This window comes from Carassius carassius, chromosome 1 (assembly GCF_963082965.1).
Source record: "Carassius carassius chromosome 1, fCarCar2.1, whole genome shotgun sequence".
Taxonomy (NCBI): Eukaryota; Metazoa; Chordata; class Actinopteri; order Cypriniformes; family Cyprinidae; genus Carassius; species Carassius carassius.
This window is the reverse complement of record NC_081755.1, coordinates 50,889,121-51,177,478: the sequence shown is the minus strand read 5'-3', so window position 1 is coordinate 51,177,478 and position 288,358 is coordinate 50,889,121. Positions and strand designations below refer to the sequence as shown.

Here is a 288,358-nt window from a genome sequence, read left to right as displayed (position 1 = left end):
CGGCCCTAGTACTGAGCCTTGAGGTACTCCATACTGCACTTGTGATCGATAGGATACATCTTCATTCACTGCTACGAACTGATGGCGGTCATATAAGTAGGATTTAAACCATGCTAATGCACTTCCACTGATGCCAACAAAGTGTTCAAGTCTATGCAAAAGAATGTTGTGGTCAATTGTGTCAAACGCAGCACTAAGATCCAATAAAACTAATAGAGAGATACACCCACGATCAGATGATAAGAGCAGATCATTTGTAACTCTAAGGAGAGCAGTCTCAGTACTATGATACGGTCTAAATCCTGACTGGAAATCCTCACATATACCATTTTTCTCTAAGAAGGAATATAATTGTGTGGATACCACCTTTTCTAGTATCTTGGACAGAAAAGGGAGATTCGAGATTGGTCTATAATTAACTAGTTCTTTGGGGTCAAGTTGTGGTTTTTTGATGAGAGGCTTAATAACAGCCAGTTTGAAGGTTTTGGGGACATATCCTAATGACAATGAGGAATTAATAATAGTCAGAAGAGGATCTATGACTTCTGGAAGCACCTCTTTTAGGAGCTTAGATGGTATAGGGTCTAACATACATGTTGTTGGTTTAGATGATTTAACAAGTTTATACAATTCTTCCTCTCCTATGGTAGAGAATGAGTGGAACTGTTCCTCAGGGGGTCTATAGTGCACTGTCTGATGTGATACTGTAGCTGACGGCTGAATGGTTGCAATTTTATCTCTAATAGTATCGAATTTAGAAGTAAAGTAGTTCATAAAGTCATTACTGCTGTGGTGTTGGGAAATATTTTTCGTTAATTTAGCCACTGTATTGAATAAATACCTGGGGTTATGTTTGTTTTCTTCTAAAAGAGAAGAAAAGTAATCGGATCTAGCAGTTTTTAATGCTTTTCTGTAGGATATGTTACTTTCCCGCCAAGCAATACGAAATACCTCTAGTTTTGTTTTCCTCCAGCTGCGCTCCATTTTTCGGGCTGCTCTCTTTAGGGTGCGAGTATGCTCATTATACCATGGTGTCAAACTGTTTTCCTTAACCTTCCTTAAGCGTAAAGGAGCAACTTTATTTAAAGTGCTAGAAAAGAGAGAGTCCATAGTTTCTGTTACATCATCAAGTTGTTCTGAGGTTTTGGATATGCTAAGGAATTTGGATACATCAGGAAGATAACTTAAAAAGCAGTCTTTTGTGTTAGAAGTGATGGTTCTTCCATACTTGTAACAAGAAGTAGAATTTACAATTTTGGCTATATGAATTTTGCAAAGAACTAAATAATGATCTGAGATATCATCACTTGGCTGAATAATTTCAACAGCATCAACATCAATTCCATGTGACAGTATTAAATCTAGAGTATGATTTCGACAATGAGTAGGTCCTGAAACGTGTTGTCTAACACCAATAGAGTTCAGAATGTCTATAAATGCTGATCCCAATGCATCGTTTTCATTATCAACATGGATATTAAAATCACCAACTATTAAAACTTTATCTGCAGCCAGAACTAACTCGGATGTAAAATCACCAAACTCTTTAATAAAGTCTGTATGGTGCCCTGGTGGCCTGCCCTCTGAGAAATCCTGAAAACGTTGTTATAAATTGAAGCAACACCTCCACCTTTGCCTTTTAGACGTGGCTCATGTTTATAACAGTAATCTTGGGGGGTGGACTCATTTAAAATAATGTAATCATCAGGTTTTAGCCAGGTTTCTGTCAAACAGAGTACATCTATATTATGATCAGTGATCATATTATTTACAAAAAGTGTTTTCGTAGAAAGGGATCTGATATTCAATAAGCCAAGCTTTATCATTTGTTTATCCATATTGCTTCTGTTTTTTATTTGTTGAACCTCAATTAAATTGTTAATCTTAACTTGGTTTGGACGTTTTTTGTATTTTCTAGTTCGGGGAACAGACACTGTCTCTATAGTGTGATATCTAGGTGTGCTGAGAATTAACTGACCTCTGTGACGGGAGGCAGCTAGCAGACGGTCGGTTTAGCCAGTCTGTCTGCTTCCTGACCTGGGCCCCAGTTAGTCAAGTATAAACACTAAGACTATTTGCCATATTTCTAGAGAGAAGAGTGGCGCCACCCCAGGAGGGATGAAGACCATCTCTTTTAAACAGGTCAGGTCTGCCCCAAAAGCTCGTCCAATTGTCTATGAAACCTATGTTATTCTGTGGGCACCACTTAGACATCCAGCCATTGAGTGATGACAATCTGCTATGCATCTCATCACCACGGTAAGCAGGGAGGGGACTAGAGCATATTACAGTGTCTGACATCGTGCTTGCAAGTTCACACACCTCTTTAATGTTCATTTTAGTGATCTCCGACTGGCGAAGTCGAACATCATTAGCGCCGGCATGAATAACAATCTTACTGTATTTACGTTTAGCATTAGCCTGCACTTTTAAATTTGCCAAGATGTCAGGCGCTCTGGCTCCCGGTAAACATTTGACTATGGTGGCTGGTGGCTCTATATTCACGTTCCGTACAATAGAATCACCAATAACTAGAGCACTTTCATCAGGTTTCTCAGTGGTTGTTTCACTGAGTGGGGAGAACCTGTTTAATGTTTTGATCGGAACAGAAGAGCGGTGTTTTGACCCACGACTACGCTGCCTCATCGTCACCCAGTTGCCCTGCTGCAAGGGTTCTGTTTCCGGAACCGAACAATTTACAGGAATCCCTGAGCTAGACGCATCCAAAGCCGTATCTAGAGCCCTAACATTCTTACTGTCCTCAATTAAAGTTTGGATGCGTGTCTCTAATTCTGAAATCTTCTCTGTCAGCCTAACTATTTTCCTGCATTTATCACATGTGAATCCCTCATCAGCGACATTGGCAAGAGGTGCAATGACGGGAGAAGCCATTACTCACCGTGCTTGATGAAATATTCTTACTGCGGTTGTTTGATGAACTTGTGAAAAACTGGAGCGACGGAGAGGAGAAAAGAAAACAGCGATAGGTTCGAATGAAGACGCTAATGACAAGCTAACGAGTGCTAACGCTTTGCAGGTGTCCTGCACTCACGGAAATAAAATAAAAGTGAACGATCAAAGTTAATCTGATAAGATTGATCGATAATATCAGAAATATAGTGTGAATTAAGTTATATTTTACCACTTTAAAAAACAGAGAGTGATAGTAAGATAAAGATTCTAGAGAAAAAATAAAATAAGAACAGCTACACGGAGCTAAAATAATAATAATTACAGGGGATGGGGTTAGCTATTCTTGTTTTCCCTCTTTTTTTTGTCATTAGCTGATCACATCCCTGGCTCACTTAAGTGACTGCATTTTTATTTATTTATAAGTTGTTTTGTTTTTGCATAAAGTTATTTTTTATATGTTTTCAATCAATAAATCAATCAATAAAGCTGTAATCAATATTTTTTCTTGAGATTATCATACTGTCAAAGTCTCATACCAGCACATGCCTACACCTCTGTATTTAGTTCATTATCACTGTATATTTACGTTTGTCCTTGCATTCAGTACTTGGCTGTTTGTGCGTTTGTGCTTGCGTTTATTTTGTGTTAGTAAAAACACTTCTATTTGAATCTTCTTCATCGTCTTTGGACTTAAACGTGATATTTATGCTATCTGTGTTGGTGTGTTTTTACATTAAAGTGTTCATGTCTTTTTTAAAGCAGAATACATGCAGTGTTGTAAATTCTAACCAGTTGGTGAAAAAGTATTCTAAAAATATATTCTAAAAACAAAATCTAAATTATTTGTCATAAGAAATGACGGTATTATTATGGCCCACAAACTGAAAAATACAATTTGCAATTCCTTTTGAAAATATACTGGAAATGTTTTTTTTTTCATACAGTGGTTGATAATTCGAATTAAAATATTAAAGGAAATAATTTATATTTATAGATTTTTTTTTTCAATTATCCTCCAGCGCTAGCTTCCAGGTTGTATTGCTGCTAACATTATTTAAATTTATCTTCATTGCAGGTGCAGTGAGGCAGAATCCCCTTACTGAAAAAGCCTCAAATAAAGACATTGAATTCAACAAAATTTATTCTTAAATGTATTGTTAAATGTTATATTTATTCTTAAAGCTGTAATTATTTGAACACTTGTTGAAAGTAAATTGTTTTGAGTACATTTGTTGTTGAGCGTTTCATTTACCTTTGAGTTAATAAGACTTTTACATACTGTCAGCTGCATGTGGGACACGTAGGGGCCGTTAGATTTTAACGAAAATCAACCATCCTAAAACTGCATATAAGGCTCACATTTGGGCCATATTAAATTGTATTATTTGGCTCATGCTTGGTGGAGTTATGGCACTCCTTTGGTTCAGTTCTGGCAAAGGAGATGTGGGCCATATCTGGGCTGGCAAACACAAACTAATCTGGGCCACAGCTCAGCTGTTTATCTGGCCCACATCTTTGCCAAAGGAAATTTGCTGACTGGGATCATGTTCTAGTTCACCCCCATAACAAAATCAAGACTTTGTTAAAAAAACATAGACTCCTTTAAAAAGTACTGAAATCACTTCTGTGTCTTTTTAAAAGCAGGGCTGGATTTACCTCTTGTCATCACATACAGGCAAAACTCATTTTAGTTTATTTGCAGGCTCAGTTTGTAAATGTAAGCTATTAATTTAAGTTATAGACAAGTGAAAACTCTGTGCTTAATGCAAATATAATTGACTTCATTTACAAAATCAGGTGATTATTTTCGCCCATCTATGCAAATGTCTATCTATATAGAAACAAAAGAATGAGGTTAATCACTGTCTGTCACCTCAGTTTATAGTGATATATATTAGCAAAGACACTGATAAATACACCACATCTTCATCTTCAGAAAACATCTTCAGCTTTTGGTTTTAATTCTCATCAAACACAAAACAACTTAAATCAAAGGATTAGCAGCGGGAAATATACTGTGTTTATTTATATACATTTATTTGTATTAAACACCAAACTGACGGAAGGAAATTTTAAAATAAGACAATTAGACAAGTAAATATTAATTTATTTATCCATTCATTCAGCAATTGATAGTGCTGGATGCTGCTCGGACGTGCAGACAGTAATGCACTACACCCTTCAAATAACCCACTTAAAGGGCTCTTCGAAGGGAGTAGGGCACAGGGATCCTCACTTCCGTTGGTGTTCGCCCCAAATGACGACGAACTGGCGAATTCCTGTTTTTGCCGCGTCGCTTCACTCTCCAGTCCAGCGGGTGGCGCTAAACACATTCGTTTGTTTGAAAAACACCATTAAACCTCAGAAGAAGAAGTTATCCGTTTATACCGCGCTCTCTGTTGTTGTTATGCCAGTATGCTGCCTTAATACAAACAGTTAGACGTGTTTCTTTTAAGAGAAAAATACAGTTTTTGAATCAGGTCAGTAAATAGCTGTTTTATTCTCATCCTCACAGTCGTGACTAAGTTTTGAATCAAGCAGGAATATCTGGAGAAGTATCATCTGAAATGAGATCTGCTGCTGTGAAGATGGAGTTTATTAAAGAAGAGAGTGAAGAGAACATAAGTGAACCAGAAACCTGGAGAATAAAACACGAGGAACCAGAAACCTGGAGAATAAAACACGAGGAACCAGAAACCTGGAGAATAAAACACGAGGAACCAGAAACGTGGAGAATAAAACACGAGGAACCAGACACCTGGAGAATAAAACACGAAGAACAAGGAGGTTGGAATTTATTTTTCATTCATCCTTAATGTTTGTTTGTGGTAATGTTACATTAGTAGGTATGTGTCCAAAAAAAAAAAATCAATACTAGAAAATTTATATATAAACATAACCATATGATAGATAAAAATATCTTTAAAATGTTTTTTAAATGATTAAAATCGGATAATTAAGAAAGTTATGGAATTTTTAAATTTGGAAATTAGGGGTCATTTTTGTACCTAATTAAAACAATTAAACTCAAAATATCACTCTTTGATCACTCTTCATAACATTCTGGAGTATATGCAAATTGCTATTATAAAAACTTAAGCAGCAACTTTTCCAATTTCCAATATTTTTGTAATTCTAAAAACTTTTGGCCACGACTGTACATTCTCGGATATTACAATCTGAGAACAGATGAATACAATTGAGATTTTTTTTTTTTAAATAATCAGCCTTTTAAAAATATGATATCATGTTATATCAAAAGTATATTATTATATTTATTTATGTTTAAATATAATATGATATTTATATCATATTTCAAATAGTAATATACACTTGTATATAATATATACCTGTAAGCCTACAAGTACTACAGACATTTGGTTGTTTTTGCTGCTTTAATTTACTTTTGAAACAAAAAAAAAAGACATTTCAGTAATTGTGAAAATAATTCAATTTTACCAACTCTGTGCAGAATAATACAGCACACATGGGCTGAAATGTTTGTCAGATTCGGCCAATCAGCTTGCCAGAAATGGGTCACGTGACCTAGCAGGCAGCCAGAAGCACAGTTTTTCCTAAACGAATCTATAACCATCCATGGTATTTATTTATATGTTTGACAAAATTATGCCAATTATGTAATCTAGAGATTCTAAACCTTTGTTCTGTATGATTACTTTGAAAAATACTGCAGGGATTGATGAAAACTGGCAGAAGTTTTGGACGCCAATATGATTGAATGTCTGATTCTGCTTTTGACAACAACGTCACTTGCGGATCGTAAAAAAAACACATGCGAATGTTACAATCAATCCCAAACTTCACCTAATTCAAGTTAAATGTATATTCTATCAAAAGTATTGGGTTTGAAACAAAAAAATACTCACCTTCATAGCGGATTTTGATGCCAAACACAAGAGAAATGTTGCTTCGCTTATAACTTACTTCTTACGGCAGCCATCTTGGAAATTCGAACGTGAGAATCAACATGAAGTAATTTACGTCACTAGTATATGGGCTTTAGAGTTATTCACAAAGCAAAGATTAGACAGATTTCCTAAGTCACCGACGTGTCTGGCGCTGCTTACCTGCTGGGAACACAGCAGCTTGAACAAAGCGCTCGTGCGTATATAGGTCAATTTGTCACATACCTACAGTAGGGTTACAGAGTTTTACTTATCTGGTGTTTTGGAGTGTTTTGGGGCCCTGACATCTGCGGTTTATTTATAAAGACAGCACCCATTTAAAAATGGGTTTCGCTGATTTCGGAGACTGTCAGCTCCACACGATCAGCGGGAGCTCAGTGCACATTTATTCGCTGAGAGCATTCTCACCTCGGCTAGTCCTTCTGATATTTGCAGCTGACTCTGATGTCTCTTTAGTGGTTAAACATAAAATATAATTTGTTTTGGGTTAATCTAACAGGGACTCTTTGGTCTGTATTCAACTTATCTATATGTTAAAATGAAAAAAAAAAAAAAAAGAGGCAAGCGATATAATATTTCGATACATTTTAATGGGTGTATATGTAGCCCCCCCGTAGAGCTATTGCAATGCTAACTACGCCACCGCTTGGACAAGACTGGTAAGGCAAGGGGACTCTATGTTACAAAAGTAACACACGCACAGGCTTGGTTTAGCAAAGTAGAAAGATACAATCTTTATTTTATCTTTAATTAAAATGTAGTCGCTTTTGGTTGTCAATAAATAACACGTAAATACATAATTTGACATGGATAAGCCATAGGAGGGCAGGCCCCCAGGTTACAAGCTGGACCAGGTCTAGGTTTCAATACCACACGTGAACTAAAGCACACCGCTTTTATGGTAGAACCAACACTACAAACTCAGCCTACATAACCACAGCAATCATGCTCTTTGATGCATCCAGAACTTTCCAGAACTTGAAAAAGTACTACCTAACCCGCAGGGACTTTCTGAGGGGCATTTTTTACCTGGAACTTTTAGATCCTGGTTCCTCCGGTGGACCGAGTACTAGCCCGAAGTCCCTAGTTCCTGTGGTGAAAAGTGGTATTAGAGTGGCCTTTTATTGTGGCCAGCCTGAGGCACACCCGTGTAATAATCATGCTGTCTAATCAGCATCTTGATATGCCACACCTGTGAGGTGGATGGATTATCTCAGTAAAGGAGAAGTGCTAATTAACACAGATTTAGACAGTTTTTGAACAATATATTAGAAAAATAAGGCTTTTGTGTACATAGAAAAAGTCTTAGATATATATATATATATATATTACGGGTGTAACGGTACGCAAAAATCACGGTTCGGTACGTACCTCGGTTTTAAAGTCACGGTTCGGTTCATTTTCTGTACAGTAAGGGAAAGAAATGCAAACATTAAACTGCAGGTTGTTTATTACAAAAAACTTTTTTTACAATTTGTTTACACTTTTAAACACTTTTAAATAAAATATTTATAAAATAAAAAAAGAATAATAAATAAAATACTGCTGCAATGTTCTCCACTAAATAAAATACTCTCAGTCTCAAACCAAATATCACATAATAAAATATAATGAAAAATATAAATAACTACAATTACAGTGCAGCATTACCAATCCCAGCTTGTAGGCCTGCTCATATTTTAAAAATATATATAACTTTTGCAAAGTGTAAAGTGCAGCATTAACAGATTAAGTTTTTAGAACTTCTCAGATTTTTAAGAACTTTTCCACAGTCTAAAGTACAGCATGAACAGCTCCAAGCTGAAGGCCTGCTCAGATTCATTCAACTTTCATGTTTTTTGTCAAAAAAATTTACTTGTCCACATTGTCTACGGAAAGGGCAGATCTGCTGGCAGTTACAATGTCTCCAGCTGTAGAAAATACCCTCTCGCTAGGGACTGAGGTAGCAGGTACAGCAAAGTAGTGCTTTGCTAACTTGGCAATATGAGGATATGTGGGCTCATTGGTCCTCCACCATTCAAGTGGGTTTGAATCCAGTGAAATGCAGTCCACAGCCTTGTAAAAGCTAACCTCTTCCTTCACCAGCTGCAAAGTAGGCTTGTTTCCCACCTGAGTCTTGAAGAGTTCACCAAACAGTTCAGCCATGGCTGACTTCTTGACAGTTGGGCTGTCAAAATTGCTCAAAAATGACGTTCGAATATTCCCTTTAAAAAACACACGAATATTCGAACTATTCGAACATCTGGTAGCGCATGTTGTCAATGACGTGCATTACGTCAATAACAGGACAAAATAATACAAAGAGACATAACTACTTGTATAGGTAGTCTATTTAAGTTTAAAAATATATGACAACGTATTACCTACACAAAAACAAGGAAATCAACTAATGGCCAAGACTGCAGACCTCACGCTCTCTCACCCTCACGTTCTCTGCGCATAATGGTTTAAATGAACAAACAAATTTTTGTGCAAGCAATTTAAGGTCGCGACTGTTGTCCCAAATATAGAAGGCTTCATTCAGTGATTGAAACAAATATTATTAATATTAATTGAAGTTTTACCGCATATAGAACTGACATTGAATGCTCCGAGCGAGCTGTGCTGTGGTAAACATGGAACTTTTCCTTGACATGAAACGATAAATAATCAAACCTCGGATCCATTGCTTGACAGAACTTCCCGACGCCTGCCGCATCCGCGATACTGATCGGTCTCATGTCCTTACAAATGAACAAAATTATTTTATCCGTTATGGCCTCATGTCGTGTTGCAGACAAAGAGATTGTTGCGGGCGATGCGAAGTAACGTTAAGTGTTCCATGAAGACGCGTCAACTTTCAGCAGTGATGCTGTGCCAGACAGTGCGACTCCTGTGACCTGTCCCTGAACCCTCAGGCGCTCTAGCGCGCCCACTCGCAAAGCAGACAACCACGCCTCTACTACCGCGGGCGTTTTTTTCCACATTTTTTTTTTTATTCGAATATTAATTTTCACCTTCGAAATTCGTTTTTTTAAAACTATTCGAATACATAATTGAATTTAGAATATTCGTTGATAGCCCTACTTGACAGGAGGAGATGAAGCCTCTGGGTGTCCTGTCACTGGGGATGAACTATCTGCTCTGGCCTCCTCACTCTGTAAAATAAAATGACAAAACTTTAATTAACTACTACTGGCACTGTCATCATTTATATATACTTTTTTAACAATGCAGATTGTTTCAAAGCAGCAACTATTTCAATTTATACAATGAAGATAATTTACACACAAGTTAACACAATACCTGTTCTACCATGGTTGCAATCTCTGTGATGAGGTTGTTGTAGATTCTGTCACGATAGGCATCATCCACATGAGGAAGGGCCTTGAACCTCGGATCAAGAACTGTGCATTTGTGGAGGAAGTCATGACAAGCAGAGTATCTGTTCTTCAGGTTTTCTGTGATGGCAGCCTTGATTTCTCTCACAGTTGGACTGTCTTCTTCATTGGGTGCCATAGAGTTGAGGACTGTGGTTTGGAGGGGGAGGATCATTGATACTGAAGGTGTGGATTCAGTGCTCATCAGTGTTGTGATGGTTTTTAGTGGTTTAAGAACCTCAAGTACATCCTCTGCTATTTTCAGATCCTGGTCAGACAACGTGCTTATTTCTTTATTCTTCTTGAGAGCCTTTTCTGTCAGTGCAGAGTATATAGCTGCTTGCTGTTCAATGTACCTCTCAAGCATATCATAACTGGAGTTCCAGCGGGTGGTGACATCATGAATAAGGGTGTGTTTTGGTATATTAAGCATTTCCTGTTTGCTCTCTAAAATATGTGCAGCTGTTGGGCTACGGTGAAAAAAAGACACAACCCTTCTGACTCTACCTAGCACTCTGGACACCTGGTTGAGACCTGTTGCTTTCTGTGATGCTAAATTAATTGTGTGTGCAAAACACCCAATTTGAGGGCCCAGTCCAGCTTCACTGACTGCATCGACAATATTCCTAGCATTGTCTGTTGTGACAGGAATTGTAGTTCCTGGCCTCCAACTTCCACTCCAACACTGTCCCTCTGCCAGATTTGTGCTTGTGTGTTGTTCATAAATGGGGCAGGTTTGCAAAACATGGCTTAACATGTTCCACTCTGGAGTAATGTGATGGGCAGTCACTGTTAAGTAGCTCTCGGTAGCTCTAGATGTCCATCCATTGGTTGTGAGTGCTACAGCAGATGCCTTAGACAGCTCATGGACAACAGCAGTTTTAGCTTGTTCATAAAGGGCGGGTATAACTTTTTGGCTGAAATGTGGACGAGAAGGAATTTCATACCTGGGCTCAGTCACCTTCATCATGTGCTTGAAACCACTGTTCTCAACAACCGAGTATGGTAGTAGATCAGCTGCTATAAAAACACCAATTGCTTTTGTTATTGCATTGGCCCGATCGGAATTAACAGCAAAGGTCTGTTTAAATGCCAACGGGAGCTGTGTTTGAACGGTCAACGGTCGTTTTTTTTCTAGTTGCAGTGATGTTCACACTCGCGTGATGCCTTTTGGTCCGGTACGAATACACGTACCGTTACACCCCAAATATATATATATATATATATAAATATACAATTTTTCTTAGGGCTGTGATGGTGGCATTACCACTGAGTGGTAAAATTCTTCCAACATCACAGCCCTAGTAAAAAAAATTTATGTATTACCTGCCACGTAAGGAGTTTGGAAGTGTAATTCATGGTTTTATAACATGTAGCTGCCAGCAGAGACAGTTGCATAGTTTAAGTTCCATAAAAGAATAGTTTTAATTTAATAAGTAACCATGCGTAAATATATCATAATATATTTATCTGAATTTCTTTTACTTTGAAATATGTGTACAAATGACTTATGTAGGCTTATATAGCGGAACTATTGTTCTGAGGTTCGGTTGGATCAGACCTTTATTGATGTCACACCAGCATCGGAGAATGTAGCGCAAGCCGAGCTATCTGCGGCTCGTTAAGTTTTTGATAATGTTATTACATTTGTAAGTTATCGAGAGACGCATGGAAGAGAAGTTGCCTTTATTACCTGTTTTTTCACTCCCTGGAGTTAACGCGGTCAATAAGGTATGCATAGTTATTTCAATATGTAATTATCAATGTAAAGCATAACTGTGTGACGGTTTATTTAGTCTATCTAACGTTGTGTTGTTTATTTATTTAATGTGCTATTCTCTGTGAGAATATTCTTATTTCTGTAACTTATGTGATTTTTGTTTTATTTAGTTCTCACGGCATGTTTGATGACATTAAGGATTGACCTATAAATGCCCGTAAACGAGAATGCCTTGTGTCCGTGTCCGTTGACTGAAGGGGGTTATAGTGAGAACTCAATCTGCTTGACACGAGGTGGAGACATGAATGGAGATGATGATCCGCGCCTGCCGTTCGACGACGGAGCTGCATGCACGTTTACATTGAATGTGAGCGTCAAAGATAAGACTGTGGATACAATGTTAACATATTGAGAGGCAAGCAGAACCCGGGAGCATGGCATGGTTAAACCTAGAAGAAGTTGAATATTTACAACAAGTTAAATATTAAGAAGTGAAATAACCTTCAACTGCTAAAGGGGCTCTCTCTATAAGTGCTACAAGTTAAATGTTCATTGTGCTGTGCATGTTTACATGTTGAATTGATTACTCTACTCACCAAGTTATTTACTGCTAAGCTATTTGAAGGGTAAATAATTATTTAAAGGGACCATCACAATATTTTCAATTTATTTATTTTATTTTTTTCTCTTTGTAATATTTTGGTGTTAAAGAGAAGTGTTCTTCTGTTTTAAGTGAAAATAGGTTAATTTGCATTGTGGATAGTGTTTCTAGCAGAGTAAACTGTAAAAACATACTTTGTTAAATCTAAAGGTAAAGTTAAGGTACATTATTACAATGTAAACAAAGGTTTATTGGTAACATTAGGTTGTCACTTACTTTATTTAGCTCATTTTAAGTTATAGCTACTAAACAAAAGGTTAAGGTGCCAATTCAAAAAATATTAAAAATGTTTGAGCACAAGTATGAGACAAATGAAAAGGGCTTAGATGCTAACAATGGAGCAACAGGCATACAGCAGCAGTTTAAAGACCTTGATATAGATGCAAACCCTTCAAAAGAGATTGAGGTAGCTGTAGAGACCCAAGCTGCTGTAGAGGAAATTGTAAGAAGAAGCCAAAGAACCCGAGAGCGTACTGAAAAGGGTCAAGAACTGTTTGACAGCCAAACTAAAAAGCTTCAACATCGCTTTACTACATCTTATGACAAATGGAAAGTTCTTGCTAAAGAGACTAGGAAAGCAATCGATGGAACATTCTCCACTGAAATCCTGCAAACCTACATGACCAAGATCAGTAACACTTCAACGTGTTAAACAAGCTTATCACGATTTATGCCAACAAACTACTCCGGATGGCAAGACGCGCCGCCGAGTAGACACGTGTGATGCTGTCTCAGGAAAGCTATTGGAACATGCAGAGGATTCTCTTGAATTAAGAGAAAAGGTACCAGATACTCACAAAGAACGAGCATACTGGACTGAGAGTGGCTCAGTGCTTACACGCGCAACCTCCAAAAGGTCTAGTATATGTTCACGAAGTTCAAAGTTTGCAAGCATCAGTTCAAAGCAATCAAGCCTGACCTCTTCAAAGAAACTGGAAGCTGCAGCAGAGCTAGCTGCAACTCAAGCCACATTAAAGGTATTAGAGGACATGGAACTTAAGGAACAAGAGCTTGGGAACCTCGAAGTTGAGAACAGCACTGCAAGAAGAAGAAAATGCTGCAAGAAAAAAATTATTAGAAAAGAAGCGCAGGCAGTTAGAACGCTTAGAGACAGTTAAGAAAATGAATGCTGCAAAAGCACGTCTACAGATCTACGAACAGGAAGTGGGTTTGGACGAAGAGACATCGGAATTGCTCCATAGCAGTAAGCATGTGAAAACCGAAGCTAAAACTACCCAAAGAAGTCTTTCTGCGCATCATGTGGCAACACCACAAAACGCCACACATGTACAACCTGCTGCCATTGCTCATCAAGAAGATAGCACTACAGCACTTGCCAAAGCAATAACAGAGTCGATCAACGCAAGCCATCTCCCAATACCAGAACCTTCTGTTTTCAATGGAGATCCACTAAGGTATAAAGACTGGAAAACATCCTTTGAGACATTGATCGGTAGGAAGAATATTCCAGTGAATGAGAAGGTCTACTACCTCCGCAAGTATGTTGGAGGACCTGCAAAGAAAGCTATTGAAGGTTACTTCCTGTTAGGCACGGATGCAGCCTACTATTCAGCATTGGACATCATGGAAGAAAGGTATGGAAGCCCTTTTGTGATTGCCAAAGCCTTCAGGGATAAGATAACTTCATGGCCAAAAATAGGACCCAAGGACAGCATTGAACTAAGAGAATTTTCAGATTTTCTACGAAGCTGTGAAGCAGCAATGTTGCAGATCAAGAGTCTTGCAGTCCTGAATGACTGCGGTGAAAACCAAAGAATGCTCAACAAGCTTCCTGATTGGCTAATAGCAAGATGGAACAGAAAGGTCCTGGAGGTTGAAGAATCAACACATGATTTTCCAAGCTTTAGTGAATTTGTTCAGTTTGTTGTAAGAAAAGCCAAGATAGCATGCAACCCTGTGACATCTCTTCATGCTTTGAAGTCTGGTGATAGTGAAAAGGTTAAGACACCAAAGTCTCGAAATGTTGGTGCAAACGTGCTGGCAAGCAGCTCAGAAGAAAACCCAGACCCTAAAACATGTGTCTTTTGTGAGAAGTTGCACCATGGCATTCAAACATGTTGAAAGTTCAAAGAAAAGTCAATCTCAGAAAGGGTCAAGTTTGTGCAAACTAAAGGAATGTGTTTTGGATGCTTGAAGACAGGACACCGTTCTAAGAACTGTGAATGGAGGAGTGTCTGCGACACATGTAAAAAGAAGTACCCTACCTGTTTGCATGAAGACCGGGTCAGGGATGATGGAAAGAAGGATCGCGGAGATGACGAGAGAAAGGAGGGTCTGAAACAAGCCAAAGAGAAGGAGAGGTCAAAGAAGCTTCTTTTGACTGCTTAGAATCAGTCCTTTTCTAAGGAAGCCACCTACAACCGTGTGGTGCAAAACATGAATGGAACATACACGTCCACCGTTATTCCAGTGTGGTTGTCAACAACAAGTAACGCAGAGCATGAAGTTCTCGTATATGCTTTACTGGATAACCAAAGTGACACCACCTTTATCCTGAAAGAAAAGGCAGACGCTCTGGACACACAGAAGGAGCCAGTGCAACTAAAACTCTCAACATTGTCATCGAGAAGTACAGTCATTCCAAGTCAGAAGGTAACTGGGTTGCAGATCAGAGGTTTTTATTCAGCGAAGAAAATCACTCTTCCGGTAACCTATTCAAGAGACTTCATTTCTGTCAATATAAGTCACATCCCCACACCCAAGACAGCAAGACCTTGGCCTCATCTAGAGCCTCTTTCAGAAGAGATTGCTCCTTTAATTGACTGTGACGTTGGTCTGCTTATAGGTTACAATTGTTCTCAAGACCTGTTACCCAGAGAAATTGTGGCAGGCAGAGATGAGGAGCCTTTTGCTCAAAGAACAGACCTCGGCTGGAGCATTGTTGGCCCTGGAGGTTCCTGTGTCGACTACGGAGATGCAATTGGAAGCAGCCACAGAACTTTTGTCAGACAAGTAATGCCATCCCTTCAGTCGTCTGCCAACCTGACAAGTGAAGTCCGATACATATGTCGAACACAAGTCAAGGAGTTAGTCACTCCGCCAAATGTTATGAAGATATTGGAGTCAGACTTTAATGAAAGAAGCGTGGAGAATGCTCACTTCTCACAAGAAGATCTTCGCTTCATTTCAATAATGGAGGAAGGAATCAAGATCAAGCCTGACGGTCACTGTGAAATGCCTTTGCCATTTAAAGAAGACAGGCCGAGTCTGCCAGACAACAGGAAATGTGCTATTCATCGCCTTAAGTGTTTGAGGAGGAGATTTGAGAAAGACAAACAGTACCACAAGGACTACTTAATCTTCATGAACGAAACAATGACGTGTGGAGATGCTGAGAAAGTTCCTGAAGAAGAAATCAACAAGAGCCCTGTTTGGTACATCCCTCATCACGGGGTGTATCACCCACAAAAACCAGGCAAGATACGCGTTGTGTTTGACGGCTCAGCAAAGTTTCAAGGCGTGTCATTGAACAATTATCTGCTTACGGGGCCAAAGCTGACCAGTTCATTGATAGGTGTTCCCTGTCGTTTCCGCAAGGGTCCAATAGCAATAATGTGCGACATAGAGCGCATGTTTCATCAATTTCACGTCAGAGCAAAAGACCAAGACTATCTAAGTTTTCTCTGGTAAGAGAATGGGGACTACCACTCCGAACCATCCGTCTTTCGGATGAAAGTGCACTTGTTTGGTGCAGCCTCGTCTCCTGGCTGTGCAAATTATGGCCTCAAGCACATTGCTGCACAAGGTCAAGGTCGTTTCAGTGAAGCATCCATCTGCTTTATTGAACGAAACTTTTATGTGGATGATGGGCTGACCAATGTCAACAGTGTGTCAACAGAAGAAGAAGCGAAACAGCTAGTCAGTGAAGCAAGACAGCTTTGTAGCAATGGCAAGCTACGCATCCACAAATTTGTTTCTAACAGCCAGGAGGTGCTACAATCAATCCCTGAAGAAGAGTGTGCTCAAACAGCAATACATCAAGACCTAGCCTTGGGAGAGTACCAAATGGAGAGAGCCCTAGAGGTTAACTGGTGCATCACCTCAGATCAGTTCAGATTCAGAATAGTGGTGAGTGAACAACCGTTCTCTAGAAGAGGAGTGTTATCGACTGTTTCGTCTGTCTATGACCCTCTTGGTTTTGCAGCACTGTTCGTTCTAGTTGGCAAGCAGATGCTTCAGCAAATGTGCCGGGAGAAAGTCGGATGGGATGAACCACTGTCAGATGATCTTCGACCACAATGGGAATCCTGGCTCTTGGACCTACATAATCTAGGTGATCTCAAGATAGACAGATGTTACCTTCCAGCAGGTTTTCCAGAAGACCGGAAATATGAGCTCCATCACTTCTCTGATGCTAGCATCACAGGATATGGAGAGTGCAGCTATCTGAGAGTGATCGGGACATCAGGACAAACTCACTGTGCTTTGGTGATGGGCAAAGCTAGAGTGGCTCCTACGAAAGTCACAACCATTCCAAGACTTGAGCTTTCAGCAGCTGTTGTTGCTGTGCGTACAAGTGATCTGCTCAGAAAGGAGTTGGATATAGCAGAGGTCCAGGAATTCTTCTGGACTGACTCCAAGGTCGTCCTTGGATACGTCAACAATGATGCAAGAAGGTTCCATGTTTTTGTGGCAAACCGCATTCAGCACATCAAGGACAGTACCAATCCAAGTCAATGGAGATACGTGTCCTCGGAAGAAAATCCAGCTGACCATGCGTCAAGGGGCCTTAAAGCAAAAGAGCTCATTGCTTCTAACTGGGTTAACGGTCCAGATTTTCTTTGGTGTGAAGAGCTTCCCAGTGGAGATAGTAAGGTGGGAGACATTGCAGTTGAAGACCCAGAAGTTCGTAAGGTCTTTGTGCTTAAGACATTGACAACGTAAGATTCACTGCTTAAACGCTTAAAGAAGTTCTCCAGCTGGACTAGGTTGGTCAAAGCCATCGCTAGACTTAAGCGATGTGTCAAAGAGTTCAAAGGGTTTACATCAAGAACCAACGAAGCCAGCAGCCTGGAAGAGAGAAAAGATTCAGAACTTCCCATCATAAGCATCGTCCAGAGAAAGAACTTCTCTGTGGAGATTCAAAGTCTTCAGTGCAAGGATGAAATAACCAAAGGCAGCCTGCAAAGGCTAAATCCTTTTGTGGATGGACAAGGCATCCTCAGGGTGGGAGGTCGATTAGAGCATGCTGCTCTGCACCCTCACATTAGGCATCCAGCAGTCTTACCAAAGAACAGTCATATAACAAAGTTACTGGTTGCACACTACCATCAGCGTGTACAACACCAATGACGTGGCATTACAATGAATGAGCTAAGGGCTAACGGGATCTGGATACTTGGATGCAGTCATGCGGTGTCGTCCTACATCTACAAGACTTGTTTATGTAGGCTTATATAGCGGAACTATTGTTCTTAGGTTCGGTTGGATCAGACCTTTATTGATGTCACACCAGCATCGGAGAATGTAGCGCAAGCCGAGCTATCTGCGGCTCGTTAAGTTTTTGGTATAATGTTATTACATTTGTAAGTTATCGAGAGACGCATGGAAGAGAAGTTGCCTTTATTACCTGTTTTTTCACTCGCTGGAGTTAACGCGGTCAGTGAGGTATGCATAGTTATTTCAATGTGTAATTATCAATGTAAAGCATAACTGTGTGACAGTTTATTAGTAGTCTATCTAACGTTGTGTTGTTTATTTATTTAATGTGCTATTCTCTGTGAGAATATTCTTATTTCTGTAACTGTGATTTTTGTTTTATTTAGTTCTCACGGCATGTTTGATGACATTATGGATTGACCAATAAATGCCCGTAAACGAGAACGCCTTGTGTCCGTGTCCGTTGACTGAAGGGGGTTATATAACATATAGACTAGACTACTGTAACTCTTTAAATGCTGGTCTGGATAAGTCATCTCTTCAGCGCTTGCAGTTAGTCAAAAATGCAGCAGCTCGGATTTTAACTGGGTCTAAAGAGTATGAGCACATTACCCCTGTCCTATGTTCACTACACTGGCTTCCTGTCCTCTTCTGGATTGATTTCAAGATTTTATTGTTTGTTTTTAAGATTTTAAATGGGTTGGCGCCTGTGTATTTATCAGAGCTTTTACATGTCCACGCTCTTGTTAAAGCACTGAGGTCATCCAATCAGGTGCTCCTCAATGTACAGAGAACTAGGTTGAAAAATAACGGCGACCAAGCTTTTTTAGTGGTGGCACCTAATTTGTGCAATAGTTTACCTGTAAACATAAGAACTGCTTAGACTGTTGGAATTTTTAAGTCATTACTTAAGACACACCTGTATTGGCTTTTATTTCAAGCTGAGATGAGACATTGTGATGTTTTTACTGTATTTGTCTAATTTGTGTGTAACTTTTTTTTAATTTTCCGGACATTAAGCACTTTGATCAACCATGGTGGTTTTATATGTGCTATATAAATAAATTAAACTGAACTGAACTGAACAAAGACCCTGGGGTCAAATTGACTCCAAACAACAACGATGCTTCAAAATGTGTAGAGGGCATTGAAAAAATAACATCATGTTCATTTTATGTTATTTTATCGAGTTGTCCCCATTCAATCTGAAGCAAAGAAAATTAATTGTGTATTTACAGATGTTAAACATTGAATGGGGTCACTTTTATGTTCACTTTTTTTTAACAAGTTACCAAAAATAATTTTTACTTTTATTTCAGAATTAATTGAAGAAAAAGAGGAGAATGAAGAATCAAATGAAGTTGAGGAGAAAAATCATGTCAAAACTGGAGGAAAACCAATTAGTTGCACTCAAACCAAACAGAAAGATTTAAAGAAAAAAAGAGTCAAGAAATCTTTCACCTGCACTCAGTGTGGAAAGAGATTCACACACTTAACAGGTTTTGAGCGTCACATGAGAATTCATACTGGAGAGAAACCATTCTCTTGCGATCAGTGCGGGAAGAGTTTCAAACAATCCGCAAACCTGAAGATACACATGAACATCCACACTGGAGAGAAGCAGCACGCATGTGATAAATGCGGTAAAATGTTTTTATGGGCTTCACTTCTGAAGAAACACTTAAAAGTTCATGCAGAGGAGGAGCCACATCCATGTCATTTGTGTGGTAAAAGGTTTTTGCATCCACAAAGTTTGAAAGTACATAAGAAAATACATACTGCTGATACAGAGTACATGTGCTTTGAGTGTGAAAAGACTTTTAGTTCAGTGAGCAGTTTAAAACAGCACCAGAGGATCCACACTGGAGAGAAACCTTACAAGTGTGCACACTGTGACAAGAGATTCAGTCAGTCATCAAATCTGAAAACACATGAGAGGATCCACACTGGCGAGAATTCTTATAAGTGTTCACACTGTGACAAGAGATTCAGTGATTCATCAACTCTGAAAAAACATGAGAGGATCCACACTGGCGAGAAACCTTATAAGTGTTCACACTGTGACAAGAGATTCAGTCAGTCATCAAGTCTGAAAAGACATGAGAGGTTCCACACTGGCGAGAAACCTTTTAAGTGTACACACTGTGACAAAAGATTCAGTAATTCATCAAATCTGAAAACACATGAGATGATCCACACTGGAGAGAAACCTTATAAGTGTTCACACTGTGACAAGAGATTCAGTGATTCATCAAATCTGAAAAAACACGAGAGGATTCACACTGGAGAGAAACCGTATCACTGCACTGTATGTGGGAAGCATTTAATTCAGTCATTTGTTATACACAGTCATATAAAACAATCACAGTAAGGCCCCGTACAAATGGAGACACGTTTAGCTGTATATGTACATTTTTCCTGTGGTATATGTTTTGTCCAGACAAATCTGGTGTTTTGGGAGAGTGAAATCCCTATTTCATGAAACCGGGTCCCAGAGTGGATAAATCTGAAAATGACACCTTTGCATTTTCATGTGTACAGCCAATCCGTATATTTAGTGAAACAATGATGTCATCACCCCACGTCTCGACCCTAGTCAGACACCACTACATCATGTAAGACAAACAACAACAACAATGGAGGACTACATGTTTGTGTTCATGCTGCAGAAGAGCAAAGAGAATAGATGAGTGTCAGTGAAAATGTTCTTTGATAATGTAAATGTTCTCTGCTCTGTTTCTGTACAGTGAAAGTGATATGATTAGCAGGGGCGGGTTTAGTGATTTGGGGGCCCCAAGCAAAATACAGGAATTGGGCCCTATACGCTAAACAATTGTCTACACAATCCAAGGTTGATAAAATTATAAACTTTAAAATAAATGTATTTTATTTATTTTAATTACAAATTTAAACTGAACTGAAGAAAATTATACATTTAGATGCTTGAGGATTATTTCAAGCAAACATGAAGTGTGCTTGTGTGGAAAGTAACTGCATGAGTCCTTCACAGAAATGAGTGAGTACCATTTAAAACAATAAACATATATTACACACTGTTGCTTATTATTAAAATACAGTTTCAGATGCATGACATTTTCATCTGTAGGGTCCTATGAAATCCATTTGAATTGTTCCCAAGTTAAGATCCAATATCCTTTTTTTCTTGGTTCTAAATTTTCTGATTTAAATTAAATTATTAGGGCCCAAATTCTGTGCTTTCGATTTTAGTGGTTTAATCAAAAACATCTAATGAACTGAATTCATAAAAACAGCTTAATGTATTAATTTGTATACAAATCAAATGAAGGCCAAAACAATCTATCTTTAATTGCAATAAACATCAAACAAACCCTTTTTGTACAAAGTGCTACACAACCACGAGTCTGTGCCATTCATCTGACCATCTGCGTTACACAGTGAATACATTTTTTTATTAATGGATTCCAGAATATTTTCCCTGTTTTCTGTATCGCAGAAATCATATTATTGCTACAAGAAGCACATTCAACGCAGATGTAATAAACACCACAACCACTTGTGTTTCCATGCTGAACACATCTCATATATAAAAATAATTTTGGGGGTCCTTGGCTTTTTTAGGCAGTCGTTAACCTTCATTAACCTTTGCCTTATGGTTAAGTCCACCAGTTTTTATGCATCGTTATTAGATTATATTGTTCGGTAACTTAAATCATTGCCCACTATAGCCTAGATAAATTGTTTTTTAGCCATCTTTATTTAATTTATGAAACTGATAACCACTAAATCAGTGAGTGAAAGGCGTTGTCTAGAAATGTACAATGTTAAAACATAAGCGCCAAGTAAATGACAAAGTGAAAATACTTGCATTCAATAGCGGGTAAATTTGACCCACTGGCGCTTATTTGTATAAATGCCCTGTTTTTTAAATTTAGTTAGGCTTGGAAAATGACTATTTTTCGTGAGAAACTGTGAAAGCTCACATTTGTCTCACTTGTTGGTTTTGTGGATTTTTTTTTTTTCAGTTTACAATTCTAATGTTACTGTAGTATAACTGTGACATATACATGTAATGTAATTTGAATGTAGGCCTACATTAAATAAAATTAAGTTGTTTCATTGTTTTCTCTGTGTTCAACCCCAACATTTGAGCTTTTTTGTGCTTCAGCTAGGTCAGATCACAGCTCATTCGCTTTGAAATGCTGGAAAAAAATCGAAATAATACATATTTAACCTTTTCAGTGGTGAGATTAAAATATTCTAGCGGTCCCCCCCAGAGTGAGTTGTTTAAAGGTCCCGTTTTTCGTGTTTTTTTTTAAGCTTTGATTGTGTTTACAGTGTGCAATATAACGTGTTAATGTTTCGCATGTAAAAAAACAGTATTTTTCACACAATGTACTTATCTGTATACCACTGTTTACACTGTCATAAAAACGGGCTGATGACTTCCTTGTTCTATGAAGTCCTTCCTTCAGAAATACGTAACGAGGTCTGATTGTGCCAGCGGTTCCTGTTGTTTTGATTCGACAGCAGCTTAGCGCACGCTGCCCGGAAAGGTCTTACCATAACGTGGAGATGCATGCGCTCTGTGTTATTGTTAACATGTCTTTAATTTTATATGACTACTGTAGCATAACAGCTTCGCAATGAATAGGAAACAAACATGGCTTTACTACAGTAGGTAACATTACATAGGTCTAAACATAGAACAATAATTTGCGTGGCTGGAGCTAAACCAGCATGTGGTTAAACAGTAAACAATAGATATAATCAACAAATAATTTAAACTGATCATTACAAACACCAACAATCGATGGTGTCCGGTTGAATTACTACACTTTTTTACATTTTTTGTCGGATTAGTTTCAATTACCATCTAGTTAACAAAGCTAAACAGCGTTGCCCTTTGTGTAATAAAATACAGAAACTGTTAAACGCACCAAATTAAATAATAAAATACACTTAACGGTTGTGGTCCATAAACAACGCCTTCTCCAGACAAAGAGGGAACTGCTCCTTCTTTCAAGAATTATCTTTGTGCGAATCCGGCATTAAAATGATTGAGATTGAGGAAGCTGTCCTCAGCAAAATGTGTTTTACATGTGGATTATAATTTTTACCGAGTTAAACATAAATGTAACCATTGATCTCTAAGTACAGCGTCCCTGGGAAGGCCAAACAAAGGTGATTGGACTCTTGGATGAATATAACAGCATTTCGACGACATGGTGACAAACACACTCTACAAACAAAACTCTTCTCCGTGGGAGCGTAACAAGACCACGCCCCATTTTTTGTATATTCCTGTGGGCGGAGGTTAGTCAAAAAATGGTTTTAGTTACGTCATTACTGAAGGAAGTAGAGGGATGTAGTCCAAACTGGCCGTGTGATTTCTGTTAAATGAAATATCTTGATTGGCAGTGAACTTTGAGCTTTATAATTTTACAGATATTATTTATACTCTAACAACAACATTACACACTAACTAATGTTTGAAACATGGGATCACGAAGAATGGGACCTTTTAAGACGACCGCTATTTTACAACGTTCACCTTACTGTTTCCATGGCGATGTGTCAGGCTTGTCACGTGACACACCGCGTCTACAATAACAACGCATGACAGATGGATCGCTTTTATTTCGTTTTTTCCTTTTTTTATTTAAAATATTCACAAACTTGTATACCATGTCATGAACAATCGGATATTCCGATTCATAAATATTTGTAAATGAGTGTGTTTGGTAGTTTAAAATCCTTTCTAAATGATCTTGATCGTGATCTGTAATGTGAGACGGGCACCACCATGTTTTTTCGTGCTGTAGTTCAGAGAGTCCTGTCAGTCGGATTAACAGCACGTGAATTCATCAGTTTCTCCCGAAATACAAGTAATAAGTGGCGGGTGATCTGGGTAATGAACACAGTGAACTTTATAGTTACTTACACTATGTGTATTTGATATGAATAAAGCACATCTGCAAATTAAATTTGAATGGATTGTTATTGTTGCTTTAATAGACATATGCATGTATTTTTCAAACTCTAAATGTATTGTTTTACTAGTATTAACGTGTATTTAAATGTCTGAAACCTAAAATATGCATTATATGGTTAATAATACTGCATAGTTGTGATAATATGACAAGAGCAGTGCACGTCTCTCTCTGGCTCAGCACCAGCCAACTAGAATTTAGCAGTTACCGAACGTTCTACATCCCATATGTGGGACCATACTCCCAGGAGCACGGAAATAAGAATCCCATATGTGGGACCGTACCGCTCAAAAGGTTAAACACTATAATTTACCATCATTGAGAAAATTTAATACAACAAGCAAATACAAATCAAAAAGTGACACACTGCAGTGCTGTAATGTAAAATATGTGAAAAAATAATGTTTTTCAAACAACTTAGTTAGATCCCAGATAGCAATTACGTTTGGGCCACATGTGAGTATTATCTGGCACACATGGCCTAGATGTGGCATGGCTGAACAGATATGGGCCAAATTGTAGCCGTATTTGTTTTGCCATAACTTTAAAAACTGCGGGAAATGCTCTCTTGGTTCACAACTGATTTTGAGGTCTATGGCCCAGATAACAACTGTAACGACTGGGGTGAAGGAGTGGCAGGAAGCAAGTGCGAGGTAAATGTCATTTAATGAAGACAATGAAACAATACAATACTGGGACACAAATAACGCTGAGAGGAATGCACAGTCCAAGATGGTGGTGAATGATGAATCCAGAAGGCGGAGGTGAGTTGGCAGCAGGAGAGGGTGACACAGGAACTGCGGGGAAGCGAGCCAAAGGTAAGTGGTGTTGCTTGGTGGTACTGGGACACAAATAACGCTGGGAGGAATGCACAGTCCAAGATGGTGGTGAATGATGAATCCAGAAGGCGGAGGTGAGTTGGCAGCAGGAGAGGGTGACACAGGAACTGCGGGGAAGCGAGCCAAAGGTAAATGGTGTTGCTTGGTGGTGGGTTGCGTAGAGTGGACGGGGTTTCGGGGAAACACGGACATCCAACGCAGAAACACACAAGAAAGCAAAGCACAGGTCACAAACATGAAACAACGCTCTCACGAACACAAGACACTAGACAAGCCAATATATATGGATGAGTAATGAGTGACAGCTGTTGCTGGTGACAATTAACGGAGACGCCCACAAACTAATCAGTGCTGATGTGTAACACACAGACTTCACCCACAAAGTGCAAAACCCAGAGATCACGATTTACCAACCGTGACAGTACCCCCCCCCCCCCCCCCCCAAGAATGCCTCCTGGAGTTCCCAGAAGGGCCTACCTGCTGATTGTAATCATCAATAAGGGAGTGATCCAGTATGTCCCTAGCAGGTACCCAACTCCTCTTCTCCGGACCATAACCTTCCCAGTCCACCAAGTACTGGAATCCTCGTCCCCTCCGTCTCGAGTCCAGAATACGATTAACCGAATAGGTCGGTTCCCCATCTACGAGACGCGGCAGCGGGGGAACCGGGGTAGGCGGATTAATACGTGAATAAAACACGGGTTTAATTTTGGACACATGGAAGGCGGGATGTATCCTCCTTTATGCTGGAGGTAGTTTGAGGCGGACTGTCACAGGACTAATGATCTTGGTGATAGTAAACGGGCCAATGAATTTGGGAGCTAATTTGTTAGAAACGGAACGGAGAGGAATATTGTTCGTAGAAAGCCACACTTTTTGACCCACGATGTAAATGGGAGGCTTTGACCGGTGGCGATTGGCCTTGGCCTTAGTGCGCTTACTCATCCGGAGCAGAGTCTCGCAGGCTCTGGTCCAGGTGCGGTGGCACCTCTGAACAAATGCGTGAGCAGAGGGGACCGCGACTTCAGATTCCAGACTAGGAAAAGCTGGTGGCTGGTAACCTAAGCTGCACTGAAACGGAGAGAGGCCCGTGGCTGACACTGGTAACGAATTGTGAGCGTACTCCACCATAGAGAGTTATTGGCTCCAGGAAGAAGGATTCTTGGAGACCAAACATCGCAACGTTCTCTCTAAACCTTGGTTGGCTCGCTCAGACTGCCCGTTACTCTGGGGATGATAACCCGAAGACAGGCTAACCGTCGCTCCTAGCAACTTAAATTAAAAAAAATTATTTCCAAAATTTGGATATGAATTGGGATCCCCTGTCAGAAACCATGTCTACCGGGAGGCAATGTAACCGAAAGACGTGATCTAGGACAGTGACCGCTGTCTCCTTGGCTGTCTGTAATTTGGGCAAGGGAATGAAATGTGCCGTCTTCGAGAACCGGTCCACTACGGACAAAACGACCGTCATGCCATTAGAGTGCGGGAGGACGGTAACAAAATCTAGTGCGATATGTGACCAGGGTCTCGAAGGGACAGACAGAGGTACAAGGATGGGAGCCGAAAACGAAGCGGCTCTTGAGGTTGGTAAATGCAGTTTCGGCTGCATCTGACCACCTGAGGTGAGACTAGTAGGCTGAAATTATGGATGAAACGTCGATAGAAATTGGCGAACCCCAGAAACCGCTGTAGGGCCTTACGGGAATCTGGAGGTGGCCAATCTATCACAGCCTTAACCTTGTCAGGATCCATATGTATTCCCTCGGACGAGACGATATACCCTAGGAAGGGGACAGACTGTGCATGGAATACGCATTTCTCCGCCTTGACAAAAAGCCCATTCTCAAGTAATCTCTGGAGCACTCGTCTGATGTGTTGAACATGTTCCTGGAGAGATGAAGAAAAAATCAGTATGTCATCCAGGTAAACATATATAAACTGATCTACCATGTCTCTCATCACATCATTAACGAGTGCCTGGAAAACCCCTGGCGAGTTGGAGAGCCCAAACGGCATCACTAAATATTCAAAGTGCCCTCTAGGGGTGTTAAAGGCGGTTTTCCATTCATCCCCCTTCCTGATGCGGACCAAATGATAAGTGTTACGTGAATCCAATTTTGTGAATACGGATGCTCTCTGTAACCTCTCGAAAGCTGAAGACATCAATGGTAACGGATAGGTGTTCTTTATCATGATGTTATTCAGCTCTCGGTAGTCAATACAAGGTCGCAAAGAACCATCCTTCTTAACCACAAAAAAGAATCCCGCCCCCGCTGGAGAAGATGAAGGGCAGATGAACCTCGATGCCAAGGAATCAGAAATGTATTTCTCCATGGCCTCCCTCTCCGGAATAGAAAGAGAGTAAAGCTTGCCTTTAGACGGAGACTTACCCTCTCGCTTGAGGGTGTCAATGATGGCCTTCTGGTCAGCAGTCTTACCCATGATTGCGGTTTTGAGTAATGAACCAGGCTGGGAGTTTTTAAAAGCCTCAGGAATCTTTTGCAGATGTTTAGAGTTAATTAGTTGATTCAGATGATTAGGTTAATAGCTTGTTTAGAGAACCTTTTCATGATATGCTAATTTTTTGAGATAGGAATTTTGGGTTTTCATGAGCTGTATGCCAAAATCATCAGTATTAAAACAATAAAAGACCTGAAATATTTCAGTTGGTGTGCAATGAATTTAAAATATATGAAAGTTTAATTTTTATCATTACAATATGGAAAATAATGAACTTTATCACAATATGCTAATTTTTTGAGAAGGACCTGTATTTGAACATTATTATCATTTATTATGAGAGTAATTGACAACGACTAAAATTTTAATGTTTCACCAAATTCAGGTCAGATCTTCAGACTCGCCTGACTCGTTGCTGTAATTGGTCAGACTTTTTCCTTCTCAAAAAATCCTAGTGGCTTTCATTATCTGAGCAATGAAGGTCTTACACTTAATGTCCACTAGAGGGGGAGACAGGATTTATATTTACGTAAGTTTAAATGACGAATAAATACATGGATTTCATGTGTACTACCATGAATATGCCATATCTGTGTACAAGAATAAACTTCACACTTGAAGCTGTACTTTAAAACTTCCCATTCTGGCTTTTTCAACCTACCTCCAAATTTATTTTAAGATATTTTTTATTCACACTGGTTTATGCATTTAATGTTTGTCCATCTGGAACTTTTATTTTTCATGAGCTGTACATTTTAAGATGTACTCTGTGTTCACATGCAGTGAATGTAAAGAGCTAATGTTAGGACTCTCAGTCCTCCTCCTGGGTGGCCAGTGTCCTGCAAAGTTTAGCTACCCCAAATAAACACACCTAAGCTAAGCAAGGTCTTCAGGATCAGTAGCAATGTCCAAGCAAGTGTGTTGGAGCTGAACTCTGCAGAACATGGTTCTACAGGTTCAGGACTGGGTTTTAAATCTATAAATGAATTTGTACAGTTGGGTGTCTGCATGCAGAGGTGTACTTCAGTAAGTACAATGTAAACTGTAATCTATAAAGACAAAATCTTCAGATCAGCATTTAGGCCACTGCCTTGAGGTCTCCATCCATTGGTCAAAACAGACCTCGCACCCCACCACACTCCTGCTAGCTATCAACATTAACTGTGGCTGGTGCCAAACAAAAATTATTATGTATCCCTTGTGCATTGTTCAAATTCACTACCCTTTCGTTATGTTCGGGATGAAAACATCCACTCAATTAAACTGCTTTAAAAATGTATCAGATTTTTTTTTTTTCAATATTTTTTTGCATAAATCTATTAATCAAGCTCAGTCCTGATCAAAACTACCAAATGTTTAAAAAAAAATCCAAGATTTTAACTCTTTAATTGACAAGTTCATAAATAATGTCACTGATTTGGGGGGGAAAAAACTAAGAAAATGACTTATTTTCAATATAAAAGTAATTGTGGCTGGATTTTTTTTATCACAGTCTTGGGCATGTCAAAGATTAGTAACAAGATTGGCTTTGATGCATTTTTAGTTTTTGTGCAGCATTAGATTTATTATTTTTTTTCCCCCTAATTTATTGTTGGTGGCTGTTTTTGCCCCATTGACTTCCATTATAATGACATTTTTGATTGCAAAGCCATGACACATAATCATGCATTCTTGATTGTTTGTGGTTTTCCCTGTTGGGAAGAGGTAAAATTTGTTATTTTTACAGTTGATCACTAGGTGGGACCATCAACCCTTTAGATAGGCCTGTTCAAAAAAAAGCTTAGTTTCTGACTTGTATATGAACTTATATGGAGTATAACAGCATATTATATTGTGTGTGGGTGTGTGTAAGAGAGAGAGAGAGAGAGTGTGTGTGTGAGAGAGACCTTTGCGCACTTACCTTGATGTATTTGAGAAAATCTAAATGTACACCTCAGCTCTCAGAACTATATGGAGTAAACAAAAGTGTATTTATGCACCTGCTGCCTTTTAATGGTGGTGATAAGTATAGACTAAACAAAAGCAAAGTACATGGATTTAAACACTTGCATGCCATCCTGCTGGTCCTTTGATGGGGAGAAGAGCAGTAAGCAATACGAGAAAGGGCTTGACTTGAACCAAAGTTTTAGAAATGATTATGCAGCTTGACCCCTCCAGCGAGCTGCAGCTTATTTGAAGTTGGTATTGCATTTTGGTCCATAATAAATTATGTTCAAAGTAGCTTTTTTTACAGGATTTAAAGGTTTTAAACTTTCTTTACCATCAAGAAAAGACAAGCATTTCACACATAGGCCATCCTTACTTTTCACCATCAAAAGGCAGCAGGTGCATAAATACACTTCTTTTTTTTATTGTTTACTCCATGTAGATCTGAGAGCTGAGGTGCATATTTGGATTTTTTCAGATACATCAAGGTAAGTGCACAAAGGTCTCTCTCACACTCTTCCTCTGTCTCTCTCTCTCTCTCTCTCTCTCACACACACACACACACACACACTATAATTTGCTGTTATACTCCATATAACTCCATATACAAGCCAGAAACTAAGCCTTTTTTTGCACAGGCCTCTCTAAAGGGTTAATGGTCCCACCTAGTGATCAACTGTAAAACATAACAAATGTTACCTCTTCCCAACCGGGAAAACCACCAACAATTAAGAGTGCATGATTATATGGTGTCATGGCTTTGCAATCAAATAATGTCGTTATAATGGAAGTCAATGGGCCAAACACAGCCACCAACAACAAATGAGGGAGAAAAAATTTAAATCTAATGCTGCACAAAAACTAACAATACATCAAAGCCAATCTTGTTACTAATCTTTGACATGCCCAAGACTGTCATAAAAGGTGAAAAAATATCCAGTCCACAATCACTTTTTATATTGAAAATATGTCATTTTGTGTGTGTTTTTTTCCCAAATCAGTGACATCATTTATGAACTTGGTAATTAAAGAGTTAAAATCATCTTGGATATTATTTTAAACATTTGGTAGTTTTGGACTGAGGTTGATTAATAGATTTATGCAAAAAAAAAAAAAAAAAAAAAAATCTTTATCCGATACATTTTTACAACAGTTTAATTTAGTGGGTTTTTTCATCCCGAACATAACAAAAGGGTAGTGAATTTGCCCACAGTGTACTGTTGAGTTTTTGAAACATTTCAAGCATTTTCCCAAAATATATGTCAAAATAAGATTTGTCACCAAAAATCATTCCATTAGCTGAAACACAGAGAAAGTTGTGACCAAAATAAGACTCAACTTCTAGTGGACGAAAACGTCCCCAACAACGCATAAGGGGTATTATGTAACAGCAAGTCATTTGTGCAAGTACATTTGACTTGCAGTTTTCCAAAACATAATCATTTTTATTTGGCACCAGCTGCAGTAGTTAATGTTGTTTTCTATTATACAGTTATCATTGAGCTAAGTTATACCCCCCTCCCACCCCATCTATCATTGAAGAACCTGTGTTACACAGATTTGGCATATTCATGGTAGTACACATGAAATTAATGTATTTATCTGTCTTTTAAACTTACGTAAATAGGAATCCTGTCTCCCCCTCTAGTGGACATTAAGTGTAAGACCTTCATTGCTCATATAATGAAAGTCACTAGGATTTTTTGAGAAGGAAAAAGTCTGACCAATTACAGCATCGAGTCAGGCGAGTCTGAAGATCTGAGCTGAATTTGGTGAAACATTAAAGTTTTAGTCGATTTCAATTACTCTCATAATAAATAATAATAATTATGTTCAAATGTATGTTGGCTTTCTCAAGGCCAACAAAGAAGACTAAAAGATAAACATCATTCAATTTAGTATGTAATAAAACTAAAAATTCTAATTTATTTAATAAATTTAACTATATTAATTTCCACAATTAATTATTAATGTCACACACACACCTACCTAGTGCCTTTAGACTTAAAAGACGAGAGTGGTAAATGTTACAGACATATTATCATGGAACTGTTCAGTCTATTATTGATTTTTATTTCCACTTCACTTTTATCCAAGAAAACAGAACTATTTGCACTGTATCAAATGTCCCACTGTTATCAGTGGGACAACATTCATACAATACTATAACCTAGAAATAATTTAAAGGGGTGACTTGCAAGTCACAGCAGCACGAATTATGTGTCCAGCAACATCTGACTCAAATATTATGTTAATTAACAGTGAGCGGTGGTTTCAGACATTACTCGTATAAGACTCTTATTCTGCCTGAAAGAATGTAGAGACCGAGCTGAAGGCGGAGCGATTCGACCAATTAGATGAAAGGAGCGTTTCAGCTCCGCCCACAAGTGCGAATGAAATATTGAAGTCATAAACCGTTTTTTAAACCCCAAACGACAAAATGAGAAATCAAGTCAAAAACTCATTTTTCGTTTGTTAACCTAGATGGAATAACGAATAAACGAGCCATTTTTTCATTTCTCGTTATTGAATTCATGTTCTCTCACTTGAATCCTCTTGGGTCCGTGTACTTTTTGATCATTTCATTTTCTGTTTGGAATGGAATAACGAGAAATAAAAACAAGCTCGTTTATTCGTTTTTTAATTTAGTTTAAAAAACGAAAAATTCGATTTTGACTCGATTTTTCATTTTTCGTTTGTGGTATACAAATCGGTTTATGGGTTCGATATTTCGTTTGCACACGTGGGCGGTACTGAAACGCCCCTTTCATCTGATTGGTCAAACCGCTCCGCCTTCAGTACAAGCTTTTTTTTCTGTCAGGCAAAATAAGAGTCCGAGTGCGGCACTGACAAATACACTATAATAAAATAATGTCTGAAACCACCACTCACTGTTAACTAAGCACAATATTTGAAGCAGAAATATGTTGCTGGTCACGTAATTTGTGCTGATGAGACTTGCAAGCGACCCCAAAAATGTGAGCCACAGACAGTAGGCCTATAGGCTATGACAGATTATTTTAGCATGATGTATTTCTTCCCATTGATAAATACTGTGCAAATAGTTCCGTCTCTTTGGATAAAAGGGAAGAGAAAATAAAAATCAGGAATAGGCTGAACTAGGCTACAATAATATGTCCGTAACATTAGATGTCTGTATAGATTACCTACCCATACATAACTGTTACATTCGAGTTAGGGGATAGGCCTAACACAGTTTGTACAGTATAAAAATCATTATGTCTAAAGTTCCCATAAAACATGAAAACCCAACAACCCAATCCTTGTTGTATAAAACATCTGTTCATAATCTGTGATTACACAATTCTACGAATAGCACCGCGAGGCGTCTGGAATAACTGTGCAATGATCAATCCGTATTTTTACTGTAAGACAGCTAATTTATAGGCTAATATTCATAATGTCCTTCTCACATAACACCAACGACCGCACAAATGGCCGCTTCTTTTGTGAAATATAACAGACCACCTTTTTTAAAACTGTAATTTATTTAAGCTATATTTTTGCTATATGTTTGCATTCAAGATTTTCATAGATAGATAGATAGATAGATAGATAGATAGATAGATAGACAGATAGATAGATAGATTAAGCAAATAGCAGCCCCCAATCAGGCAAAATTAATCAATGAGGCCCTTTTTAAAAATATATTTTATATATAGGCCTAAGTTTTTTTTTTATTATTAATATATTATAGGCTAGGCTATAAGATTTATTTTTGTTAATAGGCTATATCTTCATTACCTGTAATTAATCAAGAAGTAGTCAAAACACTAACAGAACATAGCCTAAGTTGGTTATTTTTTACAACATTGTGTTCTTATTTTCTTTAATTAACACAATGTCAATCTTCATCTTTATAACAGAAGATACAATACAATACAAAAATCTTGTATCTAAATGCTATATAGAAATATATGGTTAGTAGCCTAGTATCTTATTTTAAAATGTATTTTATTATTTCAATAACTATATGATAACTCAACTCATTTAATGTAACGAGCTAGATTCTAATTACTAATTAAATAATGTCAAATATTAAATGTAGGCTATTGATTAGAGTTGCCATAGACTAAAGATTTTTCTAGACTACAAGTCATTCATTTAAGCAATTATGACTATCTCACGTTTATTCAATCCTGGGGGTAGGCTATAGATAGTCTATTTTCCGCGCTCAATCACATGCATAAAACTTGCCGCAAAGCACCGGCAAAATATTAATGAACTAGTCTTTTTCTATATCAGTGTAGGCTGCATGCAAACATATCTCCATACATCTCCGCTGTAATAGCCTAGATGCGCCTTTCATACGGACAGGATTACATAATCAGATGGTAGCCTACCGTACGTATTTTCTTTCGATTGGATTTTTTTCGTTGGTGGACATTTTTTATAAGCTTTAGGCCTATATAGATAGCTATATATTTCTCATGTCTGTGAGGCTTGTCTACACACTTTTTTCAGTTCATTTTTAAGACGCTCTCCAATTCACAGAGATCATGAAAGCGCGCCCTGCTCGTTTTATTTTATTTTACAAAAGCACAACGTTTTCTTGTTGTTGTGAGTTTACATAAATAAAAGTAATTGCGACTGATGTATTATTCTTTTCTGTATGACCAGAAATGACGGAGTATTTTAAGTTGTTTCTGCTGTTGATGGGAGAATGCGAGTGATGGCACTGGCGCCTCCATGGCATGCAGTGCGCGCACTCCTCACAAACACTCGGATATGCGCTTAATAATAGCGAACATTTATCTAGGTTAACGTTAGAGCGAGCAGCCATGCCAGACTGATAAGTCCTCTTCACATTTAACAAATCAAATTCTGTTGCATTTTGTTGCGCCAGTTTGAAATGGGCGGCCAACGCTATTGTTTTTCTTTAAATAAATTCGTTTTTTGTTTGTATAGGCTAATTAATGGCGCAATAATTTGTTTATTTTATTATCTACTTATATTTTTCATTTTTGTTTTGCATTGATTGAGCCATTTAAAGGATTTGCTGTGCACCGCAATGCCATCCTCCCATAGAAAGACACGCGGAGCCACCTTTATTTTCTTTATAATAAGGTTTTATGGGAGGAAAACGCTTAACGTGTAATTAATTGCGTTCATATTCTGGGCTCATCTGCTTTTCTGTAGGATAGCATATGGTTTATTAATAAGGTGTGTAACCTACAACATTTGATCTTTATCACTGAAGTAGCCTAAGCCACAAAGCTTTTTCTTTATTAGGCTATAAGGGTTTTCTATGGGAGGAAAACGCATGTGCAATTAAACGCAATGTTCGTTTTCTGGGCTCATCTGCTAATTTGTAGGCTACACATGCTTTATTAATGTACATAATTTGATATTTTAACATGAATGTCCATTGGGGGCTAGCTGCTATTGCTTCAGCTTTTTGAGCGTAGAAGTATAATGATTGGCTATAGGCTACATTTTATGTGGATAAAGGCACATTTCATCTTTTTCTTTATTATAAGGTATATAACATCTTTTTCTTTATTATAAGGGTTTTCTGTGGGAGGAAACGCGCTTAGCCTAATGTGCAATTAAACGCAAGGCTATTCTGAGCTCATCTGTTATTAATAAGGTGTACAGAATTTGATATTTTAACATGAATGTCCATTGGGGGCTGATGCTATTTCTTCAGCTTTTTGAACGTAGATGTATGATAAAGACACGATTGGCTATCAATTTTGTGTGGATAAAGGCATAGCCTATTTTGTACATGACTACATGACCTTATAAGGCCAAGAAAATAGGCCTATGTCGGTTTAACGAAATAGCATCTCGTTATTGCGAGAAAAAGTTGTCGTTTTAACGACATAAGATCTCGTTATTACGACATAATTGAGTGGAAAAAATAATATGTAGGCCTATGTGGCAGCAATGCGTCACCATATTTGTGTTGAATCATATTTTTTGTAGACTCCTAGCTCAATTTTTGGCGTTGTCGGGGGGAGGCGCACTACTTACCGTACCGTAGGCTACAGTTGGAAAAAACGTTAGAAGAATAAATATTCATTAGTCTGCTCTTCAGCAAATCAGTTAGGCCTACATCAAATCAATCGTCACTCAAGTTTGGCGGTCTTCTGCAGCCTGTCTGATATGGAGTCTACATTATTTCCCTATAAAAAAAACGATAGAAAGCATGATAATAAGTGGATGCTCGGATGAGTACATATCTAATTTTTTTAAATTTGAATGTGGATTGTTAAAGGGTGCCTCAAAGGTGAGCATACGTCGATTTTGTGCTGAACATGGCATACGGAGAGAGCGTCTGCAAGATTCCCAGCTCGAGGTGGAAGTTGCAAAAGCAGTTACCGAGGTAGGTCAGTTCACATTTACGTATAATTAAATGTAAAGGTTTATGTGTATTTGACGTGCTGTCCGGGAGGAGGAGGGCTCCGAGCTCGGAATTTGGCCCTAATCAGAACTCCCCCCGGGTTGTGATAGGAATCATAGGCGCCGATACCGTGGGTGCTCCGGGGCTCGAGCACCCACGGAAAATACCGAGTACCCACGGAAAATGAGCACCCACGTGTGCCAGTGCCAGACTGCCAGTAGGCTACATTTATTTAAAATTAAACATTGCAGTTGGCGCTATGAAGCGTCTGCCACACTGTGATTGGTTATGTTGTTGTCAGTGACAGTGACATAACCAGTCGCATGCATGTTCCATATCCTATCCACCAATCACAGCGTTTCTGAAAACGTCCCATCCCCCACTATACAGTGCCGTGCGAGTATGTAATCATTTACTGCTTTCCGTAATCACTAATCATTAATCAGACTAAGAGTTATTCGTTCGCTATGAGACCTTGAGTAACAGCTGGTAGTACAGAGGGAAGAGAACGCAGGTCAGTATATCGCGATATACACTGTACATATTGTATAGACACACTAGGTAAGAAGTGAGCGCCACACATTGTATTTCTGTTTTTGTTAGACAGTTTAGTTAAGGTGCCGGATGCACTGAAGATTTCGGTTTATTTTCTACATTTTGCTTTGGTTAGATTAGGTTTAGATTAAGGATTGTTTTCTTATATTTTGTTCTTTCCTTTGGCGCCGCTTTCGTTCTTTTCCCATTTTATTGTTTGTTTGTTTACATTTTCACCTTGTACATAGCGCACATTATTATTGTTATTTTACTGGATCTAGTGGCTTTGGCTTTTTGTGAATAAACGTCCAGTATTTTTTCTCTTTCAAAGTTTTGTCTGTCATGTTCTTCCACCTCATTTCATACCCAGCAGTACGTTAATATGTAAATGTTACGGTACATTCCCTAGACTCCTTAAAGTTCGTAACAGGGTTTAAATGGGAACATTTTTCTGCTCAAGTATAGGCCTATATACGGTTTAAAAGAGGAAAAACTAATGGACACAAAAGTAGCCTACTTTTGGACAGAATACGAGTTCTTTGTTAAATACATAAAATAAAAAAATATTTTTTTAGCCTATATGAATAATGGATTCGAAACCTCAAAGAAAAGCCATGCCACTATCAAAAGAAACCTCGAAACATAAATGAGGTAGACATTCCCAGAAACTCATTATTTTAGTCGCAACAATCGGTTAATGGAAACGCTGTCCTTTCGCAATAGTTTTTTAATCAATATTTCCGAAACATTAATTTCCCAAGAAGCTGAACGCATTAGCGGTTACGTGTCAGTTAAACTTTTCATCTCCAATCCTGTTTGTATTTTTGAGAAGTGACGCTGTTGTGTTTGTTTGTATCGGCCGCTGTCCATTAGCCTAAGGTTCTGAAATGCAATATTTTTTGAATAGCCTAGTCTATATTTTTTATTTTTTAAATGGCGTGCGCCCTTGAGCACCCACGGAGAAAAACATAAATCGGCGCCTATGATAGGAATAGTTAAAACTGGAAGTGTTGTATGTTTTTCCCCTCAACAGACTGGGCCAACATATGGCAGAAAAATGATGAAGGGATACCTGGCTTCAAAAGGTATCAAAGCATCCGAAGGCCGCGTGGGATGTATGCTGCGAACAATCAATCAGCCCTATCACATGGCTCGATATCATGTAGGTATTGGTAAATAAATGATGGATTATGTTGTTAAATTTTGGAAGTGTTTGTCTTTAATTAAACCATGTTAGTGTTATAAAGGTTAAAAAGTTGTTCACTTCAATACTATATTTACTGCAATACCAGGCTGCAGTTTCAGTGTTTAAAGGAGCTGTATGTAAGAAATTTATTTCAATTAATCATAAAATGGCCCTGATATGTCACTAGACATTAAGAAATCATGTTCATTTCAAATACTTATATCACTGACAACAGTAGTCCGGCCAGGATATTGTCATTTAAAAAGTGAAGTTGCAGCCCTCAACTGATGTTGATGTTGTTATCTTGTGTTTTGGCCTGAAGCGCCACCAATCTACCAATCACGAAGTCAGTAGTGTTTCGGCATAGGGGTTGCCAGCAGCTCTAGTTACCACAGCTATGTAGCAGCCTACGTTCCTGCTGGATCCTGCAGCCTATCTGGCAACCTCGGATACACCGCTCTACAGTAATTTGAAAGTGATTGCAGTACCAGTTTTGGCCACAATCTTACATACGGCTCCTTTAACACAGTGACCCTAGTTTTTTGTGACCAGTTATTATTGTTAGTTATTATTGTACCAGTTATTATTTAGCTGCAAAAAGAGTTAATTTTGCTTCTGACTGTTGTAAACTGGCATTTGTTTGATTTATTGACATTCTGATAAACACAATAGTTTTACAGTTTACTGCACTTTAAGTGTATCACACATCAGAGTACGCATGTGGTACGCATGTTGAACTTCGGCTAATGAATTTAAGTCTCGCACAGATACAGAAAATAGTCTCTTTTCAAGGATATTGAATTTAAAACCAGAATATAGTTGCTCATATACTGAAACAAATTAGGCTTAATATTTCAAGAGATTACCAACAGATATGTTTAGGGTTAGGGGTTTGATTAGGACAATCATTTAATTAATACAATTAAAATCATTCCTGAAAGATTATAAAATAAATACATAGTTGAATCGTAGGCATAAGTGCCATAAAATGGTAGAAACTGCTATTACATGCTTGCATGCATACAAAAATGGCTGGGTTGTTGTGGTCAGCTCTTAAATAAAATCAGGCTTTGTGAGATGGGTATAAACCTGGAAAGCACCGTTAGCCAACTGTGCTGTCAAGTTTCATCTTTATCAGCAAAGTTTAAAGAGTCTGTGTTTGCCGAAACCAACGGACATTCGCAAACAACCTACAAAGTTTTGTGGTTGGAACAACGGCTCCGACCTGTGGCTAGAAGAAGAGTTTCTTGTTTGCATGACATGGACTCAAATCCTTATCTTGAGCCAAATAAATAAGCTGACATTCAGTACAATCTATATCTTTTATTTTATCAAAAATATACAAATGTTATTTCTTTTAAGGACTGGATTCACAGACATGGCTTAGTTTAAGCCAGGATTATGCTGTAGTTCAATTAGGACATTTAAGTAGCTTTTATAAACCTGCCCCAAAAAAACATTACTGGTGTGCCTCTTGAGACAAAAATGACACAGACGTATTTGAAGATATATCAATGCAATTTCAGTTCAAACATGCATTTTAGTCTTGGACTAGCTTAAGCCTTGCTTGTCTGTGAAACCGGGGGTTAGTTTGTCAAAAAAAAAATTGAAGCAGTTTTTGAAGAGTTAGCACGTGCTCTAGTACGTAAGAACAAGTGGTTGAATCTGGAAATGAATCAAAATAACTGAGAAAATGAGAATTATTGTTATAAATTACAAACATGGCATCTGGGGACTAATTTGATCTCAAACAAATTTGTGACAATACGATTTTGGGGAAACAATCGTGACTATGTAGTAGTTGATTTCTTCAATGATGAATTGTACTATGGTAGTTAAGAAGCGAGTTGCATCATTGTATGGGAAGCGCTTCCCTGGCCGAGCCAGCTAACGTTAGTTATAGAGGATCAGCTTTAAATGTGTGGGACTACTGCTGCTTAAAGAGAAAGTACACTCCTAACCCAACTAACTTGTCTCCACCCACTGGAGTTATAAGCTCTGCACACTTGGAGGTCTCCAGGCTACAGCAACGATGCAATGTCATGTAGATTTCTGTACTATAAATTAAGTAGTAAAAATCTATTATTAAATAACTATTTAGTAGGTAGTGTTGTTTTTCCCAGTCTTTTGCTATTAGGTTAAAAAAATCTAAATAATCTAAACATTTACTACTATCCTTTTTTTATACAGGGATCTCAGAACTTGAATCCGATACCATACGCTGCTGAATACATGGGTCACAAATTACATATCGACCAAAATGAGAAGATGGTTATGTTTGGGGTGACCCATGTAGCAGCTGTGGATGGATACTCCAGAAAAATTGTCGCACATTCCACTATGCCAGTGAAAAACAACCTGACAATATATCAAAATGTTTACAGGTAACTTCAAATGTTTTATCTTGTTTTTTTGGGGTACTTTAGTTGTGTAGTTCCAAATTAATTCCATACATCTATGAGAAATGTGTGAATAATCCTAATCATAACACCAACCGCCAAAAGTATGAACAATCAGGCTCCATGTTTTTGGGTGCAAGAGTGAACTTGGCTTAAACTTGAGGAGAAAGAGTCCAAAAGATAATTGGTTGTTTCAACAAGCATTACCTATTCACCATGTGTGTTTTCTCAGAGGAGGCAAAGAAAAAAAAAATTGTATAAGAAAATAATCCATTCGATAAATTCCACCTGTAATTTTTCGAGCATCAATTCACAAATAAAATAGGACTATACATGAAATCTGAATTTTGTTACTGGAATAAATTACTGGAATTTGTTACTTTGGAATAAATAAAAAGATTTGAGATTTATACATGGTTTTGATTAATATAACAGTAATTGCATACATTTAAAAAAAAATTTTTGGTGGTGTTCTTAATAGTTTATGTAATGTTTATGTAACCTGGAAAATGTCAGCATTGTGTGTAACTGGAACATAAATTTACCTTTTTTTTAAATACTGAGGACTTTGCCTCATTTGAGAACACTGCTAATAATATATTTGTGTTAATCAAGACATTATACTGTACAGCTGAGAGACAATAACTTGACTGGCTAAACAGCATTTTTTACCTTCAGTGCTTTTAGCTATAAGCTGTACTTTTTGTTTCTTGCAGAAGTGCAGTGATCGAATATGGAATGTGGGACCAGATCAGGGTGGATCATGGGAAGGAGTTTTATTTAACACTTTTTATTCAAGAGAAACTTGCACACCTTAGAAACAACAGAGAGAAGCAGCCATATTGCCAAACACCGTCAACGAATGTAAGTCGTAATATATTCATAAACATTTTAGGGCAACAGAAACTATACTGTCCTTTTAACATAATCTATTAAGATGTTTTATTTTGTTAACTTCACTTAGTATTGTTGTGTCCAATACAGGGGCTATACCATGAAGCCGGTTTAGGTGGCTAGCCAGGGGTGCGTTTCCCGAAAGCATCGTAAGCCAATTATGGTCGCAAGTTCCGTTGTTATCAGCATAGTTCAACGATTTGGTGTTTCCCGAAACCATCGTTCCAACGAACGTTCGCAAACAGCATCGCAAACTTGTGTGGTTGGAACGACAGCTCTGGAGCTGTCGTTAGAAGCATAGTTTCTAGTTTACATGAGATGTAGACTGAATAAATCCTTATCTTTAGCAAAATAAGCAAGCTGACATTCAGTACAACCCGTGTTATTTATTTAGAATACATACAAATGTAATTTACGTCTTTTAGTTTGTCAAGAGATTTAAAGCGCCGTTTTTGAAGACTGCGCATGTGCGAACGTGCTCTACTATGTAAGAACGAGCCAAATATTGAGTCTGGTAATAAAGCAAATTAACTGAGAAAAATTAGAAATAGTCTTCAGATGCCATGTCTGTAACTTATATGACAATATCTGGCGTTAATTCGATCTTAAACAGATTAATTAAAATAAGTTATTAGTCCACCACGTGCGAGACGTCATAAACCACCGTGGTTGAACGATACTTTGCGACATATGGTTTCGGGAAACAGTCGTGACTAGCTAGTTGATTTCTCCAACGATGCATCCTACTATGGTAGTTAAGCAGCGAGCTATATAGTTGTACGGGAAACGCACCTCAGATATGTTTCACTTTAGTTTGTGCCAACCCTGGGTTTTAGGTATCATGAAAGTGGTTTGGCTTTTAGCAGTGTCCATCGCCATAGTAACTTGCGCTGATGTCACTCCTAAACTCAGGATCAAAGCCTGTGTTGACAGAGAAAGTTGATGAACATCGTAATGGCACCAACAAAGCCTGGTTGGATTGTTTGGTTTTGTCAACTCTAAACTAATCCTGTAACCCTTTGTCTAACTACCATCATGATACTATCAATTATAGTGATACTTCAGGATCACTGGAAGCTGATATGAAGATTAGAATACTTTACTGACCGTGTAGGTTAAGCAAAATTAACTAAACTTTATTCAAGTTATTTTAGCAGAATTAGAATGCTATATGTTCAGTGGCTAAGTTCTCTTAACACGCATACATTTTTAAAATTTGAAATCAGGAAATTATTATAATGCATAAATTATGAGAAACATGAATGATTGGTTCTCCTTCACAAATATAAGTTTCCAGGGAGGTTTGTTAGAGGGTGAGTGGGACATTTAGAGGAAAGCGACCTGCCAGGAACAGTATTGGACACCCCAAGAGGTTTATGAATATTTTTATGCATCTTTGAAGTCTTTGAAACTATACAATTCTGCAAACGTATGCACTAACTAACCAGCTGATCTCCATAGAAACTGACTCGCCATGCTCCATACCATACTGAACCCGCTAGAAACTTTTGATGTCTATCTCTCTTAATGACTGACTGTCTGTCTTTGCTATAAAACTTCCATAGTTTGTATCAACAAACTTAGCTGTCTTGTTTTTCTTTTCATTTATAAAACAGAATCTCATTATTGAAAGAATATGGCCAGAAGTCAACAACAGAATCAACTATCCACTTAAAGGGGCACTCATCCAGTTAGTGGACCAGGAGGAGATTGATATGCAGGATAACCTCACACAATACTGTGTGTCTTCCCTGACGTGTCAAGTGGCTCAAATTGGACTTGAACGAGTTGTGCATTCCTGGAATGCACACAGTATTCCAGGTAAATCTGAAGCAGTTGTTTTTTTGTTAAACCCAGCCTCTTGACCTTGATCATTTGTTGACAGGATTTCTGTCTGCTGTGCTACTTCATAACATGAAACGTAGGCTCCACCTGAAGCCCTAAAATCTCAATTTCCTTGTAGGGAATGGAGTTCCTGATCATCTGGCCCATGGTGGATGCCCGAATAAAGTCTCTCCTGATGTTTTGCCTGATGCAGTGGATGCAGCAAACTGTTATGACCAAGAAGTTGGTTCTTCATTGACACGGGAGTCATCCTTTGGCAGGAATCCTTTTTTACATCTCGAAGACCAGGAAGCAGCTCAGAGGGAATTTTCCCTGCATTATCCAAACATTTGTTTGTTATTTGAAAGTGCTGTTAATTTCCAGCCTGACCATTTCAAACATGCCATTAGAAAGCTAATTGACATTGTAAGAAGTCTAAGTTCCTAATTGTAACAATTACCTATTTGGCCCAACTGCTTAAGTGCATTGTTGCACCTCCAGTTATTAATTCAATATGTTAAGTTGAAACATATTTCAACAAAATTCAAATTTTGTTGATTTCTTAAATTACCTTTTTTTTGGAAATTGCCTTTTTTGGGGGACCTAAAAATTGTGAAGATGTATACATTCACATTTTATATAGAGAGAGTAATATTCCTTTTGGGTGGACAATGTATATTCGGAACAGAGGGACATTTGAAACAGTAACATGCTCTTCGATTGTAGACATTTTAAAGGATGTGGTTCTCTAATCTGAAGATATCAAATAAAGTTTTTTTTTTAGGTAATAATTTCATTTCACCACCTCCATTCATTATTGAATTGCTTGCAGACTTTTTTTGATCACAGGGACAGTTGAAACGCATCAACTGAACCCACAGTAGATTAATGTATCAGATGCTGTCAAATCACACACGTCAATGCAGTGATGGAGGCTATAACTGCAAATGACACCACAATTAATAACTGAAGTGAAGAAGAGTAAATGTGTATGTTGCACACTTACTAAGTGCATGTTATTTTATTTTATTTTTTTATAGCTGTACAGGTGAACTGGTTTTAATTGTTCAATATTTTGGCAAAAAGTGTTAACATTTAACAATCTACTCCTATTAGTTGCAACTGATACGAGGGAGTCATGTTCCTTTAAGGAACCCATCCCCCATCCACCCCCAACTTCGACTGGCGGCCAGTGTTTCACTCGTCGACAACAACATTAAACTAAATAACATCTAAGTGTTAACTCTTCTTCTAACGCTAAAATCTGTGACAATGGCATACGTTTTGCTTAAAGACAACAAGAGAGTTTCTTTGAGGCTGGAAGATATGCGCGCCGACCGGATTGGAAGGATTTTCCAGGTGTGTTTAATTAGATAATTAAGTTAGTTTAATTGAAGTGGCATTAAGTCGTTAATGCTGTCAACAGTTAACCCGTTTGCATCAATTAAAAAACTTACACATAGGTCCATAAATGTCAATGTAAAAAAAACTCATAAAAATTTGAAGCTTGGGAGCACAAACTTAAGTTTGGTCTCATTTTAAAGAAGACCCTTGGAAGGTGAAGTAAAAAAAAATGTAAAAAAGTTATATAGGTTTAAGTTTATGAAAATGATTTATGAACATTTTATATGAAATGTATATTTTATGAAACATGTTGAACTCTAAAACGGGTAGAAAATCAAACCCATACATCTAAACAAGTTGTGTTCCAAATTAGAGGTTGATATTAAAAAAAAAAAGGTTTTCCGTAAGATTTTGTTTGGGCGCAGTAGGCCTAAAACATTCCCCATTAGATGCCAGCAAAACTCCACTGGTTATTCGCAGTTGAGTTTTTCTCTCTCAAATTTACAAGCACACACACACAATTTCTTTTTTTATAACACACATAAAAACCACACTCCGACATCCATACCAACACACCCACACAATTATTGTTGCATAATTTACAGTTTTTTATTGTTGGTAGATTAGCACCTGTAGAATTTCCTTTTGTTGAAAGCCCAGATAAAAGTAAAAAGCTACTATTAAAGGAAATAGGGGTGAAATAGTAAGACACACGGGGCAAAACCAGCATGGGGCAAAAGACACACAGCAATGACACAAATAGGGTACTTCAGCTAGAATGTTTTTAATAATGTCTAAGTTACTACTTGATCAAAACAATCACTTCAGCAAAGTTTGTACTATTTTCGGTTTAGTTTGATAAATAAAAAAATATTTTTTGTTACAAAAAATAAGCTGTCATTAAAATATGATCATTTTAAAAGTAAAGATTCTGGAAGCATTAAAGAAGATCCCATAATAATTTAATATAGATTCACAGTAGTAACAAATAAATATATTTTATTATGATTAATATCCTATTTTTAAATATGATGGTTTCATTATAAATATGGTGAATTCAAAATTAAAAACCCAAATTCCAAATCGATGTATTTTAATCTAACCATGTCATGTCAACAAATGGAAAGACAGATGGCTGTTTATTATCATGTTCATTATTGTGCCTTTCGCCCTGATAGCAGGGGTGCCTTTTACCCCAAATACCATATTTTTATATATTCTTCCTTTATCAAAAAAACAAATGTTGCTTTATTACCTTGAACAAAAGTAAAAATCATTAAAGACCATGAATCATAAAGAAAATTTTAAAAACATTAAATATTAAATCAAAGGCCAAATTTACATGTGCATCATCAAAAGTGGTTGTTAAGAAAAGTGCTGAGCTGCTTTTTTGTGCATGACATGTGGGGCTCTGTATTTATTTTTGTTATTTTAATTTATTAAAGATAGTTCAATAGATACATTGTCTGTACTTTAGTGGGCAATTTTGCATATTATTGAAAATCAAAAGTTAATTAGAATTTTGAAAAACAGTCTAGGAAAGAATCACTAGACGTAAAAGGTGTATTTCAGTTATCACTTTTTTTGTGTTTCAGGTTGGAACAGACAGTCTGTATTTAACAGACTCTGCAAACGTCGCTCTTTTTCCTATGGAAAATGGAGATTTTTGCAGCTTGGACCTAACTGACCGAGGGCATTATGAGGTTCATGGCGATGAACTTCAAGGGCAAGTAACAGCTTTGAGTCAGCGTAGTTTCTCATTTTCTCAAAGGCCTTCAAGTTCACCAGTGGCAAACTTCACACAGCCACCTAGAGCTAGTACGCCAAGATCATTTCAAAGGTAAACCCTTAAAATCCTACTCCTTTATAATGTCAATATGTGAAGTCATAAAAATATAAACATTTTAAGCTTATTATTCCTACTAAAATTATTAATTCTTCTGGATTTAAGTTACATTTTTGTACAATACAGAAATGTGTTTCTTTTATAGATCCATACACATCTCTGAAATACAAGATGCGCGCTTGGTCTCTAGTCGAGTAGTGGTGGGGTGTTTTACAGAATCTGAGGCAAATGTGCCCAGCATTCTAGAGAAAGTGAAGTTGGCTCTGGGCAATGATGAATCTTATGTCCTTACCAACACCCAAGGAAATGAAATCTTGCATTCAGAGGGCACAACTGGTAAATAAAATCCTATGTTTGTTAATATTGAGTTTTGCACAAAGTATATTTTTTCTTATTTTCAAAAAACAAATAAATAAATTGAAGATAAAATCCGAAACTTGAAGAAATAATAAAGGGCTAATATTTACACAAACTGTGTCTCAAAAATGTACTAGTCAATGAGAACCCATCTTTGTTATCCTTTCTAACATGTGACAAAAACACTGAGGGAAAAATGAAAAAGCATGATTTAAAACTTTAGCAGCTCATTTGTACTTCTGAGAAACAAATGCAGACAGATATTTTCAGTAGCAAATGCCATGTTTATAAAGACCAAGTTTTTAGCCTTTGATTTTTTTCCTTTTCTTTTTTTCAGATTCAGTTTCAGACTTTTTTATTATTATTGTATTTATTATTGGCAAAGACTTGTTGTTGTACTGTTTACTGGGTATCTGCCTGTGTTGTTGTTTTAGGATCATCTTATTGGAGGCCAAACTCCAGAAAAGTCCATGCAGTGCAAAGCGCTGCGTTTAGACAGTGGCAGCACAGTAGGAGTCTGAGGTATTGCAGTGTAATATAATACATTTCCTGCAAATTACAAATTACCCTTTTCTTACCCACTATTTAAAAGTAAGGGGGGATAAGTGAAAATTATTTATGTGTTAACCTTTTTTTAATAGTCGCAGAGATGCTGAAAAATCTGTCCTTCAGAACCTTAAATCGCAAATCGAGGAGCTGTTGGAGGCCTCTCATGGTTTGGAACATGTGTCCAGACAGATTCAGGAGATTGTTTCCATTACACAGGGAGCAGCACAAAGGGCAAACCTAGCAACAATTTTAAAGGAGACATTCATGTGTTTAATCTGCAGAGGTACACACACACAAAACTGCATCTTGAAATGTCCTAACCAAAACACAGCAAACTAGAAGGAACAAATATGGAGCTAAAACAGTAGCGTGGATATTGCTCGGCTGAAATCATGTTCAATCTATTCACTGATATCAGTTGCAAGTGTGTGGCCCCTATAGGCTGGGTTTTTGCAATAACTGCCAAAGGTTGTATAATTTTTTAGCCATGATATCAGCTATAATTGATATGATTTGACTTACTGTTTTCCAAAACATAATCATGTTTATTTGGCACCAGCTGCAGTTAATGTTGACTTTTTATATTTTCTTTATTAAGCTATCATTGAAGAACCTGTGTTCACCTCGTGCTGCAGGAGTGTGGTGGGGTGCAAGGTCTGCATTGACCAGTGGATGGAGAACTCAAGGCAGTGCCCTAAATGCATATCTGAAGAAGTTGTCATCACAGAAGTTGCAGGCCTATCCAATGTGCTTGAAGTCACTAAGAGTTTTGTGTAAAACAGTATTCTTTCTATTTATCTCCACTTCCTGCATGAATGTTTGTTCAGTTAGTAAGGTTCAAGCAGGGTATGTGACAAAGACATCTTCAAAAGTTTAAAAACATTGCCGTTTTGTTTGCATGTGTTGTGAGAACAGAATAAAGTTTTTGCAGATTCCATTACAGACTGACCTACAAACCTGCATGCAGACACCCAACTTTGCACATTCATTTATAGATTTAACACCCAGTCCTGACCCTGGAGCATCATGTTCGGCAGAGTTCAGCTCCAACCAGTTCCAACACACTTTCCTGAACATTTCTAGATATTATGAAGACCTCGCTTAGCTGGTTCAGGTGTGTTTAACTAGCCTAGCAAAACTTTGCAGGACATTAGCTCATTACATTAATTTAATGTGATTTATCAACAGCTAGTACATCTTAAAATATAGAGCTCATGACAAATAATAGTTCCAGATGGACAAGCAATAAATGCAAAAACCTGTGTGAATAACAATATCTTAAAAAAAGAGCGGCAAACTTTGAAGTAGGGTTCAAGTTTTAATTAGTTGTAGCCTACAGCTTGAAGTATAAAGCTTATTCTCATACACAGATATGGCCTGTTTATGAGTGAAATTCATGCTTTTATTTGTCATTTAAACTGATGCAAACAGGGAAAGAGAGTAAAAAAGACTTACTATCCTGTCGCCCCCTCTAGTGGACAGCATCAAGTATTACGGCCTTCATTGCTCTAGTCTAGAGTCTAGACTAACACGAGTCGATGGGAATTTTTTTTTTTTTTTTTTTTTGGAAGGTAAGTCTGACCAGTCCGAAAAGATAAGCAAGTCAGACCAGTCTGAAGGTCTGAGCTGAGTTTGGTGGCAGTGGCGCCCCCAGAAAATGTTAACAGGGGTGGCCAAATGAGGCCACAGTAAATTTTGGGGGTGGCACATTAAAATAAAGAAAAAAATTAAGGGTTTGCAATATAGACAAAAAGTTATATCTCTGTGAGTTCTAGGATTTTATCGATAACGATAATTACACTATTTTGCTGAGTGTTATTGTGCTGATATCTTATTTTTAATTGTGCTGACACCTGATTTTTTTTTTTTTTTACCTTTACACCATTGTTTCTAAAAGTGTGCACCATAGTTTAGGTCAAATACTTGCATTTGGGCTGTTACCAAGCAAATGCAATCAGTATCAACAAAATTGATCTTTGCAATGCAGATAAAACAGAAGCTGCATCTGAAGTGCCATTTAGATGTTTTTACACACTGTTTAATGCAGCTCCGTGGAACATGGAATACTTTAACCTGCAGTTACAAATGAATAAATTATGTTTTGATATTTTAAAGGTAAAACATTGAAAACTGATGTTTGAAATTATTTAAAAAATGAAAACGTTCCATAAAATGTGAAATTAAAACCGCCAATAGGTGGCAGCAAATCACTGTTAGTAAGTGAGTCATTGCGATTGAACCGAATCATTTAAACGGTTGATTCATTCAGGAACGAAACACTTTAATGTTGCTCAGAGACGCAAAACTGTGGCTGCAGCAGGTGCTGCACTTTTTTTCACTTCTTAAACTATTGTGAATTTACATTCTGCATTTAAATTAATAGGACCCACTGCAAATAATCCTAGGGGTGGCCGCAGGGGTGGCCAGAGTTTATACACCCCTTGGGGGCGCCCCTGCTTGGTGGAGCATTAAAGGTCTAGGCAGCGTAAATTTCTCATAATAATAATAATAATAGCCTAATGTTTAAATATATGGCTTTCTCAAGCCAACATAACAGAAAGCTCAGAGAAACATCGAACAATTCAGAATGTAATAACATTTTATTCGTTTTAAAATAAAACTAATAACATTTTATAGGTAGGATGCTGTTTTCAACCGACATGATTTTAATAAATCTCAAACCCTGCTAATTTTATCAGTATTACGTTCACTGATTCTTGCTTCTCTCTTTTCTGTCTCTTTCTTTTCATGTGAACTGAGTTTCAAGTGAACTGAGCTACACATGCTTACGTCTATTCACAAATATAATCTTTATTTCTATTACATTTTTCCCTTTTGTTGCAAATAAAAGACGAGAGTGGTAAATGTTACGGACATATTATTGTAGCCTAGTTCAGCCTATTCCTGATTTTTATTTCCTCTTCCCTTTTATCCAAAGAGACGGAACTATTTGCACAGTATTTATCAATGGGAAGAAATACATCATGCTAAAATAATCTGTCATAGCCTATAGGCCTACTGTCTGTGGCTCACATTTTTGGGGTCGCTTGCAAGTCTCATCAGCACGAATTACATGACCAGCAACATATTTCTGCTTCAAATATTGTGCTTAGTTAACAGTGAGTGGTGGTTTCAGACATTATTTTATTATAGTGTATTTGTCAGTGCCGCACTCGGACTCTTATTTTGCCTGACAGAAAAAAAAGCTTGTACTGAAGGCGGAGCGGTTTGACCAATCAGATGAAAGGGGAGTTTCAGTATCGCCCACGTGTGCAAACGAAATATCGAACCCATAAACCGATTTGTAAACCACAAACGAAAAATGAAAAATCGAGTCAAAATCGAATTTTTCGTTTTTTAAACTAAATTAAAAAACGAATAAACGAGCTTGTTTTCATTTCTCGTTATTCCATTCCAAACAGAAAATGAAATGATCAAAAAGTACAAAGTACAAAGTTTTTCTAATTGAAACCAAAAATGGAAAAATAAAAAAACGACTTGTTTTTTAAAAATCTGTTTCCAAAACGAAAATGAAAAAACGGATAAAGATTCAATCCGTGTAGGTCCGTGTATATTTTGGTCATTTGATTTTCTATTTAAAAATAAATAAAGATAAATGAGAAACGGTTTGATTTTCGTTTTTTCGTTTTGTTTAAGAAACGCAAAACGAAAATGTAGCTGGATTTTTCGTATTTTTGTTTGTGGGTAAAAAATGAGATTATGCTTTAATATTTGTTTGAATGTGTGGGCGGCGCTGAAACGCCCCTTTCATCCCTTCTGTACTGCACCGACAAGCGGCAACCGCAAACTCAGTTCATTTTCACCAGGAGAGAAGCGGCAGACAGCAGAGCATATTAATCCGCGGATTCTTTGCTAGTGGTGCTTGCAAGATAAAATAATAATAATAATAATAATAATTATTATTATTTATTTTATTCTAGGCCATTCATGAAAAAAATAAAATGGGAAAAACCCAACCCCACATTTATAATAAAATGTATATTAAAATAAGTTAAGTTTTCCCCATAATTAGTCTACTTTAAATGTTTTAATTATAGGCTATGCTACTTAGAATTATGAACTGAATTCACGAATTCTGTAGATGACAGTATGAATATAGTGATGGTGTGACATCATTACAGATAATGAGTTCAGACGGGAAACACTGCACCTCTCCTTGGTTTCATTTGAATTACATAGGCCTAAATATAAAATTATTATTATTATTTTTCTATTTAAATGGATTATTTTAAAAGTAGACATGTCCAGCTAGACATGGTTCGTCTGATGCATGAGCCTGGTTCATTTCTGACGTTAATGTAGACCGAGATGGCAGAAAGCACATCGTGTTGAGTTTTGTAAGGTTTTCGTGTTATTTAGGGTGTTTTACGATCCAAACTGACGGAGCTGAAGCTCTTTCCTCTGTTTTCGGGATGGAAGGTGTGGATCGGGATCCGCCGATCAGAGAAGTGCAGCAGACTACACTCTACAAGATAAAGCTTCAGTTGCTATTGTTTGTAATAGCAAATTAAAACATAGGCTACTTGTGAGGTTTTTCTTAAATAGGTATAGAATAAAATTAGTAGGCTAAAAATCCGCATATTTCATGTCATTGTAGATCATATAGGCCTACAGTAAAATTCAAATGTCATTGAATAAATTAATTTCTGTTTGGTCCAAAAAAATTTATATATATATATATATATATATATATATATATATATAAAGCTTGCAAGCACCACTAGTATAGAATCCGCTGGATTAATATGCTCTGCTGTCTGCCGCTTCTCTCCTGGTGAAAATGAACTGAGTTCGCGGTTGCCGCTTGTCGGTGCAGTACAGAAGGGATGAAAGGGGCGTTTCAGCGCCGCCTACACATTCAAACAAATATTAAAGCATAATCTCATTTTTTACCCACAAACAAAAATACGAAAAATGCAGCTAAATTTTCGTTTTCCGTTTCTTAAACAAAACGAAAAAACGAAAATCAAACCGTTTCTCATTTATCTTTATTTATTTTTAAATAGAAAATCAAATGACCAAAATATACACGGACCTACACGGATTGTGTACAATCCGTGTATCATTCGTTCTTTTCATATTCAATTAAGAAATCAAAATCGGAAAATCGAAAAAGGACTTGTTTTTTCCTTATTCGTTTCATATACAATATTTAAAAAAACAAATTATGACTGTTTTTTTGTATTTTCGATTACATGCTCAAATTGAAAATGGGAAATACGAAAAACGCCTCCAACACGAATCTGATTTTGATATTTAGTTATCCAACTTGGCATGACCCGGATGTAACGTTAGCTGTGAAACAGGGTTGCCAAGTCGGCATAACAAAACCCTCCCAATTGCTGATCAAACTAGCCACAAAACGGCCATCATTATCCCAACTGAATTCCAGAGGTGTTCCCCTTCTAAAATAATAATAATAAAAAAAATTGTACTAACTTTCCGAAGGGTAAAATTAGCGTTTTTGTATGGTAAAAAGCGTTCCACTTCCAGGAGGGAAGGAGGAACATTCAAGCGGAAAACCGTATACCTGGCAACATTAATGAGAGAGCGCGCACGATCATCACTGTCTGACAAGTGACAATCGACAGAGAAAATTTATATTCAATCGATCACAATGGAGAGTTTTGTGTTCTTTAGAGAGAACAAGCGAATCACTTTGAAAGAAAACGACCTGACAACTGACAAGATTGGCAGAATCTTTCAGGTAAAGTTACTGAAGACTCAAATACAATGCCAATTCACGCTGCATTGTTAAATTACACCTTAAACTCCAGTGGTCTGGTAAATATCCTGAACTTGTTTATGTTGAAAATAAATATTTTAAAGGTCCATGCCCCCAGTGTGTACATTACTGATGACAACAATGTGGCTCTGTTTCCTGCACCTGATGGCCATTTCAGTGTTCTTGACCTCACAGTAAGAGGGCATTATGAGGTGCACGGTGAGAGCATCAGCGTGGATACACCTGTAACGCCCAACCCTACTCGCTTTTCATTCCACCGGCCAGTCAGTGCAGCAGCGGGTTCTGCAACTGGTTCTTCTGCAGTTCCAAGAGCAACTACGCCAAAAACTTTTCAAAGGTAATCAAATTAAACAATTGCTCTTTGAAAAAACTTGAAACAACTGAATATGTTACACCTAGTACATAATTTAAGCATAATATTAATGCTTTTTTTCCAGTGCATTAGTTACTTTGTCATCCAGTCACACAAGTTAATTGCCAAAAACATAAAAATGCTGAATGCATGTAAATATATACCCCTGGTTTCATAGACAAAGTTTAAGTCTAGTACCAGACTAAAATGTTTGTTTGAGATGTTTTAACTGAAAGCAACTTGCGCTAAGATATCTTAAAATGTGTCAGTGCCGTTGTTTTGTCTCAAGATGCACAGCAGTATTGTTTTTTAAAAAAACATTAAAAAAAAACTACTTAAATGCCCTAATTGAACTAAGGCCTAATCCTGGTTTAATATAAGCCCTGCCTGTGAAACCAGGACATAATGTACAGGAAGAGGATTCTAATATCAAATGTGAAAAAATGCATTTGTTTTTATAATTATTTAGGAATATTTTCATTGCTGAACTTCATGATGGCAAGTTGGAGACAAGCAAAACGTTAACGGTGCGTTTTTCTGAGTTTGAGTCTTCAGTTTCGGGTATTGTGAGTAAAGTTAAAGAGGCTCTTGGACAAGAAGACTCACTTATCCTGACTGATGGCCAAGGAAAGGAAATCATGGATTCTGAAGGAACCCGAGGTATAGTTAACATTTTGTATTTCTTATTATAGCAGGATTTTCACTGCCTCAAGAACAGAACATGTACATCATACTTTGTTTAAAATGCTTCATAATCATGTTATAAATTATTCCAAATCTTTTGTTTTATAAATTATTTACTATACAGGAACAGCATACTGGAAGCAGAATGCACGGAAAGTATTTGCTGTGCCTCAAGAAGAATTTCTGCAGCTTCGAGAAAGTAAAAGGAGGAGACTGAGGTACAGAAAATGCTGCATTTCATTATTAATTCAATTCATTACAATTTCAATCACATTTGTATGGATTTTCACCTAAATTGGCTAGATATTCAGTATTTTCTTAAAAGTATATTTGAGAGTTCCGGTCTTAGTGCAGATGCACATCATCACTTGAGCTCAGTTGGGGCCACTAAATTCAGATGGGTTGATGGACTGGGACCTTGATTACTCTATTTATTACAAAAATTACTTTTGCTTAACATGTTATTTAAAATCACAGGTTAATACATAGAATTACAGTTAGACTGCATGAAGCCCTTGAGACTTTTAATAGGTTAAAATGATTGTATCTGCTTACTTTCACTGTCTGTTGAAAATGATTGTTGTATGATTTAAATGTTTTCCAGTCGACGATAAGATACTGGCCTCCAAGAGGTTGTGGAAAATGTTGAAGAGGTTGTTGCAGCAGCCCAGGGACTGCAAGCAGTGTCCACAATGATGAAAGGGCTTGTGGAATTTGCCAATTCCAATCGGAGGACGACAGTATCCCTTACAGATGCAGAAACCACAGCTGTCAGAGATGCTTTTGCGTGTATAATCTGCAAAGGTTTGTATAATTTAATTTTATATTCTTCAAAATAATATTTTAAAATATTAAATTGTGTAAAATCATCAAGCAGTGACTAAACCTGCCTACCAATATTTGTGTGTATATACTATATATATATAATTTGTTTGTGCTAATCTAAACTTGATGAATACAACTGATTTACCACTTTTCATAAAGACAACAGTGTTCCACAAATGTATCAATTAGTTTTCAAATACTGTAACTGTATCAAATTTGCAGGTCCAATGAATGAACCCATGGTTTCATCATGCTGCCAAAGCCTTATTGGCTGCAGGATTTGCATTGAGGAATGGCAAACAAATTCTACATCCTGCCCAAAATGCCGTGCTGATGATTCTGCCAACAACATACAAAGACTCATGGGTCTCTCTGATGCATTGGCTGCACTCAGAAACATACTCTTGGATTAATACTATATATTACTAGTATTATCAAACATTGCACAATTGCGTTTTACTGTTGTTTTTGTTCTTTTGTCCATCTTCTCAAGATATCCAGTTCTAGTGCACAGTTAGATGTGCATCACTGCATTTGGTTATTTGATTTTGTTTTGCATCCAATCTGTGTATTGTAACATTCAATACAATTTTACACAACTGTTTTTTTTTTTTTTTTGCAAAATACAAACTGAAGCAAAATGTTTAATATAGTAATGTCTTTGTATTGAAGAGTTTAAACAAATAATTTTAAATACAACAAAGTTCTTGGCAAAAAATGTACTTGTCTGTTTATTCAACTGATATTTGAGCATGGTGGCAGCTAAATACATGCATACATAAATTGAATCCATTATTTGTATACCCAGGCTGATTTTATAGACTTCACGCTAGGCTTACTACATGCCTAATTAATACTGCCAAATTAAGACTTAACTGCTTAAAAAAAAGAGAGAGAGAGAATTGATGTCACTTTTCATGCATATCTTTGGGTTACATTTATGAGGTAAAGCAATGCATCCTGAAAAAGGCTATATTCACTGTTCACTGCTTGATTGTAAAGTAGAGAGATGTCTGGATACTTTTCAACAAATTCCTGCTCTGCATGACATCTGTCCTCCTCAGTGGAAAAGGGGTCCGTTCCAAAGGTAGACATCCATGTCAGTGACGATCCCAACTCCTGCTCGTACATATTTGCCACAACAGAGGCATTAGGCAGCAGCTCATCAGAAATTTTTGATGGACATCCACTTGCTGCAAGTTCATTTGGTATTCCACGACCTAAAACAATTAAGCATGGTAAACAGCTATCAAAGTGAATGGCAGTGATTTTAAAGTGCCTATTCAGAAAAATATTTTAAAGTCCTCAGAGCATACCTGGGATCCTATGAGCATTCCATGCCTGCACTACTCGATTTAGTCCAATTTGGCTTAACTGACATGCCAGGTTTGAAGTGCAGAATTTAGTTAAACTGTCCTCCATGTTGATGACTTCTTGGTCTAGCAGGTGCACCAGGGCCTGTTTCAGTGGGTAGTTCACCCGATTGTTCACTTCTGGCCAAATCCTTTCAACTCTAAGATTCTGAAAAACAATATTTCATATTATATAAAACACAATGAAGAATGTATGCTAATAAGGAAAATAAAGTGTCAGTTTGAAATGCACATATGTATTATTAATTACATATTTTTATATTGGTTGTAGTAGTCTAATAGTTGTTATCAGAATTGCAATTCACCATTGTTGAAGTTGTTTGGAGGTATGGTTGCCTGCTGAGGTTGTGTCTGTGTCTTGACAGCTTCTCTTGCATGTATAGGGACAAGTAAAATTCCCTACCATGGTCCCTACCAATAATTTCTAAAAGTAAATACAATCAAAAGAAAAAACATCTAAATTAAAGTTTGTTTCGAATGCAAAGCTGCCTGTTCCATGAAACACCAACTTAGCTGTGAATGCACTGTCTTGTCCCAAAAACACTGGTCGAACAATACGAATATAAATAATAATAATAATATACAGAAGATGAAATACGTATTTACCTCATAAATAGATCCAATCATAGCTGCTTCCAGTTCTGTGTCCGATACATGTCTTTTTCGACGAAGGTTGTGTTTAAAACAGATTCGTCTAACGCTCATTTCAGAGCATCGCCGGACACCCATTTGTTGCAGATGGGTGGAAATCTCTGCATGAGTCTTGCCACTTTCGAATAAGCTTTTAACCAAATTAATGTATTGGTCTAGAGCGGCCATAGTAATTAAGGTAGCCTGTATACGAGTGAAGAAAAACTTCCGGGTCATGCCAAGTTGGATAACTAAATATCAAAATCAGATTCGTGTTGGAGGCGTTTTTCGTATTTCCCATTTTCAATTTGAGCATGTAATCGAAAATACAAAAAAAACAGTCATTATTTGTTTTTTTAAATATTGTATATGAAACGAATAAGGAAAAAACAAGTCCTTTTTCGATTTTCCGATTTTGATTTCTTAATTGAATATGAAAAGAACGAATGATACACGGATTGGTACCTTCGCATAATTCGTTTTTTAATTTAATATTGAAATCTGAAAAATGAAAAAACTGCACGTTTTTCTTTTTTTCGTTTGTCCAAACAAAACGAAAAATTAAGACTTCGGCTTCATTTTTTCGTTTTTACGTTCAGGGACAGAAAACGAATAAACAACTTGAATATCCGATCCGGTCCGTGTATCTTTTGGTCATTTGATTTTCTATTTAAAAATAAATAAAGATAAATGAGAAACGGTTTGATTTTCGTTTTTTCGTTTTGTTTAAGAAACGCAAAACGAAAATGTAGCTGGATTTTTCGTATTTTTGTTTGTGGGTAAAAAATGAGATTATGCTTTAATATTTGTTTGAATGTGTGGGCGGCGCTGAAACGCCCCTTTCATCCCTTCTGTACTGCACCGACAAGCGGCAACCGCGAACTCAGTTCATTTTCACCAGGAGAGAAGCGGCAGACAGCAGAGCATATTAATCCAGCGGATTCTTTGCTAGTGGTGCTTGCAAGATAAAATAATAATAATTAATTAAATTAATAATAAAATAAAAAATAATATTATAATTTTCCAGCTGCTGCATGTTATTGACAAAGCAGACTTGACAACTTTATTATTTTAATTATTTTAATTTTTATTTATTTTATTCTAGGCCATTCATAAAAAAAAAATAAAATGGGAAAAACCCAACCCCACATTTATAATAAAATTTATATTAAAATAAGTTAAGTTTTCCCCATAATTAGTCTACTTTAAATGTTTTAATTATAGGCTATAGGCTACTTAGAATTATGAACTGAATTCACGAATTCTGTAGATGACAGTATGAATATAGTGATGGTGTGACATCATTACAGATAATGAGTTCAGACGGGAAACACTGCACCTCTCCTTGGTTTCATTTGAATTACATAGGCCTAAATATAAAATTATTATTATTATTTTTCTATTTAAATGGATTATTTTAAAAGTAGACATGTCCAGCTAGACATGGTTGTCTGATGCATGAGCCTTGTTCATTTCTGACGTTTCAGAAAGAAGTTAATGTAGACCGAGATGGCAGAAAGCACATCGTGTTGAGTTTTGTAAGGTTTTCGTGTTATTTAGGGTGTTTTACGATCCAAACTGACGGAGCTGAAGCTCTTTCCCCTGTTTTCGGGATGGAAGGTGTGGATCGGGATCCGCCGATCAGAGAAGTGCAGCAGACTACACTCTACAAGATAAAGCTTCAGTTGCTGTTGTTTGTAATAGCAAATGAAAACATAGGCTACTTGTGAGGTTTTTCTTAAATAGGTATAGAATAAAATTAGTAGGCTAAAAATCCGCATATTTCATGTCATTGTAGATCATATAGGCCTACAGTAAAATTCAAATGTCATTGAATAAATAAATTTCTGTTTGGTCAAAAATTTTTTATATATATATATTTGCTTTTAATTAATTTTTTATTAATTTTATTTATATATATATGTTTGCGGTTGCCGCTTGTCGGTGCAGTACAGAAGGGATGAAAGGGGCGTTTCAGCGCCGCCCACACATTCAAACAAATATTAAAGCATAATCTCATTTTTTACCCACAAACAAAAATACGAAAAATGCAGCAAAATTTTCGTTTTCCGTTTCTTAAACAAAACGAAAATCAAACCGTTTCTCATTTATCTTTATTTATTTTTAAATAGAAAATCAAATGACCAAAATATACACGGACCCGATCCCTACATGTGGGCGGTAATGAAAATCTTGGGCGGTAATCTTTAAAATCTTAAAGAGTTAAAAAAGTAGTTTTGATCAGGACTGAGGTTGATTAATAGATTTATGCAAAAAAATATTGAAAAAAAAAAAAAATCTGATACATTTTTATAGCAGTTTAATTGAGTGGATGTTTTCATCCCGAACATAACGAAAGGGTTAACGATAGGGAAATTTGAACAATGCACAAGGGATACATAATAATTTTTGTTTGGCACCAGCCACAGTTAATGTTGACAGCTAGCAGGAGTGTGGTGGGGTGCGAGGTCTGTTTTGACCAAATGGATGGAGACCTCAAGGCAGTGGCCTAAATGCTGATCTGAAGATTTTGTCTTTATAGATTACAGTCAGAGGTGGAAAGAGTACAAAAAATTCTACTCAAGTAAAAGTACCATTACATTAATGAAATTTTACTTAAGTACAAGTAAAAGTACCAGTCTAAAAATCAACTCAAGTAAAAGTAAAAAGTAGCTCATTTAAAATTTACTCAGAGTAAAAATTACTTAGTTACATTTTAACAAGTGGGAGGGAGTCAAAATGGGACAGGCCAAGGGTGTCAAACTCAGTTCCTGGAGGGCCACAGTCCTGCACAGTTTAGATATAACCCTAATTAAACACACCTGATCCAGCTAATCTAATCATTTAGGTTTATTTGAAAACTACATGATATGTGTGCTGGAGCAGGGTTAGGGCTATGGCCCTCCAGGAACTGAGTTTGACACCCCTGGGATAGGTCTATTAATCTCAAACTAGTAGTTTTTAATTAAAGGAATCAGTTATTTAGAATAATAAACATTAGGGCTGTTACCAGGCAAATCGGTATCAACAAACTCATCTTTTAATGCAGAGGAAATGCAGAAGATTCATTGGAAGTGGCGTTTAGATGTATTACACTGTTTAGTGCAGGACAAGAATGCATTTAACCTGCAGTTACAAATGCATGAATAATGTTTTGATATACAAGACATAAAATATTGAATACTCATTTGAAATAAGAAATTAATTATTTTAAAAAATCAAAAGATACTTTAAATGTGAAATTAAAATGTCCCGTATGTGTCAGCAAGTCACTGTTAATAAGTGAGTCATTGCGATTGAACCGAATCATTTAAACGGTTGATTCATTCAGGAACGAAACACTGTCACGTAGCTCAGAGACGCAAAACTGTGCTTTGGTGGCTGTGTTTGGAATTATTTTCTGTTGTAGAAATAGAGCTAAAAAAGACAATATGGTGTCTAAAATGCAAGTCTCTTAATTAACTTGTTTACTGAACTGTTATATATATATGTATGGATATATTCATGATGATTTTTGGAGGAAAAGACGGCCTTCTTTGTGTGATTTTGATTTAATATATGAAATTATATAAATATGTGAATTTTCTGCCCCTATATCTTCAATTTTGTGATCATTCTAAATGCATTTTAGGAGACTGAATCACACAGTGAAAGAACGCACTATAAATGCGCGCGCACATCATTAAAACAAAAATATATATATATATATATACGATATATATAGCACACTCCTCACCACTGTCTTTTTGGCTAATTTGTGCAAAACCTCTTGCTAAAATGTCAAAGCTTCATTTTAACCACCAATGCAACGATGCAATTATTTAGCTTACCTCTACATTCTTGCGAAGGGTTGATGTCTTGTCGAGATTTTATAAGCTGCTAGTTTGGTCTTCCTAGGCAAGTACAGCTTACACTGCATAATAGAGCATACATATGACCAGGGGTTCACTTCATTTCCTTCAAGTTCAACTTCAGAATATGACGGGGTTTCGTTTTAAGCGGTGTCTGCACCACTAATGCCTGTTTTGACCGTCTGCATCTTTCTTGTGATTTTAGCGCCAGTTTGCCCTCCTGCCCATTATTTACTGACATAGTATCAAGGGAGCGATTTTTTTTTTTTTTTACTCAGTAATTAATGTGTTTTAAAATGTAGCGAAGTACAATACTTTAAACAAAATATACCTAAGTAAAAGTAAAATTACAGATTTAAAAAATTACTTTAAAAAGTATTAGTACACAAAAAAGCTACTCAATTACAGTTACGCGAGTAAATGTAATTCGTTACTTTCCACCTCTGATTACAGTTTACATTGTACTTACTGAAGTACACCTCTGCATGCAGACACCCAACTGTACAAATTCATTTATAGATTTAAAACCCAGTCCTGAACCTGTAGAACCATGTTCTGCAGAGTTCAGCTCCAACACACTTGCTTGGACATTGCTACTGATCCTGAAGACCTTGCTTAGCTTAGGTGTGTTTATTTGGGGTAGCTAAACTTTGCAGGACACTGGCCACCCAGGAGGAGGACTGAGAGTCCTAACATTAGCTCTTTACATTCACTGCATGTGAACACAGAGTACATCTTAAAATGTACAGCTCATGAAAAATAAAAGTTCCAGATGGACAAACATTAGATGCATAAACCAGTGTGAATATAAAAATATCTTAAAATACATTTGGAGGTAGGTTGAAAAAGCCAGAATGGGAAGTTTTAAAGTACAGCTTGAAGTGTGTAGTTTATTCTTGTACACAGATATGGCATATTCATGGTAGTACACATGAAATTCATGTATTTATTTGTCATTTAAACTTACGTAAATATAAATCCTGTCTCCCCCTCTAGTGGACATTAAGTGTAAGACCTTCATTGCTCAGATAATGAAAGCCACTAGGATTTTTTGAGAAGGAAAAAGTCTGACCAATTACAGCAACGAGTCAGGCGAGTCTGAAGATCTGACCTGAATTTGGTGAAACATTAAAATTTTAGTCGTTGTCAATTACTCTCATAATAAATGATAATAATGTTCAAATACAGGTCCTTCTCAAAAAATTAGCATATTGTGATAAAGTTCATTATTTTCCATATTGTAATGATAAAAATTAAACTTTCATATATTTTAAATTCATTGCACACCAACTGAAATATTTCAGGTCTTTTATTGTTTTAATACTGATGATTTTGGCATACAGCTCATGAAAACCCAAAATTCCTATCTCAAAAAATTAGCATATCATGAAAAGGTTCTCTAAACAAGCTATTAACCTAATCATCTGAATCAACTAATTAACTCTAAACACCTGCAAAAGATTCCTGAGGCTTTTAAAAACTCCCAGCCTGGTTCATTACTCAAAACCGCAATCATGGGTAAGACTGCTGACCAGAAGGCCATCATTGACACCCTCAAGCGAGAGGGTAAGTCTCCATCTAAAGGCAAGCTTTACTCTCTTTCTATTCCTGAGAGGGAGGCCATGGAGAAATACATTTCTGATTCCTTGGCATCGAGGTTCATCTGCCCTTCATCTTCTCCAGCGGGGGCGGGATTCTTTTTTGTGGTTAAGAAGGATGGTTCTTTGCGACCTTGTATTGACTACCGAGAGCTGAATAACATCACGATAAAGAACACCTATCCGTTACCATTGATGTCTTCAGCTTTCGAGAGGTTACAGAGAGCATCCGTATTCACAAAATTGGATTCATGTAACACTTATCATTTGGTCCGCATCAGGAAGGGGGATGAATGGAAAACCGCCTTTAACACCCCTAGAGGGCACTTTGAATATTTAGTGATGCCGTTTGGACTCTCCAACTCGCCAGGGGTTTTCCAGGCACTCGTTAATGATGTGATGAGAGACATGGTAGATCAGTTTATATATGTTTACCTGGATGACATACTGATTTTTTCTTCATCTCTCCAGGAACATGTTCAACACGTCAGACGAGTGCTCCAGAGATTACTCGAGAATGGGCTTTTTGTCAAGGCGGAGAAATGCGTATTCCATGCACAGTCTGTCTCCTTCCTAGGGTATATCGTCTCGTCCGAGGGAATACATATGGATCCTGACAAGGTTAAGGCTGTGATAGATTGGCCATCTCCAGATTCCCATAAGGCCCTACAGCGGTTTCTGGGGTTCGCCAATTTCTATTGACGTTTCATCCGTAATTTCAGCCTACTAGTCTCACCTCAGGTGGTCAGATGCAGCCGAAACTGCATTTACAAACTGATCCCAAACTGATTAGCCCCTGATCCCACACGGCAGTTTGTGGTGGAGGTTGACGCATCAGAGGTGGGGGTAGGATCAGTTCTTTCCCAACGTGCTGCCTCGGACGATAAGATGCATCCCTGCGCGTTTTTCTCTCATCGATTATCTCCTGCTGAACGCAATTATGACATTGGTAACAGAGAATTGTTGGCCGTCAAATTAGCTTTAGAGGAGTGGCGTCACTGGTTGGAAGGTTCAGGGAAACCTTTCATTGTTTGGACCGATCACAAGAATTTAGAGTACATTAGAACTGCCAAAAGACTCAATTCCAGGCAGGCTCGGTGGGCACTTTTTTCGGTCATTTTGATTTTACTCTGTCGTACCGCCCGGGTTCCAAAAATGTCAAACCAGATTCTTTGTCACATCTTTTTGATCGCTCCGCCCGCCTGGTGACTCTCGAGTGTATTTTACCTGAGAAAATAGTCGTCTCAGCACTCGTATGGGAGGTCGAAATCAAAGGTCAAGACGGCCTTAGAAGGGGTAACGCCTCCGCCCGGTTGCCCACCGAATCGTTTATTTGTGCCAGAAGAGTTACGGTCCGAAGTTATTCAGTGGGGTCACTGCTCTAACGTTGCTTGTCATCCAGGGATAAGCCGAACCAAGGGGTTAGTTAAACAACGATTCTGGTGGCCACTTATGGCTCGTGACGTCCACGGTTTTGTTTTGGCTTGCTCAGTTTGCGCCAGTGGTAAGTCGTCTAACCGGCCTCCTGATGGGCATCTTCAACCTCTGTCTGTCCCTTCGAGACCCTGGTCACATATCGCACTAGATTTTGTTACCGCCCTCCCGCACTCTAATGGCATGATGGTCATTTTGACCGTAGTGGACCGGTTCTCGAAGGCGGCACATTTCATTCCCTTGCCCAAATTACAGACAGCCAAGGAGACAGCGGTCACTGTCCTAGATCACGTCTTTCGGTTACATTGCCTCCCGGTAGACATGGTTTCTGACAGGGGATCCCAATTCATATCCAAATTTTGGAAATAATTTTTTTTAATTTAAGTTGCTAGGAGCGACGGTTAGCCTGTCTTCGGGTTATCATCCCCAGAGTAACGGGCAGTCTGAGCGAGCCAACCAAGGTTTAGAGAGAACGTTGCGATGTTTGGACCCCGGTTCCCCCGCTGCAGCGTCTCGTAGATGGGGAACCGACCTATTCGGTTAATCGTATTCTGGACTCGAGACGGAGGGGGCGAGGATTCCAGTACTTGGTGGACTGGGAAGGTTATGGTCCAGAGAAGAGGAGTTGGGTACCTGCTAGGGACATACTGGATCACTCCCTTATTGATGATTACAATCAGCAGGTAGGCCCTTCTGGGAACTCCAGGAGGCATTCTTGGGGGGGGGGGGGGGTGTACTGTCACGGTTGGTAAACCGTGATCTCTGGGTTTTGCACTTTGTGGGTGAAGTCTGTGTGTTACACATCAGCATTGATTAGTTTGTGGGTGTCTCCGTTAATTGTCATCAGCAACAGCTGTCACTCATTACTCATCCATATATATTGGCTTGTCTAGTGTCTTGTGTTCGTGAGAGCGTTGTTTCATGTTTGTGACCTGTGCTTTGCTTTCTTGTGTGTTTCTGCGTTGGATGTTCGTGTTTCCCCGGAACCCCGTCCACTCTACGCAACCCACCACCAAGCAACACCACTTACCTTTGGCTCGCTTCCCCGCAGTTCCTGTTTCACCCTCTCCTGCTGCCAACTCACCTCCGCCTTCTGGATTCATCATTCACCACCATCTTGGACTGTGCATTCCTCCCAGCGTTATTTGCGTCCCAGTACCCCCAAGCAACACCACTTACCTTTGGCTCGCTTCCCCGCAGTTCCTGTGTCACCCTCTCCTGCTGCCAACTCACCTCCGCCTTCTGGATTCATCATTCACCACCATCTTGGACTGTGCATTCCTCCCAGCGTTATTTGTGTCCCAGTATTGTATTGTTTCATTGTCTTCATTAAATGACATTAACCTCGCACTTGCTTCCTGCCACTCCTTCACCCCAGTCGTTACAGTTGTTATTTGGGCCATAGACCTCAAAATCAGTTGTGAACCAAGAGAGCATTTCCCGCAGTTTTTAAAGTTATGGCAAAACAAATATGGCTACAATTTGGCCCATATCTGTTCAGCCATGCCACATCTAGGCCATGTGTGCCAGATAATACTCACATGTGGCCCAAACGTAATTGCTATCTGGGATTTAACTAAGTTGTTTGAAAAACATTATTTTTTCACATATTTTACATTACAGCACTGCAGTGTGTCACTTTTTGATTTGTATTTGCTTGTTGTATTAAATTTTCTCAATGATGGTAAATTATAGGGTTTAACCTTTTGAACGGTATGGTCCCACATATGGGATTCTTATGTCCGTGCCCCTGGGAGTATGGTCCCACATATGGGATGTACAACCCAAATTACGAAAAAAGTTGGGACGGTTTTTAAATTTTAATAAAATAAAAACTAAAAGACTTTCAAATCACATGAGCCAATATTTTATTCACAATAGAACATAGATAACATAGCAAATGTTTAAACTGAGAAAGTTTACAATTTTATGCACAAAATGAGCTCATTTCAATTTTGATTTCTGCTACAGGTCTCAAAAAAGTTGGGACGGGGCATGTTTACCATGGTGTAGCATCTCCTTTTCTTTTCAAAACAGTTTGAAGACGTCTGGGCATTGAGGCTATGAGTTGCTGGAGTTTTGCTGTTGGAATTTGGTCCCATTCTTGCCTTATATAGATTTCCAGCTGCTGAAGAGTTTGTGGTCGTCTTTGACGTATTTTTCGTTTAATGATGCGCCAAATGTTCTCTATAGGTGAAAGATCTGGACTGCAGGCAGGCCAGGTTAGCACCCGGACTCTTCTACGACGAAGCCATGCTGTTGTTATAGCTGCAGTATGTGGTTTTGCATTGTCCTGCTGAAATAAACAAGGTCTTCCCTGAAATAGACGTTGTTTGGAGGGAAGCATATGTTGCTCTAAAACCTTTATATACCTTTCAGCATTCACAGAGCCTTCCAAAACATGCAAGCTGCCCATACCGTATGCACTTATGCACCCCCATACCATCAGAGATGCTGGCTTTTGAACTGAACGCTGATAACATGCTGGAAGGTCTCCCTCCTCTTTAGCCCGGAGGACACGGCGTCCGTGATTTCCAACAAGAATGTCAAATTTGGACTCGTCTGACCATAAAACACTATTCCACTTTGAAATAGTCCATTTTAAATGAGCCTTGGCCCACAGAACACGACGGCGCTTCTGGACCATGTTCACATATGGCTTCCTTTTTGCATGATAGAGCTTTAGTTGGCATCTGCTGATGGCACAGCGGATTGTGTTTACCGCTAGTGGTTTCTGAAAGTATTCCTGGGCCCATTTAGTAATGTCATTGACACAATCATGCCGATGAGTGATGCAGTGTCGTCTGAGAGCCCGAAGACCACGGGCATCCAATAAAGGTCTCCGGCCTTGTCCCTTACGCACAGAGATTTCTCCAGTTTCTCTGAATCTTTTGATGATGTTATGCACTGTAGATGATGAGATTTGCAAAGCCTTTGCAATTTGACGTTGAGGAACATTGTTTTTAAAGTTTTCCACAATTTTTTTACGCAGTCTTTCACAGATTGGAGAGCCTCTGCCCATCTTTACTTCTGAGAGACTCTGCTTCTCTAAGACAAAGCTTTTATAGCTAATCATGTCATGTAATCATGCTAATCATCAAAACTGCTTGCTTTTTTAGCCATTTGTTGCCCCCGTGCCAACTTTTTTGAAACCTGTAGCAGGCATTAAATTTTAAATGAGCTAATTAAGTGGATAAAAGTGTAAAATTTCTCAGTTTAAACATTTGCTACGTTATCTATGTTCTATTGTGAATAAAATATTGGCTCATGTGATTTGAAATTCCTTTAGTTTTCATTTTATTAAAATTTAAAAAACGTCCCAACTTTTCCGGAATTCGGGTTGTAGAACGTTCGGTAACTGCCAAATTCTAGTTGGCTGGTGCTGAGCCAGAGAGAGACGTGCACTGCTCTTGTCATATTATCACAACTCTGCAGTATTATTAACCATATAATGCATATTTTAGGTTTCAGACATTTAAATGCACGTTAATACTAGTAAAACAATACATTTAGAGTTTGCATATACATGCATATGTCTATTAAAGCAACAATAACAATCCATTCAAATTTAATTTGCAGATGTGCTTTATTCATATCAGATACACATAGTGTAAGTAACTATAAAGTTCACTGTGTTCATTACCCAGATTACCCGCCACTTATTATTTGTATTTCGGGAGAAACTGATGAATTCACGTGCTGTTAATCCGACTGACAGGATTCTGAACTACAGCATGAAAAAACATGGTGGTGCCCGTCTCACATTACAGATCACGATCAAGATCATTTAGAAAGGTTTTTAAACTACCAAACACACTCATTTACACATATTTATGAATCGGAATATCCGATTGTTCATGAAATGGTATACAAGTTTGTGAATATTTTAAATAAACAAAGGAAAAACGAAATAAAAGCGATCCATCTGTCATGCGTTGTTATTGTAGACGCGGTGTGTCACGTGACAAGCCTGACGCATCGCCATGGAAACAGTAAGGTGAACGTTGTAAAATAGCGGTTGTCTTAAAAGGTCCCATTCTTCGTGATCCCATGTTTCAAACATTAGTTAGTAATGTTGTTAGAGTATAAATAATATCTGTAAAATTATAAAGCTCAAAGTTCAATGCCAATCAAGATATTTTATTTAACAGAAATCGCACGGCCAGTTTGGACTACATCCCTCTACTTCCTTCAGTAATGACGTAACTAAAACCATTTTTTGACTAACCTCCGCCCACAGGAATATACAAAAAATGGGGCGTGGTCTTGTTACGCTCCCACGGAGAAGAGTTTCGTTTGTAGAGTGTGTTTGTCGCCATGTCGTCGAAATGCTGTTATATTCATCCAAGAGTCCAATCACCTTTGTTTGGCCTTCCCAGGGACGCTGTACTTAGAGATCAATGGTTACATTTATGTTTAACTCGGTAAAAATTATAATCCACATGTAAAACACATTTTGCTGAGGACAGCTTCCTCAATCTCAATCAGTTTAATGCTGGATTCGCACAAAGATTATTCTTGAAAGAAGGAGCAGTTCCCTCTTTGTCTGGAGAAGGCGTTGTTTATGGACCACAACCGTTAAGTGTATTTTATTATTTAATTTGGTGCGTTTAACAGTTTCTGTAACTTATTACACAAAGGGCAACGCTGTTTAGCTTTGTTAACTAGATGGTAATTGAAACTAATCCGACAAAAAATTTAAAAAAGTGTAGTAATTCAACCGGACACCATCGATTGTTGGTGTTTGTAATGATCAGTTTAAATTATTTGTTGATTATATCTATTGTTTACTGTTTAACCACATGCTGGTTTAGCTCCAGCCACGCAAATTATTGTTCTATGTTTAGACCTATGTAATGTTACCTACTGTAGTAAAGCCATGTTTGTTTCCTATTTATTGCGAAGCTGTTATGCTACAGTAGTCATATAAAATTAAAGACGTTTACAATAACACAGAGCGCATGCATCTCCACGTTATGGTAAGACCTTTCCGGGCAGCGTGCGCTAAGCTGCTGTCGAATCAAAACACAGGAACCGCTGGCACAATCAGACCTCGTTACGTATTTCTGAAGGAAGGACTTCATAGAACAAGGAAGTCATCAGCCCGTTTTTATGACCGTGTAAACAGTGGTATACAGATAAGTACATTGTGTGAAAAATACTGTTTTTTTTACATGCGAAACATTAACACGTTATATTGCACACTGTAAACACAATCAAAGCTTAAAAAAAAACACGAAAAACGGGACCTTTAAAAAACTCACTCTGGGGGGGACCGCTAGAATATTTTAATCTCACCACTGAAAAGGTTAAATATGTATTATTTCGATTTTTTTCCAGCATTTCAAAGCGAATGAGCTGTGATCTGACCTAGCTGAAGCACAAAAAAGCTCAAATGTTGGGGTTGAACACAGAGAAAACAATGAAACAACTTAATTTTATTTAATGTAGGCCTACATTCAAATTACATTACATGTATATGTCACAGTTATACTACAGTAACATTAGAATTGTAAACTGAAAAAAAAAAAATCCACAAAACCAACAAGTGAGACAAATGTGAGCTTTCAGTTTCTCACGAAAAATAGTCATTTTCCAAGCCTAACTAAATTAAAAAAAACAGGGCATTTATACAAATAAGCGCCAGTGGGTCAAATTTACCCGCTATTGAATGCAAGTATTTTCACTTTGTCATTTACTTGGCGCTTATGTTTTAACATTGTACATTTCTAGACAACGCCTTTCACTCACTGATTTAGTGGTTATCAGTTTCATAAATTAAATAAAGATGGCTAAAAAACAATTTATCTAGGCTATAGTGGGCAATGATTTAAGTTACCTAACAATATAATCTAATAACGATGCATAAAAACTGGTGGACTTAACCATAAGGCAAAGGTTAATGAAGGTTAACGACTGCCTAAAAAAGCCAAGGACCCCCAAAATTATTTTTATATATGAGATGTGTGTTCAGCATGGAAGCACAAGTGGTTGTGGTGTTTATTACATCTGCGTTGAATGTGCTTCTTGTAGCAATAATATGATTTCTGCGATACAGAAAACAGGGAAAATATTCTGGAATCCATTAATAAAAAAATGTATTCACTGTGTAACGCAGATGGTCAGATGAATGGCACAGACTCGTGGTTGTGTAGCACTTTGTACAAAAAGGGTTTGTTTGATGTTTATTGCAATTAAAGATAGATTGTTTTGGCCTTCATTTGATTTGTATACAAATTAATACATTAAGCTGTTTTTATGAATTCAGTTCATTAGATGTTTTTGATTAAACCACTAAAATAGAAAGCACAGAATTTGGGCCCTAATAATTTAATTTAAATCAGAAAATTTAGAACCGAAAAAAAAAGGATATTCGATCTTAACTTGGGAACAATTCAAATGGATTTCATAGGACCCTACAGATGAAAATGTCATGCATCTGAAGCTGTATTTTAATAATAAGCAACAGTGTGTAATATATGTTTATTGTTTTAAATGGTACTCACTCATTTCTGTGAAGTTTATAATTTTATCAACCTTGGATTGTGTAGACAATTGTTTAGCGTATAGGGCCCAATTCCTGTATTTTGCTTGGGGCCCCCAAATCACTAAACCCGCCCCTGCTAATCATATCACTTTCACTGTACAGAAACAGAGCAGAGAACATTTACATTATCAAAGAACATTTTCACTGACACTCATCTATTCTCTTTGCTCTTCTGCAGCATGAACACAAACATGTAGTCCTCCATTGTTGTTGTTGTTTGTGTTACATGACGTAGTGGTGTCTGACTAGGGTCGAGAAGTGGGGTGATGACATCATTGTTTCACTAAATATACGGATTGGCTGTACACATGAAAATGCAAAGGTGTCATTTTCAGATTTATCCACTCTGGGACCCGGTTTCATGAAATAGGGATTTCACTCTCCCAAAACACCAGATTTGTCTGGACAAAACATATACCACAGGAAAAATGTACATATACAGCTAAACGTGTCTCCATTTGTACGGGGCCTTACTGTGATTGTTTTATATGACTGTGTATAACAAATGACTGAATTAAATGCTTCCCACGTACAGTGCAGTGATACGGTTTCTCTCCAGTGTGAATCCTCTCGTGTTTTTTCAGATTTGATGAATCACTGAATCTCTTGTCACAGTGTGTACACTTATAAGGTTTCTCTCCAGTGTGGATCATCTCATGTGTTTTCAGATTTGATGAATTACTGAATCTCTTGTCACAGTGTGTACACTTAAAAGGTTTCTCGCCAGTGTGAATACTCTCATGTCTTTTCAGACTTGATGACTGACTGAATCTCTTGTCACAGTGTGAACACTTATAAGGTTTCTCTCCAGTGTGGATCCTCTCATGTTTTTTCAGAGTTGATGAATCACTGAATCTCTTGTCACAGTGTGAACACTTATAAGAATTCTCGCCAGTGTGGATCCTCTCATGTGTTTTCAGATGTGATAATTCACTGAATCTCTTGTCACAGTGTGAACACTTATAAGGTTTCTCGCCAGTGTGGATCCTCTGGTGCTGTTTTAAACTGCTCACTGAACTAAAAGTCTTTTCACACTCAAAGCACATGTACTCTGTATCAGCACTATGTGTTTTCTTATGTACTTTCAAACTTTGTGGATGCAAAAACCTTTTACCACACAAATGACATGGATGTGGCTTCTCCTCTGCATGAACTTTTAAGTGTTTCTTCAGAAGTGAAGCCCATAAAAACATTTTACCGCATTGATCACATGCGTGCTGCTTCTCTCCAGTGTGGATGTTCATGTGTATCTTCAGGTTTGCGGATTGTTTGAAACGCTTCCTGCACTGATCACAAGAGAATGGTTTCTCTCCAGTATGACTTTTCAAGTGACGCTCAAAACCTGTTTTGTGTGTGAATATCTTTCCACACTGAGTGCAGGTGAAAGATTTCTTGACTCTTTTTTTCTTTAAATCTTTCTGTTTGGTTTGAGTGCAACTCATTGGTTTTCCTCCAGTTTTGACACGATTTTTCTCCTCAACTTCATTTGATTCTTCATTCTCCTCTTTTTCTTCAATTAATTCTGAAATAAAAGTAAAAATTATTTTTGGTAACTTATTAAAAAAAAGTGAACATAAAAGTGACCCCATTCAATGTTTAACATCTGTAAATACACAGTTAATTTTCTTTGCTTCAGATTGAATGGGGACAACTCGATAAAATAACATAAAATGAACATGATGTTATTTTTTCAATGCCCTCTACACATTTTGAAGCATCGTTGTTGTTTGGAGTCAATTTGACCCCAGGGTCTTTGTTCAGTTCAGTTCAGTTTAATTTATTTATATAGCACATATAAAACCACCATGGTTGATCAAAGTGCTTAATGTCCGGAAAATTAAAAAAAAGTTACACACAAATTAGACAAATACAGTAAAAACATCACAATGTCTCGTCTCAGCTTGAAATAAAAGCCAATACAGGTGTGTCTTAAGTAATGACTTAAAAATTCCAACAGTCTAAGCAGTTCTTATGTTTACAGGTAAACTATTGCACAAATTAGGTGCCACCACTGAAAAAGCTTGGTCGCCGTTATTTTTCAACCTAGTTCTCTGTACATTGAGAAGCACCTGATTGGATGACCTCAGTGCTTTAACACGTGCGTGGACATGTAAAAGCTCTGATAAATACACAGGCGCCAACCCATTTAAAAACAAACAATAAAATCTTGAAATCAATCCAGAAGAGGACAGGAAGCCAGTGTAGTGAACATAGGACAGGGGTAATGTGCTCATACTCTTTAGACCCAGTTAAAATCCGAGCTGCTGCATATTGGACTAACTGTAAGCGCTGAAGAGATGACTTATCCAGACCAACATTTAAAGAGTTACAGTAGTCTAGTCTAGATGTTATATAACCCCCTTCAGTCAACGGACACGGACACAAGGCGTTCTCGTTTACGGGCATTTATTGGTCAATCCTTAATGTCATCAAACATGCCGTGAGAACTAAATAAAACAAAAATCACAGTTACAGAAATAAGAATATTCTCACAGAGAATAGCACATTAAATAAATAAACAACACAACGTTAGATAGACTACTAATAAACCGTCACACAGTTATGCTTTACATTGATAATTACACATTGAAATAACTATGCATACCTCATTGACCGCGTTAACTCCAGGGAGTGAAAAAACAGGTAATAAAGGCAACTTCTCTTCCATGCGTCCCTCGATAACTTACAAATGTAATAACATTATACCAAAAACTTAACGAGCCGCAGATAGCTAGGCTTACGCTACATTCTCCAATGCTGGTGTGACATCAATAAAGTTCTGATCCAACTGAACCTCAGAACAATAGTTCCACTATATAAGCCTACATAAACAAGTCAGTTTGTACACATATTTCAAAGTAAAAGAAATTCAGATAAATATATTATGATATATTTAAGCATGGTTACTTATTAAATTAAAACTATTCTTTTATGGAACTTAAATTATGCAACTGTCTCTGCTGGCAGCCACACTCCCACCAAATCACTGGTGATTTCTTATTAACCTAATAAACATAAGATTCCAAATTAACATTATGAGACTTGAGTTTAAGTGATGTAGAAACAACCAAGACTGCATTAATCAGCTTCAAGCAGGGTTACTGTCTTGTGAATAGGCCGTTCTAGGTAAGTCTGCTTTGTGAGCCGCTTTCCTTGATCATCCAGTGCTGATTCACTGATCAGCAATCGCAGCTTTCTCACATGTCCATCTTCACCAGGATACACTTCAGTGACCTTGGCGAGTTTCCACTCATTTCGTGGTGCATTGTCATCTTGCACGATCACGATATCATTGACCTTCGTATTTCTGCGTGTTTTGTGCCATTTTTGTCTCTCTTGAAGATTTAACATGTACTCTTTTTTCCACCTAGACCAAAACTCATTGGCTAAGTGCTTAACTTTACGCCATCTTTTGCGAAGATAAAGGTCTTCTTTCACGAAGTCTCCAGGTGGTGGCAAGACTATGGAAGACTTTATTGTCAAAATGTGATTGGGCGTAAGAGGCTGTGGCCCAGCTTGATCACTCAGCAAATGTGCTGTTAAAGGTCGACTTTTTATAATTGTCATTACTTCGTAAAGGTAAGTTCTCAAAGATGAACTGTCAAGTCTTTGGGATGCCTGATCTAAAATGGATGTCAACACACTTCGTATTGTCCTGATCTGCCTTTCCCAGGCTCCACCCATGTGGCTAGCAGACGGAGGGCTCATGACAAACTCACAGCCCAATTGCTGCGAGAACACAGACAAGTGAATAGCAGGCCATAATGCTTCACTTCCTTCCTTCCATCTTTAACATAGAATGGCTCGAAACAATCCATCCCACAATATGTAAAGGGGGCGTTGTCTCCATACGTTCATGAGGTAAGTCTGCCATTCTTTGTTCCTCTGTGCACCTTCTGAACTTTCTACACTTGACACACTTGTAGATGTAGGACGACACCGCATGACTGCATCCAAGTATCCAGATCCCGTTAGCCCTTAGCTCATTCATTGTAATGCCACGTCCTTGGTGTTGTACACGCTGATGGTAGTGTGCAACCAGTAACTTTGTTATATGACTGTTCTTTGGTAAGACTGCTGGATGCCTAATGTGAGGGTGCAGAGCAGCATGCTCTAATCGACCTCCCACCCTGAGGATGCCTTGTCCATCCACAAAAGGATTTAGCCTTTGCAGGTTGCCTTTGGTTATTTCATCCTTGCACTGAAGACTTTGAATCTCCACAGAGAAGTTCTTTCTCTGGACGATGCTTATGATGGGAAGTTCTGAATCTTTTCTCTCTTCCAGGCTGCTGGCTTTGTTGGTTCTTGATGTCAACCCTTTGAACTCTTTGACACATCGCTTAAGTCTAGCGATGGCTTTGACCAACCTACTCCTAGTACTGTCCTTGATGCGCTGAATGCGGTTTGCCACAAAAACATGGAACCTTCTTGCATCATTGTTGACGTATCCAAGGACGACCTTGGAGTCAGTCCAGAAGAATTCCTGGACCTCTGCTATATCCAACTCCTTTCTGAGCAGATCACTTGTACGCACAGCAACAACAGCTGCTGAAAGCTCAAGTCTTGGAATGGCTGTGACTTTCGTAGGAGCCACTCTAGCTTTGCCCATCACCAAAGCACAGTGAGTTTGTCCTGATGTCCCGATCACTCTCAGATAGCTGCACTCTCCATATCCTGTGATGCTAGCATCAGAGAAGTGATGGAGCTCATATTTCCGGTCTTCTGGAAAACCTGCTGGAAGGTAACATCTGTCTATCTTGAGATCACCTAGATTATGTAGGTCCAAGAGCCAGGATTCCCATTGTGGTCGAAGATCATCTGACAGTGGTTCATCCCATCCGACTTTCTCCCGGCACATTTGCTGAAGCATCTGCTTGCCAACTAGAACGAACGGTGCTACAAAACCAAGAGGGTCATAGACAGACGAAACAGTCGATAACACTCCTCTTCTAGAGAACGGTTGTTCACTCACCACTATTCTGAATCTGAACTGATCTGAGGTGATGCACCAGTTAACCTCTAGGGCTCTCTCCATTTGGTACTCTCCCAAGGCTAGGTCTTGATGTATTGCTGTTTGAGCACACTCTTCTTCAGGGATTGATTGTAGCACCTCCTGGCTGTTAGAAACAAATTTGTGGATGCATAGCTTGCCATTGCTACAAAGCTGTCTTGCTTCACTGACTAGCTGTTTCGCTTCTTCTTCTGTTGACACACTGGTCAGCCCATCATCCACATAAAAGTTTCGTTCAATAAAGCGGATGGATGCTTCACTGAAACGACCTTGACCTTGTGCAGCAATGTGCTTGAGGCCATAATTTGCACAGCCAGGAGACGAGGCTGCACCAAACAAGTGCACTTTCATCCGAAAGACGGATGGTTCGGAGTGGTAGTCCCCATTCTCTTACCAGAGAAAACTTAGATAGTCTTGGTCTTTTGCTCTGACGTGAAATTGTTGAAACATGCGCTCTATGTCGCACATTATTGCTATTGGACCCTTGCGGAAACGACATAGAACACCTATCAATGAATTGGTCAGCTCTGGCCCCGTAAGCAGATAATTGTTCAATGACACGCCTTGAAACTTTGCTGAGCCGTCAAACACAACGCGTATCTTGCCTGGTTTTTGTGGGTGATACACCCCGTGATGAGGGATGTACCAAACAGGGCCCTTGTTGATTTCTTCTTCAGGAACTTTCTCAGCATCTCCACACGTCATTGTTTCGTTCATGAAGATTAAGTAGTCCTTGTGGTACTGTTTGTCTTTCTCAAATCTCCTCCTCAAACACTTAAGGCGATGAACAGCACATTTCCTGTTGTCTGGCAGACTCGGCCTGTCTTCTTTAAATGGCAAAGGCATTTCACAGTGACCGTCAGGCTTGATCTTGATTCCTTCCTCCATTATTGAAATGAAGCGGAGATCTTCTTGTGAGAAGTGAGCGTTCTCCACCCTTCTTTCATTAAAGTCTGACTCCAATATCTTCATAACATTTGGAGTGACTAACTCCTTGACTTGTGTTCGACATATGTATCGGACTTCACTTGTCAGGTTGGCAGACGACTGAAGGGATGGCATTACTTGTCTGACAAAAGATCTGTGTCTGCTTCCAATTGCATCTCCGTAGTCGACACAGGAACCTCCAGGGCCAACAATGCTCCAGCCGAGGTCTGTTCTTTGAGCAAAAGGCTCCTCATCTCTGCCTGCCACAATTTCTCTGGGTAACAGGGCTTGAGAACAATTGTAACCTATAAGCAGACCAACGTCACAGTCAATTAAAGGAGCAATCTCTTCTGAAAGATGCTCTAGATGAGGCCATGCTCTTGCTGTCTTGGGTGTGGGGATGTGACTTATATTGACAGGAATGAAAGTCTCTTGAATAGGTTACCGGAAGAGTGATTTTCTTCGCTGAATAAAAACCTCTGATCTGCAACCCAGTTACCTTCTGACCTGGAATGACTGTACTTCTCGATGACAATGTTGAGAGTTTTAGTTGCACTGGCTCCTTCTGTGTGTCCAGAACGTCTGCCTTTTCTTTCAGGATAAAGGTGGTGTCACTTTGGTTATCCAGTAAAGCATATACGAGAACTTCATGCTCTGGGTTACTTGTTGTTGACAACCACACTGGAATAACGGTGGACGTGTATGTTCCATTCATGTTTTGCACCACACGGTTAGAGGTGGCTTCCTTAGAAGCTTCTTTTGACTGCTTAGAATCAGTCCTTTCCTTTGACCTCTCCTTCTCTTTGGCTTGTTTCAGACCCTCCTTTCTCTCGTCATCTCCGCGATCCTTCTTTCCATCATCCCTGACCCGGTCTTCATGCAAACAGGTAGGGTACTTCTTTTTACATGTGTCGCAGACACTCCTCCATTCACAGTTCTTAGAACGGTGTCCTGTCTTCAAGCATCCAAAACACAGTCCTTTAGTTTGCACAAACTTGACCCTTTCTGAGATTGACTTTTCTTTGAACTTTCACAATGTTTGAATGCCATGGTGCAACTTCTCACAAAAGACACATGTTTTAGGGTCTGGGTTTTCTTCTGAGCTGCTTGCCAGCACGTTTGCACCAACATTTCGAGACTTTGGTGTCTTAACCTTTTCACTATCACCAGACTTCAAAGCATGAAGAGATGTCACAGGGTTCCATGCTATCTTGGCTTCTCTTACAACAAACTGAACAAATTCACTAAAGCTTGGAAAATCATATGTTGATTCTTCAACCTCCAGGACCTTTCTGTTCCATCTTGCTATTAGCCAATCAGGAAGCTTGTTGAGCATTCTTTGGTTTTCACCGCAGTCATTCAGGACTGCAAGACTCTTGATCTGCAACATTGCTGCTTCACAGCTTCGTAGAAAATCTGAAAATTCTCTTAGTTCAATGCTGTCCTTGGGTCCTATTTTTGGCCATGAAGTTATCTTATCCCTGAAGGCTTTGGCAATCACAAAAGGGCTTCCATACCTTTCTTCCATGATGTCCAATGCTGAATAGTAGGCTGCATCCGTGCCTAACAGGAAGTAACCTTCAATAGCTTTCTTTGCAGGTCCTCCAACATACTTGCGGAGGTAGTAGACCTTCTCATTCACTGGAATATTCTTCCTACCGATCAATGTCTCAAAGGATGTTTTCCAGTCTTTATACCTTAGTGGATCTCCATTGAAAACAGAAGGTTCTGGTATTGGGAGATGGCTTGCGTTGATCGACTCTGTTATTGCTTTGGCAAGTGCTGTAGTGCTATCTTCTTGATGAGCAATGGCAGCAGGTTGTACATGTGTGGCGTTTTGTGGTGTTGCCACATGATGCGCAGAAAGACTTCTTTGGGTAGTTTTAGCTTCGGTTTTCACATGCTTACTGCTATGGAGCAATTCCGATGTCTCTTCGTCCGAACCCACTTCCTGTTCGTAGATTTGTAGACGTGCTTTTGCAGCATTCATTTTCTTAACTGTCTCTAAGCGTTCCAACTGCCTGCGCTTCTCTTCTAATACATTTTTTCTTGCAGCATTTTCTTCTTCTTGCAGTGCAAGCCTCTTTCTGTTCTCAACTTCGAGGTTCCCAAGCTCTTGTTCCTTAAGTTCCATGTCCTCTAATACCTTTAATGTGGCTTGAGTTGCAGCTAGCTCTGCTGCAGCTTCCAGTTTCTTTGAAGAGGTCAGGCTTGATTGCTTTGAACTGATGCTTGCAAACTTTGAACTTCGTGAACATATACTAGACCTTTTGGAGGTTGCGCGTGTAAGCACTGAGCCACTCTCAGTCCAGTATGCTCGTTCTTTGTGAGTATCTGGTACCTTTTCTCTTAATTCAAGAGAATCCTCTGCATGTTCCAATAGCTTTCCTGAGACAGCATCACACGTGTCTACTCGGCGGCGCGTCTTGCCATCCGGAGTAGTGTGTTGGCGTAAATCGTGATAAGCTTGTTTAACACGTTGAAGTGTTACTGATCTTGGCCATGTAGGTTTGCAGGATTTCAGTGGAGAATGTTCCATCGATTGCTTTCCTAGTCTCTTTAGCAAGAACTTTCCATTTGTCATAAGAGGTAGTAAAGCTATGTTGAAGCTTTTTAGTTTGGCTGTCAAACAGTTCTTGACCCTTTTCAGTACGCTCTCGGGTTCTTTGGCTTCTTCTTACAATTTCCTCTACAGCAGTTTGGGTCTCTACAGCTACCTCAATCTCTTTTGAAGGGTTTGCATCTATATCAAGGTCTTTAAACTGCTGCTGTATGCCTGTTGCTCCATTGTTAGCATCTAAGCCCTTTTCATTTGTCTCATACTCGTGCTCAAACATTTTTAATATTTTTTTGAATTGGCACCTTAACCTTTTGTTTAGTAGCTATAACTTAAAATGAGCTAAATAAAGTAAGTGACAACCTAATGTTACCAATAAACCTTTGTTTACATTGTAATAATGTACCTTAACTTTACCTTTAGATTTAACCAAGTATGTTTTTACAGTTTACTCTGCTAGAAACACTATCCACAATGCAAATTAACCTATTTTCACTTAAAACAGAAGACACCAAACATTTAACACCAAAATATTACAAAGAGAAAAAAATAAAATAAATTAATTGAAAATATTGTGATGGTCCCTTTAAATAATTATTTACCCTTCAAATAGCTTAGCAGTAAATAACTTGGTGAGTAGAGTAATCACTTCAACATGTAAACATGCACAGCACAATGAACATTTAACTTGTAGCACTTATAGAGCCCCTTTAGCAGTTGAAGGTTATTTCACTTCTTAATATTTAACTTGTTGTAAATATTCAACTTCTTGTAGGTTTAACCATGCAATGCTCCCGGGTTCTGCTTGCCTCTCAATATGTTAACATTGTATGCACAGTCTTATCTTTGACGCTCACATTCAATGTAAACATGCATGCAGCTCCGTCGACGAACGGCAGGCGCGGATCATCATCTCCATTCACGTCTCCACCTCGTGTCAAGCAGATTGAGTTCTCACTATAACCCCCTTCAGGCAACGGACACGGACACAAGGTGTTCTCGTTTACGGGCATTTATAGGTCAATCCTTAATGTCATCAAACATACCGTGAGAACTAAATAAAACAAAAATCACATAAGTTACAGAAATAAGAATATTCTCACAGAGAATAGCACATTAAATAAATAAACAACACAATGTTAGATAGACTTACATTCTCAGATGCTGGTGTGACATCAATGAAGGTCTGATCCAACCGAACCTCAGAACAATAGTTCCGCTATATAAGCCTACATAAACAAGTCATTTGTACACATATTTCAAAGTAAAAGAAATTCAGATAAATATAAATATATTATGATATATTTACGCATGGTTACTTATTAAATTAAAACTATTCTTTTATGGAACTTAAATTATGCAACTGTCTCTGCTGGCAGCTACATGTTATAAAAACATGAATTACACTTCCAAACTCCTTACCTGGCAGGTAGGGCTTGACTTTAGCCAATAGTCTCAGTTGAAAGAAACTGGCATTTACAACAGAACTACTCTATTTTTCAAATTTAAAAGCACTGTCAAAAATCACACCGAGATTCTTGGTAAATAGACAAACATATACACCTAAAATACCAAGTGCATCTACACAAGCCCTTAAATACCCAGGACGACCAAACACAACAATCTCAGTCTAATTTTCATTAAGACAAAGAAAGTTCTGATCCAGCAATATTTTTTAATCTCTAAGGCAATTAAGTAATGACAGAAAATAACCTTTGTCATTTGCTTTGACAGGCAAATAAAATTGTACATCATCTGTATAACAGTGGAAGGTGATATTGTGCTTTCTAAAAAATACCCCAAGGGCAGCATATACAAACAAAAAAAACATAGGGCCCATTACTGACCCTTGGGGGATGCCACAAAAAGAGGGGCAGCAGATGACGAAAATTCACCAAGGTGAAAACTTCTGTATGTCAAATATGATTGAAACCATTTAAGGGCTTTGTCCTCAATGCCGACACACTGTTCAAGTCTAGATGAAATAATAGAGTGGTTGACAGTATCAAAGGACGCAGTCAAATCCAAAAGGACTAAAACAACAGTTACCAGAGTTACCAGAGTCCACAGTTAAAAGAAGATCATTAGAAACTCTTAAAAGAGCAGTTTCTGTACTGTGACAGGGCTTAAAACCAGACTGAAAATTTTCAGAAATTCTGAATTCATAGATAAACGATTTAAGTTGATTAAAAACAACTCTCTCCAAAACTTTCAATAAAAAGGGGAGTTTAGATATAGGTCTAAAATGAGACAAAATGAAAGGATCCACGTTATTCTTTTTTAATTGTGGTTGCACAATGGCATGTTTAAAAACAGCTGGTACACACCCTGAGCTGAGAGCTGTATTGACCAAAGATACAATGCTTGGCCCAATAGTGTCAAAGACATCTTTAGCCAAGCGTGCAGGAATACTGTCAAGGGGGCAGTTTGCAGGAGGAAGCTGTTTAACTATGTCAGAAAGACAGGAGAATGTAACCGGCTCAAACTGCTGAAAGACAGCTGGGCAAAAGGAAGAATCAGGGGAGTCACTGATAACCGCGATGGGTGGAAAACTGAGACCAGCAATTTTGTCCACAAAATATTTCTGAAAGTTTGCACATAATATTAAAGATGGCACAATATAATCTGGTACACACCTTGAGCTGAGAGATGTATTGACTAGGGCTGGGATAAACGATTATTTTTTAAACGATTAATCTAGCGATTATTTTTTCGATGCATCGATTAATCTAACGATTAATTTTTCCAGACCGATTCGATTTCGATTATCTCCCTATTAATTGACTACTAACAATTTATACATGTTGATTTACATATCTGAATGAAAAAAACATGAATTCCTTAACATTGCAATATATGTTTATTGCTCTTAAAATTACAAAATAAAAGACTGACTAAGAATGCATTACTTTGCACTTGTATAGAGATAGCATTCAATAAAACCTTGAAGCCTTGAAAACACATAGCTTACTGAAACAAGCTTACTGAACACATAGGGCCTAGCTTACTGAAAAAAGTTCTTCTTTCAGATGAAAATAACAAGAACTTGATGTCTAGCATTCAATAAATAAGTTCACCCAAAATACTTGTTCAGAGCAATTGAAAGAATACAGTAACCAATGTAAACTTTAGGGCTTTAAGCTAATACAGAGAGTGCCTTTCCAAAAAATAAAAATTAACAGTGGGAGCCAGCAGCCGGTCATGTAGAAAAAAAAATCTCTGAATGCTCCACGTGAAACTTTGGCGTTCCGCCCTTTTTCTATCGTGTCTAATGATTTTCGTTAATATGCATGAGGGAGAGAGAGAGAGAGAGAGCAAGACAGCGCTCGTGTAGTTTGAAGACTGTGAGTGCGCGAGTGTGCGTGAAACTTGGGTGTTTCGCTTTTTTTCTATCGTGTTTAATGATTTTGATTAATATGCACGAGGGACAGAGAGAGCAAGAAGCGCTCGTGTTGTTTGAAGACTGTGAGTGCACGCGCACAGCTGGGGCTCTCTCTCGTATGCGCCCTGTCAGGCGCAGCACAGTCATTCTATTCTACATCACTCACCGATCAAATAAGGCTTTGACAGCCGCCAAAAAAAAGATCAATGCAGAAAAACCCCTGGATTTGTTATATAACGTTGGACAGAATGTTGATCCGGCCATCGCGTATATTCAGCTCACATAAGGTAAACGTTTTGCAAACGTTTTTTAGAGAAATAAAAACAGGTCGACGAATCGATGCGCATATTTTGCATTCATCGATGACTTCGACGCATTGTCCCAGCCCTAGTATTGACCAAAGATACAATGCTTGGCCCAATAGTGTCAAAGACATCTTTAGCCAAGCGTGCAGGAATACTGTCAAGGGGGCAGTTTGCAGGAGGAAGCTGTTTAACTATGTCAGAAAGATAGGAGAATGTAACCGGCTCAAACTGCTGAAAGACAGCTGGGCAAAAGGAAGAATCAGGGGAGTCACTGATAACCGCGATGGGTGGAAAACTGAGACCAGCAATTTTGTCCACAAAATATTTCTGAAAGTTTGCACATAATATTAAAGATGGTACAATATAATCTGAATCACATGGGTTAACAAGAGAGTTAAATACATTTGAGCGGTATAAAACAAGTAACAGATTTTTTTTACTAGGGCTGTGACATTTAAACAGACCTTTGCTGTTAATTCCGATTGGACCAATGCAATAACAAAAGCAATTGGTGTTTTTATAGAAGCTGATCTACGACCATACTCGGTTGTTGAGAACAGTGGTTTCAAGCACATGATGAAGGTGACTGAGCCCAGGTATGAAATTCCTTCTAGTCCACATTTCAGCCAAAAAGTTATACCCGCCCTTTATGAACAAGCTAAAACTGCTGTTGTCCATGAGCTGTCTAAGGCATCTGCTGTAGCACTCACAACCGATGGATGGACATCTAGAGCTACCGAGAGCTACTTAACAGTGACTGCCCATCACATTACTCCAGAGTGGAACATGTTAAGCCATGTTTTGCAAACCTGCCCCATTTATGAATAACACACAAGCACAAATCTGGCAGAGGGACAGTGTTGGAGTGGAAGTTGGAGAGGCCAGGAACTACAATTCCTGTCACAACAGACAATGCTAGGAATATTATCGATGCAGTCAGTGAAGCTGGACTGGGCCCTCAAATTGGGTGTTTTGCACACACAATTAATTTAGCATCACAGAAAGCAACAGGTCTCAACCAGGTGTCCAGAGTGCTAGGTAGAGTCAGAAGGGTTGTGTCTTTTTTTCACCGTAGCCCAACAGCTGCACATATTTTAGAGAGCAAACAGGAAATGCTTAATATACCAAAACACACCCTTATTCATGATGTCACCACCCGCTGGAACTCCAGTTATATGCTTGAGAGGTACATTGAACAGCAAGCAGCTATATACTCTGCACTGACAGAAAAGGATCTCAAGAAGAATAAATAAATAAGCACGTTGTCTGACCAGGATCTGAAAATAGCAGAGGATGTACTTGAGGTTCTTAAACCACTAAAAACCATCACAACACTGATGAGCACTGAATCCACACCTTCAGTATCAATGATCCTCCCCCTCCAAACCACAGTCCTCAACTCTATGGCACCCAATGAAGAAGACAGTCCAACTGTGAGGGAAATCAAGGCTGCCATCACAGAAAACCTGAAGAACAGATACTCTGCTTGTCATGACTTCCTCCACAAATGCACAGTTCTTGATCCGAGGTTCAAGGCCCTTCCTCATGTGGATGATGCCTATCGTGACAGAATCTACAACAACCTCATCACAGAGATTGCAACCATGGTAGAACAGGTATTGTGTTAATTTGTGTGTAAATTATCTTCATTGTATAAATTGAAATAGTTGCTGCTTTGAAACAATCTGCATTGTTAAAAAAGCATATATAAAAGATGACAGTGCCAGTAGTAGTTAATTAAAGTTTTGTCATTTTATTTTGCAGAGTGAGGAGGCCACAGCAGATAGTTCATCCCCAGTGACAGGACACCCAGAGGCTTCATCTCCTCCTGTCAAGTAGGGCTGTCAACGAATATTCTAAATTCGAATATGTATTCGAATAGTTAAAAAAAAACGAATTTTGAAGGTTAAAAATTAATATTCGAATAAAAAAAAAAATGTGGAAAAAAACGCCCGCGGTAGTAGAGGCGTGGTTGTCTGCTTTGCGCCTGAGGGTTCAGGGACAGGTCACAGGAGTCGCACTGTCTGGCACAGCATCACTGCTGAAAGTTGACGCGTCTTCATGGAACGCTTAACGTTACTTCGCATCTCCCGCCACAATCTCTTTGTCTGCAACACGACATGAGGCCATAACGGATAAAATAATTTTGTTCATTTGTAAGGACATGAGACCGATCAGTATCGCGGATGGGGCAGGCGTCGGGGAGTTCTGTCAAGCAATGGATCCGAGGTTTGATTATCGTTTCATGTCAAGGAAAAGTTCCATGTTTACCACAGCACAGCTCGCTCGGAGCATTCAATGTCAGTTCTATATGCTGTAAAACTTCAACTAATATTAATAATATTTGTTTCAATCACTGAATGAAGCCTGCTATATTTGGGACAACAGTCGCGACCTTAAATTGCTTGCACAAAAATTTGTTTGTTCATTTAAACCATTATGCGCAGAGAACGTGAGGGTGAGAGAGCTTGAGGTCTCCTTGATTTCCTCGTTTTTGTGTAGGTAATATGTTGTCATATATGTTTAAACTTAAATAGACTACCTATACAAGTAGTTATGTCTCTTTGTATTATTTTGTCCTGTTATTGACGTAATGCGCGTCATTGACAACATGCGCTACCAGATGTTAGAATATTCGTGTGTTTTTTAAAGGGAATATTCGAACGTCATTTTTAAGCAATTTTGACAGCCCTACTGTCAAGAAGTCAGCCATGGCTGAACTGTTTGGTGAACTCTTCAAGACTCAGGTGGGAAACAAGCCTACTTTGCAGCTGGTGAAGGAAGAGGTTAGCTTTTACAAGGCTGTGGACTGCATTTCACTGGATTCAAACCCACTTGAATGGTGGAGGACCAATGAACCCACATATCCTCATATTGCCAAGTTAGCAAAGCACTACCTTGCTGTACCTGCTACCTCAGTCCCTAGCGAGAGGGTATTTTCTACAGCTGGAGACATTGTAACTGCCAGCAGATCTGCCTTTTCCGTAGACAATGTGGACAAGTAAATTTTTTTGACAAAAAACATGAAAGTTGAATGAATCTGAGCAGGCCTTCAGCTTGGAGCTGTTCATGCTGTACTTTAGACTGTGGAAAAGTTCTTAAAAATCTGAGAGGTTCTAAAAATTAATCTGTTGATGCTGCACTTTACACTTTGCAAAAGTTATATATATTTTTAAAATATGAGCAGGCCTACAAGCTGGGATTGGTAATGCTGCACTGTAATCGTAGTTATTTATATTTTTCATTATATTTTATTATGTGATATTTGGTTTGAGACAGAGTATTTTATTTAGTGGAGAACTTTGCATCAGTATTTTATTTATTATTCTTTTTTTATTTTATATATATTTTATTTAAAAGTGTTTAAAAGTGTAAACAAATTGTAAAAAAAAAGTTTTTTGTAATAAACAACCTGCAGTTTAATGTTTGCATTTCTTTCCCTTACTGTACCGAAAATGAACCGAACCGTGACTTTAAAACCGAGGTACGTACCGAACCGTGATTTTTGCGTACGGTTACACCCGTAATATATATTTATATCTAAGAATCTTTCTATGTACACAAAAGCCTTATCTAATATATTGTTCAAAAACTGTCTAAATCTGTGTTAATTAGCACTTCTCCTTTACTGAGATAATCCATCCACCTCACAGGTGTGGCATATCAAGATGCTGATTAGACAGCATGATTATTACACAGGTGTGCCTCAGGCTGGCCACAATAAAAGGCCACTCTAATACCACTTTTCACCACAGGAACTAGGGACTTCGGGCTGGTACTCGGTCCACTGGAGGAACCAGGATGTAAAAGTTCCAGGTAAAAAATGCCCCTCAGAAAGTCCCTGTGGGTTAGGTAGTACTTTTTCAAAGTTCTGGAAAGTTCTGGATGCATCAAAGAGCATGATTGCTGTGGTTATGTAGGCTGAGTTTGTAGTGTTGGTTCTACCATAAAAGCGGTGTGCTTTAGTTCACGTGTGGTATTGAAACCTAGACCTGGTCCAGCTTGTAACCTGGGGGCCTGCCCTCCTATGGCTTATCCATGTCAAATTATGTATTTACGTGTTATTTATTGACAACCAAAAGCGACTAAATTTTAATTAAAGATAAAATAAAGATTGTATCTTTCTACTTTGCTAAACCAAGCCTGTGCGTGTGTTCCTTTTGTAACATAGAGTCCCCTTGCCTTACCAGTCTTGTCCAAGCGGTGACGTAGTTAGCATTGCCATAGCTCTACGGGGGGGCTACATATACACCCATTAAAATGTATCGAAATATTATATCGCTTGCTTCTTTTTTTTTTTCATTTTAACATATAGATAAGTTGAATACAGACCAAAGAGTCCCTGTTTGATTAACCCAAAACAAATTATATTTTATGTTTAACCACTAAAGAGACATCAGAGTCAGCTGCAAATATCAGAAGAACTAGCCGAGGTGAGAATGCTCTCAGCGAATAAATGTGCACTGAGCTCCCGCTGATCGTGTGGAGCTGACAGTCTCCGAAATCAGCGAAACCCATTTTTAAATGGGTGCTGTCTTTATAAATAAACCGCAGATGTCAGGGATCCAAAACACTCCAAAACACCAGATAAGTAAAACTCTGTAACCCTACTGTAGGTATGTGACAAATTGACCTATATACGCATGAGCGCTTTGTTCCCGCTGCTGTGTTCCCAGCAGGTAAGCAGCGCCAGACGCGTCGGTGACTTAGGAAATCTGTCTTATCTTTGCTTTGTGAATACCTCTAAAGCCCATATACTAGTGACGTAAATTACTTCATCATGTTGATTCTCACGTTGGAATTTCCAAGATGGCTGCCGTAAGAAGTTATAAGCGAAGCAACATTTCTCTTGTGTTTGGCATCAAAATCCGCTATGAAGGTGATTATTTTTTTGTTTCAAACCCAATACTTTTGATAGAATATACATTTAACTTGAATTAGGTGATGTTTGGGATTGATTGTAGCATTCGCATGTGTTTTTTTTACGATCCGCAAGTGACGTTGTTGTCAAAAGCAGAATCGGCCATTCAATCATACTGGCGTCCAAAACTTCTGCCAGTTTTCATCAATCCCTGCAGTATTTTTCAAAGTAATCATACAGAACAAAGGTTTAGAATCTCTAGATTACATTATTGGCATAATTTTGGAAATGGATATATTTCAGTACATCACAGAAACAACTGAAACAAAGATCTAAAAGCAGTTTAGCAGCAAACTTTTTGAAAACTAATATTTATGTAATTCTCAAAACTTTTGGCCACGACTGTACTTTTGATATAATATGATATCATATTTTTAAAAGGCTGATTATTTAAAAAAATGTTTTCAATTGTATTCATCTGATCTCAGATTGTAATGTCCGAGAATGTACTTGTAGGCCTCATTTTTGTGTGTTGTGAGAATGAATTTCTTTGGCCTACTGATGTTTATTCTTAAACAAAATTCAACATACATGCATTTATTGATTTCTAAATGATAAATAACATAATCAATTAATATTACTTTTGAAAAATAAATAATTGTCTATTTTGTAGGTATTTTTACTAATGGGCGGCCCTTCTTGATGAAACGATGCCAGTGGTCGGAAAATAACTTGACTTCCATATCATCCAAGGTGAGTCGTTTTTCATCTTAACTGAAATAAATAGAATTATGGAGTAGTAGTCTTAATATGTATATATTTATTTTAAATTATAATGAAAAACTGGAGTAGGATTGATGCTCTCAGTTTCATTAATTAGTGGTTAATTAGAAATAATAAATTTTTCATATATACCTTTTAAAAAGAGGTTAGCTTAATCTTGTTGGGCTTTTTATTACCTACACTGTGGTGTTTTTATTATGCAAATAGACCAAGAAATGAGTAAGTTATGATATTTTGAGTTTTATCGTTTTAATTAGGTACAAAAATGACCCCTAATTTCCGAATTTAAAAATTCCATAACTTTCTTAATTATCCGATTTTAATCATTTAAAAAACATTTTAAAGGTATTTTTATCTTTCATATGGTTATGATTATATATAAATTTTCTAGTATTGATTTTTTTTTTTTGTCACATACCTACCTAATGTAACATAACCACAAACAAACATTAAGGATGAATGAAAAAATAAATTCCAACCTCCTTGTTCCTCGTGTTTTATTCTCCAGGTTTCTGGCTCCTCATGTTTTATTTTCCAGGTTTCTGGTTCCTCATGTTTTATTCTCCAGGTTTCTGGTTCCTCGTGTTTTATTCTCCAGGTTTCTGATTCCTCGTGTTTTATTCTCCAGGTTTCTGGCTCCTCATGTTTTATTCTCCAGGTTTCTGGTTCCTCGTGTTTTATTCTCCAGGTTTCTGGTTCCTCGTGTTTTATTCTCCAGGTTTCTGGTTCCTCGTGTTTTATTCTCCAGGTTTCTGGTTCCTCGTGTTTTATTCTCCAGGTTTCTGGTTCCTCCTGTTTTATTTTGCTGGTTTCTGGTTCCTCGTGTTTTATTCTCCAGGTTTCTGGCTCCTCATGTTTTATTATCCAGGTTTCTGGCTCCTCGTGTTTTATTCTCCAGGTTTCTGGTTCCTCGTGTTTTATTCTCCAGGTTTCTGGTTCACTCGTGTTCTCTTCACTCTCTTCTTTAATAAACTCCATCTTCACAGCAGCAGATCTCAGTTCAGATGATACTTCTCCAGATATTCCTGCTTGATTCATAACTTAGTCACGACTGTGAGGATGAGAATATAACAGTTATTTACTGACCTGATTCCAAAACTGTATTTTTCTCTTAAAAGAAACACGTCTAACTGTTTGTATTAAGGCAGCATACTGGCATAACAACAACAGAGAGCGCGGTATAAACGGATAACTTCTTCTTCTGAGGTTTAATGGTGTTTTTCAAACAAACGAATGTGTTTAGCGCCACCCGCTGGACTGGAGAGTGAAGCGACGCGGCAAAAACAGGACTTCGCCAGTTCGTCGTCATTTGGGGCGAACACCAACGGAAGTGAGGATCCCTGTGCCCTACTCCCTTCGAAGAGCCCTTTAAGTGAGTTATTTGAAGGGTGTAGTGCATTACTGTCTGCGCGTCCGAGCAGCATCCAGCACTACATCCATTGCTGAATGAATGGATAAATAAATTAATATTTACTTTGTCTTTTTTTTTTAATTTCCTTCCGTCAGTTTGGTGTTTAATACAAATAAATGTATATAAATAAACACAGTATATTTCCCGCTGCTAATCCTTTGATTTAAGTTGTTTTGTGTTTGATGAGAAATAAAACCAAAAGCTGAAGATGTTTTCTGAAGATGAAGATGTGGTGTATTTATCAGTGTCTTTGCTAATATATATCACTATAAACTGAGGTGACAGACAGTGATTAACCTCATTCTTTTGTTTCTATATAGATAGACATTTGCATAGATGGGCGAAAATAATCACCTAATTTTGTAAATGAAGTCAATTATATTCGCATTAAGCACAGAGTTTTCACTTGTCTATAACTTAAATTAATAGCTTACATTTACAAACTGAGCCTGCAAATAAACTAAAATGAGTTTTGCCTGTATGTGATGACAAGAGGTAAATCCAGCCCTGCTTTTAAAAAGACAGAAGTGATTTCAGTACTTTTTAAAGGAGTCTATGTTTTTTTTTACAAAGTCTTGATTTTGTTTTGGGGGTGAACTAGAACATGATCCCAGTCAGCAAATTTCCTTTGGCAAAGATGTGGGCCAGATAAACAGCTGAGCTGTGGCCCAGATTAGTTTGTGTTTGCCAGCCCAGATATGGCCCACATCTCCTTTGCCAGAACTGAACCAAAGGAGTGCCATAACTCCACCAAGCATGAGCCAAATAATACAATTTAATATGGCCCAAATGTGAGCTTTATATGCAGTTTTAGGATGTGGCCCACATGCAGCTGACAGTATGTAAAAGTCTTATTAACTCAAAGGTAAATGAAACGCTCAACAACAAATGTACTCAAAACAATTTACTTTCAACAAGTGTTCAAATAATTACAGCTTTAAGAATAAATATAACATTTAACAATACATTTAAGAATAAATATTACAGCTACTCAGTAGTACTTAATAATTTAAGTGGAATTCAGTTGAAAACATTAAGAATAAATATTAATAATATAAATAACATTCAAAGAGTCTTAGACTATTCATTTTTTTACACCAAAATTCATGTTTTAAAGCATGTATAATGTTATGTTCAACTCTGAGAGTAATAAAAATCACAGAAAAAAACAAATCGGAGTAACTTGTACAGAGAACTTTAAAGAGTTAAAGAAACTTGAAAGGTAAGTTGAGATGTGTGTTGATGTGCAGGGACGTCTCTAATGAGGGTCGGCAATGTTTTGTTTGGCCTCGCCTTTCTTCATTCACCCCCCCCCCCCCTCTCGTTCTCAAGCAAGGTGCAACCATTTAATGAAGTTGAATTCAATGTCTTTATTTGAGGCTTTTTCAGTAAGGGGATTCTGCCTCACTGCACCTGCAATGAAGATAAATTTAAATAATGTTAGCAGCAATACAACCTGGAAGCTAGCGCTGGAAGATAATTGAAAAAGAAAATCTATAAATATAAATTATTTCCTTTAATATTTTAATTCGAATTATCAACCACTGTATGAAAAAAAAACATTTCCAGTATATTTTCAAAAGGAATTGCAAATTGTATTTTTCAGTTTGTGGGCCATAATAATACCGTCATTTCTTATGACAAATAATTTAGATTTTGTTTTTAGAATATATTTTTAGAATACTTTTTCACCAACTGGTTAGAATTTACAACACTGCATGTATTCTGCTTTAAAAAAGACATGAACACTTTAATGTAAAAACACACCAACACAGATAGCATAAATATCACGTTTAAGTCCAAAGACGATGAAGAAGATTCAAATAGAAGTGTTTTTACTAACACAAAATAAACGCAAGCACAAACGCACAAACAGCCAAGTACTGAATGCAAGGACAAACGTAAATATACAGTGATAATGAACTAAATACAGAGGTGTAGGCATGTGCTGGTATGAGACTTTGACAGTATGATAATCTCAAGCAAAAATATTGATTACAGCTTTATTGATTGATTTATTGATTGAAAATAGATAAAAAATAACTTTATGCAAAAAAAACAACAACTTATAAATAAATAAAAATGCAGTCACTTAAGTGAGCCAGGGATGTGATCAGCTAATGACAAAAAAAAGAGGGAAAACAAGAATAGCTAACCCCATCCCCTGTAATTATTATTATTTTAATTAAATTGATAAAGAGATATCTTACTTTTCAGTCCCTCCAGGATTCCACGATTTTTTGGGGTGATTTTTGCGATCAAAATGACTAATTTGTGGTGGTAATTTCCAGAAATTTGTGAAAAAATTTGTGATTTTTATATTTTATCATTAGGACATCACATTTACCATTATAGTATTATGTCTGATGCACAATAGTCATACATGATACAAATCACAAACAAAATGCATAAATCTTATTTATTAACAACACTGACAACAGCAGGTAAATTAGGTTACTGTCACTTTAAGACCTACTACAGTAATCACAAACGTCCCAATGAGATATTACTGATTGTTTTACGTAAATACTCGCCAAGATGAATATTTTGAAGTAATTGTAGCAATGTGTATTTGTTCAAGTGAATCCCTGTATCATTCGTTCTTTCGTTTTTCTAATTGAAACAAAAAATGGAAAAATAAAAAACGACTTGTTTTTTTTAAATCTGTTTCCAAAACGAAAATGAAAAAACGGATAAAGATTCGTTTTCCGAATTTCAAATTTGTGCTAATATCAAAAATAAAAAAAACGGATAACAAGCGTGTGTGTTTAAAATGTCTGTTTAAAATGATTTCATTGATATATGCCTAAGGTGTTAAATTAAAAATCAAAATTAAAATTTGTCTAATCCAGTAATTCATTTTTTCTATTTTTGATCCGAGCACACAATCAGAAAACCCCTCGTTATTCGTTTTTTCATTTTAGTTCAGGAAATAAATAATGGAAAAACAGGTCGTTTTTCATTTTTATTTTTGGTTTTAATTTGAAAAAACGATTAAGACTCATTAAAAGTAAAAGTATTTAATTTCTATCCATAGGCTTACTCCGTGTAGCTGGCCTGCCATCAACTGGTTACTTGCCGAACCCTGCTCTACAACCATTCATTGTAGATATTAATCAAGAGTATTAAACCTGTGTTATTTTTAAAGTTGCACAATTGTTTAACATACTTTGTAGTGGTTGGTTTCTCCTTATGCCAGATTCTGAGCCTGCTGGCTGCAAGTAATCTAAACTTGGCTGGCTATTTAGCTGCAAGAGAGATGGTTGGTGATTTAGCAGTGGCTGACTAGCTAGCTGTTGGAGAGGTGGTTGGCTCCATGCTGGTGGCTGACTAGCTTGTTGGTAGAAAAGAAATTGGTCACTTGCTGGTGGCTGACTAGCTGACAGGTAGAGAGGTGGTTGGTGATTTTGACTAGCTGGCTTGTAGAACAGGGATTGGTCACTTGCTGGTGGCTGACTAGCTGGCTTGTAGAACGGGGATTGGTCACTTGCTGGTGGCTGACTAGCTGGTTGGTAGAAAAGAAATTGGTCACTTGCTGGTGGCTGACTAGCTGGCTGGTAGAATGGGAATTGGTCACTTGCTGATGGCTGACTAGCTGGCTGGTAGAATGGGAATTGGTCACTTGCTGATGGCTGACTTGCTGGCTGGTAAAGAGGTGGTTGGTGATTTTGACTAGCTGGCTTGTAGAACAGGGATTGGTCCCTTGCTGGTGGCTGACTAGCTGGCTTGTAGAACGGGGATTGGTCACTTGCTGATGGCTGACTAGCTGGTTGGTAGAAAAGAAATTGGTCACTTGCTGGTGGCTGCTGTCTTGCTGAAGAGGGGCTTTGAGTTGACTGACTAAATGTTTGAAATGCTGGTGGCTTAATACGCGGCGGTGGTTCCAGGCCTTTAAAATTTTGCCCGTCATTATCATCATCATCACTGTCACTCAAAAGTTTTGAAGTCTAAAGCTCTTCCTTTCATAGAAAAATAGACATTGACACAAGGTTACTACTGCCACACACGGAAAGAGATATTTTCTATTTAAAAAGTTTGAAAAACAATAATAAAAACAATAAAATTAAACTCATAACAGAATAAAAAACTCATGTTGGAAAAGAGATGTTTGCTTACATAATTCGTCTAGGTTTTTAGCCCCACTCTCTGATCAGATTGAATGTCAGAGAAGAGTTCTGCTTCAGGGAGCTTTTTCCTGGCATCATCATAGTTGTCTAAAACACATGTAAGACTAAATGACAACCACATAGCCTAAATAGTCCCTTTCACACATGCATTCTTTACTGGTAAAATACTGGTAAATTAACGTTAACATTAAAATAATGTTGTCAACTTGGATGGATGATACTAAAGCACTTCTCATCCAGGTGGATGAAAAAAAGCGGTTCAGTGTTTAAAGGGATAGTCCACCCACAAATTAAAATTCTGCCATTAATTTGTGACTGTTATGTCGTTCCAAACCTGTAATGGTGTGTTCACACCGAACGCGAATAGAGCGTCAAATAGGCTCAAACACACAATTTCTTTCTGGCATACATTTCGACAACAGTGATACACCGGATGTATAAATTAGCTCTTCGTTGATTGGCTGGCGCAACAAAGCGTCAAAGCGAATCTTACACTCGAGATCAAATTTTTCAACTTGTGCGGAAGACATTCGCGGCAAACACGTCACCCAATTCGCGTAATTTTTTGAATGATGCGTCTATTCGTGTCTTTGCATTGACTTTGTATGTAATAAAAATAATAAAATTTGCTTTCGTTGTGAACACACCACTAGACCTTTGTTCATCTTTCATCACAAATTAAGATATTTATGATAAAAATCCGAGAGGTTTCTGACCACCTGTAGACTGCTGTCAATAATCCCAAAATTGCACACAAAAAGTATTCTCCTCGCTTCATAACATTAAAGGTGAACCACTGTAGTCACATGGACTATTTTAACAAATTCTTTACTACCTTTCTGGGTACTGAAAGTTGCAATGACATCACTGCATATGGATGGTTCAGAAACCTCTCAGATTTCATCTAAAATATCCTCATTTGTGTTCCAAAAATTCTTACGGGTTCAGAACGACATTATGGAGTCAATGAAATAATTTAAATTTTTTTGGTGAACTAACATCAGAGGCTACTAGTATTCTGGTACTGATGTGTGAATGGTATCATACTGGTAAAAAGACAGAACGTCATTGCGTGTTTGAACAGCACTTTTCTGTGTTTAGTTAAAAAGTTGTACTGGTAATTTTACAGTAATTTACCGGGCTTACTGTGTGAAAGGGACATAAACAGAATTAACATGAGCATAATTTATAAAACATTTATACATTTTATAACATTGAATAAAAATAGAAAAGTTGATAGAATCCACAGATATTCTAAACACTATCAATTATTTTTCTTCTGCAATAAAAATCTGTTTTTCTTAATTTGGTTGATAAAGCGCAAAACTTATAGTGAGACATTAAATATTATGTATCGCATATATTTATTGGGGTTAAACACGAAAGAAATACCTGTTGTGTAGAGAAGCTTTACTTTAAAGATTTTCCACTCTTTCTTGGGTTTCATTGCAAGTTTCACAGCCTTTGTGAGGCTCTCCCCTCTTAGGCGTGGCCAGACACATTGGTCACCATCTACCCAACCGCTGGGCACCACTTCCACCTCATTTGTTTCCAAAAAAGAAACGATATGGAACATGCCTATTTTTGAACAAAAAAAAAAGAAAGAACATGAGTCTCAAAACTGAAAATATTGCACGGGCAGTTTGGAAAACTCCACCTACTTTGCTCTTGGCATAGCGCAGCGTAAATCGCATTATATCTGAAGGGCACCGCTGAGCCCAGGGTCCAGCGCCGCGCATACTGCGTCTTGTGTGAAAAAAAAAAGTGAGTGAAGTGACATTCAGCCAAGTATGGTGACCCATACTCAGAATTTGTGCTCTGCATTTAACCCATCCGAAATGCACACACACTGTGAGCACACACCTGGAGCAGTGGGCAGCCATTTATGCTGCGGCGCCCGGGGAGCAGTTGGGGGTTCGATGCCTTGCTCAAGGGCACCTAAGTCGTGGTATTGAGGGTGGAGAGAGAACTGTACATGCACTCCCCCCACCCACAATTCCTGCCGGCCCGGGACTCGAATTCACAACCTTTCGATTGGGAGTCCGACTCTCTAACCATTAGGCCACGACTTCCCTAAAAGACCCTTAAGTAATAACAGAATTTTTTTTTTAAGGGAAATATTCTTTAAAGAACACGTTCTTATTTTCAACAACCGCCTGTCAGAACAGTTAAAAACTCCTGAAAGATATACAAAGCATAAAAACATATAGCTTGCTTGACTGATAATGCCTAAATAACAAAAACAACAATTAGATAAATACTTACCAACTGAGACTTTTGTACTGGTTTATCGCCACACATCCCATATTTAATTTTCTGTTTCATGAATTTGTGCAGAATGTAGTAATGGAAAAACAACAAAATTTTCTCTAAGAGGTAACCTAACATACTTCTCAATACTGCCATCAAACTCTGAGATGTGCACGTCTTCAGAGAGTTCCCTCACAACAAAAATTCCCAAATCACTTGAATTAATTGGATAGTCGAATGAAGAGCTTCTATGTTTATACTCTTTGTACACAAAAAATACTTTTCCTCAAAATTATGTTAACAACAGTGGCAATACTATTCTGTATTTTCACACAATTGTCTCCTTCAGTTATTTTAATGACTAAACCACCAAGGAAAGCCTCTTGAAACTGGTTAACTGCTTTTGAAAATATCAAATGTACAGGTCCATTGTTGTGTTCAAGTCTAAGGGTCCTATTGATAGTCTCATCACGTGCATTGCTATGAGCATTTATTTTGGATAGCCTGCGAATGACTTGGGCTAAAGGATTGCTAGGTCTTCTGACAAGCTTTTTAAGAGTGCCCAAGAAATGTTCAAAAGGAAAAGCAGAAAATTCATCTAAATTACCATGCTGCTTCACATCCTCACAGAGGTGCACTAATCCATGCACATTGTAACAAAGAAATTCCTGACCATATAACACGCCGAAATGTTCAACAAAAGACACTAGACATGTACGAGCAAAGTCATTTAACAGAAAGCAAAATTTCTGACTGAGAAGAATTTAAACAGAAACTGACAAAAGCATAAAATGGCTGTACACTGGTGGGGCCAGGACATTACAAAGGACCACTGGACCAGTGTATAACAAGAACTGCCTAAGTTCGGTAGCTTTCCACCTCAGTCTATGTGTTAGTGGTCTTGGTTTACGTGCAAAATCAGAAGGTATGCAAAATCTCAACCCTACAAGAGAATCTGAATTTACTTGACTCAGCTGGGAAGATAATCGAACACGGAGTGGACCTGAACTCAGCCAAAGATCTAAAAGCCTCCGCATCATCCCAAGACAAACCAGATGCATGTAGTCATGAGGAAAACCACCAACCATGTCAATGTTTGTTTCTATTAGAGGAGACTTGGCAACATGATGGTCTTCATCTATTATCTTCCGGAAAGAGAGGTTTGTCCTAAGTGGGTCATTCGGTTTTTCGAGATACAAACCACAGGCAGAGTGGCCAGTGTGACTCTTGATGGCTTTGATAAAAGCCCTAGCAGGTGTATCACATACAACAGAACTAAAAAGAATCATTTGCCTTTAATGCCAAACCCACAGCTCAGTTTTTCAATTCACTTACAAGATCTTTCAAATATTCGTTCAAAGATTTTGGTTTAGAGCTACCACAGAACAGTCTGATTACGAATTACTTTACAGTCTTGAAGAATACCAAGTATTGGCCAAAACTGTACAGAGTTGCTATTAAACAGTGGAATGCCATCAAAGTTTAACTGCAGTCTAAAAATGTGTTGGTCAGGAACTTTGGACCACATGTTTTCAAATGCTGTCTTTAGTGAATTTAATATATCGAATTAATGAAAATCTCCACCAGCTATCATTTCAGTCTTGTACGAGGTTTTTGTTCTAAGCAGAGTTCTACCATCTTTAGGAAGGAAAGGGAGATGCACCCTAAGTATAGCCAAAAGGGCAGACAAAGCAATCAGAGAGATTCCAAAATTTACAGCCCAGCCTGCCAGTGAAGCAACCAAATTGTCACTCACTAAATTCCCATCATCAGATTGATTATCATCAGAATCCACCTCTGATGATGACTCAGCACATGGCTGAGGCATTAATAATTGATCTGAGTGTAGGCCTAATTCTTCCTCATTATCTTGAACGCAACCAAGCAAGTCAAATAAGTAATTTACTTTTTTAACAGCCCTCCTTCTAAGGTTATTTTGTTTACATTTACTTGCAATGTCCATGATGATAATTTGAAGGAAAAGTCTCACCGAATAAATCTGTAAGAAAAAAACTAAATCTGTTGTAAAAAAGGAAGCAGGGTTAAAAGCAGGCTACATAGTGATATCAGGCATAATTTCAAATTTTATTTAAAATTATATAAATTATAAGCACATCATATAACATGTACAGTACAGTAAAGAGACAGGTTTAGTTAACTTGGTTTCGTCATGGCTACTATAACTTGTGGGAACATAAAAGTATGAAAAATTTGAAGCACTGTTTATTTGATTTGTATCTTTCTTATTATAGTAATTGTCATATTGCTTATTTGCATCTTTGCTTATTTTAATAACAAAGATAAAATAAACTATAAACTATATTGTGCTCATACAATTTTATTTAAAACAACTATTAAATTACTCAAATCATGAAATAAGAATTCGTTCAGAGCACCCACAGGTTATGACAGGTTGGGGTTCGTATTTGTGAAAGGTTAGAGAATGTTAAAATAACAATTTTTTTTTTTTTTACAGTAGATAACACTTTACAATTAGGTTTCATTTGTTAACAGGAGTTTAATGTATTAATAACTAACCAGGAGTGATAGCCTACATTTCTTACTGTATCTATTCTTAGTTAATAGAAATACAGCAGATCATTGTTTGTTCATGTTAGTTCACAGTGCATAACTTTAACAAGTACAATTTCTGATTTGAATGTATTAGTAAATGTTGAAATGAACATTAATATTAATATGCTGTAGAAGTAAAGTTCATTATTAGGTCATGTTAACAAGGTATGTTAATCAGGTATTGTGTCGAAAGTCATAATTTTGGTATTGTGACAAAACAAATTTAGCCTAACGTTACAACTTAATTTTAAAGAGGGAAAAGTCTTGATCGAATATCATTTCAGATTTAAATAAAAAAGATAGATGCAATAATTCACATGTTGTTGGAGAATACCCGGGAGGCTGAGGAGTAATAGAAAGATGGTTTTATTGAAGGCACAAGCAGAGGAGCTGGTAGTGTTGAATGAAATCCGAGATGTAGAGGGTAGAGTGATGAATGGGTACGTGATAGCTGGGTGAAGACGTCAGAGGAGGGAGGTGTACCACACACACGCATGATGGAGACTTTGATATTCGGAGGATCGCTGGAGAGAGGTAAGTATAGGAAGAGTTAGTCCTTAGAGTTAGCATACAGGTAAGACCTTGTCGCGAACGAGACCGGACGCTGACTGAGTGCGTGTGTGGTATTTATAGTGCAGATGTGATTGGGTCGTGATGAGGTGGAGGTGGAACCTGGCGTGCTTGTAACACATGTATTAATGTCATGCAGTAATTCTTGTTGGCATTTTATTATTATTGGGCTATAATTATTAGGCTACTATGATTAGTTAAATGATATTGTGTAACATTACACAAATTGGGGTTAGGCCTAAAGTTAAGGTTTTTTGACGAAACATTAACAATGACATCAGACCCTATTTATATGATCAGACTGCGTCGCCTAAATTCAGAATGATATAACATGACATACTTTATGTGTAACGCTACGTACTGTTGATTTATAGCCAAACAAATCGGAATTTAAAACGGCAACCTAGCGGACCCCTAACGTTAAACTATTGTTAAACTGAGGAAAATATTAGCTAATTTGACCCCTTGCTCAATTAAACGATTAACTACACGCTTAATAACATGCAATATTGACACTTAAAGGGATACTCCACCGTGTTTTCATATTAAACTATGTTTTTCCCTTACCTAAGACGAGTTGATACATACCTCTCTCGTCTAAGTGCATGCACTCAATCGCTTTGGCGCGCGGTGACACTTTGAAAGCACTTAGATGAGCCCATTCATTCAATATGGCCAAGCAGAGAAGCTACCAAACACCTCCACGTTTTCCCTATTTAAATACAGTTACTCGCGTAGTGTAACTCGACCTAGGACGGTAACACAAAACAAAACGTTGCACTTTTCTAAGCGTGTAAAATGGATAACTATATTGTGTGGCGGAATACCATGGCAAGTGCTTGTAAGCACTTCGTCTTGGCGCAGTAATATCTTCACTAGAGGGAGCGGAGGCCGGTGAGAGGATTTTTCACGAGTGAAGATATTACTGCGCCAAGACGAAGTAACTACGCGAGTAACTGTATTTAAATAGGGAAAACGTGGAGGTGTTTGGTAGCTTCGCTGCTTGGCCCATATTGAATGAATGGGCTAAGCTAAGTGCTTTCAAAGTGTCACCACGAGCCAAAGCGATTGAGTGCACGCGCTGAGACGAGAGAGGTATGTATCAACTCGTCTTAGTTAAGGGAAAAACATAGTTTAATATGAAAACACGGTGGAGTATCCCTTTAATGCTGCATATTTCAATTATATGACTTTAAAGTGCCAAAACATCACTTACCTTAACGTACACAATCGTGAGGAAAGCAGAAATGCCGCCTGCTGCCAGCGACTCACTGCTCACTCAGTCAAATTTGCGCCGTAGTCTCTCCACCAATAAGGGAAGATGCATAGCAACCTGAGGTGTGGGATGTTTGCCGCACTTGATTTCAGGATTCCTGTGTTTTTCCACCTATAAGCCAAATGTTTACCACAAGTCGGCTTTTCTAACTGTATGCCATAGCTCATAACATATGGTTCTCATGTGTTTGTTGTTGTCACGGTTGGTAAACCAGGATATCTGGGTTTTGCACTTTGTGGGTGAAGTCTGTGTGTTACACGTCAGCACTGATTAGTTTGTGGGCATCTCCGTTAATTATCATCAGCAACAGCTGTCACTCATTACTCATCCCTATATATTGGCTTGTCAAGCGTCTTGTGTTCATGAGAGCGTTGTTTCATGTTTGTGACCTGTGCTTTGCTTTCTTGTATGTTTCTGCATTGGATGTCCGTGTTTCCCCGGAACCCCGCGATCCAAGCGCTGGTGACACAGGTGTCCGAGCTCACCCAGCAGATTCATAAACTCACCTCTCCCACTGCGCCCACCGCACCGCCTGCACCGCTCGTCCCCCGGGAGACCTCCCAGGACCACTTTTGGCCAGAGCCGTGACTTCCGCCACCAGAGAGTTACTCCTGTGAGCCAAACTTTTGCAAGACTTTCCTTAACAAACGTTCCATGCATTTTGCATTGCAGCCCCGCACCTTCGCGACAGAGGAGTCCAAGGTTGCGTTTGCTCTTACCCTACTCTCTGGCAGGGCGCCTTATGGGGGACGGCGGTGTATGAGAATCAACATCCGTGTTGCGCCTCGTTCCACTCCCTCTCCGAAGAGATGAAACGGGTCTTCGATTGAGCCACGGCCCGCAGGGAGGCCGCTCACCAGCTCTTGAACCTTAAACAACGAAAATCATCAGTGGCGGACTATTCCATTCAGTTCCGCACACTGGCGGCCACGTGCCAGTGTGCGGAACTGAATGGAATAGTCCGCCACTGCTGATTTTCGTTGTTTAAGGTTCGATTCCTGCATGGGCTGGCCGACCGTGTTCAGAAGGAAATCTACCTCCTCGAGCTGCCCCCAACACTCAACAGCCTAATCGACCTGGTACTCTGGGTGGACGCTCGGATTAACCGCCTGGGTAGACAAGTCAGTCCTACACGCCATTACGTCTCTCTAGAAAGGGGCTGCTCGAGTCAAGAGAATATGGTCGGTCCCATCTACGATCACGAACCCGTGCAGGTTGGTAGAGCTCAGCTTTCCCGGAGGGGGAGAGAGTGGCGGAAGTCCCAAGGACTATGTTTATATTGCTGTGGCTCGGAGCATTCCATCCATTCATGCCCGGTAAAAAAGAGCCAGCCCGGTAGTAAGTTTGAGGCTACTATCGGGTGGGATCATCGACTCTCCTTCCGGTGAAACTGCGGTGGGAGATTCACACTCACGACTGTCACACCCTTCTGGACTCTGGGGCCGAAGGTAATTTCATTGACTCTCTCCTTGCACGTCACTTAAACCTTCCTGTCCTTCCTGTGTCTCATCCCATCCATGTCACCACACTCAATGGCCAGGAATTGCCACACGTCACCCACTACACTGAACCCATAACTCTGCTCACCTCAGGCAACCACAGTGAAACCATATCCTTTTACCTCATGGACTCCCCTGTAGCTCCCATTGTGTTAGGTCACCCCTGGTTAATCAAACATAATCCACGAGTGGATTGGGGTTCCAACGCAGTCACCTTGTGGAGTGAAAGTTGTCATGAGTCTTGTCTGGTTTCTGCTTGTCCTGTCGTGCCTGTTTCTGTCTTTCAGAAAGAGACCATGGTGTTATCAAACGTGCACGCAGAGTACTTGGACCTGAAGGAGTGCCAGGTAAGTCTCTGCCTAAAGGCAAGCTTTACTCTCTTTCTATTCCGGAGAGGGAGGCCATGGAGAAATACATTTCTGATTCCTTGGCATCGAGGTTCATCCGCCCTTCATCTTCTCCAGCGGGGGCAGGATTCTTTTTTGTGGGTAAGAAGGATGATTCTTTGCAACCTTGTATTGACTACCGAGAGCTGAAGAACATCACGATAAAGAACACCTATCCGTTACCATTGATGTCTTAAGCTTTCGAGAGGTTACAGGGAGCATCCGTATTCACAAAATTGGATTCACGTAACGCTTATCATTTGGTCCGCATCAGGAAGGGGGGATGAATGGAAAACCGCCTTTAACACCCCTAGAGGGCACTTTGAATATTTGGTGATGCCGTTTGGGCTCTCCAACTCGCCAGGGGTTTTCCAGGCACTCGTTAATGATGTGATGAGAGACATGGTAGATCAGTTTATATATGTTTACCTGGATGACATACTGATTTTTTCTTTATCTCTCCAGGAACATGTTCAACATGTCAGACGAGTGCTCCAGAGATTACTCGAGAATGGGCTTTTTGTCAAGGTGGAGAAATGCGTATTCCATGCACAGTCTGTCCCCTTCCTGGGGTATATCGTCTCGTCCGAGGGAATACGTATGGATCCTGACAAGGTTAAGGCTGTGACAGATTGGCCATCTCCAGATTCCCGTAAGGCCCTACAGCGGTTTCTGGGGTTCGCCAATTTCTATCGACATTTCATTCGTAATTTCAGCCTACTAGGGAAATGTGGTACAAACGATGCAAACAGAGATTGATAAACTCAAAGTGGATTTATTGGCTCTTAGTTCAAAAGTTACATCAGTTGAACAGGAATATAAGCACTCGGCTGACAGTTCACTTAATAGGGAAACTAGTTTCCGGGAGGCAGTGGACAATAGCTTAGCAGAGTTGGAGGATTATTTCCGGTGCTCCCTGGAAAAGTTGGAGAGAGCTGTGGCTGATTTTTTCCTGAGAAGAGATGAAAGATGGGAAAATAAGTTGAAAAAATTACGTTTCACCAGTACCCCTTCTCTCTCTAGATTGGCACCATACACACCAACTACCTCCAGATAAGCTGAGGTCTCTGATTCAGCAGCCACGTCAACGCCTGAGAGATTTTGCCTATGATTACCGAGCACTTTGCCTCAAGTGGAAGCCTGATATCACGGAGGAAGAGATGGTGAGCCGCATCCTTAATAACATCAACCCCAGAGTAGCGGGCTGTCTAAGAGGGACGGTGAGGACGGTGGAACAGCTGGTGAAGGTGGGCTCTATGGTAGAGAAGGATTGTATGGGGGCGAAGGATTACTGGCAGAAAGTGGACAGTCTGAATGGTAAAGAAAAGGCCAATAAAAAAACACCTGAACGTCATTTTCCCAAAAACTTGGCAGGACTCTCTGTTGCTCAACCCCATTCGCTAAATTCTCTTCTCCTGGTGCCTGTAATAGTAAAAGGTAAAGAAGTGAAGGCGGTGGTGGATACAGGTAGTACGTACACATTGATGCAGGAAAACCTTTGGAGACAGCTAGGAGGTGAGACAACATCTGACACTCCAGGTTCCCCTCAGCGCTTCATCATGGCGGATGGAAAGGTGCACCAAGCTATGAACCAGAAAACCATCTGCTATAAATGGCATGATAAGGTATGCAGAGTGGAGACATATATAATGAAGGATGATCACCTGGCGTTTTCCATTATAGCTGGCTTGGATTTCCTGAGGGCAGCAGAAGCCATTGTGGATGTCGGCCAAAGTAGATATGGCCTGAAAATGGGCAAAGGATATATATATTATCCCTTCTTATCTGCCCTAATGAATACGGATCGGTCTACAATCCCAGTGGGTGAAAGAAGATCCCATACTGCGATTGTGAGTCTTTACTATGCCTTACCTCCCACCTGGGAAACACAACTCGCTACCCTGGAAACGGAGGTTGCTCCAAGCTGGGACTCCGACAATCAGCAGGAGTTGCTGAAGCTGATGGATACCTGGCCTCGCACCACATCTAATGTCCTGGGCAAAACATCAGTGGAACATCACAAAATCATCCTATCGGATGAGATGCCGATTAAATCTAGAGCTTATAGGGTCTCACCTTTCAAGAAGAAGATCATTGATGACCAGGTTGATCAAATGCTAAAAGACCACATCATTGAACCATCCTGCTCTCCATGGTCATCACCAGTAGTCCTGGTCCCCAAACCTGATGGATCCTACAGGTTCTGTGTGGACTATAGGAGGCTCAACAGCAAGACCATACCTGATGCTTATCCAATGCCTCTTATTCATGACATCCTGGAATCACTGGACGGCGCCACTTGGGTCAGCACATTGGATCTGCAATCAGGATATTGGCAAGTGGATATGGAGGAAAGGAGCAAAGAAAAGACAGCTTTCATCACCAACCAGGGACTATTCCAATTCCGAGCCATGCCTTATGGGCTCAGGAATGCCGCTGCTACATTCCAGAGGCTTATGGAGAAGGTTCTGGCAGAATTGAGAGGAAAATTCTGTTTCGTATACATAGATGACATTATCATCTATTCGCGATCCTTAGAGGAACACACCAAACACTTGAACTCCGTAATGCAACGACTGGAACAGGCATCTCTTACCCTTAACATGAAGAAGTGTCACTTCTTTAAAAGACAGCTAAAGTTCCTGGGGCACATTGTCTCAGTGAAAGGTGTGGAGGTTGATAGGGAAAAAACTATTGCTGTTGCCCAATATCCTCTTCCCAAAGACCTCAAAGCTCTCCAACGCTTTCTGGGATTAGCAGGGTGGTACCACAAATTCATTCCCCATTTTGCGGACATCACTGCCCCTTTGAATCACCTAAAAAAGAAGGGAGTAAAATGGGACTGGACTTCTGAGTGTCAGACAAGCTTTAATACCATCAAACAAGTGTTACAAGACCCTCCGGTATTGATGCAGCCTGACCTCAACCAATCTTTTCAGGTGCATACGGATGCCAGTGATGTAGGGTTAGGAGCCATTCTCACCCAACAAACACCTGAAGGGGAAAGAGTAATTGCTTATGCTTCTAGGACCTTAAGAGGAGCAGAATTAAATTACTCTACCTCTGGAAAAGAGTGTTTGGCGGTGGTCTGGGCGGTGGAAAAATGGAGGCATTACCTTGAAGGGAGTCAGTTTGACATTTACAGTGATCATGCTGCGTTAACATGGGCTTTCAATAGTCCCAAAACTTCCTCACGACTAACCCGATGGACTCTTAGGTTGCAGCAATTCAACTTCCAAGTACACCATAGGAAAGGATGTCTCAACCTAGGTCCAGATGCCTTGTCTAGAGTCAGTGAACCTGAGGAGAGAGAAGAGGCTCTTTGTATGGCCATAACAACGACTCAGTGCTCATCAGACATACCACACACACTAGCAGAAATTTCACTAGCACAAAGTACTGACACCACTGTTGCTGACCTGAAGTCAGACCCTAAAGTCAGAAAGGTACAAGACCAACAGATTACCTTCGAGGTCCAACAGGGGGTGTTGTATCGTCGGGTACCTGTAAAGAACAACGGAGATAAATTCCAATTGGTTGTTCCTCAGGTATTAATTCCGGGCTTTCTTCACTACTTTCATGACAACCCACTAGGAGGACATCTGGGTCGACTAAAATCGCTACTGAGACTCTTGGAGGTGGCTTGGTGGCCGACGGTCCGCAAAGACGTCTGGCAGTACGTCAAGGAATGCAATATCTGTCAAAAGTATAAACATGACAACACTAAACCCAGTGGCTTTTTACAGCATACCCAAGTGACAGAACCAGGGCATACATTGGGCATGGATTTGATGGGACCCTTCCCCAGCAGTAAGAAACAGCACTCTTACCTCCTAGTGATTGTAGATTACTACACCAAATGGGTAGAGATGTTCCCCCTTAGGGATAGCAAGACACAGAAGATTGTTAAAATTCTAAGGGAAGAAGTTTTTACTCGTTGGGGGGTTCCCAAATACCTGATATCAGACAGGGGAGTACAATTCACCTCCCACATACTGGCTGAGCTATGCAAGACCTGGGGAAGTATCCAAAAGCTCACCACCAGTTATCACCCTCAGACAAACCTGACAGAGAGGATAAACCGGACATTAAAAACTATGATTGCATCATATGTGGGACAATACCATCAAGCCTGGGATCAGTGGTTACCTGAGTTAAGATTTGCTATTAATACTGCACACCAAGAAACCACCGGTAGAACACCTGCAGAGTTGATGCTTGGCAGACAGCTTCTCGGACCGCTGGAGAGGTTAATCCTCAAACCCCCCACACCAGACCAAACCTCGTACAGTCTACTGGAACGACAAAACATCATTGTAGAGGAAGTAAAGCAAAGAGTGGGTTGTGCAGCAAGCCAGACAAGCTAGATATTATAATTCCCATCGGAAAGATGCGCAGTTTCAGCCGGGTGATCTAGTCTGGATAAAAACTCATCCTCTCTCTTCGGCATCTAATAAATTCTCTGCTAAGCTAGCGCCCAAGTGGGAGGGACCAGCTGAAATAATGAAAAAAATGGGGCCAATAAATTACACAGTTCGTTGGGGTGACCCACTTAAAACAGACATTGTAAATGTGGTTAACCTGAAGCGCTGGTTCGGACGATCTCCTCCGATGCCGATGGCTGGGGGGGGGGGATCTATGTAGCGTGGCCACATAAGGGGAAGTATATTTATAGTAGATCAACCTATAAGAGTGAATGGTTGATCATTTTGTTTTATATGCTTTCTCTTGTGTCTGTATTTTCTCCCTTACCTGTATGTGTTGTTGGGCTTGATCGCCCAATCTCGCGAGATGCGTTCCGAGCGAGATTGGTTGTCACGTGGTTTCACGTCACCCAAACAGGAACTGAGGGGGTGTTTTTAAATATATAGTACCGGCATACCGGCAATCGGAAGCCCGCTCATTCATTCACGATACGGAAACGATCGTAGTGGATTACCTGTCTTTTTTTGCCTGGCTGTTTTTGGAGCTTGTACTGCCGATTCTTTGTGGAGTATATCCTTTCATTGGAGTGGTGGATTACTCATCCGGGGGACTTTAAACTTCTGGAGACCCACAGATTCTGCTCACGGATTCACCATCCTTGCCGGTGAGGCTGATCTGACTTTGTAAATAGTACACGCTGGACTGAGAGACTTTTGTAATTGGTTTACTGGGTTTATTCTGTTGTCTTATAAATACACTTTGGTTTGTTTTGCTATTCTATTTGTCTTATTTTTTTGTTTGTTACTCCTCCATTCATTTTGATTTATTCCAAATGAACGATTGTTCTCCTTTTATAGTGTAAGCTCCTCTTAGTTGCTTAGGGGAGTGTTACAGTATCCTCCTGTATGCTGGAGGTAGTTTGAGGCGGACTGTCACAGGACTAGTAATCTTGGTGATAGTAAACAGGCCAATGAATTTGGGAGCTAATTTGTTAGAAACGGAACGGAGAGGAATATTGTTCGTAGAAAGCCACACTTTTTGACCTACGACGTAAATGGGAGGCTTTGACTGGTGGCGATCGGCCTTGGCCTTAGTGCGCTCACTCATCCGGAGCAGAGTCTCGCAGGCTCTGGTCCAGGTGCGGTGGCACCTCTGAACAAATGCGTGAGCGGAGGGAACCACGACTTCAGATTCCAGACAAGGAAAAGCTGGTGGCTGGTAACCTAAGCTGCACTGAAACGGAGAGAGGCCCGTGGCTGACACTGGTAACGAATTGTGAGTCACCATAGAGAGTTGTTGGCTCCAGAAAGAAGGATTCTTGGAGACCAAAAATCGCAACGTTCTCTCTAAATCGTAGTTGGCTAGCTCAAACTGCCCGTTACTCTGGGGATGATAACCCAAAGACAGGCTAACCATCGCTCCTAGCATCTTAAATTTAAAAAAAAATTATTTCCAAAATTCGGATATGAATTGGGATCCCCTGTCAGAAACCATGTCTACCGGGAGGCGATGTAACCGAAAGACGTGATCTAGGACAGTGACCACTGTCTCCTTGGCTGTCTGTAATTTGGGCAAGGTAATGAAATGTGCCGCCTTCGAGAACCGGTCCACTACGGTCAAAACGACCGTCATGCCATTAGAGTGCGGGAGGGCGGTAACAAAATCTAGTGCGATATGTGACCAGGGTCTCGAAGGGACAGACAGAGGTTGAAGATGCCCATCAGGAGGCCGGTTAGACGACTTACCACTGGCGCAAACTGAGCAAGCCAAAACAAAATCATGGAATTCACGAGCCATAAGTGGCCACCAGAATCGTTGTTTAACTAACCCCTTGGTTCGGCTTATCCCTGGATGACAAGCAACGTTAGAGCAGTGAACCCACTGAATAACTTCGGACCGTAACTCTTCTGGCACAAATAAACGATTCGGTGGGCAACCGCGCGGAGGCGTTACCCCTTCTAAGGCCGTCTTGACCTTCGATTCGAGCTCCCATACGAGTGCTAAGATGACTATTTTCTCAGGTAAAATACAGTCGGGAGTCACCGGGCGGGCGGAGGGATCAAAAAGATGTGACAAAGAATCTGGTGTGACATTTTTGGAACCCGGGCGGTACGACAGAGTAAAATCAAAACGACTGAAAAAAGTGTCCACCGAGCCTGCCTGGAATTGAGTCTTTTGGCAGTTCTAATTTACTCTAAATTCTTGTGATCGGTCCAAACAATGAAAGGTACCCCTGAAACTTCCAACCAGTGACGCCACTCCTCTAAAGCTAATTTGACGGCAAACAATTCTCTGTTACCAATGTCATAATTGCGTTCAGCAGGAGATAACCGATGAGAGAAAAACGCGCAGGGATGCATCTTATCGTCCGAGGCAGCAAGTTGGGAAAGAACTGCTCCTACCCCAACCTCTGATGCGTCAACCTCCACCACAAACTGCCGTGTGGGTTCAGGGGCTACAAGGATGGGAGCCAAAAACGAAGCGGCTCTTGAGGTTGGTAAATGCAGTTTCGGCTTCATCTGACCACCTGAGGTGAGACTTCACTACACAACTATTATCATCCTCATCATCATCATCATCCTCATCATCATCAGAAATGCACAATGAGCTAAGCATAGACGTTATTTCACCAGTTGGATTGCGTCTAGTGACAAATGGGCCTGCAGTAAAATCTGCACTGGGAGTAACTCCACATTTATTTTCTTCATGTACATTTTGGTCAGGGTTATCAGTGTCTAAAGCAGCCGGTGTAACATTTTCAACATTTACATTTGTCTGCTCCTCCATTTTTACAGACTTTTACTAAAAAAAACATCCAAAAAGAAACAGAACGTCCCCATACTGGCCACCAATATGTAACACTCCCCTAAGCAACTAAGAGGAGCTTACACTATAAAAGGAGAACACATTTTTCATTTGGAATAAATCAAAATGAATGGAGGAGTAACAAACAAAAAAAATAAGACAAATAGAATAGCAAAACAAACCAAAGTGTATTTATAAGACAACAGAATAAACCCAGTAAACCAATTACACACAAACTTGAATGTGTGTGTGTGTGTGTGTGTGTGTGTGTGTGGAAGTCTCTCAGTCCAGCGTGTACTATTTACAAAGTCAGATCAGCCTCACCGGCAAGGATGGGGAATCCGTGAGCAGAATCTGTGGGTCTCCAGCAGTTTAAAGTCCCCCGGATGAGTAATCCACCACTCCAATGAAAGGATATACTCCACAAAGGATCGGCAGTACAAGCTCCAAAAACAGCCAGGCAAAAAAAGACAGGTAATCCACTACGATCGTTTCCGTATCGTGAATGAATGAGCGCGCTCCAGTGAAACCACATGACAACCAATCTCGCTCGGAACGCATCTCGGGAGATTGGGCGATCAAGCCCAACAACACATACATGTAAGGGAGAAAATACAGACACATGAGAAAGCATATAAAACAAAATGATCAACCATTCACTCTTATAGGTTGATCTACTATAAATATACTTCCCCTTATGTGGCCACGCTACAATACATCCCGCCTTCCATGTGTCCAAAATTAAACCCGTGTTTTATTCACGTATTAATCCGCCTACCCTGGTTCCCCCGCTGCCGCGTCTTGTAGATGGGGAACCGACCTATTCGGTTAATCGTATTCTGGACTCGAGACGGAGGGGACGAGGATTCCAGTACTTGGTGGACTGGGAAGGTTATGGTCCGGAGAAGAGAAGTTGGGTACCTGCTAGGGACACACTGGATCACTCCCTTATTGATGATTAAAATCAGCAGGTAGGCACTTCTGGGAACTCCAGGAGGCATTCTTAGGGGGGGTACTGTCACGGTTGGTAAACCATGATCTCTGGGTTTTGCACTTTGAGGGTGAAGTCTGTGTGTTACACATCAGCACTGATTAGTTTGTGGGCGTCTCCGTTAATTGTCATCAGCAACAGCTGTCACTCATTACTCATCCATATATATTGACTTGTCTAGTGTCTTGTGTTCGTGAGAGCGTTGTTTCATGTTTGTGACCTGTGCTTTGCTTTCTTGTGTGTTTCTGCGTTGGATGTCCGTGTTTCCCCGGAACCCCGTCCACTCTATGCAACCCACCACCAAGCAACACCACTTACCTTTGGCTCGCTTCCCCGCCCAGTATTGTATTGTTTCATTGTCTTCATTAAATGACATTAACCTCGCACTTGCTTCCTGCCACTCCTTCACCCCAGTCGTTACAGTTGTTATCTGGGCCATAGACCTCAAAATCAGTTGTGAAGCAGGAGAGCATTTCCCGCATTTTTTTAACTTATGGCAAAACAAATATGGCTACAATTTGGTCCACATCTGTTCAGCCATGCCACATCTAGGCCATGTGTGCCAGATAATACTCACATGGGGCCCAAACGTAATTGCTATCTGGGATCTCATACTAAGTTGTTCGAAAAACATTATTTTTTCACATATTTTACATTGCAGCACTGCAGTGTGTCACTTTTTGATTTGTATTTGCTTGTTGTATTAAATTTTCTCAATGATGGTAAATTATAGTGTTTAAAGGAGCATTTCACCCGTGGGAACATTGATCTTCATTGAAAGTGGGTCATATATGTAGTCGAAATCTATTAAAATTTTCGAATTTGGTGCCTTTTTGACCGAGTTATTACAGAAAGTAACTTTAGGGCTCATTTGTATGGAAAACCACAACTCCCACAATGCAACACATTTGCACAGCTCCACAAGCCACTCCCACTCCCAAGACATTGAGGACACAGTTAGCGATAATAAAAACACTTACTTTACAGCTAGACGTCCATTTGTCCCTGCAGGCTTCGGCTGGCGTTTCCAGTTTACCTTCGGAATTCTGAAAGATGTCTCCAGGACGCCTCTGTCCATATGCGGGGCGAAACTAGGATGGTTCACAACGCAAACATCCGTGTCCTTGTCTGCCTCAGACATTTCTTCGAGGAGAAATTGGCATCTTTGAAATTCTTGGCAGCAGACGGACTCTAGCTCTGTGTCCGTAGGCGCACAACGAGAGCACAGGCACCACCAGTCCGCGCCAGGCAGGTCTCCGGCCTCGGCTGCAGCCGCCGCCTCCTGTTCCTCCTCTGTGCTATATTGTGGCTCGTATAGATAGCCACGAACATCTGTTTCGAGCAACAGACTTTGAAAATCCTCTTCTTCCATATCATGAGTTGTTCCTCCAGCCATTCTCGTAAATCTGACTCCATAAGCGCTTGTTAGCTTAGCTACATAGCTTCCAAACAAGATGGCGGATTTTCATTTTCGTTTCTGTAAGTTTAGTCCCACCCACTGATCTGTAATAGGCCTGTAGGGTGAGTGGGTCCCACCCCCTGGAATAATAATAAGCTAGTGTCTGTAGTCTATACACTTTTCAATGAATTTTGACTTCCTGCTTATTATGACGCAAAATGACGATTTTTACGTCATAATAAGCAGGAAGTAAAACACTTAAATCCTTATTTCTCCCATCTCAGGGAAAAATAAAGGAAAAATCCATGATCATTATAATATATGACTGGGTTTCTAACAATACAAAGCTAAATGCAAATGGGTGAAGTGTTCCTTTAACCTTTTGAGCGGTACGGTCCCACATATGGGATTCTTATTTCAGTGCCCCTGGGAGTATGGTCCCACATATGGGATGTAGAACGTTCGGTAACTGCCAAATTCTAGTTGCCTGGGGCTGAGCCGGAGAGAGACGTGCACTGCTCTTGTCATATTATCACAACTATGCAGTATTATTAACCATATAATGCATATTTTAGGTTTCAGACATTTAAAATACACGTTAATACTAGTAAATCAATACATTTAGAGTTTGAAAAATACATGCATATGTCTATGAAAGCAACAATAACAATCCATTCAAATTTAATTTGCAGATGTGCTTTATTCATATCAGATACACATAGTGTAAGTAACTATAAAGTTCACTGTGTTCATTACCCAGATCACCCGCCACTTATTACTTGTATTTTGGGAGAAACTGATGAATTCACGTGCTGTTAACCTGACTGACAGGACTCTCTGAACTACAGCATGAAAAACATGGTGGTGCCCGTCTTACATTACAGATCACGATCAAGATCATTTAGAAAGGTTTTTAAACTATCAAACACACTCATTTACACATATTTATGAATCGTAATATCCGATTGTTCATGACCTGGTATACAAGTTTGTGAATATTTTAAATAAAAAAAGGAAAAACGAAATAAAAGCGATGCATCTGTCATGCGTTGTTATTGTAGACGCGGTGTGTCACGTGACAAGCCTGACGCATCGCCATGGAAACAGTAAGGTGAACGTTGTAAAATAACGGTCGTCTTAAAAGGTCCCATTCTTCGTGATCCCATGTTTCAAACATTAGTTAGTGTGTAATGTTGTTGTTAGAGTATAAATAATATCTGTAAAATTATAAAGCTCAAAGTTCAATGCCAATCAAGATATTTTATTTAACAGAAATCGCACGGCCAGTTTGGACTACATCCCTCTACTTCCTTCAGTAATGACGTAACTAAAACCATTTTTTGACTAACCTCCGCCCACAAGAATATACAAAAAATGGGGCGTGGTCTTGTTACGCTCCCACGGAGAAGAGTTTCGTTTGTAGAGTGTGTTTGTCGCCATGTCGTCGAAATTCACCAGTCCAATCACCTTTGTTTGGCCTTCCCAGGGACGCTGTACTTAGAGATCAATGGTTACATTTATGTTTAACTCTGTAAAAATTATAATCCACATGTAAAATTATGTGCAGCACATTTTGCTGAGGACAGCTTCCTCAATCTCAATCAGTTTAATGCCGGATTCGCACAAAGATTATTCTTGAAAGAAGGAGCAGTTCCCTCTTTGTCTGGAGAAGGCGTTGTTTATGGACCACAACCGTTAAGTGTATTTTATTATTTAATTTGGTGCGTTTAACAGTTTCTGTAACTTATTACACAAAGGGCAACGCTGTTTAGCTTTGTTAACTAGATGGTAATTGAAACTAATCCGACAAATTTTTTTAAAAAGTGTAGTAATTCAACCGGACACCATCGATTGTTGGTGTTTGTAATGATCAGTTTAAATTATTTGTTGATTATATCTATTGTTTACTGTTAAACCACATGCTGGTTTAGCTGCAGCCACGCGAATTATTGTTCTATGTTTAGACCTATGTAACGTTACCTACTGTAGTAAAGCCATGTTTGTTTCCTATTTATTGCGAAGCTGTTATGCTACAGTAGTCATATAAAATTAAAGACATGTTTACAATAACACAGAGCGCATGCATATCCACGTTATGGCAAGACCTTTCCGGGCAGCGTGCGCTAAGCTGCTGTCGAATCAAAACAACAGGAACCGCTGGCACAATCAGACCTCGTTACGTATTTCTGAAGAGGGACTTCATAGAACAAGGAAGTCATCAGCCCGTTTTTATGACAGTGTAAACAGTGGTATACAGATAAGTACATTGTGTGAAAAATACTGTTTTTTTACACGCGAAACATGAACACGTTATATTGCACACTGTAAACACAATCAAAGCTTCAAAAAAAAAAAAAACACGAAACACGGGACCTTTAAAAAAAACTCACTCTGGGGGGGAACCGCTAGAATATTTTAATCTTACCACTGAAAAGGTTAAATATGTATTATTTTGATTTTTTTTCCAGCATTTCAAAGCGAATGAGCTGTGATCTGACCTAGCTGAAGCACAAAAAAGCTCAAATGTTGGGGTTGAACATAGAGAAAACAATGAAACAACTTAATTTTATTTAATGTAGGCCTACATTCAAATTACATTACATGTATATGTCACAGTTATACTACAGTAACATTAGAATTGTAAACTGAAAAAAAAAACTAAACCTAACTAAATTAAAAAAACAGGGCATTTATACAAATAAGCGCCAGTGGGTCAAATTTACCCGCTATTGAATGCAAGTATTTTCACTTTGTCATTTACTTGGCGCTTATGTTTTAACATTGTACATTTCTAGACAACGCCTTTCACTCACTGATTTAGTGGTTCTCAGTTTCATAAATTAAATAAAGATGGCTAAAAAACAATTTATCTAGGCTATAGTGGGCAATGATTTAAGTTACCTAACAATATAATCTAATAACGATGCATAAAAACTGGTGGACTTAACCATAAGGCAAAGGTTAATGAAGGTTAACGACTGCCTAAAAAAGCCAAGGACCCCCAAAATTATTTTTATATATGAGATGTGTGTTCAGCATGGAAGCACAAGTGGTTGTGGTGTTTATTACATCTGCGTTGAATGTGCTTCTTGTAGCAATAATATGATTTCTGCGATACAGAAAACAGGGAAAATATTCTGGAATCCATTAATAAAAAAATGTATTCACTGTGTAACGCAGATGGTCAGATGAATGGCACAGACTCGTGGTTGTGTAGCACTTTGTACAAAAAGGGTTTGTTTGATGTTTATTGCAATTAAAGATAGATTGTTTTGGCCTTCATTTGATTTGTATACAAATTAATACATTAAGCTGTTTTTATGAATTCAGTTCATTAGATGTTTTTGATTAAACCACTAAAATAGAAAGCACAGAATTTGGGCCCTAATAATTTAATTTAAATCAGAAAATTTAGAACCGAAAAAAAAAAGGATATTGGATCTTAACTTGGGAACAATTCAAATGGATTTCATAGGACCCTACAGATGAAAATGTCATGCATCTGAAGCTGTATTTTAATAATAAGCAACAGTGTGTAATATATGTTTATTGTTTTAAATGGTACTCACTCATTTCTGTGAAGGACTCATGCAGTTACTTTCCACACAAGCACACTTCATGTTTGCTTGAAATAATCCTCAAGCATCTAAATGTATAATTTCCTTCAGTTCAGTTTAAATTTGTAATTAAAATAAATAAAATAAATTTATTTTAAAGTTTATAATTTTATCAACCTTGGATTGTGTAGACAATTGTTTAGTGTATAGGGCCCAATTCCTGTATTTTGCTTGGGGCCCCCAAATCACTAAACCCGCCCCTGCTAATCATATCACTTTCACTGTACAGAAACAGAGCAGAGAACATTTACATTATCAAAGAACATTTTCACTGACACTCATCTATTCTCTTTGCTCTTCTGCAGCATGAACACAAACATGTAGTCCTCCATTGTTGTTGTTGTTTGTGTTACATGACGTAGTGGTGTCTGACTAGGGTCGAGACGTGGGGTGATGACATCATTGTTTCACAAAATATACGGATTGGCTGTACACATGAAAATGCAAAGGTGTCATTTTCAGATTTATCCACTCTGGGACCCGGTTTCAAGAAATAGGGATTTCACTCTCCCAAAACACCAGATTTGTCTGGACAAAACACATATACCACAGGAAAAATGTACATATACAGCTAAACGTGTCTCCATTTGTACGGGGCCTTACTGTGATTGTTTTATATGACTGTGTATAACAAATGAATGAATTAAATGCTTCCCACGTACAGTGCAGTGATACGGTTACTCTCCAGTGTGAATCCTCTCGTGTTTTTTCAGATTTGATGAATCACTGAATCTCTTGTCACATTGTGAACACTTATAAGGTTTCTCTCCAGTGTGGATCCTCTCATGTGTTTTCAGACTTGATGACTGACTGAATCTCTTGTCACAGTGTGAACACTTATATGGTTTCTCACCAGTGTGGATCCTCTCATGTTTTTTCAGAGTTGATGAATCACTGAATCTCTTGTCACAGTGTGAACACTTATAAGAATTCTCGCCAGTGTGGATCCTCTCATGTGTTTTCAGATTTGATGACTGACTAAATCTCTTGTCACAGTCTGAACACTTGTAAGGTTTCTCTCCAGTGTGGATCCTCTCATGTTTTTTCAGATGTGATAATTCACTAAATCTCTTGTCACAGTGTGAACACTTATTAGGTTTCCCTCCGGTGTGGATCCTCTCATGTGTTTTCAGAGTTGATGACTGACTGAATCTCTTGTCACAGTGTGCACACTTGTAAGGTTTCTCTCCAGTGTGGATCCTCTGGTGCTGTTTTAAACTGCTCACTGAACTAAAAGTCTTTTCACACTCTAAGCACATGTACTCTCTCACACCAGTATGTATTTTCTTATGTACTTTCAAACTTTGTGGATGCAAAAACCTTTTACCACACAAATGACATGGATGTGGCTTCTCCTCTGCATGAACTTTTAAGTGTTTCTTCAGAAGTGAAGCCCATAAAAACATTTTACCGCATTTATCACATGCGTGCTGCTTCTCTCCAGTGTGGATGTTCATGTGTATCTTCAGGTTTGCGGATTGTTTGAAACGCTTCCTGCACTGATCACAAGAGAATGGTTTCTCTCCAGTATGAATTCTCATGTGATGCTCAAAACCTGTTTTGTGTGTGAATCTCTTTCCACACTGAGTGCAGGTGAAAGATTTCTTGACTCTTTTTTTCTTTAAATCTTTCTGTTTGGTTTGAGTGCAACTCATTGGTTTTCCTCCAGTTTTGACACGATTTTTCTCCTCAACTTCATTTGATTCTTCATTCTCCTCTTTTTCTTCAATTAATTCTGAAATAAAAGTAAAAATTATTTTTGGTAACTTGTTAAAAAAAAGTAAACATAAAAGTGACCCCATTCAATGTTTAACATCTGTAAATACACAGTTAATTTTCTTTGCTTCAGATTGAAAGGGGACAACTCGATAAAATAACATAAAATGAACATGATGTTATTTTTTCAATGCCCTCTACACATTTTGAAGCATCGTTGTTGTTTGGAGTCAATTTGACCCCAGGGTCTTTGTTCAGTTCAGTTCAGTTTAATTTATTTATATAGCACATATAAAACCACCATGGTTGATCAAAGTGCTTAATGTCCAGAAAATAAAAATAAAAAAGTTACACACAAATTAGACAAATACAGTAAAAACATCACAATGTCTCATCTCAGCTTGAAATAAAAGCCAATACAGGTGTGTCTTAAGTAATGACTTAAAAATTCCAACAGTCTGAGCAGTTCTTATGTTTACAGGTAAACTATTGCACAAATTAGGTGCCACCACTTAAAAAGCTAGGTTAGCCGTTATTTTTCAACCTAGTTGTATGTATGTTGCATGTAAAAGCTCTGATAAATACACAGGCGCCAACCCATTTAAAATCTTAAAAACAAACAATAAAATCTTGAAATCAATCCAGAAGAGGACAGGAAGCCAGTGTAGTGAAGATAGGACAGGGGTAATGTGCTCATACTCTTTAGACCCAGTTAAAATCCGAGCTGCTGAATTTTGGACTAACTGTAAGCACTGAAGAGATGACTTGTCCAGACCATTTAAAGAGTTACAGTAGTCTAGTCTAGATGTTATATAACCCCTTTCAGTCAACGGACACGGACACAAGGCATTCTCGTTTACGGGCATTTATTGGTCAATCCTTAATGTCATCAAACATGCCGTGAGAACTAAATAAAACAAAAATCACAGTTACAGAAATAAGACTATTCTCAAAGAGAATAGCACATTAAATAAATAAACAACACAACGTTAGATAGGCTACTAATAAACCGTCACACAGTTATGCTTTACATTGATAATTACACATTGAAATAACTATGCATACCTCATTGACCGCGTTAACTCCAGGGAGTGAAAAAACAGGTAATAAAGGCAACTTCTCTTCCATGCGTCTCTCGATAACTTACAAATGTAATAACATTATACCAAAAACTTAACGAGCCGCAGATAGCTCGGCTTGCGCTACATTCTCCAATGCTGGTGTGACATCAATAAAGGTCTGAACCAACCAAACCTCAGAACAATAGTTCCGCTATATAAGCCTACATAAACAAGTCAGTTTGTACACATATTTCAAAGTAAAAGAAATTCAGATAAATATAAATATATTATGATATATTTAAGCATGGTTACTTATTAAATTAAAACTATTCTTTTGTGGAACTTAAATTATGCAACTGTCTCTGCTGGCAGCTACACTCCCGCCAAATCACTGGTGATTTCTTATTAACCTAATAAACATAATATTCCAAATTAAAATTATGAGACTTGAGTTTAAGTGATGTAGAAACAACCAAGACTGCATTAATCAGCTTCAAACAGGGTTACTGTCTTATGAATAGGCCATTCTAGGTAAGTCTGCTTTGTGAGCCGCTTTCCTTGATCATCCAGTGCTGATTCACTGATCAGCAATCGCAGCTTTCTCACATGTCCATCTTCACCAGGATACACTTCAGTGACCTTGGCGAGTTTCCACTCATTTCTTGGTGCATTGTCATCTTGCACGATCACGAAGATTTAACATGTACTCTTTTTTTCCACCTAGATCAAAACTCATTGGCTGAACTTTACGCCATCTTTTGCGAAGATAAAGGTCTTCTTTCACGAAGTCTCCAGGTGGTGGCAAGACTATGGAAGACTTCATTGTCAAAATGTGATTGGGCGTAAGAGGCTGTGGCTCAGCTGGATCACTCAGCAAATGTGCTGTTAAAGTTCGACTGTTTATAATTGTCATTACTTCGTAAATGTAAGTTCTCAAAGATGAACTGTCAAGTCTTTGGGATGCCTGATCTAAAATGGATGTCAACACACTTCGTATTGTCCTGATCTGCCTTTCCCAGGCTCCACCCATGTGGCTAGCAGACGGAGGGTTCATGACAAACTCACAGCCCAATTGCTTGAGGCATTCTTGATCCATCTATTTAAACGCTTCCAGGAACTCGCGTCTGGCGCCAACAAAGTTGGGGCCCTGGTCAGAACGAAGTTGTCGAACATTACCACGCAGAGCAATGAGAGCACGAAGAGCATTGATAAAAACATCGGTCGTCATATCATCAAGCACTTCTATGTCCACAGCACGAGAACACAGACAAGTGAATAGCAGGCCATAACTCTTCACTTCCTTTCTTCCATCTTTAACGTAGAATGGTTCGAAACAATCCATCCCACAATATGTAAAGGGGGGCGTTGTCTCCATATGTTCACGAGGTAAGTCTGCCATTCTTTTGTTCCTCGGTGCACCTTCTGAACTTTCTACACTTGACACACTTGTAGATGTAGGACGACACCGCATGACTGCATCCAAGTATCCAGATCCCGTTAGCCCTTAGCTCATTCATTGTAATGCCACGTCCTTGCTGTTGTACACGCTGATGGTAGTGTGCAACCAGTAACTTTGTTATATGACTGGTCTTTGGTAAGACTGTCGGATGCCTAATGTGAGGGTGCAAAGCAGCATGCTCTAATCGACCTCCCACCCTGAGGATGCCTTGTCCATCCACAAAAGGAATTAGCCTTTGCAGGTTGCCTTTGGTTATTTCATCCTTGCACTGAAGACTTTGAATCTCCACAGAGAAATTCTTTCTCTGGACGATGCTTATGATGGTAAGTTCTGAATCTTTTCTCTCTTCCAGGCTGCTGGCTTTGTTGGTTCTTGATGTCAACCCTTTGAACTCTTTGACACATCGCTTAAGTCTAGCGATGGCTATGACCAACCTAGTCCAGCTGGAGAACTTCTCTAAGCGTTTAAGCAGTGAATCTTCCGTTGTCAGTGTCTTAAGCACAAAGACACGAACTTCTGGGTCTTCAACTGCAATGTCTCCCACCTTACTATCTCCACTGGGAAGCTCTTCACATGAAAGAAAATCTGGGACGTTAACCCAGTTAGAAGCAATGAGCTCTTTTGCTTTAAGGCCCCTTGACGCATGGTCAGCTGGATTTTCTTCCGAGGACAGGTATCTCCATTGACTTGGATTGGTACTGTCCTTGATGCGCTGAATGCGGTTTGCCACAAAAACATGGAACCTTCTTGCATCATTGTTGACGTATCCAAGGAACGACCTTGGAGTCAGTCCAGAAGAATTCCTGGACCTCTGCTATATCCAACTCCTTTCTGAGCAGATCACTTGTACGCACAGCAACAACAGCTGCTGAAAGCTCAAGTCTTGGAACGGTTGTGACTTTCGTAGGAGCCACTCTAGCTTTGCCCATCACCAGAGCACAGTGAGTTTGTCCTGATGTCCCGATCACTCTCAGATAGCTGCACTCTCCATATCCTGTGATGCTAGCATCAGAGAAGTGATGGAGCTCATATTTCCGGTCTTCTGGAAAACCTGCTGGAAGGTAACATCCGTCTATCTTGAGATCACCTAGATTATGTAGGTCCAAGAGCCAGGATTTCCATTGTGGTCGAAGATCATCTGACAGTGGTTCATCCCATCCGACTTTCTCCCGGCACATTTGCTGAAGCATCTGCTTGCCAACTAGAACGAACGGTGCTACAAAACCAAGAGGGTCATAGACAGACGAAAAAGTCAATGTCAATGTCAATGTCACCTTTATTTATATAGCGCTTTAAACAAAATACATTGCGTCAAAGCAACTGAACAACATTCATTAGGAAAACAGTGTCAATAATGCAAAAATGATAGTTAAAGGCAGTTCATCATTGGATTCAGTTATGTCATCTCTGTTCAGTTAAATAGTGTCTGTGCATTTATTTGCAATCAAGTCAACGATATCGCTGTAGATGAAGTGTCCCCAACTAAGCAAGCCAGAGGTGACAGCGGCAAGGAACCGAAACTCCATCGGTGACAGAATGGAGAAAAAAACCTTGGGAGAAACCAGGCTCAGTTGGGGGGCCAGTTCTCCTCTGACCAGACGAAACCAGTAGTTCAATTCCAGACTGCAGCAAAGTCAGATTGTGCAGAAGAATCATCTGTTTCCTGTGGTCTTGTCCTGGTGCTCCTCTGAGACAAGGTCTTTACAGGGGATCTGTATCTGGGGCTCTAGTTGTCCTGGTCTCCGCTGTCTTTCAGGGATGTAGAGGTCCTTTCTAGGTGCTGATCCACCATCTGGTCTGGATACGTACTGGATCCGGGTGACTGCAGTGACCCTCTGATCTGGACACAGACTGGATCTGGTGGCCACGGTGACCTCGGAACAAGAGAGAAACAGACTAATATTAGCGTAGATGCCATTCTTCTAATGATGTAGCAAGTACATAGGTTGTTATGGGAAGTGTTTCCGGTTCCGGTTTACCTAATTAATGCAGCCTAAAAATCCTTTAACGGATTTGGATAATAAAAGCATATTAGTATGTTATGTGTATGCCAGGTTAAAGAGATGGGTCTTTAATCTAGATTTAAACTGCAAGAGTGTGTCTGCCTCCCGAACAATGTTAGGTAGGTTATTCCAGAGTTTGGGCGCCAAATAGGAAAAGGATCTGCCGCCCGCAGTTGATTTTGATATTCTAGGTATTATCAAATTGCCTGAGTTTTGAGAACGTAGCGGACGTAGAGGATTATAATGTAAAAGGAGCTCATTCAAATACTGAGGTGCTAAACCATTCAGGGCTTTATAAGTAATAAGCAATATTTTAAAATCTATGCGATGCTTGATAGGGAGCCAGTGCAGTGTTGACAGGACTGGGCTAATATGGTCATACTTCCTGGTTCTAGTAAGAACTCTTGCTGCTGCATTTTGGACTAGCTGTAGTTTGTTTACTAAGCATGCAGAACAACCACCCAATAAAGCATTACAATAATCTAACCTTGAGGTCATAAATGCATGGATTAACATTTCTGCATTTGACATTGAGAGCATAGGCCGTAATTTAGATATATTTTTGAGATGGAAAAATGCAGTTTTACAAATGCTAGAAACGTGGCTTTCTAAGGAAAGATTGCGATCAAGTAGCACACCTAGGTTCCTAACTGATGATTAAGAATTGACAGAGCAACCATCAAGTCTTAGACAGTGTTCCAGGTTATTACAAGCAGAGTTTTTAGGTCCTATAATTAACACCTCTGTTTTTTCAGAATTTAGCAGTAAGAAATTACTCGTCATCCAGTTTTTTATATCGACTATGCAATCCATTAGTTTTTCAAATTGGTGTGTTTCACCGGGCTGCGAAGAAATATAGAGCTGAGTATCATCAGCATAACAGTGAAAGCTAACACCATGTTTCCTGATGATATCTCCCAAGGGTAACATATAAAGCGTGAAGAGTAGCGGCCCTAGTACTGAGCCTTGAGGTACTCCATACTGCACTTGTGATCGATAGGATACATCTTCATTCACTGCTACGAACTGATGGCGGTCATATAAGTACGATTTAAACCATGCTAATGCACTTCCACTGATGCCAACAAAGTATTCAAGTCTATGCAAAAGAATGTTGTGGTCAATTGTGTCAAACGCAGCACTAAGATCCAATAAAACTAATAGAGAGATACACCCACGATCAGATGATAAGAGCAGATCATTTGTAACTCTAAGAAGAGCAGTCTCAGTACTATGATACGGTCTAAATCCTGACTGGAAATCCTCACATATACCATTTTTCTCTAAGAAGGAATATAATTGTGTGGATACCACCTTTTCTAGTATCTTGGACAGAAAAGGGAGATTCGAGATTGGTCTATAATTAACTAGTTCTTTGGGGTCAAGTTGTGGTTTTTTGATGAGAGGCTTAATAACAGCCAGTTTGAAGGTTTTGGGGACATGTCCTAATGACAATGAGGAATTAATAATAGTCAGAAGAGGATCTATGACTTCTGGAAGCACCTCTTTCAGGAGCTTAGATGGTATAGGGTCTAACATACATGTTGTTGGTTTAGATGATTTAACAAGTTTATACAATTCTTCCTCTCCTATGGTAGAGAATGAGTGGAACTGTTCCTCATGGGGTCTATAGTGCACTGTCTGATGTGATACTGTAGCTGACGGCTGAATGGTTGCAATTTTATCTCTAATAGTATCGATTTTAGAAGTAAAGTAGTTCATAAAGTCATTACTGCTGTGGTGTTGGGAAATGTCAACACTTGTTGAGGCTTTATTTTTCGTTAATTTAGCCACTGTATTGAATAAATACCTGGGGTTATGTTTGTTTTCTTCTAAAAGAGAAGAAAAGTAATCGGATCTAGCAGTTTTTAATGCTTTTCTGTAGGATATGTTACTTTCCCGCCAAGCAATACGAAATACCTCTAGTTTTGTTTTCCTCCAGCTGCGCTCCATTTTTCGGGCTGCTCTCTTTAGGGTGCGAGTATGCTCATTATACCATGGTGTCAAACTGTTTTCCTTAACCTTCCTTAAGCGTAAAGGAGCAACTTTATTTAAAGTGCTAGAAAAGAGAGAGTCCATAGTTTCTGTTACATCATCAAGTTGTTCTGAGGTTTTGGATATGCTAAGGAATTTGGATACATCAGGAAGATAACTTAAAAAGCAGTCTTTTGTGTTAGAAGTGATGGTTCTTCCATACTTGTAACAAGAAGTAGAATTTACAATTTTGGCTATATGAATTTTGCAAAGAACTAAATAATGATCTGAGATATCATCACTTGGCTGAATAATTTCAACACCATCAACATCAATTCCATGTGACAGTATTAAATCTAGAGTATGATTTCGACAATGAGTAGGTCCTGAAACGTGTTGTCTAACACCAATAGAGTTCAGAATGTCTATAAATGCTGATCCCAATGCATCGTTTTCATTATCAACATGGATATTAAAATCACCAACTATTAAAACTTTATCTGCAGCCAGAACTAACTCGGATGTAAAATCACCAAACTCTTTAATAAAGTCTGTATGGTGCCCTGGTGGCCTGTATACAGTAGCCAGTACAAACATAACAGGGGATTTATCATTAACATTTGTTTCTTTGGATAATGTTATATGAAGTACCATTACTTCAAACGAGTTATACTTGTAGCCTGCCCTCTGAGAAATCCTGAAAACGTTGTTATAAATTGAAGCAACACCTCCACCTTTGCCTTTTAGACGTGGCTCATGTTTATAACAGTAATCTTGGGGGGTGGACTCATTTAAAATAATGTAATCATCAGGTTTTAGCCAGGTTTCTGTCAAACAGAGTACATCTATATTATGATCAGTGATCATATTATTTACAAAAAGTGTTTTCGTAGAAAGGGATCTGATATTCAATAAGCCAAGCTTTATCATTTGTTTATCCATATTGCTTCTGTTTTTTATTTGTTGAACCTCAATTAAATTGTTAATCTTAACTTGGTTTGGACGTTTTTTGTATTTTCTAGTTCGGGGAACAGACACAGTCTCTATAGTGTGATATCTAGGTGAAAGAGTCTCTATGTGCTGAGAATTAACTGACCTCTGTGACGGGAGGCAGCTAGCAGACGGTCGGTTTAGCCAGTCTGTCTGCTTCCTGACCTGGGCCCCAGTTAGTCAAGTATAAACACTAAGACTATTTGCCATATTTCTAGAGAGAAGAGTGGCGCCACCCCAGGAGGGATGAAGACCATCTCTTTTAAACAGGTCAGGTCTGCCCCAAAAGCTCGTCCAATTGTCTATGAAACCTATGTTATTCTGTGGGCACCACTTAGACATCCAGCCATTGAGTGATGACAATCTGCTATGCATCTCATCACCACGGTAAGCAGGGAGGGGACCAGAGCATATTACAGTGTCTGACATCGTGCTTGCAAGTTCACACACCTCTTTAATGTTATTTTTAGTGATCTCCGACTGGCGAAGTCGAACATCATTAGCGCCGGCATGAATAACAATCTTACTGTATTTACGTTTAGCATTAGCCAGCACTTTTAAATTTGCCAATAACACTCCTCTTCTAGAGAACGGTTGTTCACTCACCACTATTCTGAATCTGAACTGATCTGAGGTGATGCACCAGTTAACCCCTAGGGCTCTCTCCATTTGGTATTCTCCCAAGGCTAGGTCTTGATGTATTGCTGTTTGAGCACTCTTCTTCAGGGATTGTTTGTAGCACCTCCTGGCTGTTAGAAACAAATTTGTGGATGCGTAGCTTGCCATTGCTGCAAAGCTGTCTTGCTTCACTGACTAGCTGTTTCGCTTCTTCTTCTGTTGACACAATGGTCAGCCCATCATGAAATTGATGAAACATGCGCTCTATGTCGCACATTATTGCTATTGGACCCTTGCGGAAACGACAGAGAACACCTACAATGAATTGGTCAGCTCTGGCCCCGTAAGCAGATAATCGTTCAATGACACGCCTTGAAACTTTGCTGAGCAGTCAAACACAACGCGTATCTTGCCTGGTTTTTGTGGGTGATACACCCCGTGATGAGGGATGTACCAAACAGGGCTCTTGTTGATTTATTCTTCAGGAACTTTCTCAGCATCTCCACGCGTCATTGTTTCGTTCATGAAGATTAAGTAGTCCTTGTGGTACTGTTTGTCTTTCTCAAATCTCCTCCTCAAACACTTAAGGCGATGAACAGCACATTTCCTGTTGTCTGGCAGACTCGGCCTGTCTTCTTTAAATGGCAAAGGCGTTTCACAGTGACCATCAGGCTTGATCTTGATTCTTTCCTCCATTATATAAATGAAGCGAAGATCTTCTTGTGAGAAGTGAGCATTCTCCACACTTCTTTCATTAAAGTCTGACTCCAATATCTTCATAACATTTGGCGGAGTGACTAACTCCTTGACTTAATTTCATTTCATTTCATTTCATTTATTATACAGGAAAGGTTAAAAGTAACAGTTAAGTCACCATCAAACGGGCCTGGCTCAGTTTAAGCAACTGGTTTACAGCAGGTTCCTGTTCTGCAGCAACATAAAACAACGAACAAGCTCAGTACATTTATACAAGACTTAGACATAGACTGAACAGAGTACCGACCAATATAACAATAAAATACATGAAGACAAATCTATAAACAAATTAGTGTGTGCAAGTATGACTATCCCGAAGAAATAGTTTATATGTTTTTTTAAAAAGTATGATAGAAGATAATGTTCGAATGTGATAGGGAATGTCATTACAAATTTTGGTGTAAGTATAGAAAAAGGATCTCTTACCAAAATGATTTTTGTAAGACGGAACTGGGATAAGTTCCTGAGAAACTGACCTAGTGAGACGTTGTGGTCTCATCTTGTGTGTCGGAAGAAGCTCTGTGAGTGCTGGTGAAGTGCTGTTTAGAATCTGAGAGTAAAATGTAATGGCATGACAGTTTACATAGTTCTGGAAAGTCAAAGCTTTTGTATGTGTTAGGGCATTGCAATGATGAGACCACCTTGGGAGGTTACTATGAATCTTGAGTGCTCTGTAGTATAGTCGTGCTATCGGTTCGGTGATTTCTTTTGTAGTGAGAGACCATATTGGCAAACAATAAGACATTGTTGAGAACACAATGGCATGTAGGTAAGTTTTAGAGATTGAGGAAGAGAGATACGACCTTATCTTATTATAAACATAGAGTTTCTGATTCAGCTTTTTTGTTAATTTGGAAATATGCTCTTGGTATGTGAGATGCGAGATGTGAGACTTGTGTTCGACATATGTGTAATGAATTAAAAACCCTGTAATCATTGGGAAGAAGGAGGCGGGAACCGGCGGACAATCAAACAACATTTTCATAATACAAAAACACAAAACAGCGCACCAGCCCCTCACGGACGACTGGTGCGCTCAAATAAAAATCAAAACACAACTAAACGCCCAGGCCTGGTCCTCTCTCGTCCTTCACTGTCATCGCTCCAGTTTTATATCCTTCCATCTCCTACGTGGGACTCGAGACCGGCAGTGGGTCGCAGGTGTCACTGATTTCCCAATCATTGCCGGCCTCCCTCCTTGTTCCCACGTCCCTCGGCCCCGCCCCACTTGCCACATACCCCCATTGCCCCTCGCAGGCCGGGGGGGACCCTCGAGACTGCGCTCTACCCCCCCCTCTCCCTCCGGGGGGGACCGCTCACGGGGACCTGCGGGAACCTGGGGGTAGGACAGACGAGGCGAGAGAAAAGGAGATGGAAGGAGGAGCGACAGAGACGAGAGAGAGAAAAAAAAAAATTCCGGTTCCCAGACGCACTGCTGCTCGGCCCTTCACCGGCTGGGCGATTTCGTCCGCGGTGCCTGGCGGTGGCACTGGACGGCCCTCGGCGGACGGCACGACACTTCTCCGCCGCCCGGTGGACGGCGACGGCTCCTCCGGTTTTGGGCAGCCGGCAGGAGTCCCCCGTTCCCTGCTCCGCTCCGTTCAGGCGGACGGCAGCAGGCTCCGGCTCTCTGGCGAACGGCGCCGACTCCTCCGCTCCCTCGCGGACGGCAGCCGCCCCTCCAGATAAATGCACAGACACTATTTAACTGAACAGAGATGACATAACTGAATCCAATGATGAACTGCCTTTAACTATCATTTTTGCATTATTGACACTGTTTTCCTAATGAATGTTGTTCAGTTGCTAAAAACGCGTGGAAAGCGCTAGGTGTACCGCTTTCTCCTTCTTTCCAAAGCGCTCGGGCAGAAGTGCCCCTGAGGCATCTGCCTATGCTAAGCAACCATGACGTGCTCTCTCCTTGAAGACGCGGAAATTTCAGCAAAGGATAAATGGATTTGCAGCTCAAAAAATCGCTTGCAGTAGCTCTGCTACTAAATTTATTTCAAAATGGAAATCCATATACAACTATGATCAGCTGTTCCTTTCATCTTGACTGAGCTTTTAACGTTGTTACGGGAAAGGATGAAGCTGATTGATTAGTTCTTGTCACATGACCCGTGGTGCGCTTACAGCATTCTGTGGCTCATTACTGCCACACTTTGGTCACCGCAGATTTGAAATATACACGAAATGAGCCGCTTACGGCAAATAAAAGTTATTTAGCAACGAATCAATGACTAAATTAGTTGACAACTATTTTAATAATCGATTTTAATCGATTAAATCGATTCGTTTTTTTCAGCTCTAGTTTATTGCTCTTAAAATTACAAAATAAAAGACTGACTAAGAATGCATTACTTTGCACTTGTATAGAGATAGCATTCAATAAAACCTTGAAGCCTTGAAAACACATAGCTTACTGAAACAAGCTTACTGAACACAAATGTTTTAACTCGATGCGGTGCGGTGTTGGAAATAACGAACTTGAGCGTGCAAAAGACGCGATATGTGAACGTCCCCTTAAACAGTTCAGTAGTGCAGAGTTTACAGGTTACTCTTCTTTTTTGAAGGCTCAAAGTAAAGTACTCCCACATCACGCTGAATGCTGCAGAGACGCTGTTCGGGAAGCACGTGACATAAAACGAGGCCAGCTATTGGCTATTCGCTACTTCTCCTGCTGTACTGGCTGAGTAAAACCTCCGGTGGCTCATTACTGCCACACTTTGGTCACCGCAGATTTGAAATATGCAGAGGTGGGTAGTAACGAGTTACATTTACTTCGTTACATTTACTTGAGTAATTTTTTGGGGTAACGAATACTTTTCGGAGTATATTTAAAGATGGGTACTTTATACTCTTACTTGAGTAAATTTTTGGGGAAAAATCTGTACTTTTACTTCGTTACTGTGGGCGACGCTCCTCTCGTTACTTTATCTTAATGCAATAAATGTTATAATGCTTCAGTTTATTCCAAACGCGCCGTCTACTTTTCTCTGGGCAATGAGCGATGCCCATTCGCGAATGATTCATTCTTTTGAGTCAATTCTGTTCAAAGGCTTGATCAAACCAATTGGCAAAAGAGTGAATTGGTTCATGAATCAGTTTGAATGAGTCGTTCAGTTCCCTGCCGCACGCGCTGAGCGTCTGAAGTGGTTCACTCGGAGTTGTAACGTTTAAGAACAGAAAGAGCGTTGAAAACGTGACTGGAACTGCACTGAATTGAAATCTGCAAAGGTTATTATTTGCTAGCGATGGAGATCTTTATTAGATGAACACCGCGTGTGCTGTCTACTGTTTAACAGGTAATAACTTGGGCTACATTCGATTACAGTACACGATACCACTGTGACATTAGTTTGTTGTATGTGTGTGGCTTATAACAGAGGGGAGTCAAGTTGAATGCAGCTTCCAAAAGACAAAAAATAGCCGATTAAGATTTTATTAATTTTAATACAATCACACTGGTGCAAGTACGTTCAGCGAGTCATATTATCAGCTGCTAAATTCAGATCTGTGATTGCTTGCTGGTGCTTAGCCAGAGATAGATGCGTTTATACAGCGCTGCGCATTATAACAAATCACACATGATCTTTTTGAGCTTATTAAAGCATTGGCCAATCAGAGGCGTTCAGATGAGTCATCGCTAAAATGCCGGTGCTTCCTTCACTCGCTCACTGACTGAATACCTCTTTCTGGCGAATTCTCTCGCAGGAACAACAAAGTGCAGATGTGTGTACGAATCTTTAATTAAGATATTGATTTAACAGTGTTAACAGTTTCAGTGATTTTAATGGGAGTTTCTGAGAGTGATTGAAATCTAGACTGTCAGTGAAAATGATCTTTAATAATGTAAATGTTATTTGCTCTCTTTCTGAACAATGAAAGATTAGTAGCACTATTTATATCACATTAACTTTCAATGTTAAATTCACATTTAATATAAAGTCAGTCGTATTAAAAATATGTTATGGCATGACACCTATATCTGTTACTTAAGTAAACAGACAGGGTTTTATAATAAATTACATAAATTGGAGTAAAGGCTGATGAAATATATACATTTATACAAGCACACATACATTACATACATTTTATCTATATATCTAAATAAAAATAGGCTCAGTATATATGACCCAAAGTAACTAGTAACTAACTACTTGAGTAGATTTTTTATCCGATACTCTTTTACTCTTACTCAAGTAACTATTCAAGACTAGTACTTTTACTTGAGTAAATATTTCTAGAAGTACTTTTACTTTTACTTGAGTACAGTTTTTGGGTACTCTACCCACCTCTGGAAATATGCACGAAATGAGCCGCTTACAGCAAATAAAAGTTATTTAGCAACGAATCGATGACTAAATTAGTTGACAACTATTTTAATAATCGATTTTAATCGATTAAATCAATTCGTTGTTTCAGCTCTAGTTTATTGCTCTTAAAATTACAAAATAAAAGACTGACTAAGAATGCATTACTTTGCACTTGAATAGAGATAGCATTCAATAAAACCTTGAAGCCTTGAAAACACATAGCTTACTGAAACAAGCTTACTGAACACATAGGGCCCAGCTTACTGAAAAAAGTTCTTCTTTCAGATGAAAATAACAAGAACTTGATGTCTAGCATTCAATAAAAAAGTTCACCCAAAATACTTGTTCAGAGCAATTGAAAGAATACAGTAACCAATGTAAACTTCAGGGCTTTAAGCTAATACAGAGAGTGCTTTTCCAAAAAATAAAAATTAACAGTGGGAGCCAGCAGCCGGTCATGTAGAAAAAAAAATCTCAGAATGCTCCACGTGAAACTTTGGCGTTCCGCCCTTTTTCTATCGTGTCTAATGATTTTGGTTAATATGCACGAGGGAGAGAGAGAGAGAACAAGACAGCGCTCATGTAGTTTGAAGACTGTGAGTGCGCGAGCGCGCGTGAAACTTGGGTGTTTTGCCCTTTTTCTATCGTATTTAATGATTTTGGTTAATATGCACGAGGGAGAGAGAGAGAGAGAGAGAGAGAGAGCAAGACAGCGCTCGTGTAGTTTGAAGACTGTGAGTGCGCGAGTGCGCGTGAAACTTGGGTGTTTTGCCCTTTTTCTATCGTATTTAATGATTTTGGTTAATATGCACGAGGGAGAGAGAGAGAGAGAGAGAGAGAGCAAGACAGCGCTCGTGTAGTTTGAAGACTGAGTGCACGAGCGCGCGTGAAACTTGAGTGTTTCGCCCTTGTTCTATCGTGTTTAATGATTTTGATTAATATGCATGAGGGAGAGAGAGCAAGAAGCGCTCATGTTGTTTGAAGACTGTGAGTGCGCGCGCACAGCTGGGCCTCTCTCTCGTACGTGCCCTGTCAGGCGCAGCACAGTCATTCTATCCTACATCACTCACCGATCAAATAAGGCTTTGACAGCCGCCAAAAAAAAAGATCAATGCAGAAAAACCCCTGGATTGGTTATATAACATTGGACAGAATGTTGATCCGGCCATCGCGTATATTCAGCGCACATAAGGTAAACGTTTTTTTAGAGAAATAAAAACAGGTCGACGAATCGATGCGCATATTTTGCGTCGACGTCATCCCAGCCCTAGTATTGACCAAAGATACAATGCTTGGCCCAATAGTGTCAAAGACATCTTTAGCCAAGCGTGCAGGAATACTGTCAAGGGGGCAGTTTGCAGGAGGCAGCTGTTTAACTATGTCAGAAAGATAGGAGAATGTAACCGGCTCAAACTGCTGAAAGACAGCTGGGCAAAAGGAAGAATCAGGGGAGTCAATGATAACCACGATGGGTGGAAAACTGAGACCTGCAATTTTGTCCACAAAATATTTCTGAAAGTTTGCACATAATATTAAAGATGGCACAATATAATCTGAATCACATGGGTTAACAAGAGAGTTAAATACATTTGAGCGGTATAAAACAAGTAACAATTTTTTTTTACTAGGGCCGTGATGTTGGAAGAATTTTACCACTCCAGTGGTAATGCCACCATCACAGCCCTAAGAAAAATTATATATATATATATATAATGTATAAATTAGGGGTGTAACGGTACGTGTATTCGTACCGGACCGTTTCGGTACAGGGCTTTCAGTATGGTGCACATGTGTACCGAATGCAATATTTTGTGTGTGGAACATATACATTTTCATGTTTCCACATGAACATATTAAGTGGCGGAAGTCTCCACGTTCAGCGCAAATCCCGCCCTGCAGCTGATTTTACAGTTTTCATTGGTCATGTCAATATGTCAATCACTGTACAGATTGCCCTACACCAACACTGATCTCTAAACCTACCCATCGTCACTGTAACCTAAACCAATGAAATCGACTGCAGGGCGGGATGTTCGCTGAAGTGGTTTGAAAAAAAAAAAAAAAAAAAAAAATCACACACCGCGGCTTTACAACAACATACACACGGCATGCTTTAGCCCAGCCTCTCGCTAGCTAGCGTCATGGCCAATGCAGACAAGCCCATAGACCGTATGGACAAGCCGGAGCTTGAAGAGCCACCCATATCATTAAGGTCGCCTGTTTGTAAACACTTCGGTTTCCCAGTAAAATACGTCAACGGACAAAGACTGTTCGATAAGACGAAAGCAGTGTGCCGACATTGCTCAATAATGATCGGGTATGTTTCTGGCAACACTTCAAACTTGTTAACGCACCTGAAAAGGCATTACGCGAGTATGAACATCACTGCAACTAGAAAAAAAACGACCGTGATTCAAACACAGCTCCCGTCGGCATTTAAACAGACCTTTGCTGTTAATTCCGATCGGGCCAATGCAATAACAAAAGCATTTGGTGTTTTTATAGAAGCTGATCTACGACCATACTCTGTTGTTGAGAACAGTGGTTTCAAGCACATGATGAAGGTGACTGAGCCCAGGTATGAAATTCCTTCTCGTCCACATTTCAGCCAAAAAGTTATACCCGCCCTTTATGAACAAGCTAAAACTGCTGTTGTCCATGAGCTGTCTAAGGCATCTGCTGTAGCACTCACAACCGATGGATGGACATCTAGAGCTACCGAGAGCTACTTAACAGTGACTGCCCATCACATTATTTCAGAGTGGAACATGTTAAGCCATGTTTTGCAAACCTGCCCCATTTATGAACAACACACAAGCACAAATCTGGCAGAGGGACAGTGTTGGAGTGGAAGCTGGAGAGGCCAGGAACTACAATTCCTGTCACAACAGACAATGCTAGGAATATTGTCGATGCAGTCAGTGAAGCTGGACTGGGCCCTCAAATTGGGTGTTTTGCACACACAATTAATTTAGCATCACAGAAAGCAACAGGTCTCAACCAGGTGTCCAGAGTGCTAGGTAGAGTCAGAAGGGTTGTGTCTTTTTTTCACCGTAGCCCAACAGCTGCACATATTTTACAGAGCAAACAGGAAATGCTTAATATACCAAAACACACCCTTATTCATGATGTCACCACCCGCTGGAACTCCAGTTATGATATGCTTGAGAGGTTCATTGAACAGCAAGCAGCTATATACTCTGTACTGACAGAAAAGGCTCTCAAGAAGAATAAAGAAATAAGCACGTTGTCTGACCAGGATCTGAAAATAGCAGAGGATGTACTTGAGGTTCTTAAACCACTAAAAACCATCACAACACTGATGAGCACTGAATCCACACCTTCAGTATCAATGATCCTCCCCCTCCAAACCACAGTCCTCAACTCTATGGCACCCAATGAAGAAGACAGTCCAACTGTGAGAGAAATCAAGGCTGCCATCACAGAAAACCTGAAGAACAGATACTCTGCTTGTCATGACTTCCTCCACAAATGCACAGTTCTAGATCCGAGGTTCAAGGCCCTTCCTCATGTGGATGATGCCTATCGTGACAGAATCTACAACAACCTCATCACAGAGATTGCAACCATGGTAGAAGAGGTAATGTGTTAATTTGTGTGTAAATTATCTTTATTGTATAAATTGAAATAGTTGCTGCTTTGAAACAATCTGCATTGTTAAAAAAGCATATATATAAATAAAGATGACAGTGCCAGTAGTAGTTAATTAAAGTTTTGTCATTTTATTTTGCAGAGTGAGGAGGCCACAGCAGATATCATCCCCAGTGACAGGACACCCAGAGGCTTCATCTCCTCCTGTCAAGGAGGGCTGTCAACGAATATTCTAAATTCGAATATGTATTCGAATAGTTTAAAAAAAACGAATTTCAAAGGTGAAAATTAATATTCAAATAAAAAAAAAAATGTGGAAAAAACGCCCGCGGTAGTAGAGGCGTGGTTGTCTGCTTTGCGCCTGAGGGTTCAGGGACAGGTCACAGGAGTCGCACTGTCTGGCACAGCATCACTGCTGAAAGTTGACGCGTCTTCATGGAACACTTAACGTTACTTCGCATCTCCCGCCACAATCTCTTTGTCTGCAACACGACATGAGGCCATAACGGATAAAATAATTTCGTTCATTTGTAAAAACATGAGACCGATCAGTATCGCGGATGCGGCAGGCGTCGGGAAGTTCTGTCAAGCAATGGATCCGAGGTTTGATTATTTATCGTTTCATGTCAAGGAAAAGTTCCATGTTTACCACAGCACCGCTGATTTCCTTGTTTTTGTGTAGGTAATACATTGTCATATATGTTAAAACTTAAATAGACTACCTATACAAGTAGTTATGTCTCTTTGTATTATTTTGTCCTATTATTGACGTAATGCGCGTCATTGACAACATGCGCTACCAGATGTTCGAATAGTTCGAATATTCGTGTGTTTTTTTGAGGGAATATTCGAACGTCATTTTTGAGCAATTTTGACAGCCTACTGTCAAGAAGTCAGCCATGGCTGAACTGTTTGGTGAACTCTTCAAGACTCAGGTGGGAAACAAGCCTACTTTGCAGCTGGTGAAGGAAGAGGTTAGCTTTTACAAGGCTGTGGACTGCATTTCACTGGATTCAAACCCACTTGAATGTTGGAAGAACAATGAACCCACATATCCTCATATTGCCAAGTTAGCAAAGCACTACCTTGCTGTACCTGCTACCTCAGTCCCTAGCGAGAGGGTATTTTCTACAGCTGGAGACATTGTAACTGCCAGCAGATCTGCCTTTTCCGTAGACAATGTGGACAAGTAAATTTTTTTGACAAAATACATGAAAGTTGAATGAATCTGAGCAGGCCTTCAGCTTGGAGCTGTTCATGCTGTACTTTAGACTGTGGAAAAGTTCTTAAAAATCTGAGAAGTTCTAAAAACTTAATCTGTTAATGCTGCACTTTACACTTTGCAAAAGTTATATATATTTGTAAAATATGAGCAGGCCTACAAGCTGGGATTGGTAATGCTGCACTGTAATCGTAGTTATTTATATTTTTCATTATATTTATTATGTGATATTTGGTTTGAGACAGAGTATTTTATTTAGTGGAGAACTTTGCAGCAGTATTTTATTTCTTATTCTTTTTTTATTTTATATATATTTTATTTAAAAGTGTTTAAAAGTGTAAACAAATTGTAAAAAAAAGGTTTTTTGTAATAAACAACCTGCAGTTTAATGTTTGCATTTCTTTCCCTTACTGTACTGAAAATGAACCGAACCGTGACATTAAAACCGAGGTACGTACCGAACCGTGATTTTTGCGTACCGTTACACCCCTAATATATATATATATATATATATATATATATATATATATATATATATATATATATATATATATATATATATATATATATATATATATATATATATATATATGTGTGTATTTTTATATATATATATATATATATATATATAAATTCAGTAAATATATAAATTAAATATATATATAGATTCAGATTATATATCTAAGACTTTTTCTATTTTCTTTCACAAAAGCCTTATCTAATACATTGTTCAAAAACTGTCTAAATCTGTGTTAATTAGCACTTCTCCTTTACTGAGATAATCCATCCACCTCACAGGTGTGGCATATCAAGATGCTGATTAGACAGCATGATTATTACACGGGTGTGCCTCAGGCTGGCCACAATAAAAGGCCACTCTAATACCACGTTTCCACCACAGGAACTAGGGACTTCGGGCTAGTACTCGGTCCACCGGCGGAACCAGGATCTAAAAGTTCCAGGTAAAAAATGCCCCTCAGAAAGTCCCTGCGGGTTAGGTAGTACTTTTTCAAGTTCTGGAAAGTTCTGGATGCATCAAAGAGCATGATTGCTGTGGTTATGTAGGCTGAGTTTGTAGTGTTGGTTCTACCATAAAAGCGGTGTGCTTTAGTTCACGTGTGGTATTGAAACCTAGACCTGCTCCAGCTTGTAACCTGGGGGCCTGCCCTCCTATGGCTTATCCATGTCAAATTATGTATTTACGTGTTATTTATTGACAACCAAAAGCGACTAAATTTTAATTAAAGATAAAATAAAGATTGTAACTTTCTACTTTGCTAAACCAAGCCTGTGCGTGTGTTCCTTTTGTAACATAGAGTCCCCTTGCCTTACCAGTCTTGTCCAAGCGGTGGCTTAGTTAGCATTGCCATAGCTCTACGGGGGGGCTACATATACACCCATTAAAATGTATCGAAATATTATATCGCTTGCTTCTTTTTTTTTTCATTTTACCATATAGATAAGTTGAATACAGACCAAAGAGTCCCTGTTAGATTAACCCAAAACAAATTATATGTTATGTTTAACCACTAAAGAGACATCAGAGTCAGCTGCAAATATCAGAAGAACTAGCCGAGGTGAGAATGCTCTCAGCGAATAAATGTGCACTGAGCTCCCGCTGATCGTGTGGAGCTGACAGTCTCCGAAATCAGCGAAACCCATTTTTAAATGGGTGCTGTCTTTATAAATAAACCGCAGATGTCAGGGCCCCAAAACACTCCAAAACACCAGATAAGTAAAACTCTGTAACCCTACTGTAGGTATGTGACGAATTGACCTATATACGCACGAGCGCTTTGTTCCCGCTGCTGTGTTCCCAGCAGGTAAGCAGCGCCAGACACGTCGGTGACTTAGGAAATCTGTCTTATCTTTGCTTTGTGAATACCTCTAAAGCCCATATACTAGTGATGTAAATTACTTCATCATGTTGATTCTCACGTTCGAATTTCCAAGATGGCTGCCATAAGAAGTAAGTTATAAGCGAAGCAACATTTCTCTTGTGTTTGGCATCAAAATCCGCTATGAAGGTGATTATTTTTTTGTTTCAAACCCAATACTTTTGATAGAATATACATTTAACTTGAATTAGGTGAAGTTTGGGATTGATTGTAACATCCGCATGTGTTTTTTTTACGATCCGCAAGTGACGTTATTGTCAAAAGCAGAATTGGCCATTCAATCATACTGGCGTCCAAAACTTCTGCCAGTTTTCATCAATCCCTGCAGTATTTTTCAAAGTAATCATACAGAACAAAGGTTTAGAATCTCTAGATTACATTATTGGCATAATTTTGTCAAACATATAAATAAATACCATGGATGGTTATAGATTCGTTTAGGAAAAACTGTGCTTCTGGCTGCCTGCTAGGTCACGTGACCCATTTCTGGCAAGCTGATTGGCCGAATCTGACAAACATTTCAGCCCATGTGTGCTGTATTATTCTGCACAGAGTTGGTAAAATTGAATTATTTTCACAATTACTGAAATGTCTTTTTTTTTGTTTCAAAAGTAAATAAAAGCAGCAAAAACAACCAAATGTCTGAAGTACTTGTAGGCTTACAGGTATATATTATATACAAGTGTATATTACTATTTGAAATATAATATAAATATCATATTATACTTAAAAATAAATAAATATAATAATATACTTTTGATATAACATGATATCATATTTTCAAAAGGCTGATTATTTTTAAAAATGTTCTCAATTGTATTCATCTGTTCTCAGATTGTAATATCCGAGAATGTACAGTCGTGGCCAAAAGTTTTTAGAATTAAAAAAAATATTGGAAATTGGAAAAGTTGCTGCTTAAGTTTTTATAATAGCAATTTGCATATACTCCAGAATGTTATGAAGAGTGATCAGATGAATTGTATAGTCCTTCTTTAGCATGAAAATTAACTTAATCCCAAAAAAACCTTTCCACTGCATTTCTTTGCTGTCATTAAAGGACCTGCTGAGATCATTTCAGTAATCGTCTTGTTAACTCAGGTGAGAATGTTGACGAGCACAAGGCTGGAGATCATTATGTCAGGCTGATTGGGTTAGAATGGCAGACTTGACATGTTAAAAGGAGGGTGATGCTTGAAATCATTGTTCTTCCATTGTTAACCATGGTGACCTGCAAAGAAATGCGTGCAGCCATCATTGCGTTGCATAAAAATGGCTTCACAGGCGAGGATATTGTGGCTACTAAGATTGCACCTACATCAACAATTTATAGGATCATCAAGAACTTCAAGGAAAGAGGTTCAATTCTTGTAAAGAAGGCTTCAGGGTGTCCAAGAAAGTCCAGCAAGCGCCAGGATCGTCTCCTTAAGAGGATTCAGCTGCGGGATCGGAGTGCCACCAGTGCAGAGCTTGCTCAGGAATGGCAGCAGGCAGGTGTGAGCGCATCTGCACGCACAGTGACGCCAAGACTTTTGGAAGATGGCCTGGTGTCAAAAAGGGCAGCAAAGAAGCCACTTCTCGCCAAAAAAAAACATCAGGGACAGATTGATCTGGGGCAAAGTCATATTCTCCGATGAAGCCCCTTTCCGATTGTTTGGGGCATCTGGAAAAAGGCTTGTCCGGAGAAGAAAAGGTGAGCGCTACCATCAGTCCTGTGTCATGCCAACAGTAAAGCATCCTGACACCATTCATGTGTGGGGTTGCTTCTCATCCAAGGGAGTGGGCTCACTCACAATTCTGCCCAAAAACACAGCCATGAATAAAGAATGGTATCAAAACACCCTCCAACAGCAACTTCTTCCAACAATCCAACAACAGTTTGGTGAAGAACAATGCATTTTCCAGCACGATGGAGCACCATGCCATAAGGCAAAAGTGATAACTAAGTGGCTCGGGGACCAGAATGTTGAAATTTTGGGTCCATGGCCTGGAAACTCCCCAGATCTTAATCCCATTGAGAACTTGTGGTCAATCCTCAAGAGGCAGGTGGACAAACAAAAACCCACTAATTCTGACAAACTCCAAGAAGTGATTATGAAAGAATGGGTTGCTATCAGTCAGGATTTGGCCCAGAAGTTGATTGAGAGCATGCGCAGTCGAATTGCAGAGGTCCTGAAAAAGAAGGGCCAACACTGCAAATACTGACTCTTTGCATAAATGTCATGTAATTGTCGATAAAAGCCTTTGAAACGCATGAAGTGCTTGTAATTATATTTCAGTACATCACAGAAACAACTGAAACAAAGATCTAAAAGCAGTTTAGCAGCAAACTTTTTGAAAACTAATATTTATGTAATTCTCAAAACTTTTGGCCACGACTGTACTTTTGATATAATATGATATCATATTTTTAAAAGGCTGATTTTAAAAAATGTTTTCAATTGTATTCATCTGATCTCAGATTGTAATGTCCGAGAATGTACTTGTAGGCCTCATTTTTGTGTGTTGTGAGAATGAATTTCTTTGGCCTACTGATGTTTATTCTTAAACAAAATTCAACATACATACATTTATTAATTTCTAAATGATAAATAACAATCAATTAATATTACTTTTGAGAAATAAATAATTGTCTATTTTGTAGATATTTTAACTAATGGGTGGACCTTCTTGATGAAACTATGCCAGTGGTGGGAAAATAACTTGACTTCCATATCATCCAAGGTGAGTCGTTTTTCATGTTAACTGAAATAAATAGAACTATGGAGTAGTAGTCTTAATATTAGAGCCCGACCGATATGGATTTTTTGGGGCCGATGTCGATATTAACTCGAAAAGAGCCGATTTATAAGCCGATATTTTGATTTTAAAAATAATCTGGATATTAGACCCATTTCCTATAAACCGCACTTACACAACATTCAATAGCAAAATATCTGCCTGTTCTATGTATGTGGGCTGTATAAACCATTTTCCAGAAGGGATTATGTTAAAAAAAGCCTTAGATTACAGTCTCAATGAATAAACAATTGCACAAAAGTATATATTTTTTTAATTATCAAAAAACAGTCTGGTTTTAAACATTTAACACTTTTACTTTCTTCCAGTTGAAGCTGGTTTTAACAGTCTGTGTGTGTACTGTAAATAAATTATAATACTAAAGTTAAAGTATTTGCCCACACTTTGCTGCTACAGCATTCACCTTTTTCAGCCATCTGTAGGCAGAAAGAGAGACAGAAAGAATAAGCATGTGTATTAATGATATCACCATGTATCCTTATTAATGTCTTCATTAGAATTATAATAATAATAAACAGGGATCTCCTACATAGGCAAAAATGAGAAATATATATATATTTTTTTTTTCAAGCAATAGGTATTACCTATTACCTACTTATATTTAACAATATTATTACAACATTTTCCTGTTATGTCTGTAAAGTTGCTTTGAAACAATATGTAAAAAAGCGCTTGTTCAGCTCACATGTCCCCTCTGGTTTAATCATTTCTGACGCACCTACTGTAGTTACTGTAACTACACTATTTGCTCTCACAGACACGTTCACAACGGACCCGTATATCTCCTCTTCTCTTAGTGCAGTCTGAATCAAAACATCGTCATGCGCTGGCGAACGTAAAGTTAGCCTACTGTTACCGGAAGATTACGGAATCAATTCGAAGTTGAATGGTTAACGTTAGTGTCATGAACACACCGCTGTCAATTTTAAGAAGAACCACCTTCAAACAAGTTAATAGCAAGCATTTAAGGGGCCTACTAAAAAAGGAAGCTATATTAGCGTTAGAGTAACGTAACAGTTGTTTTTTTTTCGAGGCACGCTGTACATAACTTCTAGTCATTGACTACACGCGGCCCCCTGCCACAGTTACGTGGTCAATATCTGCAGATATATTTAGAATAAGTTAAACGCTAACGTTATAGTTTGACCTCTTAATAATGTTCGCGCTCTTCCACTGATAAACAAGGTATTAGCTTTGTTGCTAATCTAATATAGCAATGCATTAGCGGCTGTAAGTGATGTTACAGAATATTTAGAAGTGATAATGATAGGACCGTTAGCTAGAACTACCACACTGTTTTTATATACAGTGTATGAACTAAATCTACAATCATTTCACATGACGAACGACAGACTCACCGTCAAAAGAGTGCACCTCCTGTGGCTGATCGCTTTCTTCTGTAGTGGATTTCTGGTGCTGTTGTCAACTGGGGAGTTGCAGAGCTCCCTCTGGTGGGCAAACTATGCAACACTCATAACAGGCGGGCTCTACTTAATATGTATATATTTATTTAAATTATAATGAAAAAGTGGAGTAGGATTGATGCTCTCGGTTTCATTAATAAGTGGTTAATTAGAAATAATATTTTTTTTATATATAACTTTTAAAAAGAGGTTAGCTTAATCTTGTTGGGCATGTTATTACCTACACTGTGGGGTATGAATTATGCAAATAGACCAAGAAATGAGTAAGTTACGATATTTTGAGTTTTATTGTTTTAATTAGGTACAAAAATGACCCCTAATTTCCAAATTTAAAAATTCCATAACTTTCTTAATTATCCGATTTTAATCATTTAAAAAACATTTTAAATGTATTTTTATCTTTCATATGGTTATGATTATATATACATTTTCTAGTATTGATTTTTTTTTTTTTTGTCACATACCTACCTAATGTAACATAACCACAAACAAACATTAAGGATGAATGAAAAAATAAATTCCAACCTCCTTGTTCCTCGTGTTTTATTCTCCAGGTTTCTGGTTCCTCGTGTTTTATTCTCCAGGTTTCTGGTTCCTCGTGTTTTATTCTCCAGGTTTCTGGTTCCTCGTGTTTTATTCTCCCGGTTTCTGGTTCACTCGTGTTCTCTTCACTCTCTTCTTTAATAAACTCCATCTTCACAGCAGCAGATCTCAGTTCAGATGATACTTCTCCAGATATTCCTGCTTGATTCAAAACTTAGTCACGATCGTGAGGATGAGAACAGTTATTTACTGACCTGATTCCAAAACTGTATTTTTCTCTTAAAAGAAACACGTCTAACTGTTTGTATTAAGGCAGCATACTGGCATAACAACAACAGAGAGCGCGGTATAAACGGATAACTTCTTCTTCTGAGGTTTAATGGTGTTTTTCAAACAAACGAATGTGTTTAGCGCCACCCGCTGGACTGGAGAGTGAAGCGACGCGGCAAAAACAGGACTTCGCCAGTTCGTCGTCATTTGGGGCGAACACCAACGGAAGTGAGGATCCCTGTGCCCTACTCCCTTCGAAGAGCCCTTTAAGTGAGTTATTTGAAGGGTGTAGTGCATTACTGTCTGCACGTCCGAGTAGCATAAATAAATGAATATTTACTTGTCTAATTGTCTTATTTTAAAATTTCCTTCCGTCAGTTTGGTGTTTAATACAAATAAATGTATATAAATAAACACAGTATATTTCCCGCTGCTAATCCTTTGATTTAAGTTGTTTTGTGTTTGATGAGAAATAAAACCAAAAGCTGAAGATGTTTTCTGAAGATGAAGATGTGGTGTATTTATCAGTGTCTTTGCTAATATATATCACTATAAACTGAGGTGACAGACAGTGATTAACCTCATTCTTTTGTTTCTATATAGATAGACATTTGCATAGATGGGCGAAAATAATCACCTAATTTTGTAAATGAAGTCAATTATATTCGCATTAAGCACAGAGTTTTCACTTGTCTATAACTTAAATTAATAGCTTACATTTACAAACTGAGCCTGCAAATAAACTAAAATGAGTTTTGCCTGTATGTGATGACAAGAGGTAAATCCAGCCCTGCTTTTAAAAAGACAGAAGTGATTTCAGTACTTTTTAAAGGAGTCTATGTTTTTTTAACAAAGTCTTGATTTTGTTTTGGGGGTGAACTAGAACATGATCCCAGTCAGCAAATTTCCTTTGGCAAAGATGTGGGCCAGATAAACAGCTGAGCTGTGGCCCAGATTAGTTTGTGTTTGCCAGCCCAGATATGGCCCACATCTCCTTTGCCAGAACTGAACCAAAGGAGTGCCATAACTCCACCAAGCATGAGCCAAATAATACAATTTAATATGGCCCAAATGTGAGCCTTATATGCAGTTTTAGGATGGTTGATTTTCGTTAAAATCTAACGGCCCCTACGTGGCCCACATGCAGCTGACAGTATGTAAAAGTCTTATTAACTCAAAGGTAAATGAAACGCTCAACAACAAATGTACTCAAAACAATTTACTTTCAACAAGTGTTCAAATAATTACAGCTTTAAGAATAAATATAACATTTAACAATACATTTAAGAATAAATATTACAGCTACTCAGTAGTACTTAATAATTTAAGTGGAATTCAGTTGAAAACATTAAGAATAAATATTAATAATATAAATAACATTCAAAGAGTCTTAGACTATTAATTAAAGCATGTATAATGTTATGTTCAACTCTGAGAGTAATAAAAATCACAGAAAAAAAAATCAGAGTAACTTGTACAGAGAACTTTAAAGAGTTAAAGAAACTTGAAAGGTAAGTTGAGATGTGTGTTGATGTGCAGGGACGTCTCTAATGAGGGTCGGCAATGTTTTGTTTGGCCTCGCCTTTCTTCATTCGCCCCCCCCCCCCCCCTCTCGTTCTCAAGCAAGGTGCAACCATTTAATGAAGTTGAATTCAATGTCTTTATTTGAGGCTTTTTCAGTAAGGGGATTCTGCCTCACTGCACCTGCAATGAAGATAAATTTAAATAATGTTAGCAGCAATACAACCTGGAAGCTAGCGCTGGAGGATAATTGAAAAAAAAAATCTATAAATATAAATTATTTCCTTTAATATTTTAATTCGAATTATCAACCACTGTATGAAAAAAAACATTTCCAGTATATTTTCAAAAGGAATTGCAAATTGTATTTTTCAGTTTGTGGGCCATAATAATACCGTCATTTCTTATGACAAATAATTTAGATTTTGTTTTTAGAATATATTTTTAGAATACTTTTTCACCAACTGGTTAGAATTTACAACACTGCATGTATTCTGCTTTAAAAAAAGACATGAACACTTTAATGTAAAAACACACCAACACAGATAGCATAAATATCACGTTTAAGTCCAAAGACGATGAAGAAGATTCAAATAGAAGTGTTTTTACTAACACAAAATAAACGCAAGCACAAACGCACAAACAGCCAAGTACTGAATGCAAGGACAAACGTAAATATACAGTGATAATGAACTAAATACAGAGGTGTAGGCATGTGCTGGTATGAGACTTTGACAGTATGATAATCTCAAGCAAAAATATTGATTACAGCTTTATTGATTGATTTATTGATTGAAAATAGATAAAAAATAACTTTATGCAAAAAAAACAACAACTTATAAATAAATAAAAATGCAGTCACTTAAGTGAGCCAGGGATGTGATCAGCTAATGACAAAAAAAAGAGGGAAAACAAGAATAGCTAACCCCATCCCCTGTAATTATTATTATTTTAATTAAATTGATAAAGAGATATCTTACTTTTCAGTCCCTCCAGGATTCCACGATTTTTTGGGGTGATTTTTGCGATCAAAATGACTAATTTGTGGTGGTAATTTCCAGAAATTTGTGAAAAAATTTGTGATTTTTATATTTTATCATTAGGACATCACATTTACCATTATAGTATTATGTCTGATGCACAATAGTCATACATGATACAAATCACAAACAAAATGCATAAATCTTATTTATTAACAACACTGACAACAGCAGGTAAATTAGGTTACTGTCACTTTAAGACCTACTACAGTAATCACAAACGTCCCAATGAGATATTACTGATTGTTTTACGTAAATACTCGCCAAGATGAATATTTTGAAGTAATTGTAGCAATGTGTATTTGTTCAAGTGAATCCCTGTATCATTCGTTCTTTCGTTTTTCTAATTGAAACAAAAAATGGAAAAATAAAAAACGACTTGTTTTTTTTAAATCTGTTTCCAAAACGAAAATGAAAAAACGGATAAAGATTCGTTTTCCGAATTTCAAATTTGTGCTAATATCAAAAATAAAAAAAACGGATAACAAGCGTGTGTGTTTAAAATGTCTGTTTAAAATGATTTCATTGATATATGCCTAAGGTGTTAAATTAAAAATCAAAATTAAAATTTGTCTAATCCAGTAATTCATTTTTTCTATTTTTGATCCGAGCACACAATCAGAAAACCCCTCGTTATTCGTTTTTTCATTTTAGTTCAGGAAATAAATAATGGAAAAACAGGTCGTTTTTCATTTTTATTTTTGGTTTTAATTTGAAAAAACGATTAAGACTCATTAAAAGTATTTAATTTCTATCCATAGGCTTACTCCGTGTAGCTGGCCTGCCATCAACTGGTTACTTGCCGAACCCTGCTCTACAACCATTCATTGTAGATATTAATCAAGAGTATTAAACCTGTGTTATTTTTAAAGTTGCACAATTGTTTAACATACTTTGTAGTGGTTGGTTTCTCCTTATGCCAGATTCTGAGCCTGCTGGCTGCAAGTAATCTAAACTTGGCTGGCTATTTAGCTGCAAGAGAGATGGTTGGTGATTTAGCAGTGGCTGACTAGCTAGCTGTTGGAGAGGTGGTTGGCTCCATGCTGGTGGCTGACTAGCTTGTTGGTAGAAAAGAAATTGGTCACTTGCTGGTGGCTGACTAGCTGACAGGTAGAGAGGTGGTTGGTGATTTTGACTAGCTGGCTTGTAGAACAGGGATTGGTCACTTGCTGGTGGCTGACTAGCTGGCTTGTAGAACGGGGATTGGTCACTTGCTGGTGGCTGACTAGCTGGTTGGTAGAAAAGAAATTGGTCACTTGCTGGTGGCTGACTAGCTGGCTGGTAGAATGGGAATTGGTCACTTGCTGGTGGCTGACTTGCTGGCTGGTAGAGAGGTGGTTGGTGATTTTGACTAGCTGGCTTGTAGAACAGGGATTGGTCACTTGCTGGTGGCTGACTAGCTGGCTTGTAGAACGGGGATTGGTCACTTGCTGGTGGCTGACTAGCTGGTTGGTAGAAAAGAAATTGGTCACTTGCTGGTGGCTGCTGTCTTGCTGAAGAGGGGCTTTGAGTTGACTGACTAAATGTTTGAAATGCTGGTGGCTTAATACGCGGCGGTGGTTCCAGGCCTTTAAAATTTTGCCCGTCATTATCATCATCATCACTGTCACTCAAAAGTTTTGAAGTCTAAAGCTCTTCCTTTCATAGAAAAATAGACATTGACACAAGGTTACTACTGCCACACACGGAAAGAGATATTTTCTATTTAAAAAGTTTGAAAAACAATAATAAAAACAATAAAATTAAACTCATAACAGAATAAAAAACTCATGTTGGAAAAGAGATGTTTGCTTACATAATTCGTCTAGGTTTTTAGCCCCACTCTCTGATCAGATTGAATGTCAGAGAAGAGTTCTGCTTCAGGGAGCTTTTTCCTGGCATCATCATAGTTGTCTAAAACACATGTAAGACTAAATGACAACCACATAGCCTAAATAGTCCCTTTCACACATGCATTCTTTACTGGTAAATTAACGTTAACATTAAAATAATGTTGTCAACTTGGATGGATGATACTAAAGCACTTCTCATCCAGGTGGATGAAAAAAAGCGGTTCAGTGTTTAAAGGGATAGTCCACCCACAAATTAAAATTCTGCCATTAATTTGTGACTGTTATGTCGTTCCAAACCTGTAATGGTGTGTTCACACCGAACGCGAATAGAGCGTCAAATAGGCTCAAACACACAATTTCTTTCTGGCATACATTTCGACAACAGTGATACACCGGATGTATAAATTAGCTCTTCGTTGATTGGCTGGCGCAACAAAGCGTCAAAGCGAATCTTACACTCGAGATCAAATTTTTCAACTTGTGCGGAAGACATTCGCGGCAAACACGTCACCCAATTCGCGTAATTTTTTGAATGATGCGTCTATTCGCGTCTTTGCATTGACTTTGTATGTAATAAAAATAATAAAATTTGCTTTCGTTGTGAACACACCACTAGACCTTTGTTCATCTTTCATCACAAATTAAGATATTTATGATAAAAATCCGAGAGGTTTCTGACCACCTGTAGACTGCTGTCAATAATCCCAAAATTGCACACAAAAAGTATTCTCCTCGCTTCATAACATTAAAGGTGAACCACTGTAGTCACATGGACTATTTTAACAAATTCTTTACTACCTTTCTGGGTACTGAAAGTTGCAATGACATCACTGCATATGGATGGTTCAGAAACCTCTCAGATTTCATCTAAAATATCCTCATTTGTGTTCCAAAAATTCTTACGGGTTCAGAACGACATTATGGAGTCAATGAAATAATTTAAATTTTTTTGGTGAACTAACATCAGAGGCTACTAGTATTCTGGTACTGATGTGTGAATGGTATCATACTGGTAAAAAGACAGAACGTCATTGCGTGTTTGAACAGCACTTTTCTGTGTTTAGTTAAAAAGTTGTACTGCTAATTTTACAGTAATTTACCGGGCTTACTGTGTGAAAGGGACATAAACAGAATTAACATGAGCATAATTTATAAAACATTTATACATTTTATAACATTGAATAAAAATAGAAAAGTTGATAGAATCCACAGATATTCTAAACACTATCAATTATTTTTCTTCTGCAATAAAAATCTGTTTTTCTTAATTTGGTTGATAAAGCGCAAAACTTATAGTGAGACATTAAATATTATGTATCGCATATATTTATTGGGGTTAAACACGAAAGAAATACCTGTTGTGTAGAGAAGCTTTACTTTAAAGATTTTCCACTCTTTCTTGGGTTTCATTGCAAGTTTCACAGCCTTTGTGAGGCTCTCCCCTCTTAGGCGTGGCCAGACACATTGGTCACCATCTACCCAACCGCTGGGCACCACTTCCACCTCATTTGTTTCCAAAAAAGAAACGATATGGAACATGCCTATTTTTGAACAAAAAAAAAAGAAAGAACATGAGTCTCAAAACTGAAAATATTGCACGGGCAGTTTGGAAAACTCCACCTACTTTGCTCTTGGCATAGCGCAGCGTAAATCGCATTGTATCTGAAGGGCACCGCTGAGCCCAGGGTCCAGCGCCGCGCATACTGCGTCTTGTGTGAAAAAAAAAAGTGAGTGAAGTGACATTCAGCCAAGTATGGTGACCCATACTCAGAATTTGTGCTCTGCATTTAACCCATCCGAAATGCACACACACTGTGAGCACACACCTGGAGCAGTGGGCAGCCATTTATGCTGCGGCGCCCGGGGAGCAGTTGGGGGTTCGATGCCTTGCTCAAGGGCACCTAAGTCGTGGTATTGAGGGTGGAGAGAGAACTGTACATGCACTCCCCCCACCCACAATTCCTGCCGGCCCGGGACTCGAATTCACAACCTTTCGATTGGGAGTCCGACTCTCTAACCATTAGGCCACGACTTCCCTAAAAGACCCTTAAGTAATAACAGAATTTTTTTTTTTAAGGGAAATATTCTTTAAAGAACACGTTCTTATTTTCAACAACCGCCTGTCAGAACAGTTAAAAACTCCTGAAAGATATACAAAGCATAAAAACATATAGCTTGCTTGACTGATAATGCCTAAGTAACAAAAACAACAATTAGATAAATACTTACCAACTGAGACTTTTGTACTGGTTTATCGCCACACATCCCATATTTAATTTTCTGTTTCATGAATTTGTGCAGAATGTAGTAATGGAAAAACAACAAAATTTTCTCTAAGAGGTAACCTAACATACTTCTCAATACTGCCATCAAACTCTGAGATGTGCACATCTTCAGAGAGTTCCCTCACAACAAAAATTCCCAAATCACTTGAATTCATTGGATAGTCGAATGAAGAGCTTCTATGTTTATACTCTTTGTACACAAAAAATACTTTTCCTCAAAATTATGTTAACAACAGTGGCAATACTATTCTGTATTTTCACACAATTGTCTCCTTCAGTTATTTTAATGACTAAACCACCAAGGAAAGCCTCTTGAAACTGGTTAACTGCTTTTGAAAATATCAAATGTACAGGTCCATTGTTGTGTTCAAGTCTAAGGGTCCTATTGATAGTCTCATCACGTGCATTGCTATGAGCATTTATTTTGGATAGCCTGCGAATGACTTGGGCTAAAGGATTGCTAGGTCTTCTGACAAGCTTTTTAAGAGTGCCCAAGAAATGTTCAAAAGGAAAAGCAGAAAATTCATCTAAATTACCATGCTGCTTCACATCCTCACAGAGGTGCACTAATCCATGCACATTGTAACAAAGAAATTCCTGACCATATAACACGCCAAAATGTTCAACAAAAGACACTAGACATGTACGAGCAAAGTCATTTAACAGAAAGCAAAATTTCTGACTGAGAAGAATTTAAACAGAAACTGACAAAAGCATAAAATGGCTGTACACTGGTGGGGCCAGGACATTACAAAGGACCACTGGACCAGTGTATAACAAGAACTGCCTAAGTTCGGTAGCTTTCCACCTCAGTCTATGTGTTAGTGGTCTTGGTTTACGTGCAAAATCAGAAGGTATGCAAAATCTCAACCCTACAAGAGAATCTGAATTTACTTGACTCAGCTGGGAAGATAATCGAACACGGAGTGGACCTGAACTCAGCCAAAGATCTAAAAGCCTCCGCATCATCCCAAGACAAACCAGATGCATGTAGTCATGAGGAAAACCACCAACCATGTCAATGTTTGTTTCTATTAGAGGAGACTTGGCAACATGATGGTCTTCATCTATTATCTTCCGGAAAGAGAGGTTTGTCCTAAGTGGGTCATTCGGTTTTTTGAGATACAAACCACAGGCAGAGTGGCCAGTGTGACTCTTGATGGCTTTGATAAAAGCCCTAGCAGGTGTATCACATACAACAGAACTAAAAATAATCATTTGCCTTTAATGCCAAACCCACAGCTCAGTTTTTCAATTCACTTACAAGATCTTTCAAATATTCGTTCAAAGATTTTGGTTTAGAGCTACCACAGAACAGTCTGATTACGAATTACTTTACAGTCTTGAAGAATACCAAGTATTGGCCAAAACTGTACAGAGTTGCTATTAAACAGTGGAATGCCATCAAAGTTTAACTGCAGTCTAAAAATGTGTTGGTCAGGAACTTTGGACCACATGTTTTCAAATGCTGTCTTTAGTGAATTTAATATATCGAATTAATGAAAATCTCCACCAGCTATCATTTCAGTCTTGTACGAGGTTTTTGTTCTAAGCAGAGTTCTACCATCTTTAGGAAGGAAAGGGAGATGCACCCTAAGTATAGCCAAAAGGGCAGACAAAGCAATCAGAGAGATTCCAAAATTTACAGCCCAGCCTGCCAGTGAAGCAACCAAATTGTCACTCACTAAATTCCCATCATCAGATTGATTATCATCAGAATCCACCTCTGATGATGACTCAGCACATGGCTGAGGCATTAATAATTGATCTGAGTGTAGGCCTAATTCTTCCTCATTATCTTGAACGCAACCAAGCAAGTCAAATAAGTAATTTACTTTTTTAACAGCCCTCCTTCTAAGGTTATTTTGTTTACATTTACTTGCAATGTCCATGATGATAATTTGAAGGAAAAGTCTCACCGAATAAATCTGTAAGAAAAAAACTAAATCTGTTGTAAAAAAGGAAGCAGGGTTAAAAGCAGGCTACATAGTGATATCAGGCATAATTTCAAATTTTATTTAAAATTATATAAATTATAAGCACATCATATAACATGTACAGTACAGTAAAGAGACAGGTTTAGTTAACTTGGTTTCGTCATGGCTACTATAACTTGTGGGAACATAAAAGTATGAAAAATTTGAAGCACTGTTTATTTGATTTGTATCTTTCTTATTATAGTAATTGTCATATTGCTTATTTGCATCTTTGCTTATTTTAATAACAAAGATAAAATAAACTATAAACTATATTGTGCTCATACAATTTTATTTAAAACAACTATTAAATTACTCAAATCATGAAATAAGAATTCGTTCAGAGCACCCACAGGTTATGACAGGTTGGGGTTCGTATTTGTGAAAGGTTAGAGAATGTTAAAATAACAATTTTTTTTTTTTTTACAGTAGATAACACTTTACAATTAGGTTTCATTTGTTAACAGGAGTTTAATGTATTAATAACTAACCAGGAGTGATAGCCTACATTTCTTACTGTATCTATTCTTAGTTAATAGAAATACAGCAGATCATTGTTTGTTCATGTTAGTTCACAGTGCATAACTTTAACAAGTACAATTTCTGATTTGAATGTATTAGTAAATGTTGAAATGAACATTAATATTAATATGCTGTAGAAGTAAAGTTCATTATTAGGTCATGTTAACAAGGTATGTTAATCAGGTATTGTGTCGAAAGTCATAATTTTGGTATTGTGACAAAACAAATTTAGCCTAACGTTACAACTTAATTTTTAAAGAGGGAAAAGTCTTGATCGAATATCATTTCAGATTTAAATAAAAAAGATAGATGCAATAATTCACATGTTGTTGGAGAATACCCGGGAGGCTGAGGAGTAATAGAAAGATGGTTTTATTGAAGGCACAAGCAGAGGAGCGGGTAGTGTTGAATGAAATCCGAGATGTAGAGGGTAGAGTGATGAATGGGTACGTGATAGCTGGGTGAAGACGTCAGAGGAGGGAGGTGTACCACACACACGCATGATGGAGACTTTGATATTCGGAGGATCGCTGGAGAGAGGTAAGTATAGGAAGAGTTAGTCCTTAGAGTTAGCATACAGGTAAGACCTTGTCGCGAACGAGACCGGACGCTGACTGAGTGCGTGTGTGGTATTTATAGTGCAGATGTGATTGGGTCGTGATGAGGTGGAGGTGGAACCTGGCGTGCTTGTAACACATGTATTAATGTCATGCAGTAATTCTTGTTGGCATTTTATTATTATTGGGCTATAATTATTAGGCTACTATGATTAGTTAAATGATATTGTGTAACATTACACAAATTGGGGTTAGGCCTAAAGTTAAGGTTTTTTGACGAAACATTAACAATGACATCAGACCCTATTTATATGATCAGACTGCGTCGCCTAAATTCAGAATGATATAACATGACATACTTTATGTGTAACGCTACGTACTGTTGATTTATAGCCAAACAAATCGGAATTTAAAACGGCAACCTAGCGGACCCCTAACGTTAAACTATTGTTAAACTGAGGAAAATATTAGCTAATTTGACCCCTTGCTCAATTAAACGATTAACTACACGCTTAATAACATGCAATATTGACACTTAAAGGGATACTCCACCGTGTTTTCATATTAAACTATGTTTTTCCCTTACCTAAGACGAGTTGATACATACCTCTCTCGTCTAAGTGCATACACTCAATCGCTTTGGCGCGTGGTGACACTTTGAAAGCACTTAGATGAGCCCATTCATTCAATATGGCCAAGCAGAGAAGCTACCAAACACCTCCACGTTTTCCCTATTTAAATACAGTTACTCGCGTAGTGTAACTCGACCTAGGACGGTAACACAAAACAAAACGTTGCACTTTTCTAAGCGTGTAAAATGGATAACTATATTGTGTGGCGGAATACCATGGCAAGTGCTTGTAAGCACTTCGTCTTGGCGCAGTAATATCTTCACTAGAGGGAGCGGAGGCCGGTGAGAGGATTTTTCACGAGTGAAGATATTACTGCGCCAAGACGAAGTAACTACGCGAGTAACTGTATTTAAATAGGGAAAACGTGGAGGTGTTTGGTAGCTTCACTGCTTGGCCCATATTGAATGAATGGGCTAAGCTAAGTGCTTTCAAAGTGTCACCACGAGCCAAAGCGATTGAGTGCACGCGCTGAGACGAGAGAGGTATGTATCAACTCGTCTTAGTTAAGGGAAAAACATAGTTTAATATGAAAACACGGTGGAGTATCCCTTTAATGCTGCATATTTCAATTATATGACTTTAAAGTGCCAAAACATCACTTACCTTAACGTACACAATCGTGAGGAAAGCAGAAATGCCGCCTGCTGCCAGCGACTCACTGCTCACTCAGTCAAATTTGCGCCGTAGTCTCTCCACCAATAAGGGAAGATGCATAGCAACCTGAGGTGTGGGATGTTTGCCGCACTTGATTTCAGGATTCCTGTGTTTTTCCACCTATAAGCCAAATGTTTACCACAAGTCGGCTTTTCTAACTGTATGCCATAGCTCATAACATATGGTTCTCATGTGTTTGTTGTTGTCACGGTTGGTAAACCAGGATATCTGGGTTTTGCACTTTGTGGGTGAAGTCTGTGTGTTACACGTCAGCACTGATTAGTTTGTGGGCATCTCCGTTAATTATCATCAGCAACAGCTGTCACTCATTACTCATCCCTATATATTGGCTTGTCAAGCGTCTTGTGTTCATGAGAGCGTTGTTTCATGTTTGTGACCTGTGCTTTGCTTTCTTGTATGTTTCTGCATTGGATGTCCGTGTTTCCCCGGAACCCCGCGATCCAAGCGCTGGTGACACAGGTGTCCGAGCTCACCCAGCAGATTCATAAACTCACCTCTCCCACTGCGCCCACCGCACCGCCTGCACCGCTCGTCCCCCGGGAGACCTCCCAGGACCACTTTTGGCCAGAGCCGTGACTTCCGCCACCAGAGAGTTACTCCTGTGAGCCAAACTTTTGCAAGACTTTCCTTAACAAACGTTCCATGCATTTTGCATTGCAGCCCCGCACCTTCGCGACAGAGGAGTCCAAGGTTGCGTTTGCTCTTACCCTACTCTCTGGCAGGGCGCCTTATGGGGGACGGCGGTGTATGAGAATCAACATCCGTGTTGCGCCTCGTTCCACTCCCTCTCCGAAGAGATGAAACGGGTCTTCGATTGAGCCACGGCCCGCAGGGAGGCCGCTCACCAGCTCTTGAACCTTAAACAACGAAAATCATCAGTGGCGGACTATTCCATTCAGTTCCGCACACTGGTGGCCACGTGCCAGTGGAACGAGGCGGCGCAGTGGGATCGATTCCTGCATGGGCTGGCCGACCGTGTTCAGAAGGAAATCTACCTCCTCGAGCTGCCCCCAACACTCAACAGCCTAATCGACCTGGTACTCTGGGTGGACGCTCGGATTAACCGCCTGGGTAGACAAGTCAGTCCTACACGCCATTACGTCTCTCTAGAAAGGGGCTGCTCGAGTCAAGAGAATATGGTCGGTCCCATCTACGATCACGAACCCGTGCAGGTTGGTAGAGCTCAGCTTTCCCGGAGGGGGAGAGAGTGGCGGAAGTCCCAAGGACTATGTTTATATTGCTGTGGCTCGGAGCATTCCATCCATTCATGCCCGGTAAAAAAGAGCCAGCCCGGTAGTAAGTTTGAGGCTACTATCGGGTGGGATCATCGACTCTCCTTCCGGTGAAACTGCGGTGGGAGATTCACACTCACGACTGTCACACCCTTCTGGACTCTGGGGCCGAAGGTAATTTCATTGACTCTCTCCTTGCACGTCACTTAAACCTTCCTGTCCTTCCTGTGTCTCATCCCATCCATGTCACCACACTCAATGGCCAGGAACTGCCACACGTCACCCACTACACTGAACCCATAACTCTGCTCACCTCAGGCAACCACAGTGAAACCATATCCTTTTACCTCATGGACTCCCCTGTAGCTCCCATTGTGTTAGGTCACCCCTGGTTAATCAAACATAATCCACGAGTGGATTGGGGTTCCAACGCAGTCACCTTGTGGAGTGAAAGTTGTCATGAGTCTTGTCTGGTTTCTGCTTGTCCTGTCGTGCCTGTTTCTGTCTTTCAGAAAGAGACCATGGTGTTATCAAACGTGCACGCAGAGTACTTGGACCTGAAGGAGTGCCAGGTAAGTCTCTGCCTAAAGGCAAGCTTTACTCTCTTTCTATTCCGGAGAGGGAGGCCATGGAGAAATACATTTCTGATTCCTTGGCATCGAGGTTCATCCGCCCTTCATCTTCTCCAGCGGGGGCAGGATTCTTTTTTGTGGGTAAGAAGGATGATTCTTTGCAACCTTGTATTGACTACCGAGAGCTGAAAAACATCATGATAAAGAACACCTATCCGTTACCATTGATGTCTTAAGCTTTCGAGAGGTTACAGGGAGCATCCGTATTCACAAAATTGGATTCACGTAACGCTTATCATTTGGTCCGCATCAGGAAGGGGGGATGAATGGAAAACCGCCTTTAACACCCCTAGAGGGCACTTTGAATATTTGGTGATGCCGTTTGGGCTCTCCAACTCGCCAGGGGTTTTCCAGGCACTCGTTAATGATGTGATGAGAGTTTATATATGTTTACCTGGATGACATACTGATTTTTTCTTTATCTCTCCAGGAACATGTTCAACATGTCAGACGAGTGCTCCAGAGATTACTCGAGAATGGGCTTTTTGTCAAGGTGGAGAAATGCGTATTCCATGCACAGTCTGTCCCCTTCCTGGGGTATATCGTCTCGTCCGAGGGAATACGTATGGATCCTGACAAGGTTAAGGCTGTGACAGATTGGCCATCTCCAGATTCCCGTAAGGCCCTACAGCGGTTTCTGGGGTTCGCCAATTTCTATCGACATTTCATTCGTAATTTCAGCCTACTAGTCTCACCTCAGGTGGTCAGATGAAGCCGAAACTGCATTTACCAACCTCAAGAGCCGCTTCGTTTTTGGCTCCCATCCTTGTAGCCCCTGAACCCACACGGCAGTTTGTGGTGGAGGTTGACGCATCAGAGGTTGGGGTAGGAGCAGTTCTTTCCCAACTTGCTGCCTCGGACGATAAAATGCATCCCTGCGCGTTTTTCTCTCATCGGTTATCTCCTGCTGAACGCAATTATGACATTGGTAACAGAGAATTGTTTGCCGTCAAATTAGCTTTAGAGGAGTGGCGTCACTGGTTGGAAGTTTCAGGGGTACCTTTCATTGTTTGGACCGATCACAAGAATTTAGAGTAAATTAGAACTGCCAAAAGACTCAATTCCAGGCAGGCTCGGTGGACACTTTTTTCAGTCGTTTTGATTTTACTCTGTCGTACCGCCCGGGTTCCAAAAATGTCACACCAGATTCTTTGTCACATCTTTTTGATCCCTCCGCCCGCCCGGTGACTCCCGACTGTATTTTACCTGAGAAAATAGTCATCTTAGCACTCGTATGGGAGCTCGAATCGAAGGTCAAGACGGCCTTAGAAGGGGTAACGCCTCCGCCCGGTTGCCCACCGAATCGTTTATTTGTGCCAGAAGAGTTACGGTCCGAAGTTATTCAGTGGGTTCACTGCTCTAACGTTGCTTGTCATCCAGGGATAAGCCGAACCAAGGGGTTAGTTAAACAACGATTCTGGTGGCCACTTATGGCTCGTGAATTCCATGATTTTGTTTTGGCTTGCTCAGTTTGCGCCAGTGGTAAGTCGTCTAACCGGCCTCCTGATGGGCATCTTCAACCTCTGTCTGTCCCTTCGAGACCCTGGTCACATATCGCACTAGATTTTGTTACCGCCCTCCCGCACTCTAATGGCATGACGGTCGTTTTGACCGTAGTGGACCGGTTCTCGAAGGTGGGAGGTAAGGCATAGTAAAGACTCACAATCGCAGTATGGGATCTTCTTTCACCCACTGGGATTGTAGACCGATCCGTATTCATTAGGGCAGATAAGAAGGGATAATATATATATCCTTTGCCCATTTTCAGGCCATATCTACTTTGGCCGACATCCACAATGGCTTCTGCTGCCCTCAGGAAATCCAAGCCAGCTATAATGGAAAACGCCAGGTGATCATCCTTCATTATATATGTCTCCACTCTGCATACCTTATCATGCCATTTATAGCAGATGGTTTTCTGGTTCATAGCTTGGTGCACCTTTCCATCCGCCATGATGAAGCGCTGAGGGGAACCTGGAGTGTCAGATGTTGTCTCACCTCCTAGCTGTCTCCAAAGGTTTTCCTGCATCAATGTGTACGTACTACCTGTATCCACCACCGCCTTCACTTCTTTACCTTTTACTATTACAGGCACCAGGAGAAGAGAATTTAGCGAATGGGGTTGAGCAACAGAGAGTCCTGCCAAGTTTTTGGGAAAATGACGTTCAGGTGTTTTTTTATTGGCCTTTTCTTTACCATTCAGACTGTCCACTTTCTGCCAGTAATCCTTCGCCCCCATACAATCCTTCTCTACCATAGAGCCCACCTTCACCAGCTGTTCCACCGTCCTCACCGTCCCTCTTAGACAGCCCGCTACTCTGGGGTTGATGTTATTAAGGATGCGGCTCACCATCTCTTCCTCCGTGATATCAGGCTTCCACTTGAGGCAAAGTGCTCGGTAATCATAGGCAAAATCTCTCAGGCGTTGACGTGGCTGCTGAATCAGAGACCTCAGCTTATCTTCCACTTCCGTGAGGTAATCATCTGGAAGAAACGCACCCATAAAAGCCTCTTTGAAAGACTGCCAATCTGTTACCTTGCTCTTCTCTGCCTTCCACCAGCTCAGAGCTGGTCCTCTCAGAACCGTGCTCAGTGTGCCCACAAGCTCCACACTGGGGAGTGGCCTGATATCCAGAAAGTTTTCGCACTGTTCTATGAAGTTGAGCACCTCCGATGTTTCACAGGAGTCACCAAAGTTGGGAAACTCCAGCCGAATCGGGGGCCGCCCGCAGAAGGACGAAGAACTTGGAACAACTGGAGGGGTAAGCACTTCAGTAAGAGGAGAAGATACAGTAGAGACATCATACGTAGCATTGACAGTCTTAGTTGGAGGGAATTTAACTTTAGTTACTGGTATTGGAGTCCTATGATCGTGAATGGATGAAATGGAGGTAGTTGGTGTGTATGGTGCCAATCTAGAGAGAGAAGGGGTACTGGTGAAACGTAATTTTTTCAACTTATTTTCCCATCTTTCATCTCTTCTCAGGAAAAAATCAGCCACAGCTCTCTCCAACTTTTCCAGGGAGCACCGGAAATAATCCTCCAACTCTGCTAAGCTATTGTCCACTGCCTCCCGGAAACTAGTTTCCCTATTAAGTGAACTGTCAGCCGAGTGCTTATATTCCTGTTCAACTGATGTAACTTTTGAACTAAGAGCCAATAAATCCACTTTGAGTTTATCAATCTCTGTTTGCATCGTTTGTACCACATTTCCCTTCACTACACAACTATTATCATCCTCATCATCATCATCATCCTCATCATCATCAGAAATGCACAATGAGCTAAGCATAGACGTTATTTCACCAGTTGGATTGCGTCTAGTGACAAATGGGCCTGCAGTAAAATCTGCACTGGGAGTAACTCCACATTTATTTTCTTCATGTACATTTTGGTCAGGGTTATCAGTGTCTAAAGCAGCCGGTGTAACATTTTCAACATTTACATTTGTCTGCTCCTCCATTTTTACAGACTTTTACTAAAAAAAACATCCAAAAAGAAACAGAACGTCCCCATACTGGCCACCAATATGTAACACTCCCCTAAGCAACTAAGAGGAGCTTACACTATAAAAGGAGAACACATTTTTCATTTGGAATAAATCAAAATGAATGGAGGAGTAACAAACAAAAAAAATAAGACAAATAGAATAGCAAAACAAACCAAAGTGTATTTATAAGACAACAGAATAAACCCAGTAAACCAATTACACACAAACTTGAATGTGTGTGTGTGTGTGTGTGTGTGTGTGGAAGTCTCTCAGTCCAGCGTGTACTATTTACAAAGTCAGATCAGCCTCACCGGCAAGGATGGGGAATCCGTGAGCAGAATCTGTGGGTCTCCAGCAGTTTAAAGTCCCCCGGATGAGTAATCCACCACTCCAATGAAAGGATATACTCCACAAAGGATCGGCAGTACAAGCTCCAAAAACAGCCAGGCAAAAAAAGACAGGTAATCCACTACGATCGTTTCCGTATCGTGAATGAATGAGCGCGCTCCAGATTGCCGGTATGCCGGTACTATATATTTAAAAACACCCCCTCAGTTCCTGTTTGGGTGACGTGAAACCACGTGACAACCAATCTCGCTCGGAACGCATCTCGGGAGATTGGGCGATCAAGCCCAACAACACATACATGTAAGGGAGAAAATACAGACACATGAGAAAGCATATAAAACAAAATGATCAACCATTCACTCTTATAGGTTGATCTACTATAAATATACTTCCCCTTATGTGGCCACGCTACAATACATCCCGCCTTCCATGTGTCCAAAGTTAAACCCGTGTTTTATTCACGTATTAATCCGCCTACCCTGGTTCCCCCGCTGCCGCGTCTTGTAGATGGGGAACCGACCTATTCGGTTAATCGTATTCTGGACTCGAGACGGAGGGGACGAGGATTCCAGTACTTGGTGGACTGGGAAGGTTATGGTCCGGAGAAGAGAAGTTGGGTACCTGCTAGGGACACACTGGATCACTCCCTTATTGATGATTAAAATCAGCAGGTAGGCACTTCTGGGAACTCCAGGAGGCATTCTTAGGGGGGGTACTGTCACGGTTGGTAAACCATGATCTCTGGGTTTTGCACTTTGAGGGTGAAGTCTGTGTGTTACACATCAGCACTGATTAGTTTGTGGGCGTCTCCGTTAATTGTCATCAGCAACAGCTGTCACTCATTACTCATCCATATATATTGACTTGTCTAGTGTCTTGTGTTCGTGAGAGCGTTGTTTCATGTTTGTGACCTGTGCTTTGCTTTCTTGTGTGTTTCTGCGTTGGATGTCCGTGTTTCCCCGGAACCCCGTCCACTCTATGCAACCCACCACCAAGCAACACCACTTACCTTTGGCTCGCTTCCCCGCCCAGTATTGTATTGTTTCATTGTCTTCATTAAATGACATTAACCTCGCACTTGCTTCCTGCCACTCCTTCACCCCAGTCGTTACAGTTGTTATCTGGGCCATAGACCTCAAAATCAGTTGTGAAGCAGGAGAGCATTTCCCGCATTTTTTTAACTTATGGCAAAACAAATATGGCTACAATTTGGTCCACATCTGTTCAGCCATGCCACATCTAGGCCATGTGTGCCAGATAATACTCACATGGGGCCCAAACGTAATTGCTATCTGGGATCTCATACTAAGTTGTTCGAAAAACATTATTTTTTCACATATTTTACATTGCAGCACTGCAGTGTGTCACTTTTTGATTTGTATTTGCTTGTTGTATTAAATTTTCTCAATGATGGTAAATTATAGTGTTTAAAGGAGCATTTCACCCGTGGGAACATTGATCTTCATTGAAAGTGGGTCATATATGTAGTCGAAATCTATTAAAATTTTCGAATTTGGTGCCTTTTTGACCGAGTTATTACAGAAAGTAACTTTAGGGCTCATTTGTATGGAAAACCACAACTCCCACAATGCAACACATTTGCACAGCTCCACAAGCCACTCCCAAGACATTGAGGACACAGTTAGCGATAATAAAAACACTTACTTTACAGCTAGACGTCCATTTGTCCCTGCAGGCTTCGGCTGGCGTTTCCAGTTTACCTTCGGAATTCTGAAAGATGTCTCCAGGACGCCTCTGTCCATATGCGGGGCGAAACTAGGATGGTTCACAACGCAAACATCCGTGTCCTTGTCTGCCTCAGACATTTCTTCGAGGAGAAATTGGCATCTTTGAAATTCTTGGCAGCAGACGGACTCTAGCTCTGTGTCCGTAGGCGCACAACGAGAGCACAGGCACCACCAGTCCGCGCCAGGCAGGTCTCCGGCCTCGGCTGCAGCCGCCGCCTCCTGTTCCTCCTCTGTGCTATATTGTGGCTCGTATAGATAGCCACGAACATCTGTTTCGAGCAACAGACTTTGAAAATCCTCTTCTTCCATATCATGAGTTGTTCCTCCAGCCATTCTCGTAAATCTGACTCCATAAGCGCTTGTTAGCTTAGCTACATAGCTTCCAAACAAGATGGCGGATTTTCATTTTCGTTTCTGTAAGTTTAGTCCCACCCACTGATCTGTAATAGGCCTGTAGGGTGAGTGGGTCCCACCCCCTGGAATAATAATAAGCTAGTGTCTGTAGTCTATACACTTTTCAATGAATTTTGACTTCCTGCTTATTATGACGCAAAATGACGATTTTTACGTCATAATAAGCAGGAAGTAAAACACTTAAATCCTTATTTCTCCCATCTCAGGGAAAAATAAAGGAAAAATCCATGATCATTATAATATATGACTGGGTTTCTAACAATACAAAGCTAAATGCAAATGGGTGAAGTGTTCCTTTAACCTTTTGAGCGGTACGGTCCCACATATGGGATTCTTATTTCAGTGCCCCTGGGAGTATGGTCCCACATATGGGATGTAGAACGTTCGGTAACTGCCAAATTCTAGTTGCCTGGGGCTGAGCCGGAGAGAGACGTGCACTGCTCTTGTCATATTATCACAACTATGCAGTATTATTAACCATATAATGCATATTTTAGGTTTCAGACATTTAAAATACACGTTAATACTAGTAAATCAATACATTTAGAGTTTGAAAAATACATGCATATGTCTATGAAAGCAACAATAACAATCCATTCAAATTTAATTTGCAGATGTGCTTTATTCATATCAGATACACATAGTGTAAGTAACTATAAAGTTCACTGTGTTCATTACCCAGATCACCCGCCACTTATTACTTGTATTTTGGGAGAAACTGATGAATTCACGTGCTGTTAACCTGACTGACAGGACTCTCTGAACTACAGCATGAAAAACATGGTGGCGCCCGTCTTACATTACAGATCACGATCAAGATCATTTAGAAAGGTTTTTAAACTATCAAACACACTCATTTACACATATTTATGAATCGTAATATCCGATTGTTCATGACCTGGTATACAAGTTTGTGAATATTTTAAATAAAAAAAGGAAAAACGAAATAAAAGCGATGCATCTGTCATGCGTTGTTATTGTAGACGCGGTGTGTCACGTGACAAGCCTGACGCATCGCCATGGAAACAGTAAGGTGAACGTTGTAAAATAACGGTCGTCTTAAAAGGTCCCATTCTTCGTGATCCCATGTTTCAAACATTAGTTAGTGTGTAATGTTGTTGTTAGAGTATAAATAATATCTGTAAAATTATAAAGCTCAAAGTTCAATGCCAATCAAGATATTTTATTTAACAGAAATCGCACGGCCAGTTTGGACTACATCCCTCTACTTCCTTCAGTAATGACGTAACTAAAACCATTTTTTGACTAACCTCCGCCCACAAGAATATACAAAAAATGGGGCGTGGTCTTGTTACGCTCCCACGGAGAAGAGTTTCGTTTGTAGAGTGTGTTTGTCGCCATGTCGTCGAAATTCACCAGTCCAATCACCTTTGTTTGGCCTTCCCAGGGACGCTGTACTTAGAGATCAATGGTTACATTTATGTTTAACTCTGTAAAAATTATAATCCACATGTAAAATTATGTGCAGCACATTTTGCTGAGGACAGCTTCCTCAATCTCAATCAGTTTAATGCCGGATTCGCACAAAGATTATTCTTGAAAGAAGGAGCAGTTCCCTCTTTGTCTGGAGAAGGCGTTGTTTATGGACCACAACCGTTAAGTGTATTTTATTATTTAATTTGGTGCGTTTAACAGTTTCTGTAACTTATTACACAAAGGGCAACGCTGTTTAGCTTTGTTAACTAGATGGTAATTGAAACTAATCCGACAAATTTTTTTAAAAAGTGTAGTAATTCAACCGGACACCATCGATTGTTGGTGTTTGTAATGATCAGTTTAAATTATTTGTTGATTATATCTATTGTTTACTGTTAAACCACATGCTGGTTTAGCTGCAGCCACGCGAATTATTGTTCTATGTTTAGACCTATGTAACGTTACCTACTGTAGTAAAGCCATGTTTGTTTCCTATTTATTGCGAAGCTGTTATGCTACAGTAGTCATATAAAATTAAAGACATGTTTACAATAACACAGAGCGCATGCATATCCACGTTATGGCAAGACCTTTCCGGGCAGCGTGCGCTAAGCTGCTGTCGAATCAAAACAACAGGAACCGCTGGCACAATCAGACCTCGTTACGTATTTCTGAAGAGGGACTTCATAGAACAAGGAAGTCATCAGCCCGTTTTTATGACAGTGTAAACAGTGGTATACAGATAAGTACATTGTGTGAAAAATACTGTTTTTTTACATGCGAAACATGAACACGTTATATTGCACACTGTAAACACAATCAAAGCTTCAAAAAAAAAAAAAACACGAAACACGGGACCTTTAAAAAAACTCACTCTGGGGGGGAACCGCTAGAATATTTTAATCTTACCACTGAAAAGGTTAAATATGTATTATTTTGATTTTTTTTCCAGCATTTCAAAGCGAATGAGCTGTGATCTGACTTAGCTGAAGCACAAAAAAGCTCAAATGTTGGGGTTGAACACAGAGAAAACAATGAAACAACTTAATTTTATTTAATGTAGGCCTACATTCAAATTACATTACATGTATATGTCACAGTTATACTACAGTAACATTAGAATTGTAAACTGAAAAAAAAAACTAAACCTAACTAAATTAAAAAAACAGGGCATTTATACAAATAAGCGCCAGTGGGTCAAATTTACCCGCTATTGAATGCAAGTATTTTCACTTTGTCATTTACTTGGCGCTTATGTTTTAACATTGTACATTTCTAGACAACGCCTTTCACTCACTGATTTAGTGGTTATCAGTTTCATAAATTAAATAAAGATGGCTAAAAAACAATTTATCTAGGCTATAGTGGGCAATGATTTAAGTTACCTAACAATATAATCTAATAACGATGCATAAAAACTGGTGGACTTAACCATAAGGCAAAGGTTAATGAAGGTTAACGACTGCCTAAAAAAGCCAAGGACCCCCAAAATTATTTTTATATATGAGATGTGTGTTCAGCATGGAAGCACAAGTGGTTGTGGTGTTTATTACATCTGCGTTGAATGTGCTTCTTGTAGCAATAATATGATTTCTGCGATACAGAAAACAGGGAAAATATTCTGGAATCCATTAATAAAAAAATGTATTCACTGTGTAACGCAGATGGTCAGATGAATGGCACAGACTCGTGGTTGTGTAGCACTTTGTACAAAAAGGGTTTGTTTGATGTTTATTGCAATTAAAGATAGATTGTTTTGGCCTTCATTTGATTTGTATACAAATTAATACATTAAGCTGTTTTTATGAATTCAGTTCATTAGATGTTTTTGATTAAACCACTAAAATAGAAAGCACAGAATTTGGGCCCTAATAATTTAATTTAAATCAGAAAATTTAGAACCGAAAAAAAAAAGGATATTGGATCTTAACTTGGGAACAATTCAAATGGATTTCATAGGACCCTACAGATGAAAATGTCATGCATCTGAAACTGTATTTTAATAATAAGCAACAGTGTGTAATATATGTTTATTGTTTTAAATGGTACTCACTCATTTCTGTGAAGGACTCATGCAGTTACTTTCCACACAAGCACACTTCATGTTTGCTTGAAATAATCCTCAAGCATCTAAATGTATAATTTCCTTCAGTTCAGTTTAAATTTGTAATTAAAATAAATAAAATAAATTTATTTTAAAGTTTATAATTTTATCAACCTTGGATTGTGTAGACAATTGTTTAGCGTATAGGGCCCAATTCCTGTATTTTGCTTGGGGCCCCCAAATCACTAAACCCGCCCCTGCTAATCATATCACTTTCCCTGTACAGAAACAGAGCAGAGAACATTTACATTATCAAAGAACATTTTCACTGACACTCATCTATTCTCTTTGCTCTTCTGCAGCATGAACACAAACATGTAGTCCTCCATTGTTGTTGTTGTTTGTGTTACATGACGTAGTGGTGTCTGACTAGGGTCGAGACGTGGGGTGATGACATCATTGTTTCACTAAATATACGGATTGGCTGTACACATGAAAATGCAAAGGTGTCATTTTCAGATTTATCCACTCTGGGACCCGGTTTCAAGAAATAGGGATTTCACTCTCCCAAAACACCAGATTTGTCTGGACAAAACACATATACCACAGGAAAAATGTACATATACAGCTAAACGTGTCTCCATTTGTACGGGGCCTTACTGTGATTGTTTTATATGACTGTGTATAACAAATGAATGAATTAAATGCTTCCCACGTACAGTGCAGTGATACGGTTTCTCTCCAGTGTGAATCCTCTCGTGTTTTTTCAGATTTGATGAATCACTGAATCTCTTGTCACATTGTGAACACTTATAAGGTTTCTCTCCAGTGTGGATCCTCTCATGTGTTTTCAGACTTGATGACTGACTGAATCTCTTGTCACAGTGTGAACACTTATATGGTTTCTCTCCAGTGTGAATCCTCTCGTGTTTTTTCAGAGTTGATGAATCACTGAATCTCTTGTCACAGTGTGAACACTTATAAGAATTCTCGCCAGTGTGGATCCTCTCATGTGTTTTCAGATTTGATGACTGACTAAATCTCTTGTCACAGTCTGAACACTTGTAAGGTTTCTCTCCAGTGTGGATCCTCTCATGTTTTTTCAGATGTGATAATTCACTAAATCTCTTGTCACAGTGTGAACACTTATTAGGTTTCCCTCCGGTGTGGATCCTCTCATGTGTTTTCAGAGTTGATGACTGACTGAATCTCTTGTCACAGTGTGCACACTTGTAAGGTTTCTCTCCAGTGTGGATCCTCTGGTGCTGTTTTAAACTGCTCACTGAACTAAAAGTCTTTTCACACTCTAAGCACATGTACTCTCTCACACCAGTATGTATTTTCTTATGTACTTTCAAACTTTGTGGATGCAAAAACCTTTTACCACACAAATGACATGGATGTGGCTTCTCCTCTGCATGAACTTTTAAGTGTTTCTTCAGAAGTGAAGCCCATAAAAACACTTTACCGCATTTATCACATGTGTGCTGCTTCTCTCCAGTGTGGATGTTCATGTGTATCTTCAGGTTTGCGGATTGTTTGAAACGCTTCCTGCACTGATCACAAGAGAATGGTTTCTCTTCAGTATGAATTCTCATGTGACGCTCAAAACCTGTTTTGTGTGTGAATATCTTTCCACACTGAGTGCAGGTGAAAGATTTCTTGACTCTTTTTTTCTTTAAATCTTTCTGTTTGGTTTGAGTGCAACTCATTGGTTTTCCTCCAGTTTTGACATGATTTTTCTCCTCAACTTCATTTGATTCTTCATTCTCCTCTTTTTCTTCAATTAATTCTGAAATAAAAGTAAAAATTATTTTTGGTAACTTGTTAAAAAAAAGTAAACATAAAAGTGACCCTATTCAATGTTTAACATCTGTAAATACACAATTAATTTTCTTTGCTTCAGATTGAAAGGGGACAACTCGATAAAATAACATAAAATGAACATGATGTTAATTTTCAATGCCCTCTACACATTTTGAAGCATCGTTGTTCTTTGGAGTCAATTTGACCCCAGGGTCTTTGTTCAGTTCAGTTCAGTTTAATTTATTTATATAGCACATATAAAACCACCATGGTTGATCAAAGTGCTTAATGTCCAGAAAATAAAAATAAAAAAGTTACACACAAATTAGACAAATACAGTAAAAACATCACAATGTCTCATCTCAGCTTGAAATAAAAGCCAATACAGGTGTGTCTTAAGTAATGACTTAAAAATTCCAACAGTCTAAGCAGTTCTTATGTTTACAGGTAAACTATTGCACAAATTAGGTGCCACCACTTAAAAAGCTAGGTTAGCCGTTATTTTTCAACCTAGTTGTATGTATGTTGCATGTAAAAGCTCTGATAAATACACAGGCGCCAACCCATTTAAAATCTTAAAAACAAACAATAAAATCTTGAAATCAATCCAGAAGAGGACAGGAAGCCAGTGTAGTGAACATAGGACAGGGGTAATGTGCTCATACTCTTTAGACCCAGTTAAAATCCGAGCTGCTGAATTTTGGACTAACTGTAAGCGCTGAAGAGATGACTTGTCCAGACCATTTAAAGAGTTACAGTAGTCTAGTCTAGATGTTATATAACCCCTTTCAGTCAACGGACACGGACACAAGGCATTCTCGTTTACGGGCATTTATTGGTCAATCCTTAATGTCATCAAACATGCCGTGAGAACTAAATAAAACAAAAATCACAGTTACAGAAATAAGACTATTCTCAAAGAGAATAGCACATTAAATAAATAAACAACACAACGTTAGATAGGCTACTAATAAACCGTCACACAGTTATGCTTTACATTGATAATTACACATTGAAATAACTATGCATACCTCATTGACCGCGTTAACTCCAGGGAGTGAAAAAACAGGTAATAAAGGCAACTTCTCTTCCATGCGTCTCTCGATAACTTACAAATGTAATAACATTATACCAAAAACTTAACGAGCCGCAGATAGCTCGGCTTGCGCTACATTCTCCAATGCTGGTGTGACATCAATAAAGGTCTGAACCAACCAAACCTCAGAACAATAGTTCCGCTATATAAGCCTACATAAACAAGTCAGTTTGTACACATATTTCAAAGTAAAAGAAATTCAGATAAATATAAATATATTATGATATATTTAAGCATGGTTACTTATTAAATTAAAACTATTCTTTTGTGGAACTTAAATTATGCAACTGTCTCTGCTGGCAGCTACACTCCCGCCAAATCACTGGTGATTTCTTATTAACCTAATAAACATAATATTCCAAATTAAAATTATGAGACTTGAGTTTAATTGATGTAGAAACAACCAAGACTGCATTAATCAGCTTCAAGCAGGGTTACTGTCTTATGAATAGGCCATTCTAGGTAAGTCTGCTTTGTGAGCCGCTTTCCTTGATCATCCAGTGCTGATTCACTGATCAGCAATCGCAGCTTTCTCACATGTCCATCTTCACCAGGATACACTTCAGTGACCTTGGCGAGTTTCCACTCATTTCTTGGTGCATTGTCATCTTGCACGATCACGAAGATTTAACATGTACTCTTTTTTTCCACCTAGATCAAAACTCATTGGCTGAACTTTACGCCATCTTTTGCGAAGATAAAGGTCTTCTTTCACGAAGTCTCCAGGTGGTGGCAAGACTATGGAAGACTTCATTGTCAAAATGTGATTGGGCGTAAGAGGCTGTGGCTCAGCTGGATCACTCAGCAAATGTGCTGTTAAAGTTCGACTGTTTATAATTGTCATTACTTCGTAAATGTAAGTTCTCAAAGATGAACTGTCAAGTCTTTGGGATGCCTGATCTAAAATGGATGTCAACACACTTCGTATTGTCCTGATCTGCCTTTCCCAGGCTCCACCCATGTGGCTAGCAGACGGAGGGTTCATGACAAACTCACAGCCCAATTGCTTGAGGCATTCTTGATCCATCTATTTAAACGCTTCCAGGAACTCGCGTCTGGCGCCAACAAAGTTGGGGCCCTGGTCAGAACGAAGTTGTCGAACATTACCACGCAGAGCAATGAGAGCACGAAGAGCATTGATAAAAACATCGGTCGTCATATCATCAAGCACTTCTATGTCCACAGCACGAGAACACAGACAAGTGAATAGCAGGCCATAACTCTTCACTTCCTTTCTTCCATCTTTAACGTAGAATGGTTCGAAACAATCCATCCCACAATATGTAAAGGGGGGCGTTGTCTCCATATGTTCACGAGGTAAGTCTGCCATTCTTTTGTTCCTCGGTGCACCTTCTGAACTTTCTACACTTGACACACTTGTAGATGTAGGACGACACCGCATGACTGCATCCAAGTATCCAGATCCCGTTAGCCCTTAGCTCATTCATTGTAATGCCACCTCCTTGCTGTTGTACACGCTGATGGTAGTGTGCAACCAGTAACTTTGTTATATGACTGGTCTTTGGTAAGACTGTCGGATGCCTAATGTGAGGGTGCAAAGCAGCATGCTCTAATCGACCTCCCACCCTGAGGATGCCTTGTCCATCCACAAAAGGAATTAGCCTTTGCAGGTTGCCTTTGGTTATTTCATCCTTGCACTGAAGACTTTGAATCTCCACAGAGAAATTCTTTCTCTGGACGATGCTTATGATGGTAAGTTCTGAATCTTTTCTCTCTTCCAGGCTGCTGGCTTTGTTGGTTCTTGATGTCAACCCTTTGAACTCTTTGACACATCGCTTAAGTCTAGCGATGGCTATGACCAACCTAGTCCAGCTGGAGAACTTCTCTAAGCGTTTAAGCAGTGAATCTTCCGTTGTCAGTGTCTTAAGCACAAAGACACGAACTTCTGGGTCTTCAACTGCAATGTCTCCCACCTTACTATCTCCACTGGGAAGCTCTTCACATGAAAGAAAATCTGGGACGTTAACCCAGTTAGAAGCAATGAGCTCTTTTGCTTTAAGGCCCCTTGACGCATGGTCAGCTGGATTTTCTTCCGAGGACAGGTATCTCCATTGACTTGGATTGGTACTGTCCTTGATGCGCTGAATGCGGTTTGCCACAAAAACATGGAACCTTCTTGCATCATTGTTGACGTATCCAAGGACGACCTTGGAGTCAGTCCAGAAGAATTCCTGGACCTCTGCTATATCCAACTCCTTTCTGAGCAGATCACTTGTACGCACAGCAACAACAGCTGCTGAAAGCTCAAGTCTTGTAACGGTTGTGACTTTCGTAGGAGCCACTCTAGCTTTGCCCATCACCAGAGCACAGTGAGTTTGTCCTGATGTCCCGATCACTCTCAGATAGCTGCACTCTCCATATCCTGTGATGCTAGCATCAGAGAAGTGATGGAGCTCATATTTCCGGTCTTCTGGAAAACCTGCTGGAAGGTAACATCCGTCTATCTTGAGATCACCTAGATTATGTAGGTCCAAGAGCCAGGATTTCCATTGTGGTCGAAGATCATCTGACAGTGGTTCATCCCATCCGACTTTCTCCCGGCACATTTGCTGAAGCATCTGCTTGCCAACTAGAACGAACGGTGCTACAAAACCAAGAGGGTCATAGACAGACGAAAAAGTCAATGTCAATGTCAATGTCACCTTTATTTATATAGCGCTTTAAACAAAATACATTGCGTCAAAGCAACTGAACATCATTCATTAGGAAAACAGTGTCAATAATGCAAAAATGATAGTTAAAGGCAGTTCATCATTGGATTCAGTTATGTCATCTCTGTTCAGTTAAATAGTGTCTGTGCATTTATTTGCAATCAAGTCAACGATATCGCTGTAGATGAAGTGTCCCCAACTAAGCAAGCCAGAGGTGACAGCGGCAAGGAACCGAAACTCCATCGGTGACAGAATGGAGAAAAAAACCTTGGGAGAAACCAGGCTCAGTTGGGGGGCCAGTTCTCCTCTGACCAGACGAAACCAGTAGTTCAATTCCAGACTGCAGCAAAGTCAGATTGTGCAGAAGAATCATCTGTTTCCTGTGGTCTTGTCCTGGTGCTCCTCTGAGACAAGGTCTTTACAGGGGATCTGTATCTGGGGCTCTAGTTGTCCTGGTCTCCGCTGTCTTTCAGGGATGTAGAGGTCCTTTCTAGGTGCTGATCCACCATCTGGTCTGGATACGTACTGGATCCGGGTGACTGCAGTGACCCTCTGATCTGGACACAGACTGGATCTGGTGGCCACGGTGACCTCGGAACAAGAGAGAAACAGACTAATATTAGCGTAGATGCCATTCTTCTAATGATGTAGCAAGTACATAGGTTGTTATGGGAAGTGTTTCCGGTTCCGGTTTACCTAATTAATGCAGCCTAAAAATCCTTTAACGGATTTGGATAATAAAAGCATATTAGTATGTTATGTGTATGCCAGGTTAAAGAGATGGGTCTTTAATCTAGATTTAAACTGCAAGAGTGTGTCTGCCTCCCGAACAATGTTAGGTAGGTTATTCCAGAGTTTGGGCGCCAAATAGGAAAAGGATCTGCCGCCCGCAGTTGATTTTGATATTCTAGGTATTATCAAATTGCCTGAGTTTTGAGAACGTAGCGGACGTAGAGGATTATAATGTAAAAGGAGCTCATTCAAATACTGAGGTGCTAAACCATTCAGGGCTTTATAAGTAATAAGCAATATTTTAAAATCTATGCGATGCTTGATAGGGAGCCAGTGCAGTGTTGACAGGACTGGGCTAATATGGTCATACTTCCTGGTTCTAGTAAGAACTCTTGCTGCTGCATTTTGGACTAGCTGTAGTTTGTTTACTAAGCATGCAGAACAACCACCCAATAAAGCATTACAATAATCTAACCTTGAGGTCATAAATGCATGGATTAACATTTCTGCATTTGACATTGAGAGCATAGGCCGTAATTTAGATATATTTTTGAGATGGAAAAATGCAGTTTTACAAATGCTAGAAACGTGGCTTTCTAAGGAAAGATTGCGATCAAGTAGCACACCTAGGTTCCTAACTGATGATTAAGAATTGACAGAGCAACCATCAAGTCTTAGACAGTGTTCCAGGTTATTACAAGCAGAGTTTTTAGGTCCTATAATTAACACCTCTGTTTTTTCAGAATTTAGCAGTAAGAAATTACTCGTCATCCAGTTTTTTATATCGACTATGCAATCCATTAGTTTTTCAAATTGGTGTGTTTCACCGGGCTGCGAAGAAATATAGAGCTGAGTATCATCAGCATAACAGTGAAAGCTAACACCATGTTTCCTGATGATATCTCCCAAGGGTAACATATAAAGCGTGAAGAGTAGCGGCCCTAGTACTGAGCCTTGAGGTACTCCATACTGCACTTGTGATCGATAGGATACATCTTCATTCACTGCTACGAACTGATGGCGGTCATATAAGTACGATTTAAACCATGCTAATGCACTTCCACTGATGCCAACAAAGTATTCAAGTCTATGCAAAAGAATGTTGTGGTCAATTGTGTCAAACGCAGCACTAAGATCCAATAAAACTAATAGAGAGATACACCCACGATCAGATGATAAGAGCAGATCATTTGTAACTCTAAGAAGAGCAGTCTCAGTACTATGATACGGTCTAAATCCTGACTGGAAATCCTCACATATACCATTTTTCTCTAAGAAGGAATATAATTGTGTGGATACCACCTTTTCTAGTATCTTGGACAGAAAAGGGAGATTCGAGATTGGTCTATAATTAACTAGTTCTTTGGGGTCAAGTTGTGGTTTTTTGATGAGAGGCTTAATAACAGCCAGTTTGAAGGTTTTGGGGACATGTCCTAATGACAATGAGGAATTAATAATAGTCAGAAGAGGATCTATGACTTCTGGAAGCACCTCTTTCAGGAGCTTAGATGGTATAGGGTCTAACATACATGTTGTTGGTTTAGATGATTTAACAAGTTTATACAATTCTTCCTCTCCTATGGTAGAGAATGAGTGGAACTGTTCCTCATGGGGTCTATAGTGCACTGTCTGATGTGATACTGTAGCTGACGGCTGAATGGTTGCAATTTTATCTCTAATAGTATCGATTTTAGAAGTAAAGTAGTTCATAAAGTCATTACTGCTGTGGTGTTGGGAAATGTCAACACTTGTTGAGGCTTTATTTTTCGTTAATTTAGCCACTGTATTGAATAAATACCTGGGGTTATGTTTGTTTTCTTCTAAAAGAGAAGAAAAGTAATCGGATCTAGCAGTTTTTAATGCTTTTCTGTAGGATATGTTACTTTCCCGCCAAGCAATACGAAATACCTCTAGTTTTGTTTTCCTCCAGCTGCGCTCCATTTTTCGGGCTGCTCTCTTTAGGGTGCGAGTATGCTCATTATACCATGGTGTCAAACTGTTTTCCTTAACCTTCCTTAAGCGTAAAGGAGCAACTTTATTTAAAGTGCTAGAAAAGAGAGAGTCCATAGTTTCTGTTACATCATCAAGTTGTTCTGAGGTTTTGGATATGCTAAGGAATTTGGATACATCAGGAAGATAACTTAAAAAGCAGTCTTTTGTGTTAGAAGTGATGGTTCTTCCATACTTGTAACAAGAAGTAGAATTTACAATTTTGGCTATATGAATTTTGCAAAGAACTAAATAATGATCTGAGATATCATCACTTGGCTGAATAATTTCAACACCATCAACATCAATTCCATGTGACAGTATTAAATCTAGAGTATGATTTCGACAATGAGTAGGTCCTGAAACGTGTTGTCTAACACCAATAGAGTTCAGAATGTCTATAAATGCTGATCCCAATGCATCGTTTTCATTATCAACATGGATATTAAAATCACCAACTATTAAAACTTTATCTGCAGCCAGAACTAACTCGGATGTAAAATCACCAAACTCTTTAATAAAGTCTGTATGGTGCCCTGGTGGCCTGTATACAGTAGCCAGTACAAACATAACAGGGGATTTATCATTAACATTTGTTTCTTTGGATAATGTTATATGAAGTACCATTACTTCAAACGAGTTATACTTGTAGCCTGCCCTCTGAGAAATCCTGAAAACGTTGTTATAAATTGAAGCAACACCTCCACCTTTGCCTTTTAGACGTGGCTCATGTTTATAACAGTAATCTTGGGGGGTGGACTCATTTAAAATAATGTAATCATCAGGTTTTAGCCAGGTTTCTGTCAAACAGAGTACATCTATATTATGATCAGTGATCATATTATTTACAAAAAGTGTTTTCGTAGAAAGGGATCTGATATTCAATAAGCCAAGCTTTATCATTTGTTTATCCATATTGCTTCTGTTTTTTATTTGTTGAACCTCAATTAAATTGTTAATCTTAACTTGGTTTGGACGTTTTTTGTATTTTCTAGTTCGGGGAACAGACACAGTCTCTATAGTGTGATATCTAGGTGAAAGAGTCTCTATGTGCTGAGAATTAACTGACCTCTGTGACGGGAGGCAGCTAGCAGACGGTCGGTTTAGCCAGTCTGTCTGCTTCCTGACCTGGGCCCCAGTTAGTCAAGTATAAACACTAAGCCTATTTGCCATATTTCTAGAGAGAAGAGTGGCGCCACCCCAGGAGGGATGAAGACCATCTCTTTTAAACAGGTCAGGTCTGCCCCAAAAGCTCGTCCAATTGTCTATGAAACCTATGTTATTCTGTGGGCACCACTTAGACATCCAGCCATTGAGTGATGACAATCTGCTATGCATCTCATCACCACGGTAAGCAGGGAGGGGACCAGAGCATATTACAGTGTCTGACATCGTGCTTGCAAGTTCACACACCTCTTTAATGTTATTTTTAGTGATCTCCGACTGGCGAAGTCGAACATCATTAGCGCCGGCATGAATAACAATCTTACTGTATTTACGTTTAGCATTAGCCAGCACTTTTAAATTTGCCAATAACACTCCTCTTCTAGAGAACGGTTGTTCACTCACCACTATTCTGAATCTGAACTGATCTGAGGTGATGCACCAGTTAACCCCTAGGGCTCTCTCCATTTGGTATTCTCCCAAGGCTAGGTCTTGATGTATTGCTGTTTGAGCACACTCTTCTTCAGGGATTGTTTGTAGCACCTCCTGGCTGTTAGAAACAAATTTGTGGATGCGTAGCTTGCCATTGCTGCAAAGCTGTCTTGCTTCACTGACTAGCTGTTTCGCTTCTTCTTCTGTTGACACAATGGTCAGCCCATCATGAAATTGATGAAACATGCGCTCTATGTCGCACATTATTGCTATTGGACCCTTGCGGAAACGACAGAGAACACCTATCAATGAATTGGTCAGCTCTGGCCCCGTAAGCAGATAATCGTTCAATGACACGCCTTTAAACTTTGCTGAGCAGTCAAACACAACGCGTATCTTGCCTGGTTTTTGTGGGTGATACACCCCGTGATGAGGGATGTACCAAACAGGGCTCTTGTTGATTTATTCTTCAGGAACTTTCTCAGCATCTCCACGCGTCATTGTTTCGTTCATGAAGATTAAGTAGTCCTTGTGGTACTGTTTGTCTTTCTCAAATCTCCTCCTCAAACACTTAAGGCGATGAACAGCACATTTCCTGTTGTCTGGCAGACTCGGCCTGTCTTCTTTAAATGGCAAAGGCGTTTCACAGTGACCATCAGGCTTGATCTTGATTCTTTCCTCCATTATATAAATGAAGCGAAGATCTTCTTGTGAGAAGTGAGCATTCTCCACACTTCTTTCATTAAAGTCTGACTCCAATATCTTCATAACATTTGGCGGAGTGACTAACTCCTTGACTTAATTTCATTTCATTTCATTTCATTTATTATACAGGAAAGGTTAAAAGTAACAGTTAAGTCACCATCAAACGGGCCTGGCTCAGTTTAAGCAACTGGTTTACAGCAGGTTCCTGTTCTGCAGCAACATAAAACAACGAACAAGCTCAGTACATTTATACAAGACTTAGACATAGACTGAACAGAGTACCGACCAATATAACAATAAAATACATGAAGACAAATCTATAAACAAATTAGTGTGTGCAAGTATGACTATCCCGAAGAAATAGTTTATATGTTTTTTTAAAAAGTATGATAGAAGATAGTGTTCGAATGTGATAGGGAATGTCATTACAAATTTTGGTGTAAGTATAGAAAAAGGATCTCTTACCAAAATGATTTTTGTAAGACGGAACTGGGATAAGTTCCTGAGAAACTGACCTAGTGAGACGTTGTGGTCTCATCTTGTGTGTCGGAAGAAGCTCTGTGAGTGCTGGTGAAGTGCTGTTTAGAATCTGAGAGTAAAATGTAATGGCATGACAGTTTACATAGTTCTGGAAAGTCAAAGCTTTTGTATGTGTTAGGGCATTGCAATGATGAGACCACCTTGGGAGGTTACTATGAATCTTGAGTGCTCTGTAGTATAGTCGTGCTATCGGTTCGGTGATTTCTTTTGTAGTGAGAGACCATATTGGCAAACAATAAGACATTGTTGAGAACACAATGGCATGTAGGTAAGTTTTAGAGATTGAGGAAGAGAGATACGACCTTATCTTATTATAAACATAGAGTTTCTGATTCAGCTTTTTTGTTAATTTGGAAATATGCTCTTGGTATGTGAGATGCGAGATGTGAGACTTGTGTTCGACATATGTGTAATGAATTAAAAACCCTGTAATCATTGGGAAGAAGGAGGCGGGAACCGGCGGACAATCAAACAACATTTTCATAATACAAAAACACAAAACAGCGCACCAGCCCCTCACGGACGACTGGTGCGCTCAAATAAAAATCAAAACACAACTAAACGCCCAGGCCTGGTCCTCTCTCGTCCTTCACTGTCATCGCTCCAGTTTTATATCCTTCCATCTCCTACGTGGGACTCGAGACCGGCAGTGGGTCGCAGGTGTCACTGATTTCCCAATCATTGCCGGCCTCCCTCCTTGTTCCCACGTCCCTCGGCCCCGCCCCACTTGCCACATACCCCCATTGCCCCTCGCAGGCCGGGGGGGACCCTCGAGACTGCGCTCTACCCCCCCCCCTCTCCCTCCGGGGGGGACCGCTCACGGGGACCTGCGGGAACCTGGGGGTAGGACAGACGAGGCGAGAGAAAAGGAGATGGAAGGAGGAGCGACAGAGACGAGAGAGGGGAGAGAGAAAAAAAAAAATTCCGGTTCCCAGACGCACTGCTGCTCGGCCCTTCACCGGCTGGGCGATTTCCTCCGCGGTGCCTGGCGGTGGCACTGGACGGCCCTCGGCGGACGGCACGACACTTCTCCGCCGCCCGGTGGACGGCGACGGCTCCTCCGGTTTTGGGCAGCCGGCAGGAGTCCCCCGTTCCCTGCTCCTCCCCGTTCAGGCGGACGGCAGCAGGCTCCGGCTCTCTGGCGAACGGCGCCGACTCCTCCGCTCCCTCGCGGACGGCAGCCGCCCCTCCAGATAAATGCACAGACACTATTTAACTGAACAGAGATGACATAACTGAATCCAATGATGAACTGCCTTTAACTATCATTTTTGCATTATTGACACTGTTTTCCTAATGAATGTTGTTCAGTTGCTTTGACGCAATGTATTTTGTTTAAAGCGCTATATAAATAAAGGTGACATTGACATTGACATAAGTCATTTGTACACATATTTCAAAGTAAAAGAAATTCAGATATATATAAATATATTATGATATATTTAAGCATGATTACTTATTAAATTAAAACTATTCTTTTATGGAACTTAAATTATGCAACTGTCTCTGCTGGCAGCTACATGTTATAAAAACATGAATTACACTTCCAAACTCCTTACGTGGCAGGTAGGGCTTGACTTTAGCCAATAGCCTCAGTTGAAAGAAACTGGCATTTACAACAGAACTACTCTATTTTTCAAATTTAAAAGCACTGTCAAAAATCACACCGAGATTCTTGGTAAATAGACAAACATATACACCTAAAATACCAAGTGCATCTACACAAGCCCCTAAATACCCAGGACGACCAAACACAACAATCTCAGTCTAATTTTCATTAAGACAAAGAACGATCTGATCCAGCAATATTTTTTAATCTCTAAGGCAATTAAGTAATGACAGAAAAGAACCTTTGTCATTTGCTTTGACAGGCAAATAAATTTGTACATCATCTGTATAACAGTGGAAGGTGATATTGTGCTTTCTAAAAAATACCCCAAGGGCAGCATATACAAACAAAAAAAACATAGGGCCCATTACTGACCCTTGGGGGATGCCACAAAAAGAGGGGCAGCAGATGACGAAAATTCACCAAGGTGAAAACTTCTGTATGTCAAATATGATTGAAACCATTTAAGGGCTTTGTCCTTAATGCCGACACACTGTTCAAGTCTAGATGAAATAATAAAGTGGGTGACAGTATCAAAGGCCGCAGTCAAATCCAAAAGGACTTAAACAACAGAGTTACCAGAGACCACAGTCAAAAGAAGATCATTAGAAACTCTTAAAAGAGCAGTTTCTGTACTGTGACAGGGCTTAAAACTAGACTGAAAATTTTCAGAAATTCTAAATTCATCGATAAACGATTTAAGTTGATTAAAAACAACTCTCTCCAAAACTTTCAATAAAAAGGGGAGTTTAGATATAGGTCTAAAATGAGACAAAATGAAAGGATCCAAGTTATTCTTTTTTAATTGTGGTTGCACAATGGCATGTTTAAAAACAGCTGGTACACACCCTGAGCTGAGAGATGTATTGACTAGGGCTGGGATAAACAATTATTTTTTAAACAATTAATCTAGCGATTATTCTTTTTGATGCATCAATTAATCTAACGATTAATTTTTTCAGACCGATTCGATTTCGATCATCTCCCCATTAATTGACTACTAACAATTTATACATGTTGATTTACATATCTGAATGAAAAAAACATGAATTCCTTAACATTGCAATATATGTTTATTGTAGGGCTGCAACTAACGATTATTTTGATAATCGATTAATCTGACGATTCTTTTTACAATTAATCGATTAATCGGTTTATGCACTTTATATTTTAGTTTTTTCCCCAAGTAAATTATTAATAAATGGTCTTTATCCTTCAGCATAGATTTTTAAGAGATTTTAACCATTTTGCACTGTCATATCCTCATCAAAAATATACCTGGAGTTGTTTTATTGTGTTAGTAATCCTTTGTCGAACTCTTCTGCAATCAGAACACTGACCCATACTCTAGCAAATTTCACAAGTAGATTTCAAATAATGTTTTCACCATGGCAGTCCTTAGAGCTCCTAAAGTAGTTTAACATCCCGAACAAAGCTTATTAAGGAATCTTTCAGAACATATTTCCACGAAGAATAAGGATAAAACAGAATAAATTTGCAGTGCATTGTATTTTATTATTTACTGGGAAACAGCTTTATAGCTTTTGCTGTGAAATTGTAAACAATCCTTCGAAAAAAGTGCCAATGGCATGAAACCTGAATGGAACTCACAATTTAAAGTAAAATCCATCAGAAGGTTGTCCAGAAAAAAAAAATTGGACACACAAAAAACCTGCTGTGTGAAAAAGAGCAGTGAATACTTAGAAAAAAAGTGCATTTCAAATATCTTTAAACATTTACCTCTCTCATTCAGTCATAATTAGGCTGCACGACTGAATTTTGAACTGGTAAACGACAAACTGATAACAGAACATGTTTGTAAAGCTTTAAATGTTAACTGTTAAAAAGCAATGTTATCAGCTTTTACGACTAAACATTTGCAAACAACATTGTACTGGAGAATCTGCACAAATGAAAGTCTTAGGGGCCGTTCACAAATCGCGTCTAAAAACGCGTGGAAAGCGCTAGGTGTACCGCTTTCTCCTTCTTTCCAAAGCGCTCGGGCAGAAGCGCCCCTGAGGCATCTGCCTATGCTAAGCAACCATGACGTGCTCTCTCCTTGAAGACGCGGAAATTTCAGCAAAGGATAAATGGATTTGCAGCTCAAAAAAATCGCTTGCAGTAGCTCTGCTACTAAATTTATTTCAAAATGGAAATCCATATACAACTATGATCAGCTGTTCCTTTCATCTTGACTGAGCTTTTAACGTTGTTACGGGAAAGGATGAAGCTGATTGGTTAGTTCTTGTCACATGACCCGTGGTGCGCTTACGGCATTCTGTGGCTCATTACTGCCACACTTTGGTCACCGCAGATTTGAAATATGCACGAAATGAGCTGCTTACGGCAAATAAAAGTTATTTAGCAACGAATCAATGACTAAATTAGTTGACAACTATTTTAATAATCGATTTTAATCGCTTAAATCGATTCGTTTTTTTCAGCTCTAGTTTATTGCTCTTAAAATTACAAAATAAAAGACTGACTAAGAATGCATTACTTTGCACTTGTATAGAGATAGCATTCAATAAAACCTTGAAGCCTTGAAAACACATAGCTTACTGAAACAAGCTTACTGAACACAAATGTTTTAACTCGATGCGGTGCGGTGTTGGAAATAACGAACTTGAGCGCGCAAAAGACGCGATATGTGAACGTCCCCTTAAACAGTTCAGTAGTGCAGAGTTTACAGGTTACTCTTCTTTTTTGAAGGCTCAAAGTAAAGTACTCCCACATCACGCTGAATGCTGCAGAGACGCTGTTCGGGAAGCACGTGACATAAAACGAGGCCAGCTATTGGCTATTCGCTACTTCTCCTGCTGTACTGGCTGAGTAAAACCTCCGGTGGCTCATTACTGCCACACTTTGGTCACCGCAGATTTGAAATATGCAGAGGTGGGTAGTAACGAGTTACATTTACTTCGTTACATTTACTTGAGTAATTTTTTGGGGTAACGAATACTTTTCGGAGTATATTTAAAGATGGGTACTTTATGCTCTTACTTGAGTAAATTTTTGGGGAAAAATCTGTACTTTTACTTCGTTACAGTGGGCGACGCTCCTCTCGTTACTTTATCTTAATGCAATAAATGTTATAATGCTTCAGTTTATTCCAAACGCGCCGTCTACTTTTCTCTGGGCAATGAGCGATGCCCATTCGCGAATGATTCATTCTTTTGAGTCAATTCTGTTCAAAGGCTTGATCAAACCAATTGGCAAAAGAGTGAATTGGTTCATGAATCAGTTTGAATGAGTCGTTCAGTTCCCTGCCGCACGCACTGAGCGTCTGAAGTGGTTCACTCGGAGTTGTAACGTTTAAGAACAGAAAGAGCGTTGAAAACGTGACTGGAACTGCACTGAATTGAAATCTGCAAAGGTTATTATTTGCTAGCGATGGAGATCTTTATTAGATGAACACCGCGTGTGCTGTCTACTGTTTAACAGGTAATAACTTGGGCTACATTCGATTACAGTACACGATACCACTGTGACATTAGTTTGTTGTACGTGTGTGGCTTATAACAGAGGGGAGTCAAGTTGAATGCAGCTTCCAAAAGACAAAAAATAGCCGATTAAGATTTTATTAATTTTAATACAATCACACTGGTGCAAGTACGTTCAGCGAGTCATATTATCAGCTGCTAAATTCAGATCTGTGATTGCTTGCTGGTGCTTAGCCAGAGATAGATGCGTTTATACAGCGCTGCGCATTATAACAAATCACACATGATCTTTTTGAGATTATTAAAGCATTGGCCAATCAGAGGCGTTCAGATGAGTCATCGCTAAAATGCCGGTGCTTCCTTCACTCGCTCACTGACTGAATACCTCTTTCTGGCGAATTCTCTCGCAGGAACAACAAAGTGCAGATGTGTGTACGAATCTTTAATTAAGATATTGATTTCACAGTGTTAACAGTTTCAGTGATTTTAATGGGAGTTTCTGAGAGTGATTGAAATCTAGACTATCAGTGAAAATGATCTTTAATAATGTAAATGTTATTTGCTCTCTTTCTGAACAATGAAAGATTAGTAGCACTATTTATATCACATTAACTTTCAATGTTAAATTCACATTTAATATAAAGTCAGTCGTATTAAAAATATGTTATGGCATGACACCTATATCTGTTACTTAAGTAAACAGACAGGGTTTTATAATAAATTACATAAATTGGAGTAAAGGCTGATGAAATATATACATTTATACAAGCACACATACATTACATACATTTTATCTATATATCTAAATAAAAATAGGCTCAGTATATATGACCCAAAGTAACTAGTAACTAACTACTTGAGTAGATTTTTTATCCGATACTCTTTTACTCTTACTCAAGTAACTATTCAAGACTAGTACTTTTACTTTTACTTGAGTAAATATTTCTAGAAGTACTTTTACTTTTACTTGAGTACAGTTTTTGGGTACTCTACCCACCTCTGGAAATATGCACGAAATGAGCCGCTTACAGCAAATAAAAGTTATTTAGCAACGAATCGATGACTAAATTAGTTGACAACTATTTTAATAATCGATTTTAATCGATTAAATCAATTCGTTGTTTCAGCTCTAGTTTATTGCTCTTAAAATTACAAAATAAAAGACTGACTAAGAATGCATTACTTTGCACTTGAATAGAGATAGCATTCAATAAAACCTTGAAGCCTTGAAAACACATAGCTTACTGAAACAAGCTTACTGAACACATAGGGCCCAGCTTACTGAAAAAAAGTTCTTCTTTCAGATGAAAATAACAAGAACTTGATGTCTAGCATTCAATAAAAAAGTTCACCCAAAATACTTGTTCAGAGCAATTGAAAGAATACAGTAACCAATGTAAACTTCAGGGCTTTAAGCTAATACAGAGAGTGCTTTTCCAAAAAATAAAAATTAACAGTGGGAGCCAGCAGCCGGTCATGTAGAAAAAAAAATCTCAGAATGCTCCACGTGAAACTTTGGCGTTCCGCCCTTTTTCTATCGTGTCTAATGATTTTGGTTAATATGCACGAGGGAGAGAGAGAGAGAGCAAGACAGCGCTCATGTAGTTTGAAGACTGTGAGTGCGCGAGCGCGCGTGAAACTTGGGTGTTTTGCCCTTTTTCTATCGTATTTAATGATTTTGGTTAATATGCATGAGGGAGAGAGAGAGAGAGAGAGAGAGCAAGACAGCGCTTGTGTAGTTTGAAGACTGAGTGCACGAGCGCGCGTGAAACTTGGGTGTTTCTCCCTTTTTCTATCGTGTTTAATGATTTTGATTAATATGCACGAGGGAGAGAGAGCAAGAAGCGCTCGTGTTGTTTGAAGACTGTGAGTGCGCGCGCACAGCTGGGCCTCTCTCTCGTACGTGCCCTGTCAGGCGCAGCACAGTCATTCTATCCTACATCACTCACCGATCAAATAAGGCTTTGACAGCCGCCAAAAAAAAAGATCAATGCAGAAAAACCCCTGGATTGGTTATATAACATTGGACAGAATGTTGATCCGGCCATCGCGTATATTCAGCGCACATAAGGTAAACGTTTTTTTAGAGAAATAAAAACAGGTCGACGAATCGATGCGCATATTTTGCGTCGACGTCATCGATGACCTCGACGCGTTGTCCCAGCCCTAGTATTGACCAAAGATACAATGCTTGGCCCAATAGTGTCAAAGACATCTTTAGCCAAGCGTGCAGGAATACTGTCAAGGGGGCAGTTTGCAGGAGGAAGCTGTTTAACTATGTCAGAAAGATAGGAGAATGTAACCGGCTCAAACTGCTGAAAGACAGCTGGGCAAAAGGAAGAATCAGGGGAGTCAATGATAACCGCGATGGGTGGAAAACCGAGACCTGCAATTTTGTCCACAAAATATTTCTGAAAGTTTGCACATAATATTAAAGATGGCACAATATAATCTGAATCACATGGGTTAACAAGAGAGTTAAATACATTTGAGCGGTATAAAACAAGTAACAATTTTTTTTTACTAGGGCCGTGATGTTGGAAGAATTTTACCACTCCAGTGGTAATAACACCATCACAGCCCTAAGAAAAATTATATATATATATATATATATATAATGTATAAATTAGGGGTGTAACGGTACGTGTATTCGTACCGGACCGTTTCGGTACAGGGCTTTCAGTATGGTGCACATGTGTACCGAATGCAATATTTTGTGTGTGGAACATATACATTTTCATGTTTCCACATGAACATATTAAGTGGCGGAAGTCTCCACGTTCAGCGCAAATCCCGCCCTGCAGCTGATTTTACAGTTTTCATTGGTCATGTCAATATGTCAATCACTGTACAGATTGCCCTACACCAACACTGATCTCTAAACCTAACCATCGTCACTGTAACCTAAACCAATGAAATCGACTGCAGGGCGGGATGTTTGCTGAAGTGGTTTGAAAAAAAAAAAAAAAAAAAAAAACACCGCGGCTTTACAACATACACACGGCATGCTTTAGCCCAGCCTCTCGCTAGCTAGCGTCATGGCCAATGCAGACAAGCCCATAGACCGTATGGACAAGCCGGAGCTTGAAGAGCCACCCATATCATTAAGGTCGCCTGTTTGTTAACACTTCGGTTTCCCAGTAAAATACGTCAACGGACAAAGACTGTTCGATAAGACGAAAGCAGTGTGCCGACATTGCTCAATAATGATCGGGTATGTTTCTGGCAACACTTCAAACTTGTTAACGCACCTGAAAAGGCATTACGCGAGTATGAACATCACTGCAACTAGAAAAAAAATGACCGTGATTCAAACACAGCTCCTGTCGGCATTTAAACAGACCTTTGCTGTTAATTCCGATCGGGCCAATGCAATAACAAAAGCAATTGGTGTTTTTATAGAAGCTGATCTACGACCATACTCGGTTGTTGAGAACAGTGGTTTCAAGCACATGATGAAGGTGACTGAGCCCAGGTATGAAATTCCTTCTCGTCCACATTTCAGCCAAAAGTTATACCCGCCCTTTATGAACAAGCTAAAACTGCTGTTGTCCATGAGCAGTCTAAGGCATCTGCTGTAGCACTCACAACCGATGGATGGACATCTAGAGCTACCGAGAGCTACTTAACAGTGACTGCCCATCACATTACTCCAGAGTGGAACATGTTAAGCCATGTTTTGCAAACCTGCCCCATTTATGAACAACACACAAGCACAAATCTGGCAGAGGGACAGTGTTGGAGTGGAAGCTGGAGAGGCCAGGAACTACAATTCCTGTCACAACAGACAATGCTAGGAATATTATCGATGCAGTCAGTGAAGCTGGACTGGGCCCTCAAATTGGGTGTTTTGCACACAAAATTAATTTAGCATCACAGAAAGCAACAGGTCTCAACCAGGTGTCCAGAGTGCTAGGTAGAGTCAGAAGGGTTGTGTCTTTTTTTCACCGTAGCCCAACAGCTGCACATATTTTACAGAGCAAACAGGAAATGCTTAATATACCAAAACACACCCTTATTCATGATGTCACCACCCGCTGGAACTCCAGTTATGATATGCTTGAGAGGTACATTGAACAGCAAGCAGCTATATACTCTGCACTGACAGAAAAGGCTCTGAAGAAGAATAAAGAAATAAGCACATTGTCTGACCAGGATCTGAAAATAGCAGAGGATGTACTTGAGGTTCTTAAACCACTAAAAACCATCACAACACTGATGAGCACTGAATCCACACCTTCAGTATCAATGATCCTCCCCCTCCAAACCACAGTCCTCAACTCTATGGCACCCAATGAAGAAGACAGTCCAACTGTGAGAGAAATCAAGGCTGCCATCACAGAAAACCTGAAGAACAGATACTCTGCTTGTCATGACTTCCTCCACAAATGCACAGTTCTTGATCCGAGGTTCAAGGCCCTTCCTCATGTGGATGATGCCTATCGTGACAGAATCTACAACAACCTCATCACAGAGATTGCAACCATGGTAGAACAGGTATTGTGTTAACTTGTGTGTAAATTATCTTCATTGTATAAATTGAAATAGTTGCTGCTTTGAAACAATCTGCATTGCTAAAAAAGCATATATAAAAGATGACAGTGCCAGTAGTAGTTAATTAAAGTTTTGTCATTTTATTTTGAAGAGTGAGGAGGCCACAGCAGATATCATCCCCAGTGACAGGACACCCAGAGGCTTCATCTCCTCCTGTCAAGGAGGGCTGTCAACGAATATTCTAAATTTGAATATGTATTCGAATAGTTAAAAAAAAAACGAATTTCAAAGGTGAAAATTAATATTCGAATAAAAAAAAAATGTGGAAAAAACGCCCGCGGTAGTAGAGGCGTGGTTGTCTGCTTTGCGCCTGAGGGTTCAGGGACAGGTCACAGGAGTCGCACTGTCTGGCAAAGCATCACTGCTGAAAGTTGACGCATCTTCATGGAACACTTAACGTTACTTCGCATCGCCCGCCACAATCTCTTTGTCTGCAACACGACATGAGGCCATAACAGATAAAATAATTTCGTTCATTTGTAAAAACATGAGACCGATCAGTATCGCGGATGGGGCAGGCATCGGGGAGTTCTGTCAAGCAATGGATCCGAGGTTTGATTATTTATCGTTTCATGTCAAGGAAAAGTTCCATGTTTACCACAGCACCCCTGATTTCCTTGTTTTTGTGTAGGTAATACGTTGTCATATATTTTTAAACTTAAATAGACTACCTATACAAGTAGTTATGTCTCTTTGTATTATTTTGTCCTGTTATTGACGTAATGCGCGTCATTGACAACATGCGCTACCAGATGTTCGAATAGTTCGAATATTCGTGTGTTTTTTAAAGGGAATATTCGAACGTCATTTTTGAGCAATTTTGACAGCCCTACTGTCAAGAAGTCAGCCATGGCTGAACTGTTTGGTGAACTCTTCAAGACTCAGGTGGGAAACAAGCCTACTTTGCAGCTGGTGAAGGAAGAGGTTAGCTTTTACAAGGCTGTGGACTGCATTTCACTGGATTCAAACCCACTTGAATGTTGGAGGAACAATGAACCCACATATCCTCATATTGCCAAGTTAGCAAAGCACTACCTTGCTGTACCTGCTACCTCAGTCCCTAGCGAGAGGGTATTTTCTACAGCTGGAGACATTGTAACTGCCAGCAGATCTGCCCTTTCCGTAGACAATGTGGACAAGTAAATTTTTTTGACAAAATACATGAAAGTTGAATGAATCTGAGCAGGCCTTCAGCTTGGAGCTGTTCATGCTGTACTTTAGACTGTGGAAAAGTTCTTAAAAATCTGAGAGGTTCTAAAAATTAATCTGTTGATGCTGCACTTTACACTTTGCAAAAGTTATATATATTTTTAAAATATGAGCAGGCCTACAAGCTGAGATTGGTAATGCTGCACTGTAATCGTAGTTATTTATATTTTTCACTATATTTTATTATGTGATCTTTGGTTTGAGACTGAGAGTATTTTATTTAGTGGAGAACTTTGCAGCAGTATTTTATTTCTTATTCTTTTTTTATTTTATATATATTTTATTTAAAAGTGTTTAAAAGTGTAAACAAATTGTAAAAAAAAAAAGGTTTTTTGTAATAAACAACCTGCAGTTTAATGTTTGCATTTCTTTCCCTTACTGTACCGAAAATGAACCGAACCGTGACTTTAAAACCGAGGTACGTACCGAACCAAGATTTTTGCGTACCGTTACACCCCTAATATATATATATATATATATATATATATATATGTGTGTATTTTTATATATATATATATAAATTCAGTAAATATATAAATTAAATATATATAGAGATTCAGATTATATATCTACGACTTTTTCTATGTACACAAAAGCCTTATCTAATACATTGTTCAAAAACTGTCTAAATCTGTGTTAATTAGCACTTCTCCTTTACTGAGATAATCCATCCACCTCACAGGTGTGGCATATCAAGATGCTGATTAGACAGCATGATTATTACACGGGTGTGCCTCAGGCTGGCCACAATAAAAGGCCACTCTAATACCACTTTTCACCACAGGAACTAGGGACTTCGGGCTGGTACTCGGTCCACCGGCGGAACCAGGATCTAAAAGTTCCAGGTAAAAAATGCCCCTCAGAAAGTCCCTGCGGGTTAGGTAGTACTTTTTCAAGTTCTGGAAAGTTCTGGATGCTTCAAAGAGCATGATTGCTGTGGTTATGTAGGCTGAGTTTGTAGTGTTGGTTCTACCATAAAAGCGGTGTGCTTTAGTTCACGTGTGGTATTGAAACCTAGACCTGGTCCAGCTTGTAACCTGGGGGCCTGCCCTCCTATGGCTTATCCATGTCAAATTATGTATTTACGTGTTATTTATTGACAACCAAAAGCGACTAAATTTTAATTAAAGATAAAATAAAGATTGTAACTTTCTACTTTGCTAAACCAAGCCTGTGCGTGTGTTCCTTTTGTAACATAGAGTCCCCTTGCCTTACCAGTCTTGTCCAAGCGGTGGCGTAGTTAGCATTGCAATAGCTCTACGGGGGGGCTACATATACACCCATTAAAATGTATCGAAATATTATATCGCTTGCTTCTTTTTTTTTCATTTTACCATATAGATAAGTTGAATACAGACCAAAGAGTCCCTGTTTGATTAACCCAAAACAAATTATATTTTATGTTTAACCACTAAAGAGACATCAGAGTCAGCTGCAAATATCAGAAGAACTAGCCGAGGTGAGAATGCTCTCAGCGAATAAATGTGCACTGAGCTCCCGCTGATCGTGTGGAGCTGACAGTCTCCGAAATCAGCGAAACCCATTTTTAAATGGGTGCTGTCTTTATAAATAAACCGCAGATGTCAGGGCCCCAAAACACTCCAAAACACCAGGTAAGTAAAACTCTGTAACCCTACTGTAGGTATGTGACAAATTGACCTATATACGCACGAGCGCTTCGTTCCCGCTGCTGTGTTCCCAGCAGGTAAGCAGCGCCAGACGCGTCGGTGACTTAGGAAATCTGTCTTATCTTTGCTTTGTGAATACCTCTAAAGCCCATATACTAGTGACGTAAATTACTTCATCATGTTGATTCTCACGTTCGAATTTCCAAGATGGCTGCCATAAGAAGTAAGTTATAAGCGAAGCAACATTTCTCTTGTGTTTGGCATCAAAATCCGCTATGAAGGTGATTATTTTTTTGTTTCAAACCCAATACTTTTGATAGAATATACATTTAACTTGAATTAGGTGAAGTTTGGGATTGATTGTAACATCCGCATGTGTTTTTTTTTACGATCCGCAAGTGACGTTATTGTCAAAAGCAGAATTGGCCATTCAATCATACTGGCGTCCAAAACTTCTGCCAGTTTTCATCAATCCCTGCAGTATTTTTCAAAGTAATCATACAGAACAAAGGTTTAGAATCTCTAGATTACATTATTGGCATAATTTTGTCAAACATATAAATAAATACCATGGATGGTTATAGATTCGTTTAGGAAAAACTGTGCTTCTGGCTGCCTGCTAGGTCACGTGACCCATTTCTGGCAAGCTGATTGGCCGAATCTGACAAACATTTCAGCCCATGTGTGCTGTATTATTCTGCACAGAGTTGGTAAAATTGAATTATTTTCACAATTACTGAAATGTCTTTTTTTTTGTTTCAAAAGTAAATAAAAGCAGCAAAAACAACCAAATGTCTGTAGTACTTGTAGGCTTACAGGTATATATTATATACAAGTGTATATTACTATTTGAAATATAATATAAATATCATATTATACTTAAAAATAAATAAATATAATAATATACTTTTGATATAATATGATTTCATATTTTTAAAAGGCTGATTATTTTTAAAAATGTTCTCAATTGTATTCATCTGTTCTCAGATTGTAATATCCGAGAATGTACAGTCGTGGCCAAAAGTTTTTAGAATTAAAAAAAATATTGGAAATTGGAAAAGTTGCTGCTTAAGTTTTTATAATAGCAATTTGCATATACTCCAGAATGTTATGAAGAGTGATCAGATGAATTGTATAGTCCTTCTTTAGCATGAAAATTAACTTAATCCCAAAAAAACCTTTCCACTGCATTTCTTTGCTGTCATTAAAGGACCTGCTGAGATCATTTCAGTAATCGTCTTGTTAACTCAGGTGAGAATGTTGACGAGCACAAGGCTGGAGATCATTATGTCAGGCTGATTGGGTTAGAATGGCAGACTTGACATGTTAAAAGGAGGGTGATGCTTGAAATCATTGTTCTTCCATTGTTAACCATGGTGACCTGCAAAGAAATGCGTGCAGCCATCATTGCGTTGCATAAAAATGGCTTCACAGGCAAGGATATTGTGGCTAGTAAGATTGCACCTACATCAACAATTTATAGGATCATCAAGAACTTCAAGGAAAGAGGTTCAATTCTTGTAAAGAAGGCTTCAGGGTGTCCAAGAAAGTCCAGCAAGCACCAGGATCGTCTCCTAAAGAGGATTCAGCTGCGGGACCGGAGTGCCACCAGTGCAGAGCTTGCTCAGGAATGGCAGCATGCAGGTGTGAGCGCATCTGCACGCACAGTGAGGCCAAGACTTTTGGAAGATGGCCTGGTGTCAAGAAGGGCAGCAAAGAAGCCACTTCTCTCCCAAAAAAACATCAGGGACAGATTGATCTTCTGCAGAAAGTATAGTGAATGGACTGCTGAGGACTGGGGCAAAGTCATATTCTCCGATGAAGCCCCTTTCCGATTGTTTGGGGCATCTGGAAAAACGCTTGTCCGGAGAAGAAAAGGTGAGCGCTACCATCAGTCCTGTGTCATGCCAACAGTAAAGCATCCTGACACCATTCATGTGTGGGGTTGCTTCTCATCCAAGGGAGTGGGCTCACTCACAATTCTGCCCAAAAACACAGCCATGAATAAAAAATGATACCAAAACACCCTCCAACAGCAACTTCTTCCAACAATCCAACAACAGTTTGGTGAAGAACAATGCATTTTCCAGCACGATGGAGCACCGTGCCATAAGGCAAAAGTGATAACTAAGTGGCTCGGGGACCAGAATGTTGAAATTTTGGGTCCATGGCCTGGAAACTCCCCAGATCTTAATCCCATTGAGATCTTGTGGTCAATCCTCAAGAGGCAGATGGACAACAACAAAAAAACCCACTAATTCTGACAAACTCCAAGAAGTGATTATGAAAGAATGGGTTGCTATCAGTCAGGATTTGGCCCAGAAGTTGATTGAGAGCATGCCCAGTCGAATTGCAGAGGTCCTGAAAAAGAAGGGCCAACACTGCAAATACTGACTCTTTGCATAAATGTCATGTAATTGTCGATAAAAGCCTTTGAAACTTATGAAGTGCTTGTAATTATATTTCAGTACATCACAGAAACAACTGAAACAAAGATCTAAAAGCAGTTTAGCAGCAAACTTTTTGAAAACTAATATTTATGTAATTCTCAAAACTTTTGGCCACGACTGTACTTTTGATATAATATGATATCATATTTTTAAAAGGCTGATTTTAAAAAATGTTTTCAATTGTATTCATCTGATCTCAGATTGTAATGTCCGAGAATGTACTTGTAGGCCTCATTTTTGTGTGTTGTGAAAATGAATTTCTTTTGCCTACTGATGTTTATTCTTAAACAAAATTCAACATACATACATTTATTAATTTCTAAATGATAAATAACAATCAATTAATATTACTTTTGAGAAATAAATAATTGTCTATTTTGTAGATATTTTAACTAATGGGTGGACCTTCTTGATGAAACGATGCCAGTGGTGGGAAAATAACTTGACTTCCATATCATCCAAGGTGAGTCGTTTTTCATGTTAACTGAAATAAATAGAACTATGGAGTAGTAGTCTTAATATTAGAGCCCGACCGATATGGATTTTTTGGGGCCGATGTCGATATTAACTCGAAAAGAGCCGATTTATAAGCCGATATTTTGATTTTAAAAATAATCTGGATATTAGACCCATTTCCTATAAACCGCACTTACACAACATTCAATAGCAAAATATCTGCCTGTTCTATGTATGTGGGCTGTATAAACCATTTTCCAGAAGGGATTATGTTAAAAAAAGCCTTAGATTACAGTCTCAATGAATAAACAATTGCACAAAAGTATATATTTTTTTAATTATCAAAAAACAGTCTGGTTTTAAACATTTAACACTTTTACTTTCTTCCAGTTGAAGCTGGTTTTAACAGTCTGTGTGTGTACTGTAAATAAATTATAATACTAAAGTTAAAGTATTTGCCCACACTTTGCTGCTACAGCATTCACCTTTTTCAGCCATCTGTAGGCAGAAAGAGAGACAGAAAGAATAAGCATGTGTATTAATGATATCACCATGTATCCTTATTAATGTCTTCATTAGAATTATAATAATAATAAACAGGGATCTCCTACATAGGCAAAAATGAGAAATATATATATTTTTTTTTTTTCAAGCAATAGGTATTACCTATTACCTACTTATATTTAACAATATTATTACAACATTTTCCTGTTATGTCTGTAAAGTTGCTTTGAAACAATATGTAAAAAAGCGCTTGTTCAGCTCACATGTCCCCTCTGGTTTAATCATTTCTGACGCACCTACTGTAGTTACTGTAACTACACTATTTGCTCTCACAGACACGTTCACAACGGACCCGTATATCTCCTCTTCTCTTAGTGCAGTCTGAATCAAAACATCGTCATGCGCTGGCGAACGTAAAGTTAGCCTACTGTTACCGGAAGATTACGGAATCAATTCGAAGTTGAATGGTTAACGTTAGTGTCATGAACACACCGCTGTCAATTTTAAGAAGAACCACCTTCAAACAAGTTAATAGCAAGCATTTAAGGGGCCTACTAAAAAAGGAAGCTATATTAGCGTTAGAGTAACGTAACAGTTGTTGTTTTTTCGAGGCACGCTGTACATAACTTCTAGTCATTGACTACACGCGGCCCCCTGCCACAGTTACGTGGTCAATATCTGCAGATATATTTAGAATAAGTTAAACGCTAACGTTATAGTTTGACCTCTTAATAATGTTCGCGCTCTTCCACTGATAAACAAGGTATTAGCTTTGTTGCTAATCTAATATAGCAATGCATTAGCGGCTGTAAGTGATGTTACAGAATATTTAGAAGTGATAATGATAGGACCGTTAGCTAGAACTACCACACTGTTTTTATATACAGTGTATGAACTAAATCTACAATCATTTCACATGACGAACGACAGACTCACCGTCAAAAGAGTGCACCTCCTGTGGCTGATCGCTTTCTTCTGTAGTGGATTTCTGGTGCTGTTGTCAACTGGGGAGTTGCAGAGCTCCCTCTGGTGGGCAAACTATGCAACACTCATAACAGGCGGGCTCTACTTAATATGTATATATTTATTTAAATTATAATGAAAAAGTGGAGTAGGATTGATGCTCTCGGTTTCATTAATAAGTGGTTAATTAGAAATAATATTTTTTTTATATATAACTTTTAAAAAGAGGTTAGCTTAATCTTGTTGGGCATGTTATTACCTACACTGTGGGGTATGAATTATGCAAATAGACCAAGAAATGAGTAAGTTACGATATTTTGAGTTTTATTGTTTTAATTAGGTACAAAAATGACCCCTAATTTCCAAATTTAAAAATTCCATAACTTTCTTAATTATCCGATTTTAATCATTTAAAAAACATTTTAAATGTATTTTTATCTTTCATATGGTTATGATTATATATACATTTTCTAGTATTGATTTTTTTTTTTTTTGTCACATACCTACCTAATGTAACATAACCACAAACAAACATTAAGGATGAATGAAAAAATAAATTCCAACCTCCTTGTTCCTCGTGTTTTATTCTCCAGGTTTCTGGTTCCTCGTGTTTTATTCTCCAGGTTTCTGGTTCCTCGTGTTTTATTCTCCAGGTTTCTGGTTCCTCGTGTTTTATTCTCCAGGTTTCTGGTTCCTCGTGTTTTATTCTCCCGGTTTCTGGTTCACTCGTGTTCTCTTCACTCTCTTCTTTAATAAACTCCATCTTCACAGCAGCAGATCTCAGTTCAGATGATACTTCTCCAGATATTCCTGCTTGATTCAAAACTTAGTCACGATCGTGAGGATGAGAACAGTTATTTACTGACCTGATTCCAAAACTGTATTTTTCTCTTAAAAGAAACACGTCTAACTGTTTGTATTAAGGCAGCATACTGGCATAACAACAACAGAGAGCGCGGTATAAACGGATAACTTCTTCTTCTGAGGTTTAATGGTGTTTTTCAAACAAACGAATGTGTTTAGCGCCACCCGCTGGACTGGAGAGTGAAGCGACGCGGCAAAAACAGGACTTCGCCAGTTCGTCGTCATTTGGGGCGAACACCAACGGAAGTGAGGATCCCTGTGCCCTACTCCCTTCGAAGAGCCCTTTAAGTGAGTTATTTGAAGGGTGTAGTGCATTACTGTCTGCACGTCCGAGTAGCATAAATAAATGAATATTTACTTGTCTAATTGTCTTATTTTAAAATTTCCTTCCGTCAGTTTGGTGTTTAATACAAATAAATGTATATAAATAAACACAGTATATTTCCCGCTGCTAATCCTTTGATTTAAGTTGTTTTGTGTTTGATGAGAATTAAAACCAAAAGCTGAAGATGTTTTCTGAAGATGAAGATGTGGTGTATTTATCAGTGTCTTTGCTAATATATATCACTATAAACTGAGGTGACAGACAGTGATTAACCTCATTCTTTTGTTTCTATATAGATAGACATTTGCATAGATGGGCGAAAATAATCACCTAATTTTGTAAATGAAGTCAATTATATTCGCATTAAGCACAGAGTTTTCACTTGTCTATAACTTAAATTAATAGCTTACATTTACAAACTGAGCCTGCAAATAAACTAAAATGAGTTTTGCCTGTATGTGATGACAAGAGGTAAATCCAGCCCTGCTTTTAAAAAGACAGAAGTGATTTCAGTACTTTTTAAAGGAGTCTATGTTTTTTTAACAAAGTCTTGATTTTGTTTTGGGGGTGAACTAGAACATGATCCCAGTCAGCAAATTTCCTTTGGCAAAGATGTGGGCCAGATAAACAGCTGAGCTGTGGCCCAGATTAGTTTGTGTTTGCCAGCCCAGATATGGCCCACATCTCCTTTGCCAGAACTGAACCAAAGGAGTGCCATAACTCCACCAAGCATGAGCCAAATAATACAATTTAATATGGCCCAAATGTGAGCCTTATATGCAGTTTTAGGATGGTTGATTTTCGTTAAAATCTAACGGCCCCTACGTGGCCCACATGCAGCTGACAGTATGTAAAAGTCTTATTAACTCAAAGGTAAATGAAACGCTCAACAACAAATGTACTCAAAACAATTTACTTTCAACAAGTGTTCAAATAATTACAGCTTTAAGAATAAATATAACATTTAACAATACATTTAATAATAAATATTACAGCTACTCAGTAGTACTTAATAATTTAACTGGAATTCAGTTGAAAACATTAAGAATAAATATTAATAATATAAATAACATTCAAAGAGTCTTAGACTATTTATTTTTTTACACCAAAATTCATGTTTTAAAGCATGTATAATGTTATGTTCAACTCTGAGAGTAATAAAAATCACAGAAAAAAACAAATCAGAGTAACTTGTACAGAGAACTTTAAAGAGTTAAAGAAACTTGAAAGGTAAGTTGAGATGTGTGTTGATGTGCAGGGACGTCTCTAATGAGGGTCGGCAATGTTTTGTTTGGCCTCGCCTTTCTTCATTCGCCCCCCCCCCTCTCGTTCTCAAGCAAGGTGCAACCATTTAATGATGTTGAATTCAATGTCTTTATTTGAGGCTTTTTCAGTAAGGGGATTCTGCCTCACTGCACCTGCAATGAAGATAAATTTAAATAATGTTAGCAGCAATACAACCTGGAAGCTAGCGCTGGAAGATAATTGAAAAAAAAAATCTATAAATATAAATTATTTCCTTTAATATTTTAATTCGAATTATCAACCACTGTATGAAAAAAAAAAACATTTCCAGTATATTTTCAAAAGGAATTGCAAATTGTATTTTTCAGTTTGTGGGCCATAATAATACCGTCATTTCTTATGACAAATAATTTAGATTTTGTTTTTAGAATATATTTTTAGAATACTTTTTCACCAACTGGTTAGAATTTACAACACTGCATGTATTCTGCTTTAAAAAAGACATGAACACTTTAATGTAAAAACACACCAACACAGATAGCATAAATATCACGTTTAAGTCCAAAGACGATGAAGAAGATTCAAATAGAAGTGTTTTTACTAACACAAAATAAACGCAAGCACAAACGCACAAACAGCCAAGTACTGAATGCAAGGACAAACGTAAATATACAGTGATAATGAACTAAATACAGAGGTGTAGGCATGTGCTGGTATGAGACTTTGACAGTATGATAATCTCAAGCAAATATATTGATTACAGCTTTATTGATTGATTTATGAATTGAAAACATATAAAAAATAACTTTATGCAAAAACAAAACAACTTATAAATAAATAAAAATGCAGTCACTTAAGTGAGCCAGGGATGTGATCAGCTAATGACAAAAAAAGAGGGAAAACAAGAATAGCTAACCCCATCCCCTGTAATTATTATTATTTTAATTAAATTGATAAAGAGATATCTTACTTTTCAGTCCCTCCAGGATTCCACGATTTTTTGGGGTGATTTTTGTGATCAAAATGACTAATTTGTGGTGGTAATTTCCAGAAATTTGTGAAAAAAATTGCCATTTTTATATTTTATAGTTAGGACATCACATTTACCATTATAGTATTATGTCTGATGCACAATAGTCATACATGATACAAATCACAAACAAAATGCATAAATCTTATTTATTAACAACACTGACAACAGCAGGTAAATTAGGTTACTGTCACTTTAAGACCTACTACAGTAATCACAAACGTCCCAATCAGATATTACTGATTGTTTTACGTAAATACTCGCCAAGATGAATATTTTGAAGTAATTGCAGCAATGTGTATTTGTTCAAGTGCTTTAAAGAGAATTCAAAACTCTAACGCTGACAGGCGGTGACACGCAGTCAGTCACACACACACACACACACACACACACACACACACACACACACACACACACACACACACACACACACACACACAGAGGTGGGTAGAGTACCCAAAAACTGTATTCAAGTAAAAGTAAAAGTACTTCTAGAAATATTTACTCAAGTAAAAGTAAAAGTACTAGTCTGAATAGTTACTTGAGTAAGAGTAAAAAAGTACCGGATAAAAAAATCTACTCAAGTAGTTAGTTACTTTGTGTCATTTATACTGAGCCTGTTTTTATTTAGATATATAGATAAAATGTATGTAATGTAGGCTATGTGTGTGTGTATAAATATATATATATCATCAGTGTTGGGGTAGTTACTCAAAAAATGTAAATAGTTACTAGTTACTTCTGTAAATTGTAATGAGATTACTAGTTACTGCATTTGAAAAGTAACTTCACTACTTATTACTTTACTTTTTATTTTTCTCAACTCCGTTTTAATGGTTACATTTAATTGTAATCATCAAAAAGTATGTCTAATTAATTTAATTCATAACACATACATTTTCACAGCAATTTATTAAAAGTTTAACAAAAATGTAATGTTCAGGGCCCTATGAAATGTTTTATTTCTTCACCATATGTTTTTTTTTTTAGCATGTGTAATTATTTAAATGCATTAAAAACAACTTCATTTATTATTGTTTTCTTAAAATAGCCTTATGAAATGTTTTTTTTCCCCCTCAGAAATTCTGTTGTGTATTTACATTTTTCTGGTTATCAAATGAAGGCATAAAACAAAACTTAGATTTTATTTGAAAGATAAATTTAATTTCTTTTTTCTTCTTCTGAGAAATATATTTTCAATCTGAGTATGAACAATAAACACAAACTATGCAGCAAATAGTAAAAACAATTGCACAAATTGTCTTCAACAATACAGTGCAATAACAGTGCAAATGATTCACAAACTACACACAAAATGAGTGAGAAATATTCAGAGTGCAAACAGAAAAAAATTGTGCAACTATCTTTATGCACTGTATAATTATATAATGATTTACTTAATATACATAATATCAGTGTTGGGAAGGTTACTTTGGAAATGTAATAGGTTACAGATTACAAGTTACCCTGTTTAAAATGTAATAGTAGTGTAACTTTTTCAATTACTTTATTAAAGTAATGTAACTAATTACTTTTGAGTACTTTTTGATTACTTTTCTAAATTTGTGAAAATTAAAGAATAATAAATAAAAGCATATACATCAACTTAAATACATTTATCTAATGAGCATGTGACGTATTCTGTGTAATAAACTCCTGAAACATTGGTGTTTTTTTGAAACTGCTGTCTCTGTATATGATGATAGTTTTCTCAAAATAAGTAAAATGCACATGAAGTGACACAGAGCAGTTCAAGAAATTATGTTTATGTGCTCGTGTACTCCTATATTGAGGCAGCAGAGGTTGAAAACACTGCGAGCTTCAGTAGGCCTATGTGTAGTAAATGAAACCATGTCTTTGCCATTAGTTTACAGGAGGGACAGACTGGGAAAGAAATTCAGACTGGAAAATTCAAACTCATACAAACAAATTCATGGACAAAACTATTTTTTGTATGGACCTGACATAAAAAAAGGTTTAAATATTTAATTTGGGGACATGCAAAATAATTAAAAATTCTCTCCTGAACTGCACCTTCACTTCCATTTTTCTCTTCAGTCTCTTTATTTTGCCGTTATCCATCTCTCTCATGACTTTAATACTCAAGATTGAACAAAACTATACTTTACAATACAATACTCTACAATACTACAATATCTTTATAGAAAAATCATAATACTGTACACGAGTCATGTTTTTCCCTTACAAAAGTTAAACATGCTTTAATTAGCCTATATAAAAGTAAAATAACCTTGTTTTGTTTTTTGTTTTGCAAATGGATTTGTATTTATTTTTAAATAAATACATTTGTAAAATAATTTTACATTTTTGGTGGTCACAGTTAAACAATAGTAACCATTTTCTCTGGATTTATAGTTAAATATTAAAATGTTAATTTTCGTAAGGGTTGTGTTGTTGTCTGTCGTAGCTCCCCCTAAACCTATAAAAAATCGGATTTTTTTTTCAGATAAATTCCTACTGTAACATTTCAACAGATAATAATGATGTCCTTATATAGTATTTCGAGTGATGACTGATGAGCAACGTGCTGCTGCTTGATTAAATAAATAAAAAAACAAAGACAAAAAAGCATCTTTACAGATGAAACTGACCTGAAACCCTGAACAGTAGTTCTGCTTCTCTGCTCCAGCAGTCCTCTCTCTCTCTCTCTCTCTCTCTCTCTCTCTCTCTCTCTCTCTCTCTCGCATTGATTACTCTGAGTCTGATCCAAACCGTTTGGCGGAGAGCGCGCGAGTCATGACAATTCATGATTTATTAGAGATTTAATTATCAAATGGCGGATTCGCAAATGATCGCTTTAGTACATTCGGCAGGCAATTATACAATAATGATATTAAATAGTGGGGCAAAATCGGCTGCCAGGCCACCGGGAATTGTCCTGGTTCTCCCGGTGTCCAGTCCGCACCTGATTTCCACAGACACGCAGAATGTGCAAGTCATATATTGCATTTGTGGGGCTTTATATTCACAGACACTAGTCGATGCCATGTTTTGATTCAAGTGTACTGAGCTACTTTTGATTTAGTCATCCAAAATGTGGCATATTCCGTCTACGAACCAGACTGTATTTCCGCATCCCGGAAATTATCAGGGCGTATGTCTCAGAATAGTCAGTGCAATTTGGGAAAGAAATCAGTTAAATCTGTATGTGGATGTGTGTAAATATTCAAATGTAATCCCCTTTGTAATCGTAAAAAATTTCATAAGTAACTGTAATTTAATTACTAATTACAGTTACTATAATTTTGTAATTAAATTACGTAACGCCGTTACATGTAACTAGTTACTCCCCAACACTGCATAATATACATATTATAAATGATCGATTCGTTGGCTGTAATCTGTGTCAGAATCGATTTTACTGGGACATCGCCCAACGACCCAAGACATAAATCCCAGTGCTTTATCAGATGTGTTTTATCCTTGTTTTTGTTTTATGTCAGAGTACTCTGTCGAGTGTTTTTGTGCTTTTTCGGAGAGTTTTCTCATGCAAATGTGTTATTGTGTGTTTGTATTCATGCACTCACGACAGACTTTACTTTCACTTTGTTTTTCGTTCATTTTCCAAAGCAATGGGTTATGTTAAGTAGTAGTTCAAAAGACTACTTATTGGTTTAATATGGGAGAGTTTGAACCAATCTGCACACGGGGGTGGGACTAAGCGTCACCAATCATTTCTGTTTGGCTCAGAGGAACGAAAGCATTGGTTTCTTCTGACGAATCAATGTTGTCAAAATGCGATGACGTAATCACGTGCACTACGGCGCCTCTGAATATCCATAATGAGTCTTTGAGGGTTAAGCCTAAAATTAATCGTTATCGGGAAACCCCAGCCAGAACTTTACACACAGGCAAACACGGCATGTGTAACGCAGGAAAGCGCGTTTCTATAGTCTAGTAAAGTAGTGTAGTTACCAATATTATTAGTGTAATGAGTTACTTTACTTTGTTACCCAAAAAAGTAGTTACTGTAATCCGTTACTTTGTAATTCGTTACCCCCCAACACTGGTTTTACCAAAAGTGAAATAAAAACTGTACTGTACTTAAATGTAAATCAACAAGCAACTTAGATTCAATTAAAATGTATTAACATTAATTTATATTTAGGGCCCGAGCACCGATGGTGTGAGGACCCTCTTGGAATTGCTCCGTTTATTATTATTATTATTATTATTATTATTATTATTATTATTATTATTATTATTCTCTAAGATGAATCGCATTTTTGAGAGCCTAAACATGCTCGAAAAGTCATGAAACTTTGCACACACCTCAGAACTGGCGAAAATTTACGTCTGATATGGGTTTCAGAAGTGGGTGTGGCAAAATGGCTCGACAGCGCCACCTATACACGTTCAACGGTGTGCGCCTCGAGCTACGTTTCACATACATGTATGAAAATTGGTATACACATGTATCGCTCCAATACCTACAAAAAAGTCTCTTGGAGCAAAATCCGAAACCCAAAAGGAAGTCGGTTATTTTTAATTTTATGAGCAAATTTTGTGTCATTTTTGTCATTTCCATGCGTTGTATTTTAACGAACTCCTCCTAGAGATTAATTCAGATCAACACCAAAGTTGGTATGCCTAATCTAAAGGCCTTTGCGATGTTAAATTGCGAAGATTTTGAGTTTTCGTTAAAGGGCGTGTCCGTGGCGGCCTGGCGAATTTCGATGATTCGCCATGAAAAATGAAGTTGCTATAACTCAGACATACAATGTCCAATCTGCCCCAAACTTCACATGCTTGATGAGACTCCGAACCTGAACAGATTGACATGCCCATATTCAGTTATAGTCATAGCGCCACCTATTGGCAACAGGAAGTGACATATTTTACACTGCGACTAACTACTCCTAGAAATTTTATGACATCAATGTCTTTTTTGTGGTCAGTCTAATCTAAAGGCCTGTGCGATGTTAAGTTGTGAAGATCTTGAGTTTTCGTTAAGGGGCGTGTCCATGGCACCGTGACGAAGTTTGATGTCTCGCCATGGGAATAAAAGATGTTATAACTCAGGCCTAAAATGTCCGATCTTCCCCAAACTTCACATGTTTGATAAAAGTCCTGGCCTGAACACATCTGTAGGCCAATATTCCATCGGGTGTGGCAAAATGGCTCGATAGCGCCACCTATACACTTTCAACAGAGTGCGCCTCGAGCTCCGTTTCCCGTACATGTACAAAAATCGGTACACACATGTAAGACACCAATACCTACAAAAAAGTCTCTTGGTACGAAATCCGAAACCCAACAGGAAGTCGGTTATTTTTAATTTTATGAGCAAATTTTGTGTCATTTTTGTCATTTCCATGCGTTGTATTTTAACGAACTCCTCCTAGAGAATCATTCAGATCAACACCAAAGTTGGTATGCCTAATCTAACGGCCTTTGTGATGTTAAATTGCGAAGGACTTGAGGTTTCGTTAAAGGGCGTGTCCATGGCGGCCTGACAAATTTCGATGTTTCGCAGTGAAAAAGGAAGTTGCTATAACTCAGACATACAATGTCCAATCTGCCCCAAACTTCACATGTTGGATAAGACTCTTGACCTGAACAGATCTCCATGCCCATATTCAGTTATAGTCATAGCGCCACCTATTGGCAACAGGAAATGAAATATTTTACACTGCGACAAACTACTCCTAGAAATTTTATGACATCAATGTTATTTTTGTGGTCAGTCTAATCTAAAGACCTGTGTGATGTTTAGTTGTGAAGATCTTGAGTTTTCGTTAAAAGGCGTGTCCATGGCGCCGTGACGAAGTTCGATGTGTCGCCATGGGAATTAAAGATGTTATAACTCAGGCATAAAATGTCCGATCTTGCCCAAACTTCACATGTGTGATAAGAGTCCTGGCCTGAACAGATCTGAAGGCCAAAATTCCATTGGGTGTGGCAAAATGGCTCGATAGCGCCACCTATACACTTTCAACTGAGTGCATATACACTTTCAACGGAGTGCGCCTCAAGCTATGTTTCACGTACATGTACAAAAATCGGTACACACATGTAACACACCAATACCTACAAAAAAGTCTCTTGGTACGAAATCCGAATCCCAACAGGAAGTCGGTTATTTCGAATTTTCTCTGCAAAATTGGCGTTGTTTTTGCCATTTTCAGGGGTTGTACTTTAACGAACTCCTCCTAGAGATTTATTTAGATCAAAACCAAACTTGGTCAGTTAAATCTAAAGGCCTGTGCAATGTTAAATTGTGGAGATCTTCAGTTTTTGTTAAAGGGCGTGTCCATGGCGCCATGACAAAATTTGATGTCTCGCCACAGCAAGAGAAGTTGTTGTAACTCAGGCATAAAATGTTCAATCTTCCCCAGACTCTGCATGTTCGATAAGAGTCCTGGCCTGAACACATCTGAAGGCCAATATTCCATTATAATGATAGCGCCACCTGCTGGCAACAGAAAGATTGGCACATATATGGAATAAACTTTGATATATTCCACTTATATTTATGAGTTTAAATGCATATTTCTCACCGTTCACCTATTTACTAAAGCCACTCGCTGCCGGTGAGCCCGGGTGCGAGGGCCCGTTCATCGCTGCTTGCAGCTTTAATTAATTTAGTGATTCCTCTGCGTACAACTAGAGGGAGCCTGAGAACCTCTAGTGGGGATCTTACCACAGTTTGAGAACCACAGCTTTAAACAATCTTTAATTCATTTAAATTGTACCGACATTTGCAATTATCCAGAAAACACGGACAGAATATGTTATATTTGAGACTATTGTACAATTAAAAATATAACACATCTAATGCATGGCATTCACATCAGAATAATTTGAAAAATCTCCAAAAGACAGACATTTACAAATTACCAACAACACACACAGCATCAGATGAGCATCTAACTTAAGCATCTTATAGAGAATAAACAAATACACACACAGGTATTTATCTTCTGCAGGTTGCACGTCCTTTACCCATCTATTAACTTAAGTAATGTTATACTTTACTGTTTTTGAAAGGTGATAAAGATACTTACCTGATTTTCTTACCTGATTTTACCTGTGTGCTTGCAGGACCTCGCAGATCACATCTGACCCTGTGTTCACATTCCAGTTTTGTTTTCCGTTGACATGTCATGACTCAAATTTGCTCAAAATAAAAATTTAACAGGCAAATATAAAATAATTCGGGACCAGCCGAACAGTTTTAATGAGCAGCATTTCAATTGGCCTATTGGGTGAAAACTGTTCAAACATACTGGCTGTAGAAATCAGTGGGCATGACTCATACTATTAGCAAAACACTGTAAATGATGCACGTTCTGTGCAGCCAAAACAGAGTTTTTGCGGCGTAAAAAACTGCGTTTTTCATGCACATTAAAAAACCATTACTGACATATTTTGGTGCATTTTTTTATGCTGTTTGTAATCACAAAGGCATATTTTGCGGCCCAAATACTGTTTAAAACGCCATATATGACGAATATTTCATTGAATGAATTTTTTTCTTTTTGCAGTTTATTACTTATTTATTTTATTTAAGTACTTTAGCTTATTTTGTTGCCGATGCAGCATCTTTAATTTCAGTTTAAGTTTTCATCTAATAAATTTTACTTTATTTTTATTTTAAAACACTGACAAAGACATGCCATTGTATTACTTCACCCACATGTACTTTTACTCTCTCTGCTATTATAAACCTGTTTTTAATTTTTTTGAGTGACTAACAACAAATGTTATTATTTAGTTTTGTTTGAGAAAAGGAAAAATTAAAATAAGGTAGATTTTTGTAATCCGTGGGTAAAAACTAATAAACTTAGACTATGCTTTAATATTTCTTTCACATGCATGGGTGAATATTAGGCTTATTTTAGTCTGATTATAATCAATTATTGTTATTATCTTTAACTGAATCGAGCAGTGCATCACATCAAATCTTCTTTTGGGTCTGGGGTAAATTCCAGGCTTTATAAGGAATAGGCTGCGCCAAGCATGGGTGTGCTCAGACGGTTAAGACGGTTAAGACTGTACAGTACCTCTTGTTGGATGTAAATTAAATAAAAACAAATTTGTTTTCAAATGTTTTAAGTAGACCCTTCAAGCTGTCTATGCAATGTGCGGTAAAAACGTGCACCCTATAATTTTACAAAATAAATTTTGTTCTTTTTTGTAGTTGTTGTTGTTGTTCTAGTGGAAGTACACAAAATAGAGCAGACATTGAGTCCTATATTTCTTTTCTGTTACCACAATGCACAATGCATGGGATGACCCAAGAATTGCAGTGTTGTGCTTTATATAAGATGTATATTTGCAAGAAATATAGCCTATGCAACTGCCAGACATTATGTAGAAATGGTTTGTGACTAATTTGCAGAGCGGGACATCAGATGAACTCTTATTCTGCTTGATGGGGCAGACAGTAAAGATAGGCTGAGTTGAAAAGTGGCGTTTTGGGGCCGCTCGCGCACAAATAAGCTCAGTTTTTTTTTTTATCCAAGAACAAATATTACAGAAAAATCTAACTTTATTTGAGTTTTTCCGTTCTTCACAGAACGAAATAATAATAAGATTGATGATGATGATAATAATAATAATCAAATCAAACTGAACTTATTTTTGTTCATATTTAGATATGTTCTTAAATCAAACTTGAGTCACTCAAATAAAGAAATATTCCTAGCCCAGAGTCAGTTTTATTAAGAAATACTAGGACTGTGCAAAAAATCGAATGCGATTTTTATGCGCATCCCATCAGTAGCTAAAGATGCTCCTGTAATTAGAAGTATATCTCCAGCACCTGCGTTCAGATCAGGATTGCCAGGTTTTCACAGCAAATCCTGCCCAGTTGCTTTTCAAAACTAGTCCAATCGCGTTTCCAGGAGGTTCCCCGATAAAAATTGCTTCCCGGGATTAAAATATACGTTTTTTGGCAGGGTTGTCTTGGTAAAATTTGAATTTTAGGGGCTAAATATCAGTTATTGGTATTGTCGCTTCGACCCGCAGACATGACAAACAACCTCAGACTTGGCAACACTGGTTGGCATTTACTACACAGAGCCGTAATTCACTGACAATCTCCACAAAATCGATTTTAAAATCGCAGGCGATTGTTTGTCGATTTTGAAAGTGGTTTTGTGTTAGTTGTCGGTAGACTACGGCTCTGTGTAGTACCTGCTGCTCCACCTGAACCAGTGTTGCCAAGTCTGCGGTTGTTTTTCACGCCCGCGGTTTGAAGCAACCCCAATACCAATAACGTGATATTTAGCGCATAAAATGCGAATTTTACCAAGGCAACCCTGCCAAACTAAATTCTATTTTTCCCCCGGGAAGCAATTTTTATCGGGGAACCTCCTGGAAATGCGCTCGGACTAGTTTTGAGAAGCAACTGGGCAGGATTTGTTGTGAAAACCTGGCAACCCTGATCTGAACGCTCGTGCTGGAGATATACTTCTAATTACAGGAGCGTCTTTACTGATGAGATGCGCATGAAAATCGCATTCAATTTTTTTGCACAACCCTAAGAAATACCAGATTTGATCTGATCATCTTAAAAGAGTTATATCCTCTGGCTCTGAGTGCAGTTAGATCATTGTAGTAAGATTGTAGATTAACTCTAATAAACATAATACTACAGTAAAAATATAAAAATACATTTTAAAAAGTGTATTTGTATAATTTCAGCAGTGTGCAGATGTTTGTTTATGTCAGGACTGCGGCAACAGCAGCGTGGACAATTGTTTAGCTCGCTCGCACAATGTAATCTATAAAGGGAAAATCATATTGTTTTTATGACGTTATCATGAGAAAGAAATATGTAGTTTTAAGGAGATAATTATGTTGTTTTAATGATGTTACATTGGGTTATTACGAGAAAATTTCATTTTAATGACATAACATCTCAATATTATGAGGTTAGTGGAAAATATTATGTGTGGTAGCAATGCATCACCATATATTTGTTTTTTTAACTGCAAATAAGCTCCTCGTATACCAGAATCTTTTTGGAGCGACTCGAACCAGCAGTCGTAGCAGTATAGGTGTCAAACACTCACACTTATGACAAAAAGGCTAAGGATAGTGTTTTTTAGCCTACCATTTGACAATATGAACGTAAAAAATTTACATTTTCATTTAAGTATTTTCATGCGTTTTTTACTGCAATTTTAATCACAACGGGGTATTTTGCGGAGCAAATACGTTTTAAAACGCCGTATTTGACCATACACAGAGAGGGATAATTGCTGGCACGCACATAATATGGAAAACGCACACTTACATACATTATGACTACTGATGCTCGCGTGACCGCTGCACATACTAAGTGCTTCAGAAGCCACAGCGGTCTAACAGCACTTGTCAATGTCAAAATGACTGAGATGGCCAATCAAATCCAAGTAGGTGAGGTAAGATGCAGCTGCTAATCATTTAATATTAGTCAACTTTTAACGATACGTTTTATGATAGAAATTTTAAATGACTGACAGCTATATCCAGTGATGCACACTACTCAATTTTATTTTTTCTCAAATATGGCCAGATTAGATTAGATAATAGACTAGATTATATATGATTAGATTCAACTTTATTATCATTGCACATGTAAGGTACAAGGCAACGAAATGCAGTTAGCATCTAACCAGAAGTGCAATAATATGTCAAGTCAAGTCAATGTCACCTTTATTTATATAGCGCTTTAAACAAAATACATTGCGTCAAAGCAACTGAACAACATTCATTAGGAAAACAGTGTCAATAATGCAAAAATGATAGTTAAAGGCAGTTCATCATTGGATTCAGTTATGTCATCTCTGTTCAGTTAAATAGTGTCTGTGCATTTATTTGCAATCAAGTCAACGATATCGCTGTAGATGAAGTGTCCCCAACTAAGCAAGCCAGAGGCGACAGCGGCAAGGAACCGAAACTCCATCGGTGACAGAATGGAGAAAAAAACCTTGGGAGAAACCAGGCTCAGTTGGGGGGCCAGTTCTCCTCTGACCAGACGAAACCAGTAGTTCAATTCCAGGCTGCAGCAAAGTCAGATTGTGCAGAAGAATCATCTGTTTCCTGTGGTCTTGTCCTGGTGCTCCTCTGAGACAAGGTCTTTACAGGGGATCTGTATCTGGGGCTCTAGTTGTCCTGGTCTCCACTGTCTTTCAGGGATGTAGAGGTCCTTTCTAGGTGCTGATCCAGCATCTGGTCTGGATACGTACTGGATCCGGGTGACTGCAGTGACCCTCTGATCTGGACACAAACTGGATCTGGTGGCCACGTTGACCTCGGAACAAGAGAGAAACAGACAAATATTAGTGTAGATGCCATTCTTCTAATGATGTAGCAAGTACATAGGGTGTTATGGGAAGTGTTTCCGGTTCCGGTTTACCTAATTAATGCAGCCTAAAAATCCTTTAACGGATTTGGATAATAAAAGCATATTAGTATGTTATGTGTATGCCAGGTTAAAGAGATGGGTCTTTAATCTAGATTTAAACTGCAAGAGTGTGTCTGCCTCCCGAACAATGTTAGATAGGTTATTCCAGAGTTTGGGCACCAAATAGGAAAAGGATCTGCCGCCTGCAGTTGATTTTGATATTCTAGGTATTATCAAATTGCCTGAGTTTTGAGAACGTAGCGGACGTAGAGGATTATAATGTAAAAGGAGCTCATTCAAATACTGAGGTGCTAAACCATTCAGGGCTTTATAAGTAATAAGCAATATTTAAAAAATTATTTTACCCAATAAAGCATTACAATAATCTAACCTTGAGGTCATAAATGCATGGATTAACATTTCTGCATTTGGCATTGAGAGCATAGGCCGTAATTTAGATATATTTTTGAGATGGAAAAATGCAGTTTTACAAATGCTAGAAACGTGGCTTTCTAAGGAAAGATTGCGATCAAATAGCATACCTAGGTTCCTAACTGATGACAAAGAATTGACAGAGCAACCATCAAGTCTTAGACAGTGTTCTAGTTTATTACAAGCAGACTTTTTAGGTCCTATAATTAACACCTCTGTTTTTTCAGAATTTAGCAGTAAGAAATTACTCGTCATCCAGTTTTTTATATAGACTATGCAATCCATTAGTTTTTCAAATTGGTGTGTTTCACCGGGCTGCGAAGAAATATAGAGCTGAGTATCATCAGCATAACAGTGAAAGCTAACACCATGTTTCCTGACGTTATCTCCCAAGGGTAACATATAAAGCGTGAAGAGTAGCGGCCCTAGTACTGAGCCTTGAGGTACTCCATACTGAACTTGTGATCGATAGGATACATCTTCATTCACTGCTACGAACTGATGGCGGTCATATAAGTACGATTTAAACCATGCTAATGCACTTCCACTGATGCCAACAAAGTGTTCAAGTCTATGCAAAAGAATGTTGTGGTCAATTGTGTCAAACGCAGCACTAAGATCCAATAAAACTAATAGAGAGATACACCCACGATCAGATGATAAGAGCAGATCATTTGTAACTCTAAGGAGAGCAGTCTCAGTACTATGATACGGTCTAAATCCTGACTGGAAATCCTCACATATACTCACATATATATCACATAATAATAAGAAGTAAGTATAGGATATACAGTGTCTACAGCATGTTGCAAATGTAAATAAATATCCAAATAAGGCAGTACCATGGACATAATTTGTGGTGTGGTGTCAGAGGGCAGAATTTAGTAGGGAAAAAGCTGTTCTGGAGTCTGCTGGTTCTTGTCCGGAAGCTCTCGGAAGGTAGGAGGTTAAACAGTCCATGGTCAGGGTGAGAGGACTCCTTGAGTGTTTCCTCTGGATGTCTTCAATAGCAGGGAGTGGTGTCCCTGTGATGCATTGGGCAGTTTTCACCACCCTCTGCAGTGCCTTGCTGTCAGCAGCTGAGCAGTTCCCATACCAGACTGTGATACAACTGGTCAGGATGCTCTCGATCGCACAGCGGTAGAAGTTCACCAGGATGGTTGAAGACACCTGGTTCTTCTTCAGTGTCCTGAGGAAGAAGTGGCGCTGCTGAGCCTTCTTGACCAGGCTGGAGGTGTCTTTGGTCCAGGACAGTTCCTCCGAGATGGTGGTTCCCAGGAACCTGAAGCTGGAGACACGTTCAACAACCATCCCGTTAATGTGGATGGGGTCATGTCTGCTTCCTTTCTTCTCCCTGAGCTCCACAGTGAGCTCCTTTGTCTTAGTGGTGTTAAGGAGCAGGTTATTGTCAGCGCACCATGTGGCCAGGTGCTGTACCTCCTCCCTGTAGGCAGATGACACCACAGTGTTTGGCCTCATCAGTAACAATAAGTCTCATCGTTGTCACATGAGGCCAATCACTGTGGTGTCATCTGCAAACTTGACGATGGAGTTGGATCCATGCACAAATTTGCAGTCGTGGGTGTAAAGAGAGTAAAGGAATGGGCTGCCCTGTGGTACACCGGTGTTGAGTGTGATGGTGGTGGAGTGGGTGTGGCGTGACCGAACATGCTGAGGTCTGTTGGTCAGAAAGTCCATAATCCAGTTGCAGAGGGAGGTGTTAATGTCCAGGGTTCCCAGTTTTGTAGTCAGCTTGGAAGGAATGACACTGTTAAATGCTGAGTTGTCAACAAACAACATCCTAACATACGTGTTGTTATTGTCCAAGTGTGTGAGTGCAGAGTGCAGGGACAGTTTGAAAATGTCTGTGAAGACCCAAACAAGCTGCTCTGCAAATGCCCTAAGCACACATCCAGGAATGGCGTCTGGGCCAGCAGCTTTGCGTTGGTGGTCTGCTGAGAGTGTGATCTTGGTGGACATCTCCTTGCTGCCGCTGTTGAAGTGAGCATAAAAGTAATTTAGCTCATCAAGGAAAGAGACATCTATGACCATTGGAGCGGAGTTGCTTGTAGTCACTGATTTCCTGGATGCCCTGCCACATGCGGCAGGGGTCAGAGTTGGAAGAGTGTTCCTCTACCTTCAGCTTGTAGCAGTACTTGGCCTTTTTGATGCCCCTCCTCAGTTTAACCCTGGATGTGCTGTAGGCCTGAGTGTCATCTGACCTGAAGGCAGTGTTGCGGGCTTTCAGCAGGAGTCACACCCTCTTGTTCACCCATGGCTTCTGATTTGGGTATGTTGATTTCTGTTTTTCTGTTGTAACACTGTTAGTTGTGGTGTTGATGTAGTCCAGTACAGAGGAGGTATAGATATCAATGTCCCTGTGAGAGCCACAGGCAGCCTGAGAAGCAAACATACTCCAGTCCGTGTATTGAAACCTGTCCTGAAGTAAAGAGTCTGCTCCAATTGGCCACACTTCGATGGTCCACACTAGCCGCTTTTCCACTGTCTGGCCAGTAGCACAGAGGCCAGAATAGCGTTGCGTTTCCACATTTGGGCCTGAAGCTCCGCTGCGTTTCACTAAAACCTTTACATGCCTCTCAGGAACAAAATTATACAACCTCATCATTTCACCAACAAAGAGAAGTTATCAGAAAGCTAATAAGAAACAAGTCACAGGAACTAGCACATTAGACCAAGATGGCGGCGTGAACACATCGCGAGGCTCAGCGTCTCTCCAGTTTTTGCAATTTTGCAGTATTATTCCCACTCATCTCGGGTCTGTTCGTACTGAACAGCTTTGCTTTAACATCATACACCCGACAGGAGCTTTTGGATATCGGTGAGGACTTTTCCAAAAGTTTTATCACCAATCTTTGGCTCATCCCTGAGATCGCTAGAACACCCGAGGCTACGCACTCTAACCGGCCGGGCGGAAGTACTCGCTGGCAGCGTCGAGATCGTAAACAAAGGCGGGGGAAGCGCGGAGGTCTAAGAGTCAAGCTAAAGCTAACACCGCTCCGGCTCTCTTTACCCAGCATTTTCCTCGCTAATGTGCGGTCATTGGTGAACAAAATGGATGAGTTACGAATTCGCATCACCCACAGTAAGAGACTTTTGGACTGCAATGTCATGGTTTTCACAGAAACATGGCTACACAGCGACGTACCCAATAATGCTATTGAGCTAGCCGGATGCTACACGTTCTGGGCAGATGACTCCGGCAAGACAAGAGGTGGTGGATTGTGCATTTATGTTAACAAAGCTTGGTGAAAGACACTGCTCAGCTAACCTAGAGTTTATCATGGTTAAATGTAGACCTTTTTATCTGCCATGGGAGTTCACTTCCACCATAATAACCACGTAATAAGTCTATATTCCACTGGATGCTCATGCCAAACTTGCTTTGAACGAACTTCATGCAGCCATTAGTAAACAACAGACTGCTCACCCGGAGGCTGCTTTTATTGTCGCGGGTGATTTTAATCAGTGCAAATTAAAAACAGTGCTCCCCAAATTTCACCAGCATGTTTCCTGCCACACCAGAGGAGACAAAACTTTGGATCATGTATACACAAACATTAATGGAGCTTACATCGCGACCCCCCTCCCCCACCTCGGACAGTCTGATCACCTGTCTTTGTTTCTCACCCCTAAGTATTCACCCCTTATCAACCGTGTGAAGCCATCAGTAAGGACCATCAAATGGCGCTTTTCCATTACCAGTACCAGCTCGACTCGACTCGACTCGCCTCGGCTCGGCTCGCTTTTCGCTCCGTTTTCCATTGCAGATAGTACCTCCACAATAGTACCTGGTTGTCATAGCGACACTGCAGGAAACTGTCGTGACGTAATCTTCTACGCGACACACACCCGCTACCCACAAACACTGGACAATGGAGGAAATCGAGTGCATGTTGTTTTTGATCCTCGGGATGTGGCTGTTTCTCACAGCAAGAAGAAAAACGTTGTTTCAGGAGAGGCTGAGGGCAGCAAAACGAAACACTGCTGAAAAAAACAGGAGTGTAATGATGACACAGTGAATAGTGACGATTCTCTGACAAATCAGCAGTCTGCTGTGTTTTCACGTCACATTATAGTATCGCCTCAGCTCGCTTGGAACCTCGCCGGAGGTGGTATGAAAAAAAGTACCTGGAAGCCGGTACAGGTACAACTTTTACACAGTGGAAAACCAAACCGAGCCGAGTCGAGGCGAGCCGAGTTGAGCTGGTACTGTGTAGTGGAAAAGCGCCAAAAGTGTGGCCAACTGGAGCAGACTCTTTACTTCAAGACAGGTTTCAACACACTGACTGGAGTATGTTTGCTTCTCAGGCTGCCTGTGGCTCTCACACGGACATTGATATCTACACCTCCTCTGTACTGGATCACATCAACTCCACCATTGACAGTGTTACAACAGGAAAAACAGATAAAAACATACCCTATTCAGAAGCCATGGATGAACAAGTAGGTGCGACTTCTGCTGAAAGCCCGCAACACTGCCTTCAGGTCAGATGATGCTCAGGCCTACAGTAAATCCAGGGCTAACCTTAAAAGGGGCATCATCAGCCTTTACTCCAGTCGTCAATGCCACATAATCCTTCAGAAATCATTCCAATATATTGATTTAGTATCAATGATGTTCTTTTTATCTTTCTATGCATCAAATAATTCCAAACAAAATGTCACAGGTTAAAAAAAAATATTAAGCAGCAAAATGTTTCCAGCACTGGTAATAAATCAATATATTAGAATTATATTTTGAAGGATCATAACTCTGAAAACTGGATTAACAGTTGATGAAAATTCGGATTTGCATCACAAAATAAATTATATGTTAAAGTGTGTATTATATATGTATAAATAACCTCTGACACAGAGAAGAGAGAAAACTCCTCACATGACCGTTAAGTTACCGAACATCTGAACATAACGAACCAAATGCACATTGACGGATCTTCTTTTGTCACACGCAGAAGTATATTTCTGCAAGCGTAAATATTGTGGAAATATCATAATTAATTGTGTCTAGCCATATGGGGGTCGTCATGTGACACACAGCAGCCACAACAACATATTGGTAAATTATTATTAAGCATTATTTACTTAATTTTTTTTTTTTTTTTTTATTAGAAACATTCCCAGACGCATGAACTATATAATGAAATATATCGATTCTCACATTACATAGATTGTTAATAATGATAATATGCGATGGTAAAAGTAGCCTAATTATGTAATTTATTATAAAACCCTGTCTGTTTACTTAAGTAACCGATATAGGTGTCATGCCATTACATATTTTTAATATGACTTTCTTTATATTAAATATTAATTTAACATTGAAAGTTAATGTGATATAAAAATTGCTACTAATCTTTCATTGTTCAGAAAGAGAGCAAATAACATTTACATTATCAAAGATCATTTCACTGACAGTCTAGATTTCAGTCACTCTCAAAGACTCCCATTAAAATCACTGAACCTGTTAACACTGTGAAATCAATATCTTATTTACAGATTCGTACACACATCTGCACTTTCGCCAGAAAATTCGCAAGAATGAGGTATTCAGTCAGCGAGCGAGTGAAGGAAGCACCGGTATTTTAGCGATGATTCATCTGAACACTTTTGATTGGCCAATGCTTTAATAAGCTCAAAAGAATCATGTGTGATTGGTTATAATGCGCAGTGCTGTAAAAACGCATCTATCTCTGGCTCAGCGACAGCAAGCGATCACAGATCTGAATTTAGCAGCTGATGATATGACTCGCTGAACGTACTCGCACCATTGTGATTGTATTAAAATGAATTAAATCTTAATCGGCTATTTTTTTGTCTTTTGGAAGCTGCATTCAACTTGGTCCCTTCTGTTATAAGTCACAAATACAACAAACTAATGTCACAGTGGTATCGTGTACTGTAATCGAATGTAGCCCAAGTTATTACCTGTTAAACAGTAGACAGCACACGCGGTGTTCATCTAATAAAGATCTCCATCGCAAGCAAATAATAGCCTTTGCAGATTTGCTTTCAATTCAGTGCAGTTCCATAGCCAAGTTTTCAACGCTGCTGATGTTAAACGTTACAATTTTGAGTGAACCACTTCAGACGCTCAGCGCGTGCGGCAGGAAACTGAATGAATCATTAACACTGATTCATGAACCAATTCATTCCTTTGCCAATTGGTTTGATCAAGCCTTTGAATGAATCATTCACGAATGAGCATCGCTAATTGTCCAGAGAAAAGTAGACGTCGCGTTTGGAATAAACTGAAGTATTTATAACATTTATTGCATTAAGATAAAGTAACGAGAGGAGCATCGCCCACAGTAACGAAGTACAAGTACAGATTTTTCCCAAAAAATGTACTCAAGTAAGAGTAAAAGTACCCTTCCTTCTTTAAATATACTCCCAAAAGTATTAGTTACCCAAATAATTTACTCAAGTAAATGTAACGAAGTAAATGTAACTTGTTACTACCCACCTCTGCACACACACACAGCCTACTGCAGTCAGGCAGTCACTCAGTCAGAGACAGATATCACTTGACTGGCTGAAATTAGTTTTTTCGCGGTATACTGCACTTTTAAAGGACAAGTTCGGTATTGTACACTTAAAGCCCTGTTTACAGATCGTTTCTGATGAAATAGAACGGTTAAGATTGAAATTTGGACAAATGCTGCTGACACGAGAATTTTAGCTTTCTGTGGTATCACCCCCCCCCCCCCCCATAAAATGGCTGCGTATGTGCACTGGAACAATCCTTCCTTAAAACACATTAAACTTTTGTTTACAAAGACGTGAAACTCACCGAGTCGTCAGAGGGGTGCTCACTGATATGCTCACACAAAAAAATCGTTGTAAAAAAATTCAATGGAGATGGACAAAAACTACGATAAAACCTGTTGGAAAACATCTTTTACAGCGATTTTTGTGTGAGCATTTTTTTTTATTTAAGCACCAAACCAGGAATTTGTGACTATAACTAGGGGAGAGCAGGGGCGAAAGTACCATTTTTCAGAAAAACATAATTTTAAAAGATAATGTTGTAGACAGAGATATATTTCTGCTGTGGTCAGTAACTCATAAGTGTGGTCTATCAATACCAGGTGGTATTTTGTAGAAATGTAGAAAGGCTTCAGTATAATTTCAATTTGAACATAAGTTGCACATTGTTACTTTTGACCCCATCGGTTGGGACGAAAGTAACACACAGGTGGGTTAAAAGTAACACAACAATATAAGCTAGATTTATTTTCTGTTACTCTTATTTTTATTAACTATACCTGACTATGACCTTGTTAATATGTAACTGCAAACATATTCTGTCTTTTATTTTTGTAAAAAAATATATTAAATTACATATTTATATTTATATTTTTATTTTAAATTTAAGTTTCATCAAATGTCTCAAAACCCGACTGTACAAACTTTATTTTTTATTTCAGTGTATTTTTATAAAACATTTTTTCAACAGAATGAACAATATAATAATTAAATTATATTGGCATTATATAAATTCTAAACATAATGTAACATTAGGCCTATTCATGTTTCCATCCAGTTGTGTTTATGTATAAATTCAAAATGTGCATTAAAACATCTGGAAACACTGCAAATTCATAGCTGGAGGTGTAAAAGCTAAGGTATGGCTAAAACCTAAATATAACTAAGGTAAATGCGAGGTAGGAGCTGCAGATGTTCCTCTATGTCCAGAAACACTCTCTCATAAACATCTGGATAAAACCAGACCACTGTTTGTCTTTCTGACCCTCACTCAGACATATTCTTTTGGTATAATATGACATAAACATTTTAATAAATGATGCAAGAGACAGAAATTCACAGAATAGCATGTGCCGGAACAAAATAAATACTTCTTGTAACTGTAGCGGGACAAAAGTAACAACTGTTACTTTCGTCCCGACAGGAACTCCTGGCATTTAAACCTGATTTACTTTTATACTAAAAAACTTTGATAATGCAAACTTTAGGATGTGTTAAAGCACTAAATAACCTGTAGATTGATCAATACTGTTACACATGAAACAAAAAAACAACACAACTAATTAAAAAAAATTACCGCTTCAATAATTTACTTTTTGTTCTCGAAAACAGTTTTACCGACCTAACTGCGGGAAATGATGAGGAAATCACGTGATATTTCTCAGCTCCATCAAGGATTGAATGCTGAATATACCGTCATAGCTGGGAATGCAAATGCAGTAATAGGATCTGAGAAAATCGCTGTGGCAGGGGAGGTGTGGTTCACCGAGGTCTGCGACGGGAGAGAGAGTGAGGAGATCAGCGGTGGTAAGTGAGTTAAGTGAGAAACAAGTGACACCTGCTTCTCATTGCAGTGATTGGCGTGGGGAAGCAGTATTTAAGCCGGCTGGGAACCAGAGGAAAGGAAGAGACCTGAGGACTCGTGGGAGAAACGACCGACAGAAAGCGAGAGCCTGAAAGTATCAATGTTATGATTTATGCGCATGTGGCGCGACTGTGTGTTTCGTTCATTTTGATTTAGCGTAATAAAGTTCCCACGAGCCTCAAAACGCCGACCCTGGTCTCCTTCCTTCTCTGCCATACGAACTTTATCACACTGGTGCCGAAAACCCGGGAAGGAAGGAGAACGACGCCGCCATGCAAACCCCGTCAGGAACATCGGGAACGCCGTTTGCGGAGCTCATTACATCGCTCGCGGGCCTGCATCAGGAACAACATCAAGCCCTGCTGGAGCTGCGAGCCGACCACGAACATCGGTTTCAGGCAATGATGCAGGTCCAGCGGGAGGACCGGGAGCTGTTCCGGAGCATGCTGGACCGGGAGGTTCGGACGAGGTCGGCCTCCCCCAGTTCCAGCCCTGCTGCCCACATGCCTCTTACGAAGATGGGGCCAACAGATGATCCGGAAGCGTTCCTCGATCTGTTTGAGAGGACGGCCGAGGCGTGTGGGTGGCCGGAGGACAGCTGGCCGGTCCGGATAATTCCGCTGCTGTCAGGGGAGGCCCAGAAGGCTGCTCAACAACTGCCCGTCCAGAACCTCCTGGTATACGCAGACTTAAAAAGAGCAGTGCTCCAAAGGGTCGGCCTCAGCCCCGAGCAGCACCGTCAACGCTTCCGGTCGCTAGAACTGACCGAAGTGGGCCGGCCCTTTGTCTTAGCCCAGCAGCTCCGGGACTCCTGCCGCAAATGGCTGTTGGCCGGAGGAAGCGACGCCGAGACCATTATCAACACCGTGGTGCTGGAGCAGTTCATCTCACGACTCCCGAAGAGGACTGCTCAGTGGGTCCAGTGCCACCGGCCGGCGTCGCTGGATCTGGCCATCCAACTGGCGGAGGATCAGCTGGCGGCGTGTTCCGGGGTCGGCGAACCCCTTCCATCTGTCTCTCTCTCTCTCTCTTCCCCCCCCTCTCTCTCTCCTCTTCCTCCAAAGCCTGTCCCTTTACCCAGGTCTCGGTACACGGGGCCACCGAGGGCCACCCCCCGTTGGAGAGCAGGGACGGAGCCGGCCGCCATGTCACGGGGTCCGGCCAGGGGAATGGGGCCGCCGCACGGGGAGGGTCTGGCTGAGCGGCCAGCTGCTTCCCCACGTCAATCACCTGACCCACTTCCAACCACTAGGGTGGCGGGGGGGCCTGGGCCGGCCTGCTGGCGTTGCGGGGATCCGGGCCATGTTGTGGACCGGTGCCCGGTTATGGAAGTGGGGACGTGGGTCCGGATCCCGGACGACCCGCAGGCTGCCCCCGATCAAGCCGGGTTGTACCAAATACCCGTGAGTATTAAGGGGGGTACCTATCAGGCTTTGGTGGATTCAGGTTGTAACCAGACCTCCATCCATCAAAGCCTGATACAATCCGGGGCATTGGATACGGGCCGCGTGGTTAAGGTGAGGTGTGTGCACGGGGATATAGTGGAATACCCCATAAAAACCATAGGCATCAAATTTAGGGGACAAAAGCATTATGTGGAGGTGGCCGTTAGTCCGCGCCTCCAGCATCCACTAATCTTGGGTACCAATTGGCCAGCTTTTGAACAATTATTGGGGTGTTTAACAGTGGATGCCTCTGGGAAAAAGAGAGGCCCGGTTAGCGGGGCGTGCGCCCAGGTGGGAGAGTCGGTACCCGGACCCAGTGGGGAAGCTTCAGGGGAACCGAGCGAGTTGGTGAGGCTAAACCTTTCCAGCCGCGATGACTTTCCCCTGGAGCAGTCCCAGGATGAAACCCTTAAACATGCGTTCGAGCAGGTCCGTTCCATCGATGGGCAGGTCCTCCTTCCTGACCGCGCGCTCTCTTATCCGTATTTTGCCGTTATTAAGGACCGGTTGTATCGAGTGACCCATGACGCTCAGACAAAGGAAGATACGGCCCAATTATTAGTACCTAAGAGCCGTCGGGAAATGCTTTTCCAGGCGGCACATTGCAATCCAATGGCGGGGCATTTGGGTATGACAGCCACGCTAAATCGTCTAATGACCCGATTTTTTTGGCCGGGCATTCACGAGAACGTCCGGAGATGGTGCGCGTCGTGTCGGGAATGTCAGTTGGTGAACCCACCGGCCACCCCAAAAGCGCCGTTGCGCCCTCTACCTCTAGTGCAGGTCCCCTTCGAACGAATTGGTATGGACCTCATCGGGCCATTAGAACGATCCGCACGGGGACATCGTTTTGCGTTAGTCATAGTGGATTATGCAACACGATATCCCGAAGCAGTGGCGCTCCGCAATATCTCGGCGAAGAGTGTGGCGGACGCCCTGTTTCGTTTAATCTCCCGCGTGGGAATCCCAAAAGAGATTCTCACGGACCAAGGCACCGCGTTTATGTCACGCACGTTACGCGAATTATACGAATTATTGGGCATTAAAGCGGTACGGACCAGCGTCTATCACCCACAAACAGACGGACTGGTCGAACGATTTAATCGCACTTTGAAAACAATGATTCGTAAATTCGTACAAGAAGACGCGAAAAATTGGGATAGATGGCTAGAGCCCCTCTTATTCGCTGTGCGCGAGGTCCCCCAAGCCTCCACGGGGTTTTCCCCCTTTGAGCTTCTTTACGGACGCCAGCCCCGCGGGGTGCTGGACGTCCTAAAAGAAACTTGGGAGGACGGACATTCGGATAGCAAAAATGAAATTCAGTATGTCATGGACCTGAGAGCAAAACTCCATACACTGGGGCGGCTCTCAATGGAGAATTTGCTTCAGGCCCAGGGCAGACAAAGCCAGCTGTATAACAGGGGAGCTAAGCTCCGAGAATTTGCACCGGGAGATAGAGTGCTCGTATTACTGCCAACCTCCAGCTCCAAATTATTATCAAAGTGGCAAGGGCCCTTTGAGGTCACACAGCGAATAGGCGATCTCAATTATGAAGTAGTACGAACAGATAGAGGCGACTGCAGGCAAATTTATCACCTCAACCTCCTTAAAAAATGGAGCGAAGAGGAGTCAGTGTTGCTAGCGACGGCAGTGAGCGGAGAGGAGGATCTCGGGCCAGAGGCGATCATTAAAGGAAAATCCCTCGCCCTGGCCCCGGGAGGGGATCACCTCTCGCCCTCGCAGCTCACTGACATTGGACAGTTACAGTCCGAATTTGCAGACGTGTTTTCGCCTCTACCTGGTCGTACTAATCTGATTCAGCACCATATTGAGACGGAGCCAGGCGTGGTGGTTCGCAGCCGGCCATATAGATTACCTGAACACAAGAAAAAGGTGGTTCAGACAGAATTAGAGGCGATGCTGGGGTTAGGAGTAATCGAGGAGTCCCACAGTGATTGGGCGAGCCCGATTGTTTTGGTCCCCAAAACGGACGGCTCGGTGCGATTTTGTGTGGACTATCGCAGGGTGAACGCAGTGTCAAAATTTGATGCTTATCCAATGCCACGGATTGACGAGTTGCTCGATCGGTTAGGTACGGCTCGCTTTTATTCGACATTGGACTTGACAAAAGGATATTGGCAGATCCCCTTATCTCCCATGTCTAGAGAAAAAACAGCCTTCACCACGCCGTTTGGTTTACACCAATTTGTGACGCTTCCGTTCGGCTTGTTCGGGGCCCCCGCTACGTTCCAGCGTCTCATGGATCGGGTGCTGCGCCCGCATGCTGCATATGCCGCCGCCTACCTGGATGATATTATCATTTATAGTGGCGACTGGCGGCGGCATATGGAGCATGTGAGGGCTGTCCTCGAGGCGCTGAGACGGGCGGGGCTAACGGCCAACCCGAAGAAGTGCGCGGTTGGGCGGGTGGAGGTAAGGTATCTGGGCTTCCACTTGGGTCACGGGCAAGTGCGTCCCCAAATTGACAAGACGGCAGCAATTGCGACTTGCCCCAGACCCAAGACCAAAAAGGAGGTGAGGCAGTTCCTGGGGCTGGCGGGATATTATAGGAGATTTATTCCTGGTTATTCGGACCTCACTAGCCCCCTGACTGACCTCACTAAAAAGGAGGTACCAGATACGGTCCAATGGACGGAGCGGTGCCAACAGGCCTTTACCCGAGTCAAGGCTGCCCTGTGTGGTGGACCGCTCCTGCACTCTCCTAACTTTTCTCTCCCCTTTTTGTTGCAGACTGATGCGTCGGACAGGGGGCTGGGCGCGGTCCTGTCCCAGGAGGTGGGGGGGGAGGATCGCCCGGTGCTGTACATTAGCCGGAAGCTCTCTAAGAGAGAGGCTAAGTACAGCACCATAGAAAAGGAGTGTTTGGCCATCAGGTGGGCGGTCCTCACCCTTCGTTACTACCTCCTGGGCCGGGAGTTCACCCTCTGCTCGGACCACGCGCCCCTCCAGTGGCTCCACCGCATGAAGGATACCAACGCGCGAATCACCCGTTGGTATCTAGCTTTACAGCCATTTAAGTTCAAGGTGATTCACAGGCCGGGGGCGCAGATGGCTGTGGCCGACTTCCTCTCCAGGAATGGGGGGGGGGGGGGGGGCTGCAGGCCGGATGGCTCCCCGGCCTGAGTCGGGCGGTGGGGGTATGTGGCAGGGGAGGTGTGGTTCAGCGAGGTCTGCGACGGGAGAGAGAGTGAGGAGATCAGCGGTGGTAAGTGAGTTAAGTGAGAAACAAGTGACACCTGCTTCTCATTGCAGTGATTGGCGTGGGGAAGCAGTATTTAAGCCGGCTGGGAACCAGAGGAAAGGAAGAGACCTGAGGACTCGTGGGAGAAACGACCGACAGAAAGCGAGAGCCTGAAAGTATCAATGTTATGATTTATGCGCATGTGGCGCGACTGTGTGTTTCGTTCATTTTGATTTAGCGTAATAAAGTTCCCACGAGCCTCAGTACGCCGACCCTGGTCTCCTTCCTTCTCTGCCATACGAACTTTATCACAATCGCTTTGTTACTTTCGTCCCGCGTTACTTTCGCCCCGGTTCTCCCCTACCTTACAACTTACCAGTAAAGCGGTTTTGAAAAGTTGTGTATTGTGCAAAGTGCTATACAAATAAGAATGACTTCTAAAAAAGGTTCTTACCAATGATAACTTCCTTAACACACAGTCGTTGGACACCAATCTTCCCATTGACTCCTCTCCAATTCATACCATGTGCCACAGCAGTTGTAAAAGTGGCTTTCAGCACTCTCCAGACGGTGTCTTTCAGGTCAAAGCCACCCACCAGACCTAGATAGGTAATCTCAGGGGAAAAAAGAAGAAGAAAAAAACAGTGTAAGTGGTTGAAATATGCATTTAAAAAGACCACCCTAAAATGAAAGGTTGTTATATTCAAAAATTAACTATAAACTATCACATACTCCATCTGAAAACATTTTCTAGGTTTGTAATATAGAAATTATTGTCATTACCCAATCAATACCACACATTAGGGCTGGGCAGTATGACAATATATACCATATATCTATCAGGAACATGTCTAAAAAGAACGTCTGTATGTGTGTGTGTGTGTGTGTGTGTGTGTGTGTGTGTGTGTGTGTGTGTGTTATTCGCATATCTCTCGAACCATAAATCCGATGGATTTCAAGCTTGACAGGTGTCTTGCTACGGGCACAAGTAAGTGCAGTGCCAAGTTTGACGTTGTTTGGATTAGAAATGCAAATCGTTAAATATATTGGTAAAAGAAGCAGAAATTGGCTTTTGCCAATACAGTTCACTGTGCAGCCTGCTGCCTGAATCCATATTTATTGTACAGTAACGTGCGGTGAAATCTTGTCATGGGTAGGCTGTGACCTATCAATGTGTGGAATATATGTTCATATATTCAATCAGTTAATTTAGCAACCCAAGTTCATATCAGGCATCATCAGATCGCTGCCTGCATTCAGCAAAGTCAGTCATGTGAGGCTAATGCACAATCAAATATAATAATCAAATGAATGGACACATCTATCTTATGACTTATACAACAAACAAATGTTTTGTGCGGGACACAGAGAAGGAGGCGGCGCGGCAGCCTAGTCACTCCATCAAAATGCGCAAACGCGCACAGACAGCCACGGCGCACACACACACACACACACACACTTTTGGTCTGGTGACGGCGCACCAGACTACAGTCAGAAAACATTGCGTCATCAGTACAGCTTTAAAGTACAAAAACAGCTTATTCGCTCCTACAAACTGCTAGGCGCACACACCGACACGCAAGTATACTAGATGCTAGTATTCGGGAAGCGCGCGGATTGAGTGAGAGCGAGTAGATCACGTGACATGAAGCAAACTCGGTCTCTGCCTCAATGTTGATAATTCAAGACAGCATGAGAACTGATTGCGCATGCGCAAATCTACATAAACTACGTTCTATGGACCAAAGAGGCACCGCTCACCTCTGCCTCAATGGCCATGGCTTTTGAATTTCCTGCATGAAACAACGGTTTTTAGGAGCAAACAATGGCAAAATGAGTATATTATGTGTATTCCTGAAAATTTTTGTTACAAAAAATAATATTTGGAATAAAATTAATGCAATTAATAATGTGGTGAATTAATAAAGCTCTTGGAATTAATAAATGTAATGTCAACATTTCCTTTGGTGAGGCACTGCCTACCCTGACCGCACGTCCCTGTTATTGTATGTCATTATGTCAGTATCAGTATTTGCTTTCTGCCATGCACAATGATCAAAACTTTTGCTGTGTAATTGTAACAAAACACACCAAACCAACAACAATTACTAAATTTTTTTTTTGCTGCATGGTTAAAAAAAATGTATAAAGCCTATTGTGAACTGATTGGGTGCTTCGGCACACGCGTCTACATACATATTTCGCTGAGCAAGCCAAATGAAGCGAGCAAAAAGTAGGCTACTGTGTGGGACCATTTCGACAGAAAGGGCGACGAAGTTACTTGCAAAATATGTTACGCGATATGGGGGGTTTGATACCACAAAAACCTAAAAATCTCGGGTCAGCAGCATCTGTCCAAATTTCAATCATAACCATTGTATTTCATCAGAAACGATCTGTAAACAGGGCTTTAAGTGTAAAATACCGAACTTGTCCTTCAAAATAAAGCAGTAGTGCAAAAACAATGCAATATCACTTGCGACGCGAACATCCACAGGCAAATGAAAGGCGCTTCCCGAAAAAATGTATTCTGATGGGGAAAAAAATGCCGGTTTTTCAACGCTTCAAACATGGGCGTCAGTTTGGTTTGAAATGTGGTGGGGACAGAGACGCATTCAGAAGTGCATTTTCAGAAGTGGTGGGTACAATGATGCATTTTTTTTTCTCTTTCGCGCAGGTCATGTTTTGAAATACGTCCTGTATCTTATTAATGTAAATAAATAAAAATGTATACAAAAATGTGATGATGTCCGACTCGTTTTATGAAGAAGAAAGCCGTACAAAGCATTAGACATATGATATATGACCCACTAATCTGCTTCATATCATCATATAAGTACCATGTTGACAATATGACATGGCCATGACGTGGTTTAATGTACCTAAACAATGATTACCAATTTTCTCTTTCATGTTGCTTTGTTATAACCACTGAAAACGGGGGAAAAAATCTAACCCAAAATCGGGCCTCGCTCTACATTATCCCGCTTATTACATGGCTACCCACCAAATAAATCAATAATTTGACACAAAATATTGATTTAAAAAAGAGTTTATTGATTTAAACACTTATTTGTATTGTATTGTATTGTATTGTATTGCTTCCGCTAAAGAAAATAGTTCCGTCTCTACGATTAGAATCCTGCCGCGTCCACAGCAACGCTCTGTTTTTCATGGCAACGATGTTATTATCAAGAAATAACAGACAACACAACTTAAGCACTACAAATTTTATCAAGATTGAAAAAGCAAAAATACGTGTAGCACATGAACACTATTGACTATCACACCATGATCTGACTGCTCTCAATTCACAACAACATGCATCCATCCAATCTACATCGGGCATTTTGACTAAAACTTGATCCATTCCTCATCATCATCATCATCATCATCACAACTATTTCAGAATTCAGCAATAGATTCAAGCAATAATTAAACAAGATACTGACTACTCAACAATCATCTCCCCCAACACTTGCTGTATGAACGCAAACCGTAACTAGCTAATTAAGTTGGTGGCTAAGGAAGTCTAACGTAACATTAATTGCAAGAGAAGAATTAAAACAGCCGATCCCTTGTGTGCAAATGCACAAGACCTAGCCATAATACCAGCAAATCTTAATAAACATAAGTTATCGCGTCTTACCTTTGTGTCAATGGTCTGCAGACCCATGCTGTGTGTACAACAACATCCATTTGTTCTACAGGTTATCACTTTGATATGTTATAGTCCATGGCACTAGGATGCAACCTTGTGATATTGTATGAAGGCTAAATGACTTGCTCGTCTATGATACATTCGCCAGAAATTCTGGCCAATCCCAGCAAAGACTAGGTAGCCTCGTTCCCGCTCGTTCACTGTCCATTTCAAACTGTCAACTCATTTGAAAAACATTCTTTAAAAAAAAGAAGCGCGATAGTCATATAGACGGTTTCTCCCGTTAACTCCCGGTCTGTGTTGTGTATATCGGTCTGGCTGCAGTGCCTTCTACAAACGCAGTTAAAGTCAAGGCGATGAGTAGACTGAGGGCTCAGGTGGTTGTGCTGCGGGATGTGTTTCCCATACATTTATTTATTTTTGGAAACTCACCACAATTTTAAAACTGATCGATTTTCAAAAAGGCTTCGCTGAATAAACATGAGTAACGTTATGTACTGCACGTTTAATAATAATAATCCCTTACATTTATATGTTTAAATATCAAAACGAGGCACAGGTGTTTTTTATATCGCTGTATTTCTGAAGGAAGACTTGCATGTTATATGCCTGATAAAGCAGCGTGTGTGAGCGTACTTTGTTTACAGCTGTTACTGGGGAAACCTCCATTTCTCGCGCTTTATGTCTATGCTTTAAAACATCTCCTATTGGCAAAGAATGGATTTGCATTAAGTCCGCCTGATCCATGCAGCAAACATATTTTGTTTGTTATCAAAAAATATCTACTCTAGAGGGACTTGGCTGTTGTTATTGATTCTATTTGGAAGTCTACCGGAAGTTAAGTTAGGTCCGCAAAAGCGCGCATGCGCAGTAACGTTTGTTTATGTTGTTGCCGTTGAAACCGTCTATAGAGAAAATAATAACAGTGACACGATGACTCCCCCTCCCCCAACCTAGAACGTATCCCAATGTTACAGTTGTTGCAGTTTTAATGAACAGAAAAGCGTGTAGCCATCGCAGCAGCAGAACTCGAGGTTTAAAAACCCTCGAGTTCTTTTACTTTAAAAAAAAAAAAAAAAGTGGTGGGTACAAAATGACTCATGACGAAATCTGGGGGGGACGCGTCCCCCCCGTCCCCCCCGAAATCGACGCCTATGGCTTCAAACTGATTCAGTGGTTTTTTTACGGGTCACGGACACTCAACAATTTTAGTTTTATGTAATGCCAATTCAATATTATAATCTTATCAGTTAACAGTTAATAATCGGATAATGAGCGATGGTTGTCGGTCGGGAAATTTTACCGAAATGAGCATCCCTAAAACATACGCGTAGCACAGCAATATTGAAACTTTAGTGATGAAACGTACGAGAGAATAATGTGCAGGACACCTTGATGTTAAAAAGAGTTAAAGAAAATTAAAAAAATTTAATTAGCCCATGATTTTCTCAACCTCAAGCCATTCTAGGTGTATATGACTGTCTTCTTTCTGACTAATACAATCATAGTTATAATAAAAACTGTCCCGTCTCCTCCAATGGCAGTGAATGGCCGTTTCCGTTTTGAAGTCCATAAAAGTGCATCTATCTATGATTAAAGTAATCCTCATGGCTCTGGGGGGTAAATAAAGGCCTTCTGAAGGGAAGCGATGCGTTTGTGTAAGGTGGATATTTTTCTTACACAAACTCATGGCTTCGGAAGGCTTTTATTAACCCCCCAGAGCCGTGAGAATTACTTTAATTGTGGATGGATGCACTAGACAGAATATATGAACAGAAACAGTCATTCACTGCCATTATAAAGATTACTGTAGAAGAGCCGGGATATTTTTCAATATAACTTTGATTGTATTCATCTGAAAGAAGAAAGTCATATACACCTAGGATGACTTGAAGGTGAGTAAATCAAGGGCTAATTTTCATTTTTGGGTGAACTGTCCCATGTGGTGCACATGCTGACACAGCTAAAGTCCACACACAGAAAACCAATTCAGTTATCTGACAAAATGACTATCGTGTGTATTATTCATGTAAACAGTTGGTTGTGTCTCAGGTGAACATAAACAGTTGGGTGTAAACTAGATGTTTATTAGTATGGTCAGTATAATTAGCAGCCTAATATACTTATTGCTCTCTGTGCCATTAAAGCTAATCAAACAAAAGAGAAAATAACTTACTGCCCTTGATTGAATAACTATTACACTGCATTCACGCGAAGCGTCAGCGTCAATGCTTGATGTAGCTTGGTCTGAAGCTTGGTGTTAACAATTATCATAGTGACAATAGCCAATCACATTACTTTCAGCTTGGACTGCAACTCTCTATGATATTTGCATAAAGGTGAACTGATTGGCTGACACCTTCATTGGCGCTTGAAAAATTTCAACTTCTGCCGCAAGCAATGCCAGTGAAGCGACACAACGGAACCCAAAATTCAGTTTGGCAACGCATGACATCAGCCATTCAAAGTAAATGGGGGGAAAAACTTTAGCGATACGCCGCGTGTGAATGCACTGTTAGCCTATAGCTTTAATAAGAACAGATTTATATTTAGTTCATACAGGGAAGACTATAAAGTGTTTTATTTTTTAATTTCTTTACTGTTTCGAACTAATAGGCTATATTTTATTTCTTACCAATTTTGATTTAGAATCAGGGTTCATCTTCAGCTCAGCCTCCAGGCACTGGAGAGACTCTACATCTTTGACAGGAAGACGATCTCTGAACTTGGGAGATGTGTTGACTGTAGAATTCTCATAATTGTATTTTGCTGGTCTAGAAGCATTTCTTGTTTTGTCAATATCTCCCTTAGCAAAACTGAAAGAAATTAACATGCATATTAGGTGACTGACACATCAATCAAGTCAATGTGTTGCATTAGGACTTGATATATTCTCCAGAACGCCGGATTATTTTGGAAATCCGTTTTTTTTATATCAGCCTATTTTTATTTTACGATAAGTTTTACAAATAGGCCCTGTGTATCATTCGTTCAAACGTTTTTTTTTATCAAAACAAAAATTTGAAACATTTAAACCGACTTGTTTTTCCATTATTTATTTCCTGAACTAAAATGAAAAAAGAATGCGACTCGTTTTCCGATTTTCTGTTATTATTATTATTTATTCGGGTATAACACAATGGTAAATAATATGTATTAGGCCCAGGGGCGTAGATTACGCGGGGGACATGTCCCCCCCACTTTTATCATCACGGAAATTCGTCCCCCGCACTTTTTCGGGCAAGTGTGTTCGTAAAGAGGTTTTCAAATGTGAATAAATATATATTTAAACTCAAAGAAACAGGATAGTCTGCAAATAACCTGATGTTTTTTTCTGACCCAGAAGGCGAAATGAACATCACGGAGCGCTAAACACTCCTGCAGTGTGTGTTTGTGTGTGTGTGTGTGTGTGTGTGTGTGTGTGTGTGTGTGTGTGTGTGTGTGTGTGTGTTTCATTCATAGTCGAAGCCGGAGGGCGCTCTCGCGCAGAAAGCGTCCACCTATCGCTGTTTGAAAACAATTGTTTTTTTTTAAGTCCAAGAAAATCTCCAGCAGGTGATAAATAAAGTATATGAATAATGTAGTGCTAACTAACATAGCATTTATTACAGTATAAAAACTATTCTGCCTTATTATGTGATAAAAAGTGTTTGTAAACAAATCATTATTTGTTATTGTCCAGCAGTTATATATTTCTAGCCAATTAAAAGCTAGAGATTAGAGAAAAATTAAAGTTGCCTATAGTATCCAATACCAGTCAGAAGTTTTTGAACAGTAGGCTTAGCTTGTTAATGTTTTTAAAGAAGTTTCTTCTGTTCACCAAGCCTGCATTTATTTGATCCATGTACTGCAAATCAGTGAAATTTTGAAATATTTGTACTAGCCTATTTAAAATAGCGGTTTTCTATTTTAATATATTTTACAATTTAATTTATTGAGATTTCAAAGCTGATTTTTTTAATCATCATTAGCCTACTCAAGTCACACAATCCTTCAGAAATAATTCTGATATACTGATTTGCTGCTAAAACAAACAAACAAACAAACAAAAAAAACCTTGTATTATGATAATGTTGAAAACAACGGAGTAGAATTTTTTCTGGTTTCTTTGATGAATAGAAAGTTCAGAAGAGCAACATTTATCTGAAATATAAATCTCTGTAATCATTGTAGAAATCATTGTAAAATGATGTCTTTATCATCACTTTTGATCAATTTAAAGAATCCTTCCTAAAAAAAAGTATTAATTTCTATAATTTATAAAAAAAAATAAAAATCACATAAATACTGATCTGAAAGAATGCTGAAAAAAAATTTACTCATACGTTTTAAATGTTGATAATCAGCAAATCATCATATTATAATGATTTCTGATTAATGTGACACTGAAGACTGGAGCAATGATGCTGAAAATACACCTTTGATCAGAGGAATAAATTACCTTTAAAATTCAAATAGAAAACAGTATAAATATTTCAAAATATTACTGTTTTTGCTGTACTTTGGATCAAATAAATGCAGGCTTGGTGAGCAGAAGAGATTTCTTTCAAAACATAAAAAATCTTACTTTAAAAAAAAACTGTTTACTGGTAGGCTATATAGATTACATAAATGTTATATCGTAATGTTTTATGTGTCTGTGTGAGTGTGTAATTTCTGTCCCCCTCACTTCTGAAAAGATGCGCCCCTGCGCTACCTGATAAAAAATATTTGAATGCTGCACAACTTGAATGCTTCCACTACTTGAGAAAAGTCGTAGTCGCGTGGCGATTTCACTGCATACTGGAATCATGTGGCGGGACTGAATTTTAAAGTAAAAACAGTAGCGGTCGAAACTCTGGTGTAGGCTACCTTTGGACGGAGCGGCGGTCTGACTGACAATAGCCCACTCCCGACATCTATCTGCACTTCATTCAGACCACCTGTGCACCTTGCTCTGAGGAGCTGTTTGCTACTGAAACCATTGTCGGTCAACAACATTCTTTTTTTGCACGGATGTTTGAAATAGTTTGACAGAAAATAGCCTAGGCTACTTCATTTGTCAGTAAGGCAATATGGTTTTCGTTTTGAGTGATAGGCTTTGTCCTATTTAATTTATGTTATTTATATTACATTAATTTTTTGTGTGATATTTTTTTCTCTGCTGACAGTAGCCTACAATGTTAAAATAATATTTATATTGACACAAACACAATTTTAGTATTGCATTTATAATTGTTATAGGCTACTTAATTTCTCTCTTTCCGTTAGAGACATTTGAATGTGAGGTTCTGGAAACGAGATCTAAATTTTGCGGACCCGTCTGGTCGGGAAATCAAGCGGGTGAACACAGAGTGTATTTAAGCGGTTGCTGAATAGGTATAACCTTGTGGGAGCGGGATGGAAAAAAACAGTCCGCGCAGACCTCCTTAAACCTTAGGTGTGTATGTGTGTGTCCCAAATAAATAATAATAAAAAAAGGAATAAAGTTCAAAAGTCGAACTAAGCGAATGAGGCATGATTGCTATTCTTCACTGCAGGAGTGTTTAGCGCTCCGTGATGTTCATTTCGCCTTCTGGGTCAGAAAAAAACATCAGGGCCCGGTTCCCCAAAACGTTCTTATCGCTTAGTAGTTCTTAACCTATTCCTTAACCTCTCTCTTAACCTTATGGCACGGTTCCCGACACGTTCGTACGCTAAGTATATCTTCTGTAAGTCATACTTTCGTAAGGTTGGTCTGGGGTGCGTTCTCCGAAACTACCTTAACGCTACGTCGTTCTTAAGTTGTACCTTAAGAAGTACCTTATCGTTAATACGTGGTTTCCGAAACCTTCTTAGTTAAGTATACCTTCTGTAAGTCATGCGTTCGTAAGGTTGGTCTGGAGCGCTCTTAGCTATACCTTATCGCTGCTTACGGTTCATACCGCTAGTGGCCACCACTACGCAAAAAGATTTTTTACATCGCAGTTTAATTACACATAGAAAATTTTATATGAACTTTTAATATAAAATCTGATTTAGAATTAAAATTACATTTTTACTTTACTTTAAAATTATACACATACAATACTTACGTTGTTATAGCCTACACCCAGTGTATGGAAGTGTTTTCATTAATAAAGTTTCCATACACTAATGGTTGTTAGCTTTTTTAATTACTATCCTAAGGCACATCAGCTGGCGAACCATTTGACAGAAAAGGCTTAGGAGTCTATATAAAGAAAGATGAGTTTACACAAACTTTATAGCTATGGCAGCGAGACAGCGAGTACTTGTTTTAAATCAAAGACGGCGGCGTCCGCGGAGCCAGTTAGTGTATGTCAACTACTTTATAAGAGAACATTTTAGTCCACTGACTACCATGTCAGAAGAGACCATTGTAAAAAAAAATTGCCTGCCACGGGAGCAAATTCTGCAGCTCTTGCATCTTGTTGGCCCAGATTTGTCAAGACAAACTCGACGGAGCTACCCCCTCAGCCCCGAAATTCAGCTGCTGGCGGCTCTTCGTTTTTATGCTGTGGGGAGTTTTCTGGAGGTTGTTGGGGATGGATATGGGCTGAGTAAGACCTCAGTGTGGCTGGGCGATCTCTTTTTGCGGACTTTTTTCCCCGACATAGTGAATGTCGGTATGTCTCTCATGTTTGCGCTTTTATTGAGGAAATCATCCAATTACACAAATGAGCGATTTACGCCAATAATGTGATACGGCTGGTGGATAATCAGCATACGTTGTGGAGAACATTAACACACTTATGGCCGTGAGGGTTTGGGATTGTACACTTGCTAAATTATAAACACATACTCATATTTATTTCTGCATGTACGTATTTCAATAAGCCCCGATAAATGCAGTTTGTACTATTTCTAAAACGCTTCTTTATAAAGAACATTGTTTTCTCAATACTTTACCTATACCGCTGTGAAGGAAAGAGCGCACAATCGATCATCGAGGCGTCGATATCAACCTATTCAGCACCTCCACCATGGACAGCAACTGCTAAGGTCGAACTTAAGAAGGTTTACCTTAAGCTACATCCTAAGGTATAGTTCGGAGAACACACGTAGCAAAGGTATACCTGTAGTTAAGGTGTACCTTTTGAGTATTCGTAGCGCGCTAAGAGACAACGTTATCGGAGAACGCACCCCTGGACCATTCGTAGCTCTCTCTTAGCGTTATTTGAGCTCATGACGCTACTGTACAGCAGTCTTTAGAAACCAGCGCAGCGAAGTACAAGTCAAACTATGGTATGTTGACAATGTTGTGGCTCAACAATGATTTTCTGTTATTTTATAATAATTTTATAATAATACATTATGTTCGCAATGGATACAGGCCTATTTATGAAGTTGACTTTATGTGGTTACAGAACTAATAAGGTGGTAATTAGCCTAGGCTTTTTCGTAATGTAATTAAAGCGAATTGGCAATCATTTTTTTGATAATTAAAATCTGGCAAACAATTTGGCTCTAAATGGCTAAGATCTTTAAATGGGTAAGCATGGTGGTGTCCAGTAAGCGACCAACTATCGATCCAACGTGTTCTTGTATTGAATCAAAGACGGAGTCGGACTCGGAGCCGTTTAGTCCATGTCAGTTTTTTTATTCGGCAAAACTTAAGCCCTTTTGCCTGACGTGGCTATATTAAAAAAAATCCCCTCCCAAGACAACTCATTGTGGAGCAGCTGGACCTTCCCAGACCTGCGCTGGCCAGACTAATGCGGCGGAATTCTGCTTTAAGCCCTGAAGCCCAGCGCTACTTTTTTTTTTGTCCTTTTTTTTTTTTTTTCTACAGAGAGATTCATCGAGGTCGTGGGAGAGGGCTACGGCCTAATCAAGACCTCTGTGTGGAAGTGCGTCCACACTGTCACCAACGCCCTTCTGCGCCATGCCGGGGATTGCATCCTGGTGGATGGCACTCATCCCTATCGCCAATCCATCAGTGAATGATCAGGCGTAGGCTACTTATCGCGAAAGGAAAACGCGGCCATAAATGTGCAGGTTATAGTGGACCATAGGGGTGTGATATCTTACCTGGTGGCAAGGTCCAGCAACACTTCAAGTTCCTCTGACGAGAGGCTTGGTGCCCTTTTTTACGTTGCTTCCCCAGCATATTTTGTATCTAACTCTCGGGGGACGAATTTCCGTGATGATAAAAGTGGGGGGGGACATGTCCCCCGCGTAATCTACGCCCCTGGGCCTAATACATTTTATTTACCATTGTGTTATACCCGAATAAATAATAATAATAACAGAAAATCGGAACACGAGTCGCATTCTTTTTTTCATTTTAGTTCAGGAAATAAATAATGGAAAAACAAGTCGGTTTAAATGTTTCAAATTTTTGTTTTGATAAAAAAAAACGTTTGAACGAATGATACACAGGGCCTATTTGTAAAACGTATCGTAAAATAAAAATAGGCTGATATAAAAAAAACGGATTTCCAAAATAATCCGGCGTTCTGGAGAATATATCAAGTCCTAATGCAACACATTGACTTGATTGATGTGTCAGTCACCTAATATGCATGTTAATTTCTTTCAGTTTTGCTAAGGGAGATATTGACAAAACAAGAAATGCTTCTAGACCAGCAAAATACAATTATGAGAATTCTACAGTCAACACATCGCCCAAGTTCAGAGATCGTCTTCCTGTCAAAGATGTAGAGTCTCTCCAGTGCCTGGAGGCTGAGCTGAAGATGAACCCTGATTCTAAATCAAAATTGGTAAGAAATAAAATATAGCCTATTAGTTCGAAACAGTAAAGAAATTAAAAAATAAAATACTTCATAGTCTTCCCTGTATGAACTAAATATAAATCTGTTCTTATTAAAGCTATAGGCTAACAGTGCATTCACACGCGGCGTATCGCTAAAGTTTCCCCCCCCCCCATTTACTTTGAATGGCTGATGTCATGCGTTGCCAAACTGAATTTTGGGTTCCGTTGTGTCGCTTCACTGGCATTGCTTGCGGCAGAAGTTGAAATTTTTCAAGCGCCAATGTAGGCGTCAGCCAATCAGATCACCTTTATGCAAATATCATAGAGAGTTGCAGTCCAAGCTGAAAGTAATGTGATTGGCTATTGTCACTATGATAATTGTTAACACCAAGCTTCAGACCAAGCTACATCAAGCATTGACGCTGACGCTTCGCGTGAATGCAGTGTAATAGTTATTCAATCAAGGGCAGTAAGTTATTTTCTCTTTTGTTTGATTAGCTTTAATGGCACAGAGAGCAATAAGTATATTAGGCTGCTAATTATACTGACCATACTAATAAACATCTAGTTTACACCCAACTGTTTATGTTCACCTGAGACACAACCAACTGTTTACATGAATAATACACACGATAGTCATTTTGTCAGATAACTGAATTGGTTTTCTGTGTGTGGACTTTAGCTGTGTCAGCATGTGCACCACATGGGACAGTTCACCCAAAAATGAAAATTAGCCCTTGATTTACTCACCTTCAAGTCATCCTAGGTGTATATGACTTTCTTCTTTCAGATGAATACAATCAAAGTTATATTGAAAAATATCCCGGCTCTTCTACAGTAATCTTTATAATGGCAGTGAATGACTGTTTCTGTTCATATATTCTGTCTAGTGCATCCATCCACAATTAAAGTTATTCTCACGGCTCTGGGGGGTTAATAAAAGCCTTCCGAAGCCATGAGTTTGTGTAAGAAAAATATCCACCTTACACAAACGCATCGCTTCCCTTCAGAAGGCCTTTATTTACCCCCCAGAGCCATGAGGATTACTTTAATCATAGATAGATGCACTTTTATGGACTTCAAAACGGAAACGGCCATTCACTGCCATTGGAGGAGACGGGACAGTTTTTATTATAACTATGATTGTATTAGTCAGAAAGAAGACAGTCATATACACCTAGAATGGCTTGAGGTTGAGAAAATCATGGGCTAATTATCCGATTATTAACTGTTAACTGATAAGATTATAATATTGAATTGGCATTACATAAAACTAAAATTGTTGAGTGTCTGTGACCCGTAAAAAAACCACTGAATCAGTTTGAAGCGTTGAAAAACCGGCATTTTTTCCCCCCATCAGAATACATTTTTTCGCCAAATAAAAATAGCAGGCCTACATCAATCCACGCCTTGTCTAGTTTATTTAAAAAATGTAACACGTCTACATGATGTGGGGTTAGTCTGGAGCGCAGCCTGTTCAGTTCGACTCGCGGCAGAAAACACCCTCTCCGATGGCACAGATGTCCCGGGAATACAGAGATCACGTCTCGCTGGAGTGGTCAGCTTTGGGAAGCACCTTTCATTTGCCTGTCGATGTTTACGTCGCAAGTGATATTGCATTGTTATTGCACTACTGCTTTATTTTGAAGGACAAGTTCGGTATTTTACACTTAAAGCCCTGTTTACAGATCGTTTCTGATGAAATACAATGGTTATGATTGAAATTTGGACAGATGCTGCTGACCCGAGATTTTTAGGTTTTGTGGTATCAAACCCCCCATATCGCGTAACATATTTTGCAAGTAACTTCGTCGCCCTTTCTGTCGAAATGGTCCCACACAGTAGCCTACTTTTTGCTCGCTTCATTTGGCTTGCTCAGCGAAATATGTATGTAGACGCGTGTGCCGAAGCACCCAGTCAGTTCACAATAGGCTTTATACATTTTTTTTAACCATGCAGCAAAAAAAAAAAAATTATTATACTACTAGTGCAAATTGCCAGTGCAAAATCAGTTTTTGTGTGTGTTTTTAGTAATTGTTGTTGGTTTGGTGTGTTTTGTTACAATTACACAGCAAAAGTTTTGATCATTGTGCATGGCAGAAAGCAAATACTGATACTGACATAATGACATACAATAACAGGGACGTGCGGTCAGGGTAGGCAGTGCCTCACCAAAGGAAATGTTGACATTACATTTATTAATTCCAAGAGCTTTATTAATTCACCACATTATTAATTGCATTAATTTTATTCCAAATATTATTTTTTGTAACAAAAATTTTCAGGAATACACATAATATACTCATTTTGCCATTGTTTGCTCCTAAAAACCGTTGTTTCATGCAGGAAATTCAAAAGCCATGGCCATTGAGGCAGAGGTGAGCGGTGCCTCTTTGGTCCATAGAACGTAGTTTATGTAGATTTGCGCATGCGCAGTCAGTTCTCATGCTGTCTTGAATTATCAACATTGAGGCAGAGACCGAGCTTGCTTCATGTCACGTGATCTACTCGCTCTCACTCAATCCGCGCGCTTCCCGAATACTAGCATCTAGTATACTTGCGTGTCGGTGTGTGCGCCTAGCAGTTTGTAGGAGCGAATAAGCTGTTTTTGTACTTTAAAGCTGTACTGCTGACGCAATGTTTTCTGACTGTAGTTTGGTGCGCCGTCACCAGACCAAAAGTGTGTGTGTGTGTGTGTGTGTGTGTGTTTGTTTTTATTACATAGTGGGGTCCTCAACACGTTAGCACACTCACATAGTGGGGACCGAAAACATAGTGGGGACCAAATCCCCGGTCCCCACAATGTTTTGCTTGTAATCGGCTCAGGAGGCGGTGCTGATATGGCTAGTACAGTTTTTTTCTTGATCCCCTCCATGAACAAAAACCGGATTTCTGTGTGTGAGTGTGTGTGGCTGCGCTGCTCTACAGCGCCCCCGTAGCCGGGTCGCGGAACTGCACCTCTACACACACACATGACGTAATATATGAAGGTACACATTTTTTTCAACTGCTCTTGCGCAAGTCGCTTAATTAAACGACAAAACCAACTTTAAACAGTGTCTGTCAACGGGAAAAGTACATTCTTACAGGTAATTAACCTACTTATTGAATTATGTAATATAATATTAACAAATAAACATCACAAATTCGAATTATTTTAAGTATGTTTATGTGATGGAGTTTTCTAATGCGATTAATTAACGTTAAAGGTTTTATCAGAATCAGAATCTTTGAATGTGGCGAATGAACTATTGATAAACTTAAATTTCACGTCGTTATATAATTGAAAGTGTTTACTTGTGCGTGTAACTGGTATTGTAAAGTGTTATAAAGTGCGGCGTGGCGGGAGATTGTGAGACCGCGTGACCTCTCTGAGTCACTGGAACCGGAGGAGCGACTTGAGGCAGCCTGTTGAGATGAGACCGAGAAGAATAAAACCGTTAAAAGAAGCGGAAGATCATGTTCTCCGTTGCATCGACAAGACCGACGCACTGGAGGCCAAACACATAAACGATTATAAAGGTAGGTTTGTAAAGAACTTAGATGTTGTCGTGACTGATTGTGATTAGCACTATGGCGCTCCCCACATGATGCGGGAAATATAAATATATTTCATGGCCATGAATAGGAAGTCTTCCACGAATGAATTGTGAAACTGCTAACACCAGGGAATAAAACAGGAAATCGTGGCCACGAATAAACAAGGCAGCGAATGATTTCTTATTTTTGTTACCACGATATAGCAAAGAGCCTATAAGTTAGTACTGAATAGTAAGGCCTAGGTAACGTATTGCTAGCAAGACTGGGTTTCTGAATTGGCAACGTTATGAGTGGTAAATTTACAGTAATCACATACGTTGTAACTATGATTTAAGTGGTTTAAAAACACTAAATATTGATTATATGAACCATGATTATTTTATGGGATCTGGGTCCATTGGGATATAAAGGATATTGTGTTTGTTTGTTTTAGCAGTTTTAAATTGCTCTTTGTGATAGTATCTAAATTAATGAAAGAAATAAGCATGAACTATGAAAGAATGTTGAATACATTGGTTAAATATTACAAAGCATAAAAGTTGTTTACAGTTGGCTAACCATCAATTTATTAGTTACAGGTCTACAAGGAATTGTATTAACAATTGTATTTACCCCCTTTTTTCAGGTCGTGGAGTGTTTGCCTTAATTCCTTTTATTAAAGGAGATTTTGTTGTCGAATATAGGGGTGAAATGATCACCTTAATTGAAGCCGAACAAAGAAGAGAGGCCAATCAAGAATTTTTTTTTATGTTTGACTTCATCTGGCAGAACAAGAAGTGGAGGTAGTTGTTTTTTGTTTGAATACATTTGAAAATTTACAGAAAAAAAAAGTAATTTTCATTTTGTTCAAATCCAAATTTTTCTTGTTGTAGTTTGTTAGGCTAAACGATCAATTTTTGTTTCCTGAAGCATTGATGCAACTCATGAGGATGGCACCCTTGGCCGCCTTATAAATGATGATCACATAAACCCAAATTGTACAATGAAAAGGATTATCGTTGAGGGAAAACCCTGTTTGTGCCTATTCGCTGCAAGAGATATCATTCCTGGAGAGGAACTCACATATGACTATGGAGGAAGTCACTGGCCTTGGAGAAAGGTTTGGCAAAATGTATTTTACTACTTTTATAATTTGTACAGTAGAGGAAATGGAAAGTTTCTAATTAAAGACCCAGTATGTGCATTTTTTTTAGATTAAAATATATAAATAAATTACTAGAACAATGCTATATATTTTTGTTGACCTCCATACATTATCCCTAATGTTTCCAAGAATGTTTGAAACCAAAAGAAATCAGTTATTTTAACCAGTGTAGTGGTGTCATTGCATCACCTGTCAACAATGTCATACCTGCATGGAAACGTCAAATAAATAACTTTTTTTTTTCTTTTTGTGGTAATACAAATTTATCTAAGGGAATAAAAGCCTTTACAAAGGCTTAAAATACATATATAACAGCAATGAGGCAATAAAGATTTTGGTTCAATCAAGGATCAAAGCAAGTTATATAGTTTTATTGAACAAAAATGTTAGAATACATAATGTAATATTTAAAAAATATATAATCATAACTTAAAGGGATACTCCACCCCAAAATGAAATTTTTGTCATTACCATTGGTACAATGTTGTTCCAAACCTTTAAAAGCTCTGTTCATCTTCAGAACACAATTTAAGATACATTTTATAATAAATCCGGGAGTCTTGTGACTGTCCCATTGACTGCCTGGTAAATAACAGCATCAGGGTCCAGAAAAGTTTGAAAGACATCCTCAGAGTACTCCATCTGCCATCAGTGGTTCAACCTGAATGCTAGGAAGTGACAAGGATTTCCTCTAAAATGTCTTAAATTGTGTTCCAAAGACGAAAAAAGCTTTTATAAGTCTGGAACGGCATGGGGGTAATTGATTAATTACTAAATTTTCATTTTGGGTTGGAGCATCCCTTTAAGTGTACTATCCCCCAGTTTTACAGACAAGGTTTAAGCCTATAGTAACAGAAATAAGATAAGGAAATCCTTTAAAGTACTTGTTTTGCGAGTACATGTTCGGTGCTATATGCACGGCTTGCAGCCAAAGTCCTTTAATAGTCTTTGTTGCAGCGCTTAAGTTAAAATACTGAATGTGATTTAATAAAATGATATGTTAAAATGTGTGCGTATTCTGTGGACATAACCCTGGTAACGCTCATCTGTTTTCAATGCAGCTGTAATAAAAGTATACAGAATATGTAACTTAATCAAATAAATGAATATATAGGCTACAACCAACTGTATTTGGTGTTTTGTGCCCAATAATTTTTTATTTTATTTTTTTTTATTTTTATTTTTTCATTACATTTTGGGCACAAAAAAAACAAATACAGTTGGTAAATAATAAAATAAATAATAGTATCAGAATACATTTTAACTGATAAGAGGAACACACATTTAACTCATGACTCATAGACTGCTTTTGATTTACAGTTAGTGCTGTCATAAAATTACGATTATGTGTGCACATTAAATTATCCTGACTCATTGAGCCTGGCTCAAATTAGTGAGACTGCGTGAGCTTAAATAGAACGTGTGTAGTGTGAGGGGCATTGTTTGTCATCCATAGCAACAGTAACTAAGGGTGGGCGGGTATTGCGAGTGGTCAATTGAACTGTGGCCTAATTCTGGTTTAGTCTAAGCTCTGTCTGTGAAACTGGCCTAAGTTTTATCCAATCCTTATTTAATATTGTCTAACAACAATTAATTCAAATGTTCACTTGATCATTAACATTTGGCTATTTCTTTACAATAGAATTGCTACAGCTACTGTCACTTCTTGAACAAGAACATGTGGACATCAAAACATGCAAACTGCTTTAATTTAGTTTTTTTCAACGTGATGAATTTTCTATGAGCAGAATATTTAGGAAGATAATGTATTGTCCTGTGTTAGTGTAGGTTTAATTTATCTTTTATTTAATGGAATAGCAGCCTTAGTGAATTCACAATAGCACTTTGCTAAAGTAAGAGTTTTAAATGGTTTAAATGCATAGTGCAGCCTTAGGAAGTGGTTTTAAAGCGTTTCATGGATTCTCATCCATGGAATGCACCACTTCGGATATTTTGCCAGTTAATCAACAGTTAAAATAGTAATCATAAATTTTTTAAAATGGAGTACTCCTTATGTAATCATGACATCCCTTCTGTCTATCAGTCTTTCTTTTCTTTTGTCTGTCTCTGTCGGTCGGTCTGTCTATTAATTTATTACATGTGGTTTTGACTTGGGAAAGTCTTGCACACTGTTTCCAGTGTTATGTACGTAGTGGGGACCTGTAGTTTTAGGAAAGCCATTCAAACCCTATGGTACCAAATACACACATTTCACAGGTTTAGCATAGTGGGGACCTTGTCTAATAAGTGATGACTTGTAACTATTTTTTAAACAACTTTATTATAGCCTCCATGCAATGATGATGACAACATGACAGCCATAGAGAACTGCTCTGAGGATTCTGTAACTACTGCAGGCACTTCACGATTCACAGCTGAGGTATGTGTATTTATTATCTCTCTCTGTGTCTTTGTCTCTTTATCTGTCTGTGTCTGTCCATCTGTGTCGGTCTCTTTATCTGTCTGTATTTCTGTCTGTCTCTCTATCTGTCTCTGTCTGTCTGTCTGTGCCTGTCTGTCTGTTTCTCTGTCTGTCAGTCTCTTTATCTGTCTGTGCCTGTCTCTGTCTGTGTTGGTCTCTTTTATCTGTCTGTATTTCTGTCAGTCTCTTTATCTGTCTGTGCCTGTCTCTGTCTGTGTCGGTCTCTTTTATCTGTCTGTCAGTCTCTTTATCTGTCTGTCTGTCTGTATGTCTGTGTCAGTCTCTTTATCTGTCTGTGCCTGTCTCTGTCTGTGTTGGTCTCTTTTATCTGTCTGTCAGTCTCTTTATCTGTCTGTCTGTCTGTATGTCTGTGTCAGTCTCTTTATCTGTCTGTGCCTGTCTCTGTCTGTGTCGGTCTCTTTTATCTGTCTGTATTTCTGTCAGTCTCTCTGTCTGTCTATGCCTGTCTCTGTCTGTGTTGGTCTCTTTTATCTGTCTGTCAGTCTGTCTGTGTCGGTCTCTTTTATCTGTCTGTGCCTGTCTATGTCTGTCTCTGTCTGTGTCGTCTCTTTATCTGTCTGTGCCTGTCTCTGTCTGTCTGTCGGTCTGTCTATTAATTTATTATATGTGGTTTTGACTTGGGAAAGTCTTGCACACTGTTTCCAGTGTAATGTACGTAGTGGGGACCTGCAGTTTTAGGAAAGCCATACAAACCCTATGGTACCAAATACACACATTTCACAGGTTTAGCATAGTGGGGACCTTGTCTAATAAGTGATGCCTTGTAACTATTTTTTAAACAACTTTATTATAGCCTCCATGCAATGATGATGACAACATGACAGCCATAGAGAACTGCTCTGAGGATTCTGTAACTACTGCAGGCACTTCACGATTCACAGCTGAGGTATGTGTATTTATTATCTCTCTCTGTGTCTTTGTCTCTTTATTTGTCTGTGTCTGTCCGTCTGTGTCGGTCTCTTTATCTGTCTGTATTTCTGTCAGTCTCTCTATCTGTCTCTGTCTGTCTGTCTGTGCCTGTCTGTCTGTTTCTCTGTCTGTCAGTCTCTTTATCTGTCTGTGCCTGTCTCTGTCTGTGTCAGTCTCTTTTATCTGTCTGTGCCTGTCTCTGTCTGTGTTGGTTTCTTTTATCTGTCTGTGCCTGTCTCTGTCTGTGTTGGTTTCTTTTATCTGTCTGTCTGTGTCGGTCTCTTTATCTGTCTGTGCCTGTCTCTGTCTGTGTCGGTCTCTTTTTATCTGTCTGTATGTCTGTGTCAGTCTCTTTATCTGTCTCTGTCTGTCTGTGTCGGTCTTTTTATCTGTCTGTGCCTGTCTCTGTCTGTCCGTCGGTCTGTCTATTAATTTATTATATGTGGTTTTGACTTGGGAAAGTCTTGCACACTGTTTCCAGTGTAATGTACGTAGTGGGGACCTGCAGTTTCTTTATTTGTCTGTGTCTGTCTGTCTGTTTTTCTATCTGTCTGTATGTCTCTGTCAGTCTCTTTATCTGTCTGTGCCTGTCTCTGTTTGTCTATTAATTTATTATGTGGTTTTGACTTGGGGAAAGTCTTACACACCGTTTCCAGTGTTATTATCTCTGTCTGTATATTTGTCTCTTTATTTGTCTGTGTCTGTCTGTCTGTGTCAGTCTCTTTATCTGTCTGTGCCTATCTGTCTCCGTCTGTGTCGGTCTCTTTTATCTGTCTGTATGTCTGTGTCAGTCTCTTTATCTGTCTCTGTCTGTCTGTGTCCGTCTTTTTATCTGTCTGTGCCTGTCTGTGTCAGTCTCTTTATCTGTCTGTGCCTGTCTATGTCTGTCTGTCTATTATTTTATTATATGTGGTTTTGACTTGGGAAAGTCTTGCACACTGTTTCCAGTGTAATGTACGTAGTGGGGACCTGCAGTTTTAGGAAAGCCATACAAACCCTTTGGTACCAAATACACACATTTCACAGGTTTAGCATAGTGGGGACCTTGTCTAATAAGTGATGCCTTGTAACTATTTTTTAAACAACTTTATTATAGCCTCCATGCAATGATAATGACAACATGACAGCCATAGAGAACTGCTCTGAGGATTCTGTAACTACTGCAGGCACTTCACGATTCACAGCTGAGGTATGTGTATTTATTATCTCTCTCTGTCTCTTTATTTGTCTGTGTCTGTCCGTCTGTGTCGGTCTCTTTATCTGTCTGTATTTCTGTCAGTCTCTCTATCTGTCTCTGTCTGTCTGTCTGTGCCTGTCTGTCTGTTTCTCTGTCTGTCAGTCTCTTTATCTGTCTGTGCCTGTCTCTGTCTGTGTTGGTTTCTTTTATCTGTCTGTCTGTGTCGGTCTCTTTATCTGTCTGTCTGTGTCGGTCTCTTTATCTGTCTGTGCCTGTCTCTGTCTGTGTTGGTTTCTTTTATCTGTCTGTCTGTGTCGGTCTCTTTATCTGTCTGTCTGTGTTGGTTTCTTTTATCTGTCTGTATTTCTGTCAGTCTCTCTGTCTGTCTGTGCCTGTCTCTGTCTGTGTTGGTCTCTTTTATCTGTCTGTCTGTGTCGGTCTCTTTATCTGTCTGTCTGTGTTGGTTTCTTTTATCTGTCTGTATTTCTGTCAGTCTCTCTGTCTGTCTGTGCCTGTCTCTGTCTGTCTTGGTCTCTTTTGTCTGTCTGTCAGTCTCTTTATCTGTCTGTCTGTCTGTCTGTGTTGGTCTCTTTTATCTGTCTGTCTGTGTCGGTCTCTTTATCTGTCTGTGCCTGTCTCTGTCTGTGTCAGTCTCTTTATCTGTCTGTGCCTGTCTATGTCTGTCTGTCTATTAATTTATTATATGTGGTTTTGACTTGGGAAAGTCTTGCACACTGTTTCCAGTGTAATGTACGTAGTGGGGACCTGTAGTTTTAGGAAAGCCATACAAACCCTTTGGTACCAAATACACACATTTCACAGGTTTAGCATAGTGGGGACCTTGTCTAATAAGTGATGACCTTTAACTATTTTTTAAACAACTTTATTATAGCCTCCATGCAATGATGATGACAACATGACAGCCATAGAGAACTGCTCTGAGGATTCTGTAACTACTGCAGGCACTTCACGATTCACAGCTGAGGTATGTGTATTTATTATCTCTCTCTGTGTCTTTGTCTCTTTATCTGTCTGTGTCTGTCCATCTGTGTCGGTCTCTTTATCTGTCTGTATTTCTGTCTGTCTGTCTGTGCCTGTCTGTCTGTTTCTCTGTCTGTCAGTCTCTTTATCTGTCTGTGCCTGTCTCTGTCTGTGTTGGTTTCTTTTATCTGTCTGTGCCTGTCTCTGTCTGTGTCGGTCTCTTTATCTGTCTGTCTGTGTCGGTCTCTTTATCTGTCTGTGCCTGTCTCTGTCTGTGTCGGTCTCTTTTTATCTGTCTGTATGTCTGTGTCAGTCTCTTTATCTGTCTCTGTCTGTCTGTGTCGGTCTTTTTATCTGTCTGTGCCTGTCTCTGTCTGTCCGTCGGTCTGTCTATTAATTTATTATATGTGGTTTTGACTTGGGAAAGTCTTGCACACTGTTTCCAGTGTAATGTACGTAGTGGGGACCTGCAGTTTCTTTATTTGTCTGTGTCTGTCTGTCTGTTTTTCTATCTGTCTGTATGTCTCTGTCAGTCTCTTTATCTGTCTGTGCCTGTCTCTGTTTGTCTATTAATTTATTATGTGGTTTTGACTTGGGGAAAGTCTTACACACCGTTTCCAGTGTTATTATCTCTGTCTGTATATTTGTCTCTTTATTTGTCTGTGTCTGTCTGTCTGTGTCAGTCTCTTTATCTGTCTGTGCCTATCTGTCTCCGTCTGTGTCGGTCTCTTTTATCTGTCTGTATGTCTGTGTCAGTCTCTTTATCTGTCTCTGTCTGTCTGTGTCCGTCTTTTTATCTGTCTGTGCCTGTCTGTGTCAGTCTCTTTATCTGTCTGTGCCTGTCTATGTCTGTCTGTCTATTATTTTATTATATGTGGTTTTGACTTGGGAAAGTCTTGCACACTGTTTCCAGTGTAATGTACGTAGTGGGGACCTGCAGTTTTAGGAAAGCCATACAAACCCTTTGGTACCAAATACACACATTTCACAGGTTTAGCATAGTGGGGACCTTGTCTAATAAGTGATGCCTTGTAACTATTTTTTAAACAACTTTATTATAGCCTCCATGCAATGATAATGACAACATGACAGCCATAGAGAACTGCTCTGAGGATTCTGTAACTACTGCAGGCACTTCACGATTCACAGCTGAGGTATGTGTATTTATTATCTCTCTCTGTGTCTTTGTCTCTTTATTTGTCTGTGTCTGTCCGTCTGTGTCGGTCTCTTTATCTCTGTATTTCTGTCAGTCTCTCTATCTGTCTCTGTCTGTCTGTCTGTGCCTGTCTGTCTGTTTCTCTGTCTGTCAGTCTCTTTATCTGTCTGTGCCTGTCTCTGTCTGTGTTGGTTTCTTTTATCTGTCTGTCTGTGTCGGTCTCTTTATCTGTCTGTCTGTGTCGGTCTCTTTATCTGTCTGTGCCTGTTTCTGTCTGTGTTGGTTTCTTTTATCTGTCTGTATTTCTGTCAGTCTTTCTGTCTGTCTGTGCCTGTCTCTGTCTGTGTTGGTCTCTTTTATCTGTCTGTCTGTGTCGGTCTCTTTATCTGTCTGTCTGTGTTGGTTTCTTTTATCTGTCTGTATTTCTGTCAGTCTCTCTGTCTGTCTGTGCCTGTCTCTGTCTGTCTTGGTCTCTTTTATCTGTCTGTCAGTCTCTTTATCTGTCTGTCTGTCTGTCTGTGTTGGTCTCTTTATCTGTCTGTGCCTGTCTATGTCTGTCTGTCTATTAATTTATTATATGTGGTTTTGACTTGGGAAAGTCTTGCACACTGTTTCCAGTGTAATGTACGTAGTGGGGACCTGTAGTTTTAGGAAAGCCATACAAACCCTTTGGTACCAAATACACACATTTCACAGGTTTAGCATAGTGGGGACCTTGTCTAATAAGTGATGACCTTTAACTATTTTTTAAACAACTTTATTATAGCCTCCATGCAATGATGATGACAACATGACAGCCATAGAGAACTGCTCTGAGGATTCTGTAACTACTGCAGGCACTTCACGATTCACAGCTGAGGTATGTGTATTTATTATCTCTCTCTGTGTCTTTGTCTCTTTATTTGTCTGTGTCTTTCTGTCTGTGTCAGTCTCTTTATCTGTCTGTGCCTGTCTCTGTCTGTGTCAGTCTCTTTATCTGTCTGTGCCTGTCTCTGTGTCTGTCTATTATTATTATATGTGGTTTTGACTTGGGAAAGTCTTACACACCGTTTCCAGTGTTATTATCTCTGTCTGTGTCTTTGACACAGACAGAAAAACAGACATATAAAGAGACAGTCTCTTTATCTGTCTGTGCCTATCTGTCTCTGTCTGTCAGTCTCTTTATCTGTCTGTGCCTGTCTCTGTCTTTGTCTGTATCTTTTATCTGTCTGTATGTCTGTGTCAGTCTCTTTATCGGTCTCTGTCTGTCTGTGTCGGTCTCTTTATCTATCTGTGTCTGTCTGTTTTTCTGTCTGTGTCGGTCTCTTTATCTGTCTGTGCCTGTCTATTTCTGTCTGTCTATTAATTTATTACATGTGGTTTTGACTTGGGAAAGTCTTACACACTGTTTCCAGTGTAATGTACGTAGTGGGGACCTGTAGTTTTACGAAAGCCATACAAACCCTTTGGTAACAAATACACACATTTCACAGGTTTAGCATAGTGGGGACCTTGCCTAATAAGTGATGCCTTGTAACTATTTTTTAAACAACTTTATTATAGCCTCCATGCAATGATGATGACAACATGACAGCCATAGAGAACTGCTCTGAGGATTCTGTAACTACTGCAGGCACTTCACTATTCACAGCTGAGGTATGTGTATTTATTATCTCTCTCTGTGTCTTTGTCTCGGTCTCTGTCTGACAGGGATTTTCTCCCTTCCACTTCATTTTCATATTTTTCTTTCTTTTTTGTCCTTAACAGCCTTTGGTTGATTATTCGGACAGCGAAGATGAGGTTTTGTGTTCTAAAATTATGACATCTTTTGAAAAGGTATTTATTTGTATATTTTCTTCCGTTTGTTTTTACCTGCCCCATACCTAAATTGCACTATTTTTAGCTCAATAATGTGAAGTAAATTTAAAAGGACAAATAAAAATTGAAAGAGGACCATCTTTTGGACCTTCTTAAAATCTGTTTTCTAAATGCAAGTTACTATTGTGAATATCGTTTCACACCCATAAGACATTCGTTAATCTTCAGAACACTAATTAAAATATTTTTGATGAAATCCAAGTGCTTTCTTTCCCTCCATCTGAAGTTAGAATGGCAAAATTATTATAATCTGTTTTCTGAAGATGAATAAGGGTCTTATGAGTTTGGAACAACATGAGGATGAGTAATGTTTAATGATAGAATTTTCATTTTTGGGGGAACTATCCCTTTAAATTGATAGACATGGATCGAGCATTTAACAAATGTTGATTTAATAGATACAGATTTTACACATTAATTATAAAGTGTAAAAAAAGGCAACAGTTATTTTTCATTATATGATAAACATACTTTTTTCTAGATCATTTAAAACTTGTCATTCTGATGTTTTTTGTTTGTTTTTTTAGAGATCTGTGATTTGTGATGATTCGGATGATCTCTTTGAAAAGTCCAGTGTAAACAGTAAAGATGACCATACAGACATTCAAGATGACATCAGACGGAATCATGCATCATTTGCAATGAGTGAACAACATTCCGCTTGTACCACAGCATCCAAAAGAGCAAAAAACACCAGAGTAAGTGTTAATTACTTTAATAGCTTGGATAGAATAGAGTAGAGAATAGCCTATGATGGAGGATTAAATGAACTGAATGGTCATTGTCTTTCAAGGCTAGAGGGAAGATTGCTGAGTACTCAGATGGTTCGAGTGAAGATGAGTTATCTGTTAGTGAGGAGGAGTATATTCCTGACACATCAGAGAGTTACACATCAGATAGTAGCATGAGCTTTATTGCTTCACCAAAAGGTAAAGGAAAAAAGTTACAGACTTTGCCAGTCCGGACCAGTTCAGCTGTGAACAGAATCAAAAAGTTCAGCATTAAAAGCAGCGGTGACTTAGGGAGCTCCCAGAACCACGACATAGCCAAAGTTCCTGACACATCTTCCATTCTTGACAGCGCAACATCAGTAGTTATCCCAGCTATAATTAAAAAGAGAGGTGGATTGAGAATGTACAGCAAAAAACAACAGTGCTTTTTTTGTGACGGTGCTTTTACAAAAATTTCTAGACACCTGGAACGAAAGCATAGAAATGAGGTAGAGGTAGCGAAAGCATTAAGTCATCCAAAGGGCTCAAAAGAAAGGAGGATGCAACTGGAGTATCTACGTAACAAAGGGAACTTTGCTTACAATAGTACTGTTATTAATACAGGTGCAGGACTGATGATTCCGCGGAAACTGCCCAAAAAGAACCTGGATGGGGAAAGTTTTATGCACTGCATTTACTGCAAAGGACTCTTCTTAAAGAAAACTCTGTGGCGACATGTCAAGGTTTGCAAATTCAAGCCTGGTGACGAGAAGCCGAAACCTGGAAAAACCCGTGTCCAGGTTCTTTGTGGCTTTGCACAACCTCCCCCACCAGGAGTAACTCATGGTGTTTGGAAGCTGTTAAATTCAATGAACCAGGACCGAGTGGCCCTTGAAACTAGAAATGACTGGTGCATTTTAGAGTTAGGAAAGCATCTTTACAACAAGTATGGATCAAGAGTTAAAATGCATGAACACATCCGCCAAAAGATGAGGGAGCTTGGAAGACTCCTAATATGTGCGAGAGAGGTTTCCCCCCTTACATCTATTAAAGAGCTCATTCATCCCACAAACTTCATGCATACCATCAATGCAGTTAAAAGGGCTGCTGGCTACAATGAAGAGACCAATGTATTTGAAAAGGCTAGTGTGGCTGTGAAACTTGGACAGAGTCTGAACAAAATCGCAATGCTCATTGAGAGCCACTCTACTATTAGTGGAGATGAAGAGACAGGAAAAATTGCGAACAGCTTTCAACAGCTTTATCAGTCTAGATGGCCTGAATACATTTCTTCAACAGCCCGGCGAACACTGGAGGAAGCAAAGTGGAATTCCCCACAATTACTTCCATTCACTGAAGATGTTAAACTCCTTCATATATATCTTGACGAGCAAGAGAAGACCTATCGCAAACTATTGTTAACACAGCCATCATCTCAGCACTGGGCAAAACTGGCCAAGATCACGTTAACTCAGGTTATGCTTTTCAATCGTAGACGAGAAGGGGAAGTGTCACAAATGCCGTTGTCTGCATACATCTCCAGCAACCAATCGGAGGCTCATCCAGATATTAGCATGGCCCTCACGGATTTAGAAAATAAACTATGTCAGTACTTCAAGCGTGTAGAAATCAGAGGCAAAAGAGGCAGAAAGGTTCCTGTGCTTCTCACACCTTCCATGCAAGAATCAATCAGCCTGCTTATTGAAAATCGGAGTAGGTGTGGAATACCAAATGAAAATCCTTTCCTCTTTGCACGTCCATCTGCAATGACGTTTTTCAGAGGCTCTGATTGCATTCGAGAATTTGCTGTTGCATGCAGCGCAAAAAATCCTCAGACTCTTACTTCAACAAAGTTGAGGAAACAGATCGGGACACTTTCTGAAGTTCTTAATCTTAGCAACACAGAGCTAGATCAGTTGGCAGACTTTCTAGGCCATGACATTCGAGTTCATCGTCAATTTTACAGGTTACCCGAAGGCACCCTCCAACTGGCCAAAATTAGTAAAATTTTTCTGGCCCTCGAAAAAGGACGCTTGGCAGACTTCAAAGGGCGAAATCTTAATGAAATCAACATTGATCCAGAAGGTACTATACACTGTACACAACATGGGTTCAGATTTTGGGAATGCTTTGAATAACATTACCTTGTGTTTTAAATTATATATTTCTGTATTTTCTACCTTTAGAGGAAGTTACAGTGGACAGTGATTTGGAGGAGTCCCCTTCTAGTTTGAAAGGTAATGATTACATGTTGTCAGTTTGTTCCATTTATGTTTGCCCAATTAATGGGACATCGGTTGCCCATTTCTGAGTTCATGAGTTGGACTGATTCACGGAATGTCCGCAAAATACCCGTCTGCTGACTCTGAAACCCGGAAGCAGTTCAAGTGGATGATGTAGCACGTCGGCATTGTGGGATTATTGAGAGCGCAGAGAGAGAACAAAACAAAACGCTGTTTTGAAGCGAATTAGAAGCACAAAGCGAGGATTCAGCAGACGTGAGAAAGGCGTTTATAAAGCATATTGTGACGAGTGGGGCGGGGACCGAGGCGGGAACTGGCGGACAATCAAATAAAGACTTTAATTCCAAAATAAACACAAAACTCTTTTGTATCCTTCCAATCTCCTCCATGGGACTTGAGACCGGTGGGTTGAGCAAGTGTCGCTCATCTTCAATCACTCCACCGGCCTTGCTCCGTTCCCACGGCTCTCGGCCCCGCCCCACTCCTCACACATATTTTATATATATATATATATACTTAGTGTTTATTGCTCTTTTGAAGCTGACAACTCAACCATCTGGAGTCCGTTGACGTACACTATATGCCGAAATTGTCACAGATGGGTCTGTTTCTTCCTCTTCTTATCACAGCACTCGCCCAAACCTGGCTCCTGATCAGGCACACCTGCACCCCATGAGCGCTCCAATTAACTCACTCATCAAGCCCCACATAAAAGCACACACCTCAGAATCATTCACCAACTGGTCTCGTAAACTCTACGTGGACTCTACCCTTGGTATCCTTATCCTAAGCAAGCTATTACCTACCTATGAATCTTACCACCTGTCTCCTTCCTCAGTGATCCCTTCCGTCTCCAGCTCAATTCTCCAGTCGAGGTGTCTGTTTCCCGTCAGTCCTGGTCTCCACTCTTCGTCTCTACGAGTCTCCTGTAAGGCAAGAAAGATCAAATTATTTCCTGGATCATCCTCTAGACGAATCTCAGTGCTGGCATACTCACCTGAACAATCTCCACTCAGCTCCTTTGCTGTCCTGTTGTTTAATAAACTTCGCTGTTGTTTACTTACCTCTTAGTCCGACCAGTGACCATTACAGAAGATCAAACCAATACAGAAGATGAGGCTTGAGCTGGCATCCATTAATGTGGACCCGAGGGATGGTGAGCATAGCCCTTCAGGAGCCACAATTTTTATCCTCCATGACGGCCAAGATCTAGAGGGTTTTGTGCAGGAGTTTGTGAATTATGGTCAACTCGCCGCATTAGGATGACCTTACCTTAATGGAGGGATTCTGGTGCAGGTTGAAGGAAGATATCCATCTCTTCATGCTGAGAGCTGATCCATGCTGGTCATTGAAGAATTACATTAACTTCGCGCTGTGGATCGCCGGATCAGACTTCACCGTGGACGAGGCGAATTCCCGTCCGCAGTCGTCACATGTGGCTGCCCCTCCGCTATCAGTTCCACCTGCTGTTCCCCAGCTGAGCTCGGATTTTCCAGCTGCCGGTGCCTCAAGTCCTGAATCACTGTCCGTGGCTCCGCTGTTCAGCCCGCACTCATGCCCGCCACCATCCATGGCCAACACGAGTCCGTAGCCATCCACGGCTCACTCAGGCTGGGTTCCATCTGTGGCAAAGTCTGTGCCGCTGACCAAAGCAAGATTAATGCCGCCAGAGGGTTCCATGGCAAGCCCCGTTAACATCAAGATGCCCGCACCTCGCAAGTCCCGTTTAAAGCCTGCTCCTCGGAAATAACCTCCCCTGTGGCCGATTCCCCAGAACTCACCCTAGTTTCTCCTGAGCACCCAACAGTTCCTGTAGGCAAACCAGGAGGGACACTTCTCCCGGAGTTCTCAGCTCCTCTCCTCCCCTCAGAGCCTTCATCTCCCTTGGCTCCACTGGTTCTGTCCAGCTCTCCTCCTCCAGAGCCTCCGCTGGTCCCGTCCAGCTCCGCTCCTCTAGAGTGTCCTTAAGTGCCAGCTTCTCCTGAGCGCCCACCAGAGCCCACTCCTCCTCAGCGCCCCCATGAACCTAAGACCCTGGACTTTCCCAAGAATATTTTTTTTGGGGGGGGGGGCTATATAGCCATGGCTGAATTAAGGGTGGGTAGGCTATGGGCCAAGGTTATCATCCTCGAGCTGCCTGCTCCGCCATGGCCCCCCAGGTACCTGATCCGCCATGGCCTTCTGGATCTAGGCTATAGAATATGGATATAGGCTACATTATCCCATACATTTATTTATTTGTGGTGGTTGAAATTGCTAAATAAACACGAGCACTGCACATTTCAAAATTAATATTGATATCGGAATGATATCTTATAGACCGAAATTAAGAAATGTATTGTGATGTAAATTTTGGCCATATTGTCCTGCCCTGACCCTGACGGCACCTCAGGAACTTTGTATTCTTGAGATGACTGTCTTTTTGCTGCAGAGACTTGTCAATACTCAAGACTGGCTTAATTTTTGCTTTCAGAATGCACCACAGTATCATCACCGCAGCACACTGTTTGTGAGAACAGCACACTTCCAGAAGACCCAGTCTCCAAAAAAAAGAGAGGTATGATCATTTTACTTACACCTCACTTATTGCTGATTGTCCTGAAAAAAAATTTCCTTTTGCATCAGGATTCTATTTACAACATGTTTTTGACGCATTTTAGTATTCTAACTATGGGTGAGCCAATTAAAGGGATAGGTGCTGTTGATTTAGGGATCAAGGGAAGTCGTGGCCTAATGGTTAGAGAGTCGGACTCCCAATCGAAAGGTTGTGAGTTCGAGTCCCGGGCCGGCAGGAATTGTGGGTGGGGGGAGTGCATGTACAGTTCTCTCTCCACCCTCAATACCACGACTTAGGTGCCCTTGAGCAAGGCATTGAACTCCCAACTGCTCCCCGGGCGCCGCAGCATAAATGATGCCCACTGCTCCGGGTGTGTGCTCACAGTGTGTGTGTGTGTGTGTTCACTGCTCTGTGTGTGTGCATTTCGGATGGGTTAAATGCAGAGCACAAATTCTGAGTATGGGTCACCATACTTGGCTGAATGTCACTTCACTTTACTCTCCCTCAGTGCTAATGTATCCGCTGAGAGAGCAGCCTTAGCTCGGCTAGTGCTTCCCACATTTTCCGCTGACTCTGATGTCTGTGTAGTGATTAAGAGGTACACTTCGTTTTGGGTAGGCTATATCTAACATGCATTCGTGGTCTCATGAATCTATTAGTTGTTCCTGGTCGTCGTTTTGGCTGAGCACAAATTATGTTTAACTTTATATATTTATTCGGAATTTTACCAAATTAAAACTGACATTAACAAAAAGAGGCAGAGTTGTGCCTATGTCGTGCTTTCCCCCATACACCACGCCTACCAAGTAAGGGTACTATTGGCAGTGAAAGCACAAGCCTGATCAAGGTTACCTGTACCGAATCGAATTGAACTGTACTGTACCGTACCACTCATTTGCATAAGACCACTGGTTAATGCATTGTTTATGCAAGTGCTTGTCATGAGTAAAATGCTAATGTGTTCCCCCCACAGGTTACGTTAAGAAGACGGCCTGGAACAAACATGAGATACAGGCTGTGGAGAAGCATATGATGAGGTTTATTAACAACCGCAAAATTCCAGGAAAGGCGGACTGCATGAGGTGTAAAGAGGCGGAACCACTTGCACTTAAAAATAGAGAGTGGTCCACACTTAAATTTTACATCAAAAATCGAATCTCCGCTCTAAACAGAAAAGATCTGCCAAATTAATTGACACACTGGCAGATTTAATTGTTCACTGGTAGAAACAAGCTTTTATAGTTTTAAAACAAGCTTCCATAGTCACATGGTTATAACGCAATAGACCATCAGTTCCATATTATTGTATGGAAATGTAGATTGTTCTTTCGAAAATTAAGGTTTTAAATAACTTTTTTTCATCCTTGTCTGCTTCAAATGTATAATTGTTTTTCTATAAACGCAAGCATGGTAGACTTTCATGCTAAAGTTATTGTACTTGTTTTCAAAAACTTGAGAATGCAGTGTTTGTCATGAAGGGTTTTATTAATTAATATATTTTTTTAAACAACTAGTGTTTACTGTGAACATCTTCATGAAGGATTTATACTAATGTTTGTTGACGACTGAAACTTATGCTAATGTTTCTTGACTTGACTATTTTGACGTACTGATGTTATGAGTTTTGAAAATGTATGTCATATACTGTATAACACTTTTTTTACTAAACCTTTTAAAGTACTAACAGTTAATTTTGTTTCTACATATAAAACAAACATCGACAAAATCAATTAAAGCATGGAGCAAATTGTAGCTCCTGTTCTGTCTAAAGTACGCAGATTCTCTTTTGTGTGTGTCACAATGACCAAAGACTGGTGTTGAGTGTGTTTAGATTCGATCCCCACAATGACCAAAGACTGGTGTTGAGTGTGTGAGTCCAGTCCCCACAATGACCAAAGACTGGTGTTGAGTGTGTGAGTCCAGTCCCCACAATGACCAAAGACTGGTGTTGAGTGTGTGAGTCCAGTCCCCACAATGACCAAAGACTGGTGTTGAGTGTGTGAGTCCAGTCCCCACAATGACCAAAGACTGGTGTTGAGTGTGTGAGTCCAGTCCCCACAATGACCAAAGACTGGTGTTGAGTGTGTGAGTCCAGTCCCCACAATGGCCAAAGACTGGTGTTGAGTGTGTGAGTCCAGTCCCCACAATGACCAAAGACTGGTGTTGAGTGTGTGAGTCCAGTCCCCACAATGACCAAAGACTGGTGTTGAGTGTGTGAGTCCAGTCCCCACAATGACCAAAGACTGGTGTTGAGTGTGTGAGTCCAGTCCCCACAATGGCCAAAGACTGGTGTTGAGTGTGTGAGTCCAGTCCCCACAATGACCAAAGACTGGTGTTGAGTGTGTGAGTCCAGTCCCCACAATGACCAAAGACTGGTGTTGAGTGTGTGAGTCCAGTCCCCACAATGGCCAAAGACTGGTGTTGAGTGTGTTTAGATTCGATCCCCACAATGACCAAAGACTGGTGTTGAGTGTGTTTAGATTCGATCCCCACAATGACCAAAGACTGGTGTTGAGTGTGTGAGTCCAGTCCCCACAATGACCAAAGACTGGTGTTGAGTGTGTTTAGATTCGATCCCCACAATGACCAAAGACTGGTGTTGAGTGTGTTTAGATTCGATCCCCACAATGACCAAAGACTGGTGTTGAGTGTGTGAGTCCAGTCCCCACAATGACCAAAGACTGGTGTTGAGTGTGTTTAGATGTGATCCCCACAATGACCAAAGACTGGTGTTGAGTGTGTTTAGATTCGATCCCCACAATGACCAAAGACTGGTGTTGAGTGTGTGAGTCCAGTCCCCACAATGACCAAAGACTGGTGTTGAGTGTGTGAGTCCAGTCCCCACAATGACCAAAGACTGGTGTTGAGTGTGTGAGTCCAGTCCCCACAATGACCAAAAACTGGTTGTGTGTTTGCCGGTCCCCAGATATACTCAATACCTGAAATGTCCCCACAAGTGACCACTGTGTCAGGTTTAGAATTTATTTAGTGAAATATTTGTAATCTGAAGAGATACTTTTAAAAAGGCTTTGTAGTTTTTGTCAAATATTTTTTTTTTAGGTCTGTAGGATCATAGGAAAGGGTGGTCCCCACTATGTAGCAATCCTGACAGGTGACCCCCACAATGCACAAAAACAAGTATGTGTGTGTGTGTGTGTGTGTGCGCCGTGGCTGTCTGTGCGCGTTTGCGCATTTTGATGGAGTGACTAGGCTGCCGCGCCGCCTCCTTCTCTGTGTCCCGCACAAAACATTTGTTTGTTGTATAAGTCATAAGATAGATGTGTCCATTCATTTGATTATTATATTTGATTGTGCATTAGCCTCACATGACTGACTTTGCTGAATGCAGGCAGCGATCTGATGATGCCTGATATGAACTTGGGTTGCTAAATTAACTGAATGAATATATGAACATATATTCCACACATTGATAGGTCACAGCCTACCCATGACAAGATTTCACCGCACGTTACTGTACAATAAATATGGATTCAGGCAGCAGGCTGCACAGTGAACTGTATTGGCAAAAGCCAATTTCTGCTTCTTTTACCAATATATTTAACGATTTGCATTTCTAATCCAAACAACGTCAAACTTGGCACTGCACTTACTTGTGCCCGTAGCAAGACACCTGTCAAGCTTGAAATCCATCGGATTTATGGTTCGAGAGATATGCGAATAACACACACACACACACACACACACACACACACACACATACAGACGTTCTTTTTAGACATGTTCCTGATAGATATATGGTATATATTGTCATACTGCCCAGCCCTAATGTGTGGTATTGATTGGGTAATGACAATAATTTCTATATTACAAACCTAGAAAATGTTTTCAGATGGAGTATGTGATAGTTTATAGTTAATTTTTGAATATAACAACCTTTTCATTTTAGGGTGGTCTTTTTAAATGCATATTTCAACCACTTACACTGTTTTTTTCTTCTTCTTTTTTTCCCTGAGATTACCTATCTAGGTCTGGTTGGTGGCTTTGACCTGAAAGACACCGTCTGGAGAGTGCTGAAAGCCACTTTTACAACTGCTGTGGCACATGGTATGAATTGGAGAGGAGTCAATGGGAAGATTGGTGTCCAACGACTGGTTGTTAAGGAAGTTATCATTGGTAAGAACCTTTTTTAGAAGTCATTCTTATTTGTATAGCGCTTTGCACAATACACAACTTTTCAAAACCGCTTTACAGAACATCGTATTGTTAATTCTGTTATCTCAGTAATACTGTAGTAATAGTCACAAATTCCTGGTTTGGTGCTTAAATCCCCTAAACACCTTTTCTCTTCCTGCTAAATGCATAAATGTAATTAACAATGCAAATAATCAATGTATGAGTCAAACTCACTAAAATTGGCGAAAGTTTATTTTCCAAGCATCAATTTACTATATCCACGTAGGGCTGCCCTCGACTCAATATTTTTCTAGTAGTGCTGCATCACAGTTAATGCTTCTCTGCAAGCGCTCTAAGTTTGAGCCGCTTATAATTTGCATTTGGAAACGCAACGTGCACCAACCATCCGCAATAAGAATCGTATATAAATCTGTTGTCAACAAAGAGAAACGTCTGTGGCGTTAAAATAAAATAAAAGCTCAGTGGTTTGAAACCAAGCCATTATAAATGTTAGTATTGTAATTTTACCGTTGTTCTGTAAAGAGAATTAATTAAATATTATTGTAACATTATTATTATTATTATTATTATTATTATTATGAATACATAAGTTCTCATTTTTTACAGTACAATAGTGCATATAATTGCAATATTCAGCCCCTCCAGTTTTTTGCGATTCCACGTTCGCTTAATACAACACAAAATCAACAAAATGTCGCATTTTTTTTTGCAATCCTGCATAATTCCTAATTTAACCGCAAAATAATCACAAAAAAAGACCTCACAAAACATTAAATTATAAACACCCAATTGAAATATCTCTAGTTTTAATTAAAGTTTCAATGTATTACATGGATACAGATGTTGCGCACGCGTGATGTCTGTGATCGGTCTGTCAGAAACAGATCTGTGAAATCATAGGAAATGCAAGCAGCTAACCATGTCGGAGATGGCTACAAGGATGACGGCCGCTGGACATGATCGAAATGAAGCTAGCAAAAGTGATTCTTGTATTTTATATTGCTGTGTGGTATGACGATTTAAGGACAAGTTCGGTATTTTACACTTAAAGCCCTGTTTACAGATCGTTTCTGATGAAATACAATGATTATGATTAAAATTTGGACAAATGCTGCTGACACGAGAATTTTAGCTTTCTGTGGTATCACCCCACCCCCACCCCCCACATCCCACCTTCACAATGGCTGCATAGGTGCACTGGCATAATCCTTCCTTAAACGCATTAAACTTTCGTTTACAAAGACGTGAAACTCACCGAGTGGTCAGGGATGTTCACTGATATGCTCATACAAAAATCGCTGCAAAAGATGTTTTCCAACAGGTTTTATCGTAGTTTTTGTCCATCTCCATTGAATTTTTTTACAACGATTTTTTGTGTGAGCATATCAGTGAACACCCCTCTGACGACTCGGTGAGTTTCACGTCTTTGTAAACAAAAGTTTAATGTGTTTTAAGGAAGGATTGTTCCAGTGCACATACGCAGCCATTTTATGGGGGGGGGGAGGGGTGATACCACAGAAAGCTAAAATTCTCGTGTCAGCAGCATTTGTCCAAATTTCAATCTTAACCGTTCTATTTCTATTTCAAACGATCTGTAAACAGGGCTTTAAGTGTAAAATACCGAACTTGTCCTTTAAAAGTGCAGTATACCGCGAAAAAACTAATTTCAGCCAGTCAAGTGATATCTGTCTCTGACTGAGTGACTGCCTGACTGCAGTAGGCTGTGTGTGTGTGCAGAGGTGGGTAGTAACAAGTTACATTTACTTTGTTACATTTACTTGAGTAAATTATTTGGGTAACTAATACTTTTGGGAGTATATTTAAAGAAGGAAGGGTACTTTTACTCTTACTTGAGTACATTGTTTGGGAAAAATCTGTACTTGTACTTCGTTACTGTGGGCGATGCTCCTCTCGTTACTTTATCTTAATGCAATAAATGTTATAAATACTTCAGTATATTCCAAACGCGACGTCTACTTTTCTCTGGACAATTAGCGATGCTCATTCGTGAATGATTCATTCAAAGGCTTGATCAAACCAATTGGCAAAGGAATGAATTGGTTCATGAATCAGTGTTAATGATTCATTCAGTTTCCTGCCGCACGCGCTGAGCGTCTGAAGTGGTTCACTCAAAATTGTAACGTTTAACATCAGCAGCGTTGAAAACTTGGCTATGGAACTGCACTGAATTGAAAGCAAATCTGCAAAGGCTATTATTTGCTTGCGATGGAGATCTTTATTAGATGAACACCGCGTGTGCTGTCTACTGTTTAACAGGTAATAACTTGGGCTACATTCGATTACAGTACACGATACCACTGTGACATTAGTTTGTTGTATTTGTGACTTATAACAGAAGGGACCAAGTTGAATGCAGCTTCCAAAAGACAAAAAAATAGCCGATTAAGATTTAATTCATTTTAATACAATCACAACGGTGCGAGTACGTTCAGCGAGTCATATCATCAGCTGCTAAATTCAGATCTGTGATCGCTTGCTGTCGCTGAGCCAGAGATAGATGCGTTTTTACAGCACTGCGCATTATAACCAATCACACATGATTCTTTTGAGCTTATTAAAGCATTGGCCAATCAAAAGTGTTCAGATGAATCATCGCTAAAATACCGGTGCTTCCTTCACTCGCTCGCTGACTGAATACCTAACGCATTCTCATCCCAAGGCGTCATATACTGACACTCTTGACATTTCGTCAACATCCTACGCATATGGCACCCTCTAGCGTCAATATGAGACACAGATTATGGGTTAAGGTTAGGGTTAGGGTTAGGGTTAGTGTTAGGGTTAGACCGCTAGGAGGCACCTTCTGGCCCATTTTTATCTGCTTCTAATATTGACGCTAGAGGGTGCCATGTGCGTAGGATGTTGACGAAATGTCAAGAGTGTCAGTATATGACGCCTTGGGATGAGAACGGGCTGGAATACCTCATTCTGGCGAATTTTCTGGCGAAAGTGCAGATGTGTGTACGAATCTGTAAATAAGATATTGATTTCACAGTGTTAACAGGTTCAGTGATTTTAATGGGAGTCTTTGAGAGTGACTGAAATCTAGACTGTCAGTGAAATGATCTTTGATAATGTAAATGTTATTTGCTCTCTTTCTGGACAATGAAAGATTAGTAGCAATTTTTATATCACATTAACTTTCAATGTTAAATTAATATTTAATATAAAGAAAGTCGTATTAAAAATATGTAATGGCATGACACCTATATCGGTTACTTAAGTAAACAGACAGGGTTTTATAATAAATTACATAATTAGGCTACTTTTACCATCGCATATTATCATTATTAACAATCTATGTAATGTGAGAATCGATATATTTCATTATGTAGTTCATGCGTCTGGGAATGTTTCTAATAAAAAAATAAAAAAATAAATAAATAAATAATGCTTAATAATAATTTGCCAATATGCTGTTGTGGCTGCTGTGTGTCACATGACGACCCCCATATGGCTAGACACAATTAGTTATGATATTTCCACAATATTTACGCTTGCAGAAATATACTTCTGCGTGTGACAGAAGAAGATCCGTCAATGTGCATTTGGTTCGTTATGTTCAGATGTTCGGTAACTTAACGGTCATGTGAGGAGTTTTCTCTCTTCTCTGTGTCAGAGGTTATTTATACATATATAATACACACTTTAAAATATAATTTGTTTTGTGATGCAAATCCGAATTTTCATCAACCGTTAATCCAGTTTTCAGAGTTATGATCCTTCAAAATATAATTCTAATATATTGATTTATTACCAGTGCTGGAAACAGTTTTGCTGCTTAATATTTTTTTGGAACCTGTGACATTTTGTTTGGAATTATTTGATGCATAGAAAGATAAAAAGAACATCATTGATACTAAATCAACATATTGGAATGATTTCTGAAGGATTATGTGGCATTGACGACTGGAGTAAAGGCTGATGATGCCCCTTTTCAGGTTAGCCCTGGATTTACTGTAGGCCTGAGCATCATCTGACCTGAAGGCAGTGTTGCGGGCTTTCAGCAGAAGTCGCACCTACTTGTTCATCCATGGCTTCTGAATAGGGTATGTTTTTATCTGTTTTTCCTGTTGTAACACTGTCAATGGTGGAGTTGATGTGATCCAGTACAGAGGAGGTGTAGATATCAATGTCCGTGTGAGAGCCACAGGCAGCCTGAGAAGCAAACATACTCCAGTCAGTGTGTTGAAACCTGTCTTGAAGTAAAGAGTCTGCTCCAGTTGGCCACACTTTTGGCGCTTTTCCACTACACAGTACCAGCTCGACTCGGCTCGCCTCGACTCGGCTCTGTTTGGTTTTCCACAGTGTGAAAATTGTACCTGTACCGGCTTCCAGGTACTTTTTTTCATACCACCTCCGGCGAGGTTCCAAGCGAGCTGAGGCGATACTATAATGTGACGTGAAAACACAGCAGACTGCTGATTGGTCAGAGAGAATCGTCACTATTCACTGCGTCATCATTACACTCCTGTTTTTTTCAGCAGTGTTTCGTTTTGCTGCCCTCAACCTCTCCTGAAACAACGTTTGTCTTCTTGCTGTGAGAAACAGCCACATCCCGAGGATCAAAAACAACATGCACTCGATTTCCTCCATTGTCCAGTGTTTGTGGGTAGCGGGTGTGTGTCGCGTAGAAGATTACGTCACGGCAGTTTCCTGCAGTGTCGCTATGACAACCAGGTACTATTGTGGAGGTACTATCTGCAATGGAAAACGGAGCGAAAAGCGAGCCGAGCCGAGTCGAGCTGGTACTGGTAATGGAAAAGCGCCATTTGATGGTCCTTACTGATGGCTTCACACGGTTGATAAGTGGTGAATACTTAGGGGTGAGAAACAAAGAAAGGTGATCAGACTGTCCGAGGTGGGGGAGGGGGTTCACGATGTAAGCTCCATTAATGTTTGTGTATACATGATCCAAAGTTTTGTCTCCTCTGGTGTGGCAGGAAACATGCTGGTGAAATTTGGGGAGCACTGTTTTTAATTTGCAGTGATTAAAATCACCCGCGACAATAAAAGCAGCCTCCGGGTGAGCAGTCTGTTGTTTACTAATGGCTGCATGAAGTTCGTTCAAAGCAAGTTTGGCATGAGCATCCAGTGGAATATAGACTGCGGTTATTATGGTGGAAGTGAACTCCCATGGCAGATAAAAAGGTCTACATTTAACCATGATAAACTCTAGGTTAGCTGAGCAGTGTCTTCCAACAATGACAGTGTTCGTACATCAAGCTTTGTTGACATAAATGCACAATCCACCACCACTTGTCTTGCCGGAGTCATCTGCCGTTCTATCTGCCCAGAACGTGTAGCATCCGGCTAGCTCAATAGCATTATTGGGTACGTCGCTGTGTAGCCATGTTTCTGTGAAAACCATGACATTGCAGTCCAAAAGTCTCTTACTGTGGGTGATGCGAATTCGTAACTCATCCATTTTGTTCACCAATGACCGCACATTAGCGAGAAAAATGCTGGGTAAAGAGAGCCGGTGCGGTGTTAGCTTTAGCTTGACTCTTAGACCTCCGCGCTTCCCCCGCCTTTGTTTACGATCTCGACGCTGCCAGCGAGTACTTCCGCCCCGGCCGGGTAGAGTGCTTAGCCTCGGGTGTTCTAGCGATCTCAGGGATGAGCCGAAGATTGGTGATAAAACTTTTGGAAAAGTCCTCACCGATATCCAAAAGCTCCTGTCGGGTGTATGATGTTAAAGCAAAGCTGTTCAGTATGAACAGACCCCGAGATGAGTGGGAATAATACTGCAAAATTGCAAAAACTGGAGAGACGCTGAGCCTCGCGATGTGTTCACGCCGCCATCTTGGTCTAATGTGCTAGTTCCTGTGACTTGTTTCTTATTAGCTTTCTGATAACTTCTCTTTGTTGGTGAAATGATGAGGTTGTATAATTTTGTTCCTGAGAGGCATGTAAAGGTTTTAGTGAAACGCAGCGGAGCTTCAGGCCCAAATGTGGAAACGCAGCGCTATTCTGGCCTCTGTGCTACTGGCCCGACAGTGGAAAAGCGGCTAGTGTGGACCATCGAAGTGTGGCCAATTGGAGCAGACTCTTTACTTCAGGACAGGTTTCAATACACGGACTGGAGTATGTTTGCTTCTCAGGCTGCCTGTGGCTCTCACACGGACATTGATATCTATACCTCCTCTGTACGGGACTACATCAACACCACAACTAACAGTGTTACAACAGAAAAACAGATAACAACATACCCTAATCAGAAGCCGTGGGTGAACAAGAGGGTGTGACTCCTGCTGAAAGCCCGCAACACTGCCTTCAGGTCAGATGACACTCAGGCCTACAGCACATCCAGGGTTAAACTGAGGAGGGGCATCAAAAAGGCCAAGTACTGCTACAAGCTGAAGGTAGTGGAACACTCTTCCAACTCTGACCGGCAGGGCATCCAGGAAATCAGTGACTACAAGCAACTCCGCTCCAATGGTCATAGATGTCTCTTTCCTTGATGAGCTAAATTACTTTTATGCTCACTTCAACAGCGGCAGCAAGGAGACGTCCACCAAGATCACACTCTCAGCAGACCACCAACGCAAAGCTGCTGGCCCAGACGCCATTCCTGGATGTGTGCTTAGGGCATGTGCAAAGCAGCTTGCTTGGGTCTTCACAGACATTTTCAACCTGTCCCTGCACTCTGCACTCACACACTTGGACAATAACAACACGTATGTTAGGATGTTGTTTGTTGACAACTCAGCATTTAACAGTGTCATTCCTTCCAAGCTGACCACAAAACTGGGAACCCTGGACATTAACACCTCCCTCTGCAACTGGATTATGGACTTTCTGACCAACAGACCTCAGCATGTTCGGTCACGCCACACCCGCTCCACCACCATCACACTCAACACCGGTGTACCACAGGGCAGCCCATTCCTTTACTCTCTTTTTGTGCATTGAATCCAACTCCATCATCAAGTTTGCAGATGACACCACAGTGATTGGCCTCATGTGACAACGATGAGACTTATTGTTACTGATGAGGCCAAACACTGTGGTGTCATCTGCCTACAGGGAGGAGGTACAGCACCTGGCCACATGGTGTGCTGACAATAACCTGCTCCTTAACACCACTAAGACAAAGGAGCTCACTGTGGAGCTCAGGGAGAAGAAAGGAAGCAGACATGACCCCATCCACATTAACGGGATGGTTGTTGAACGTGTCTCCAGCTTCAGGTTCCTGGGAACCACCATCTCGGAGGAACTGTCCTGGACCAAAGACACCTCCAGCCTGGTCATGAAGGCTCAGCAGCGCCACTTCTTCCTCAGGACACTGAAGAAGAACCAGGTGTCTTCAACCATCCTGGTGAACTTCTACCGCTGTGCGATCGAGAGCATCCTGACCAGTTGTATCACAGTCTGGTATGGGAACTGCTCAGCTGCTGACAGCAAGGCACTGCAGAGGGTGGTGAAAACTGCCCAGCGCATCACAGGGACACCACTCCCTGCTATTGAAGACATCCAGAGGAAACACTCAAGGAGTCCTCTCACCCTGACCATGGACTGTTTAACCTCCTACCTTCCGAGAGCTTCCGGACAAGAACCAGCAGACTCCAGAACAGCTTTTTCCCTACTAAATTCTGCCCTCTGACACCACACCACAAATTATGTCCATGGTACTGCCTTATTTGGATATTTATTTACATTTGCAACATGCTGTAGACACTGTATATCCTATACTTACTTCTTATTATTGCACTTCTGGTTAGATGCTAACTGCATTTCGTTGCCTTGTACCTTACATGTGCAATGATAATAAAGTTGAATCTAATCTAATATAATCTAGTCTATTATCTAATCTAATCTGGCCATATTTGAGAAAAAATAAAATTGAGTAGTGTGCATCACTGGATATAGCTGTCAGTCATTTAAAATTTCTATCATAAAACGTATCGTTAAAAGTTGACTAATATTAAATGATTAGCAGCTGCATCTTACCTTACCTACTTGGATTTGATTGGCCATCTCAGTCATTTTGACATTGACAAGTGCTGTTAGACCGCTGTGGCTTCTGAAGCACTTAGTATGTGCAGCGGTCACGCGAGCATCAGTAGTCATAATGTATGTAAGTGTGCGTTTTCCATATTATGTGCGTGCCAGCAATTATCCCTCTCTGTGTATGGTCAAATACGGCGTTTTAAAATGTATTTGCTCCGCAAAATACCCCGTTGTGATTAAAATTGCAGTAAAAAATGCATGAAAATACTTAAATGAAAATGTAATTTTTTATGTTCATATTGTCAAATGGTAGGCTAAAAAACACTCTCCTTAGCCTTTTTGTCATAAGTGTGAGTGTTTGACACCTATACTGCTACGACTGCTGGTTCGAGTCGCTCCAAAAAGATTCTGGTATACGAGGAGCTTATTTGCAGTTAAAAAAACAAATATATAGTGATGCATTGCTACCACACATAATATTTTCCACTAACCTCATAATATTGAGATGTTATGTCATTAAAATGAAATTTTCTCGTAATAACCCAATGTAACATCATTAAAACAACATAATTATCTCCTTAAAACTACATATTTCTTTCTCATGATAACGTCATAAAAACAATATGATTTTCCCTTTATAGATTACATTGTGCGAGCGAGCTAAACAATTGTCCACGCTGCTGTTGCCGCAGTCCTGACATAAACAAACATCTGCACACTGTTGAAATTATACAAATACACTTTTTAAAATGTATTTTTATATTTTTACTGTAGTATTATGTTTATTAGGGTTAATCTACAATCTTACTACAATGATCTAACTGCACTCAGAGACAGAGGATATAACTCTTTTAAGATGATCAGATCAAATCTGGTATTTCTTAGGGTTGTGCAAAAAAATCGAATGCGATTTTCATGCGCATCTCATCAGTAAAGACGCTCCTGTAATTAGAAGTATATCTCCAGCACGAGCGTTCAGATCAGGGTTGCCAGGTTTTCACAACAAATCCTGCCCAGTTGCTTCTCAAAACTAGTCCGAGCGCATTTCCAGGAGGTTCCCCGATAAAAATTGCTTCCCGGGGGAAAAAATAGATTTTTTTTGGCAGGGTTGCCTTGGTAAAATTTGCATTTTGTGCGCTAAATATCACGTTATTGGTATTGGGGTTGCTTCAAACCGCGGGCGTGAAAAACAACCGCAGAAAGTTGCTTGTTGATTTACATTTAAGTACAGTACAGTTTTTATTTCACTTTTGGTACAACCAGTTTTGGGGGGTAACGAATTACAAAGTAATGGATTACAGTAACTACTTTTTTGGGTAACAAAGTAAAGTAACTCATTACACTAATAATATTGGTAACTACACTACTTTACTAGACTATAGAAATGCGCTTTCCTGCGTTACACATGCCGTGTTTGCCTGTGTGTAAAGTTCTGGCTGGGGTTTCCCGATAACGATTAATTTTAGGCTTAACCCTCAAAGACTCATTATGGATATTCAGAGGCGCCGTAGTGCACGTGATTACGTCATCGCATTTTGACAACATTGATTCGTCAGAAGAAACCAATGCTTTCGTTCCTCTGAGCCAAACAGAAATGATTGGTGACACTTAGTCCCACCCCCGTGTGCAGATTGGTTCAAACTCTCCCATATTAAACCAATAAGTAGTCTTTTGAACTACTACTTAACATAACCTACTGCTTTGGAAAATGAACAAAAACAAAGTGAAAGTAAAGTCTGTCGTGAGTGCATGAATACAAACACACAATAACACATTTGCATGAGAAAACTCTCCGAAAAAGCACAAAAACACTCGACAGAGTACTCTGACATAAAACAAAAACAAGGATAAAACACATCTGATAAAGCACTGGGATTTATGTCTTGGGTCGTTGGGCGATGTCCCAGTAAAATCGATTCTGACACAGATTACAGCCAACGAATCGATCATTTATAATATGTATATTATGTATATTAAGTAAATCATTATATAATTATACAGTTCATAAAGATAGTTTTTTCTGTTTGCACTCTGAATATTTCTCACTCATTTTGTGTGTAGTTTGTGAATCATTTGCACTGTTATTGCACTGTATTGTTGAAGACAATTTGTGCAATTGTTTTTACTATTTGCTGCATAGTTTGTGTTTATTGTTCATACTCAGATTGAAAATATATTTCTCAGAAGAAGAAAAAAGAAATTAAATTTATCTTTCAAATAAAATCTAAGTTTTGTTTTATGCCTTCATTTGATAACCAGAAAAATGTAAATACACAACAGAATTTCTGAGGGGGAAAAAAAACATTTCATAAGGCTATTTTAAGAAAACAATAATAAATGAAGTTGTTTTTATGCATTTAAATAATTACACATGCTAAAAAAAAAAACATATGGTGAAGAAATAAAACATTTCATAGGGCCCTGAACATTACATTTTTGTTAAACTTTTAATAAATTGCTGTGAAAATGTATGTGTTATGAATTAAATTAATTAGACATACTTTTTGATGATTACAATTAAATGTAACCATTAAAACGGAGTTGAGAAAAATAAAAAGTAAAGTAATAAGTAGTGAAGTTACTTTTCAAATGCAGTAACTAGTAATCTCATTACAATTTACAGAAGTAACTAGTAACTATTTACATTTTTTGAGTAACTACCCCAACACTGATGATATATATATATTTATACACACACACATAGCCTACATTACATACATTTTATCTATATATCTAAATAAAAACAGGCTCAGTATAAATTACACAAAGTAACTAACTACTTGAGTAGATTTTTTTATCCGGTACTTTTTTACTCTTACTCAAGTAACTATTCAGACTAGTACTTTTACTTTTACTTGAGTAAATATTTCTAGAAGTACTTTTACTTTTACTTGAATACAGTTTTTGGGTACTCTACCCACCTCTGTGTGTGTGTGTGTGTGTGTGTGTGTGTGTGTGTGTGTGTGTGTGTGTGTGTGTGTGTGTGTGTGTGTGTGTGTGTGTGACTGACTGCGTGTCACCGCCTGTCAGCGTTAGAGTTTTGAATTCTCTTTAAAGCACTTGAACAAATACACATTGCTGCAATTACTTCAAAATATTCATCTTGGCGAGTATTTACGTAAAACAATCAGTAATATCTGATTGGGACGTTTGTGATTACTGTAGTAGGTCTTAAAGTGACAGTAACCTAATTTACCTGCTGTGGTCAGTGTTGTTAATAAATAAGATTTATGCATTTTGTTTGTGATTTGTATCATGTATGACTATTGTGCATCAGACATAATACTATAATGGTAAATGTGATGTCCTAACTATAAAATATAAAAATGGCAATTTTTTTCACAAATTTCTGGAAATTACCACCACAAATTAGTCATTTTGATCGCAAAAATCACCCCAAAAAATCGTGGAATCCTGGAGGGACTGAAAAGTAAGATATCTCTTTATCAATTTAATTAAAATAATAATAATTACAGGGGATGGGGTTAGCTATTCTTGTTTTCCCTCTTTTTTTGTCATTAGCTGATCACATCCCTGGCTCACTTAAGTGACTGCATTTTTATTTATTTATAAGTTGTTTTGTTTTTGCATAAAGTTATTTTTTATATGTTTTCAATCAATAAATCAATCAATAAAGCTGTAATCAATATTTTTTCTTGAGATTATCATACTGTCAAAGTCTCATACCAGCACATGCCTACACCTCTGTATTTAGTTCATTATCACTGTATATTTACGTTTGTCCTTGCATTCAGTACTTGGCTGTTTGTGCGTTTGTGCTTGCGTTTATTTTGTGTTAGTAAAAACACTTCTATTTGAATCTTCTTCATCGTCTTTGGACTTAAACGTGATATTTATGCTATCTGTGTTGGTGTGTTTTTACATTAAAGTGTTCATGTCTTTTTTTAAAGCAGAATACATGCAGTGTTGTAAATTCTAACCAGTTGGTGAAAAAGTATTCTAAAAATATATTCTAAAAACAAAATCTAAATTATTTGTCATAAGAAATGACGGTATTATTATGGCCCACAAACTGAAAAATACAATTTGCAATTCCTTTTAAAAATATACTGGAAATGTTTTTTTTTTTCATACAGTGGTTGATAATTCGAATTAAAATATTAAAGGAAATAATTTATATTTATAGATTTTTTTTTTCAATTATCCTATTAATATTTATTCTTAATGTTTTCAACTGAATTCCACTTAAATTATTAAGTACTACTGAGTAGCTGTAATATTTATTATTAAATGTATTGTTAAATGTTATATTTATTCTTAAAGCTGTAATTATTTGAACACTTGTTGAAAGTAAATTGTTTTGAGTACATTTGTTGTTGAGCGTTTCATTTACCTTTGAGTTAATAAGACTTTTACATACTGTCAGCTGCATGTGGGCCACGTAGGGGCCGTTAGATTTTAACGAAAATCAACCATCCTAAAACTGCATATAAAGCTCACATTTGGGCCATATTAAATTGTATTATTTGGCTCATGCTTGGTGGAGTTATGGCACTCCTTTGGTTCAGTTCTGGCAAAGGAGATGTGGGCCATATCTGGGCTGGCAAACACAAACTAATCTGGGCCACAGCTCAGCTGTTTATCTGGCCCACATCTTTGCCAAAGGAAATTTGCTGACTGGGATCATGTTCTAGTTCACCCCCAAAACAAAATCAAGACTTTGTAAAAAAACAAAGACTCCTTTAAAAAGTACTGAAATCACTTCTGTCTTTTTAAAAGCAGGGCTGGATTTACCTCTTGTCATCACATACAGGCAAAACTCATTTTAGTTTATTTGCAGGCTCAGTTTGTAAATGTAAGCTATTAATTTAAGTTATAGACAAGTGAAAACTCTGTGCTTAATGCAAATATAATTGACTTAATTTACAAAATTAGGTGATTATTTTCGCACATCTATGCAAATGTCTATCTATATAGAAACAAAAGAATGAGGTTAATCACTGTCTGTCACGTCAGTTTATAGTGATATATATTAGCAAAGACACTGATAAATACACCACATCTTCATCTTCAGAAAACATCTTCAGCTTTTGGTTTTATTTCTCATCAAACACAAAACAACTTAAATCAAAGGATTAGCAGCGGGAAATATACTGTGTTTATTTATATACATTTATTTGTATTAAACACCAAACTGACGGAAGGAAATTAAAAAAAAAAGACAAAGTAAATATTAATTTATTTATCCATTCATTCAGCAATGGATGTAGTGCTGGATGCTGCTCGGACGCGCAGACAGTAATGCACTACACCCTTCAAATAACTCACTTAAAGGGCTCTTCGAAGGGAGTAGGGCACAGGGATCCTCACTTCCGTTGGTGTTCGCCCCAAATGACGACGAACTGGCGAAGTCCTGTTTTTGCCGCGTCGCTTCACTCTCCAGTCCAGCGGGTGGCGCTAAACACATTCGTTTGTTTGAAAAACACCATTAAACCTCAGAAGAAGAAGTTATCCGTTTATACCGCGCTCTCTGTTGTTGTTATGCCAGTATGCTGCCTTAATACAAAAAGTTAGACATGTTTCTTTTAAGAGAAAAATACAGTTTTTGAATCAGGTCAGTAAATAACTGTTATATTCTCATCCTTACAGTCGTGACTAAGTTATGAATCAAGCAGGAATATCTGGAGAAGTATCATCTGAACTGAGATCTGCTGCTGTGAAGATGGAGTTTATTAAAGAAGAGAGTGAAGAGAACACGAGTGAACCAGAAACCTGCAGAATAAAACACGAGGAACCAGAAACACTGAGAATAAAACACGAGGAACCAGAAACCTGGAGAATAAAACACGAGGAACAAGAAACCTGGAGAATAAAACACGAGGAACCAGAAACCTGGAGAATAAAACACGAGGAACCAGAAACCTGGAGAATAAAACACGAGGAACCAGAAACCTGCAGAATAAAACACGAGGAATCAGAAACCTGGAGAATAAAACACGAGGAATCAGAAACCTGGAGAATAAAACACGAGGAACCAGAAACCTGGAGAATAAAACACGAGGAACTAGAAACCTGGAGAATAAAACACGAGGAACCAGAAACCTGGAGAATAAAACACGAGGAATCAGAAACCTGGAGAATAAAACACGAGGAACCAGAAACCTGGAGAATAAAACACGAGGAACCAGAAACCTGGAGAATAAAACACGAGGAACTAGAAACCTGGAGAATAAAACACGAGGAACCAGAAACCTGGAGAATAAAACATGAGGAACTAGAAACCTGGAGAATAAAACACGAGGAACCAGAAACCTGGAGAATAAAACACGAGGAATCAGAAACCGGGAGAATAAAACACGAGGAACAAGGAGGTTGGAATTTATATTTCATTCATCCTTAATGTTTGTTTGTGGTTATGTTACATTAGGTAGGTATGTGACAAAAAAAAAAATCAATACTAGAAAATGTATATATAATCATAACCATATGAAAGATAAAAATACCTTTAAAATGTTTTTTAAATGATTAAAATCGGACAATTAAGAAAGTTATGGAATTTTTAAATTCGGAAATTAGGGGTCATTTTTGTACCTAATTAAAACAATAAAACTCAAAATATCATAGCTTCCTCATTTCTTGGTCTATTTGCATAATTCAAACACCACAGTGTAGGTAATAAAAAGCCCAACAAGATTAAGCTAACCTCTTTTTAAAAGGTATATATAAAAAATTTATTATTTCTAATTAACCACTAATTAATGAAACTGAGAGCATCAATCTTACTCCAGTTTTTCATTATAATTTAAAATAAATATATACATGTTAAGACTACTACTCCATAATTCTATTTATTTCAGTTAAGATGAAAAACGACTCACCTTGGGTGATATGGAAGTCAAGTTATTTTCCGACCACTGGCATCGTTTCATCAAGAAGGGCCACCCATTAGTAAAAATACCTACAAAATAGACAATTATTTATTTCTCAAAAGTAATATTAATTGATTATGTTATTTATCATTTAGAAATCAATAAATGCATGTATGTTGAATTTTGTTTAAGAATAAACATCAGTAGGCCAAAGAAATTCATTCTCACAACACACAAAAATGAGGCCTACAAGTACATTCTCGGACATTACAATCTGAGATCAGATGAATACAATTGAAAACATTTTTTAAAATAATCAGCCTTTTAAAAATATGATATCATATTATATCAAAAGTACAGTCGTGGCCAAAAGTTTTGAGAATTACATAAATATTAGTTTTCAAAAAGTTTGCTGCTAAACTGCTTTTAGATCTTTGTTTCAGTTGTTTCTGTGATGTACTGAAATATAATTACAAGCACTTCATACGTTTCAAAGGCTTTTATCGACAATTACATGACATTTATGCAAAGAGTCAGTATTTGCAATGTTGGCCCTTCTTTTTCAGGACCTCTGCAATTCGACTGGGCATGCTCTCAATCAACTTCTGGGCCAAATCCTGACTGATAGCAACCCATTCTTTCATAATCACTTCTTGGAGTTTGTCAGAATTAGTGGGTTTTTGTTTGTCCATCTGCCTCTTGAGGATTGACCACAAGTTCTCAATGGGATTAAGATCTGGGGAGTTTCCAGGCCATGGACAAAAAAATTTCAACATTCTGGTCCCCGAGCCACTTAGTTATCCCTTTTGCCTTATGGCACGGTGCTCCATCGTGCTGGAAAATGCATTGTTCTTCACCAAACTGTTGTTGGATTGTTGGAAGAAGTTGCTGTTGGAGGGTGTTTTGGTGCCATTATTTATTCATGGCTGTGTTTTTGGGCAGAATTGTGAGTGAGCCCACTCCCTTGGATGAGAAGCAACCCCACACATGAATGGTGTCAGGATGCTTTACTGTTGGCATGACACAGGACTGATGGTAGCGCTCACCTTTTCTTCTCCTGACAAGCCTTTTTCCAGATGCCCCAAACAATCGGAAAGGGGCTTCATCTGAGAATATGACTTTGCCCCAGTCCTCAGCAGTCCATTAACTATACTTTCTGCAGAAGATCAATCTGTCCCTGATGTTTTTTTGGACAGAAGTGGCTTCTTTGCTGCCCTTTTTGACACCAGGCCATCTTCCAAAAGTCTTGGCCTCACTGTGCGTGCAGATGCGCTCACACCTGCCTGCTGCCATTCCTGAGCAAACTCTGCACTGGTGGCACTCCGGTCCCGCAGCTGAATCCTCTTAAGGAGACGATCCTGGTGCTTGCTTGACTTTCTTGGACGCCCTGAAGCCTTCTTTACAAGAATTGAACCTCTTTCCTTGAAGTTCTTGATGATCCTATAAATTGTTGATGTAGGTGCAATCTTACTAGCCACAATATCCTTGCCTGTGAAGCCATTTTTATGCAACGCAATGATGGCTGCACGCATTTCTTTGCAGGTCACCATGGTTAACAATGGAAGAACAATGATTTCAAGCATCACCCTCCTTTTAACATGTCAAGTCTGCCATTCTAACCCAATCAGCCTGACATAATGATCTCCAGCCTTGTGCTCGTCAACATTCTCACCTGAGTTAACAAGACGATTACTAAAATGATCTCAGCAGGTCCTTTAATGACAGCAAAGAAATGCAGTGGAAAGGTTTTTTTGGGATTAAGTTAATTTTCATGAGAAAATAATTACAAAGAATTACAAAGAAGGACTATGCAATTCATCTGATCACTCTTCATAACATGGAGTATATGCAAATTGCTATTATAAAAACTTAAGCAGCAACTTTTCCAATTTCCAATATCTTTGTAATTCTAAAAACTTTTGGCCACGACTGTACATTCTCGGATATTACAATCTGAGAACAGATGAATACAATTGAGAACATTTTTTTTAAAATAATCAGCCTTTTAAAAATATGATGATATGTTATATCAAAAGTATATTATTATATTTATTTATTTTTAAGTATAATATGATATTTATATTATATTTCAAATAGTAATATACACTTGTATATAATATATACCTGTAAGCCTACAAGTACTACAGACATTTGGTTGTTTTTGCTGCTTTAATTTACTTTTGAAACAAAAAAAAAAAAGACATTTCAGTAATTGTAAAAATAATTCAATTTTACCAACTCTGTGCAGAATAATACAGCACACATGGGCTGAAATGTTTGTCAGATTCGGCCAATCAGCTTACCAGAAATGGGTCACGTGACCTAGCAGGCAGCCAGAAGCACAGTTTTTCCTAAACGAATCTATAACCATCCATGGTATTTATTTATATGTTTGACAAAATTATGTCAATAATGTAATCTAGAGATTCTAAACCTTTGTTCTGTATGATTACTTTGAAAAATACTGCAGGGATTGATAAAAACTGGCAGAAGTTTTGGAAGCCAGTATGATTGAATGGGCGATTCTGCTTTTGACAACAACGTCACTTGCGGATCGTAAAAAAAAACACATGCGAATGTTACAGTCAATCCCAAACTTCACCTAATTCAAGTTAAATGTATATTCTATCAAAAGTATTGGGTTTGAAACAAAAAAATACTCACCTTCATAGCGGGTTTTGATGCCAAACACAAGAGAAATGTTGCTTCGCTTATAACTTACTTCTTACGGCAGCCATCTTGGAAATTCGAACGTGAGAATCAACATGATGAAGTAATTTACGTCACTAGTATATGGGCTTTAGAGGTATTCACAAAGCAAAGATTAGACAGATTTCCTAAGTCACCGACGTGTCTGGCGCTGCTTACCTGCTGGGAACACAGCAGCTTGAACAAAGCGCTCGTGCGTATATAGGTCAATTTGTCACATACCTACAGTAGGGTTACAGAGTTTTACTTATCTGGTGTTTTGGAGTGTTTTGGGGCCCTGACATCTGCGGTTTATTTATAAAGACAGCACCCATTTAAAAATGGGTTTCGCTCATTTCGGAGACGGTCAGCTCCACACGATCAGCGGGAGCTCAGTGCACATTTATTCGCTGAGAGCATTCTCACCTCGGCTAGTTCTTCTGATATTTGCAGCTGACTCTGATGTCTCTTTAGTGGTTAAACATAAAATATAATTTGTTTTGGGTTAATCTAACAGGGACTCTTTGGTCTATATTCAACTTATCTATATGTTAAAATGAAAAAAAAAAAAAGAGGCAAGCGATATAATATTTCGATACATTTTAATGGGTGTATATGTAGCCCCCCCGTAGAGCTATGGCAATGCTAACTACGCCACCGCTTGGACAAGACTGGTAAGGCAAGGGGACTCTATGTTACAAAAGGAACACACGCACAGGCTTGGTTTAGCAAAGTAGAAAGATACAATCTTTATTTTATTTTTAATTAAAATTTAGTCGCTTTTTGGTTGTCAATAAATAACACGTAAATACATAATTTGACATGGATAAGCCATAGGAGGGCAGGCCCCCAGGTTAGAAGCTGGACCAGGTCTAGGTTTCAATACCACACGTGAACTAAAGCACACCGCTTTTATGGTAGAACCAACACTACAAACTCAGCCTACATAACCACAGCAATCATGCTCTTTGATGCATCCAGAACTTTGAAAAAGTACTACCTAACCCGCAGGGACTTTCTGAGGGGCATTTTTTACCTGGAACTTTTAGATCCTGGTTCCTCCGGTGGACCGAGTACCAGCCCGAAGTCCCTAGTTCCTGTGGTGGAAACGTGGTATTAGAGTGGCCTTTTATTGTGGCCAGCCTGAGGCACACCCGTGTAATAATCATGCTGTCTAATCAGCATCTTGATATGCCACACCTTTGAGGTGGATTATCTCAGTAAAGGAGAAGTGGTAATTAACACAGATTTAGACAGTTTTTGAACAATATATTAGATAAATAAGGCTTTTGTGTACATAGAAAAAGTCTTAGATATATATATAAAATACACACACACACACATATATATATATTAGGGGTGTAATGGTACGCAAAAATCTTGGTTCGGTACGTACCTCGGTTTTAAAGTCACGGTTTGGTTCATTTTCGGTACAGTAAGGGAAAGAAATGCAAACATTAAACTGCAGGTTGTTTATTACAAAAAACTTTTTTTTTTTTACAATTTGTTTACACTTTTAAACACTTTTAAATAAAATATATATAAAATGAAAAAAGAATAAGAAATAAAATACTGCTGCAATGTTCTCCACTAAATAAAATACTCTCAGTCTCAAACCAAAGATCACATAATAAAATATAGTGAAAAATATAAATAACTACGATTACAGTGCAGCATTACCAATCCCAGCTTGTAGGCCTGCTCATATTTTAAAAATATATATAACTTTTGCAAAGTGTAAAGTGCAGCATCAACAGATTAATTTTTAGAACTTCTCAGATTTTTAAGAACTTTCCACAGTCTAAAGTACAGCATGAACAGCTCCAAGCTGAAGGCCTGCTCAGATTCATTCAACTTTCATGTTTTTTGTTAAAAAAATTTACTTGTCCACATTGTCTACGGAAAGGGCAGATCTGCTGGCAGTAACAATGTCTCCAGCTGTAGAAAATACCCTCTCGCTAGGGACTGAGGTAGCAGGTACAGCAAGGTAGTGCTTTGCTAACTTGGCAATATGAGGATATGTGGGCTCATTGGTCCTCCACCATTCAAGTGGGTTTGAATCCAGTGTAATGCAGTCCACAGCCTTGTAAAAGCTAACCTCTTCCTTCACCAGCTGCAAAGTAGGCTTGTTTCCCACCTGAGTCTTGAAGAGTTCACCAAATAGTTCAGCCATGGCTGACTTCTTGACAGTAGGGCTGTCAGAATTGCTCAAAAATGACGTTTGAATATTCCCTCTAAAAAACACACGAATATTCGAACTATTCGAACATCTGGTAGCGCATGTTGTCAATGATGTGCATTACGTCAATAACAGGACAAAATAATACAAAGAGACATAACTACTTGTATAGGTAGACTATTTAAGTTTAAACATATATGACAACGTATTACCTACACAAAAACAAGGAAATCAACTAATGGCCAAGACTGCAGACCTCACGCTCTCTCACCCTCATGTTCTCTGCTGTTACGGCCAGCTCGTAACCGCAACAAAGATGGGACAGCCACACCACTGAATTAATATAATTAATATTTATTACAAGATCTAGGGGTTTACAGAATACAAAATGCAGACAACGATCGATCCCAAAACGAGGCAACCCGAGGCCAACCGGAGATGATGTCAACTCTCCGTGCCTCCCTCATTGCAATTAACCACGATATTTATCTCCACCTCCTAATGGGAGTCAGGTGTCTTGTATCTCTGCGGCCGCCTGCAACACAAGGAAACAACAAAACCAAATACCAAGAAAGGAACACACCCATAACACCTCCCCCCTTAAGAGAGAGGATCCTTACAAGAGCACCTCTAAAATGTGAAAATTAGGTATTCATTAAGTTACAAAAGGTCTAAACATAACCACTAAACCTAAATAGGTCACAGTCGCCTTGGCCAACTCACACTAGCCTCTACCAAACGCTCAAACAGTGTTCGAATGCGTAAAAGATGCTGCTCCCGCATGTCATTATATACTACGACATCATCCAAGTTATTAAGAGTCTCAGAATTTTTAAGCCGGGGCTGCAGCATACAATCCTCAGGTACTTCAACATCCTCAACCATTTCCACAGACGAAGCTACAGCCACCGCTACATGAGCCTTCTCGGACACCAACGAACGGGAATAAAAGGATTTTAACAAGTTAACATGGCACAACTGTGTGCATCTTTTGCGCCCAGGTGTTGAGATCAAGTAATTTTGGTCACCAATTTGACGTACCACAGTATATGGACCTGAAAACTTGGCACAGAAAGGAGAAGCAGGAAGAGGCAACAAAGCCAACACCTGATCCCCTGGACAAAACACACGAGTCTCTGTATGTCGATCAAACAACCGCTTCATCTTCTTTTGTTTGTTAAACAAGTGGTCTTTTGCCAATTGACCAGCTAGGAGTAAACGTCGTCTAAAGCTGTCAACATATTGTAACAAACTCTGAGGTGGGTCAGGCCCTTTTTTCAGTCCATCATGAAGAACAGCCAATGGTCCACGCACTTTACGACCAAAGACCAACACATTTGGACTAAAACCTAGACTATCCTGAACCACCTCCCGAGCTGCCAACAACAACCAGGGCAAACCATCCTCCCAATCACGCTTCAATTCCACACAATAGGCCTGAAGCAAAGACTTCAATGTCTGGTGGAAGCGTTCCAGAGCCCCCTGACTCTGTGGATGGTAAGCACTAGAATGATTGCACTTCACACCAAGCTGCCGCAAAACTTCCTGAAACATATGAGAAGTAAAATTTGATCCTTGGTCGCTTTGAACAACCCTAGGAATCCCAAACACAGAAATAAACTGTGTCAACGCCTTAACAATTGAACGAGTAGTGATTGAGCGAAGAGCATAGGCAGCAGGGTATCTAGTACTCTGGCACATGACTGTAAGCAAATAAGCATTACCCGATTTAGAAGGGGGTAATGGACCCACACAATCAACAATCAAATGCTGAAATGGTGGTTCAATCGCTGGTATTGGATACAGCGGTGCTGGTTTTAGACCCTGGTTCGGCTTCCCTGTAAGCTGACAGGTTTCACAAGTTTTAATATACTTCCGAACATCTCTTTTCATACGAGGCCAATAAAAGTAGCGCGACAGATGATTAAAAGTTTTGTTAACTCCAAAATGACCCGCAGCGTCGCCATGTGCAGTACGTAAAACGGTGTCTTGAAGAGATATTGGCACAACCACCTGAATACAGGCCTCACCCAAGGGTACTTCACTACCAGATAGCCATTTCCTTAACAGGATCTCATCCTCAATGAAAAAAACCACTTGCTGCACTCGCTACCTCTTCAGTGGACAATGTGGCAGAAAACATTTCCTTCAAGGTGGCATCCTCCTGTTGCGCCACCACCAAATCCTGCTGAGAAACAGAAGGTAAAAGATACGAAAAACCAGGAATCATTCTCTTTTCACAATCAGATTTGAACTCTAAATCCTGATTTTCACACACCTTACTCATTGCCCGCGTAACAGCACAAGTCACAAACACTTCAGAAAACTGTTGATCAACATCAGCTTGTGCTGGTAAAGAAGGAGAATCTGTTACAATAGGAGGAGGTGGTACATCCCTCCAGACACGCCCCCCAGCCAAATTATTACCCAGAATAACCGAGATGCCCTCCACTGGCAGAGAAGGTCTCACGCCTACAGTAACCATTGACCAAGTCTGACTCAAGTACAATTGAGTGCAATGGAACAGGCAGAACTTGTAACCCAATTCCTTTTATTAACACCTCATTTCCAGTACTGGAACTCTCAGAAAAAGACAAAACAGACTCTAAAATAAAAGTCTCAGAAGCTCCAGTGTCTCTAAGGATTTTAACGGGAACTTTTTCATCACTTCCAACCAGAGACACAAAGCCGTCAGTAATGAAAGGAGCATAACTCAACTTTTCTTCATTACCTGACACCAAACTTTCTCGAATACCGGCTACATCAACATCAGGAACAGCCAATTTAATAACTGAAGACACAGCAAGAGCAGATTTTGGGTCAGATTTAGAACGGTTCACTTTTGCTTTAAGAGCTGGGCAATCTTTTTTCCAGTGTCCTTTATTCAAACAATAAGCACACTGATCACTTCTATCAACCAAACTTCCCAGCAATTTCTCAAGTTTCACATTAACATGCAAAAAAGAATGAGTCTCCATAGGAGCACTTTCCACAGAGCCATTTAAACGACGCCAATTATTTTTTTTAACATCTCTAGGAGTCAACACATTCATCAGCAAGGACAGCTGCTGCCTCTACATTCTGAGTACTACGCTCGGTTATGAAAATAGCCACATTTTCAGGTAAAGTGTTTTTAAACTGTTCCAACAATAATAATTCATAGAGTAAATCAAAATCATCTGCCTGTGAAACAGAGCACCAACGATCAAACTGAATCCTTAACTCTCTTGCAAACTCCGTGAAAGACTGCTGCGTACCTTTGCGTAAAGTCCGAAACCGTTGCCTGTAAGCTTCCGGAACTAACTCATATGCCTTCAGCACCACGTCCTTTACCCTACTATAAACTTGACTGTCGCGAACACTAAGTGTCGAGTAGGCTTTTTGAGCTTTACCACAAAACACACACTGTAAAAGTAGCGGTCGCTCACAATCTTCCCATCCCATTAGATCAGCCAACCGTTCAAAAAGAGTAAAGTAAGTATCCAAGTCATCCTCATCAAATTTCGGCATGAGGTTAAGAGAACGAGAAGCATCAAAACCTTTTGGAGATGGACTAACTGAGGCCTGCAGATTCCCTGAAGGACATCCCAACTTACCTTCTCTAATCAGAGCAAACCTTTGAGATTCAATATCCAGCTTACGCAGCTCAACTTCTTGACTTATTCTATTCTTCTCCATTTCCAAGAGCAACAACGCCTTCTGCTCTTCAAACGACAGAGATGAAAGTGTACACACAGGAACATCCTTTTCTCCTTGATCTCCATTCACCCCTGATTCAGATACAACAAGAATGCCCAAATCAATAAGGGCAGTTTTGACAACAGATACCACTCCCTCTTTTAAACTCTTTTCTTTAGTGGTAAGGCTGATTTCATACTTTTCTGCTACTTCCAATAACTGTTTCTTAGAAAGCTTATAAAAGTTCTCCTCAGTGGGATGCTCAAAAAACTCATCTAATAACGTAGTCATCTTAAAAAGCACAATCAACCTCTAGAACAATTTTAAACGTCAGCTCTTTTCAAACTTCTCACATTTAATGACTTTCCCCTCTACCTACATAAAATACTACCTCAACCCTAAGCTTCGTGCTTCCACCAAGAGCTAAGTGACTTTAAGCACTCGAATACCATCAGTACAGACTACTCTCGGATAAACCAGAGAGAGACTGGTACAGCGGCAGTGCCCTCAGCCCAGCGTCAGCACAAAAACAACAAACTAAAATAATAAAGGGTCAACGCAAGCGTTGCTTCAGCCTAACAAGGGAAAAGCCACCAATATGAGAAGACAATCAATTTAATCCTCGCTATAAAATCTCACACAACTTTAACGGAGACTACCAAACAACGTACATACACCACCCAAAGTTATCATAAACAACCTTCATACATGTACATCGACAACCGGTCTCAACTGCCTTCATCAGTCAAACAAACAAATGCCAAACAAGAGTAAAACATATGTCTACCTCCGCAGCATTTCAATATCGCATTACAAACGTAGGTTAGGTGAAAATCAAACTCACCTACCTCACTTTCCTCTCATGTAAATGAGTGGCAAACAGTTGCGATGAACAATCGACAAAGAGCAGTGACTAACCAACTTACACATCGATCTGTCCGCACACTCTCCTGCAAACAGCTGAACTGCTGAAAATACCAACAGGTGCTTCTAATTACCAAACACGTCTCTCGGATGAGCCCCCAATTTGTTACGGCCAGCTCGTAACCACATCAAAGATGGGACAGCCACACCACTGAATTAATATAATTAATATTTATTACAAGATCTAGGGGTTTACAGAATACAAAATGCAGACAACGATCGATCCCAAAATGAGGCAACCCGAGGCCAACCGGAGATGATGTCAAGTCTCCATGCCTCCCTCATTGCATGAAACCACGATATTTATCTCCACCTCCTAATGGGAGTCAGGTGTCCTGTATCTCTGCGGCCGCCTGCAACACAAGGAAAAAACAAAACCAAATACCAAGAAAGGAACACACCCATACCCATAACACTGCGCATAATGGTTTAAATGAACAAACAAATTTTTGTGCAAGCAATTTAAGGTCGCGACTGTTGTCCCAAATATAGCAGGCTTCATTCAGTGATTGAAATAAATATTATTAATATTAATTGAAGTTTTACAGCTTATAGAACTGACATTGAATGCTCCGAGCGAGCTGTGCTGTGGTAAACATGGAACTTTTCCTTGACATGAAACGATAAATAATCAATCCTCGGATCCATTGCTTGACAAAACTCCCCGACGCCTGCCCCATCCGCGATACTGATCGGTCTCATGTCCTTAAAAATGAACGAAATTATTTTATCCGTTATGGCCTCATGTCGTGTTGCAGACAAAGAGATTGTGGCGGGCGATGCGAAGTAACGTTAAGTGTTCCATGAAGACGCGTCAACTTTCAGCAGTGATGCTGTGCCAGACAGTGCGACTCCTGTGACCTGTCCCTGAACCCTCAGGCGCTCTAGCGCGGCCACTCGCAAAGCAGATAACCACGCCTCTACTACCGTGGGCGTTTTTTTCCACATTTTTTTTTTTATTCGAATATTAATTTTCACCTTTGAAATTCGTTTTTTTTAAACTATTCGAATACATATTCGAATTTAGAATATTCGTTGACAGCCCTACTTGACAGGGGGAGATGAAGCCTCTGGGTGTCCTGTCACTGGGGATGAAATAACTGCTGTGGCCTCCTCACTCTGCAAAATAAAATGACAAAACTTTAACTACTACTGGCACTGTCATCTTTATTTATATATGCTTTTTTAACAATGCAGATTGTTTCAAAGCAGCAAGTATTTCAAATTATACAATGAAGATATTTTACACACGAATTAACACAATACCTGTTCTACCATGGTTGCAATCTCTGTGATGAGGTTGTTGTAGATTCTGTCACGATAGGCATCATCCACATGAGGAAGGGCCTTGAACCTCGGATCAAGAACTGTGCATTTGTGGAGGAAGTCATGACAAGCAGAGTATCTGTTCTTCAGGTTTTCTGTGATGGCAGCCTTGATTTCTCTCACAGTTGGACTGTCTTCTTCATTGGGTGCCATAGAGTTGAGGACTGTGGTTTGGAGGGGGAGGATCATTGATACTGAAGGTGTGGATTCAGTGCTCATCAGTGTTGTGATGGTTTTTAGTGGTTTAAGAACCTCAAGTACATCCTCTGCTATTTTCAGATCCTGGTCAGACAACGTGCTTATTTCTTTATTCTTCTTGAGAGCCTTTTCTGTCAGTGCAGAGTATATAGCTGCTTGCTGTTCAATGTACCTCTCAAGCATATCATAACTGGAGTTCCAGTGGGTGGTGACATCATTAATAAGGGTGGGTTTTGGTATATTAAGCATTTCCTGTTTGCTCTCTAAAATATGTGCAGCTGTTGGGCTACGGTGAAAAAAAGACACAACCCTTCTGACTCTACCTAACACTCTGGACACCCTGGTTGAGACCTGTTGCTTTCTGTGATGCTAAATTAATTGTGTGTGCAAAACACCCAATTTGAGGGCCCAGTCCAGCTTCACTGACTGCATTGACAATATTCCTAGCATTGTCTGTTGTGACAGGAATTGTAGTTCCTGGCCTCTCCAACTTCCACTCCAACACTGTCCCTCTGCCAGATTTGTGCTTGTGTGTTGTTCATAAATGGGGCAGGTTTGCAAAACATGGCTTAACATGTTCCACTCTGGAGTAATGTGATGGGCAGTCACTGTTAAGTAGCTCTCGGTAGCTCTAGATGTCCATCCATCGGTTGTGAGTGCTACAGCAGATGCCTTAGACAGCTCATGGACAACAGCAGTTTTAGCTTGTTCATAAAGGGCGGGTATAACTTTTTGGCTGAAATGTGGACGAGAAGGAATTTCATACCTGGGCTCAGTCACCTTCATCATGTGCTTGAAACCACTGTTCTCAACAACCGAGTATGGTAGTAGATCAGCTGCTATAAAAACACCAATTGCTTTTGTTATTGCATTGGTCTGATCAGAATTAACAGCAAAGGTCTGTTTAAATGCCGACGGGAGCTGTGTTTGAATCACGGTCGTTTTTTTTCTAGTTGCAGTGATGTTCATACTCGCGTAATGCCTTTTCAGGTGCGTTAACAAGTTTGAAGTGTTGCCAGAAACATACCCGATCATTATTGAGCAATGTCGACACACTGCTTTCGTCTTATCGACTAGTCTTTGTCCGTTGACGTATTTTACTGGGAAACCGAAGTGTTCCCAAACAGGCGACCTTAATGATATGGGTGGCTCTTCAAGCTCCGGCTTGTCCATACGGTCTATGGGCTTGTCTGCATTGGCCATGACGCTAGCTAGCGAGAGGCTGGGCTAAAGCATGCCGTGTGTATGTTGTTGTAAAGCCGCGGTGTGTGATTTTTTTTTTTTTTTCAAACCACTTCAGCGAACATCCCGCCCTGCAGTCGATTTCATTGGTTTAGGTTACAGTGACGATGGGTAGGTTTAGAGATCAGTGTTGGTGTAGGGCAATCTGTACAGTGATTGACATATTGACATGACCAATGAAAACTGTAGAATCAGCTGCAGGGTAGGATTTGCGCTGAACGCGGAGACTTCCGCCACTTAATATGTTCATGTGGAAACATGAAAATGTATATGTTCCACACACAAAATATTCATTTTGTCTCATTTTAGACCTATATCTAAACTCCCCTTTTTATTTAAAGTTTTGGAGAGAGTTGTTTTTAATCAACTTAAATCGGTTATCGATGAATTTAGAATTTCTGAAAATTTTCAGTCTGGTTTTAAGCCCTGTCACAGTACAGAAACTGCTCTTTTAAGAGTTTCTAATGATCTTCTTTTAACTGTGGACTCTGGTAACTCTGTTGTTTTAGTCCTTTTGGATTTTACTGCTGCCTTTGATACTGTCAACCACTCTATTATTTCATCTAGACTTGAACAGTGTGTCGGCATTAAGGACAAAGCCCTTAAATGGTTTCAATCATATTTGACATACAGAAGTTTTCACCTTGGTGAATTTTCGTCATCTGCTGCCCCTCTTTTTGTGGCATCCCCCAAGGGTCAGTAATGGGCCCTATGTTTTTTTTGTTTGTATATGCTGCCCTTGGGGTATTTTTTAGAAAGCACAATATCACCTTCCACTGTTATACAGATGATGTACAAATTTATTTGCCTGTCAAAGCAAATGACAAAGGTTATTTTCTGTCATTACTAAATTGCCTTAGAGATTTAAAAATATTGCTGGATCAGAACTTTCTTTGTCTTAATGAAAATTAGACTGAGATTGTTGTGTTTGGTCGTCCTGGGTATTTAAGGGCTTGTGTAGATGCACTTGGTATTTTAGGTGTATATGTTTGTCTATTTACCAAGAATCTCGGTGTGATTTTTGACAGTGCTTTTAAATTTGAAAAATAGAGTAGTTCTGTTGTAAATGCCAGTTTCTTTCAACTGAGACTATTGGCTAAAGTCAAGCCCTACCTGCCACGTAAGGTGTTTGAAAGTGTAATTCAGGTTTTTATAACATCTAGACTAGACTACTGTAACTCTTTAAATGTTGGTTTGGATCAGTCATCTCTTCAGCGCTTACAGTTAGTCCAAAATGCAGCAGCTCGGCTTTTAACTGGGACTAAAGAGTATGAGCACATTACCCCTGTCCTATCTTCACTACACTGGCTTCCTGTCCTCTTCTGGATTGATTTAAAGATTTTATTGTTTGTTTTTAAGATTTTAAATGGGTTGGCGCCTGTGTATTTATCAGAGCTTTTACATGTCCATGCTCATGTTAAAGCACTGAGGTCATCCAATCAGGTGCTACTCAATGTACAGAGAACTAGGTTGAAAAATAACGGCGACCAAGCTTTTTCAGTGGTGGCACCTAATTTGTGCAATAGTTTACCTGTAAACATAAGAACTGCTCAGACTGTTGGAATTTTTAAGTCATTATTTAAGACACACCTGTGTTGGCTTTTATTTCAAGCCGAGATGAGACATTGTGATGTTTTTACGGTATTTGTCTAATTTGTGTGTAACTTTTTTATTTTTATTTTCTGGACATTAAGCACTTTGATCAACCATGGTGGTTTTATATGTGCTATATAAATAAATTAAACTAAACTGAACTGAACAAAGACCCTGGGGTCAAATTGACTCCAAAGAACAACGATGCTTCAAAATGTGTAGAGGGCATTGAAAAATAACATCATGTTCATTTTATGTTATTTTATCGAGTTGTCCCCATTCAATCTGAAGCAAAGAAAATTAATTGTGTATTTACAGATGTTAAACATTGAATGGGGTCACTTTTTACAATTTTAACAAGTTACCAAAAATAATTTTTATTTTTATTTCAGAATTAATTGAAGAAAAAGAGGAGAATGAAGAATCAAATGAAGTTGAGGAGAAAAATCACGTCAAAACTGGAGGAAAACCAATTAGTTGCACTCAAACCAAACAGAAAGATTTAAAGAAAAAAAGTGTCAAGAAATCTTTCACCTGCACTCAGTGTGGAAAGAGATTCACACACAAAACAGGTTTTGAGCGTCACATGAGAATTCATACTGAAGAGAAACCATTGTCTTGTGATCAGTGCAGGAAGTGTTTCAAACAATTCGCAAACCTGAAGATACACATGAACATCCACACTGGAGAGAAGCAGCACGCATGTGATCAATGCGGTAAAATGTTTTTATGGGCTTCACTTCTGAAGAAACACTTAAAAGTTCATGCAGAGGAGAAGCCACATCCATGTCATTTGTGTGGTAAAAGGTTTTTGCATCCACAAAGTTTGAAAGTACATAAGAAAACACATACTGCTGATACAGAGTACATGTGCTTTGAGTGTGAAAAGACTTTTAGTTCAGTGAGCAGTTTAAAACAGCACCAGAGGATCCACACTGGAGAGAAACCTTATAAGTGTGCACACTGTGACAAGAGATTCAGTCAGTCATCAAATCTGAAAACACATGAGATGATCCACACTGGCGAGAATTCTTATAAGTGTTCACACTGTGACAAGAGATTCAGTGATTCATCAACTCTGAAAAAACATGAGAGGATCCACACTGGCGAGAAACCTTATAAGTGTTCACACTGTGACAAGAGATTCAGTGATTCATCAACTCTGAAAAAACATGAGAGGATCCACACTGGCAAGAAACCTTATAAGTGTTCACACTGTGACAAGAGATTCAGTCAGACATCAAATCTGAATACACATGAGAGGATCCACACTGGCGAGAAATCTTATAAGTGTTCACACTGTGACAAGAGATTTAGTGATTCATCAACTCTGAAAAAACATGAGAGGATCCACACTGGTGAGAAACCTTATAAGTGTTCACACTGTGACAAGAGATTCAGTGATTCATCAACTCTGAAAAAACATGAGAGGATCCACACTGGCAAGAAACCTTATAAGTGTTCACACTGTGACAAGAGATTCAGTCAGTCATCAAGTCTGAAAACACATGAGAGGATCCACACTAGAGAGAAACCTTATAAGTGTTCACACTGTGACAAGAGATTCAGTAATTCATCAAATCTGAAAACACATGAGATGATCCACACTGGCGAGAAACCTTATAAGTGTACACACTGTGACAAGAGATTCAGTCAGTCATCAAGTCTGAAAAGACATGAGAGGATCCACACTGGAGGGAAACCTTATAAGTGTTCACACTGTGACGAGAGATTCAGTGATTCATCAAATCTGAAAAAACACGAGAGGATTCACACTGGAGAGGAACCGTATCACTGCATTGTACGTGGGAAGCATTCAATTCAGTCATTTGTTATACACAGTCATATAAAACAATCACAGTAAGGCCCCGTACAAATGGAGACACGTTTAGCTGTATATGTACATTTTTCCTGTGGTATATGTGTTTTGTCCAGACAAATCCGGTGTTTTGGGAGAGTGAAATCCCTATTTCTTGAAACCGGGTCCCAGAGTGGATTAAATCTGAAAATGACACCTTTGCATTTTCATGTGTACAGCCAATCCGTATATTTTGTGAAACAATGATGTCATCACCCCACTTCTCGACCCTAGTCAGACACCACTACGTCATGTAACACAAACAACAACAACAATGGAGGACTACATGTTTGTGTTCATGCTGCAGAAGAGCAAAGAGAATAGATGAGTGTCAGTGAAAATGTTATTTGATAATGTAAATGTTCTCTGCTCTGTTTCTGTACAGGGAAAGTGATATGATTAGCAGGGGCGGGTTTAGTGATTTGGGGGCCCCAAGCAAAATACAGGAATTGGGCCCTATACACTAAACAATTGTCTAGCCATCTTGATTTAATTTATGAAACTGATAACCACTAAATCAGTGAGTGAAAGGCGTTGTCTAGAAATGTACAATGTTAAAACATTAGCGCCAAGTAAATGACAAAGTGAAAATACTTGCATTCAATAGCGGGTAAATTTGACCCACTGGCGCTTATTTGTATAAATGCCCTGTTTTTTTATTTAGTTAGGTTTGGAAAATGACTAATTTTCATAAGAAATTGTGAAAGCTTACATACAGGTCCTTCTCAAAAAATTAGCATATTGTGATAAAGTTCATTATTTTCCATAATGTAATGATAAAAATTTAACTTTCATATATTTTAGATTCATTGCACACCAACTGAAATATTTCAGGTCTTTTATTGTTTTAATACTGATGATTTTGGCATACAGCTCATGAAAACCCAAAATGCCGGTCTCAAAAAATTAGCATATTTCATCCGACCAATAAAAGAAAAGTGTTTTTAATACAAAAAAAGTCAACCTTCAAATAATTATGTTCAGTTATGCACTCAATACTTGGTCGGGAATCCTTTTGCAGAAATGACTGCTTCAATGCGGCGTGGCATGGAGGCAATCAGCCTGTGGCACTGCTGAGGTGTTATGGAGGCCCTGGATGCTTTGATAGCGGCCTTAAGCTCATCCAGAGTGTTGGGTCTTGCTTCTCTCAACTTTCTCTTCACAATATCACACAGATTCTCCATGGGGTTCAGGTCAGGACAGTTGGCAGGCCAATTGAGCACAGTAATAGAATCAGAATCAGAATCAGAATCAGAAAGAGCTTTATTGCCAAGTATGCTTGCGCATACAAGGAATTTGTTTTAGTGACATAAGCTTCCAGTAAACAGACACACAACAACACACAGAAAAAAAAAAAAATTACGGGAGAATTACAAATTGGCAAATAAATAAGTGTATAAACAATTGTGCTATAAATGATAATGGAATAGGATTGAGTGAGATGCAGGAATGTTCTAGGATGGAGGGGTAACAAATAAATATAAGGATATTGCACATTTTTGCATAAGCATAAGTTTAAGTGGGAAACATTTAACTGTTCATGAGGTAGATTGCCTGGGGGAAGAAACTATTCTTGTACCTTGCTGTTCTTGTATTTGCGGCTCTGAGGCGCCGGCCAGATGGCAAAAGTTCAAAGATGGGGTGACTTGGATGTGAGGGATCCAGAGTGATTTTCTGAGTCCTTTTCCTCACTCTGGATGTGTACAGTTCTTGGAGGGTGGGCAGGGGAGCACCAATAATCCTTTCAGCAGTCCGAACAGTTCTTCTGATATCTGATTTTGTAGCTGAACCAAACCAGACAGTAATTGAAGTACACAGGACTGACTCAATGACGGCTGAGTAGAACTGTTTCAGCAGCTCCTGTGGCAGGTTAAACTTCCTCAGCTGACGAAGGAAGTACAACCTTTGTTGGGCTTTTTTCACAATGGAGCCAATGTGATTGTCCCACTTCAGGTCCTGAGAGATGGTGGTTCCCAGGAATCTGAATGACTCCACTGCAGCCACAGTGCTGTTCATGATGGTGAGTGGGGAAAGTGCAGGGGGGTTTCTCCTAAAGTCCACAGTCATCTCCACTGTTTTGAGCGTGTTCAGCTCCAGGTTGTTAAGACTGCACCAGACAGCCAGCTGCTCAACCTCCTGTCTGTAAGCAGACTCGTCACCGTCCTGGATAAGGCCGATGACTGTAGTGTCGTCTGCAAACTTCAGGAGCTTGACAGAGGGGTCTTTAGAGGTGCAGTCGTTGGTGTACAGGGAGAAGAGCAGAGGGGAGAGAACACATCCCTGAGGGGCACCAGTGTTGGTGGAGCAGCTGTTTGACATGAATTTCCCCAGTCTCACTAACTGTTGCCTATCTGTCAGAAAGCTGGTGATCCACTGACAGATAGAGCAGATAGAGTAATACCATGGTCAGTAAACCATTTACCAGTGGTTTTGGCACTGTGAGCAGGTGCCAGGTCATGCTGAAAAACGAAATCTTCATCTCCATAAAGCTTTTCAGCAGATGGAAGCATGAAGTGGTCCAAAATCTCCTGATAACTAGCTGCATTGACCCTGCCCTTGATAAAACACAGTGGACCAACACCAGCAGCTGACATGGCACCCCAAACCATCACTGACTGTGGGTACTTGACACTGGACTTCAGGTATTTTGGCATTTCCTTCTCCCCAGTCTTCCTC

At 39.3% G+C, this 288,358-nt stretch overlaps 7 protein-coding genes across 8 annotated transcripts; 4 read left to right on the top strand and 3 right to left on the bottom strand.

Annotated features, from left to right (window-relative positions):
* The first annotated feature begins 19,053 nt into the window (after positions 1-19,053).
* On the top strand, positions 19,054-20,394 carry LOC132093970 (zinc finger protein 239-like). Its single transcript, XM_059499302.1, has one exon. It carries the CDS (start codon positions 19,232-19,234, stop codon positions 20,348-20,350), a length of 1,119 nt encoding a protein of 372 aa, XP_059355285.1. The 5' UTR covers positions 19,054-19,231; the 3' UTR covers positions 20,351-20,394.
* Positions 20,395-69,953: 49,559 nt separating this feature from the next.
* Positions 69,954-88,801, bottom strand: LOC132160203 (zinc finger protein OZF-like). Its single transcript, XM_059569969.1, has 2 exons — positions 87,846-88,801; positions 69,954-71,062 (listed from the first exon to the last, which is right to left on the bottom strand). Exons 1-2 carry the CDS (start codon positions 88,402-88,404, stop codon positions 70,011-70,013), a joined length of 1,611 nt encoding a protein of 536 aa, XP_059425952.1. The 5' UTR covers positions 88,405-88,801; the 3' UTR covers positions 69,954-70,010.
* A 25,810-nt stretch (positions 88,802-114,611) lies between these two features.
* Positions 114,612-141,289, bottom strand: LOC132092237 (gastrula zinc finger protein XlCGF52.1-like). Its single transcript, XM_059498429.1, has 2 exons — positions 141,067-141,289; positions 114,612-116,431 (listed from the first exon to the last, which is right to left on the bottom strand). The coding sequence occupies exons 1-2, from the start codon at positions 141,233-141,235 to the stop codon at positions 115,374-115,376; spliced, it is 1,227 nt and encodes a 408-aa protein (XP_059354412.1). The 5' UTR covers positions 141,236-141,289; the 3' UTR covers positions 114,612-115,373.
* Positions 114,612-192,536, bottom strand: LOC132161485 (zinc finger protein 664-like). The gene is made up of 3 exons (XM_059571615.1): positions 192,256-192,536; positions 164,069-165,531; positions 114,612-114,990 (listed from the first exon to the last, which is right to left on the bottom strand). Exons 1-2 carry the CDS (start codon positions 192,452-192,454, stop codon positions 164,396-164,398), a joined length of 1,335 nt encoding a protein of 444 aa, XP_059427598.1. The 5' UTR covers positions 192,455-192,536; the 3' UTR covers positions 114,612-114,990; positions 164,069-164,395.
* Positions 192,537-235,296: 42,760 nt separating this feature from the next.
* LOC132144152 (histone-lysine N-methyltransferase PR-Set7-like) lies at positions 235,297-241,309 on the top strand. Its single transcript, XM_059554946.1, has 8 exons — positions 235,297-235,409; positions 235,644-235,842; positions 236,486-236,642; positions 236,770-236,959; positions 239,292-239,384; positions 240,241-240,327; positions 241,075-241,105; positions 241,305-241,309. The coding sequence occupies exons 2-8, from the start codon at positions 235,737-235,739 to the stop codon at positions 241,307-241,309; spliced, it is 669 nt and encodes a 222-aa protein (XP_059410929.1). The 5' UTR covers positions 235,297-235,409; positions 235,644-235,736.
* A 3,129-nt stretch (positions 241,310-244,438) lies between these two features.
* On the top strand, positions 244,439-252,372 carry LOC132156214 (uncharacterized). Of its 2 annotated transcripts, XM_059565156.1 has the most exons (8): positions 244,439-244,529; positions 245,213-245,305; positions 245,417-245,485; positions 246,055-246,225; positions 246,321-248,322; positions 248,424-248,474; positions 250,954-251,037; positions 252,011-252,372. In XM_059565156.1, exons 1-8 carry the CDS (start codon positions 244,461-244,463, stop codon positions 252,226-252,228), a joined length of 2,757 nt encoding a protein of 918 aa, XP_059421139.1. In that variant the 5' UTR covers positions 244,439-244,460; the 3' UTR covers positions 252,229-252,372. The 2 variants fall into 2 exon arrangements, with proteins under 2 accessions (XP_059421139.1, XP_059421216.1); XM_059565233.1 differs by lacking the exon at positions 245,213-245,305 and having other exon boundaries at positions 244,441-244,529.
* A 16,277-nt stretch (positions 252,373-268,649) lies between these two features.
* Positions 268,650-285,815, top strand: LOC132157250 (zinc finger protein 883-like). Its single transcript, XM_059566541.1, has 2 exons — positions 268,650-269,498; positions 284,217-285,815. The coding sequence occupies exons 1-2, from the start codon at positions 268,790-268,792 to the stop codon at positions 285,686-285,688; spliced, it is 2,181 nt and encodes a 726-aa protein (XP_059422524.1). The 5' UTR covers positions 268,650-268,789; the 3' UTR covers positions 285,689-285,815.
* The last annotated feature ends 2,543 nt before the right edge of the window (positions 285,816-288,358 follow it).

Excerpts from the sequence above, each read along its gene's own strand:
- LOC132092237 (XM_059498429.1), bottom strand. The coding sequence starts at position 141,235 with ATGGAGTTTATTAAAGAAGAGAGTGAAGAGAACACGAGTGAACCAGAA. Across the intron at positions 116,432-141,066 it reads AAAACACGAGGAACAAGGAG|AATTAATTGAAGAAAAAGAG; the intron begins GTTGGAATTTAT and ends CTTTTATTTCAG.
- LOC132160203 (XM_059569969.1), bottom strand. The coding sequence starts at position 88,404 with ATGAATCAAGCAGGAATATCTGGAGAAGTATCATCTGAACTGAGATCT. Across the intron at positions 71,063-87,845 it reads AAAACACGAGGAACAAGGAG|AATTAATTGAAGAAAAAGAG; the intron begins GTTGGAATTTAT and ends CTTTTATTTCAG.
- LOC132161485 (XM_059571615.1), bottom strand. The coding sequence starts at position 192,454 with ATGGAGTTTATTAAAGAAGAGAGTGAAGAGAACACGAGTGAACCAGAA. Across the intron at positions 165,532-192,255 it reads AAAACACGAGGAACAAGGAG|AATTAATTGAAGAAAAAGAG; the intron begins GTTGGAATTTAT and ends CTTTTATTTCAG.
- LOC132093970 (XM_059499302.1), top strand. The coding sequence starts at position 19,232 with ATGGGGTCACTTTTATGTTCACTTTTTTTTAACAAGTTACCAAAAATA.
- LOC132157250 (XM_059566541.1), top strand. The coding sequence starts at position 268,790 with ATGAATCAAGCAGGAATATCTGGAGAAGTATCATCTGAACTGAGATCT. Across the intron at positions 269,499-284,216 it reads AAAACACGAGGAACAAGGAG|AATTAATTGAAGAAAAAGAG; the intron begins GTTGGAATTTAT and ends TTTTTATTTCAG.
- LOC132144152 (XM_059554946.1), top strand. The coding sequence starts at position 235,737 with ATGAGACCGAGAAGAATAAAACCGTTAAAAGAAGCGGAAGATCATGTT. Across the intron at positions 236,643-236,769 it reads TGGCAGAACAAGAAGTGGAG|CATTGATGCAACTCATGAGG; the intron begins GTAGTTGTTTTT and ends TGTTTCCTGAAG. Across the intron at positions 239,385-240,240 it reads CTTCACGATTCACAGCTGAG|CCTCCATGCAATGATGATGA; the intron begins GTATGTGTATTT and ends ACTTTATTATAG.
- LOC132156214 (XM_059565156.1), top strand. The coding sequence starts at position 244,461 with ATGACAGCCATAGAGAACTGCTCTGAGGATTCTGTAACTACTGCAGGC. Across the intron at positions 244,530-245,212 it reads CTTCACGATTCACAGCTGAG|CCTCCATGCAATGATGATGA; the intron begins GTATGTGTATTT and ends ACTTTATTATAG. Across the intron at positions 245,486-246,054 it reads TTATGACATCTTTTGAAAAG|AGATCTGTGATTTGTGATGA; the intron begins GTATTTATTTGT and ends TTGTTTTTTTAG.